General features: G+C 36.6%; 1 long non-coding RNA gene across 1 annotated transcript; it reads left to right on the top strand.

Annotated features, from left to right (window-relative positions):
* The first annotated feature begins 62,458 nt into the window (after window positions 1-62,458).
* LOC132211497 (uncharacterized) lies at window positions 62,459-279,462 on the top strand. The gene is made up of 2 exons (XR_009447460.1): window positions 62,459-62,657; window positions 279,256-279,462. It is a non-coding gene; the product is annotated as an uncharacterized LOC132211497 (long non-coding RNA).
* The last annotated feature ends 8,896 nt before the right edge of the window (window positions 279,463-288,358 follow it).

Below are 288,358 nucleotides of genomic sequence, written 5' to 3'. Positions count from 1 at the left end.
CTCCTTTTTGGTCTGCATAAAGAACGACCATATACAAATTTTACATATTGCTTCACTTAGTTTTCTCTCAAATTCTAAGTTTACAGGGTAGGGGCACTGCTGTCCCCAAGGAACATTTAAGTGATTAAAATGCAGCTCAAAGTATACTATTTGTGATACCTAATTAGCTAATTATTGTAATTATTATAATACCTAATAGTTGTAATTAGCTAATTCAGGGGTCCTCAAACTTTTTAAACAGGGGGCCAGTTCACTGTCCCTCAGACTGTTGGAGGGCTGGACTATAGTTTTAAAAAAAAACTATGAACAAATTCCTATGCACACTGCACATATCTTATTTTGAAGTAAAAAAACAAAACGGGAACAAATACAATATTTGTATTTGCATGTGGCCCATGGGCCGTAGTTTGAGGACCCCTGATAATTATTAATAATGGGAAAGAAGCAAAGGAAGAAATCAGCTATTACAGGCATGCCATTTGGACAGCTTCACCAGCAGGCTAAAACTTTACCCTCCCCAGGAATCCAACAAAGGAGAGCAAGATGCATGCCCAGTAAAGTCGGGAGACAGAGGGAAGGGACTTGCTGTCAGTCACACCTAAGAACAAAGGTCATTGGCCAGAACAGAAGTGGCCACTGAAGGGCAAGGAAATTTGGGATATTTAATCCCCTGAACAATGGAACTCACTCTTTTGTGCTCTTGGGCTCTTGTACTTTCTGGACTCTTGAGACTCTTGTTGCTTGGGCCAAGCTCTCTCTCCTGCACTCGCCCACACGGCCCACAGCCATATGGATCCCAGACACAATGGAGTATAATGGATTGCAACTAGTCTGATGCTGTCTGTACTGGACCTGGCTCCAACAGGGAATGGAAACTCTGGACACTGGCTCTGATTTTAGCTTTGCCAAAGGGATGTCATTCCATGGAAATAAAGCTTTCTACCATATCTCATCCATTTTGGGCCTCCCAAAATGCTTATTTTCCAAGAACCCCACTTCCACCAATAACACTAGTAAGATGTAGAATTCACACACGCATCCTGCACTCTGAGTTTTATATCAGAGTCCCTTCGAATATGCTATTCAGAAGCATAGCTATGTAGGAATACTGTCAAATAGGTGTTTATTTTTTAGAATGAAGAGCAACTCATTGACTCACTTTTAGGTGTTTCTGATAAGAACATTCAAACAGTGAAACCAATACCTTTAAAGTACAAATAATTGAAAAAATATTTGCATTGATTTACCTGTGTTATATGCCTCTTCCTGTTTTAATATCATACTTTAGGGAAAGAACCTTAGCTAAGAAATGGCAAGAACATGCAAAATGCTTATACAGTAAACAAAATATTTTCCCATAAATATTTTTACTTTTAAAAATACTCGAATAAATAGTGCTAAGACAAATGCCTATAAAATGTGCTTTCAGAGTAGACTATAGATGTTATGAGGCCTCAAGTTTGCAAGATAATACTTTTATTGGTGATTATATTTTGAAAGCACATACTAGCTTCTCCGGTTCACTCTACTTAATATGTATACAAGTTAAAATCTATGCTTTAAGCAATAAAATGTCAATCCAAAAGAGAGAAATAAAGAGTGGTTATGAGTGTCTACAGATAAGAGAAGTCACATGAAAACTCTCCCAATCTTAAATAAGGAATTCTGAGTCTGCTGCTGGCCTAACAGAGGGCGATATAATGACATCTTCAGGTTCATCTGTCCACTGAAACACTGTTGTAGTCCAGAGTTACAGTTTTTGCTATTTGACTTCAAATAACAGCTTTGGAATATGTCTTAAAAATTAAATTGTTAAGCATTTTGAGTATCCCTGTGTGTTCTGACATAAATAATGAATATGCTCGACAATGACTGTATTTTTTTAATAAGAGGAATAATATTTAGAGGATAGCTTAGTTTCATCAGGTCAGATTTTATAAAAACTGAAAATTGTGTAAGATTATATCTTCTCTCTTTATCAGGCAATCCTTATTGTAGATATTTAAAATGTAATTACACTATCTTACATAGTAGGCTAGAAATTACACTAGATATTTCCTGAGTTTGAACATCATCTCTGAATCATCTCAAAATCACCTGTGTCCAGTAGTCACTCATACAGAGAGAAACTAAAAATAATGACGTTTATATGCTCAATTATATCCTTCAAGATTTCACGGTACTAACTAATTTTTATAAACCCATGTTTGTGAAGCCTATATTGCAGTTTCTCCAATGGAGAGTTTTAGTTGGGATCACCAATTGAAGATATCAGTATTATGAAGCCAGGCTCCCCCTCTCCCCGCTGAAAATAATTCTATTAAAATTTAGACATGGTGCCATCATTTAGGTTTTAATTTAGGAAGACCTTCATCATAGTGGAACTAATTAGTTCTGACTCTTGGAGGTAAATTAACTCTTCTAAAACTTTCCCCCCTTCCCATATGAAAACCATGCTCTCATAAGATTTGCAGTTGCTTTATGGCCACCCTGTAGTTTTTGCGTCCTCTCCTTTTTACATCCTATTGCCTATCACAGACACAGCATGCAGTCAGACACAAAATCAGCAGCTGGCTCTCTGAAATTTACTGTTCCCAGAGAACTCAGTAATGTGTACATATATTTGAGCCCTGCCCCCAATTTTACCAACTTCGATACTCCTGAGTATCCCATATTGCTAAAAGTGCCTTGGGGGGAAGTTATAATGACTATAAGTACATATATTTTTCATAAATAACCCAAGGAATTTCATTTACTGGTGTAATGCACACTCTCATTCCTAAAAATGAAAATTCCCACTGCACCTTTACTCTCCCAACCTTATGAGCACATCTACATTTGTGATGACAAATGCTATATCAATCATGGGATTTGCACTCAGTTTGTGTCACAAGTGAGTCAGTGTCAGTGTTGCCTGATTATTTCCCTTCACATTGTGACCATATATAGAGATCTCACTACTAAATATCAAAACATAGCATGATTCTTGGCACAATCAATAAAAATATGATGACTGAATAAATTAAAATGAAAATATTAAGTCTAATTTCGTTATATTGAAAAAGACAAGTCACTCATATACAAGAATTATCAAAACAACGTAATCCTCCCAGATATACTACTTATGAACTCCTGATCCTAATCAATAACTTGACATACTCACACAGTACCTCACACAATGTTGATGTGAGAATTAAGTAATGATGCACCCAATTCACCTAGTTTCTACCTGATATATTGGAAGAACTCAATAGACATTTGAAACAAACAATAGCATCAACAACAAAAAGAATACAGCACAAATTTTAGAAATTGCATTGAAAAAGAAGGTAAGAAATGATTTTTCCAAACTATTAATTCCAATACCTTTAAAATATAATATTTGTAAGAAAGTCCCTCCCTAAATCTTTGCAAGAAATATTACTCCTACTTTGATATCTACATCAAACTTTGCTAGGCTATCTCTTCTAGATTCCATCAGTAAACAATAAACAAAAGAAAGAAAAACAATGTAATTAATGTACTTGAGCTGAATAGCAAGTTTAAAATATGCCCTATTAGACCCTGGTGCGTCATCTCAGTCTGCCAGGGTTGTGGGTTTAATCTCTGGGCAGGGCACATAGAAGAAGCAACCTATGAATGAATAAATAAGTGGAATAAAAAAATCAATGTTTCTCTCTCTCTCTCTCTCTCTCTCTCTCTCTCTCTCTCTCTCTCTCTCTTAAAAACAATCAGTAAATAAATGATGTCCTATTAATTTTATAAAATCTACAAACAAATATGTGGCATGCATGCTATTAATTTCTCTGGCATGCTAGTTGTATGCTAGTGATTATAGAATGTTTTTCACAAACATCGAGCACTGAAATAAATCATCCTCTTTTAATAAACACCGATTATAGGCTCTTTTTTCATTCCTCACAAAGAGCTAGACACATACCTATTATTCCAGGGCTCTGGGCAGTGTTCAGCGGAGTCCTAGGCTCCTTCCCACATTCTCAGTTTAACGCATACCAATCTCCTGGATCTGAAAAAAAATGACTGATTTAATTCAAGTCATCATGAAAGAGAGACTATAACTTTTTAAATCTGATCATTTAAAAATACATTTTAACCTTTTTGTGTGATTTCTATCCTCATTCCCTAGTTTACTCGAGGTACTTTTCTTCTCTCTCCTCTTTTATCTTTGTGAGTTCTCAGAATATGAAAGGGACTATCCTCTCTTCCAACCTTCATAAACTCTCCCTGAAACTTTCTCCTTTATTCAAGGCTCTTGAAAATAGCTTTACTTGCTAGCTTCTTTTATTCATCTCCCAATTCTTCTTCATCGACCAGTGCCTTAAAAGACCTCTAGGTGTCCAGCCGATATTGCTCAGTGGTTTAACTTCAACACATGCACCAAGAGGTCACAGGTTTGATTCCCAGTCAGGGCACATGCCTGGGTTGCAGGCTGGTTCCCCAGTACAGGGCATGCAGGAGGCAGCTGATTAATGTTTCTCTCTCATCAATGTTTCTCTCTATCTCCCCCTCTCCCTTCATCTCTCTCTCTAAAATAAATCAAAACATTTTGAGCCAAACCAGTGAGGGACAAACCAGCTAGGTAAGATCATGGGAACAGAAAGGAGGAGAGCTTTTCTTGAGCATAAAGGTTGCTAAATACCATTGGGAGGACAGCAAATGAATAAAATTGCTACATAAAGAAAATCAGAAATGACTTGACCTTTTATAGTTTCTCCAATGATCTTACTGCCATTAGCGGCATCTCTTCCCTTCATCTATATCAGTGCTAGAATTGGATTTCTGAAATGAAAATCTTTACGTATCAGGACAATGCTGACATTTTTCAATAGTTCTAACCTGCAGATTGAAGTTCAATCCCCTTAACACTGTGCATAAGCCCATTACCAGGACCCTGCTTGCCATTTCAGCAAACTACCTGCCCACATGCCCCCATCAATCAACTGGAATCAAATTCCTAGTTGTTCTCTGCCTGCAACAGGTGATTTCATGCACTGTGCTTTGGCTTATTGGTATCTGGACAACCCTGCAGTCCTTCTTCTAGTTGGCAGATTCTTTTCCATCATAAACAATTTTACTTAGAGATCACTGCCTCTGCGTAATTTCCTGACTCTTCTGACAAATTTATTTACACCCTTTTCTTTCTAGTCTTTCAACGTACTTCTACTATGGCAGGAGTCATTATACTTATTTGTTTGCTTGGGTTTCACTGTTCTGCAACATAAGCCAGCTCTAGGCAAGGGGTGTACATTTCTTCTTGTGTACCTGGGACACAAAATACTGACAAAAATAGTGTTCAAAAAATGCTACAGTATTGTTCTATTGATAACTTTCCTAAACAATGCATCACATTGCATATACAGTAGGTGCTTAATAGGTGCCAGCTTTTTCTACCCTTCCTTGTGCTGTGTTTCTGTAGTCAACCACTAGTGTTTCTTTGTAATGCTAAAACTCCCTTAACACAAAAGGAATTGCAAAATGCAGAATAGAAAACCAACTGATAATTTTTTAAAACTTAAACCCCACAAAATCTTCTAGATATGTTTTGTTGTTATTAATCCTCACCCAAGGATATTTTTCTGTTGATTTCCAGAGAGAGTGGAAAGGAGAGGAAGAGACAGAGATAGAGAAACATTGATTGGTTGCCTCCTGCACATATCCCGGCCAGGGTTAGGGATCGAGCCCGCAACTGAGATACATGCCCTTTACCAGGAATTGAACCTGCAGCCTTCGGTCTGCAGGCCAGTGCTCTATCCACTGAGCCAAACCAGCTGGGGCCAAAATCCTTCTATATTGAGCAAAGAATCAGAGAACCCAGCATTTCTAAGATCTCTGAAAACCAGAATATCAGCCTTGTGGGCCAATCAGCCTATTCTGTGTGTGCAGGCATTTGTTTTGGGAAGACTCAAAATAGGATAATTACTTATACACTTTAACAGTCTTGGCTGTAGCTACCACTGAATCAATGTAAGTTAATGTAGCAGATCCAATTTTTTTCTTTTAGTTAGTTTTCTTCGAAAACAGTGAAAGATAATGAGTAATGGAAAATGAAAGCACAAATGTACACACACACACATCTAAAGGAAAATACTTTATCTTCTCACACTAAATATGCAGTAAATGATGCAAAACACCAAATACATTTTGCACAGTATTTCTCCCAGACACCAAATTTAGAAATAAATCCAGGCTATAGCAAAGACTATGAATTTAGCTAAGTTTAAAAACTAAGAATAAGAAACTTACAGTCTTGGAAAATTTCCAGTCTTAGCAAACAACTGTGAGTAGCTTTATTTTCTGGATTTTTATTTCAAACTACCTCAGAAACAGGCTACCATCTTCATTCACCCAGAGTCAGAGTATCAAACAAACTCCTTCACTTAAAGACATTAGAGACTCTTGCGAAGTCACAGACAATGGGTCTCCAGAGATCAAGCAAAGAAGATCTTTTCCATCGGAATCTAACCCAACAGCAATATTAAAGCACATAATCATCCTCTTAATATTTAACATAAAATAAAGTGGGATGTTACCTTGTAAAATTCATTTGGCATAATAATATCATAGATTAAGGTTTTTATCTGTGAGTTTTGATGATAATAAATTAAAAGGATAACTAAAAACTTAAAGCAATTTGCAATTCGGTTAACATTCACATTTATCTGCACCAATACAAGATTTATTGATTTTTATCAATACATTATTCAAATCACTCATTGGTGATAGAATTGCCCTGTCACAAAGCTATGGAAACAAATAAGAAGCAGTGGAAACAACAGAAAAAGTGTCAATTTTCATAAGTCTAGTTGCTTTGTGAAATATCAAGCATACAGGCATGTTATAAAAGTGAGTAGAATCATAAGTAACATATTATCAATAGCTTTGAGACTTTTTTAGGCATGAGACTTTTTTCATTATAGACAGTGTATATGAATTATAACTAATAATGACATTTAACATCAAAATCACCTTAGATTTGCACATTCAAAATATAAATAATGAAATATTGAAAATAGTCTTAGCTTGTACATCTTGCCACACAAAATAATCTAGAAGCATTAAAGAACATAGAAATTTATAATTTACTAGATTATGTATATATGATAATGAATTGGGAAATTTGTTGAAATATCTGGGAAACACATCCTTCATAAATATTAGAATATCCCTTATGAATATAGGAAAATCATGTACATCCATGTGGTCATTACCTCAATAGCATAATTGTTCACATTTTTTCATATTTGTATATTCAATATAAATGTTTAAATTATTGACATTATGAATATTCACTATGAAATATTTTATTGTGTTTGTGTGTGCATGCACACTTGTGTGTGTGATGTGTGGTATTCTTTTTTTGCCCTATTTTTAGGTTTTTATGTATTTCTTATTAATTACTAGAGACCCAGTGCACGGATTTGTGCACCAGTGGGGCACCTCGGCCTGGCCTGCGCCCTTTCGCAATCTGGGACCACTCAGGGGATGTCAAACTGCTGGTTTTAGCCCAATCCCCACAGGCCAGACTGAGGGATCCCTCTGGTGCAAGAATCTGTGCACCGGGTCTCTGGTATGCATATAAGACTTTTGGTCAATCTCTTCCCGCCCTCCCCCCTCTGAGATTCATCAGTCTGTTCCATGTTTTCATGCATGTGCATTGAGTGTGTGCCCCCTGGTGGTCAGTGAGCATCATAGCTACCAGTTGAGCGGTTGAACAAACAGTTGCTTAGGCTTTTATATATATAGACTAGGGGCCCCGTGCACGAAATTCGTGCACTGGGTGTGTGTGTGGGGGGGAGTGTCCCTCAGCCCAGCCTGCCCCCTCTCACATACTGGGAGCCCTCAGGCGTTCACCCCCATCACCCTCCAATCGCAGGATCGGCCCCTTGCCCAGGCCTGACGCCTCCGCCAGAGGTGTCAGGCTTGGACAGGGGACCCCCATCTCCCCCCGATCACTGGCTCTGGCCCCCGCCCAGGCCTGAGGCCTCTGGCCCAGGAATCATGCCTGGGCAGGGGACCCCCATCTCCCTCTGATCGCTTGCTCCACCCCCTGCCCAAGCCTGACGCCTCTGACCCAGGCTTCAGGCCTGGGCAAGGGGACCATCATATCCCCCCAATCCCCGGCTCCGCCCCCCACCCAGGCCTGATGCCTAGGCGTCCGGCCCGGGCAGCGGGGACCCGCAGTGGCAGCGGCCCCGTGATCGTGGGCTTCGCTTTAGGCCCAGGCAAGGGACCCCTAGCTCCTGGGACTGCCAGCTTCGACCATGCCCAGCTCCCATCGCTGGCTCCACCCCTACTTCCTGCTATCACTGGCCAGGGCAGAAAAGGCGCCTGATTCTCTGATCATGGCTGGGGGGCAGGGCAAAGGCGGCCCCAGGGCTGCCTTTGCCCTGCCCCCCAGCTCTTAGCTCCCCCCTGGGTTTCCGATCACTGTCAGTGGCAGGGGGCTTCTTCCTGCTTTCCCTTTCGCCTCCCTGCATTGTGCCTACATATGCAAATTAACCGCCATCTTGTTGGCAGTTAACTGCCAATCTTAGTTGGCAGTTAATTTGCATATAGCCCTGATTAGCCAATGAAAAGGGTAGCTTGTACGCCAATTACCATTTTTCTCTTTTATTAGTGTAGATAAGATATTTGTAGAAGTTGTTTTGAATAAGAGTCATTGGTAATCCTATATAATAAAAGCCTAATATGCAAATAGACTGAACTGCTAAACAACCAGTTGCTATGACATGCACTGAAAACCGGGGGCAGATGCTCAAAGCAGGAACTGCCCCCTGGTGGTCAGTGCTCCAAAAGTCGGGATCACGGCCGGCGAGTACAGTGGTGGTGGTGGGAGCCTCTCCTGCCTGCACGTCAGTGCTAAGGATGTCTGACTGCCAGCTTAGGCCTAAGCCATCAGTCAGACATCTCCCAAGGGCTTGTGGATTGTGAGAGGATGCAAGCCAGGCTGAGGGGTCCTGAGTGCATGAATTTCGTGCACCAAGCCTCTAGTATATACATGTTAGCAATATCACCGCCACACACAAACATACAGTGTTTCCTTTTAATTATGAATGACGTCATAACCTTCTACTACCCAATTTTTTAAAATTTCCCTTATAGTTAGTCCTTTTTGTATAGTCTGTGTTGTGACCTTGAGTATGGAACTCAGCCTGGCAGAGATAGAGTTAAACCTCTTCATGAAATTTTCATATTATCCCAGGACTACTTATTGTTGTTGTTGCTGTTCTTTTCTTCTGGGCCTGTCTCCCTGTCTTCCTCCTTTGTCTTCACACAGTTTTCCTTTTCCCTTTGTGTGTGTCTGTGTCTTAATAGCCTTGTCTTATAGGGACATCAATTATTTTGGATTAGGGTCCACCCCAGTGACCTTATTTTAACTTAATTACCTCTTTAATGGCCCTATCTCCAAATACAGTCACATTCTGAGGTACTAGGAATAGGACTTAAGCACATGAGTTTGGGACATACACAATCTAGAGAGTGGAATTTTCTCTTCTGATAGTGATCCATGTTTCTCATCCCTAGACCTCCAGTCTATGTCCCCTTTTCCTTAACGATGCCTCGACTCTGCTCTAATGTGGGTTCCAGAGTTGACTTTGCTGAATCTTGGTATTTGTTTGTTTACATTTAATGTGAAGTTATAGTATTATCTATCTCCTACTTACACATACATATAGGCATGGGTTATACATGGTTATACCCTCCTTATTAATAACATTTTAAGGGTGGGTGGCCCAATTCTATAATGTGCTATAAAGGTGCTTCCTGGCTGTTCAAATAATAGTCTGTTCTTCAGTTCATCCAAATATTCTCTAAGTCATCAGATACCTTATAATGAATCACTTTCTATTTCAATTAGCGTAAGTGGATTTTGTACTCTATAACTGAACATTAATTGAACAATAGAGAGTACTGTCATTATGGTTCACATCAAATTAAAAGTTTCTACTTCAGAGATATTTGGCCTCAGAAAATTTAATTTACGTAGACATTATTTTGTGTTATGTGTCTTTTAGTGGGAGAGATTGCTGGTTTCTATATAGCAAGAAAGAAAAATTTCCTTTTTTTTATTAGCAACATTATTTTATCTAATAATTGAAAAGCCAGATCTAACTTTAAAAATATTAAATAATATTGAGTTAAGAATTTCTAGTTGGCTAAAGACATATCTGCAATGTCTCTCTTCCATTGTTACTCTTATGTCAGCCAATTTGTGCAAATTGATCTACATTGATCACAAAATATACACATAGTTATTTTTCTATGCATGTCTTTTTACCTTGATTCTGAATTATGTTAGGCCTAACCCCTGACCCAGTACTATAAGTGTCTAATATATGCTATGGGTAATGAGATTTATTTCTTCAGATCTTAACACCTGAAATTAAATCAATCTTTTTTTAAAAAAAATGGGATGAAATGAAACTTCTGATTACTTATTTTGGAAGCAAGTAATGTTTCTAGTAAGTTATCATGAGTTTGGTGTTATACAAAAATGCATGAAAGTAATGATGTGCATGGGTTACTTTTTGGTTGCTATGGAACGGTAAAGATTGTCTTTTCTTTTTGAAGGAAAAAACCCACAGCTCATTAGGGGTTTGGGGACATCCATTAGCCTCTATCTGCTGGTTAATTACTCTTCACATCAAACTGCTGCTCTTTCTGGGACGCTTAATCAAACAACTGAATCTTGTGGGTTTCACTCATTTATAATCATGAGATAACTAACACAAGTTGAATGACTGGTGCAAGGTAATTTTCAAGTATATTTGAAAATTGTCGTAAGTGGCTTCCTGGGAAGCTTGTCAACAGCCTATGCCTTCTGTGTACACAAAGTTCAGTTAAAATTTACAGTATAGGAAACACAGTCAGTCCTCTGTATCTGCAGGTTCCACATCTGTGGATTTAACCAACCTCAGGTCAGAAATATTCTAAAAGAATGTTATATTGCTACTGACATATGCTGTATTATGTAGTTTGGCCTGCCATGGTTGAGTCTGTACTACACATGTACAGACTTTTTTCTTGTTGTTATTCTCAATATAGTACAGTGAAACAACTGTTTACATTGCATTGACATTGATAGGTATTGTAAGTAATCCAGAGATGATTTAAAGTATCTGAGAGAATGTGCATAGTTTACATGCAACTACTATGCCATCTACACTAATAAAAGACAAACATACAAATTTACCGTACTTTTGCTATGCCTTAAGCCATGCCAACTAGCCAATCATAGCGGCTATATGCAAATTAACCCAACCAAGATGGAGGTTAATTTGCATATACTGGCTGGGAGCAAAGACTGAAGACAACGTGGAAGCGAAGCCCTACAGAAGGGAGCAAAGTAGAGGTGGTGGAGACAGGAACGGAGCCAAGGCTGTGGAGGCAAGAGGCGGAAGGGAAACCCAGCCGCGGCAGCTGGGAGCGGGAGCGAAGCCCTCCTCAGCGGGTTTCTCTCCCTTCTCTGCTTTGCTCCAGTCACAGGAAGCCTTATTCTTGCTGGAATCTTCCTTCAACGGGCCTCTAGTTTTATATAAAAGAGTTGAGCATTTTCAGGATTGAGGTATCTGTGGGGAGTCCTGGAACCAATTCCTCCCCATATGGGGGGAGGACTATATACAGATTCTCTCTTTATGTTTCCTGTATTTCTAAGGGATTTATAAAAGGAGGAAGTGGTCTTTGGTTCTAACATGCTAGAAGAAACAAACAAAAACATCATACATATACACAGACAAAAAAAACCAAAAAACCCACAAAATAAAACAAAGAATAAATAAAGCCAGATGAAAAATGATACTCAATAAATTTATACCAACAAATTAGTTATAATGCCTTTCTTCTCTTTATCTGTGTTATGTAAATATCTTCTGATTACCAGGCCTGATGGTTAATAGATTAGGATTAAAACATTGAATTTAAATCAGTTATATAAAAGTACTTGACTTGCAGCTTATATAATTTCTTAACTTAAACTATATTAAATGTATGTTTCACCATCAATCTACTTTTCAATGCTAAGAAAAATTTAATGTGCCTAATTATATTGATATTAGAGGCTCGGTGTACAAAAATCCGTGCACTTTCGGGGGTGTCCCTCAGCCCGGCCTGTACCCTCTCGCAGCCTGGGACCCCTCAGGGGATGTCCACCTGCCAGCTTAGGCCTGATCGCTGGTTGTCAGGCTATCCCTCTGGCAGCCTGGGAGCCCTCAAGGGATGTCCAACTGACAACTTAGGCCTGTTCCCTGTGGGAAGCAGGCCTAAGCCACAGTCAGACATCCTTAGCTCTGCAGGGGAGGTGGGAGAGGCTTCTGCCAATACCCAGCTTGTGGCTGAATGGAGCTCCCCTGTGGAAGTGCATTGACCACCAGGGAGCAGCTTCTTTGTTGAGCATCTGACTCTGGTGATCAGTGTGCATCATAGTGACCAGTTGTTCCTGGTAGTACTGCTGTTATGGTCAATTTGCATATTACCCTTTTATTATATAGGATTATTTTAAAAACTATTGAAATGAAGGCAATACTTTAATAATGTGTGACATGCTTTTGATCTATAATTTTAAAAAATAAAAATAACTTAGTTTAAATGTCTTGGGATATCACTTAAAATAGTATAAAAATCTTTTAGAAATTAAATTTTAAAAGAAAAGTATATGTTTTCAGTTACATCTAACTAACGGCATGGACTATTTTTTAGACCTTCTACAATTTACTATTAGGCTTTTTCATAGTATTTGGTAATCTGATATAACTGTAGTTTTTTGTTGTCATTTGAGCAAAGCAATGTCTTTCTAGCATCGGTTTCATTTTCTTTATATTCAATAGGATATTTAGCCTCTCTGTGTTGTCATTTCTCTTTATTTATACATAGAAGTGTTTTTACTGTACAATGTTTCAAGCATAGCAAAAAGTCAGGACATGAGGGCATAATATCAGCAATGTGATCAACTAGAAGAAGCACTGCTACTCATACATACACACACATTCCTGGCTGCTCTCCACTACCCCTCAACAGTTGTGATACTTTCAAAATCAGATTTTGAGGCAAATATCATTCTGTGTATGTATGTGCATGTGTGAGTGTGTGTGTGTGTGTGTGTGTGTGTGTGTGTGTGTCTGATGACAGGAAACCATTTTAAGATAGTAGACTAGTCAACAGTGTGATTGATCTTTAAACTCTCTTGTTGATCTTCAGTATCTTCCAGGTAAGCTAGCCATAGACCTTAAAAATATTTAAAATTCTGTTAGACTTATTAGATAAAATAAAACAAATAAATTTAAAAATGAAATATTTTAAATAAAACCAAATAAATAGACACTGAAGAAGGCAATAGTAAAAAAAAATGATGATAATTTATAACAATTTACCATGCTTGTGGCCAACATTAAAATTTTGGAGAAATTTGATATTATTTTTGAAAGAAAAAAAATATATATAATATTGATACACTTATTGGCTCTTTCATTCATTCATCATTTAATAAAAATTTATTTGGAAAATATGAATGCTGTGTTATGAATTAGAGAATCTTTGGGATCTTATAAGAGCTCTATTATGTTCAATGGTACCTATGCTATATCTAGTTAGGAGACGGGATAAAATATATCTATACATATCTATATATCTACACATATATATGTGTGTTTGTGTTTATATATTATAGATATGTGTGTATCCACACACTTACACACACACATACTTAACAAAAATAATAACCTGAAAAATAATGCCTTCTTATTAGTGGTGTAAAGGGAGAAAAATTAGTCATGTGATAGAGAATAATAAATTGCTTGTTAAAGATATCTACATTTAGCCAAAATGGCTGGCCTTTGGTACTCTTGCCACCCACAGTCATTGTCTGAGGGCTGCCTGGGAAAACATCTAAGCCTGAAACTGCAGCATTTTTTTTAAAATATATTTTTTTTATTGATTTTTTACAGAGAGGAAGGGAGAGAGATAGAGAGCTAGAAACATCGATGAGAGAGAAACATCAATCAGCTGCCTCCTGCACATCTCCTACTGGGGATGTGCCCGCAACCCAGGTACATGCCCTTGACCAGAATCGAACCTGGGACCTCTCAGTCCGCAGGCCGACGCTCTATCCACTAAGCCAAACCGGTTTCAGCTGCAGCAGATTTTGAAGGCACCAAAGCTAACACTGTCAGCTAATTTCATTTCTTGTAGCCAAACGGCAATTTCTTTCTTGAAAGGAGATCTGAGTGGCATGGTCCCATGACTGCTACAAATTAGAAGTTGGGTATGAAAACTTAGAGCGACTTAGATGCTGAGTAGATGAAAACAGAAAAGTGTCATTTGGATTTGGCAAAATAGAGTTATTTGATTATTTAAGAGTTATTTAAAAAGAGTGGTGTATAAGAAATTTTTAAAAAGACAGACTAGAATGAATTGAAGAATCTAGGAGACTTGAGAAATAAAATGGTATGACAGGGAGCAAAGAAATGTTATAGGAGTTAAACTGGTTTGTTTGTTGAAGAAAAGGCATTTGAGATTTTTAACTTTTTGTTTAATTTTATAAGACATAATAAAATATTTATGGTTATGAATTGGCTAACTCAGTAGTGAAAAAAAAATGAATGAAGATGCAGAAAATAAGAAAAATCACCAAAAAGTATAAGATCCTTTTAGAAGAGAGAGAGAGAACTAGGACCAGGAATGAAATTAAGATAACAGAATTTGAATAGTACTATGTATTTTATTATAATGGGAAGAAAGATAAGTTGGATACTTTTGTGAGTAAAAAATAGATTTGCTGGTGGAAAGATAAAGGAGTTTCCGATTCTGGCTTATATTCTCTGGATCATGAGGGAGAAGCACCATCACAGAAACTGGGAAAACAAGCATCAGAGTAGAGAATAATTTTGTTCAGGCAGTGTTAAGTGAACCACATAAAAACTCTGAACATAAGAAACATACATGGTTGAGGTTTTGCACAGAGGTATAAATGGAAGGTAAGAGAAATAAGATAATTTCAAAATTGTGACTAAAATGATGAACAGTATAATTAAAAACAATATATTTTTTATTTTTTAAATATATTTTACTGAGTTTTTAGAGAAAGAGGAAGGAAAAGGGATAGAGAGATAGAAACATCAATGAGAGAAGTCATTGATTGGCTACCACCTGCATGACCCCCACTGGGGATCGAGCACACAACCTGGGCATGTGCTCTGACCAGGAATCAAACCTGAGACCTCTTAGTTCCTGGGTGGACGCTCAACTGCTGAGCCACACCAGTCAGGCACAATCAATATTATTGTAAAGCCAAAGAATTTTAGTTGTATATGCTCTGGAACAAATTATATGGAAGTATAGGAGATAGTTGGTGTAAAGGCAAAATACTGGAAACAGAAATTTCAAAAGTAATTTAATGTTTTGATGTAAAATTAAAAATGGTTGACTAAGGTTGTGTTGATGATAATATCATTAGAAATTACACAAAGGAGTGAAGAAGTCAGGGAAATGATGATAAGAGCAGGCATTAAAATAAGATAGTTATACAGGAGCTAAAAATCTTTAAGAAATGAAGTAGAATGGCTAGAAGGTTAACATGGTAAAGGTCACGGACTGTCAGGATGAATAGATGGCTCCCGTATACTTTGAACAACAGGATGATTCCTTTTATTTCCTTCCCTACTTACTCCCCAAGAGGAAAGTGATGAAATTGAATGTAAAGTCTAATGGAGAACCAAAGGTCATGGACCTCATCTTACATTTGCTTACTGCTGAGTGTCAAGTTCATGAGGTGACTGATATTTGGGCAAACTTCAAAAGTTACAGTAAAATCAGAGAGGAAAATTGTCTAGATCTAGTCTTTATAAGAAAAAATACACTAGTGTGTTTTGCTGAGCCATTGAAATTTAGAGGTTATTCAGTACACCCTTAATTTCACACGAGAGAAAACCAAACCTTGTACAAATTAAGTGGCTTTCTCTAGATCACACAATTTGTTACTGAAAAAATCTGTACTAACCCTATGTTTCTGACTCCCATTCCATATTCTTTCCCCTGTTGGGTTTATTCTCCTATCGGAAGGACTGTCAGGAGACAGCACATGTCCTAAATTAATTTTACAACATACTGTAAAGTGTATTCTTTCATAAATATCTAAAAAGCAGGAAGTATTTCTCCTTGTATATATATAAAGAGAATTTAGGTTTCTAGTCCAGAAGGATTCTTGACAATGAGCAGGCATTCTTTCATTTGAACAAAAGCAGTTTCTTAAATTCTAAAATGTTTTTGCATTTATCCAATTCGAAACGAGTAAAGCAAAATAATAACCTCAAGGAGGGAATCCTTGCCACTGGTTGTTCTAACAGTTTTATTTCCGCTTGAAAAGGTTCTTTTGTCTTAATGAAAGTCACTGGGAAGAAAACACAATGTGCTTCTTATTTGTGTTTTAGGGACTGATCACAGCGTTGCCACATCTACAAATAAGCTCCTATGAGAGTCCCAGAAGTCCAGCTACCGGCCCACTGTCACAGTTTATTGGCTAATCAGAAAAGAATTGAAATCTTGATTGGCTTATTTGTTGGCTGATTGAAACACTGAGATAGGAAGTTGTGGACAGATTAATTAATTTGTGCTGGGGATTCCAAAGTTAATCTAAAGAGCACTGTCACTTTGATTGATAGCTGCGTGAGAGAAGAAGTCTTTAAAAACCACCATGAATCGTCACTCTGTAGGCACATAAATACAAGCTTTTGTCTATTCAATTGATTGAATTCTTCTGAACAGTACTGAATACTAATGTTTCTGTGTGCATAACAATTACCACATGTTTTAAAAGCGGCTTGCACAGAACAGAGAAGAATGGACAAAGGATATTAATAAAAACAATTGAATCTCAGAAGACTATCATGTTCAAGAAATATGAATTTCCACAGTACTATATTATTGATACATTTTTGTGAGATGTTTTAACCTGATTCAAGGTAATTTATTTTATAAGTTTGTGATATATTCTAATTATTAACCTATTATTATAGGACAGTAATTTTTTTAAATAACCAGAATAAGGTTTTCATGCTTTACACAATCTTTAAGAAAAGCAAGGGAATATGAGCACCTACTATTAACATTTAAAAATCTTTATGAAGTGTACTTGACATACAATAAATTATACATTTTAAAAATATACAACTAAGTTTTAGCATGTGTATACACCTGAGGAATGATCATAACCATCAAGACAAACAACACATTTATCACCTTTAAAAGTTTCCTCATATTCCATTTAATCCCTTCCTTTCTCCTCTCACTTGTCCCACTCAGTCCCAGGAAAACACTCATGTGATTTACTTTGCTGATAATTCTGACATATATATTAGTTCTAAGTGGGTTTCAGTTAATTGCTTCTTCTCCTTATGCTATATTTTCCTATTTATTTGGATTCAACTCTTCCATGGATACCAGGCATTTCAAATTAGCACATAAAGTGTCAAGCCTGTTTTGCCTTCCTTTCTGTTTCAGTCACCAGTGACTAACATGGCACTTAACGTGTTAAACTTTTTCGTGAGCTAGGTATTTGTATATTCCTATAATAAAATCCTATATAATAAAAGGCTAATATGCAAATTGTCCCCACAGGTGGGAGTTCGACCAACTGGGAGTTAAACATGCGCTGACCACCAGGGGGTGGCATGGAACATGGCAGGTGTCCACGACTCAGTGCTGGCAGTGGGCAGCAGTGGAGGCGCTGCCCAGCCCTGATGGACCCTGACAAGAGCGGGACCATGGTGGGACAGTGGAGCAGGTAAGCAGGTGGCGCTAGGCCAAGGCAGGTGCGAAGGGAGGCCCCGGCTGGTGGTGGCAGCAGGCGGCTGTTAGGGACCTTACCCATACACGAATTTCATGCACTGGGCCTCTAGTAGAATATTATATCCCTATTATATCCCCATAATATATATATTACATATATATATGTACATATACATATGTACATATATATATATTATAAGTATAATGTAATATATATATATCATACAATATATGTGGAATATATATGAGTTAATATATAAGATATATTAGAATAAAATTATATTCAAATACATTATAATATAAGTAAAATATATTTTTTATATATCCCATATGTTACACCACATATATTCCACATATATAATATGTGACACATGTATATTACATTATACTTTTATTGGCTATATTCATATTGCCTTTGTTTCAGGCTGCACTAAATTTACTTGTTTAAAAAAGTAAGTTGATTTGTTAAATAAGACCAGACCATTTAATCTAGTTCTAATTACTGCTTACCACTGAAGCAAGATCCTTCTTAGCACACTAGCCAATCATCTGTGAATTCTGACATGTTCTAGTCTGGCTGGTCAAAGCAGGTATTATTCCAGTTGCTACATGAGCGCTGGGAGCTCTGTCTTATTATCCTTTCAGATGATTCTTTCTGAAGCTTCTGGCAGTTTCCTTGCACGCATGCACGCTTTGATCATTACTCGGATGAATGTTACATTTGGACTCTGCACATCTCTGGGATTCTCTCTCTGTGTAGCTCTCTTCTTATAGCTACTTTGTCTTAGACATTTTAGCCACCTTTTCCTTCAATTTCTGTCTCTCGCTGATTCCTTTCCTTTGTTGTCTATATCTAGTGCTTTGACTAGGATCATTGGTGTTTCATTGGTTTATTTTAGTGTGCTTGACTCAGATGAGAAGGCCAATCCAGTCTCCTTTATTTCATTCTGACTAAAAGCTGAAGTTTCTTCTCTTATATTTTAATGTATCTAAAAGTTCGGTTTTTATATATCTTCCAACTGATCAGCAAATAATCTTGTAACAAAAGCTCTGAGCCTTTAAAGAAAGTTGGAGACAAATTAGGAAACTTAAGTAAGTAAAATATTAAGCAAAAACGCTCTATTTATTAAAAGGCAAATTGTTACAAAATGCCATGCACAAGGAAAAGGAACAGAAATCCCCATAAAAACATAATTAAAAGAAAACGGAGATTTAATCTTTTTATTTAAACCAACTGATTACACCTAGTATGGCAAGTGACAAATATTAGTGATATGTTTTTGTTTTGTTTTTGTTCTTCTTTTCTTCACTGCATTGTGTTAACAGGAGTCAAGAGAACGCATTGAAAAGGGAGTTATACCCCTCCCTTACCACTCCCTGCGAAGAGAATCAGTGGCAAGCCCACAGGTAGAGAAACAGCGAGTTGTATTAGGAACTGCAAATAGCTCTGTATTGCGGAATAGACAAGGTGTGAAGTGAGGAATTGTGGAAATTCTAGACTGATGTTATTTGTAATCTGAATCTGGTCGGAACCAAAGACTTACTTTCTGTGCCATGAGCAAGAGTTTAAGATTTAGCCCCTATACACGAGGAGAATCCAATAAAGTTTTCCCTTTGGTTTGTTTAAGTTTTGACATTTCATTGAAATATAATACACATACAATACAGTATACATCTCAATGCATCCTCACAAAGTATACTTGAATATGTAACTGTTATACTGACCAAGAAATCAGAGCAGTGTCAGTACCCGGAGGCACCCCTTAGGTCATTTCCAGTCATTAGTAGAGCAGCCAATTCACAAAGTTACCTAATAAACTCCTCAGGGGAAATATGTCTACTTAGTGGCCTGGAATATTAAAGCAAGTAGTTATGTTTTCCCCATTTTTTAGCAAAAAGGGAAAAGAGAAACACGACTGAAGTAGAAGCACATTCCTATGACAGAGCAAGTGAGTAGAAACTCTGAGGCAACTAAAATTTATACCTTTGTACCTCTCTAAATTACTAGTATTTCACGCAAAAGGTTTCACTCTAGTGCTCAGAGACATTTAAAAAACAAACAAACAAACAAACAAAAAACCCCAGCAAAACAAGGTGGGTGATAAAGACTTCTTACATTCCTACGCTATAAATCCTGAAAAGATGTTTCCAAATGTGACAAGAAATATTATGAGTGATTGCAGATGCATACATGGAGCAAGTGTAATACTCTTTCCTCTCAGACACCACTAAAAAAAAAGAATAGTATAAAGCACTACAAAATAACTCTTTTATCCGAAAGCTCTGAAGCAGTTATTAAACCAGCTGTTTTCAAAAGTACACAAATATGCTAAGTTGCAGTTGGGTAACTGTTAAATGTTAAAGCAGTGAGTGATCAGCGTGGAGCAGATGGTGTGGGAATGGGTGAGAAAATGGCAATGTTAATACCATCAGGCTGAGATGTTCATTTGTGCTGTGGTATGCGCAGACTGGGTGAATAATGAAGGTTCTGTAATAATTGTGTAAATCCCAACATTATTAAATCGATTCAGCTGGGGTTTCTTAATATATGTGAAGCACTTGATGTGCTTGGAGAAATACCTCCTCTTTGGCTAAAGCTGTTCTCATTAACTCATACCTCTTTATTTGCGGTGACCTCGGTGTTCCTGTTAAGTAATGAGTGGAATAAGAATTAGAAATCCTCTTTCAATCTAAGTATTAGAAAGGAGGGGAAATGCTAAGAAAAGTGTCAAAGCACGAATATTGTGTGAGATTCCCCCCACGGCCATAATTTACCTATCGAGAGCCGTTAGTGTTTGTTTTAGGCTATTTAAGTGCTTATAATTAGGCTTGGACTTCAGGGGTTTGAGAAAGTTGTCTTTTTCTAGTCAATGTTTATTTTACCTGAAAGGGAAGAAATCCATATTAGCATATCTTCTAGTTTTAGTTTGAGCTGGGTATTTTCAGATTTTTACCATAATATCCTATCAGAGGTTTGTGGAAAGCACAGTGAGCTATAGTATTTTTTTTCAACCTGAGCTCTACTGACAATAGTTTCGGTGCTGTCCTGTGCAGCCTCCCCAGCCCCTGCCTGCCCCCCCAAATTGAGACAGCCAAAAATGATGTTACTAAATGTCCCTCGGTGGCAAAGTTGCCTCCATCCCCCATTCCTCATTCAGAACCACTGGTCTATAGGAAAGCAAAAAAAGAATATGGCTCATTACCCCTGGTGGTGGGGGGAAAAAAAAAAAGGAAAGAAAATGAAAATACCATGGAAGTGTCAACAAAGAGACAAAAATTTTCATTGAACTTGGCTTTAAGTAAAACACCAGTACAAAGAGTCCCATGATAAGACAAACACATATAACACTGCAATTCTTTGAGTTTAAGCTATGTGGTATTTCCAATTGTTGGGGATGAAATTAGATTAAAAAATAAGTGAGAGAAAAAGAACATGCTGTCTAGGTTTTCCAAAATATTCTCTGATAGTAGACCATCAAGCTTTATTATTCACAAATAAATCTGAATTTGAGCTATGCTATATAGCATATCTTCACAGTGAAGAGTTATTTCTGCCCAACAACCTATTAAAATCTCTGAAGTGTCTTGAGGTTTAAAAAAATCCTCCATTATTTCCCTTGCACCATATGTGTGTGTATAAGTGTGTAACATGTAACTTCTCACAGAAGTAGTGTTCTCCAGACTCATTTTAAGCAGTCACAGGGAAGTCACAGTGTATAGGACCTGCATCCTAAAACTCATGCACCTTACAAGACAGTCCATTCTATCATTGTCTAGAGCTTAGCTTCTGCCATTTATGAGGTCACTGCACAAGCTGGAAAGTGGAGAGCATGCCTTTGCAGTGGCAGATGGGATGTCAGCGCTAGGGCAGGCAGGGAGAAGTGGCTGAAGATTGCCTCTTCTCAGATTCATTGAAACCAGCAAGAACTGACATTCCATGGAGAGCTTAACTTGGGAAATCAAAGAACCACTGAGACATTAAACAAAAATAATATTGTGAATACATATGAATAAATGTACATATAAGAAGGCCATTTATTCCAATGTCAGTAGTCAATAGGGCAGCTACTGTGACCTTAACATGAACATATTCACTAATTAAAGTACTATGCTTTACCTCTGTCACATCATACCTTTTCTGACTTTCAGATATTAGAAAGATCTATTCATACAAATACTGAGCAAAAAAAAAAAGTAATCTTGCAAAGATTGCCTGATTTCATGAAATCTAGTAGTGATTTTGGAGAATGAATACAACCACATGCAAAGCCATAAAAAAATGAAGATGATAAGAGAGTTAGCGTAATCACTGAGAAATGTAAAAGATGAGAACAGCTATCTGTCAAGGGAAACATATTTGAATATTGGAAGATGAAACACTTTTTGTAATTTTGATGAAGAAAGTCTTGAAAATTCTCGCAGAAACGATCATCTTCATCTTCGGACTGTTAATTCTTTTATATATATATATATATATATATATATATATATATATATATATATATATATATATAATTGATTTTTTACAGAGAGGAAGGGAGAGAGATAGAAACATCAATGAGAGAGAAACATCGATCAGCTGCCTCCTGCACATCTCCCATGGAAGATGTGCCCGCAACCCAGGTACATGCCCTTGACCGGAATCGAATCTGGGACCTTTCAGTCCGCAGGCCGACTCTCTATCCACTGAGCCAAACCGGTTTTGGCAGGGGACTGTTAATTCTAATCATAGTGCTATTATTTAATTTTTGTCAGAAATATCTCTTCCAATTAATACCATTAGTTCATTAAACATTTAGTTTATATTTCTAATTATAACCAAATGTGACATAAGCCAAATAAACAATTTTTTATGATTTTTAGTTTTATATTACAAGCCGACCATTTGGAACAATTCTCAATATTTATAACGACGTTTTGATCCCACTTTTGGAAACCTTTCTGAAGGTGGCATTTTCTGTACCGTGTCCTTCCTGAGCCTCAGGAGCTTGAGGAACTCTTTACCTTCCCAAGGCCACATAACTGTGCTGAGCAGTCAAAGGGAAATCACAAAATCTATAGGACATGCAACTTACCATGTTCTGTTTAATTACACTTATAAAGAACTAAATTTTCTATGTGTTATTGCACACTGCAATTTTTATAATGAACATATTAGATCACTTTCAGAAAATAAGAAAAGGATTATTTTGGAAACTTTTCCTTTGTTAGTATAGTATTTCGTAATGCTTTAAACCTTAAAATTAGCCATCTGAAAACACATTGTCTCATTTTCTCGCTAAGTCACATACATAGCATAAATATTTTTTTCTGATTAAAAAATCCCAAAACATTCTTTTCACATTGTCGAAAATGGCTTATAGCTAAAATGACGAAAACAACCACTATTTTTAATACCCAAAGATAAAGACGTTTAAGATTTTATGACTGTTTCTCTAATCGTCCATGTGTTTTTATCAATGTAGATTACAGTAAAGCCATGTTCCCAAGACATTGAAAGCCTTTTACAGTCATTTTAACATTACTGACGCATGTAACATACTTTACTAAATATTCCCCTTGGATATTTAAGTTGTACAAGGAGACTATTATAAAACAGCATTGTGTTGTTGTTGTTGTTTGCATAATTCTGAGTGTGAATTTTAGATTATCCTCTAAGGATAGATTTCTTGGAAACGAAACTGTCAGATGAAAGACTATAAACATTTAAAAAATTTGTATATGAACTGTCAAAATATAAAAAAAAGCCTAGGAAAATATTAACACAAATGTGTAGGACTAATATAAAGAAAAATTTAAAACACTTTTTAGGGACAACAGTGATCCCCAATAAAGAGAAACATGTAACTTGTTCTTGAATTAAAAAAAAAATAAAACTTGTATGCTTAATTTTAATCATTGAAGATCAAACACATGTATTTATCTATAAACCCTCCCAAAACTCTACGAAAATGATAGCAATGGACTAAAGCATATAGGAATCCTCATAGCTTCCTATCACATATAAAGAAACAGAAAGAGTTGTCAAATGTAATTTTGTGGAATACAGAGAGTGAAAGTCAAAGTTTTGCTGCTCCAGAGTATGTGTGGGTGTGAGAGGAAGCTGGGCCGGGGGGCCTGAGGGGATAATTAAATAACATGCTGGCTTCTGCAATGAAGGCTCAGAAATTCAAGGCATCAGGTGCATTTGAAGGCAAAGGTCTGAAGTAAGGCTAAAACTGAGGGAATGTTTGAATTTATACAGAACACTTAGACCATGAAATCTCTTTCATCTGCTCAAGTAGCCAGGTCTCTGCTTCTCCCAAGATTTTTAGAGGGCAAACTTCACTCTGAAGTTCGTCCTGAAGTCTTTGTCCTCAACATAATCAGGAACTGGTTAGGGAATATTCTCGAGTCCATTCATGGTGATAGCTAAACCTACACCCAGGAGGAAGAAGAATGTGGACTGACCATGTGGGAAACAGACTAAAAGAAGAGGCAACAAAAATACCAGTCAACAAGACCTTTATACTCCAGCCTATTAAATGCATTGCTATTAAATATGAATAGGCAGCCAAGGACCATCCAATATCTGATAAAATCCTCTTACATGAAAGATAAAAATAAAAGTATCAAGTAGAATGAAGGAAATCAGAGGAAAGAGAAAACTCAATGAAGAGAAGAAACTTGATGGGAAAGTCCAACAATATCATATAGGAGAAAAGATATTGCATTATGGAACAAAACAAAATACTATTGAGGAAAAAAAAGAATATTCAAACAATGCGGTAAACGAAATGTTCCTAGAAATCAAGGATATGAAATTCTAACTTAAAAAAATGTCACTGATTTTTTCAGAATAGTATGAGTTTGTAGAATCATGAAGTCTCTAGGACAATGCATGAAGAAAGACCCACACAAGGTACATTGTCATGAAATTAAAATATTGCAAGAAAGAGACAATCTTAAAAGTTTATATAAAGGAAAGAATTAGACCCCTGCAAAAGTTTGGAATTCAGTGTAGACCCCATAACATGTGAAACAGTATTTATCCAGAAAACAAATCTGAATCTAGAATTTTAAACCCAATCAAATAATGAATCCCCAATGTGAGATTAGAATAAAGATATTTCAGGTATGCAAATTAAAACAACTAATTTCTCATAAACTTTTTCTCAGCAATCCATGGTAAGTTACTGGCTCCTAAAAATCAGATAGTAATCCTCAAAGAAGACATTAGAGCCCAGAAAGAAGAGCTCAAACATCAGAAAGAGGTGAAGGAAAAACTGAAGCAAAGTCCCAGAATGGCAGCCACACCTGAAGTTTCTAAAGGGGCCACAGAATCGGGGATCCTAACGGACGGTGACAATAGAAAACAAAAAAAGCAATCAAAGGAACTGGTAGACTACTTGATTTGTTTGGACATATAGGAAGTTTTATATTTGGGATTATATAAAAAATCTGGTCCTAGAATAGAAAAAAGTACAAACAAAACAAAACAACAGAAAACATCACAAATAAATGCTAATTAAAGAAACAATTAGTAACTCTAGATAAAACAAACATCTTGATAAGAAAAGCAATGTAATCTTTAATATATTGGCACTTTTGTGGAGAAAGGATGTTGCCAAATATTTTTGAAAGAAAAATAAATTAGTATAGCATTTTTTTGTAAACAATTTATTCAGCAATTATCAAAATATATATTGTGAATAGCCTTTGTCCCAGTAATTCCTCCTTAGGAAATATAACACAGAAATATGCCCCCAGGGATTTCTTGAGTATATTCACGAAGATTTTTTAATGGTAACTAGTAGAGAGTGATAGAGAAAGAGAGATGATTTATATATTACTAGTAGTATGGAACACTATATACCTATCAGAAAGAGAAAGAGTTATATGTATTAATGTTTAATTATGTCCATAATATATTGAAAGTAGAAAATTGTAGACAATTTTGTCTTACTTTAGCTTTATAAAATAAATATATATGCACATGTATTAGTGTGTATATGTGTGTACAAGTGAGCATGTGTGTGTATGAATGTGTGATCTAGAAGTATACAAAACAAATTATTTTCAGTGATTATTTCTGGGGAATAATCTTAGAAATGGGGAATTAGCCTGGCTGGCGTGGCTCAGCGGTTGAGTCACAGTTTGATTCCTAGTCAGGGAACATGCAGGCTCGACCCCCAGTGTGGGGCATGCTGGAGCCAGCCGATCAATGATTCTCATCATTGATGTTTCTATCTCTCTGTCCCTCTCACTTCCTCTCCAAAAACAATAATAATAAAAAAAGAAATGGGGAATGGAGCAAATCTGTACTACTCTATATAGGTAGGTGCTACTTTGTAATAAAAGTTAAAATTTAAAATATAGAAAATAAAACAAGAAGGGATCATACCACAAGGCATCTTTGCTTCTGTCAATCTACTGTTTTCCTTGTATAAGTCTATTCCACAAAGTGTAGGAGTGTGTTAATGAAATATTTATGTCTAAGATCCATTCAATCTGTTATTTAAAAACTACAGATTTCTGGGTATATACAAAAGTGTCCTTAGTATATAAAAAAAGATATACAATTAAGGTCCCTGGTATTTCCATATGTTAAAAAGCCAAATTCAGACATTTAAAATAGCATGATTGGCTATTTAGAGTTTAGATGATTATATGTTGGAAAACATGTGCACGTTCCACTTCCTAACTAATGGACATTACCATCCAGATGGACCTGGCTATAGATAGAAATGTTCTCCCAAGTGGTAATCAGTGCCTTTTTAGATAAAACATAAAATTACTCCTTGGTTACCTCAATTTGAGGCTGCTTTAGTGTCTTTCCAAAAAAAAAATCTTTGGCAAAAGATCAGACTAAGAAGTGTTCAAGAAAATTACATATATATATATATATATATATATATATATATATATATATATATGAAGATTCTTTGGAAAGTAGAATCTAGTGGCAATGGAAAGATGCTTCCTATGATTCTAGAATTTTGTTTACCATACATATTTTTAACATATATATTTAAAATATTTTAAACATATTAAAAGATTTAAATATTTTAATTTATCTTTATTGTTGAAAGTATTAAAGATGTTCCCTTTATTTTTCCCATTGACCTCTTCCAAGCCGCATTCATCCTCCCAGGTCTTTACCACACTATTGTCTATGTCTTGTATGTGACTGGCTACTTCTGATCATTCAGATCGCAAAGCATGAGCAGCTCTCCAGAGAGCACTTTCCTGACCATGCAATCTCATACCTGCCTCAGCCCACCACTGCCAGGCGTTATTCTATTGTCACCTTTTAATTTATTCATAGCATGTATCAAATCATTTTTATGTATCTATTTCCCTGTATACTTATCTTTCTAGTTTTCATACCTGTCAGTTAGTAGTCATGGTAAATAGTTAACATGAGTGGCTTTAGTCACTGGGATTATAAACTAAACTAAATGCTGTCTTCACAAGTTTATAGTATAATTACAGACTCATATACATAAGCAAAGCAAATCTATACAATTGATTACATTTTTTTACAGAAATTATTTTAAAAGTTACAGGAATTCTATAACAGTTTAGAGAGAATAAAATTTTGCTGTTGAATTTAGAATGTTAGTATAAGTGTGTCAGGTAAAGACTGAAGAAAAAATTCTTAAGAGAAAGATGGAATAATGTAGTATTCATATTACTACTACATATATATATATACATATATGTACACACAAAAACATGTGAGTATATATATTACATTATATATTAATTTCTACTTCACTACATATTAAGTGGTAGTAAGTACTATGAAGTGAGATAAAATGGTAAAAAAGAGTAAAACAGATGATTCATTAGATAAACCTCTAGGCATTTGCACTCCCCCACCTCCAGGTCTCATGTAGAATGATTGCCATCTACCTTCCCTTACTTATTACTCTCCACAGTCTCACTGAAGTATCCAGTAGGTATTTTCTGCTCATACATTAGTTCCATCTTTATAGTATCATCCTGGCCTAATAATTCTGTTCATATTCAATAAGCCACCGTAGAGTGAAAGAAAGTATCAATACCCTAATATCTCTTGACAGTCATATATACTCTCTCTGAGCTTCATCTCTGAACATTAGAAATAAGTCTCATATTCCCTTTCCTGTCATTATCTTTTGGCGAAATACTTAAATGATAATGGGGGAATAGCCTTAATGAAGAGAATGATTAAGCTGTTGGGGTAGATTAATCAGAAAGTGCCCGCATATAATAAATCAATGTTTAACTACAAAGGTTTCCAATTGTTGAAAAAATATCCAGGGATTCCTCTAAAACATAAAATGCCTTACACATTTGAGTGGCCCCAAATTGGTATGTCCTGAAAATTCTAACCAGGAGCAATACTTAATATATTAATTATACATATTTTTTCCAAATTGCATTAAAATAAATCAATATTCTCTTTAATTTTTCACTGTTTCCTTCTAAAACGTGGGTCCAGATTACTCGGAAAGATTGTAGATTTTAGGAATTTAAGTAACAAATTCTTACTGCATGACAGAATGTAATGAGATAGAATCTCTACCTTAAAAAAGTGGTGAGAATATTTTCCAGATTATAATCTAAACGAGAGTTATTTTATTTTTTAAATAAGTTTTTATTGATTTAAGATAGAGGAATGGAGAGGGACAGAGAGAGAAACATCAATGAGAGAGAAACATCGATCTGTTGCTTCCTGCAAGACCCCTGGCATGTACCCTTACCAGGAATCATGACTTCCTGGTTCTTGGGTCAATGCACAACCACTAAGCAACACTAGCCAGGCAAATGGGAGTATTTTAAACCTTATTGAAAATCAATAGTTAAGAATAATATGATACTGAGTCATAAAGTTTTGTTTTAATTTTAAAATATGCTGGACTCTGTAGTAAAAAATAAAATTAAAACCAAAATGAGATTTTTTCTCATTATAAAAGTGGTTGCTATGATTGCCAAGGGTGGGGGAAAAAAAGGACACATATGTAATACCCTTTGTAATACTTTAAGCAATAAAACAATAAAACAAAAAAATAATAAAATAAAATAAAATAGCCCATACAAAAAAATCGAATATTTGCTCCTAGAGCAATGGAAACTAAAGAGAAAATAAACAAATGGGACTACATCAAAATAAAAAGCTTCTGCACAGCAAAAGAAACCATCAACAAAACAAGAAAGCCCACTGCATGGGAGAACATATTTGCCAATGTTATCTCTTATAAGGGTTTAATCTCCAACATTTACAGGGAACTCATACAACTTAACAAAAGGAAGATAAGCCAATCAAAAAATAGGCAATGGACCTAAACAGATACTTTTTTGAAAAAAGACACAAGGAAGGCCAAGAGACACATGAAAACATGCTCAAAGTCACTAATCATCTGAGAGATGCAAATCAAAACAACAATGAGGAATCATCTCACACCTGTCAGAATGGCTATCATCAACAATTCAACAAATGACAAGTGCTGGTGAGGATGTGGAGAAAAAGGAACCCTCATGCACTGCTGGTGGGAATGCAGATTGGTGCAGCCACTGTGGAGAACAGTATGGAGTTTCCTCAAAAAATTAAAAATGGAACTCCCATTTGACCCAGTAATTCCACTTCTAGGAATATATCCCAAGAAACTAGAAACACCAATCAGAAAGGATGTATGCACCCCTATATTCATAGCAGCACAATTCACAATTGAAAACAGATCCAGAGACAGAGAATCATCGATCAGACCGTCAACCCTCAGAGGGAAGGTAGGGGAGGGTGGGGGTAAGGGGTGAGATCAACCAAAGGACTTGTATGCATGCATATAAGCCTAACCCATGGACACAGACACCGGGGGTGAGGGCATGAGTGGGGGGGTGTGCGAGGGCAATGAGGGGATAAGGACACATATGTAATACCTTAATCAATAAAGAAAAAAATCAAACTCAAATATTTATCCTTCAGCCTGCCATTTGCTCTTCATGCCTCCTGCCTTGCCTTAGGGAAAGCCCACTGTGCCACTTGCATTGTCTTTGATTTGGACTAAGCCACTTTGCTTGCTTGATACCAGCTAATCCTTCAAATTAGTGACCAAATTCCTTTCCTGAGAATCAAATTTGAGATGTTACTCCCTGCAAAAACAAAAACAAACAAAACACAGCTACCCAACACTTCTTCCTACACAACACTCTCAAGTTCAGTCACACTGTAATTCCAGTTCCCAAGTCCTCTGTTTTCCACAGGCTGTTCTCCCTTCCCAGAGCTTCCATTGTCTCTCCGGAACTCACAGTGCCTGCTTTCCCTCTAATACCAACTTCAAGGGCAAACTTGTCCCAGCTTCACTTCATGTTCTGTGCTCTATGGTGCTTACTCCATTGTGATACAATTATCTGTTTAATTTGTCCATTACTATTGCTATTTTTTTTTTTTTACTTAACTGTTGAGGTGTAGCCTCTGGCACAGAGTACAGGCTCAGTAAATGATTGCTGAGTGAAGAAAAAAAAAAGAAGAAATAACAACTAACAGTTGTAAGGGAGCTCATTAAAAGCCAAGTGCTACTTTAGGTTCTTTATATCAAGCTCATTAAAATTTCACCACAGCACTATCAAGGAGCTAAAATTATTATTTTCATATTATAGATAAGGACATTGAAATACAGAGAGGTTAAATAACTTGCTGAAGGTGCACAGCTAGTGTCAGAGCACAGAATTTGAACCCAGGTTTTAGGCATGAGGTTCTCAAGAACTATGCCTTACCACCTTTCAGTGTACCTCAAAACCAGAACCCCAAACAAATTAGTTTTTGTGAAATCCTTGCTTTTGGGGAAAAAGTTCGATTACAAGGAAATTAAATAGAAATGTACATCACAAAAGGCAGTTTCTAGCATGTATCTGATAGTAGGAAACAAAAAATTATTTCTCTACTATGTCCATAACATGTCATAGTATTAAATGCAGTGTACACTAAACAAAATTACAGAAATGACACTATCATTTCTCTGAGGATGGAGACACTTCAGTTGCCCACTGTGGTAGATGTCTTCATGAAGGCTTTATTTTCTGGCTCCCCTTCCACTGTCATCTGTTCCCTTTATTCTTTACATACTTCCAGTATGTCACAACAAACTATTTTCCTTGGAATACTGTTCTCAGAGCCAGCTTCTAGAGGAACTCAGCTAAGACAATAATGTTTATGATTTTACCTTGGTTTCTCAATGTTGAATGAAAAGAGCTCCAACTTTGTTAATATACTAACAAGAAAAAGTTAAAGCACATAGGGGACCTTTTTTTTTACAGTCGTTGATCATAAACTCGCCTCAGAGCCCTGCTCTGGGCCTCTAGCACCCTGCCCACTTTACTGTTTCTATTATATATAAACCAGGAAAACAAAACAACCTCAACACAAATACAGGCTCCACCCAACCCTACTCTTCCTGTGATAGATTCTTTCCAGTATAAAGGAAAATAACATCTTCTCAGACACCAAATGCAGGGCTTAACAATGAAAGAATTTCCCTTTATTTGCCAAGGAACAAAGTGACTACAATTAGAAAACAATTTATTTGGGACTTTCAAACTCTTCTTTGAGTGAATTGTGCGGTCTTGAGTGAGATTTGTCTTTGGGCAAAATTTTTCCAATTTGGGATCCTGAGGCATCCAGGTACAAGGAAATAGAACTACAGTCATTATTTCTTTGATTTCAGAGAGGCAGGGAGAGGGATAGAGAGATAGAAACATCAATGATGAGAGAGAATCATTGATTGGCTGGCTCCTGCATGCCCCGCACTGGGTATTGAGCCCAAAACCCATGTATGTGCCCACACCAAGAATCGAACCATGATCTCCTGATTCATAGATTAATGTGCAACCACTGAGCTATGGCAGTCAGGCCAGTCTTTATTTTTAATACTGTAATAACCCTAATGGAAATCATAACATTTACCCACAGAAGTCATTGTCCAGGATAACCAAAGGGCCAACTATACTTGCTTTCAGTTAGAATTTTGCTCTCTCATATTTGTCTAAAGCGCTGATTGGAAGTTAGTTTTTAACTTCAATAAAAATGGAAATTCACTTTTTCTTTCATAAAGGTAATCTTGTAAATAAATAGCTTAGCAACTTAGAGTTAGAGCTGGCAGAAGAATGGGAGTAGCAGGGTCCTGGCTGGTCAAAGAGATGGGAGTGCCTCACCAAGCTCACAGCACAGGGCCTGATAGTATGAATGAAACCCAAAATATATATCTCAGAAACATAATTCTAGTTATTGTGGGATATACTCAAAATGCCAGTTACAAGTAGTAAAAGGGCATATTGGAGTCATTGTTAGAGCATTTCAGTTCAATCCTACAGATATAAGCTGAGTGCCTGTTAATTAAATGCTGCTCCAGTTAGAAATACCAGCAAAATACTGGGCTTCACAGGAGGGAAAGGAGGAAGGCGTGAAGGCGTGTTGGATCCAAGCCCAGTGCATCTGGTCCTGGAAGAGATTCATTTGAACTGCATGCTGCAAGGAAGACCTCACAGACCTAGAGAAAGCCAGATGTACCTGACATTTGCAGATAGACTATCAGGCATTGTCACAGGCAGTATGTAACTGATTTAAATATATATAGTTTTCTTTTTTCTGATTCCTCTATGGAAAACTAAAAACAAACAAATAAACAAAAGCCAAACTCAGATAAAGAAGAAATTAATGCTTTCATCTAGTGAGTTAAAAAATAAAAAAAAAAATCACTCAATATTATCTTAACCAATATTTAATTTTGGTCGGTTTGGTCTATTCTCTATATTTCTCTATATTTCTCTATATTTCTATTTTTATGTATTTGTTATCATGGTATCCATGCTATTTTTGTACCCTAATTTTTATTTCACATTAAAAGCATTTTTTCCAGATTAAAAAATAGAATATTTAAATGGCAAATGAGAAAATGTACCTGATATTATATCTAACAGATTATAGACAGTAAAATACTTCTAAAGTAATAAATTCGGCTATATATATTAACATCATAAATAATTCTAATTCCAGAAATTCATTCTAATAAATTAATACAATATTTTCAATAAAATTTGCTATAAAATATTATTGAAAAATGTGGAATAACTTAAATGCTCACCATTAGAGGCTATTAAATTAGGTGCATTCATTGATGGCATTCTATGAAGCTGTTTTGAAAGGATATTTATATTTTATTTACAATGCACAGTCTTCATAAAAAATCATTACTTTATGTGTATTACATATATAATGGTTACACATTTATAACTTTAAAAAGTCAGTTTCTTACTTAAAGATAGTCATATTTTTAAATATGTGAAACCATGTGAGCTCTAAATTCTCATTTTAATGTATAATGAAAACCAATTTTCAAATAAATATTAACATATAAAAACACCAGATTTTGCTTGTTTTGTTTCTCCAATATGCCAATCTGAATTTTTGTCTAATCAAGGGACTTCTTTTTAGAGAAAACATTAAACATTTTCCCCAATAATCCCTCTGTGTCTGTGCCTTATTTACTCTTTTGTTTCACTGTTTGGCTCATACTCTCTCTTCACATTTGGTTGACTAGAATTCTGTTTTGTTTTTAAAACTGAGAAGTGATAAGGCCTTTTGCAAATGTTATGGCAACCCACAGCAAACAGCAACATGGGGAAGAAAAGAATAGAGCACCATTTGGTATTGCAATGATTATCATAAATGGGCATGTCCAACACAGCACACTCCAAATCTAATTATTAAAATGAGTAAAAGGATAAAATTCTATGGTGCACTGGTTCAAAGTTGAAAGAATAAGTGTTGCCAGCTGAAGGATCATTTTGTCTTAGTTACCCTCAGAATACTGGTGAATGATACATAAAATGAAAACTGAGTTATCACTTTTCTTTAGCTCTTCCTCTTTCATCCCAAACTGTAAATTCAAGCTGATTATATATAGCCTTGTAGTGATCCACTACTTAAAGTCTTGCTAAGAAGATATGTAACATTGATACCAAAGAACACATAAGGAAAAGACAAATACAATTCTGAATATCAATGAAAAAGTTCAAATTAATTACATAACAGCAGAGTAATTATTTTCATTAAAAGAATCATGCCTTGTGAATAAATAAAAACTCCCAAAATGGTTCAATATTAAGAAAAAATTGCCCTAACTGGTTTGACTCAGTGCGTGGAGCGTTGGTCTACAGACTGAAGGGGTCTGGGTTCGATTCTGGTCAAGGGCATATACCTCGGTTGCAGGCTCCTCTCCAAACTGAGCCCTGGTCAGGGCCTGTGCAGGAGGCAACCAATTGCTGTGTTTCTCTCACATCGATGTTTCTCTCGGTCTTTCCCTCTCTTTTTCTCTCTCTCTAAAATCAATGGAAAAATATCCTTAAGATTAAAAAAATTTATAGTTATTCATATATGTTTCTGAGAATAATAATAATGTGATAATCTACACAAAGATAATTAAAAAATTCAATTTTTAGTTAAAAAAAGGAAGCAACTAAAATAAAATGAAACTTTAAAAACTGAACTAGATGGATAATTTCTTTGAAGTATTATTTAAGATAGGAAAGAACAAATAAATATGATAGGACATAATACTATATAAAAATCACATATTTTAAATTAATATTTTGAAAAAGATTAACAACGTGGATATTATCAAAGAAAAGCTGGTATTCATTATTTATATCAGGCAAAATAAATGCTTTATGACTAAAGAATTATTAGCATAAAGGAGAACCAGCCCTGGCCAGATGGTGCAGTTGGTTAGAACATGGTCACCTACACCAGAAAAAAGGAGAACCAAAAAATTAATGATTGTTGACATTTTAGCAATGTGTTGACAAAGAAGTCACTGTCAAATTTTGTAGTAAGTAATCATTCATTTCCTATAAGGCAGATACTAACTTGAATAACTGTGTACAAAGAGTACTTAAAAGTATATATTAAAATAGAAATAAATGTATAAGTGTATATATGTATTCAACAAAATAGATTAGAAAAAAAAATAAACATTAATTTCTAAAAACAAAATTTAGAGAAATATAAAAGAAAAATACAATTAACATAACAAAAGTTACTTTAAAAAACAGTGATAAAATAGACAAATCTCTGGATAGCTGACCAATAAGAACTAAAAAGAGAAGTAACTAATGAAGATTAGTAAGAATAAATATTATATAATTAGAAAACTTGAGATATTAAATATTTATATAGTTATGTTAAACTTTTAATTTTCTGACAAGTTTTGAAATTTAAATAAAACTAATGATTGAGAACATAATTGTAAATATTTACTAAAATGGAAAAACAATTAAAGAAATTTGATCAGCACTCAAAAATTTCCTAACTGTAGGTTTACAAACAAATTTAATTAAAAATTCAAGTAATATCATATTCTATATTAAAATATCACTATAAAGCAATAGATTAAAGGGGAAATTTTCATAGCTATATTTCAACATAATTTTAAAAGAATCAGGCATACATTTTTTAAAAACCATAGAACAATTGTTATTAACAGAACTGTATAAATCCTGGTGTAAACAAACTCACATCAACTTTTAATACCATATAAACAAATATTTTTCTAAATGATATATTCATCATCATTCACCTGGTGATCTGTTACACATTTCCTCACTCAGATTCACTTCTCTGGAGCAGCTACCATCTCAAACTTCGCCAATGACCATGGCAGAGAACAACAGGTAGTTCTAAAGAGTCTTACATCATGAATTGTAGTACCCATCTCAATATCACTCCTACTTAAAACTGAATTTCCAGAGGAAGCCATATGACTCTATCCCAATAAAGGTGTGTTCAGAAATGCAATCATAGTCAGAAAACACACACACACACACACACACACACAGAGTAAAGAACCCTCAATAAAATAAAAATGAAATTTCTTCTTTGATGAGATCCATCAGATCACTTGCAGATGATACTGAGGATGATTTAAAATAAAAAGATTCAAAATGGCGAACTACTCTTACTAGTTATTTGAATATATCATTTTTAATAAATAATGTAGCATGATGTAAATTCAGATAAGCAGAAAAAGTAATGGACCAAATAAAAAGTCCACAATAAGATGTAAACAAGCTAAAGGAAATATGTGAGAAAATAAGGCTGACCTTTCAAAACAGTGGGAAAAAAATAAGGCTTTTCAATAGTGATGAGATGATTAACTGGCAATTTGAAAACAAAAGTTAATCCCTATTGCTCCTGAAAAATGTGAATTTTAGAGAATCAGATGTATATATTTAATTAAATGAAACCACAAAAGTCATAAATAGTAGAAAAACTTTTTAATAAAATGTATTAAGTGAGACATAGTGACTCAAATTCTATATAGCCAACTATTAGCCAAGTGATATTATGTTACTGAGTCTCTCTCTAGACCTAGTCCTTGTATCTGGAACATAAACATATAAAAAATAAGTAATTCATTGAATTTTTGTGAGCATTTAGAAAAATCAAGGTGCCCTTTATTAAAATATAAAAATCAAGGTACTATACTATCTACCACAAAACACCCAATTAATGATGCTAATTATTATTATTAATATTATAATAAGTATTATATTATTTAAAGGCATTTATCACATGTGGCCTAGACTCAAATTATGGAATTGAATTAGGCACAAGTTCCATGACACTTTTCTTGTTGAGTGAAAGATAATTGAATGGAATAACTAGAAGTTTCTTAAAATGTAAGGAGCTTCATTTTCTCAGTTAGGTCAATATTCTAAATTAGGCAGTTACACATCACTAAATTAGTATTTATGAGATCAAATTAATAATTCATCCCCAACACATTCACTTAAATTTCTTTGGAATCACTGTATTTATTCAGTGAGGAGTAAAATAATTTAATTTGCTAAGCTTTGCCAATAAGGGTAATGTCACTCTCTTCATTAAAAAGAAGCATTTCATGCAAGCAAATTGAGGTCACTCTGGAGGAAGGAAACACTTCTCTATGCAAATTGTGAGATTTGGGGCTTATTTTTCCAGTTCCTCAACCATCTATTATTCATCTAAGAAAGAGGGCATCTACCTGCCTGTTTTCCTAGAGAAAACTAAAGAATGATGCCTGGAAAGGACTAGTAACTCCAGTAACACTTTGAACAGCTTACCCTAATAAATGCCTTTTTTTTGTAATAAACTATGAAAAGAAATCAAAAATTTAATTTTTAAATAATTTTTTAAATTTATTTCAGAGAATACAGGAGAAGGAGAGAGAGAGTTAAACATCAATGATGAGAATCACCAATTGGCAGCCTCCTGCATGCCCCACACTGGGGATCAAGCCTGCAACCTGGGCATTTGCCCTGACCGGGAATTGAACCATGACCTCCTGGTTCAACGGTTAATGCTCAATCACTGAGTCACACCAGCCAGGCAAAAGTTTGTTTTATTGCAATCTTTTCCCATGAAATTCTAAATGTCAGATGTCTTTATACTAAAATAAATACCTGTTTGCTCATACATTCCATTTTGCAGATTTAGGGACAGAGAATTACCAAATTGGTCCATTGGATGAAGTTAAGTTGATTTTTACTCTATCATGTGAGAGAAATCTCAAAAAACTGAAGACAGATATTTGAAGACATGCCCTAAATCAGTGAGTGATAGTAATCTCTTCATATTCAATGCAGTTTTATTAAATATGTAAGGTATATATGCTATGCAAAGAACTAGGGAACTAAACCTTTGACGAAAAGAGAAGGAAAACATGGCGACTGCCCTCAATTTGCCCAAGGTCCGAGGCAGAAGGTCAGCACAAAATAGCGCTATAAACTTACAGCAAATGGGACAAAAAATAAATTATTGCTAAAGAGGATCAAGAAAAGTTACCAGAGGTGTCTGCTTTTGAGTTAGACCCTAAAAGATGAATAAACTTTCCTTGGTTGTGATGAGGAAATTTGAGGCTAAAAAACATAATAAGCAAGTTGATGATTTTTTTTAAAAGGTAGGACATGGAAGGGGGTGGGATAAGGAGAATGTATGGTTCACAGAAAACGTGATGGGAAAATGATAGGTAGAAGTCAGATCTCCGAGGACTTCAGTATGATGGAATTTTGGGCTTTACTAGGTAGAAAATGTACAGCCATTAAAAATTTTTACACAAAGGAAAAATAAAAGATTGCTCTTTATTAACTAGGCAGAATAAAGTCATGCTTTAATATTTCATTCACATCATTTTCAGAAAACACAGTAATTGAAGATACGTGTTCAAGGGAACTAATGGCAGTTACATTTTGAGGGAGACAGAATTCAAGATTGGGTGGTGCCGGGGTCCAGCCCCAGCGGGTCCAGGGGTCCCCAAAGGTGTGGACGGAGTCGGCGAAGAAGGAAGGGCACGGAGACAGCGTTCAGTTGATCAGCAACCTAGCCAGGATCTCTAGCCCGGATCTCCAGCGAGGTTCTGTAGCCATGTTCCCTCGCTAGGTTCTCCAGCCAGGTTCTGTCCAGGCTCTCCAGTCAGGTTCAGTGTCCAGGTTCCAGTCAGGTTCTCCTGCCAATCTCTGTAGTCAGGTTCAGTCCAGGATCCCTTGCCATGTTCTCCCGCTAGGCTCTGTCTCTAGGCTCCGAGTAGATTCTGTCTTCTTGATTCTGTTCTAAGTTCTGTGTCTTTCTGTCTTATGAATTCTGTGTTCTGAGTTCTGAGTGTTTCTGTCTTGTTACAACTGTATTTATACCAGTTGATTCAATCCTATCAATCTCTATTACAAAGGTTAGGGCGTTTCTTATCTCCATTCCAGGGAGAAAAGATTATGTAGTTTAAGCATGACTGTTCGTAGTTAAAGGGATTAATTACCCGCCTGGCACTTAGTTGAGGGGTTTTATTCCCTCCCTAACTTCAGGGGAAAATCCCTACCTGGGGAAACCACCTTTCTCAGAGACCTTGGTTAAAACACATAGTGCCAAGAACAGTATGCCATATATGCCAGGTCCCTTGAAACAGCAAGCATGGACCGGCTCCCGGCAGGGTGGCAAGGATCTGCTAGAACCTAGAGCCAGCTCTAAGAAAATAATTCAGGAGGCCCTTAGAGAAAAATGTGAAGTTCATCAGGCAAATCGTTTTTTGTTTGTTTGTTTGTTTGTTTTTTAATTTTTTTAAAATATATTTTATTGAGTTTTTACAGAGAGGAAAGGAGAGAGATAGAGAGTTAGAAACATCGATGAGAGAGAAACATCGACCAGCTGCCTCCTGCACACCCCCCACTGGGGATGTGCCTGCAACCAAGGTACATGCCCTTGACCGGAATCGAACCTGGGACCTTTCAGTCCGCAGGCCGACGCTCTATCCACTGAGCCAAACCGGTTTCGGCGGTTTTTTTAAAGAGTATAAAGCAATGATGAAGAAGTGATAGTTAGAGGTAAGAGCATAGGGACTCATGAGGTAGACAGGAACATGGACCTCAGTTCTCAAGGAAAGCCCACCAGGTGCAAGTTAGGGACCCAGTCATAAAGGTCTTAGCTTAAGAAGGTTTCCAAAGTTAGGATTTGGACACACGGGCGGGGGGTGGAGGGGTATGTGTGAGGTCCCAATTATTAGAACCGGATTCATCATAGTTAGGTGAGAAGCCAGAGAGATAGAACAGATACCTTGAAATTACTCAGGCCTCAATTTTTTTTAACTAGCTGTGTTTTTATGCATACCTAATACTTGGAATTTTTAGAAACATTGGGAACTTTATTGAGGCAGGATTACTAAATTATACTCTTAGCACTACGGCTTCTATTATAGTTGCATTGCTTTCTGATTCAAATTAGGGCAGAGAAGTGTAAGAAAAAGTGGCTTCAATGGAAAGGAAAGCAGAGTTGGGAAGGGGAACTAGGCAAGACTGACAATGACCAAAGAAGAAAAGCTAATTTCAAAATAGAGACTCATCTCAGTTATGTACCCCACTTAATGCAATTATTAATGGTAAGGTAGTTCACTTGCCTTGCAGGCAGCTTGGACTGCATTTGTGAGAGTAAGGAAAGAACTCTTCTCTTTTTAGTATGTATCTAATGTTCCATCACAGAATGTACACATATATTCAAGGAGAGAACATTAGCTTTAGGACGTGTGTCTTTGATTTTCTTTCAAGTCCACTCAGGGTTCTTTTATCTGAGAAGCAATTTGCCTGAAGAATCTGAATTCCTCATATTCTCATTTTGGATTTTCTATTTTCAGATCAAAGAGGCAATCTCTAGTTTCGTGAAGGTTTCTTGGTTTATCACCTTGATAGAAGTTCCATTTATGAAACGCTAAGCCTCACAAGCTTATAAATGGCTGAACATATAATTACCACCATTATACTTCATTCGGAAGCCTGCGTAGTTGGTGTTTGAAGTAGCCAAAGCTGCTCCCTATAGAGTGGTCAGCTGCTTTTCAAGGAGACTCTCAATTCTCCTGATTGAAGTCTGAATAAGAGAGACTCCGGACTCCGTTTCAAAACCCTGCCCAAATCACAGGATCCTGTACTAAGCAAGTGATGTCACCCTTGATTCAACTTTTAGAAAGTCTATCCTGATAAACATCACCAGCCTCTAGGTGCACATAGAATCCAAGCAAGAAAGGGGGGGGGGGGGGGCAAGTAACTTTGGTTGATATCTTAAATTAAATTAGTGGTTAAATAAGTAAAAAATATATGGGGATCTGAAGATGCTCCTTTTCTGGCATACCAGAGCAATCTCTTTATTATCTGGGTTGTGTTTTCTATACACAATCTATTTCTTTCCAATGAGATGGTACTTTCCAAATGACTCTTATAGCACTAGGGTTTTTTTCCCCTGATAGTTTCATGCCTTTCTGACTTAAAATTCTTTAAAAGGCAATACACTTAGTTATAGTATTGAAGCTCTGCACTTATATAATAAATTACTGTTTTTCTTTTTTAAAAAAGAAAACACCTTCTATATATTGGTAGCCACTAGGTGTGTAGTGGATATGACCAGTGATACAGTATCAGTCAGGAGTTTTATGTACCCTGGTAAAGACTTTAGAAAGTCTTTATCTATGGTACCTCATCTGTGGTAAATTCTTTTGTGTCAGCTGACTGGGTAGTGGTATAAAGAATAAGAGAATGAAGACCAGGCAGTCTCTAGAAGGATAAGTGGACATGGGTCTGGGAGTAAGGAAAGGGAGATAGAAAATAATAGAGTATTGTAATCAGTGAAAGAATGAAGGGAAATGGGGAAATTGTACATGAACGATATTAGACATTTGACTCTCTTCAATCTTGAATTATACTTGCCATATTGTAGCATTTTTCCAGACTATGTAAATTACCTGATTCTTTGACACCAGTTCTGTCTCTTTCTGAGATGCTTGACCTCCTACCTAGCATTTGTTATTGTCCCATCTGCCACACTGGTGTGATGCACTGCTATCTTAGTGCCATTGGAATGTGCTTTTCCTTGATTATGCATAATGCTGAGCACTCTTTCATATATTCAGTAACCATTTGGACATCTTTTTGAACTTCCTAGGAAAGCCTTTCACCTACCTTTAAAAGGTAAATGAATATTGATATATCACAGAAGTGTACACTTGACACCTATAATTTTATTAGCCAATGTCAACCCAATAAATTTAATAAAAATATACAATAAAAATAAAAAAGAAACAAAAATGTATATGTTTTTATATTCTTTGTTATTCTTTATTTTTACTCATTACGGAAAATGAGATATTGTGAACTATAGGTCTTGCAAATACCTTCTCCCAATCTGTGGCTTGCATTTGTTGAGAAGCTCCTGGTTCCTTATCTTCTGAGCCCTAAAGACTGAGAGATTCAGTCTGCTATTGGAGTTTTCAGTTTTGCCTTGTGGCCAGGGACCCTATGCCATTTTCTAATTTGATAAATGCCTTTGACAGAAGACCAGACCTTGTTCAGGTGAGATTTCCCCAAAATCTACGATACTGTGATATTTTGTCCTACCATGTGTATTCTCATTTTCTTAAATTTATTTTGTTATTCAAACAATTTTTCAATAATTTGGCCAATTCTATTAGCCACATAATTATAGTTTGTAATGTCAGGCCCACAGCAGGCTGCCCCAAGATACCCCCATTAGCATATTAAACATTTTGAATTAGACTTACGAAACTGCTGATGCAAGAGGAAAAGCAGACCTCTCTGTACCCCTAAAAGCAGAAGATCACTCTCTTACGTAATAGATGCCTTCCTTGCTCTTAAAGGCTGAGAGACAACCATATTACGAGAGTTAAAAGAACCCAGAGGCGAAAGCTTGTATAAACAAGCCTTGTGCTGCCTTTACTAATTTACTGCTGAAGCCCAAAATTTGTTTCGTTTCCTTGCTAAAACTTAACCTGACCTTGCTTAGATTCCTTTCTAGTGAGCGCTAACTTTTTGTGGTTTGGCAATTTCTCACAAATTTATTATTCCTTGGTCTAAAAAGAATAAGAAGGTAGCAGATTCAATCATTTCTTTGAGTTTCTTTTTATGAACTGAGCACCATATTCTGATTCTCTTGTGCACACAGAGTAAATTGGTTTTCTCCTGTTAATCTAGTCTTGTGTCAATTTCATTATTTTATTATTAGTCCAGTAGTAAGAACTAAAGAAGGGGGTAATTATCCTCCTCCCCAACAGTAAGCAAATCAATTCTTCCCTGTTTCTAAAAAACAATAACTGTTATTTCTTGTATATGTATTATTAAATTTACTAGAATTTCCACATCAATGTTAAATAATGGCCAATAGAAATTCTAGTTTTCAATTTAAGGTACATAATTCTATAGTGTTTTTTAAAAGGATGTATTGGCCAATAGTATATCATACTTTATTATATCAAATAAAATATCTTTCAGCAACTTTGATAGAGATTTGTAAGATAATGCTTTTACAATATTTTTTACAATTTTTTTTAAAAAATGTGTGCTCCATATAGAATGATTCTTATATTATAAAACATGAAAATGAAAGAAACAAAATTGCTCAATATCATGTTAGGAAATAAGCAGCTTTCACAATTGGTAGGTATAATTCCAGATATCTCTATACAAATGCATAAAAATTGAAAGTTAAATAAATATAGAGTAAATGAATTTTAGAAATATGGGTTCTTAATCTTTCTCTTTTAAATAAATTTAATTTCAATTATAATTAAATTTCATCAAATAAAGGTGAGAGAATGTTAAAAAATTGCTGAAAGTCAACTATTTTTAGCATCAATAGTGAATCCTAAAACATCCCTATAAAATTGAGTGTTGATTTAAAAACTATGTTTCAAATGCTAACAACCTATTGTCATCTCAATATAAAAACGGAAATTAATGCATTAACTCCTCAGTATGAGGTAGGTTGTGTCTTTCATTCAGTGTGAATGTGCTCTTACAGAAAGAGATAATATGGACACGGACACAGACACACACACACACACACACACACACACACACACACACACGGACAATGCTATGAGGAGATGAAGGCAGATATCAAAGTGGTACTCCACCAAGCCAAAAAAATTCCAAAATTGCCAACCATATATATATGAAAGCTTCAGAAACATTGTAGTTTATATGGAAGTTTAATTTGATGTAGTCCCACTTATACGGTCATTCCTGACACATAGGCTCAGCTACATGCACTGATTTTGAGAAAAGCTCATAACATTTTGAAATTACTCAAGCTCACTTTGGGTCCAGTTTATGTCTGCTACAGAATTTAAACAGAAGGTTAAAAATTAAAATGATACTGCCATGATTGCAAACATGAATGTTCACAATTTTGGTATACTGTACTTTGACTTGAAATTTTTATTTTTATCACCTTTTATCTGCAGAGGCATTTGAAAGCTGTTAGGAATAAACAATATTGTAATTTCTGTGTTTGTTGTTGTTGTTGCTAAATTTGATTTTCTGGATCTGTCAAACTCATTCTTATCTTTTGACTTTTCCTCACTATTTGCATTTCTGTTTCCTCATGTAAAAGACAATATTTGAGAATAAAGTTAATAAAGACTGTCTTGGATTAACTATGAAGATAAATTGACATATCTGGTAATATATATTCTATTTAACATGCTAAGAATATACAATCTTCATTAAATCATTGACAAATTTGTAGATTAAAGCTCAAAAACTACAATAGTCTTATGTATTATTGTGATAAGTAGATCTTTTAAAACATTAACTGAAATGTAGTAATCCACTACATTTTCCATTTCCATGGTGTAATACTTATTTTGTATTATGTCTTAGAGTCTTTACAGGGATATACATACACAATTTGATAAAAATATTTTCAATGGCTACATTTCTTTCCTGGCCATTTTTATAATTAGAATAATTTTGTGATTTTTATTGAAAATACATTTTTAAAAAATATTTTATTGATTTTATACAGAGAGGAAGGGAGAAAGAGAGTTATTAACATCAATGAGAGAGAAACATTGATCAGCTGCCTCCTGAACACTCCCCACTGGGGATGTGCCCACAACCAAGGTACGTGCCCTTGACTGGAATCGAACCTGGGACCCTTGAGTCCGCAGGCTGATGCTCCATCCACTGAGCCAAACCGGTCAGGGCATGAAAATACATTTTATATAAAGATTTTGGTTTTAAAATATAATCCACTCCAAGTATCTAATATATTAGGCACATCACTGAAGCAGGCAATACATCTCTTTATGACTTCATCAGCTTCTAGATCCCTGGGGCTTACAGTTTTTGGTTTCTTTGTTTGTTTTTTGTTTTGTTTTACTAGAGCAACATTGTTCCACTAGGTGGCCTTGTTTGACAAGATCTACAATAAAACATAAGAATTTAATCTCTGTGTATCAGTGTATGAGTGTGTGTGTGTGTGTGTGTGTGTGTGTGTGTGTGTTGTGATGATTACATTGTATCTACAGAAACATTCATGCTTCTTCTTTTATTTTATTTTTATAAAGCAGGTCATTATATTTAGGTGAAAATGTGCAGAATCCCATGTAAACTTATATATAGGATATATATAAATTGCATTAAATATCAAATGTTGACTCCTTCAATATGGGAATGACTCTACATCACTCATTATCCTATAGCAGAGTTTCATTTTAAAAAACTAGTATATTGAGATCTAAATGTTTTTCTTTATTATAGGTAGATCAGTGGTGATAATGGCTGGATCCAACTCAGTGTTGAGCTGTAGGCCTCATGAATAAACTCCATCCCTGCCCCCATGCCTATTCCATTCATGGACTCAGTGGAGAAGCACTGGGTGGCCAAGGAGATAAATTATCTCACAACAACTGGATGAAAACTCAAATGTAAATGCCTCAGCTGATGAACTCTGGTGAAGCTTGATCTGAGATTCTTACTTTTTGTTTTCACTCCCTCCCATTTACATGCCTTTTCCTCAAAACTCCTTATATTTTATCTTGTATCCTGTTCATTCTAAGTCCCTCATAAAAACAACCAGGCCACATGCTTCTTCCCAGAACTCAATGTATATCATTACCTCAATCCATAACTCCCTCCAAGTAAAGTTAATGACCAGATTACTGCTTAAAGTTTTGCCCACTGAAAGAATTTGCCTCATCATTGTCACCCCTGAGTCACATCTGCAAACTATTTTTGGTTCACACCAACAGATAGAGTTTCCCATCTATGAACCAGGTCCAGCATGGTTCCTTTTTCATCAGCTGACCATGAAGTTTACTCCATCATGTAATAGGCACGAGCTGAATGAGAGGCAATAGTGCGTTAGAGGTAAGAAACATGAGGATCTGGACCACCTGTGTAAATTAATTGTAACCTTTGGGTTTGCTCAGACTTAGTCTAATAAGTGTCATTCCATTATGCACTGATTGCTGCAATTAACTGGTCTTATGACCTGATAGATCTGACAATAACCACCTATTTGATAAACATCTCCAGTCTCATAATCACTTACTACTATATGGTCAGTCTCTTGGTCCCTACTTGTACCCAGTAGAACACTGGCAGCTTTGCTATGCACAGTAAATAATTTTCTTTAACAGATAGCATAGTCATGCTCCAGAATCCCTGCTGGAAGCCAATTCCAGCATGTCAGCAGGGCTGAATCATCTGGAGATGGCTGAGGGCATTTCCCCAAACCTGAAAAGGATGCGTATATTGATTGCTTGCTGCCAGACAGCTAAGGGCATTTCAATCTACATACTATTGCCTCCTGTTGGCCAAACACCTGAACAGCCGTAGGCATTTCCCCAATCTGAGGGTGGATTCTGTATACCAAATCTTGCCCTTTGATGTGTATATCTACCTTGCCTTAGGACAATTCGTGTTAATAAAAAGCAAGGGGTCCTGAGACAAGGAGAACTTAGTTCTTTTAGCTAAGTCTCCTCTGACTCCCCAAAATGCCTTTCAAAATTATGTTTCATCTCTGGACTCTTTAATAATTTACACACAGCTCCTTCTCCAGATTCCTGAACCCTTCTAGATGCTGGATTAAGACTGCTGGCAAAGCCCAAAGATTTGCAATATGATTCTGGTAATATGAATGCCAGAGCATCTACATTTTATAACAATGGATACCTTTAGCACATAAGATGTGCCATTACATATCTCCCTTGCATTGGGACCCACTCAAAACTGGATAACTTCTGGGTCACTTTAAAAATTAATTGGAATAATATTTCTAGTTACAGTTTTATCTACAATCCAAGAAACCTGCCAACTGTTGTGCCTCCTCCTTAGAAGCAAGAGGTACAAGGTGCACTTGACTTGCTATATTCCCAGGAGGATTTTTTTCCGGAATACTCTAGATCACTGGACCTCTGAAACTTTCCCATTATGGAAAAGTTTAGTGGTGTTGATCTTCCACTATATGACATCACATTCATTTGAACAATCAGAAAAAGTGGACTTCCCTCTTACCAGGGCACAAGTAATATGATGACATTAATTTAGTATGCCCATGCGGTGTCCTTGAGAATGTCCAATCAAGCTCCCTGTGACTGTATTATGAGAGAGACTAACTTAAGAAAATTAACTTAGCCCTGGGGTAAGATTATTAATGTTTAATGCTGATTGCATTAAGTAAATGAGAATTGCTTCTGATTTGAGTTCCTGATAGGAATGGAAAAGAGAACATTTACCAAATCAATAATCACATACCAGAGTAAAAGCTGTATTGGATTTGCTTAAGTGAAGAGAAAATTTGGCACAGCAGCTCTGATTGGGACTATAACATTGTTAACTTTATAAAAATCCACTTTTTTCTGCTATAATCTATCTGATTCTGTAGAGACTGGACTGGTGACTTAAAGGTGGATATGCTAGGGACCACTACTCCTGCATCTTCTAAGTCTTTGAAGGTAGCAGAACTGTGCTGCCATTTCACTCATTGCTAAGTATCTTGGTCAGGGTGTTATGGAGCGTTTCAGTACTATCGCTTGGCCATTTCTTCCATTATGGCTTTGACTTTCTAGGTCAGAAGACAAGGTAAATGAACATGTGGCCACATGGACCCACAGGGAAACAGACTTGGACACCCCAATGCTCTATCACCAACCACTATATGTCCGATTTCTAACAGGGACATAAAGATCCGTAAAATCCTCTGGTTATCAGTGTCTTCTCAGACTTTCTGTCCAAAAGCCCTCCACAGATCTGAACATTTGTCTTCCTTCCTATGCAGTCAATTTGCTAAATAATCACACATCTTTTGGGGGATAGATTGGGGAATTTCTACTATATATAGGTGCTTTGACATAGTGAAATCAAGAGTTCAAGGGAACCCAGTTTCCCCTTCAATGGGTGGGGTCTGAGACTAAGAAATGACTCAAACTCAGTTCTGGAAACTGAGTAAAGGATTAAGTTTTCCCTTTTAAATTGCTGACATTAACCTTTAGCTAATCTGGTTCTGATATCATTTTGATTATTAAACTCAAGCAATACCTACCCTGCACTGCCCATTTTTCTTGCCTCTTGGTATACCATGTATCCTAGTCATCCTCAGAGATACTTGCATCATAGAAGCTTATCATTAACTATAACTGCAGTTAATATTAACACCGGAGATTCTCCATGACACTGGCAGTACCTTCACTAATGCATTTCTGTATGTTGAAGGGAGCATCCTCTGGGTCCTCCCTTAGTACATTATTAGTAAGTAGGTTCTTTGGTCTTAAGTAATAATCTACTGTAACACAACCACATTTCTAAGCCTTTTGATAGCAAGAACATCATCCCATTTATTATCAGCTTCAATAAGATACCTGAGAATCATATTAGAAATGATTATAGGTATTCCAGCAGGTTATTAAACCCCAAGAAACCAGAGTGTTCTTATATCAATAAATTCTCATCACAATTTATATTTTGCAATACCTCCCTCCCATCTACCAGCCTCAAGACCTATTCCTAAGTATGTTCACTCGTGTGGTGATACATAACAAGCAGATTCAACAGGTTTTTTACTGGGGTCCAGCCCCAGCAGGTCCAGGGGTTCCCCAAGGTGTGGATGGAGTCTGCAAGGAAGGAAAGACACAGAGGCAGCATTCAGGTGATAATCATAGCCAGGTTCCTCACTTTATTGTCATCTAACATCTGTATTTATACTATTTGGTCCCAATCCTATCCATTCTATACAAAAGGCCAGGGGGCTTCCCATCTCCATTCAAAGGTTACTCTATTGTTCCACTAAGCTACAAGGAAGTAACTGAAGGAGGTTATTCTAAGTAAAGATTATGTAGTTTAAGAGTGATTGCTCACAGTCAAAGTGATCAACCACCCCTCCAGCACTTAGTTAAAGGGTTCACTGATAAAAATCCTCACCTGGGGAAACAACCCTTCCTGGAGAGGCGACCTTGGTTAAAACACACAGCGCTTAAGAAGGAGAGCAAACATACCAAGAACAGCATGCTATATACGCCAGGTCCCTTGAAACATCCCTGCAGGGACTGCCTCAAGCAGCCAGGGTGGATCAGCTTTCAGCAGTTTTTTGTTTTGTTTTGTTTTTTTTTTTTTTTGGGGGGGGGGGGTAATCAATTCCTTTCTCTCTAAAATAAGTATAGCACTTGTCCAGTTTAGTCAAGTTGAAACTTATTGGTTTAAAAGCTAAAAGGAGAATGAGAAGCAGAGCTTGAGTCTTGTCCTTAGTTAGACCACTTGGCCATCTATTATGTTGAGTGAAACAAGTCAGACAGAGAAAGCCAAATACTACATGATTTCATTTATATGTGGAATCTAAAAAAGAAACAAACAAACAAAGCAGAAGCAAACTCATAGAGATAACAAATTGATGATTGCCAGGTGGATGAGGTATTGGGGGACAGGTGAAACAGGTAAAGGGATTAATAAGTACAAATTGATAGTTACAGAATAGTCACTGGGATATAAAATACAGCATAAAGAATATAGCCAATAATATTGTAATAGCTGTGTATGGTGCCAGATGGGTACTATAGTTATCAGGGTAATCACTTCATAAGCTGTGTAAATATCTAATCACTATGTTCTACACCTGAAACTAACATATTATTGTATGTCAACTATAATTAAAGATAAAAGCATTTATAAATAAGACAAAAAATAAAAGCCAGAAAAGGGAATAAGTGGAAGCAAAACTTAAGAAGTGTAAGTAAAGTTTTTTTCAGGCAAGGGAGACTATTACCTTCTGACATGGAAATACAAAGTCAAATATGAGCATCCAAAGGATCCAGGAAACCCTGGATGTTCAAAATACTCTATCATATCCACTCAGGGGTCATATCCAGGTGCCAATATCTCTCCCTGCCAGGGCCCGGATTCTGACACAGTGAAATAAACCCTTTCTGCAATTTGGTTACTCTCATAATCAGGTCTTGACCTCCAATTGCAGAAGATCAGGGTCCCTTTAAACACAGTTATAGAGGAATACTGGTTTTCCCAGCATGCTTTGAGTTGATGGTCAGCTGATTTCAGTATGCCATTTTCTTTCTTTAACACAATGAGGGCACTTTATACTAACTGTCCAACTTCATAGATCTTGTAAGAATCATTGCTAAAATGCTTCAGTTCTTGCTCTTCTACCAGTATTCCTTTCAATTTACCATATATGGTCAAGTCTTAGTCATCATGATGCTTAAGCATCCTGGGAGTTACCCACCACCCACTTATCTCAAGCAATCAGATCTTGGTGGCCACCTGCTGGGGAATTATCTAACTCCAGAATCTCATCCTTAGTCCACTTCTTAGGAACTCTTCTGGAATCAACTTTCTCAGTTTATGTTCCCACAGAGGAAGATCATGAGGCGAGCAGTTTATTTGGGAGATGCAGGGTTCCTTGGTAGGAGAGTAGAGAAATGATACAGAAAAGAGGAAGCAGCTAATGATATGCACGCTATTAAGCCAGTTTCTGTGCTGGGAGAGTCTGACAGGATAAGGTGCAAAACACACAATCCTGAATCATTCTACCCAGGAGGAGAGGAAGCCTTGGTATTTAAGTCCCAGATCCTAAGTATCATTGGATGCAGGCTGATCCTGGGGGGTAACTTTCCAGCACTTACTGCCAGTCACAAGTGCACAAGTGGTGCTGACTTGCACAGTTTTGGAAAAAGCCCTTTTAACCAGCAATTAGAAGTTGGCAAAAAAAACACCAACATGATAAGGTCTGAAGAAAATGTTTTTTGTAGAAGACAAAAGCTTTAAAATTTGCCTGTCACAATTTGATTTTTAATCCACTTGGGATTGATTTGGGTTTTTGTGTGGTACTTGGAACCAATGATATTGAGAGTTTTTGTTTTCCTTCCTTCCTTCCTTCCTTTCATTTTCTAACCATTTGTTGCAGGTTAACAAAATATCAACTGATACTGTGAAATATTAATGTACTATCTGACAGATAAATTCAACTAAATGTTTTATATATTCTCTTGATTTTTATGTACATAGTGATGTTCTCGTTAAACAATAAGATTTTTTTAAAATATATTTTTATTTATTTGAGAGAGGAAGGGAGAGGAAGAGAGAGATAGAAACATCCATGATGAGAGAGAATCATTGATTGGCCAATAAGATTTTTATTTCCTCCTTTCTGATCCTTATTCTTAGACGTTTTTCTTGGCTTACTGTGCTGGCTAGAACAGTTAGTTCTAATGTTGAATGAAAATGGTGATAGTATTCACAATTTCCTTACTTGTGCTCTCAAAGAGAAAGCTCTCTGTGATCCCCATTACCTATATTTGCTATCTATATTTCTCCCTTTTTATCTGTTTTTAATAAATATCTTCTTACTATGTTTCTAAGTTTGTATTTGTTTAAATCATCAATACATGTTGCATATTATCAAGGATGTTTTCTGCATCAATTAAGATGCAGAAATACTCGTGTATTTTTTGTCTTTTATTTTGTGATTTGATAAGAAATGGACTTTTTGATGTTCATTAACTATTACTGATAATGATCCATTATCTTTTTTATATTTTGATATGTTATTCATTTTGCCTTATTTATGGTGGAAAAAAGCGTGTTGCTCTCTATGTTCCGAGTGATAAACAATACAAATTCATTGAAGTCATGTTGATTTGAATATGAAAATAATATTTTTTACTATTGATTGAATTCATTTGAAGTTTATAAGACTATGGAAGGTTATACTAATTTTTGAGTAGGTAAATTAAATTTTCTAGGAATTTTTTCATATCACATAAATTTTTAATTTGTGGCAGTACTGTTCATAAGAGTCTTGTAGTCTCTATTAAAATTTTTATATCTCTTTATTTTACAAATTTATTTTTGGTTTATAGTAACTAAAGTGTAAAGATGACTTGAAATGATCAATTAGGGAATTAATTTGATTAAAATGGCATTGCGATCCATAAATCCTGCACTCTGTACTGACTACATAGGAGATGGGAAAACAGAGGGCTTTAAATAAGCAGAAAATAATTTCATTATGTCAAAAAGGCCCAGGTTAGTCTGAATATTTTAGAACTTTAAAAGAATGTTTAAATTTAAGAGAGTATTGGGACTTTAAAATGCCTGGGAATAAACATTGAAGAATAGCTAAGATATAGAAAAGATCATTCCTAATAAAGGATGCACTTATATGAAACATGCATAAACATTAGGGATGATTGTGAAGTTACACTTTGAAAAATAATTTGAAGAGTATTCTATAGGGAATTTGGTGCCAAGATGGGTAGTGTTTTGATTTAAGAAACCATTTCTGGCCGAATTGTGGAGGATGAATTGCCTTATTTTACAGGCTTAATAATCTTGATTACAGATACTTTCTAATTTTAACAACCTGATATCTGATGCTCTATTTAGTAAACCTAGAAAATAATGAACAATTTACTTGAGTATTTTACACCTAATTTCAAATTCATGCAACTTATTACCACCTATAAAATTATTTTTGCTCTTGAAAATCACCAGCTCTATATTTATGATGATCACTGTATTCTAAAATAGATTGTACAGAATATTACTTTGGTATTTTTACCTGGTATAAGAATTTTAGATTGTTGGGATTATACTGGTGATTGTTTTTTATTTTCTAGAATCCAAATTATACCTACACTTTTTTGGAGACTTTAAAATTAAAGCATTTACTAAACTTAGGTACATTTTAAACTATTTATAGATCATTTATCATTTGGAATTTTGGGAGGAATATTCCATATGACTGGACCTATTGCCTTATATCAGAGTTAATATTCCACCCACCATTACAATTTAGTCTATGGTTATTTTATATTACAGTTTCTAGCCTCATCTCTTGTGTTTTTCATAAACTTTTATTTATGAAAATACCAAACAATTCACCCAGATTATTAAATATATTAGATTGTAGCAATTTCCTCTGTACTTGAAAATATATCAACTTTACTTTCTATAATTTTGATACTTGGAAAAGTGAATCCTTTGAACTTATTAGTTACAAAGTCTTCTCTCTCTCATATATAGAAACACAAAGCTTTCTCTCTCTCTCTCTCTCTCTCTCTCTCTCTCACACACACACACACACACACACACACACATATATATCTACACAATACACACATGTTTAATGTGAAATTCCACAGCAATAAAAGAAAACTAAATGAATTTTAATAGTGACAAAACCCCTGCAGAGAGATAAGGCAATTTGGAGCTACTTTATGGGAGGGCAGATGGCTGCCCTTGCAAAGGAGAGTGAGAGTCATGGGTTAAGTTTGGGAAAAACCTTGAGAAAGCTCTGAGAGATGGGTCTCACTCCCCTAAAAAGGTCATTGCAGAACACCTTGGAATTATAAGGTGGAAACACAGAAGGACCAATCTCACTGAAGGGACCAGTGGGATAGCCTGAACAGTCTTGGAGACCAGTCCATGTCACTAAATTAGTCTTTTTAAGGTACTATTTTACACTTAATATCTCAATTATGTCTCTATTACATGCCACATTATACACTAAGTGAGATTTATTTAAGTTTATTAAAAATAGTTTATATTTGATCAGTTCAGCTGTGCATAACAGAGTAGATTTGATCAGACAAGTCAGGATTGCAGGCTATTAAATCTTTATTAAAATAATACAATGTCGTCTTCGATCAGTCTTTTGTGTTAGCTAGCAAACTTGAGACCTTCCAAATGAGTAATTTTTTTCATTAGTAATGATCCTTTCTAATTATTTTTTGTTTAGTTAGTATATATCACTTTCTGCTACTAACAACCAATCTTAATTATAGATTTCTATTAATTATAGGCAAAGAAGTGTAATGATCATGTTAAGAAGACTTAATGACAATATCATGGTTGAGTCTATGATGAAAATGATGTAAAGCATTTTTCATGAGTGGTCACAATCATTCCTTCATCTATATAGTTAGTTTGGGGAGTGGAAGGTCTATTATGTTATTCTAATACACGAAATAACCAAGGAGAAATCTGAAGGCATACCACTAAACTGGCTCTTATAGGAGTGGCACTAAAATTCAGTTGAGCAGCAATCTCTTATGTGTGGCATGATTTGAACTAGGCACTGAGTACAAAGCAAACTGCACAAAGTCACTGCCTTTGTCCTGTTACATGAGTGATTAGATTTCTATTTCCTGTAGCCTGGAAGGAGAAATGGAAGAAATCAAATAAACATTGGATGTAAAGAGGGGAGGAGAAAAATATGTGTAATTATGTTTACCAGACTATATGAAGTCATTGCATAATTTGCCCTACTCTCAATGTGCTTTTAAAATAAGTCTAGAATGGGGAAATGAGAAGTTTTAAAAATGGCTAAGTTATTGTAATAAACAAGTATAACTGTCCTTATTCATTTCTTACTGTATGGCTATGCATGCTTTTAAATCTTGCTATTCTTCAAATATATGTGCACATTTTCTTCTCTTTATATTTGGATGTTTTTTATTGTCTCTTATATGATATTGTATCTCTCTTTGCATGTTAAAACTTCATAACTAAAAACAAACTATATATATATGTTTCTGCATGCTTATGATTCCAGTCACCATAAATTTGATATTTATGGAAAATAAAGATTAAACTAGATCTTACTCTTAAGATGATTGTATTGAAATAATTATGCATTAAAAAACCAATTAAAATAAATGTCACAAAAATCTATTTTAGACAAAATAATCTGATACTGCAAAATTTTGGCTTGTAGGTTAACATTTTGTGAAACCACACTATAAGTCAGTACCAATAAACTCAGCTTTGAAACAAAGAGAAATTTTAAATTCAATTAATTTTCGCAGCTCAAATATAGATCTTTGGGAGCAGACTGCAGCAGTTTTCTTGGGTCAAAGAAATTAGATAAATATTGCCCACTCCTAACAGAAAGACAAAAAAAGCAGCCAGCATTTTGAATTCCATATACAATGGCTTTTATCCAAATATTCAAATAAGCAGTATCGTCTTCCTATGAAGAATGAGTCTGCCCTTTAATTAGAGTATAAAAAATGTGATGGATATAATATAAAATGTGACCATCTGCATCTCTCAGTCTTGTCTTTTCCAGTTAGAACTCGCAGGTGTCTCTTAAACAATGACAAATTAGAAGGAAGGCTCTTTTTTCATTCATTTGTCTGTTAACTACCTTTATGATAATAATACATTTGCATTTTTAATTTTCAGTTGTAAATGAGCACCTCTGAACCACTTCCTAATTATTTTACAATTTTCTTGTATTGTTCATTATTCATGATCTCTATTTACTAAATAAAAATGACTTTTCCTTTGAAGGACATTAGCAATTCTTATTATGCCAGGCACAGATCATTTGGCTTCTTAGAAGACATAAAAAGTAAAAGAAAACATAGGGACATAGTATTCAACCAGTAACAATTAAATGTGCCCATCTTATAAGACAGAGTGTAGGGAAGGGTATACAATGTGGTGTAATAGAAACCATGCTTATTACTTTAAAATTGATGTCATGAAGCTTTCTTCTCAACTTGGTTACATTATCTTTTTTTTAAATATATTACAACTTTAAAATAGCTTTTTATAAAGAAAAAATAAATTTAGTCTTTTTCCAGGTTGATCAAAATGTCATTATTACTGATATTTTGATGGGTTTTGATGATAATCAAAGACTCATTTACAGATTTATACATTGAATGATTGGAATAATTTTCTAGACTATCTTTTGGCTATCTATATATTCCAAACTGCAATTCTCTTTTTGTCACTCTCATACTTATGCTGCCAGGCTACATGGAACATGTTCATTCTCATCCCAGTGTGTGGATTTGTGCAGCGGTAGGGTCTCTCAGCCTGGACTGTGCCCTCTCGCAATCCGGAACCTCTTGGGGGATGTCGGACTGCCGGTTTTGGTTCAACCCCGCCTGGCCGAGGGACCCCACCGCTGCATGAATCCGAGCACCAGGCCTCTAGTATGTATATAAGATCTTTGTTTAATCTCTTCCTGCCCTCCCTCCTCACCCTTCCCTCTGAGATTCATCAGTCTGTTCCATGCCTGTGTATTGAGCATCTGCCCCCTGGTGGTCAGTGTGCATCATAGCTACCGGTCCAGTGGTCAAAAGATCAAATGGTGAAATGGTCACTTAGGCTTATATATATATAGATAACTCTCTGTGAGTGATAGGATCTGAAACAAGCTTCACCCTAATGACAAATTTAATTCTAGATATTAAGTAAGTTATTATTTAAATAAAAAAAAAAACATCCTCAATAGCAAATATACTAATACTAGAGGCACAGTGCACAAAATTCAGCACTGGGGAAGGGGGTCCCTCAGCCTGGCCTGCGCCCTCTAGCAGTATGGGCCCCCTCGGGGGATGTCTGCCTGCCGGCTTAGGCCCATGCCCCTCAGGAATCGGGCCCAAGTCGGCAGTCAGATAGCCCTCTCGCAGTCCGGAACCCTTTACTCCTTACCGCTCACCTGCTTGCTGCTCCTTACTGCTCGGCTCGCTGCACCTTAGTGCTGCTGCAGAGGCAGGAAAGGCTCCCACCACACCGGCTGTGCTCGCCAGCCATGAGCCCAGCTTCTGGCTGAACAGTGCTCCCGTGGGAACACACTGACCACCAGGGGACAGCTCCTTCATTGAGCACTGGCCCCCTGGTGGTCAGTGAGCATCATAGTGACCAGTCATTCCACTGTTCTCTCAATTTGCATATTAGTCTTTAATTATATAGGATGCTTTTAGCAATAAACAACTACACAAGTCTTATATTAAGCTTCTCAACTATCTAGGAAAGAATCAAATGTTTTGTACATGGCCTAGGAACTCTCTCTCTTTTTCTCTCTCTCTGTCAACATTAGGCCATTAGTGGTAGGCAGAAATTAGAAAACATTTGAGACTATGGGCACTCATTGTGGGAACATGTTTAGTAATTTGTGAACATACTTAAAATGTATCTGTATCTAATAAAATTTTAAAGTTATTATTTTATACGCTGTGTCTATAGATTTATTTGATTAAGATTCATCATCATTCAAATTTTCTGAGTAAATTTTCAGAGGTGCTTATATTATTGCAAAGGATTATCAATATTTTTATTATTTAATTTTTTGGGTTTGTACAAGACCAGTGATGGTGAACCTTTTGAGCTCAGCGTGTCAGCATTTTGAAAAACCCTAACTTAACCCTGGTGTGGTGTTACATATAGAAATTTTTTGATATTTGCAACCATAGTAAAACAAAGATTCATGTTTTTGATATTTATTTTATATATTTAAATGCCATTTAACAAAGAAAAATCAACCAAAAAAATGAGTTCACGTGTCACCTCTGACACGCGTGTCATAGGTTTGCCATCACTGTACTAGACCTTCATTTTACTACTATTACTAAACTGCCATGACTCTCTAAATAGTTTATTTATGCAGCATCCTATATAATAAAGAGGTAATATGCAAATTGACCATCATTCCAACACACAAGATGGCCGCCCCATGAGGTCAAAGATGGCCACCTCCATGTGGACACAAGATGGCTGCTACAAGATGGCCAGCAGGGGAGGGCAGTTGGGAGGAACTAGGCCTTCACTGGAGGGCAGTTTGGGGTGACCAGGCCTGCAGGGGAGGGCAGTTAGGGGCAATCAGGCTGGCAGGGGAGCAGTTAGGTGTCGATCAAACTGGCAGGGGAGTATTTAGGGGGTGATCAGGCTGGCATGCAGAAGTGTTAGGGGCAATCAGGCAGACAAGCAGGTGAGTGGTTAGGAGCCAGCAGTCCTAGATTGTGAGAGGGATGTCTGACTGACCATTTAAGCCTGATTCCACTGGGATTGGGCCTAAACAGGCAGTAGTACATCCCTTGAGGAGTCCCAGATTAGAGAGGGTGCAGGCTGGGCTGAGGAACACCCCCCCCCCCCGCACATTTTTTTGTGTGCACCAGGCCTCTAGTATAATTATAAAGCCTTCACTACAAACTATGTATTCTTCTAGATCTGAAAAATGCAATGATAAAAATAAATAACTTGTGTTTTTGATGTAATTATATTAATATCATACTTATATTAAAGCAATTCATCTTTGAACTTTTCTTTTATATGATTCCTTATACATAGTCCTTTTTCTTACTCAGCAGTATCCACAGAAATTGGGGAATTAAAATTGTTTTAATGGAACTATAAAATTTAAAAAGTAAATATTTAGTTGAGTTGCATGATGTTCAATTTAATGCCAAAATAGATTCTTGGAGTGTAGTCAGAAATTATAGTTTGGATAGCAATGGCCTTTAATGTGTTTGGCTAGAAAAGAAACAAACAAAAGTCAAGTGAATTAAACAGGGGGAAATCGGGCCATGAGAATAGGGTCTGTTGGTTTTTGTTTATTTATTTTTTTAACCAGATGGGATTTTAAAAAAATGGGTAAATATTTAACCATAAAGGAAGTTTAAAGGCCTTGGAAGAGAGGCAAGGAAAGGCAGTGGAATGGTATCATCGGTTACATGGTAATTTCTATCACCTGAACCATTTACCCCCAGTAGTCCCATTCTAAGAGAGCTACACAGGTTAGCTGTGATTAAGAACAATATTAACTTTTCTTCTGTGGTAAAACTTTGGTAAAAGCCTTAAGTTGAGAACAGCATCATGTCAACAGTGATCACAGCAGAAATATGACACCCATCCACATATACAGACTTTGCTGAACACTGTGAAAAATGTTCATTTTGGATAGTATTCTTTACAATGGCTCAGGATACTTTAAAGCTCTTACAGAGATTGAAATCCTTGAAACTAGAAGAGAAGTAAGAAGTGAAAGATAGATTTTAGTATATCTCCGGATGGTATTTAAAGCTTCCATTTAGAGAAACCAAGATGGCGGCATAGGTAAACACCGGAAATTGCTGCCTCGCACAACCACTTCAAAAATACAACTAAAAGACAAAACGGACATCATCCAGAACTACACGAAGACTGGCTGAGTGGAAATTCTACAACTAGAAGGAAAGAGAAAAGCACACTGAGACTCAGAGGTGCCAAAGTGCAGAGGTATGGAGGTGCATGAGGCAAGGGCTGGCAACTGAGGACACGGTTGTCTTTTTCAATCGGGAGGAAGTTTCAAGCTTCCAACTGCTCTGAACTCCAGTTCCAGGTGTGTCTCTGGGGACCCAGACTCACATGGGGAGAAACTGGACTGTCTGGCATCAGTCGGAACATGAGGGTGGCTTTCTCTCAGAGGTGCTTGCAGCGATTACTGGGACACTGAGACTTGGGGCCTCTTAGGGCAGGACTGAGGAGCAGCCATAGCTGCTTGCTCCACCCTATTGACCACCTGAGACCCTGCCCCACCGAAGCTGTGCGCAGAGGCTTTTGCATATGAAAGGCCTGGCCCTTTGCAATCTGAAAATTACCTAACAAATTGCAGCTGGGTCAGAGAGACCCAGAACTTCCAAAAGAAGGCCCAAGGCCCCACAGCAGCTTGCATTGCTTCATGGCTGGGCCTCATCTGGGCACCTCCAAACCACAAACAAAGAAGAGGAATTTGCAGATCTCTCCATAGCACCTGCCGGTAGCCTCAGGCAGAGGCTAAATTAGCACCTCCTTAGAGATCCAAGAGCCAGTGTACCCAGTGGTCAGAGTGGGACCATCCAGATTACAACTCCTCAGATCCATAAGGTACACACTCAGGGGGCAGACTCAGTGAGCACCAAAGCCCCACTGAAGCAAGTCATGCCCCAGAAGGGTGTCTCCAGCACAGAAGTTCTCCCACTGCAGACACAGCCGATTCTCACTGCCAATTGGCCTGGAGGTCAATTCCTGCCAGTGATACCTACAAGAATCAAGGCTTCACTACAACATGACTGTGCACAAAGCCCACAACGGGGTGCACCAAGAGTGTCCACCTCAGGTAATTGGGGAGGCTGAGCCACTGGGCCCTATCGGACACCTAGCACAGAAAGCCACTCTATCAACACAGGGAAGCATAAAAAATGCGGAGACAAAGAAATAGGTCACAAAAGACAGAAATGGAGGAAAGAAAATTATTGGATATAGAGTTCTAAACCACGGTTATAAGGTTTTTTGAGAATTTTCTAGAAACTGCCAATAAATTTTGTGAGACCTTCAAGAAATCTAGTGAGACCCTCGAGGTTATGAAAAAGGACCAACTAGAAATTAAGCATACACTGACTGAAATAAAGAATATTATACAGAGTACCAACAGCAGACTAGAGGATCACAAGAATCAAGTCAAAGATTTGAAATACAAAAAAGCAAAAAACACCCAACTGGGAAAACAAAAAGAAAAAGAATCCAAAAATATGAAGATAGTGTAAGGAGCCCTTGGAACAACTTCAAGCGCACCAACATCCAAATTATGGGGGTGCCAGAAGAAGAGAGAGAGCAAGATATTGAAAACCTATTTGAAGAAATAATGACAGAAAACTTCCCCTACCTGGTGAAAGAAATAGACTTACAAGTCCAGGATGCACAGAGAACCCCAAACAAGAGGAATCTAAAGAGGACCACACCAAGACACATCATAATTAAAATGCCAAGAGCAAAAGACAAAGAGAGAATCTTAAAAGGAGCAAGAGAAAAACAGTCAGTTACCTATAAGGGAGGACCCATACGACTGTCAGCTTATTTCTCAACAGAAACTATGCAGGCCAGAAGGGAGTGGCAAGAAATATTCAAAGTGATGAATAGCAAAAACCTACAACCAAGATTACTTTACCCAGCAAAGCTATCATTCAGAATTGAAGGCCAGATAAAGAGCTTCAAAGATAAGAAAAAGCTAAAGGAGTTCATCACCACCAAACCAGTATTATATGAAATGCTGAAAGGTATTCTTTAAGAAGAGGAAGAAGAAGACTGACTATTCTTGGGGAGGAAAGGGGTGTAGGGGGTGCAGGGAGAGACTGGACAAAAATCATACATCTATGGATGAGTACAGTGGGGGGTTTGTAAGGGCAGATGGTGGGTTGGGAACCGGGTGGAGGGGAGCTATGGGGGGAAAAAAGAGGAACAACTGTAATGATCTGAACAATAAAGATTTAATTTTAAAAAAATAAAGCTTCCATTTAAAACTAAAATAATAATAATAATAATAATAATAATAATAATAATAAAGTAAAAAAGAAGTGAAAGATAAAATACCCCAGTTGCTTATGCTTGAAAGGGACTTGCAAATGGTGAAACGCACACTGGCACATGATCTATTGTGGAAATGTACACATGGTTCTAATTAAATAAGGTCATTCAGTTATATTTGAGGTCTAGACCAGAAGCACATTAAATTACTTTCTTTATTGGGCCATCATATTATTACTATATGATTATAATTATTCAATCAATAAAAGTTATTAAACACCTTTGGGTAAAGGTAGAAATATGAAACATATGCAAGTACAATTACAATCTCACTAGATCCAACGGCCATGATTTGATAATCTTCATTATAAAAATTTCACTAGGAGGAACAAAAATAAACAACATTTATCTGAGCTGCCACTTAAATGGAAGCATAGATACATATATTCTCAAATTTAAAAAGGTCTTAGATGCCATGGTGAAAAATATATATGCAAATTTCTTAAATCAACCCATACAATTAGTTTCCTATGTCTTAGAAAAGCTCATTAAATTACTGATGAGCTATAATTATTAAATATTTTCTTTTTAATTAATAAAATATGCCTATTTATAACTTTAATATACTGATACATATTCTGTTTTTTAAAACTGAACATCATGATTAGCATTTCTCTTCTAGATCTGTGGTTCTTTGTTTTTGCTGGAGCATTCTGGACAGATGACATACATATGTAAGATACTTCTGTAGGCATAACTAGACTTCTGAATGTGCTGTGTCATAAATAATAGAGGCCAAAACGTTCTTAGTATTATATAAAAATAAATTCTTTTCTTTTTCTTTCAAATTGGGAAAATGGATTTTATGCTGCTGGTCATAAAACTTCCTACCATCCAATTATTCTCTTTTCCAGGTTGTAGACTCAGATTCCTTCATCATTATCGCGTTACCCAAGGTTCTGACTCTTATCATCATAGTGATTATTCTTTTCATTATGGCAAGAAATAATGACTGAGATCCACTCTCTGGAAAGCACTAGTAAACATTTAAAAAAATGAGTAAGTTTCACTTCTTGGTCTCTACTAACTTAGGTAGTAAGTCATACTTTAGAAGGAAACAGATGGAAATGAGGGAGCTTGCTATGTGCACATGTAGAGGGAAACACATCCAGGCAGAGGAACAACAGGTGCAGAGTCTCTAGAGCAGAAACACTAAAGCAAGGAGCATAGTGGGTCTGGAATACAGTGAGCAGGGTTGGCTGGAGATGGAAGGAGATAAAAGTGTAGACTTGTTAGAATTAAAGTGATGTACCAAAGTCTTACTACTATGTCTTTTAGCTAAAATGTTCTCTACCAGGAATTCTCACTGTGAGAACCTGGGATGCTGGCATCGGGATTGAAAAATCACAGGCTAAAGGATGGTGTATCTTGTCAGAGTGTCATTTGATTGGAAGTTTAGTAATTAGAATATTGCATTTACTTTAACAGCAAATATAATTACAGTGTTTATCAGTACTTTCCAAATTTGATGTTCATACAAATCAACTGAACACTTATTAAAATTCAGATTAGGATTCAATAATCTTAAAATGTGTATTTCTAAAAAGCTCCCAGCTGATGCTGCAGTTCCAAAATGATACATGGAGTAGCAAGCATTTATAATACAATATTTATATTAATTTTAGGATACAATTAAAATACTTCTGGTGGAATACTTAAAATAATCTCACAAGACAGAGAATCTTAAAAGCAGCAAGAGAAAAACAGTCAGTTACCTACAAGGGAGTACCCATAAGATTGTCAGCTGATTTCTCAACAGAAACTATGCAGGCCAGAAGGGAGTGGCAAGAAATATTCAAAGTGATGAATAGCAAAAACCTACAACCAAGATTACTTTACCCAGCAAAGCTATCATTCAGAATTGAAGGTCAGATAAAGAGCTTCACAGATAAGAAAAAGCTAAAGGAGTTCATCACCACAAAACCAGTATTATATGAAATGCTGAAAGGTATTCTTTAAGAAGAGGAAGAAGAAGAAAAAGGTAAATATAAAAATTATGAACAACAAGTACATATCTATCAACAAGTGAATCTAAAAATCAAGTGGATAAAAGATCTGATGAACAGAATAAATTGGTGAATATAATAGAATCGGGGTCATAGAAAGGGAATGGACTAACAATTCTCAGGGGGAAAGGGGTGTGGGGGTGCAGGAAGAGACTGGACAAAAATCGTACACCTATGGATGAGGACAGTGGTGGGGGTAAGAGTAGAGGGTGGGGTGGGAACCGGGTAGAGGGGAACTATGGGGGAAAAAAAGAGGAACAACTGTAATAATCTGAAGAATAAAGATTTAATTAAAAAAAATCTCACAAACACCAAAGTTGTGCATATCTTTATATTTTTATAGCCTTAAAGAATATATAAAGTTGGAAAAAATCAAAAAGCCTTTTTGTTCCCTCTAGAGATTTTACACCTGTGATTTGGGCTGCACCCACCAGATGGTAATAGTGCATTCAGTTACAGCACATGACAACTAATTCAACTATAGAATGCATGGCTATAGGAGAAACATTAGCAAGTTAATTTACTGTCTTTTATGAGCTATTTTTAATAAACAAAAAGTGCAATCTTACGTTAAAAATAATGAATTGTAAAGCCAGTTCTTCACAAGATACATTTCAAAAAATATATAAATATCTGTAATCCAAATAAAAAAACAAACAAAGTTCCTATTGATCAGTCTTCTGTAGAAACAGTCATTTTTCACTCTGTGTAAAAAAATCTTAAGTTGGTAGAGGGACTTTCACTATTGCCAAGGTGTGAAACTGGCTCTATATCTTCTGGCATGAGGCTCAGTTTAAAACAGCTCATATATCCCATCTACCTAAAATAGGGTCAATCATCCTTAATTAATTTATATGCTTCATCAGTGAGAAGCATCCATTTGATTTATTAATAGATGTCTAGAGAGCAAATTAGCTTCCTTGGCAGTTCCTGACGTGCTTTGAATCACAGCACTAACAGAAATTTCTCTGGCTAGCTCTCTATCTGGCTTTGATGAACAAAATCCTTTATAGCCAAGAAAAGATTTATACAACAGCATGAGTATGGTGACAACTGCAGAACTGTAGAGATTTTAGTTATAATCTAACCCAACACTAGCACCTGTTTTTATCAGAAAAATATCAGCACAGAGCATTTAAGTGTCCTATACAAATTCCCACTGCTGTCTGATGGTGAAAGATGGGATTTCTGGACTTACTGTTCTCACACCCAACACTCTCACCGCTATTCTAATCCAGGTTCTCTTAAAAAAGTTGTTTTGTGACATATTCCCTAATATATAATAACTCTAAGTGTTTAAAAGCATAAATATATATACAGGTTGTCCACCCAAAATGTATACACACTTTATCAGCTGATAGCTCAACTGATATTTCTTTCTTTTCAGATTTAACCCATTGGATTTAATAATTGTGTATTCAAAGCGTGTATACATTTTGGGGAACACCCTGTATATGAATATGTATATTCAATAAAGTATATCATAGACTATAGATACTTAATACTATTATTATGATACAATAATGACATCTTTTCACATAACATGTTCTCATTCTTCTAAAAATAGAGTGGTTGCCATAGCTAAGTCAGTATATTTCACTAACTGCGAATACCATATACATTGACAACTTCCCCCTCTTCACATTACGAATTTAAGAGACCTGATAATCCTTTAGTAGTAATATTTTTCTGGCTACATGAGATCTATATGAAGTTCTGTATCAGGGGTATGGCTCCATCATGACTTCTGAGCCTAAATGACTAAAATAATCAGGAGTTGATGGCAAAGGACCAGACAAGGTCAGATACTCAAAGTTACTCATTGTCTAATGTGAAGCGAATGAGGAAACTGTAATTGTGGCAGAAAGGCAGGGGTGTGGGGGAGGCTACCAAGGTAAATCCAACCTTTGGAAGAAAAATGAATGCACATCAGCCAGCATAAGATACGGCTGGAGTCCCAGGCAGCTCTCCATTGCACGGATATCCAACTATACCTGACAGTGTCATCCCCTGCACCCTAGGCAAACTCACCGGTTACTGTCTTCATGCACAGTTTATTCACTTCCCACTGGATTCAACCACACAGCAATGGAGCTTAATTTTCTTCCAGCAAGTTACACGGTTATTTTCAGGAATTTTAAAGTTCCTTTTCACAATAATGAAAGAGAAGCACATAGACAACAGGTTTCTTGCTAAAGGCCATGCAATGAATTAGTGGTGATATTAGACTCGCATCTCAGTATATACAGGTAATGGAAACTGAAATATACTTGAAAGTCCACAAGTGGGTTTTGGAGTTTTCTAACTTTAATTTACTAGATCAGTGCTCCAACCAGCACACATTGGATTTTAACATTTATTAAAAATCCTCACCCAAAGATATGTCTTTATGTTTTAATTTATTGATTTTAGAGAAAGGAAGGGGTCAGAGAGAAACACTGATGTGACCAACATTGATTGGCTACCTCCTCTACTCACTGACCAGGGGTTGAACCTGGAATCTATGTATGTGCCCTGACCAGGAATCAAACCCACAACATTGTGCTGGACACTAGGATGCTCCAACCACCTGAGCCATCTGACTAGGGCTCAATTTTTTTTAAAAAGAAAAAAAATAATCCCATTTATGTAGCCCATTGTGGTTGTGTCTAGAATAAAACAGGCCCTCTACTGTCCAGCACTTAATATTTAAGTACTTATTCTTTCAATATCCTCAGACTATATGATGAGGAAACATGCCTGTTTTACTTAATAACTGGCATCTAGCCTTAATATTAGTTGGCACATATCCAAACTCTATAAATATTTAATAAATTACAAATAATATCACCTCATACTCATTAGAAATGTTATAAAAAAGACAGAAGTGTTGACAAGAATATGGAAGGAAGGAAATACCAGGTATGTAAATTGGTACAGCCATTGAGAAACATTAAAGAGCTTCCTTTAATAATGAAAAATAGAACTACCATATGATCCAGCAACCCTACTTCTGGGTGTATATCCAAAGGAAATGAAATCCATATGTCAGATATATCTGGACTCCCATGTTCATTCACAATAGACAAGATACTGAAACAACCTAAGTGCCTGTCAGTGGAGGCCTGGATAAAGATGTCATATATATATATACTAGTACAATAGTATATTATTCAGCCATGGAAAGAAGGGAGACCTGCCATTTGCAACAACACGAATGGACCAGAGGGCATTATGCTAAATGAAATAAGTCGGACAAGAAAAACAGTGTATGATAGCACTTACATGTGAAATGTAAAAAAGCCTAACTTATAAAAACAGACAGCAAATGTGGTCAACCAGGAGATAAGGATTGGGGGGATAGGATAGATGTTGTGATGCTGTTTAAGGGCAGAAACTTGCAACTAGTAGTATATAAATCCTAGTTACAGTATAGGTACAGTATAGTGAATAGAATCAATATTGTACTATAATCATCAAGGTACAGTATAGTGAATAGAATCAATATTGTACTATAATCATCAAGGTACAGTATAGTGAATAGGAACAATATTGTACCGTAATCATCAAACTTACTAAGAGATTAGATCTTAGTTATTCCAGTCACTAAATAGAAATGAAAATTATGTGACACACGGGAGGTGCTAATTATAGCTACAATGGCAATCATATTACAATATATCACTGTATCAAGCAACTTGTAAATTTTAAATTTAACATTTTAAATTTATAAAATGTTACATGTCAAATATATTTAAATAAGATAACATAAAATAAAATGCCCATCACCTAGATGGTATTGGGGAATTTTTAGTGAGGCTTCTAATCTTTATCCCAGGGAACTGAAGAGTCCAAATGCTGATGACATAGATAACACAATTCAGTTTACTTAATTAATAATTGGTTCATAATCCAGATGACTCTTTCAGCAAAGCTTTATTTTAGTTCTACATAGAATGCTTCATTTATAATTCCTTGAGATCATATTTCACTGATTAGCACTTGACTGAAATCTCCTCTTGCTCCTTCACTAGTGTTGGTGAAAATACTGGACATAAAATCAATTGCCTTTGCACTTAAAATTTCTTTAAGAGGCTTGATTTAAAAATACGTCCATATTAATTATCCTGTGAAGATTTAGTCGGAACATTAAGAATTTATGAGTTATCTTATTCTGTAAACCCATCACCTTGCCCGTAAGTGTAAGACATTTTCTATCACACAGGTTGCACCTGAGCCTTGTAAGGACCATGGTCTCTCTTGTCTCCTGAGCCTCTAAGCTTTCCTGAGATTCTAGTGTCTGTGCTGACTTCATTGTCCTTCACTAAATAATAAATACTTCCCACCTGGTGCTGACCCTCACAGGTAGCCTGCACAGTCTTCAATTTAGCAGGAGTGCCCACAGGGGTCAGTGCAGCTGAACTGCCATTCCAACCTGTTTTATACTCTCAACATTGTGTAGTCTATATTGTGTCTCCCCAAAATATATACAGATATGCAGACACTTTGAATAATTATAAAGGAAGCATTTATTAAAATACATTTCATTTTTAAAAATGAGCTATGAGCTGTTACAGTGTGTATACATTTTTGGAGGGGACACCCTGTATATTCTATTTTGTTTCTTGTCTTCTGAGAACAGAGAGGCCAAAATGTGTTTATTGCTAGCTCATCCTAAATGACGTAAAGAACTCACCATTTTTTTTTTTTTTTGTGGCGGGGGGAGGGAGCAATCAGAAGTGGCACTTGATTCTCTGATTTTAGAGGGGTCTTTTGTTTTTCTCTTTGTAATTTTCCTTTTTATTACCAAAGACTTACTGGAAGGAAGTTTCTCATTTTTTTCCTTTCTCTCTAATTGGTTTTTCACCCCCCTCTCCATTCTGTTCATTCTCTTCCCTCACAGAGGGCTCTAAACTTTTTCCTGTTAATTATTATCCTGTTTTAATCTTTATTAGAAGTGCTATTTTAAGATATTAAAGAAGTTACACCTTCACAAAATGTGAACTCATGCTCATATTTTAAAAGCTAGAGAGTTAAAGTAAGGCAGAGAACATTTGCAAGAAAAAAATAGTTCTATATTTCTGAAATAATTTCTGTCAGAACATAGGCATAGTGGGTGCTGTAAACACTTTCCTATAGTACAATGTGCACCAAATTGCCACTTTTATTGTTCGCAAATGGAAGATAGAAATAATAGTGAGAGAATGAAAATTACTGGCCGATTGTGTTGATTACATACATTTGCTATAGGATATTCTACATAGTGCCTGATGTGGAATCCACCCAACCATTTCATTCTATTAAAAAAAAAGAAATTATAAAGTCACCACTTCCAGGATCCTCTAAACTTTTAAAAGAGAAAGAAATAGATTTTATAAATGTTTTTCTTAACCCTGATAAAATAAAATGGTCATAGCAGGGTGTCTGATAACAAACTGTCTTCTGAAATTGCGACAGGACATTCTACATACCTACTGGCCATTTAATTTAATGGGATTTTTATTAGTGTACACACATTGGTTGTTTAAACCACAGGGGTCTTTGCAGGTATAGACATGAACAGAAAAGAAAGGAAAAACCAAAGCTGCAATTTCGTTTTGTTTTTAAATTAAATACTTACATTTTGTATTCATTTATTTAAATTGCATTCCTACTAACTTATTTTTCCAACGCATTAGGTGGACTATCACTTTTAAATAGGTGCAAATCAATATACAACACAAAGGACTTCATTTTCTTTTTAAAAATAGATTTTTATTGATTTCAGAGAGGGAGAAGGAGGGAGAGAGAGATAGAAACATCAATGATGAGAATCATTGATTGACTACCTCTTGATGCACCCCCTCCTAGGTACATCCCTAGGTTGCATGTTTATCCTCAGTTGGGGCACCCACAGGAGGCAACCAATCTCAATCTCTCTCTCTCTCTCTCTCTCTCCCCCTCCTGTCTCCTAAAAAAAACAAACAAACAAACAACAACAACAAAACAGAAAGAAACATATTTGTGCGTGAGGATTAAAAAACAGTTTACATAGTTTACATGCATTGGTCAGACCTGTGGGTATGGGAGAGAAAGGGGAATTTACTATGACACCATAGTAAATTTATATGGGTGACTGGATATACACAAAAGGGAGGAGAAAGCTAGGGATGAGAAAAGATAATTTCAGTTTAGACATGCGGAGTTTGTTGAGCTTAAAAAATGTGGCATTTTTAAGGCAATGGCAAGACATGGGAATAAATGTCAAAACCTTAGAAAAATTGCAAAAGACAGGGACAAATAATTGGGATTTATTAGAGTACAGATATTAAGCCAGATAAAGGAAGTGAGCCACTGAGCCAGTATTTTCAGTCTGAAAAAGACAACTGAGAATAGGCTCTGGTGTGGAGAACCAGAAGATGGGAAAAGGGTGGTTAGTGTGCTAGGTTAAAACCAGGTGCATCAGAGATAATCAGTGCCCTCCAAACATGTCACCACATACTTTCTGCAGCTGGATTAGGGCCATATGAATGATTCTGGCCAACAGACTCTGACTAACAGTGACATGAGGAAATCAAGAGCCAATATGTGCCTTTCTTTGCCCTCTTCTGTTATCACCACAGTCTGGGAGACCAAATGCTCCAAGTGGTGCAGAGACAAGAGGGAGAAATTCCGCAAACAACACATTTTGAAATTGCATAAGCAAAAATAAGTTTGATTATGTCAATCTACTGAGATTTCAGGATGTATTTCTTACTGAACAGGGCCTATTCCAACCTGTCTAAAGCGACAGGAACTAGTAATGTCATGCAACCAGGGAAAAAGTGGATTTCAGAAAAGGAAATTATCATATGCCTATAAACTAACCAAAGTAAAATCCACTATGAAGCTACTGTAGTTAGCAATCATGTAGGAACTGGTGAGGTTAGTGTCAACGTTTCCTGTGACTAGCAGAGGCTAAAATCTGATTGTTGTTTATTGTGGAATAAAAGGAGAGCAATGAGTAATCATAAATTGTTCTTTAAAATGCTTGATGATAAACTGAAGAAAAAGCAATGATTGCCCTAACTGGTTTGGCTCAGTGGTTAGAGTGTCGGCCTGCAGACTGAAAGGTCCCAGGTTCGGTTCTGGTCAAGGGCATGTACCTTGGTTGCGGCCACATCCTCAGTAGTGGGTATGCAGAAGGCAGCTGATAGATGTTTTGCTCTCATCAATGTTTCTAACTCTCTATCCTTCTCCTTAAGTTAGATTCAAATTTTTGTTTAATTAAAATAAGGTTGGAGAGGGGATTTTATAAATACTCTGAGATAGTGAAGGTATTTAAAAATGTCATCATTTTAATCACTATGTTACTCAAAACTATTAATATTCTGTGATGACAGGTTGAAAAGTGTACTCCTAAATTTTCATGTGGAAAAGTAACAGGCATTTCACTAAGAAAAGAAAAGTAATACATTATTTTGATACAGATTTGGAAAGTCTGGCATTTGGAGGTTATTACTGCTGATTTAATTTTAGTTCAAAATCTTATGACTCACTATTTAATAAAAACAAGTTTTTCTAAAGCACCTCACTTTTAACAACCACAAGAATCTAGGAAGGCAGAATGTAATTAACTAAGTTGGCATTTCTCCAAAACACTGTACTTAACACTTTTATTTGTATGAAAACAGCCCTGGAAATTTTAATTTACCAGGAAGTCTAAGTTCTCAGTTTTATGTTTTGTTTTGATCAAGAAATATGTGGGCACTAAATTTTGCATTATATCCATTAGGCTAAAGTTCCATAAAAGTCTTCCAAGTAAATAATTTTCTCTTTAGCAATCTTACATTAGTGTCTATTGAGTACTTATTGCTTTTATTAAAAACTACCTCTAAGTTTACTGTGTAAACTACCATGTAGTTATTTTCACCTTGTTAGAACAACCTACCAGAAATTAATTTGGTGGGAAGAAAACTCTTTAATACTGAGAATTTCACACAGGGGTTCTAATTGAATGTAGCTGGAGCAAGACTAATGCACTCTTTTAGCAGATCCAAGTCAGTTTCTTGACTCTAAGGAACATTCCTTTACTATTCTGCTCTTGCCCAGGATTGTTAGAGAATGAGAATGGGTATGGATTACAAAACCAGCTTCTGTGTTTCTCCTGGTAGTGACGGTTTCTAGTAGAGAGGAAGGTTGATTACTGAAACAGTGATAGGAATGACTGTCCATGTTCTCTGAACCCTTGTGACTACAAGCAGGTAACAACTATTATCTCAACAGCTATTCTCCGTGCTAAAAGAACCTTTCTAACAAAAAGGGGCTGTAGAACTGCTTGGGCTCTGCTAGCATAAATAATGTCACTGAGGTCAACCATTTTCAAACAAGCTAGGGCAGGAAGCATCAATAATCCATGTTTTGTATTGCACACTGGGGCATCCTATTATGCCCCCTTGACAGTGTCCCAGAACTATGCATCAGACATATATTCATTCACTTGTTCAGACATTAGCCTAGAATCTATTGCCTACCAATTTGTGTTAGGAACTGTACTAGAAATACAAAATGAAGTAAGACAGAGTTCCAGCCCTCATTTAAGTTGATAGAGACAAATGCAGGAAAAAAGGACAAGTGCAATAAAATGTAATAGGTAGTACGATAATATTCTATACATGGGGCAGAAAAGAGAAAGGCATCAACTCAATCTTGAAGGTCAGTAAGTGCTTTATAGAAGTGTTTATGAATAAATTGTAAAAATACATGCTTTCCAGGCACGCCATAGCAGAGGCTGAAGGTAAGTGTAAGAATAACAAGCCATTTTAGGTATGACTAATGCAAAGGTGTAAATGGAGGCAAGCTGAGATGTGAAGATGGAGAGAGAGAGAAGAACCAGGCTGGGAGCCTGCAATAGAAATGGGCATTAATTTATAGTCATTTGCGTGTCAACAACTATACACAAATGCATTGAATACAAGCTCCAACTAATATAATATATTATATGTTATTTTATTTAAATTTCTTTTGGTTCAAAGACCTAAATTGTTGAGAGGGCCTGACATGTTCAAGGGACTGAAGTAAGCAAAACCTGAGACTGGAGTGTAAGGGTAGATAAATAGATGCAGGTATGAAAAACTTGGTAAGCCCTACTTCTGATTTGAATCTTATCCCCAAAACAGTTAGGGAGATCTGAATTCAAATGTTTACTCCACTCTTTTCCAAAACCCCATTGAAATCAGTAAAGAAAGTTGCAAATAAGAACCAAAAGAAATGTGTAGTCCTGAAAAATAGGAAATGATCAAGTCTAAGTGCCTGTCTGTTTAAGGACCTTCTGCATATGGAGTAGAATGGATTGTTTTGCAAGAGAGAGCCAGACTGACTAGCCTAGGTTTCAATTCAAAGCTAGATGGATGATAGAACCTCATGAGAAATAAGTACAGGAATTTTCCAATGTAAATCCAGGCTCAAAGAAGGAGGTACAACATGAGCAGGTCATGAGCCATTTGATGATATGTGGCTCGGGGCAAACGAACACCTCTAGCACTGAACCAGTGTGCTATATACAAAGAAGGGGTCTTCTCCATACACCATACCTTCCTGAATCAACCTGTATCAATGCGGAGACCAAGGAATGAGTAAAATGAAGGAGGATGGAGGGAGAAGGGGGAAGGGGAGGAACCAAATAAAGAATGCATTGTCATAACAGATTCCCAATGACCAGTATTGCCAGGTAGAAAAGCTGTGCAGTGTGCGATCCAACTTTGTGTCATTTGCTATGACAATCGCCAACAGAGAAAGAAGGACAGGGGAGGGAGGAATCCTATTCAGCATAGGAATCAATTCCAATTATTTTCTTGTTGTTCTTTTTGGTTACAAATATGTCCTCTTGAAACTGCATCTCCAAACTGATATTCATAAAATTCCCAGGAATTTCCAAAGCACTTGCCCCACAAATGAAAAAAAAAAAGTCTGCCCTAACTGGTTTGGCTCCGTGGATAGAGCATCGGCTTGCGGACTGAAAGGTCCCAGGTTCGATTCTGGTCAAGGGCATGTACCTTGGTTGCGGGCACATCCCCAGTAGGAGGTGTGTAGGAGGCAGCTGATCGATGTTTCTCTCTCATCGATGTTTCTAACTCTCTATCCTTCTCCCTTCCTCTCTATAAAAAGTCAATAAAATATATTTTTTTAAAAATTCTGTCAACCAGCCCCTACCTCCACTTAAATCCCTCAACTACTTGTTTCACTCTAGTGATGATTTGCCTGGCTACTATCCCACAACACTTTAACCAATTAGTAGTCTTCTGACTTTGAGAATCCTTCATGTCACCTTCCAGATTAAAGATTAAAGAGTCAGATTAAAGAAATCACAACCCACTTCTGACACAGCATGAAGAATATCTTTTCTCTAAGAAACCTAAAAGCCCTATGCATCCTACTTTATCAATTTCTTAATGAATGAGATATTGACAGAATGTGTTACCATTTCAGTAATTATGATTTCTTTTCCTAGAGGACATGGGAGCACAGAAGTAAAGTCAGGAAAGCCTGAAACTTCAAACAATTACCCCCTAGGTATTCCTGTTTTCCCCAGCATGGAAATCATTTTATACTTAATGAATGATTAATAGAAACACAGATGTATTCTGCTTTGAGATACTCAGAGTATATAAAATTCAAATGTTCAGAATAGATGGTCAGTTTTCATTATATTTACGGTATGCTTCCTTTTGCGAACACCTTTAATACATTTAAGTTATAATCCAAGTTATCAGTAAAACGATTTCTTTTTTGTAAATTTGAGACTACTTCTAGTGTGAAAAGAAAGGTGAAGGATATATAATTTTCTTTCTCTTCCACATGGAATATGCTAGGAATAAAACGAAAAACACATGACACACAACTCTGTTTTTTGTGTTGTTGTTTTTCTAACTTTTCCCTAGCTTTATTAAGATATAATTGACATATAGCATAATGTAAGTTTAAGGTGCACAATATGTTCATTTGATACACTTATACGTATATTGTAATATGATTACTACCATGGCATTAGCTAACATCATCATTAAGTCACATCTTTTCATTTCCTATTTGTGGTGAGAACATTTGAAATGTACTCTCAGCAGCTTTCAAGTATATAATATAGTGTTGTTAACGATATTCACAATGCTGTGTATTAGATCCCTAGAACGTGTTCATTTTCTACCTGGAAAATTCTACCCATTTGCCCCACCTCCACCCCTTCTAGCCCCTGGTTACCACCATTCTATTATCATTTTCTACAAGTTTGGCTTTTTTAGGTTCCACATAAAAATGATTACAATACAGAATTTGTCTTTCTCTGTCTGTCTTATTGCCCTCAAGCATGCCAACCATGTTGTCACAAATGGCAGAACTTCCTTCTTTCTCATGATTAAATAATATTCATATCTATAACATCTTTATTCATTTCTTTGTTGATGAACACTTAGGTTGTTTGCATATTTGAGTTCTTGGGAAAAGATGGTAGTAGAGATATGACTCTGAGATATTTTCATTTCCTTTGTATAAATACCCAGAAGATGGATTGTGGGGTCTATTTTTAATTTTTTTAGTAACCTCCACACTGTTTTCCACAGTGGCTATACCAATGTAAATTCCCACAAGCAGTGCACAGGGTTCCCTTTTTTCCACGTCCTTACAATTGTCATTGCTTGTCTTTTTGTTGATAGCCATTGTAATAGGTATCAGCTGATATCTCATTGTGCTTTTAATTTGCATTTTCATGAATAGTGATGTTGAACATCTTTTCATATATAAGTTGAGCATTTGTGTGTTTTCTTTGGGAAAATGTCTACCTGTATGAATTCATTCTATATTTTGGATATGTAACCTTTTAGCAGATCTGTGGTTTGTAAAAATTTCATTTCATTTTACAGGTTGCCTTTTATTTTGTTGATTGTTTTTTCTGATGTGCAGAAGCTGTTTAGTTTGATTTAATCTCACTTAGCCTTGCTTTTGTTACTTGTACATTTGGTGTCATAATCAAAACTCATTGCCAAGATTAATGTCAAGGAGCTTTTCCTTTATTGGTTCTTCTAGGAATTTCAGGTCATTTTGAGCTAATTTTTGTGAGTGGTATAAGATAGGGGATAGGTTTCATCTCTTTAATGTATCATTGAATTTAATTTGTTAATACTTTGTTGAGAATTTTTGCATATATATTCATCAGGAACATTGAGCTATTTTTTTTCTTAATTTCATACCATTGTCATTGGAAAATATACTTAATATAATTTCAATCTTCTTAAATTTACTGAGAATTGTTTTGTGGTCTATTATATGATCTCTCCTGGAGAATGTTCCATGCATGCTTTGGAAAATGTGTATTCTGCTATTAGATGGAATGTTCATATATCTATTAGGTCCATTTTCTGTATACTATGTTACAAGTTCAATGATTTTCTGTTGATTCTGTTTGTATAATCTGTCCATTGTTGAAAACGAAGTATTAAAGTCCTCTATTATTATTGTTATGGTCTATTTCTTCTATAAGATCGCTTAATTTTTGCTTAATAATGTGGGGCAAAAGTAGCTTTACAGTTGTGAGTAGGTGAAACAGAGTTCATTCTTACATTATTTATTAATTATTATATTATTTTCCACATGAAAAACTATAAACCTACTTTTGCTCTACTCTGTATTTAGGTACTCTGATATTAGGTGTATATATAATTATAATTATTATATCTTCTTGATGAATTGTTCCCTTTATCATTATATAATGACCTTCTTTGTCTCTTCTACCATTTTGAGCATAAAGGCTGTTTCCTCTGATATGGATATACCTTTGCTCTCTTTTGGTTTCCACTTGTGGGGAACATCTTTTCCATCCCTTCACTTTGAGCCATGTGTGTACCTGAAGCTGAGACAGAATTATCCTTAATCTAGAAATTTATCAAAGTTTGAATCCCAACCAATAAATATTATTGATCACAGAATACTTATTTCATTAACATGATTCACCCTTATTCCTAAACTACAAATATGCTTGTTTGGCAGTGAAAAGTACAGAACAAGAATGATAGCTCTGTTTTACAGCAATTAGATTCATTATAAAATGTAATCATTATAAAAAACAAGACAATGGTGGAAAGTTCAGTAGAATGTGAATATGAATCCAGTGCTATTCACAGCCAGATCTGAGGTAGTTCAGCTTGATTAATAAGCACCAACATCACTGCCCGCCAGGACTCTGCTTATGAAAACATGCTCCAAGTGTCATCATTTTAACTGTATTATTTGCCTCAAAGCCTATGCATTGTTATTTTGTTTGTGAAGCCCTAGTACTATCATTTGAGTCTAAATCAAAGGTAGGTTTTAGGACTTTGGAAGATAACTCACAAAAAAGGGCAAGTAATAGCTGAGCCAATGAGTTTTAACAATCTGGCTTTCCATGTATGATTCTCTCTTACCTAGTTCATGAAAATGCAACTAGTTCTGATTAAATGTTTTACTTTTATTAAATGCTCTAAAACATAAGAGATTTACTTGGAAATTTTTAGTCTTTAGACAGATGGGTAAGAGTTCCTGAGCTTCTAAGAGGAAGACATAAGAGTAATGAATTATTGCATCATTACCTGCATAATGCCTGGTGATCTTTTCAGAAAATGTGTCCAAAGACCTCAAGGCTGCATCTGTGAACCAGAACATATTACAACTGATTTATAGGTGTGTAATGTTCAATAGGCCCAGCACAGACCAGTGGGTGAGGTTTATCAAGAAGAGTGAAGGCAGCCTTTCAAATTAATAGAGTAGAGGGTCAAAGGGATTATGAGGCATAATTGCTTGGGATACTTTTTACCTGGGTCTATTCTCTAAAGATTTAAAAAGTCACATTAGAAAAGAAAAAAAGAGATTTATAAAATCACTTTTTTGTAATCACTACAAAAATTATGTACATTTTATATTCTTTTTTGCCAAGAAGACTTTTGAAATCTGGTGTGTATTTTAAAGTTACAGCACATTCCAATTTGGATGCTAAATTTTTAATTATTAAAGTAAAATGCAGTCCTATCTATCCTATATAAAAAACCCAATGATCAAATGGCGGAATGACCAGAATGACTGCTCAGCCAGTCACTATGACATGCACAGACCACAAGGGGGCAGATGCTCAATGGAGGAGCTGCCCCCTTGTGGTTAGTGTGCTTCCACAGTGGAGCAGCTGCTCAGAGGGCAGGTCCACAGCTGCTCCCACAAGGGGACGATTCCCCACAGGTCACACCCCCAGGCCTCTAGTCTACACTAATAAAAGAGAAACATGGTAATTGGCGTAAGACCGCTACCCTTTTCATTGGCTAATCAGTGAGATATGCAAATTAACTGTCAGCCAAGATGGCAGCCGGCAGCCAGGCAGCTTGAAACTAACATGAGGCTTGGTTGCCTCAGTGACGGAGGACTCCAACGTTCCCCGCCTGCGGCTGCAGGCCTCTGAGTGGGCAGTTTAAGAAACATTGTAACAAATACCGCTGGACTTCAGCCAGCAGATTCGCAACATTGTAAGCAAAGGCCAGAAACCTACTTTCAGCCGCGGGAGGCCTAAGAGCTGGAGCCAAGCCTCAAGCTAAAGCTGGCTCAGAATAAAAAAGAAAAAAAGGAGTGGTTGGGAACTTCAGTCACTCCCAGCCTGAAAACAGCCCTCAGCCCCTCACCCAGACTGGCCAGGCACCCCAGTGGGGACCCCCACCCTGATCCAGGACACCCTTCAGGGCAAACCAGCTGGCCTCACCCATGCACCAGGCCTCTACCCTATATAGTAAAAGGGTAATATGCCTCCCGGCACCGGGATCAGCGTGACAGGGGGCAGCGCCCAAACCCCCTGATCGCCCTGCAGCTCTGTGTATGACAGGGGGCAGGGCCCCAACACCCTGAGCAGCCCTGCTCTGTGCCTGATAGGGGGGAGCTCCCCAACCCCGCCCCCCATGGGCCCTGCTCTGTGTGTGATGGGGTAGAGCCATAACCTCCCCATCGGCCCTGTCCTGAGTGTGAGAGTGGCGGAGCCCCAACCCCCTGATGGGCCCTGCTCTGTGGGTGATAGAGGGCAATGCCCCAACCCCCTGATGGGCCCTGCTCTGTGCGTGACAGGGGGTGGTGCCGCAACCTCCCCATCGACCCTGCCTTGAGTGTGACAGGGGACAGTGCCCCAACCCCTCAATTGGCCCTCCCTGAGTGTGACTGAGGGTGGCATCACAACTTCCCAATCTGCCCTACTCTGTGCATGATGGGGCGGCGCCCCAACTCCCCAATTGGCCCTGCTCTGAGCCTGACCAGGGGCTGCACCTAGGGATTGGGCCTGCCCTCTGCCACCCGGGAGCAGGCCTAAGCCAGCAGGTCGTTATCTCCCGAGGGGTCCCAGACTGTGAGAGGGCACAGGCCAGGCTGAGGGACCCCTCTCTCCCCCCCCCCCCGAGTGCACAAATTTTTGTGCACTGGGCCTCTAGTGTATATATAAAAGCCCAATAGAATGAACGACCAAACGACTGGTTGATTAGTCGCTATGATGCACACTGACCCCCTGGTGGTCACTGTACTCCCACAGTGGTAGCACCACTCAGCTAACCAATAGGCGCCAGATGCCAGGCTCACAGCTGGCAAGTGCAGCTGCAGCAGCGTGATCCTCTCCCACCTCCGTGGCAGTACTACCAAGACGTGGAGGCAGGTGCAGCGGGCTGGGATGAGCGAGAGCAGCGTGGCACCTGGCCGGGGCTCAGGCTCCTCCCTGGTCGCCTGCCACTTTGCACACTACTATATCCCTCGGGGGATGTCAGACTGCTGGGTTCAGCATGATCCCCACTGGCCCCGCAGCCCTGAACCCAACAACCTGACATCCCTCTAGGGATCCCGGATTGCGAGAGGGCACAGGCCAGGCTGAGGACCCTACCAGTGCATGAATCTGTGCACCGGACCTCTAGTAAAGTGATAAAGTTGCACTTAAGAGAAATTCATTTTATACTCTGTATTAGTTTACTAGGGCTTCCATTATAAAGACTGTGTGGCCTATACAACACAGAAATGTGTTTCCTCACAGGTCAGGATGCTAGGCATCCAACATCAAGATGTCAGCAGGGCTGTCTTCTCCCTGTGTCTTCATATGGCCCTCCCTCTGTGTGTGCCTGTGTTCTAATCTCCTCTTCTTTTTATTTTTTTAAAATGTATTTTTATTGATTTCAGAGAATAAGGGAGAGGGATAGAAAGACAGAAACATCAATGATGAGAGAGAATCATTGATAGGCTGCCTCCTGCACGCCCCCTACTAGGGATCAAGCCTGCAACCCAGACAAGTGTCCTTGGCCAGAATCAAACCTGGGACCCTTCAGTCCACAGGCTGACACTCTATCCATTGAGCCAAACCGGCTAGGGCTCTAGGCTCCTCTTCTTATAAGGACAGCAGCCACACTGAATTAGGGTCTACCACTATGATATCATTCTAACTTGATTGCCTCCTTAAAAATCTTATCTCTAAATACAGTCACTCTAATATACTGGGGAAAAAATTCAATATATAAATTTGAGGGGAATGCATTTCAGCCCATAACATACTGCTTCAGCTTTTATATTATAATGCAAATTAATTAAAATTAAATAAAGATTTAAATTTAGTTCATTATATTAGAAATTTCAAGTTAATATTTTCTTTGCTGAAAAAGCATTCTACATAGAAATATAATTTTAAATCATTGCCAAATTCTGAACACAAAAACACAAACTTATATATATATTTTGTCAACAGAAGATATTTATTGTACATATTATTTCTTTATAAAATTCTCATGCTAGCTCAAAATGGTATTCTTGTAAGTCATTACTTTTGAAGAGCCAATGACCACTTTCGTGAGTTGAATATTTGCTTTTATAAATTTGTTATTAGGAAACATTTATTATATCCATTTTCAATGTTTTGTGTGACTGTTTTCCAATATTATTTCACTATACAAATTAAAATAAAAAATCATATTTTCTTTTCATGTTGTATTTATACTTGATGGCAGCTATAAAATATTTTTATTAACTTTTATGTATTTTGTTATAGATTCTCTATGTATTTCTATTAAATATTAAAAAGATACCTTGAAATTTAACAATCACAGTACAATTGGAGTTATATTGAAAACACTTTGTCCCTTCATGTATAGGAAGCAATAGTATGAAATACTGAAGGGTAGTGGAATATGCCACCCCAAAATATGACTGTAGGAGTTTAGTATATGCCACTCTCAAATATGCTACTGTGCTGCATTGATTATTTTGAGCTGTAGGTACTTGTAAAACAGCAAATACTGGCAAAAGCTTTCTCTGAACTCCCCTTATCTACCTAAGACAGGCCCTCCATAAGGAACCCAGTTGTCCAAAATCTCCCTCCTTCCCCTCCAGGGAGTTTCACCAGCTAGGGAAGATTGACTTTCATCTCTGAAAAGAGGACTGGAGGTTGACAACACACTCAAACTTTGTCAAAACTATTATTACCCCCCATTTATTTTTCTAACTAAAGGCCCATTCATTTTTCCTACAAATCATTTACTCTCCCCTAAAAGGCCTACATCCCTCCCCCCTTCCTTTTCCCGATTAAAATGGTATTGAATTTGGAACTCTTACCCACCTCAGGGAGTTAGTCAATTTTCTATATAAAAGATGAGGGATACATGTTAATAAACTTCTGTTTTATCAGCCAAGAATTCAGGAAAGAAAACCATCTTTCCTCCTCTCTGCCACCTTATTTAAAGAGTCACTTCCCTCCTTTAAATGATGTGTACCTAATAATCAGCAGAAGCTGCATTATTCCCTTGTGCTCCAAGTCAGATATCTTTCCCATGCAATGAACACAAAAGCAAAGCATTTTCAACTCAATTACTTCCACTTTTCATCTTTCCTGTTCCTTTTCATTTGGCTACATGGTAATCAAAATACTGAATGGGTCTTAATGTTTAAGATCCAATAATATGAGTTGATTTTAGGAGTATATCCAACACCACCCCTAAAACTTTCGTGGAAATGTAAAAGTAGGGCTGGCCACAGAGGTGAACAAAATAGGTGACCTACTTCACCTTTCATTGAGCTAGTTTGTGCAGAAGTTATCCAGCTGCTCCAGAAACATCTGAATATTTATTAGAAATACTTATGCCATTAGAAAATCAGCCTTATCAACTTTAAAGCACTTCAAAAAACACATATTGTAAGTGATAAAGGAACACATTATTACCTGGTAACAACTAGATCTGAGAGCAAGTGAGAACAATAGAAATTATATACAGAAGAAACTGGAAATGCCTGAATGTTTGTTATCCTCCTGCATATAAGCTCATCAATTGTTCCTGCATAATTTTTGGAATAAAAATTCAGACCCCATTTAAATAATGATAGTATATTTTACAAGTCAAAAAATATTTGTTTTCAGAAGTTGAAATGGATAGATAGCCAAAAGTAGCAACACAGTATTCCATATTCAACATAAAAATCAGGAGACAATTGCTTTGCCAAACCCATGCTTATTTAACTTATAGAATATACAGAATGTTTAATTTCGGTAATAATTAGGAAACAGCTATTACTACCTTCAACATTAATCAGCCATAATATTTTGAATGTAAACTCAAACAATGCTTATTTGTTTGTTTTTCTGAGGGAATTCATGTCATGAAGCTCAAATGACTTTCTCCTGAATCATTTGAAAATTCCAACATCTTCAATTTAACAACCTTGATATCACACCACACTGCAGTCTCACTTTAGACGGGGAAAAATACAACTTCAGAGTAATTAATGTCATGGTTGAAAATAAATCTCTAATAGTGAACATTGATGGTTTCATAGAATCAATTTGAATATTTAGATTAAATTTGAATGTATAATTGTTTAAGTTCATAAGTCTTACGTACAAATTTTATGACTATCTAGCATAAAACCCTGACAGAACTATTATTCTTTGATTAAGAATGAGAAGACAGAGAAATAAGCCAGTCAGAGAAAGATAAGTATCACATGATCTTACTCATATGTGGAATCTAATGAGTAAAATAAACTGATAAAAAAAATAGATCCAGGAACATAGAAGCATGAAACATACTGTTGAAACTCTGAGGGAAGGAAGGTAAGGGTGGATGGGTCGGAAGAGATCAACTAAAGAACTTGTATACATATATGCATAACCCATGGTCACTGCCAATAGGGTGATGAAGACCTGGAGCGGGGGTTGGGGTGTGCTAGAAGAGATCACCGGGGGTGGGGGAGGGGGGAGGGAAGGGGACATATGTAATATTTTCAACAATAAAGATTTTAAAAAATAAAAAAATAATTAATTTTTAAAAAGAACGAGAAGACAGTAAATCTTGCTCTAATAGTCAATGTCAATTACTAGAGATTGTATGGCAATCAATAATAAGTGCATACAATTGTTGAGAAAACATGTTATCTCTGGCCGGTTTGGCTCCATGGATAGAGCGTTGGCCTGCAGACCTAAAAGTCCCGGGTTTGATTCAGGTCAAGGACGTGTACCTTGGTTGCAGGTTCCTCCTCTGCCCTGGCCAGGGCACAAGCAGGAGGCAACCAATTGGTGTGCTTCTCTCACATCAATATTTCTCTCTGTTTTTCCACTCTCTCTAAAAATCAATGGAAAATATCCTCGGATGAGGATTTAAAAAAATGTTAAAGTACAACTTTAAATAACTTATCTTGTGAACACCAAACCATTCACATCAAAATTAGTATACTAAATTGATAATCCAATTTGGAGAAAATTATGAGAAAGCTCAAATTTAATGCAAGGCTAATTAACCACCAGAATATAGACATTAGGGCAGGAAAAATTATTTAGAGTGCATGTTTGATCACTAATAACTCGTTATTATTAAACATGAGGAGATATTTATATTAAGGTCCAATGTTTCAAATAGAGCCTGATAATCTTACTGTAACTATGAATTGATGGAGAAATGCACATTTCCTCCAAAGGTGCAAGTTAGGACCAAGTATATCTTTAAAACACTCATATACTCATCCCAATCCCAGTATGAGTAATAAGTTGATTATGTTATAAAGAAAGCAGCATTGAATATAAATATAGATTGCTTAGGTTATGAACAAAGAGCATGAGCAATAATGGCATTGAAACAGAAGAAAAATATCTAAGCCAATACAAATTGATTGTGCAGTTAAGCACAACAAAACATAGCCTCTCTTTTACATGAAAGTCAATATACTCAGTTTCTATTAATTTGTCATAATTTTAAAATAGAAATAACTGTGTCTAATAGAGATAAAGAAATCTACATAGATAAAAATAAAACTGTTCCCTTACAATATATTATAGGTTGAGGGGGAGAAATGGCATAGAAAAAGCATAACAAAACTTCTGTATAAATGTGAAAACACCTTAAACATTAATGGATAAATTCTAAGCACTTAGAATTAAGATTGATGATATTATTGTTAATGTTAGGCATCTAAACTTTCTATAAGTAAGTCAAACTTAGATACCAAAATATAAAGAATGGTTTAATAAAATTATTGTTGTCATATAAATTTGTTTTAAAATATTAATATATAAAAAGAAAATTCAGCCACAATAGTAAAAGATAAGGGATAAGTAATGCATTTCATATTTGCATAAAATAATAAAAATTATCTTTAAGAAATAAAATATTAACTTTATATGTTTGAAAATTTTATATAAAAAATAACAATATACTATCTAAAGTTTTTCTCTTTAGAAAATTTCCTTTAATATCATTTTAACTAGGCCACTTTAAATATATTTTATTTAGTGTTTACACTAAACAGTTATCAATCAAAATTAATAAAATCCAGATTTGCATATTCATAAATATTAGGGATTATGCTGCAAAAATATTCTGAATTTCTTCTCCTTCTAGTTTTAGCATTCGCTCTTCATTGATTTGCCCTCTTGTCCTAGAGAACCAATTCTAACATATCTACTCTTTTTTTAACAGTATAATGTAAGCATCATAAACAAACAAAATCTCCTTATAACACTTTTAAAGTACTTCACCAAATGCAACTGCAGTGAAGACAATAACTACATTATTTATGAAGATGATTGTGATGATAATTATGAAAGTTTAAAGTTATGGAGTGCTGATTATGTTCCAAGCACCATGCTAAATGATTATCACTCATTATCCATTATCCACAATAGACCTATAAAATTACCAGAGTTTGAACATGTTAAGTAACTTGCTAAACTGATGACTTTCAAGAAGTTGAGGCTTCATGAAGCCTTGTTAGAACCTAGTAATGCCATCTGACAATATTTTACACTAATATATACATAAATTTAATTCTCCACCAGGGAACCTTAAAAAAATAGGCCCAGGGATATTTTGAATGGAAGTCCTGTTTGGTTTTCTGATAACCTAAGAGAACAAAGTAAAATACATTTCTAAATATGTCATGTTACCAAATGTGTTATGTTAAATATATTAGAGGAGAAAATACTAACTATATAAATTCAAAGCATGTTACCTAAAAATAGTCATAAGCTGATTTTATTTTCCTAATATTTTCTTCATTGGGTCAATTTAGGCCTACCTAATAATCAATTTTCAATAAATTTATTAGTCTAGGAATGTGCAGACTATTTTAACTAACCTCATGAGTTTCAATGAATATTTAAATGTCTAGCTTCATTATATTTGAATTAGTAACATCACCCATATACTTTATTGGGCCATAAACGGTATGACTGAAATTGTTTCTGACTAGTGCTAGCTTCACAAGTACTTAATTGACTTTCTTTGAGCTTCCAAATATGGCATCTCAATATGAAATCTATAGCAAAAACTGATTCCCTGACAGTTGTCCTTAACTTTCTATATAACTTCTTCACCTTCACACATTAAACAAATTAGAATCAATATACGTATGTTTTTTATTATTATCATTGACCGAAGATTATTAAGCCATATAAAGCTTGTAATTTCATTCCTTGATGAAAGGACTTACTTTCATAGGTTTTCAACCTTACCCAACTGAAGATGTACACAAAATTTTACAACTGTATGCGAGATTTTGATGTAAAGTTTCAGTATTTTAAAGAATATCCAATAACAAAAGTGATGGGGGAAGATATATTGTCCAACAAAATGTAAATCAGTGTTTGCAAAATAAATAAATATTAAAAGATAATAAGATTTAATATTATTTTCTTATAGAAACAAAATAAAAAGCCATTATATTAATTTAAATTCCTTAAAACATTGACCCTCCATTGCAGTTAATTTCCCAAAAACTCCAAACACAAATTAAATTTTCTCTTTGATAAAACTGTCAAAATATTAAAGATTATAGTGTCTTCTACCTACAGATGATATTTTTCTATGTAATACTAGTGAAGATTTTATTTTTTTAGAAAAGTTTCAAGTTCATAACCTTCTGTTGGTAACCACTTTCTTCCACTCATTTCTCATTCTAGTACTGCTGCTTTTCTTTTATGCATGTATAATTAAATGTGAATTTATTTTTAATTGAAAATTATTTAAAATGTGCCTTTATGAATTTTAATATTAGACTAATAGAATGGGGAAAGTTATCAGATTGATTTCGGTCAAATTTTGGGAATCAGAGTGGCAAATCTTTGGCTAACCCTGACATTTCTAGGATTGCTGTATATCTCCAATCACTTATCCAACTGTCATCTGCTCTTAGAAATGGTCACAGAGCCAATTTATCTGGAAGACTTTACTTTCAAATTATGGGGAAAAATATTCCTCAACTTAAATATATAAAAGAGATGTTTCTGAGTTATAAAAAAGTAAATCCTCTACTGACATGTTAATGGCTTTTTTAAAAAATGTCAATTATACCCAGAAGCAAATTATTATACATGGGACAGAATCAGTGTTTAAAGGAAGATACTTAGATTTTATGTCAAAGATCATGAACTACAACAAAACATAAATAAAAAGGAAAGTTATGATAAAACCATTGTAGCATTACAGTGATTTTTAAGAACAAAATGAGTTTTTCAAAAAGGCATTTAATTTTATGAACAACAGTCATATTAACCTTTACTTCTTTTATACTGAGAACTTTAATTCTGGGTCAGATATATTATTTTTCATCCTCAAAATGATTCTATCCCAGCTGAGTGTATATTTAAAAATTGAATATATATATATATCAGCCTGTTATCACTGTTATCTTTTGAGAATAGAGGTTGGTTTTTATAGAAATAAAGTAATGTAAAACATCATTTTAAAGTCTTACAATATTTATATTAACTTTATAGATGCTATCATCTAATTTTTTCTACAAATAAACAAAGAAATAGATCTAATAGGATAACTGTTAATAAGCAATTGACTAGAAGAAATTTCAGAAGAGCTACAAATTTCAGATATGACTGAAATTGATCCACTTTGGTCAAAGCTTCTCAGGATGAAGGCTGTTTCTAACCCATTATAGTGAACTATTACACGTAAAATTAGATACCACAGATTATTTTAGTTTCTAAGTTTCTTAAATTTTATATATGAATAGTTACTAAAATGTAAAATCACTCATGCAATTATGTTATATAATCATGTTATTATGCAATTATGTTTTATAACTATAACTATTATGACAAAACAAATTTTTAAGGATTTGAAATAGTGAATAGTAACATGGTAAAATCCCAGGAGACAAGGTCTTTGTGAACATCTACATTTCCTGTGAGTAAAGCAACCATGTACCTTATGTATACGATTTAAATCCTCAGACCTTGAGAGGCCTACAAAAGAAGTCTATTTTCACTAATTCTAGCTCTCCATAAATCTAGACAGATTGGTGGCCTCTTCTCAAAGTTACAAGACCAGTTCATGAATTTGTTACACTAAACGAATAACAACACAGAAGAATCACAGAATCTCAGTGCTAACAGGAACCTTACAGACCTCCAAATTCCAGACCTTTGTAGGAGGAGGAAGTGAATCCCGATCTCACTATAAACAGGATTTGGCACTTACCCAAGTTCCAAGTTTTCTAATTCAATATTGTGTAGTATTATTGATTTTAAACATGTTAACTAATAATTTCATACATAGACTCTTCCTCATTTCTACATAAGGTATACTAACTTCATTCTTCTTTATTTTACAACTAGAGACCCGGTGCATGGATTTGTGTACTGGTAGGGTCCCTCGGCCTGGCCTGAATGGATTAGGCCAAAACTGGCTCTCCAAGATCCCCGTACGGGTCCTGAATTGCAAGAGGGTGGTTCTCGGGTGACGCACCTCAGAATTGGGCTCCCTCCTCTTTGGTTCCGGTTGCATCACCCTAGAACCGCAGCTGCCAAGTCCCCGCAGCCTGGTAGCTCCTGCATTGAGAGTCTTCCCCCTGGTGGTCAGTGCATGTCATAGATACTGGTAGGAGTATCTGCCCCCTGGTGGTCATTGCACATCATAGCTACCGGTCAGATGGTCAAATGGTTGGATGGTTGCTTAAGCTTTTATATATGTATATAGATTGTACTACTTTATTTCTTGTCCAACCCCCAACCAGAAGAATAAACTTTCGTAGAAAATTGATAACCCAAGTTTTGAACAATGCTAATTATGGAATCAGTGAGCAGTAAAGCAAGGTAAGGAAGAAGAATACAAAAATAGTAAAGAATACAATAATTTTATATTAGAACCAATGTAATCTCTCTCCTTACTTTCTAAACTTGTGTTAACTTTTTCTTACTTGTTTAAAGATGATACTTTAGATTTTATTTCTCAGAGATTGGCATTTTCTTGTATTTTAAAAATATTTCAATGTTATAATAATGTAAGTCAAGTAGTTGGTTCCCAGAATTAATAAATAGCCATTTTACTTACAGTTTGATCTCTTTAATATTTATATTTCTAGCATTTATGTAATTCAAGTATATAAAAGTATTGCTTAGCAGTCATTTATATTTGATTGAAATGTGAAATATGCAGATTGGAAAAAGGTTGAATTAGGACATACATTTATCACATTTTTACTTCAGCATGACAATAAATCTCTGCATTAGGTGAAACCAGCCATGTAACTATCTGCTTCTTTTAAGTGGGAAGATATCATAAAATCTAATTTATTTTGTGAAAAGTCTTATATGAGATGAAAACAAGCAACAACCAAAATGACAAAATGTCTAAACATCACCCATTCAAGGTCAACTACAAAGAAAACATTGAAGTCTAATAACATTTCCACATAAATGGTACATTTCCACAGCAAATCTTTATATTTTAGGATTCTAATTTTTCCATTTCTCTTCACAATGGCCATGCACGACTGGTAGTCATATATTTTTAGCCACTTACTCTGACAAGGGAGAAGCTAATGGATACAGAGGTTGAGTTGCTTACTGAAGGTCACTTTAGCAGCAGTTCAGTTCGGGAGAGACCTGGAATCTCTCCCCAACCTTAGGTGATTGCTTGAGATTCAATTTGTGTCACATATTCCCCTTAGGAAGACTCGGATCAGGATCACACTTCAGGTTAAAACACTACAAGTTATGCTTTAAGTTGAGTAGTTCCTCATCCAGAGAAATCAGACAGAGAAAAGGAAGAACAATCTCAGGGGCCAGACCAAAGACTCAAACCAGTTGATATATTGGCCACATCACAAATCACATATCATAAATCAAGGTTTACTCTTCTATTTCATTTCAACATTCCTGTAATAGGATAAATATTTCTAGTAATACAAGTGGCAATCAAAACGTAACTCACAAGTATTAGAATCAAAATGGAAACTCTGGTTCATTTCATTTCAAAAGCCATTTTTGATCAATTTTACTATTCCCCCTGGGGACTTTGGGAGACTGCATAAAACGTGCCTCAGAGGGGAGGGGCTGATGTGAGGAGCCACCTCGTGTCAAGTTTGCATACCTCATGTCAAGGCTGCACAGCATCCTATCGCTAGCACCTGCAATTCTTTGCGGAGAGCTTTGTCTTACTAGAGGAGCATGCTCAGACCAAAGAAAGTAGGAAGTGCCAGAGATGTTAAGGTAGCCGGGCTCAGTCGAACAGTAGCTGATGTATAAACACCACAGCTTTCTTCCTGATGTAGAGGGGATGGGCAATCCGTTGTAGTGATAGGAACCTGAATACTTCGGGTCTAATGCAGCTGCTACTGCAGTCAGCGTGAAGAAGTCACAATACCTGGCCAGAAGTCAGAGGTAAGTGAGTATTTCGATAGCAGGCATTTCGTGACACATTGCTATAGGAAACTTCATAGAAAGGGTGATTCTGTATGGAAGGTTTACTAGTGAAATTTGCAACACTGGAGTTGAAATTGCAAGCCATTTTAGGTAAGAGAAAAGAATAAGGAAAAATTCATTGAGACCAGAATTGCCCCGATTAAAGAAAATAAGCTTCTTGGGAAGTATTCAGAGATAAGGTTGAATAGATAATAAGGAATCTGGGAATAAATAGTAAGTTGAAGATTTTGGATTTAATAATAAACCTTATATAATGGATTTAGATTCTAGATTCAGGAAGCTCTACCCAAAAGTGTATGCTTCAAGATCAATCTAACACCCATTTAGGCAGAAAGGGATCCATAATGAAATCACATCTAAAATATATTTTCATTTGCTGTGCTATTTTTTAATAAATAGAAAGTAAATACCATAAGTATGGAAAATAAAATCTGCCTACACAGTGACTTATTCTTGGTAAGTAATAGCACTTTAAGAAATGAGAGCATTTATCTCAGTATTACATAATGAAGACATAAGGTAGCCAGGAAGATTACACTAAATCATAAACAACAATGTCCACCATTTCAATGGACAGATACTTCCTGTTGAATAAATGGAGACTGTCAGGAAAGGTCTTGGTGTATAAGAAGATGATCCTAAACAGAACCAAAGAGTAAGGTAGTTGCTTTTCTATAGATAGTGCCAGTAGTGACCTGATTTCTCTATCAGATTCTAGAAAACAGTAGAAATGAAGATCATTTTTTAAAAGGGGCAAAACCAAGGAGTTCTGCAGATTTATCATTTAAAACAAATGCAATTGATATATGTTTACAGAAGGGTTTTAAAAAATTGACTGACAGAAAATTTTCAGTCATTCTATAACTTGTTACTATAATTTTATTTTCTCAGCATTTCCTCCCATTCATTGACTGATTCACAAACAGTTCATTTAGAAACTCAGCATTTAATGTGAGATGTTAAAATGATATACTGAACAATGCTTCTATTAAAACTAAAATGCATCTGGCTTTGATTGCTATATGACATCTAATAATTTTCATTTCAAGTCAAATTTTCAAATATAAGAAAAATAATTACAATGGGATTATAAAATGTGTTTTAATGAACAAATGAGTGCGGTCCCAGATATAATTCAGAATACACAATCTACCTCATGTTGTTGTTTTTATTTGGGGCACAAATCCTTTGCACAAGGCCAATTCCAGCAGAGCAATGATAATCATTAATCTGACACTATAGTTTTATTTCCTGTTTTTGATGAAGCTCACTACATGAATGAGTGTATAACTGCCATAAAAATATAATGAGTTATATATACCCAGCTGAAATAATGGGTTAGATATTGAAAACATCACAGGCAAAACATTACACTTAACAGTGTCTCAAACAGACAACTGCATGAAACAAAACAATTGTTATGACTTTAAAGGTGTCAGAACACAAAAAATAAAGAAAACTTAAAAAGAAATTTAATTACAATTGAGTGAATTATTACACATAAAATTAGATACCATAGATTTTTTTAGTTTCTACGTTTCTTAAATTTTATATATGAATAGTTATTAAAATGTAAAATCACTCATGCAATTATGATATATAATCATGTTATTATGCAATTATGTTTTATAACTATAACTATTATGACAAAACAAGTTGATAGACCAGTGACAGTGATAAGACATGACTAATTATGGTTTATGTCACTATTTTCAAAGTAAAGGCCAAATTGGTTCCTCCTTTTGAAAGCACGAGCATATTCTTTACCAGCATAGCTATTAGAATATTTCCTAAAATATTCCATCATATAACATCTATAATCTTTATTGTGCACTATTATAAAAGGAAGTACTATTACTTTGCCTTGAAATGATCATAATTAAACATACATACATGCTATCTCTTTGAGTCCCCAAAATATAGTTGTAGAATAGGTAATAATTCAGAGATACCTATCTGGCCTTATTGGTGTTCTCCCCATCACTTTCTGATGCATTCTCAATTTAGATCCAATATATCTCTACTGTATCATTATCATATATAAAAGATAACACTGCATACATTTTCCACTTACTTATGAATCTCATGTATATAGCAATTGCTTTTAATACAATTAATCAATGTAACAGAGTGAATGAACTATTAGGTGTGCCAAATAATATCAATGCTTTTTCAGGGAATGGTACAGAATAATTGACAAAAGACCTAGATGTTAGCCTTGGTTCTAAACATACTAGGAGTATTAAATTGGACAATTCAATTTAAGTTTTAACCTGTAAAATTACCTTGAAAATATATATGTATATATTCTTCACATACTGAAATACATAGTTAAATTAATAGAAGATATTTAAAATATCATTCCATCTCATAGCTCAATAATTCAGGATTTTACTTGGGCCATCAGCAGCAGAAGTCACATAGGGATTTGTGATTGCCTATGTACCAATTATCTGGTTTTTCCTTATGGCCAGAGGAATACTCCTATGAGGAAGTTTAATAGTCTCTTACAGCATATCCCCCTATGCATGCTCCCAATCTTTATAGCCAAATGAAGTATAAAATATCCTAATAAAGTCATTCATTCATTTATTTATTCACTCTTTCAACCTTAATACTAATTTTTGTAATAGGTCAGGCATTGTGCTAAGCTCAATGAAAACTAAAAGAAAATAGTTATGGATTCTTGTGTAAAATAAATTGAGAATTCATTTGGATCAGTGTCAGTGAAGGTAGAAAACAGAATTCACTCCAAATAGTTAAGATGCAGAAAGTTTTTAAAGGAGCTATTTATAAAGTTGTGACCAAGGTCAAACAAATAAATGAGGGATGGTGAAAAGCTCTTGTCACCCACAAGTATAAAAGAACAAGGTCGGGGGTTGGGCATGGGCACGGTGAAGAGAAGTATCATAACTCAGTGAGAATTGGAACCATCTCGAGGAGGAATCACATAGCATGAGTTAGCAGTGGGAAGACTTACTAGTAACTCACGTAGCTAGGAGTTGAGGGGGAAGTCAGGAGCAGAAAACAAATAACTCAACATTCTTTTATCTCTTAACTTTCACTCTCCCATTAGCCAAGTCCAACCACCAGCCATCAGGAGAACCTAGGTAATGCAACCAAGATCAGCCTCTGTGGATTTGGGGGCAAAACAGGAAAGGGTGGGGAGATGATGTGGTGAGCTGTAGAATAAGAATATTGAGCAGAGCCCAAGTTGGTTTCGCTCAGTGGATAGAGCATTGACCTGAGGACAAAAGGGACCCAGGTTTGATTCCGGTCAAGGGAACATGCCAGGGTTACATGCTCGATCCCCAGTAGGGAGCTTGCAAGAGGCAGCCAATCAAGGATTCTCTCTCATCATTGATGTTCTCTCTCTCTCTCTCTCTCTCTCTCTCTCTCTCTCTCTCTCTCTCTCTCTCTCCCTCTCCCCCTTCCTTTCTCTGAAATCAATAAAAACATTTTAAAAAAAGAACCCAACCTCCAAATGAAAAGATAACCCACTGTATGGGAGAATATATTTGCTAATGACACATCTGATAAGGGGTTAATTTCCAAAATACATAAAGTATTCATAAAACTCAACAAAAATAAGACAAGAAACCCAACTAAAAAATGGGCAGAGGACCTAAATAGACACTTCTCCAAACAGGACATACAAGATGGCAAGAGACATGAAAATGTTATCTTTCAACTGAGTAGAAGTACAGTTTTGTTCCTTGAAGGAAGGCTTTCCCCTTGGGAACTAGGATCAATGGCAGGAATGGGAAGAAAACAATTACTAAGTGAACTATTATAGGCAGAAAGAACATGTGCCATTTCTATCTCTTTGGTTCTTAGATATAAATTCTGGCTCTTGGTCCCTAGTTGACAGTGTATATTATCTCTTGTAGAACAGTACCCAGCTTCCCAAGGTACACGCATAAACCAGCTGCACTCATAATCCTCCCAGAGTCACTGTAAATCAGCCTTCAGCACATGATTCTTTGTCATATGACTGACCAGCAGGTTTGCTTATACCACCCTATGAGTCTTCAGGAGAGCCCTTTCTTCCTCTGAGCCTCTCTCAATAAACTAATCTGAGGCTCACAATCAAATGTGACAAATGTGGCCTCCAAAATCCAAAGATATCCACCAGGCATCGTGCATCATTTTATATGAGAAAAATGGAGGTGGAGAAATTTGTATTTCATTTCAGAGGGAATACTGCAACATGGCCCAAACTATTGTACTCCAAGAAATGTCACCCATGTGGAAGGCCTTTGTGGGGTTGCGGATATCTCACTGCGTGGTATGTATGCTTTTTATAAAAATATCTAGGAACATGTAACTGCTATCTCATGGGGCATAATTAGCATTATTTCATCCATACCTCCTATAAAAAAGGACAATAACAATGTTCTGGTAATATTAAAACATTTGTGTTTGCTCTAAGTTATGAAAGAAAGGAGGAGACATACTCTTGAATTAAGACAATGAAGACTTGTTGCTCTGAAGGCCAGTTGAAAGAGCATTTTTCTGGATTATCTGTATTTAAAATTGAGGGGTTAAATTCCCATCTAATTTATTATAAACTAAATAAGAACACTTAGAAAGTAAAAGGGAGTACTTTTAGTAATATTGGCAGAACCAGTCATAAAATAGAACTGTCTGAGGCAAACTGGATTACATGGTCGTGACTTACAAGATTTTATATAAAATTTCTCTTCAGTTCTGATCCTTCTCTAGCAATTAGAATAATTGCGTTAAAATATTGTGTTTCACATCATTAGAATATATTTTGATATTGGAAGGTGTTTTTTTAATTTTTAAGTTATTTCATATCATAAATAATAGTTGAAAATCATTTTATAAAATATTTGTTTTTGATCAATAAATGACCAACCCACTATTTTCTTGATTTTGTGTTTATATCAGAAATGTGATAAATATATAACTGTAGTAAAGTTAAGCATTAATCCATCTTTGCATATTAATTCTCATGTTAGTGATGTGCAGATGTTTTCACAGGCAGAATAGTTCTGGTTTCTTTTGATAACCCCCCACTTTTACAATTCATCATTCTTTCAGCTCTCCTGCTACATAAATGTACTATAGAACTTTGGTGGTATTACAATTGACTTCCACATACTTCCCATGTATATTAGGAACTGTTTCATTGAAATTCAGACCAAAACAGAATGCAATCTACTTCTGTTTAATAATAAGGGATCATCTGGCTTTAGCTTGGTTCCTGTGACAGAGCTTAATAAAACATTTGATGAAATCTTGATTAGGCCACACAAAGCATGATATTTGAGAAACATCAAGTGTGATTTGAGTTTTTATATAACTCTAACCCTAAGGTCCCTTGTGCTGAATGCAATAATCAGTTTAAAAGTATGTACACTAATGATGTGCTTGTCATGAAAACAGAGCATACAATTCCTTCATCAGTGTGACAGGGAAGTATGATTGATTTAATTCAATGCTGATTTCTAAATATTTTTGTGATGAAATGTGTTTGAAAGCTCTGATATATTTGAAATGATTTTTTGTGTCCAATTTGTATAGTCCATGGATGATAAGCAAGGTTTTACCCTCAATGGCTTTGTTTTTCTTTATTTTCAGTTTGAGAAGTTTTAAAGACAAATGGATAATTGGATGCACAGAGATGAAGCCAGTCTGTTTTGCAAAAAGTAGTAAACTCAATGCTATGTGCACCCTAAAAAACTTGATTTCTTCTTCTACTAGTAACAGAGTCACTTACAGCTGAGATTTTAGTTACAAAGAATAACCTTGCCTCAAGGGATTTGTATATCTTTGTTTCCTTTCAATTATATTTTTAAAAAATGACAGTCTTTGAGTATGTGTGAGCATGCTTGTAGGTGTGTGGGTGATTGTGTTTGTAGTGAAGGGATATGTAAGAGAGTGAGTGGGAGTGAATGTGTATTTGTTGGGAGAGGAGTGTGTGTTCATGTTAGATTGACTGGGGTACAGTGATCAGTGGGACTAATCAGTACTTAATGAACTCACAAAACTAATGAGAAATTTTTATTTATAGAATATCTTTTTTAAAATATGCTCCATGAGATTTTTGTAATATTATATAGGAAGTATTTTCCACTGAATAATAAAGTCAGTCATGTTCAGGGAAAGAACAGCTATTCTACCAGGCTTTATATTTTGACAAGTTATAGTTTTAATTATCTATATATATATAAAAGCCTAATATGCAAAGTGTCCCCTTGGGAGTTAAACCAGGAGACTGGGAGTTCAATCACTCAGTATGATGTGTGCTGACCATCAGGGGGTGGCACAGAACAAATGAAGGCCTCTGCTGGCAGCTGGCAACTGGGGAAGGGAGGCCCTGGCTGGCAGCCAACAGCCGCTAGGGACCCTACCTGTGCACGAGTTTCGTGCACTGGGCCTCTAGTCCTATTAATAAAAGCCTATGTGGTCGCCATGCCCTCATGCCATGATGCCCTCATGCCGCAACAAGTTATCACCAGGAGGCTGTGTGTGCGGTGGGCGTGCATGGGTGAGCGGGGCTACATGCGCATAGGGTGGGCAGGGGCTTGATGCTGTGTGTGGGGCATGGAGGTGGGTCCCGCGGCTCCATGCGGCAAGGATTAGGGGTTCCACGTCTCCGCGCAGTGCAGAGGTGGGACCCCTGGCTCCAGCCTACCTCTTTGGGGCAATCCATCGAGGAGCCCCGGATGGGTGGGCAGTGCCTACCTCTTTGGGCCGATCGATCGCGGGGCTCCCGCACTGTGAGAGGACACAGGCCAGGCTGGAGGACCCTCCCCTCCCCAAGTGCACGAATTTTGTGCACTGGGCCTCTAGTAGCTTAATAATTATTTGAGAATAAATTGCACTCATAAAGAATCAATGTTAAGAGCAGAATATAAAAGGGTCATGAGATTATCAATCAATTAGCTAATTCTTTCAAAGTCTACCTACAATGTAACAAAAATATCTCATGAAAGATCTGGGATTTCTTTCTAGTGCTTTGTACTCAAACAGCTCTTAAACATTTAAAACATTATAGAAAAATATCATTAATTTAGTGTCATAAAATAGGAAAGAAGTAACTAGTTTTAGGTCAGATATGGTATAAGAAGGATAAAAATAAAGTGGTCCACAAGTAAATGCCTAGCTTAACAAGTTCTTTATCAAGTAATAAAATAAAATAAAGTAAAATAAAATACTGTACATAGTGGGTAAAACCCTTTGATGGGAGTAGACGTGGACCCTCAAAATGAAAAATCAAGAGGGAAAGTCAGTCATAGGCCCACATGGAAATACACGTACTACTGATGGCAGATCATGTTAAGCTGGCACTCAATATTTGTCCACAAAAGTTTATATTCAAATTGATAACTTTTAATTTTAATTAGCATTATTCATTTATCATAAATAGTAAAATATATATTTTTTTTACTTGAAGGATGAGTTTTAACTTACTGTTTTCCCCAATGCAATATCCAGGTTGAAAAATTACAATTTTCTCTCCTGATATTATACATATTTGAAAGCACTGTACATTTTCCCTATCTATTTTGTCAAAACACACAAATGGCATTTCTCATTCAATTTGCTTTAGAAAAGTACCTTTCACTTCTGTTTCAGATGCCTCTTTGGAATAACTAGAATCGTCCCTCCCTTCATGCACACATGCACATAGGCCTATTTTTTTTTTTTCAAGAAAGCAATCCCAGATTTAATTCCCATATTTGATTAAAATCTCATTGGATATTTTCTAGAGTTGCCATAAATGAAAGAGAAAGAAACTTCAGTTTATTTATATAGTTTTATAAATGACTGGCATCTTTACAACATACTATGTGCAGGAGCACTAGATACCTCTCCATTTATTCAGATTTTTGTTTATGTTTTTCAGCAAGGTTTTATAGTTATCCTCATTTAGGTCCTGCACATTTATTGTTAGCTTTCCTTATATTTTATATGAGTTTTGCTGCTATTGTGAATAGAAAACTTCCATTCATTCATTTTTAGTGTTGATTATTTTTATTGTGTTGTAGAACTCTTACATTTGTGTTTCATTTGTTTGTTTAGTTGATTAGTTGACTTTATGTACACCTTACATTGTTATTTTATTTTATTAGAACTGGATTTTTAAAATTTTATTTCTTGCCATTGCCAGTGTTGCTTGGTGGTTAGGGCATCCATCCTCACACTGAAGGGTCGTGGGTTTGATTCCTAGTCAGAGCACATACTTGGGTCACCTGTTCAACCTTCAGCTTGGTTGGGGCACCTACGGGAGGCAACTAATCAATGTGTCTCCCTCACATGGATGTATCTCTCTCTCTCTCTCCCTCTCTCCCTCCCTTCCAACATCCCTCCCAATCTCTCTAAAAGTCAATGGAAAAAAATATCCTTGGGTTAGGATTAATCAAAATAAATTATTTCCTTACACTTCAATAATTTTAGTAAATAATTATCATTACATATACAGATGAACACCTTTTTAAAAAAGTGATAGATAGAACTTAGACTAGTTTTCTGGTTCCAAATACAGATATTTACATAATAAAATTCTGTCTCTTAGGAAGACAAGATAGTATAGAATAATTTCCTTTTATTAAAACAGTTTCCAATCCAAGAAAAGCTAGTTTCTGTCCAAGGAAAAGCTGGTTTTGCCAGAGCTATGAAAATTGGGTTTAAGCATCACTAGAGAACTTAGCTGGTACTCAAAGGGAATCTATAGTGGATGGTGTGTTTCAACAGTGTGTCCCCCCATCAAGCATAGCACTCATTTTCCCATCTACTTCTGTGTTAGTTGCTCAAAACTCACAGCTGAATCACTCTCCAGGAGCTGGCCTCACTAAAGGAAATGATTTTCTTAGTTATGTTCCCAACCTAAAGGAAACCAGCATTCCATAGCTGGTCACTGTAGGAACCCCGTAGTCCCATAGGCTGGGATTCCTTACCTAATTTAGGAAAATGCTAGAAGAGCATTCCAGATCCAAAGCTCCTTAAAGAATTGGCTGAAGTCTCTGTTGTATCTGCCATGTAGTTCAACTTCTTCCTCTGCTCCATGTAAAATACTTTACTTTCTGAATATGTATCTGAGAAGCTCAAGATAACTGCTAACTTACTGTAATGAAATATGCTGGCATGAAAACCTTAATGTAGATATTTCTGAAATACTAGACAGTAAGAATCAGTAATTTTGTGACTTCCATGAAGAATCCATTTAGAGATGGTGTATACCCTTGTATATACCCACTAATGCAGAGATGAAATACCCACTAGTATATTAAAATATTCATTTGAGTTTTGCCAAAACTGAAAGAGGTCATTGTTATTATTGGCTATGCAGACATGCTTCTAGGTAATTTCAGGAAATCTAAAAATTTCAATATATACTACTGATTATTGAGATTCAAAATAAATAACGTGCTTACAATATGGATGGAATTGTGTCCTTCAAATTTTGTAAGTTGAAAGCCAAAATCACAATGTGATGATAATATTTGTAGATGGGGCCTTGAGGGAATAATTAGATTTAGATGAGGTCATGATGAGATTGTACCCTTATAAGAAGAAACATGGGGGGCAGGGAGAGATCAACCAAAGGACTTGTATGCATGCATATAAGCCTAACCAATGGACACAGACACCAGGGTGGTAAGGGCATGAGTGGGGGGATGGAGGGGCAACGGAGGATAAGGACACATATGTAATACCTTAGTCAAGAAAGAAAAATAAATAATAAAATAAAGCTTGATGTCTCTATTTTTCTTTATAGAAGGGAAGGCCATGTACTTCTGGATATGGAGATTGTTGTGAGCTCAAGGAAAAATCAGTCAGATAATGTACATCTTTCCTTATCTAAGGTTTGTCTTGTTGCACAGGAATCAGATTATGAAAGTCACCAAAGCCCTTAAAGAGTATCTTACCCATAGAGCAACAAGACAACATTAAATACATTGTCACTATAAAATTTTCAATAAGGCCCTAGCTGGTTTGGCTCAATGGATAGAGCGTCGGCCTGCAGGCTCAAGGGTCCCAGGTTCGATTCCGGTCAAGGGCATGTACCTTGGTTGCGGGAACATACCCAGTAGGGAGTGTGCAGGAGGCAGCTGATCGATGTTTCTCTCTCATCGATGTTTCTAACTCTCTATCCCTCTCCCTTCCTCTCTGTAAGAAATCAATAATATATATATATAAAAAAATTTTCAATAAGAATAATCCACTATATATTTCATGATTAATTTAAATAAAATATCTCATTATTACTCAAAAAGTATAATTTGAAATGGGAATTTTTTTCTTTCTAATATTCTTACTTCCACCATATCTTACCTCTTAAATCTGCTTCAAGCAGCATGCTTTTATCGAGAGTCTAAATATTATATCACATTGATAGATATTATATGAATACTAGTGGCCTGGTGCACAAAATTCATGCACAGAGGAGGTGTTCCCTCAACCCAGTCTGCACCCTCTCCAATCAGGGATCCCTCTGGGGATTTCCGACTGCCTCTCACAATCTGGGACTGCTGGCTCCTAACCACTCACCTGCCTGCCTCCCTGATTGCCCCTAACCCCTCTGCCTGCCTGCCTGGTCACCACTAACTGCCTCTGCCTGCCTGATCTCCCCTAACTGCCCTCCCCTGATGCCTGATTTTGCCCCCAACCACCCTCCCCTGTTGGCCTGATCTCGCCCACAACTGCCCTCCCCTACTGGCCTGATCTCACCCAAAATGGCCCTCCCCTGCATGCCTGATCTCACCCCCAATGGCCCTCCCCTGCCTGCCTGATCTCACCCCCAACTGCCCTCCCCTGCAGGCCTGATCTGGTCCCCAACTGCTCTCCTCTGCTGGCCAATTTGGTTCTGATTGGTCGGCTTCTATGCCAGTCAATGTCAAAAACTCTGCCTCCAAGGCAGCCATTGGCTCCTCACAGTTGACCCAAATTTGGTTCTGATAAGTCAGTTTCTATGCTAGTCAGCATCTCTGGGCCTATCAACAGGGTCTGATCAGAAAGGCGGACCTGATCAGCAGCTCTGGTGGAGGCCTGGACAGAAATGGAGGCGTGGCTGCTGGCCAGACTGGGAGAGAAAGAGAGAGGCAAGTGCTGATCTGAAGCTGCCACAGAGGCAATGGACCAGTCCCTACTTCTCTCTTCAGGCCTCTCTCTGGCCCTGATCGCAGCCCCCTCAGCAGTCAGTGCTAGAGCACCACTCCTGCAGCGGAAGCAGTCCACACTGGATTGCCACAGCAACCCAGCGCTGACTGCAGGACTGAATTCCAGTTAGTGGAGCCTCCAAGGTTACTAGTCGTTACCACCCAGGGATTTTATATATTAGGATACATTGAATTTATAAGGGATAGAAAGAGAGACTATATCCTAAATAGTTTTTTGAAATCTCTTAGAATCACTATGGATTCCCTACTGTGCTAATTATACTTTCTCCAATGAGAGGGTTTGGTTTTCTTTGGCAGGACTTATTAGAAGCAGAATATTTCCACAACCTAGTCAAAATCATTTTACCTAATTTTTCTTTACTTCCTCTTCTTCCATTTGGGCCCAGATTCCCTGGCTTTTTTTGCCTGGCAGCAAAAACCAATATAGAAATACTTTTTCCTCATTCTGTCAATCAGTTTCCGGTAATTAATTAAGTTGTAAAATTTTGCTATAATTATCAGTGCCATTGTCTTCAGAATTATTAAAGCAGGCAGCAGCAATCAACTAATTATTAAAGCTTCATAAATTATGAAGGTGATGATCCCAGTTGCTTGTTTTGATTTCATTTATTTAAAGAACTCTTCCAATGCCTATATTTAGGCTAAAATTTAATTATTCCCATCTGATAGAGGAAAGTGGAATAAACAGTCTGTCTATCATTCACTATCACTTAGTTTGAAAGCCTTTAATTGTTTTTGAATTACTATTTTACATTGATATGAGTTACTATTTTATATTTTTAATCAAAAATAGGTTACAAGACTGAATTAAGCAGAATTTCATCCTTTTTTTTTTTTTTTAAATGTGAGCAAAATGCTACAACCAATGGGTGGATCTAGAGGGTATTATGCTAAGTGAAACAAGTCAGGCAGAGAGACAAATACTGCATGGTTTTACTTATATGTAGAATCTAAACAAACAAGCAAACAAAACAAAACAAAGACAAGCTCATAGAAACAGAGACTCAGGGATGGTTACCAGAAGGGAGGGGGGGAGGGGAATGGCTAAAAAGGGGAAGGAGAATAGTGGCAATAATATTCTGATAAATTTACGTGGTGACAGAGGATTACTAGAATCAGTGAGGTAATCACACTATAAGGTATAAAACTGTTGAATCACTATATTGTACACCTGGAACTAATATAAACAATATAAGATTGTATACAACCTATACTTAAAAAGAAAGTAGATAGAGAGCAGGCAGCCAGCTCTGGTGGTGGTTGTGTGTTGAGGGGCACTGAGCAAACAAGGGGAAAAAAAAGAGAGAAGTCATGGACATGGACAACAATGTCGTGATGGCAGGGGTGGTGAAGGGACATGGAGGTGGAAGAGGGCATAGAGCGGATAATGGTGTTAGAAAAGACATAAGAAAATAATAATAATTAATAATAAATAAAAAACAATAAAACTGCCCTAACCGGTTTGGCTCAATGGATAGAGCGTTGGCCTGCGGACTGAAAGGTCCCAGGTTCGATTCCAGTCAAGGGCATGTACCTTGGTTGCGGGCACATCCCCAGTAGGGGGTGTGCAGGAGGCAGCTGGTCGATGTTTCTCTCTCATCTATGTTTCTAACTCTCTATCCCTCTCCCTTCCTCTCTGTAAAAAATCAATAAAATATATTTTTAAAAAAACAATAAAACTAATGTGCATGATCCACACATGCAAAGGCCACACCAAGGAGTTTTCTAGTGTAGAAATGGTGTATGTCTTGTTTTGGATGGCAGTTAGTCAGATGTGTAAAAGGTCATAGTTTATCAAATAGAACTTAGATGTGTGCTTACTATATATAAATTGTACTTCAATGTGTAAATGTGTACAAAACCATTGACAAAGTTAACTTGCAAGGAGCCAATGTGATGAAATGTAAGAAGGAGACACCCTATATTTGGTTTTGACTCCAACTTGTTGGGCCAAGTTGCAATTATCTTTCTGGATCTCAGTATTCTTAACATAATATGGAAATCATAATGTTAAAATTGCTGTATATATATAAAATCACTGAGTATAAAGTACATCCTAGAAGAACACAACTTTTTATTCATAATAGTTTATACCATACTTTATGAAAACAATAATTCTCTCCTCTGTAGTTCACTTGGGATTGCTGAGATATATTGAGATTTCTTATTAAGTTGGTACCACTGAGTCCAGGTGTTCCCTTCCTCAAAGCTCCTCTCCTCTATTGTATGACTCTGTTCATCTTGCTATTTCTCCTCCTCCAGTTCTTTCTTTTCTCTGTTGCTCCACCAATAGTCATTTAATATTTTGGACTGACACCTATGTAAATAAGTGCACTGGCATATCTTGAAGACATTGAGGGTTTGGTTCCAGACCACCACAATAAAGTGACTATCACAATAAAGTAAATTGTAATATATTTGTTGTTAGAGGATCTTGCCTTCAATTTATAAAAACCACATCTGTGAAACATAATAAAGTGCAATAAAACAAAAGATGCTTGTTTATATAAATAAATTCAATTGTGATTATGTGTCCAGAGAGAATGCTGCCAATGATAGGAGAGAAACAATCCAAACTAAGAAGAGGAAGAAATTCTTTTTTTAATATACTTTTTATTGATTTCAGAGAGGAAGGGAGAGAGAGAGAGAGAGATAGAAACATCAATGATGAGAGAGAATCATTGATCGGCCACCTCTTGCACGCCCCCCCACTGGGGATCGAGCCCGCAACCTGAGCATATGCCCTGACTGGGAATCGAACCGGTGACCTCTTGGTTCCTAGGTCGAAGCTCTCCCGCTGAGCTACACCCAGCTGGGAGGGAGAAATAAATTCTTGCCAAAATAATAGTAATAATAAGGTTCATTTAAATCAGATAAGCAAACAGCATTTATTCTAAGCCATTTGCTAGAAGACTTTATTGAAATATCAGCTCTATTTCAAACAGAATATGCGGGCGGGGGGGCGGTATTTGAAAAGCAGAGAAAGACATCATTCATGCTCATATTTTTAAAGAGGAGAAAAAGTTGACTTCGCTAATGTTAAAAGGTAAACTAAAATATATTAACATAACATTTTTGGAAATGTATTTGAGCAAAAAGTGATTCAAATTGGGTAGCATCCTATCTAGCAAACAGAAAAAAGCTCCAGGGAACTGTAAAAAACTGAAAGACTTTTATAGACAGAAGGGAGTAGAAACAAAGCAGTTATACTAGGCACAAAGCAAGTTGGTTAGTACAATTCCTTGAAGTGATGGCAGGCAGATTACCTAACTAGTCATGATCAGGCAAGTCTATTGACTGGTTTAAGATTCCATTTTTGGAAGAGCAAATACTTGTAAGTATGTTAACTTTCAGTTTGGTTACATGGGACTTAGTATAAGTGGCATAATTTGGACCCTGTGGGTCTTGGTTTTTAACAGTAATTAAAGATCAGTTATCTTTAATTTTGATAACCTAAGTGATTAGAGCATATCTTGAAACAATCAATTTGTAATAGTGTAGATCAGCAACTTTCAACCAGTGTGTCATGGGACACTAGTGTACCACAAGGATTTTTAAAACATGGGATACCTGATATTTACTCACAGGTGCTAATGTCCTTTCCCTTAGATTGTCAAATAAAAAAAAAATGACAGTGGCCAACATAACAATAGCCATCTGGTGTGAATGCCCAATCTTGAACTATAAACATATAGGTCATATAATAGACTGACATCTTATTGGCCATGTCACAGAATAAGGCTGCATCTGATGGGTTAATTCTTGTTTCAAGAAATCCTTATATACAAGTATAGGAACATGATTTTTTGAAAATCACTTTGGAAAAAAAAAAGGGTAGGTAATCACTATTATTATTTTTTGTTAATCAATTATAATTATACCTATTTGTTGTCAGATCAGAAAAAACTATATTCTTTGGTGTGCCACAGAATTTTAGTAATTAGTTTATGTGTGCCATGAGATGAAAAGAGTTAAAAATTTCTGGTCTAGATGAATACAAGGTATTGGGCAGAAAACCCACTTGACTTTGTGAAAAATAAATCATGCCATTCTGTCTTTCTGTAATTAACTTGCCACAGTGATAAGTAACTGGCCATAGAACTTAACATGTTTGTGTGTGTATCTAGTTAAATTACACTTAAAGAATTGTTATTAGAAAATTGGTGGAAGGTGCGTACTAATGGTGATGAACATATTAACTGATGTCTCAACATGTTTGATTTTCAGCCTATTATTAGTACCAATTAATGACATACAGAAAGTTTTCAAAAACATTTTTCAAATATTAGGGATTGTGAATGATAGTGGATTAACAATGGCCTGAGATTGACCGTGAAAACAGACAAAAATGCTGACCCCTTTATGATCTTTCAGACTCATGAATCAGAGAAAGTGGTTGAAAAATAGTCTTTACTGAAGATTTGACATAATGGTCTTGGAGAGAGGTAGGTTTCTGTCAGAGAGGCAGAACTCCAATATCCAAATGACCTCATGTGCTTCAGAAAAGAGATCTGTTCCAGAGACTATTGAATAGTGTTGAGAGGAGGGGCGATGGGATGATATTGCTCTAAAATAGGACAAAGCTATTAGACTTAGATAGAAATAAAAGTACAAACGTAACCTATTGCTTTGAGAATCAGTTGCTTCCCTGATTAATATTTAACCACTACAAGAATTTATAAGTTAAGAGTTTCTATTACAGTTGCCTCCCAAATTTTAATATCTATAAATGTCACAATAACCTTCGTATTTATAAAACTGACAGGTTTCTTGGTCCTACCTGAATTTTACTGCTTCAAAACATCTGAGAATATAATGTTCAAGGCCATATTCCATAGTCAATTCCTTAAAACACAATCCAGAGGCAGACTAGAATTAGGCCGGGAAGGGGTGGGAGGTGGGTGACAGGTTTCTTATAATAAAGAGATAGGGCAGCTGAGCATGCTAGATATAGCTTAGAGAAGTGACATTACTTTGAATGTCATACTGTTAGCTTTCTAGCCAACATTCAAACACAGTAAATTGTGTCTTCAAGAACAGTAGAGAAGAGGAGAATGGATAGCTAAATCGTGATTTATCCAGCTAATAGTACACCAAAGATAGACAAAAACAAAGGAAATGCATCTACCTACAGCATGATCTTACAACCACAATGATGAGTGAATTAAAGATACATTAAATAGCACATGATGTATCATTTTGTTACATAATTAAAAAAACACAGACTTGATTTGTAGTAATTAGAGATTCATGTTTATATGGTAACTCTAATAATGGAAAGCAAGAAAGTGATTATAACAGTCAAGATCATGACTACATTTTGGGGAGGTGGGATTATAGTGATTAGGATGTTACATGAAGGACCTTTTAGTTCCATCAATGTTTCATTTTTTTACTTATTTGGTGATATATTGGTAGTCACTGTGTGATAAAAAATATTAAGCATGTGGGAAAAAAGAATAGTGGAGAGATTTCCATAAATCAATCACACTAGTGAGAATGTTAGACATACTTTTAGGTTCTATTGAATCTGTCAAAGTCAGCCTGAAATCAACCTACCTTATGATAACTAAAGCCTATTGGATAAAAAGGAAATGACTACATGTATTTGAAGCACCCCCCCTTTACATATAGTGGCTTATTAATGCTTATACTTAAGATGTAGTATGGAAAAGAGTATTAGTGGTTGTCATATGCCTATTTCAATTACATATGTTTATCCATATGATGAATATAATAAAATTATGACAAAACAAACAACAACAAAAAGAACACTTCCCATATTAACCATCCATTAGGGAATATCTCATATTGACATCTGTTTACACATGCCATAATTCATCATATAGATTTATAGGATCTTAGATGCTTATGAAATTATGCACCAAATTACAGGTGAAGGAACAGCTGCCACTAAAGGGTGGGGGGAAGACTTGTACATTTATAGAACAGAAGCTGACAGAACCTTTTAGAAGGTTTGAAAGTGTCCAGCAGACTTTTTAATTAAAAAAATTGTGCTTGCCTTTGCACTTCTATGTTCCAAAAAGAACTAATACAGTTAAGAACTGAAATAGTGTAATCCACTCTTGGCAAGATTTACAACCATTTTTGAGGAGAACTTAGAGGCTCAAATGTTTTAGTGAAGCAGCATACTAAAACTCTGAACACTGATCTCAGCTTTTTTCTTGTTTCCCTTTGGTTGGATGCAGTGAACTGTACTGATGGTGCATGACAGGTTGGGCTTCATAAGTCCCTCTCCTTCTTCAGGGGGCCTGGCATAGAAACTGTGGAGGCCTGGCATAGAAACAAGAGTGTTGGGGGCTCAGTTTGGTGCAAGGACTTCTGAGCAGCTGAGGGCCTCTCTTCCTCTCTTTGGAGCTGGTGGTCCAGGGGGCTGTTATACCTTGGAAGTCATGTAGACCATGAGGTCCACCACCCTATTGCTGTAGCCAAATTTACTGTCATATCAGGAAGTGAGTTTGACAAAGTAATCATTGAGGGCAATGCAAGCCCCAGCATCAAAGGTGGAGAAATTGGTGTCACTGTTAAAGTTGTAGGGGACAACATGGTCCTCAATATAGCCCAGGATGCCCCTGAGAGAGCACACTGATGCCTGCTTTGCTACCTTCTTGATGTCATCTTATTTGGCAGCTTTCTCCAGGCAGCAGGTCAGATCCGCAACTGGCACAGTGGGGTTGGGGATATGGAAGGCCATGTCAGTGAGAGTCTCATTCAGCTCAGCATTACCTTGTCCAGAGCCACAGCAGTGACAGTCAAGGCAGGGATGATGTTCTGGACAGTCTCTCGGCCATCATACCACAGCTTCCCAGAGGGGCCACCCATAGTCTTCTGGTTTACAGTGATGGCATGGAATGTGGTCATGAGTCTCTCCCTGATGCCAAAGTTGTCATGGATGACATTGCCCAGGAGAGGCCAAGCTGACAATCTTGAGGGAGTTGTCATACTTCTCATGGTTCACACCCACCACAAACATGATGGCATCTGCAGAAGGTGCAGAGATGATGACCCTCCTGGCTCCATTCTTCAAGTGAGTCCCAGCCTTCTCCAAGATAGTAAAGACACAGTGGACTCCACAACATATTCAGTTCAGCATCACCCCATTTGATGTTGGAGGGACTCACTCCTAGAAGATGGAGATGAACTTTCCATTCATGAGAAGCTTTTCTTTCTCAGTCTTAACTGTGCCTTTGGAACATGTAGATCATGTAGTTGAGGTCAATAAAGGGGTCATTGATGGTGACAATATCTACTTTGCTAGAGTTAAAAGCAGCCCTGATGACCAAGAACCCAATGAGGCCAAATTCGTTCACTCAGACCTTCACCATTGTGTCTCAAGGTTGAGACTGGCACTGAACAGGAAGACACATCTGTCTGTCTATCAGCAGTAGCAGAGAGCCTGATCTCAGCTTTCAGATTTAGTTATGGGTAACTGAAGCACTTCCAGATCTAAGTACTTATCACACATGGATGTCATTTATATGGTATAACCTAAGCGTAAGGAAACTATCAATAAGCAGAAAGAATAAAAATAATTTTGTGCTTTCATCAGACACAGACATCTATTCCACATAGACATTAACACAAATACAGACATCAAGTGCAGGTCCTGTTATTCAAGAATCACAGCTTGGGATTTCTCTAGGGAACCAAGAGAAAACAAGGCCATGAGGTTATAACAAGAAACACATGCTATAGCATAGGGAATGTAATTAATAATATTGTTATAACCATATATCATGTCAGATGGGTACTAAACTTATTGGGATCACTTAGTAAGGTATATAAATATCTAATCACTATGTTACACACCTGAAACTGATATAATATTGTATGTAAACTGCAATAAGAAAATAAATTAATTCTAAAAAGAAACACTTGCTATGAAGATTGTGTTCTAGAGTACCATTTGTACCTTTATTAGATTATCTAAAACAACTCTGAGCTATTCAAAATTGCAACCCAGCAGCTCAGAAGAAGAGAACATTGGAAATAGCATCTGTCCTCTATCATTAAAATGATTCATTATAATGTTGCCCTTTTTTTGGTAGAAACCAAAACCATTTCAGTTTGTTCTATTAATCAGTTTCCACACTGCCTCTGAAGTAGACATTGATGTTTATTATTTTAAACAATTTAAAGAATAAGTAATCTATATCTATACATATAAAAGCCTCAGCAACTGGCCCATTGGCCAGTAGCTATGACGCACACTGACCACCAGGGGGCAGATGCCCAATGCAGGAACTGCCAAGGTGTGGTGACTTGGCAGCTGCGGTTCTCTGGTGACGCACCTGGAACTAGAGAAGAGGGAGCCTGATTCCAGGGTGTGTCACCCAAGAACCACCCTCTAGCAATCCAGGATGCCCCAAGGGATGTTGGAGAGGCATTTTTGGCCCCATATCTGCAGGTCAGGCCAAGGGACCCCACCGGTGCACGAATCCATGCACCAGGCCTCTAGTATATATATAAAACCCTAATATGCAATGAACGGCGGTACACCTGAACAACTGAACAACTGATCACTATGACATGTGCTGACCACCAGGGGGTGGGTGGGGAACATGGCAGTCATTGGCAGCAGGCAGCAGAGAGTGGAACATGGTGGGTATCGGCCACAGCAGGATGGTGGAGCAGGTGAGCGGGGGTGCCAGACCAAGGTGGGGCATCGATCAGTGTCATCAGGGCAAGCCCCTGGTGGTAACTGAAAATTCTTTGCTCCTGCACACCATGGTCCCAATGCTTACACCTGCTGCCAACAACAGCCCCGCTTGCCCCCCAGGGCTTCTCCACCTCCCCCTGCTCCTGAGGGGCAATTGGGGCTGGCAGTTGCCCCTCACACCCGCTGCCAGCCCTGGCACTGCTGCTTTCACCCACTGCTGGCACCGAACCCACTCACACCCACAGCTGGGGTCGCCTCTTGCACCCACTGCTGATGCCTGGTGGTAGTCTCGATAGCTCAGCGCCGTCAACGGGTGCAAGCAGTGGCTTCCTGCCCCAATTACCCCTGAAGGCTTCTCTACCTCTCCCTGCTCCTGAGGGGTGATTGGGGCAGCAGCCATCACTCACACCCACTGATGGCACCAGCCCGCTCGCACCCACGGCTGGCACCGGCCCCCATCACTCTGCACCATCAGCAGGTGAAAGCAGGGCCGGCGCTGTCAGAGCTTGGGAGTGGCAGTGGGAGCAGGGCTGCAGGCAGACAGAGGAACAGGACCACGGTGGGAGGGGTCAGGCAGGGGCATGGAGGATGGGCCGAGACCCGCCCTTGTGCCCACCGCAGCCTCGAGGCCCACAGTTCCTTTCAAGCACTGAGCCCCTAGTATACACATAAATGCATTATTTATATAGAAGCTCAAAATATTTGTTTTGGTAAATGTTAATGAAATGGACACTTACTCTTTCTCCAATTACTCCAGTTTCTTTCTTTCTTTTCAAAATTTTAATTGCTACATGAAATATTTAAAATATTTTCCAGGTATAATGATAGGAACTCTCACTTTATAAAGCTACACTTAAAATAAAAATTTATATTGTATTATTTTAATAGAGTTTTCTAATGGATAGATATTTGATTTTAGCTGTTTCTGTTTTCTGAGATCTTCCTACTAAAAATATGCTCGATATGTCATTCCCAAGGTAATTTTATTTCGGTCTTTTGTATTATGTAGATTTCTAATACTAGACTATAACTGTGTTTTTGTGCTATAAAACTCTAGTAATTTTGTATTATGTGTATCCTGGGTTTAACATATTTAACTATAACTTAAGGGCAAAATTATGTATTATGATGTTCTTCAGGAATATAAAAATGATCAGAGTATTCAGCCATATTAACAAGGCATTATTGCAGTGACAGCATAAGATTTTAAAAGAATGCAAACTGCATCCTTGTATATGAATAAAATTTAATCTCGTATATTGTAAGAGTAAGCTCTCCATATATTTACTTTTAAGAGTAAAGTTTTGCTATGAGGGTCATGGACCTTTATCCTTTTTTCTTGGTACTGATCATTGAACTGATAATGGATGTTTATGTGCTGTTATCTATTTATAAAACTGTTGCCTTTCTTAATGGCCAACTTTAACAATTTTTCTTTACTGGTATTCCTCTGATTTTCCCCTTTACTTAATCTTTAATTCATTCAATCAATTCATTTATTGAGAATCTAATCCCAACCACTGTAATTAATACCAGAAATTAAACAAAGTGGATATACATCTTTGCCCTCACGAAGGTTATAGTTAATGATGAAAGTAGTAGTTTTTTGAAGTTGGGTGACATTAATAAGCAGTCAAACATTAAGATTAAAATTAAGATTATAAATTTTATGACAAATGTATATTTTATTAGCTATAAAAGCTCATAACCTGATCTAGTCTTGAATGTAAGAAAAAATTCTTTAAGAAAATTGCATTATTCATACTTAACACTAAAATAACTTCCAAATAGTAAATTTATTGTCACCCAGCCACTGTGGCTCAGTGATTGAGCATCAACCTATGAACCAGGAGGTTATGGTTCAATTCCTGGTGGGGCTCATTCCCCAGTAGAGGGTGTGCAGGAGGCAGCTGATCAAATATTCTCAACATTGATGTTTCTATCTCTCTCTCCCTCTCCTTTTCTCTCTGAAATCAATAAAAATATATTAGAAAAAGAAATTTATTGTCTTCTCAATATTTCATGATAAGAGAGAATCCCCCCTATTTTATTATATTTAAATCTCACATCCTATGTTTTATTGTTTCATTGAATAATTGTGTATCTGATCACAAACTATCAATTTCCTAAGATGTATATCTAATATTTAAGTCTTCCCAAATGCTTTAATATGTTTATTCTGCCTAAATTGCTTTCTTGTTTACAAGTAGAGGGTCAAAAATCATCAAGGGCTTTTGAGAAAACCTGATATTGAATCTCTATAATGCCACTTTTTAGGCATAGCTCACTGATATTTGCATGTATTGAGGGTAAAGTGAGTCTAAAGAGATTATTAAAAGAGGAACATTAAGAGAGTTCTCCCACAACACAGTTTGCCAACAATATTACTCTCTAGTGATGATATAGTAACATAAAAACTAATAAAAAAATGACAATTGACAGGTTAGTTTCTCTGACTTGAATGTGGGAATAAATTTACCTAGTTTGCAGAGTGATTGTGAAGATTAAATTGTTTAGTGGATATAACATTATGATTATGATACCTATTACATTATAGTTTGAACATTTGATTTCTATTTTCATACTCTCCCAAACCCATTTTCTTTAAATCACACTTTATCTTTTTTTTTATATTGATAACCTGACCATGGTTTCTATATATATGTTTTTGAGTCTTTTGTTCCCAGCTATAATCATTTTGATGTTAATATACTTGCAGCTAACCTGAAAATGCTTGGCTTTGAATAGTTATCTGTGTGAGTTGTCAGCTCATGTGTGTCTTGGGCTTAGAATCATTCATGAAGTAACTAAGTATTTAATGCAGTGATCATAAGGAATGTAGAAAGTCCTTCTTATGCTTTTATTTGAGCAACACCATCAGAAAAATAAGCACATTTTTATTACATAGCTAAAGTTAAAGAAAGAGAAGCAAATATTTGACAATTGACCTTCAACAGAAATAACTCTTCAGTAAATCACAGAGCAGGTGATTCATTAATCTCCAATACAATGAAGCTATATAAGTTCTACAGAAGCAAATATGCAGCTGGCAGGTCAGTGGTATAAAAGAAACACAAGAAAAGGAGAGAAATAAAAAGGTAAATACAAAGATAATAGGAAATGACAAAATACAAGAGACCGTAGCAATTGAATTTTTTTTTTCCAGGCTATCATGTGATGCTTTATGTTATAACAGCTGAAAACTACATCTTCCTATCTGCCTGTCTGTGTACCAAACTATATACATAAATACCACAGATAATATGAGCAAAAAAAATTGTTGATTTCAAGCACATGGAAAGTGTTGTATTTTCTAATAAAAATAAAATTAGAAAAGAATGTAGCAGGCTTGAAAGCATTTTTGAATATATTATTTGCCATTTAGCATACCCTTGTGTTCAAATTGTTAATAAAGCTCATAATGCAGTTTCTTAATGCAGAGTCTTATTAGAGAAGGGTAGGAAATGAAAACAAGAAGTCATTTATATAAAGCACTTTCTTGAAAGAGTTGTTCTTTTGCAATTTCATAGCTATAGTGGTAGAAATAGGACTCATCTCTGATAAAAGAGCATCTTTGGGTTTGTTATATATCTATAGTCTTTCTTTCCCTTTCGAGCCCTGTCTGGTTTTGACCTTAGTCTGAGAGAGCAATTTGGATCAGCTCCATTTAAAATGGGATCTGTTTACACTTCCTTGTTTTAATCAGCCTTAGAGTAGAATTAGAATGGAATGCATAAGCGTTTGATGGTACCAGTGTTTGCCAGTCTGTCTCACCAGCTTGAGTCCATCTAAGAGATGATTTTGAAGTAAAAAGGTTACTCTTGTTTATTAAGCATCAGAGAGAGGTAAGTAGTTTCTTTCCAGAAAATGTAGAAGTAGTTTCTTCATAAGAGCTCACATATTGGAAAGAATCACTGACTGAACTCTTCACAGCAATGTTCCTGGATCATTTTTAATAAAATTGTTTATTTCAGAGTATAAGCTCCACATTTGTGCAGAATGCAGAAAACAGCACAGGAGGTTAAAAAAGCTGTTCTGCTGTAATAGTGTAATTTGTTCCTTGGCCATTAAATGAGAATGCTGGGATTTTAATTCCACTATTTGGTTTCCAGCATCTACTATAATTAATTTTCTCTGATTTTGTCACTATAGAATCAAATGGAAACTAATGATGTGGAACCCAACGTTGTCAAGGCAGTGATGAGCTTCATCTACGAGGTGGGGAAGCTCCTGCGCCTGACAAGATGGCAGATGACTTGAGTGCTTTCTAACAATGCCGGGGTCCTGTGCCTTGTGGCAATGTTCTGCTCGAATTAGACCACCCAGGGACTGCCGTTCCACACTAAAGCTGTTTTAAATCTCTCGCTTGCTACTGTAATCCTTTGTCAGCTTCATAACACATGAACCTATTCTATATGCTCTTTCTTTATCATCTGACTTTTTAAGAACTAGAAAGTACAGGGTATCCTAATAAATGTTTTAATGTTTCCTAGTGCCATCACATTGACATATAACAAAGTGCTTTGAAAATCAACATAAAATGGATTTTATAGATGCTATATTCAAATTGAGGAAAAAATTAGAAATTTTTAAAAAATAAATCTAAGGCAGTTAACAATAGTTTCCTGCATTTCTAAGCAGACAGAGAAGACATTAAACCAAGTACTTCTGTTGACTCATTATTAATAGCAAAGAAGAATTTCCTGATTTAGTAAAAGTGAGAACAATTCAGAACGTGACTATGTCATCTTACAGCTTGTGGAAATACAAGAAAAAAAAACACTTGGCATTGATGAATTCTAATACTTTTCCAAAGCTACCTATATTATTTAGTCATAACAATATGAAATTCTAACTTATAAAGACAAAATAGTCAAATGATAAGAGGGATGTTGATATAGATACTCAGGAAACTCTCCTGTGAGCTTGGACAATCTTGAGGTTTGGGAATCTTTTTAGAAGAACACCATCAGGAATTATAATGGGATATTAGAGAAGGCAACCTTGTAGAAGTTATAGCTGAATTACGCTATGAAGAATGAATAAGAGTTAGGTGTGTTATGATGAGGGAGAAGAGTGGAGAGAGGTGTTCCAGGGAGAAAGTCTCAAAATAGAAAAGAGCACAAGAACATACTGTTTTGGAAAAAACTACAGAAGAAGGACCAGTATGGCAGGAATGTAGTTGAAAAAAGAAAAATGATACAAAAGGCAGGAAGTAAGGCTAGCACAGACAACATTTAGCAAAGCCTTGGTATAGGCAGTTCTAAAAATGTTTAGACTTTCAATTCTAAGCACAATGGGAAGCCTTTGACAAATTTCAGATGAAGGGCTAGCAAGATTAAATCCAAAGTTAACTAAGATTATTCGAACTGGATTCTGGGGAAAAATTGAAAGAAAAGAATGCTGAAAGGAGAACAGTTAGAAAGCCATTGTAAGCAAAGGTCATGGTTTTGACTGGAGGAACATTAGTGGGATGACAGAGAAGAGAATAGAAGCAGTCATTTAGGAGGCCAAAGAATAAAATTTGATAATGAATGATAGGAAGTTGTGTTATCCCAGGTTCTTTAGAAAACAGGGTCTGAGGATTAAAGTGCTTGTGTTTTACTTTTTTGGAAGTACAACTGCAGGACAATGAAGACAATAAAAAAGGAACAAGGTGAGGAAAGATGTGGTCCACTCTAAAGTTCAAGTCCCATCTCTGAAGAGACTCAGGGATTTGTTCTAGATGTGCCCACTTGCTTGCCTAGTAAAACATCCCTACCTACGTTGCAAAGAGAATCTACCTAAAAGTATTTCATGAGTAAGGAAGAAGGGGAATTTATCTGCCTAATTTTATACCACTTGTTTGTTTTACAAAAGTCAAAATCCACTCCACATGGAATTAAATGCCCCTGTGATACCAAGAAAAATATGACGAGATGCAAAATAGTTATGATAAATACAACCTTAATCAATAAATTATATTTAATCACTGGGGTAAATGATCTACCATTTACTGTGATAAGGAATAGGGGTAAAGCTTCATATTTTGAGAAGTAGCTTAAGTTCTATACATATAGAGTTTCACATGCCTATGGAGTTGGTAGATAGTACCAAGAGAGGGCACTAGGAAGCTTCAAAGTTCAGGACTGGGTTGGCAGAGTGTTGGTAATGAAAGCCATGGAGTGACCAGGATGCACCACCCACTCCACCCTCAATAAGACGGTCTAAAGTAAGAAGACAAAACACCCAGAAAGATACACTGAAAAAACAAACAAATGATATTTATGGTTAGTTAAAAAAAAGAATTTGAAAATAGAAATGAAAGTTAGAAGGAAATAATAGCTGTGTCTAATCAGAGAAGAAAGGTAAGCGTGTTATAATGATGAAGTAATGAACTATGTCAAACACTATTTAAACATTAAGTAAATTAAGAGCAAGTTTTTAGAAACACAGAAGTCACTGAAAATTGTAGGGAGTTTAAGGAGTGGTGAATATATAATCCAGATTGGAATTGTCTGGGTAACATATGAAAGATAATGAAATTTAACATATGACCAAAGAAAACTCATTGACTAAGAGAGTTTGTTTTATTAAGAGGGAAACCAGAGTGAGGCTGGTGTGGCCCAGTAGTTGAGTATAAACCCATGAACGGGGAGATCATGGTTCCATTCCGGTATGGGTACTTTGCGAGCTCAATCCTCAATGTAGGGTGTGCAGGAGGCAGCCAATTAATGGTTCTCTCTCATCTCTCTCTCCTTCCTCTCTGAAAATCAAATATATATATATATATATATATATATATCTCCCCAGAGCATGTTTACATGCTAATAGGTAAAGGCCAGTAGAAAAAAGGTGAGAATAAAAAGAGAGTAGGCAATAGCACTGAGTTCTTGAAAAGTGGAAAGAAATATCATTTAGGGCTTAAGAAAACAGGTTATTTATAGAGAAAAGAGGAAACATTCTTTATTTTAATATAATAATATAAGAGAAGAGATTAGTGATAGTTATAGATAAATGTGCCTGTTTGGTCCTTTTTTCTGATATTATTATTTTGTTTGTTTGTTTTTATTAACCCTCACCCAAGGATATTTTGCATTGATTTTTTAAAAAAAATCTTTATTGCTGAAAGTATTACATATGTCCCCCTCCCCCCTGAACTGCATTGATTTTTAGAGAGAGTGGAAGAGACAGAGAGAGAGAAACATCAATGCGAGAGAGACACATCAATTGGTTGCCACCCTCACCCGCCGACTGGGACCAGGGATGGAGCCTGCAACTGAGTTACACGTCCTTGAAAGGAATTGAACCCAAGACCCTTCAGTCTGTTTGCCAGCACTCTATCCATTGAGCCAAACTGGCTACAGCTATTATTATTATTTGAAAGCATGAATTAGGAGAATCTGCTAAAATGATGTAGTGATTCAAACACTTGACTTTAGAGAAGAGTAGAAATATTTAAAATAGTTTTGATAGAGAGAAGGGGGAAAAATCTGAATACAGATAAACATAGCTAACTGGAAAATATTAAATTTAATGTTTAGATTGAATTATATCTTTCCCAAAAAGATATTATTTAGTCCTTCTCCTCAGTACCTCAGAATGGGACCTTACTTGGGTATAGGGTCTTTACAGAGGTCATCACATTAAAATGAGGTCATTAGGGTGGGCTCTCACCTAACACATTTGGTGTCCTTATAAAAAGGGAAAACTGGGACACAGAGACAGACACATGTAGAGGGAAGATGATGTGAAGAGTCTCCAGGAGAAGATGGCCATTTACAAAGCAAGTAGCGGGGGCTGGAACTGGTCCATACTTCACAGTCCCCAGAAGGAACCAATCCTGCCAACACCTTGATTTGGAGTTTCTAGACTCCAGAACTGTGAGACAATAACTGTCTGTTGTTTAAGCCACCCAGTCTGTGGCACATTGTTAAGGCAGCCCTAGCAAACTGATACAGTTGGTGCACATGGCTTTATTGTCACCAACCTGCCCAATGGTAGGAATTTTTTCACCCTGCACTGGGAGGTGCACACTTTGCATTCCTCCACAGTGTGGGTCTTGCTAATACATTGCAGCAAATTGACAGAAGGACAAGAACATTGAGAGTATTGTTAGCAGTGAATCACCAACATTGTGAGTCATGCATCTCAACTGAAAAAGAAGAAAATAAAGTCAAGAGTCCTTGAAATATATGGATACATGCAGGCCTAATGAGGTCAAAAGAACCATTGTTCAATGAGAGATGATGATTACAAGGCATAACCAAGTGCAAATATAAAAGCTGCAGCAAAGAAAGAAAATAGAATAATGTCTGAAAGGTCAAAGCATATAAAGAAAGGAAAATACGGAAAAACTCTTCAAATTCAATTCAAAAGCCAGCTACTCTTTCAAGCCATCCTGATTCTCTGAGTGGAATTATCATTCCTTCCTATATATGTTCTCAAATTTCACTCATGCCTTAATTGAGCTTTTCAACTCGCATTATGTTACTCCAGATATGGTCTGTGATGTCAGTCAGGCATGAAGATTTTCTGCCCTATAACATCCAGTGCCTAGTACTTACTATACATTATTGAATGAATTATAACTTTTAAAGTGGTATTAGGAGCACACAAACAAAGAAAGGAAAAGAGAGTGAAAAGATCAAGCCTGCTCTTCAGAGCTCATGCTGTAAGGTTAGCAGCTAATAGAAAGTAGAATCGCTGAACTTCTATTTTGCCTCTGTCTTTTCTGTCAAGGAGAATGAGCATCAGGCTGAAAGCATAGATCTAACTTTCGAAAAAGGGAATTGAAGCCAGAGATAAGTGAGGAGATAGTAAGAGGCCAGGTAACTGCTCTAAATGAGTTTGTCTTCTGGCCCAAATGAGTTATTTCCCCCAGTTCTGAAAAAACTCAAGATTATTACACTGTTCATGATATTTGAAGAGTTATAGAGAATGGGAGAGCTAGAAACTAAAGATAGATAAATACTTCGGTTTAAAGAAAAAGATCAAGGGAACTACAGATTTATGTCATAGACATCAATATCAGTGAGTATTCATGGCCAGGATAATAAAAGTATGGTTTAAGAATAGGAAAAGAGGAAAAGGATCCATCATAAGTCCCTGAAAAATAAAACATGTCAGATTAACTTCCAAACAAAGTCATCTGACTTCAGTCATGCATTGAACCACCAGGCTTTGGATTCAATGATTCATCTATTCATTCATGCACTATCTTTTCCAAAAGTGATTATTGAGCACATTTTAAATTTACACCATATGCAAGTTAACAGCTAAAAGACATACTTGGCCATGTATATCTTTTTTCTACACTTCAACACATGATCTGACAAATTTTTCATAATATTCTTTCAGATAAGAAGTAGAAATGTGCTATAAATGATGGTGTAATTCAGAGTATTATTGATGGTCATGTCAATGTAGAATAAAATTAAGAGTATCCAGTTGAATCTTCACTCTGCCACAACTTACATAGGTGGTCTCAGACAAAGTACCTCACCTTTCTATGTCTAAGTTTCCCATTTTAAAAAAAAAGGAATTCTAATAATATTGAACAGAGAATATGTGAACACATCTAGAGGACTTAGGATGGGATTTGGCACATAGTAACCACTCAAAATACTATTAGTTATGTTATTATTTTATTTATCATTTATTATTTTTATTACAAAACAAGATAAAATATTAGAATTCCAATACTATTAATTATGTTATTATTTTATTTATCATTTTCATTTTAAAGTGACCGTATCCCTGGTTTCTTCCTAATACATATTTTTGTCAATGATTAGGCAGAACATGTTAATGAATTATTGACTAAATTTACGAACAGCATGAAACTATTCCTAAATGTTGAGTGATGTAAGTGGACTAAATTGTTTTCATAACTAGAAACGATAAAAGGGATAATAATATATAGATATAGAGGAAAATTATTGTTTTAAGGCCACAAACTATCAAATTCTCATGTGGAAAGGATGTTGGCATTTTAGTGGAACAGCCTGCCTTCCTGAGATTTACGAGATCCAGCTTTTCATTAGGTTAGTCATTGAAGTACACCTTGAATTTATTAATATAAAACACTACTGCCGAAACCGGTTTGGCTCAGTGGATAGAGCGTCGGCCTGCAGACTGAGGGGTCCCAGGTTCGATTCCGGTCAAGGGCATGTGCCTGGGTTGCGGGCACATCCCCGGTGGGGGATGTGCAGGAGGCAGCTGATCGATGTTTCTCTCTCATTGATGTTTCTAACTCTCTATCTCTCTCCCTTCCTCTCTGTAAAAAATCAATAAAATATTTAAAAAAAATAAGCAAAAAAACAAAAAAAAACACTACTAATATAAAGCACTTTCCCAGGACTCCTATGGTTCCCATAAAGATTTGTGAAATTAGCCCTGGCTGGTTTGCCTCAGTGGATAAAGCGTTAGCCTGTGGACTGAAGGGTCCCAGGTTCGATTCTGGTCAAGGGCATGTACCTTGGTTGCAGGCACATCCCCATTTGGGGGTGTACAGGAGGCAGCTAATCAATGATTCTCTCTCATTGATGTTTCTAACTCTCTATCCCTCTCCCTTCCTCTCTGTCAAAAAATCAATAAAATATATTCAAAAATATTTGTGGAATTAGAAATTTCTCTTTTACAGACAGTCAAGTTTAGTATAGCAGACTTTAGAATTCGAGGTATTCTTATATCCTTCTTTGAATGTGTTACTTTTGAGAAAAGAAAAAGTAACTTTTCACCAAAAATTTCCTTCTGAGCTTAATGGATTAATGTTTTAGAATAAACAAAACTATTGTTGCTTAACACAGCAATAAATTCAGAGTTTTATAGTCCTTCTCTCTGGAGACTACTTCATAACCACATAAGCCATAAAACAAATATTTCTAAATAGTGAAAATTGCTTAGAAACATTAATGTCTAAGTGTATTTAAGTTAAATAGAAATAAATTCAAGAATATAGTATTTATTATCCCATAGTATTTATTCACATAACAGTGAAAAGCTAATCATTGTAGAATTTTGACTGTCAACAGGATTAATGGTATTACCTAATTATGTGACTGAAAGTACTTTGAATTCACTATTCAATTTGAAATTAAAGATAAAGAGTATTGGGAATATTTTTATTACAAAACAAGATAAAATATTAGAATTCCAAACTCCCATCTATGGCTGCTGACTGGGCTCATTGACAGGTTTTGTAAATAGGTAATCAGTCTTCTGATTTAAACTCTACACGCCATAGACTACAGATCTTGTATTTCCCTTTTCCTTAGAGGTGTTGCTCTAACTTGAAGGATATTTTGCATATTGCAATTCAGAAATTCTTTATGACTTCATCTTGGAGTTTTTGCTATAATGTTGCACTGTATACAGTAATCAAAATGTTTGCATACTTTGGATATGAACTAATCAAAATATCCATTAAGCATGCTAACAAGCACACCTGTTATGATTAACGGATTTATTCTCTAATTTTATATGATTAGCACAATCAAATTAAAAGGTGAAAACAAATGATGATAGCTCCCTCTTTAAAAAGTCTGAGTAATTATTAGTGTAAGTAGTATCTATCTTTAGCAGTTATAAAAATAAAATTACTAGGAGTTACATGCTTATATGAAAAAGTACCTTCATTCATAAGCAGGATTTTTATGAGGTGGTAGTGAGGACTTTATAAGCATTTTTATTTATTTTAACTCAATTTCACAAATAGATAGTTAAAATATTATTATCCAGTCAATGTTATATTTCCTGCATTTTAGATTTAAAGCTATACATCATGGACTATTCTTTGATTCCCCTTTTCCTACTGTGCTCAAGTATCTGCTGTTACTCTTAACTATTTCTCCATTTATATTTCTTCAGTTATTCCAGGAAATAATTTATATTTCTTCAATTATTCCAGGAAATAATTTCTTATTATTGTGTTACAAATACACATTAAAGCAATTTTCAACTATTAGCATATAGGACAGGTCTGTAATGTTGCTATATGGCTTATTTGCTTGTTTGCTTGCTCTTACCCCAGATCTTGATAAGTAAAACTAAAAATGATTTCACATATATCTGTCATAAATAAATTTCTTTGCTTTGGGGCTTCTGGGAGATAAAATGGGGGTATATTTTAATCTATTAATAATATGCAGCTATACGCGAAGTGTATATGTGATAAATATTGGTATTAGCTGTAGTACCCATCTTGTGATTTTAACAGAATGAAATGCTATGTTGGTTTTGTCCTAATCACAAAAATGTAGACATGTTAATTGCCAACGCATTACATCACAGTATAATTCTAATGCTTATGTACAGTAATTAAAATAGAAGAACAGAAGGTTCTCTCAAATTTCAAATTAAAGACAAATGTTAACCAACCAGGATAATGGTAAGGCTCAAGAATGAATTTAGAGCTAAAGCTGGGAGAAAATATAAAATACAAGAAACAGAATCAGAACTCAGAGCCAGAAATAAGAGATTAAAGCAGGGGTGGGCAAACTTTTTGACTCGAGGGCCACAATGGGTTCTTAAACTGGACTGGAGGGCCGGAACAAAAGCATGGATGGAGTGTTTGTGTGAACTAATATAAATTCAAAGTAAACATCATTACATAAAAGGGTACGGTCTTTTTTTTAGTTTTCTTCATTTCAAACGGGCCGGATCCGGCCCGCGGGCCGTAGTTTGCCCACGGCTGGGTTAAAGTGTCAACCAAGAGGGGGTTGGAGAAGAAACACTATTTGGCATCACAGTGTGGGGTATAGTCAAGATGGAAAAGACCATAAAGACAGGACAAATTTCCTGAAACATGGATGATGCTTCTTCCACTCAGGATATATCATGACCGGGCCTCTTAATAATCCACAACTTTCCCAGAATGAATAATTAATAACAGTAATTATCTTAAGGTTTCCTCAGTTTTATTGTTGGACTATTGAAAACTTTTTAAATATGCCTGAATTATTTTTTTTACCAGGAAATTAAGCAATAGTTAAGGTATTTATGTCTTAGTCGTTTGATACAGATTGTGAGTTGTTAGAAATAAGGATCAATCATCTTTGATTATAGTAATACTAGAGGTCCACTGTACAAAATTCATGCATGGGAGGGGGGCCGACCCCGTCTTGATGCCACCCTCCGGGCTGGGCAGCGCGGCGGGCCTGCCTACCCCTCTGCCATGGGGCTGCCCTTGCTGCAGCCACATGTCCTGGTGGCGCAAGCCCCCACCTCCGTCCCTGTCCTCCAGCTCCTGTGCACACGCAGCCCGTTGAACAGTCATGACTGGGACACTGTTAGGACCAATTAGTATAGTACCTCTTTATATATATAGACTAGGGGCCCAGTGCACGAAGATTCGTGCACTGGGGGTGGGTCCCTCAGCCAGACCTTCACCCTCTCCTTCTGGGAGCCCTCAGGGGAGCCCTCTCCAATCTGGGAGTTTCTGTCTGTCTTTGGAATCATATGAGCAAATTGTGTGAGACCCCCAACCCAGTTTGGTTTGTTGCTCACAGAATAGTAGAGGCATTTTTTTTTTCTTTGCTTCATTGATGATTTCCTGGAAGTTTTAGGATATCTTCCCTTTAATTTTTCCTAGACACTGTGATTTTACTTGTCTTTCACCTTTGCTTTCCTTCCATCACCCACCACAACAGTAACTTGTTACAGGCTCACTTTGCTCTAGTGTCTAGGACAGCCGTGGGCAAACTACGGCCCGTGGGCCAGATCCGGCCCATTTGAAATGAATAAAACTATTGAAACTATTTATGTAATGATGTTTACTTTGAATTTATATTAGTTCACACAAACACACCATCCATGCTTTTGTTCCGGCCCTCCGGTCCAGTTTAAAAACCCATTGTGGCCCTCAAGTCAAAAAGTTTGCCCACCCCTGGGCTAGGAGATACGTCTGCCACCAGAACTATGATTCCCAGCATTCCTGGTGCTCCCCACACTCTGGGCTTCCGCTTCTGGTCCTGGGGCTGCTACCAGAACTACTATTCCCAGAATTCCTGGTGCTTCCCGTGATCTAGGTTTTCCCTTCCTGCTCTGTCTCTGTCCCCCTAAGCCTCCGGCTCTCCTGCTATGCTCTCTGCCCAGTGGCTTGGGGGAGTGACCGGGGGAGCCATGTCCCCCCAAGCTGCCGGCTTTCCCACTACTGCTCTCCGCCCGTCACCTGTGTATGCAAATTAACCTACCATCTTTGTTGGGTTAATTTGCATATCCATTCCTGATTGGCTGGTGAGCGTAGTGAAGGGATGGTCAATTTACATCTTTCTCTTTTATTATATAGCATGACTTAGGTTCTAAAAAACAGGATACATTTTAACAGTGTGAGAAAGCCAAATGAAATAGATCAATTTAAAACTTCCATTTCCAACAGCACAACCTTTTAATCTTCATGAACATGACAAAAAAACTTTATTCATATCAAAATTAAAGGTCAGTGCAGCACTTTATGACTATAGACTGACAACTTCCATCAAAACTAATATTTCTAATCCTTATGTGTTCTTAAAGGCTGGAAATTTTGAGTTTTACACTCACATTTTAACTATAAAATACAAAACAAAGGAGAAAGGAAATATTTTGACCCTCATAATGAATTTAACTTATTCTAATATATGTGATTTTAGCTTTAAAATGGGATTGATGACTAGCAATTCTTTCCATGTGAATTTTAAAAGATACACTGAAAGTTACAAACTTCTTTGGATGAAAAATAATAACATGACTAATTAAAGATTTGGAAAGAGGGTTGGGAAATACAGGTTTTTAAAATTAGGAGAGTTTCTTTGCTATTCTCTTATTTAGCTTAAGTTTATATATTTTTTATTTACTTTATTTTATTTATTGCCTATGTTTCAATCTAGATAAAATGTGTTTTTATTTTGTTAGATCTCTATATTGCTATTTGCTCAAATTATTGCTAATGTGGACAACCAGGAGTTGGTTACCTGCTTTCAGTACCCATTTGTAACCTCTGAATTGCAAGAATTCAATGGTAATGTACAGGGATATTTGGTTATGATGTAGGCAAATATTTCATAATTCCATTCCTTATGTGAGTAAATCAATATGCAGTTTCTCAATGAACATTTTGTAAGCTAAATTGTTGAGAGCTCATAAGCTCAAAGTTTGCCCAGGGAAAGTTGACTCAGATATGGATTTAATTGCTCAAGTACACAGACCAGGCATTAATATCTTATTTAATTAATATTTTATTTTATTCTGATGAGTTGTCAATGCTGAAAACTGGATAAATATTTTTATAAAGTTTTATTTTATTTCTCTTGCTGCCACACTTGGAACTTTTCTTTCATCATAAAAATTTCCAGAGTATTGTTAAAAAAAACCAGAAGTATTAACATAATTCTTAAGACATTTTCAGTGAGAGTGTTGCTGATGTGTTTAATGAGATTCCAAATTTGAAACAGATAATGAGATGCTATTGTTCATCATCATGGGGTAAAAATAAGATACTAAACCAACTGTTTTTTAACAGGTTGTGTTACCAGAGGAAGTGATTTTGGCCCATCGTATCTCACATAATTAGATTTTGAAAGCATTGAGAGGATCCCTTTGGAAGGCTGCAGATTGTAATACCCTAGGAATCTGTTTCCATAACACCCAACAAAGGACAAAAAAAGAAGGGAAAATAAGAACTTAACCATATGTGCATTTTCAGAAACTTACTGGATGCTAGTTCCCCACGTGCAAAGTTGTCATCATTGGTAACAGAAAGTACATATGCATATAAAATTTGAAGAGGATGTATCAAAGTGCCTTGAATATTATGTAACATATAATTTTTTAAAATAGCTTTAGTTAGAAAAAGTGAGATTCAAATAGAATTGCCAGTTGTAAACATAATTCATTCATATCATTAATTATAGAGAAAACAGGAAGAAATGGAAAGATAAATTAGGAAAATAGTCATAGGTAATCTGAAGCCATCTACTGAAGTTTAAAATAAATGTGGCACTTTATGTTTAGAATTCACTGTAATAGGTAATTTATTTATTTTTTTATTCAGACTTACTCAGGGAAACATACAATTTATAAATTTTCCTGAAATAAATTCACATTCAGAATGCAATGTCCTACTACTCACCCAAACATAATGATGCATTCTGGATTTATAATTTTTTAATAAATGAAGAGAGAAATGAACAAAAAGGGCAGCCAGTGGAGAGAAGTAGAAGGCACATCTATTGATTTGCACAGTCTGTTGATTTCTGTTATCTTTTTCCTTTCCATCAATACTAATGCATTTCAGTTGTATTTCTTAGCTGGTACCTCTACTTTATATGACAGTTATATTTAATTAGCCCTTTTATTTACAATCTGAAGCACCAAAATAGGCATGGTTGATAATTTGAGTATAAGAGTTTCTTCTCATTAAAATTTTCTAATTCTCCAGGGATTATTAAACATATTCCATATATTAAGTAGCTGTCATTTGTCCCTCCAGATCCACTCTCCACCCTTGGAATGCACCAGTGGGCTGCCTTGTTCTCCAGCTTGGCAAATATGAGGCAGCAGAAGGAGGTGAGGTGGTGAGGGCAATAGAAGAGGGAATTCAGGGTATTTATTTTCTAGCTGCCCCCCAGGTAACTATGGGTTTACAACAAACCTATTTTAAGGGGCTATAGCTCCTGTCTGATGGCTCTCACCATACAGCTCTCTTGTGTTATGAACCTGAGATTATTACTCTATTCCTTGTAATTTTCTTAAACTCATCCAGATATTTGTAAATAATCCCTTTATTAAACTGTCCTCAAATTATCTAATTCGAATGTGTCATAAGTTTTTTGCCATGACCTCAACAGATGCACCTTCTAAAAGACAAAATATGCTACTTAGAAATAGTCATTATAAACTCTGTAATCTGGTCAAATTACTTAATATCATTTAGCTTGTTTCTTTGTCTATAACTATGTCTAATAATATCTACCTATGAAGATTTTAAAGCACTTGGGAAATGGTAGGCATCAAATAAATAATCTAAGGAATTATTTTTTTATCTTTTTTTATTTTTTTATTGGCCAAATAATCCAGGTAACAAAGAATAAAAAATAAATATATGCTTATATAGGTAAGGGAAAATAATACCATCTTTTGCTGGCTCTATAGAATTTTACTAACTTTTAATCCTTCTCAAAAAACAAGCATATGAAATTTTCAAACCATTTAATGGCAGGAATAAACAAGTTTAATCCACAATGTAAATTTTAATATTTAATGTAACCTTAAAATAAAGAATAAAACTCAAAACTGCTGTGAAAAATATACCTAGAAAAATAATAACTGCGAAAAAATATATGGTGTTAAAATTAATAAAATATTTTCTAATTGATGCATCTCACTTTATGTGGCAAATTATCAAATCGTTGTTTTCCATATTTCCATGTATAATAATTCCAAATAATGGGTCAAAGTAGTATATTTTAGCTAAGATTTCACAATGAAGTTTAGATTTTTACCTTCATACAATATTATCTTCTAATCATTTCCACGCATGGACTAATTCTAAAGCATTTACTATGTACTCAAAATAACAACACTATGATATTGGCATTAGGTTTAGTCGATAAATGTAATGTAAACTTAAATATTAGTATTGACATGGGTTCTATTAATATTTGTTACAATTCCATGGGATGCATGAATAGATCTTTGATTTTTCCACTTCTAAATTTCAATATTGCTGTAGGTGTTGGAGATTTCTTTTAACTTCATAACTAATTTGGCTCCCAACATCCTTTCATTATTACAAATTTAAATAACATACACATAACCACATTAACATAAACACAATTTATATTTGGGAACTTTTAAATAGTAAAATGCATCCTTGTAAAATGTATAAATCTTGAAAAATTTAATTAAAACATTATCATTTATGTTATGCCATGATAAATATTTAAGAAAGAACTATTTCTGGAAGTTTTTATTGTTATACTTTCTTCATTTTAGGTAAGACAATTAAGGGAAGGCTAAGTAGATTAAGGGGAGACCCAGAAATAAGACATACTTCACTCATGTTCAACAAAAATTAATTTTCATTTTGTGCCATGAAATGTGCTAAACACATATCTTGGACTAATTAATGTTTTACAAATAAAAATATTTAGGAGGTGCATCCAGTATTTTTGCAATAAAGCTGGTGAACAAAGTACCTGGAATTGAATGGCAGACTATAACTCCAAAAACTACCACCTCAACCACTACATAAAGTTTTTCCCCAAAATCAGTGCTACAATTTACTTTTTATAGGATTCCAAAAATTATGATAGAAATATATGCTATAAATCACAAAATATGTGAATCTACAATATATGTTATTCTATAAAAATATTCTTAACTTAGCATTTTTTCAATTAAAATTATTTTGATAATCCCAATATTTTGGAGTACCCCTCTAAGTAGGCAAATAATTATAATATAGTCATTGTAGCTATGGGGATTAATCTGATAAAGCATATTTTTAAAAACTTCATATTTAAAGGTTAAACGTAAAGATTAAAAATGAAAAAGAATGTCTTCTATCATCTTTTATATTTATACTAGAGGCCCGGTGCACAAAAATTTGTGCACTTGGGGTGGGGGGTCCCTCAGCCAGGCCTGTGCCCTCTTGCAGTCTGGGACCCCTCGGGGGATGAACACCTGCTGGCTTAGGCCTGCTCCCTGGGGGATTGGGCCTAAGCTGGCAGTCAGACATCCCTCTGGCAGCCTGGGAGCCTTCAGGGGATGTCCACTTGCCAGCAGGGAGCAAACCCAAGCTGCAGTCGGACATGCTTAGCGTTGCTGTGGAGGCGGGAGAGGCTCCCACCAGCACCGCTGTACTGGCAGCCATCACCCTGGCTTGTGGCTGAACAGAGCTCCCCCTGTTGGAGCGCACTGACCACCAGGGGGCAGCTCCTGCATTGAGCGTCTGGCCCCTGGTAGTTATTGTGTGTCATAGTGACCAGTCATTCCCAGTCATTCTGCTGTTAGGGTCAATTTGCACATTACCCTTTTATTATATAGGATTTTACTAAAGATTATATATAGTGTAATTAGGTAATCAAATATAAATAAACTTTAAACAGACAGTAAATAAACAGATTTAACTGTCATAATATACAGAAAATTTGAGAGTGTATGTAGAAAATTTAAATAAATCTATGGCCAAACTATTAGAATTAATAATTGACTGTAACAACCTTACTAGATATAAGATCGATATATAAAATTTATAATAGGCACAAATCATTGGTCAATGTGTTTTTTAAATAGGCACAATAGAATAAAAACAATTATAATGATAGGAATAAATCTAATGAAGAGTGTAAGACCTTTACACAAGATTGTTGTAAGAAATTCCTTTAAAAAATATTAAGGAAGACCTTAATAAAGAAAGACATGATATAGCATGTCAATATTTTGGAAGACTCAATATTATTAAGCTATCAAATTTTTCTAAATTGATTTACAGATCCAATTACATGCCAGCAGCTTTTATCATGAATATTTTTTAAAACCTCATTTTAAAATTTACATGTAAAAATAAAGCCACACAATCTTGAAGAGTGTAAGTAATATAAAATCTTATATCAGCATAAAGAAAATGAGTTAATCAACAATAACTATGGATAGTATTGCACAAGTACAAGTAGTGTAGGAAATAAAAAGACAAGTGGAGTGAAGAAGAGGGTCCAAAAATGGATGCATGGATGATGGGTGAATAGATGGATGGATGGATGGATGGATGGATGGATGGATGGATGGATAAATGGATAGATGAACAGACAGAGAGATAGATGATATTTTGAGAAATTATGAAAGGGCAGTGTTTTATGTGAATGGTGTTGGGTCAAATTGATCAGATACATGAAGAAGAAATGAAACTTGACCTCTTCTTTATACAATTTTGAATATCATTACAAGGGAGCTGTTGATCAAATAGTGAAAATTTGAATAATCAAGGTACTAAAATTAGAAATTTCTCCTTGACTATAGAAGAAATATCTTTAACTATGAGATTAAACTCAAAAAGCACTAACCATAAGAACAGTGAAAGATAAATTAGAGCACATTAAGTATATGAAATTAGGAAATGAGTGAGAAAAGAGTTATAATATATATAAAATAATATAAAACCAAAGGCATATATTAATAACCTATAAAGAAATAACCAATAAAAAATGGGCAAGGGACTTAAATAGGCATTCAAAAATTAATTGAACAATTGGTCAATAAGAATGTAAATAGATGCTTATTATCATTGATCACTAGATAAATGTTAATAAAAAAATCAAATAAGTATTTCTTGAGCAGAATGTCCAAAATAAAGAAGATTGACAGAGATTTGGATTGCTAGAATTTTCATATGCTGTAGTTGGTGGAAATATAAGTTAATTCAGACACCTTGAAAATTGCCACTTATCTACTATAATGAATTAATGTATTCCCTATGACCCAACAATCCTCTCTAGGTCTATAATTACAGAAATACGCATGTAGCTCAAAAGACATTGAAAAATGTTCATTTGGTGTAGTTGATAACAGTGAAAAGTTGGGGGGGGGGGAACTAACTGTCCATCAAAACTAGAATGTATTAATAGATTGAGGTATGTTCTTATAATGAAAGAGTTCAATGAAAATTAGTGAACTGTTAATTATAACAAATTGGATGAACTAATGTATGGTGTCAGAAGTCAGCATAGTGATTAACTTTATGGAGAAGCAGAGACTAGTGATGAGATGAAGAACTGAGAGTAATTTCTGGTGCTATAGATACTCTTTTTCTTGAAGTAGGGGATGCCAGCATGGATGAGCTCATTTGTAACAGTAAAATGTGTTACATTTGTATGAATGATATGGGGTAGGTCCCCAAAAATGTTTTTTAAAATGTATTTTGTTTTCAAAATTGAGCTAACAGCAGTTAAAGTGTGTATACAGTTTTTGGGACACCCTGAATAATAAAACAAAAGTTTATTTTAAAATATGAATTCACTATACAATATTAACTATTTAAAAATTAATTGGAAAAGCATTTAGAAAGAAATACACCAAATATATTTTTGTCTCCTTGTAGCAAAATTAAGAATGCTTTTTATTTTTCTTTTACTTTTTGTTTGTTTGTTTGTTGGTTGGTTGGTTATAGACGGTTGGGGTGCTGTTTCAAAGCAAAGAGTGGACTCATCTGGTTCGGTAGGCTGAGCTTCTGTCCTGTTTAGAATGCTTACATCTTTTCACTCTTTGCTAGCCATTCTGTGTGTGCAAAATGTTTTTACGGGGTTGGGATGGGAAAGCCTAAAGGAATAAAGGGAATTCTCTGAATCCTTATTTAGATGAGGTTATTTTTTATTCAATTTCTAGTAAATTCCATATTCTCTTAAATTAAAAAATTATCAATTAATTGTTGGAAGTTAAACTTATGTAGCAATCAACCATTTTGAGAGTAATACAGATAAATACAAGTTATGAATGATTCTATATAACCTAAATACATTGAGTGAATTTTAGAATTCCAAAAATTATATTAGTTTCTGGCTTCAACTTTTGATTTTTATAATCTGGATCTGCTACCAACCCAGACAATTATACAAAAGAACATTATTTGATTGCTCTCTTAAACTATATTATTCTGAAATTAAATAGTTTATGGTTTTCTGAAGAAATATAGATTCCAATGATGAAACCTGTATTGTTATATTTTAATTTGCCAAAATTTCATCTCAGGAATGGTGTTTTATTTTTTAAGTTCCATCAACAAAAATTCTATGTAAATACAAATATACAGAATATGATCTAAGGATTGTTTTTCTCTTCTCAGACATATTTTATTTTCTATGTAAAATGTAAAAATGTTCCACACAAATGTTCAGATAGTATTGACACAAATATAATTAGCATAATATTCAAGCAACAAAAGTAATACATTTTTATGAGTGAACCAAGATTAAACTTTGTATTTACCCAATGCCTCACATATTCATATAATGACCAAATTTCCTCTGTTGAACTACAATATTAAAAAGAACAAGCAAAAAAAAAAGAAAGAGAATAACAAGTTGTAATGATCCTTAGTAATTCAGAAATTTACACTGGAGACCTATTGCAAAAGAATATAGATTAGAAGCTTTTGCAGGATAGGCACATAGATTTGATCTTTTGGAAAAGTCTATGGTAAAAGTTAGTTTCATATGTGCAGCAACTAGTAGATGTGAAACACTGTGATACGTTGTTGTTTGTTCTCCCACTCATCAAAGAAATACTTGAGGGAGGTAATGCTACCTGTACTTCAAGAAGAGGCATCTTGAACTTATTTGGAATTTTCCCCAGGATCATAAAACTAGTCAATGAGGAAGTTGTTCTACTATGGGGTCTGTTGTGATTACAATCTGTGTAGTAATTTGAAATTTTATATGTGTAGGTATTTGTGGAATTTTGCCTTTCCAGCTATTTGTATTACTTAAATTTGTATTAATTAAAGCAATTAATATAAATTTCACACATATTGGATTCTTTTGATGGTTCTTTGCATTGATCAAATTAACCAGACAATTGGTAAATATTGGATGTCATGTATATCCATTTATATCAAAAAGGTACTTTTTCTATTAGTTGCAAAATGAGCATATTCAGTAATGGTATAATTTTAAAGAGTCAAGTACATTGGGAAAGCCTAAGGTGATGTGCTAAAGCTATACATTTTTTTTCTCTAAAATAAGAGATATTTTCCTTGACTCAACTTTTACAAAGAATAATTCAATAATATGGCCAGTGCTTTTAGTTTATGGCACTTTTTAAACATGCATTTATTCATAAAATCACAAAGTTTATGTAAGGAAAGAGGAGGGTATTCATCTCACCTTTTCACAGTTAAGCAAGAGGAAGCTCAAAGAAAGGCACCAAAACCAAAATTGACATACTTGTATTCCAAGTTTTTGCTCTTTCTCCAATCACACCACGGACCCTATACCAAGGCCTAATCTTTCAAAGTTTGCATTATCATTGTTTTAAATTATTTTACATTTCAGCCAACTAGAGGAGTAAGATTTATATTATTAGGTATAGAAAAAAACCTAGCATGCACATAGTGCTGAAGTATTCTTTTTAAGTAAATCATTGTAAATATTGGTATGTGATGCCATGTCAAATACTGGAAATCCATGAGTCCATACTGTGGCTCTCATATTAGTCTAAAACTTTCTTCCCATTTTCCCCATGTACTTATAACAACGTAACAAGGCAGTTAGCTGCCTGAAATGGAGTTAGACTCTCCTATTACATCAGCTGTGTTCGTAAATATGCTTGGATCCTTTTCTGTGATACGCTTTCTTGTTGCTTCTGGGGAAGTTGGTAGTGGTGGTCAGTGGTCAAGTGTGCATGTTGGGGCAGAGAGTCTGAGGAAGGAGGACCATAGGGTCTTGAATGGGCCACTAGGATAGTGTGTAAATCTTTATAGTTTGAGGAATAAAGACTCATGAAATTCTTAATAGGAGATATTTTAGAAGATCCGAACAAGCAGAACTTGGGAATGTGAGGTGCAGTACAGAATCAAGGAAAGATGTATCTTCTTGACCCCGATTCCAGCACAACACTAAGGTTGGCAGTTTTGGAACATGAAGAATAGCACCTTCAGATGCATGTTTACTGATACTATATAACCTGTAAAAATTGCTGAAAAAAGACAGGAGGGGCAGGAGAAGGAAAGCACTGAATAATCCATGTCATCAATGGTGTGCTGATTAATGTTTAACAACTGACATTCAGGGGCAAACAAAAATCTGGTTTGTGGCATTTGCCAATTCCTCTGGTGACAATATTCTCACCATGGGCAATTTCCAATTTCCTATATGAAATAGTTTCATAACAAGTTTGGGAGAGATGCCCACAGAGTACAAGCTGGCTCAAGCACAGAGGTGCATGTAGTAATTCCAAGTGAAGCAATGGTAAAGAGAGCTTTAAAGTAAACTTGTTGGTTAATCTCAGACGTACACTGTAAATAATAGTATAAAATAAACCAGTTTGAGCAGTTTGGGTCTTCAGGCCATTGCAATTTGACCAAACACATTGTAGCTGGACTCTGGGCAACATCTCAGTTACACTTAATATTGCTTCGTATACAATGTAGTTTGAGATGTTCTGATGTTATCCTTTGGAGCTTCAAGTCCTATTCTCTCTATTTTCTAAATACATTTTGGATCCCTCCTCCTGTCTGCTCATTAGTTCAACTTTATGTCTCAAGTACTATCCTAGTCCCTGGGAATATAAAGATGAAAAAGACAGACAAGTGTCCTGCCCTTATCATTTCTAGCTTCAACTATGACAAACCTTCTGATTTGTCTCACTGTGTCTAGTGTCTTCATTCCATTTTAACCTGACCGGACTGATTTTTGTCCAACTACAAAAATGATAGCCTCATTCTCCCAAATGTATTCCACAAAAGCTCCTCAAAATCAACCCCTGCTAGAGTCTTGCCTAATACCTTCTCATTTTTTTAATGATGATAAATCCATCTCCCTTGCCTTTGCACAGAATGTTCTTTCTGCTTAAAATGTCTGCCCCCTGTGACCCTGAAAAAAATCACCCCTTATAGTTTAAAAACCAGCAAAAAGATAAACTCCTGTGCAAAGCTTTCTCTAAATTTTCCCAGAAAAATTAAGGTCCTTCATTTCCTACCCCTGAATTCTCAGAGTGCCCTCTCTAAGCAGTTGTTCGTGTTGTAAAATTCTGCTACATATGGCTACACAAAGTGTATATGTCCCAGCCTCTTCTTAACATAAGAGTCTATGCTATGATGAAAGAAGTGATCATTATAACCTATATAAATAGTGAATGTTTGCACCATGGCAACCTTGATACTGTATTTCCTCACAAAATGTAAAACGGGCATGCAAAGATATTGTCTTGTCCATCTGTCAATTCTGCCTAAATTAAATTACCTGGAACCAATTTTTGCTGAAATAACATACTGAGTACAAGGAAGTGTGTTGACCAGCCACTCAGATGACCTGTATACTTCTAACAATGTCACCACTCAAGGCTGCAAGGATTGATGTGTAACTAATCTATAATCCACCCTGATACAAGCTCTTAATTTGAAGTACTGTCACTTGTTGAAAATTACGACTTTTTAAGTTGGTTGTAGTTTACTGGTGCTTTATGAACTCTCTGGTACTGCCACATTCATATAATTGGCATGTTGTTAAACTGTTCCTTGTACCTAGAAGATTTTCATACAGCAACAGACAATAGTCTCTGATGAAGCTTTGATTCACAATTAATTAGTACAGCAAAAGGCTCTGCTTTTGGCTCTGTCCCTTCAGTAAATTGTCATATGACACACATTTGCATTTACTCAGTGCAGCTGGCTTTCATGAAAAGAGCATTTGCCCTCAAAATAATGTAAAGCAAATGCAGAATGTTTCCATTCCTAAAAGAACACCACGGCACAAAGCAGGTGGCTTAAATGAATCATGAACAAATAATATTTTCCATGCATGTTATCAGAGGAAAAATTTTAAGAAACTTTCCCTTGTTCACCTGTTAAAAAACCCATAATAAAAGAAAAATAATATGCAAAATTCAGTAATACTATATTATATTGTTCTTTGAGATGAACATTTTTATACAGTACATTAAGACTATTCTTTACTGCTTTATCAGTAAATTATTTTCTAATCAATGTTATCAATTTGTTCTGTTGGAGAAAAATATGTTATAGTAGTTTAGTGAATATTAATTTTCAAGTGAATTTAAATCTTATTTGAATACATCTACAACATATACATAATTTTTAAATCAATATACTTTCTTGAGCACTGAGTCATAATTTTCAGCACTTTTTTAATAATATAGTTTTATTAATTTCAGAGAGGAAGGAAGGAAGGAGATAGATAGAAATCAATGATGAGAGAGAATCATTAATCTGCTACCTCCAACATGCTCCACAATGGGGAGTGAGCCCGAAATCCAGGCATGTGCATTGACCGGGAATTGTACTGTGACCTCCTGGTTCATGGGTTGGTGCTCATTGAGCCTTACTGGCCAGGCATAATTTTCAGCACTTTAAATAAAATTAACTTTTTTTCTCAAATATGGTTTACATTATAGTTTTATTTCCATTAGAACATGAACCTGAGATTTTTACCACTATAATTTCACTGTACCATATAATTTCAAGAAACATTTAGATACAAGAAAAATGATGTGTGGGTGTGAAGATATATTTCTACTGAAAATGAACTAAAAATACCATTGGAAATCTATAATTTTCCAAAGGCTTTGAATAGTAATCACAGAAAGATTTGACATTTCATTCTAATAATATGCATCACCATTATACTAAGCTAGGTCCCCCCCCCCATTTATGTTAACATTATGTTTCAATGGACATTCTTAATATTTGTATTAACTAGATTTCAATTAACCTGGATAGGTTTAATATTTAGAGTATAACTAACTATTCCATACACCCTATACACATTTGTTAATGCAGATGATCCAAGAAAAATCCACTTTAATGTAATGCAATGTTTGATAATTTCCAATATTCATACTGCAATAAATGAAAAAGAATAAACATGGTATTAAAACTACACGGAATGTAATTTAACCATACTTAGAGGATTAATAAAAATTCCATTGTTTTTAATTGATTCATGGTTTTTAATATTGTGTTTTAATTATTTATAACACACCCTAACCTGTTTGGCTCGGTAGATAGAGCGTTGGCCTGCAGACTGAAAGGTCCCAAGTTCGATTCCGGTCAAGGACATGTACCTTGGTTGCGGGCACATCCCCAGTAGGAGGTGTGCAGGAGGCAGCTGATCAATATTTCTTTCTCATTGATGTTTCTGTTTCTCTATCTCTCTCCCTTCTTCTCTGTAAAAAAAAATTCATAAAATATATATTTTTAATTATTTTTAACACAATATAAAAATATTGTTATGTGGAATATAGCTTGATTGGACCCTCAGCTAGTATTAGGATATTACTTGGGATTGCTTGTCTTGCCAAATATGAATGGATTCATTCAAAGCTTTCATGACAGTTCTGCATTTGTAGTCATTCAGCGATGTTAGGTTACACTGCTGAGAACACATGAAAACATGCTAAGGTAGCTGCTGAGATCTGAATGCCTAAGGGCAAAGGTCTTCCACTGCTGTATCACCAATGGAAGTTTGGAAAAGAGGTTAAGAGTGTCAGGGTGCATGACTTATAGCCCATGATTTTAGAAAGAGGGAGAGGGAAAGAGCAACAGAAACATCGATGAGAGAGAATCATTGATCGACTGCCTCCTGCATGCCCCCTACTGAGGATCAAGCCCACAACCTGTGCATGTGCCCTAACCAGGAATCAAACCATGACCTCTTGGTTCATGGGTCAATGCTCAACTACTGAGCCACACTGGCTGGGTAACATCTATCTGCTTCTTGTCATAGGATACTTGCTTTACTTATCTAGAGTCTATCCAAGATTGCCAGGGCCAATTCCTTTGTCATTCTTCTCAACTACTTGATTTTAAAACTCCAGCGTTATTTCATTATGTTAATAGCAAAACACCAATTACACTTCTATATATCTATAAAATGCTAGTATCATTGTGTCTGTCTTTATCATTCTTGCCCTCCACCACAAGGACTTATTTCCCTGTCTTATGAAAAAGAAGTGACTCCATTTTCAACTTTCTTTCCAGGTCAGCAGTAGTTATGTTCCAGGTCACAGGAGAGCCAGCAAATAACTCCTTGTTATCAGCTCCTGCAGTGACATGGTGGCAACTCCTTGAGAAAATAACTTCTGTACCAATCAACCCAGTTAAAGTAATATTCCTTTGATTTCTGATGAGTTTTATCTTGCTTTTAGAAGAACCCAGCCATGAGCTCCATTTGAGCAGAGGAGGTAGCAGATTAATGATTCTCTCTCATCTTACATTCAGGCCGGCCACTTGCCCCATGTCGGAGGCTCAGGCTGGTGGTTGGCCTAACCGCTGCTCATCGCATGGCCAGACTTGCCATGAGCTGAATGATGACAGCTGTGTTCTCTTGCAGTTTTGCAGGCCAGGCCTAATTTTAAATTAGCAGCCTGATGTGTTTTGAAAATATTGACATGACACAGTATTTTAAAATGTTCCCACAATATGTTGAGATTTTCTTTTAGCCTAAATAGGGTTTCCTGCTAAAAGAAATATTTTAGATGAAAAATACATTCAATCTGTTAAAAATTACATATTTATGCTTGGCCTATAAATGTAAAACCGTGTGTGGAAAACAAGCATTATTCAAGGTGAGCCAGGCTTTTAGGCAGAATGAGTGAGCTGCTTTAAAATCATTTGTCGCTGTATGTATAGAGAGAAATATCCACCTCATAGAATATCTGTTTTCACCAATGTATATTATTTGTATATTATACATATAATTGTACATGTAATGTGTATATTTTATTACTTATAATATCATTATTATATATTATTTGCTATGATGCTCAAGAAATAACATGATAAAACACTAGTAAACCTGAAGTTCTAAGGACAGGGAAACCCAAACGACTTAAAAGTCTTATGTTCTGTATTACAGGTGTTATTTTTCTATATTACACAACCATTTATGCTGAAATGATGACATAAAGAAGAAATTGTTAGGGCAACCCATACTTCTTTCTTTCCATTCTTCAGTCTGGAGCGAGACCGTGGAAGAAAGAATAAAGCTTTATATTTTAGTAATATTAACAGCACTTTTTCTTGTTATTTATTTTTTTTTGTATAAGGGGCCATGCATTTTCATATTTTAACTGGGTTCCCACAAATTATATAGCTGGCCCTGTAGGCAGTCATCTGTTTTGAAGAGGGGAAGCAAAGGCCAAGATATGGCACTAGGAAAGGGATCTACATAACTAAAGCATAGACTGTGCAGGTACATGGGCTAAAAATAAGACTTATGTTCAGGCCAGCCACCTCCTAGAGTGCCTTTCATATAACTCAGAACAAGTGATTTCTGCCTGATTCCATAGGAAATGTGAAATTTTTAAAAGAGTTAAGTGGAAGAACATATAAAGAAAAGCAGAGTAGTATATGGACTATTTTCTAAGTTAGATGGAGCTGGATTCAAATCCCAGCTCTACAATCCAGCTTCTCTGTCACTCTGGTCACATGATGGAACAGTTGTGTCAGGTCAGTTTTCTTATGTTATATGTAGATATTTGTAGTACCCACTTCATGTGGATAGTAAGAGGTTTGCATTAGGTAAAGTATTTAAAAATGCTTTAACAAGGACAAGCAATTAATAAATAATAGTCTATTATTTATTACGATAATTTATTATCTATTATAATCATTTTGATCAGGTTTATTAGAATATAATTTTTTACATTAAGCCACAGTTTCTGAGGAAATAATCTAAATATAAAATATGGACTGTTGCCAGAAAGTGAGAATTACCTAGGACAGTGGTCGGCAAACTGCAGCTCACAAGCCACATGCGGCTCTTTGGCCCCTTGAGTGTGGCTCTTCCTAAGCCTTAGGAGTACCATAATTAAGTTAATAACAATGTACCTACTTATATAGTTTAAGTTTAAAAAATTTGGCTCTCAAAAGAAATTTCAATCATTGTACTGTTGATATTTGGCTCTGTTAACTAAGAGTTTCCCGACCACTGAGGAGAATTCCAGATTTCTGACTTGGATGATAAGGCAGAAATATAGATTTAGAGAGAATGGCCAAGGGATAAAGACAATATATTCAGTTTAAGACCTATTCAGATTGAAGCCTTTGAGGCAGACAGAATATGGAGGTGAGGTTTCCAATATATATATATGTATGTATTTTGCAGAGAGATCTAAGATGTTAAGTTTAGTTTTAGTTTTCTTGTGTTAAACCCATAAAAGGAGTGAGGTAGCCCAGGTATCTTACATTCACAGACATATGGTATATTTTTACTCCGAGGAGAGTAGTGAGTTTGAGAGTAGCGAGTTTGAGACTGATAGTGGTTAATGGAAGCTTGTGTTCACATAGTGAAAATAGAAAAGACTAGAATTCAGTACATTTGCTTTTCAGCCTAATTCTGCCACTATACTCCTCGGGCAAGTAAGGAAAGAATACCATTTACTGAACACCTTCTAGGATTCAGGCATTCTTCCAAGCAAACTACAAGTATTAACTCCTTACAATTTACAAAATTCTAAGAGATATATACTTATAAGAGTTATACAGATGAGGATCCTGAGATTCAAATGTATGATGTAGTTTCCCCAAGGACTAACTTCTAGCAGATGGAACAGCAGAGAATGGAAATGAGGAAGTGTGAGCCAGCATCTGCGCATTCCTAACTTCTATGTGCTCCTCTTTAATTTAAAGCAAACTCAGCAACAAGGCTGACTCCATTTTTGATGTTTGACTCCTGGGACAGCTTTTAAGCCCCACTCGTCCCTCCTCTTCACTTCCTGCTCTACATCTGGACAAACTGATAGGAAAGCCTGGACATTTTCTCCATGGGTGGCAGCAGGAGACTGTAAACACTCCAGTTCTTGCCCCTGCATGGAAACTCACAGCACAACTCCATTGGCATCCACAGTAAAACCCCCAAGCAAGTTTCATTTCCCGACTCTCTCAGCCATTTTGGATCTAATTGGCAGACCTTCCCTGATCTCCCTATAGATCTCAATTATATAAACAAGAACTATTTTCATTTCCATTTGGTGTGTAGGTGACATCAGCCATCTTTATATCACAACCAAATTTGATCTGGGGGGTCTATGTTTTAACTTCATTGTTGTCCAACACAGCATCATTCTAGAATTTTAAATGTGTTGTGGAAATTGTGCAAACATTAAACAACTTTTCACAGTGTGTTGATGATTTAATGGTCTTTGATTTATATTAATTGAAAAAGATATATGCACCCCTATGTTCATTGCAGCATTATTTATGGTGGCCAAGAGTTGGAAACAGCCTAAGAGCCCTCCGATTGAGGATCGGATAAAGAAGATGTGGTATATATATACACAATGGAGTACTACACGGCCATAAGAAACGATAAAATAGTGTTATTTACAACATGGAAGGACCTTGAGAACATTATGCGAAATGAAATAAGTCAAACAGAGAAAGCTAAGAACTATATGATTTAACTCATATGTGGAATACAAAACTGAAACTTATGTACACAAACAGCAGTGTGGTGGTTGCCAGAGGAGGGGGGTGCGGGGAGAAAGGGGTCCTAATATGAGGTGACAGGAAAAGATTTTACTTTGGGTGGTGGGCACATGGTCCTATATATAGATTTTGTAAATTAGTAATCCATACGTGTAACCTATATGTTCATGTAGACTAATGTCACTCCAATAAAATACTATATAATAAAAGGCAAAAAAAAGAAAGAAGATCCAAAAGGTAAAATTTCCCATGCCAAAGAAAATGAAGAAACATTCACAGTTTTAAATTATTATCCTTGCTTGCATTAAAGCTTATCTCAATCTACTACCTCGTTTCTGCAGCCATTGGCCCACAATAGGGATGAATTGTATATTTAGTCAGTCAGGTTGTCACTTTCATCTGTCTAGATCCACAGGAATCAACCACAGAACAATTTTGAAAAATTATTCTTAGACAAATATTTCTTAAGGCCCTACTATGTACAAAGTACTATGATCTGTTTCTCAGTGATTGCATTCAATTATTTAACCCAGGCAAACCATAATTACATTCAATTCTCAATTCAGATAAAGGAAAAACTCAATTTTAACATTACAATATTTTCTTGCTTGGATTTCTTCTTGTTTCCTATTACTTTTCTCATAGGGAAATTTAAATATATAAGTTATATAAGTAGGAGTGACAGGGTGAACAGGTTGTGAATTAACATTTCATACTTATTTAATTGTCTTAAACTAGGTGTGGCATCTGTCTCTGTAATATTTGCAGATTGATATTTAATCAGCCCCTAATATGTCTTTTGCCTGTAATATCCTCTATTGGGATACTTACATCTGCTTAACTTACTTTTAAATGTTTGGTAGGATAAGCTCACTGACACAGTTGTGAAGTAATGTTTACACCCAGATGCAGAAGTTCATTCCTTCAAAAATGTTTATTCCTATTATATACACTAAGTTCAATAATGAACTGTTGGCTATAGTTCAATAAAAACATAATATACATGGATATAGAATTTATTTTTATAAGATACAAAAATAAAAGACATCTAAGGGCTTCTGAAAAAAAGAAAAATGTATAATTTGGGCTTCATCAAAATTAAAATAATTTGTGCTTTAAAATAGACCCTCAAAATGTAAGAAGATGATCTACAGAATGTAGGAAAATATTATAAATTATATATATATGATTAGGGACTTGGACTTGTATCTGGACTATCTGAAGACTTATCACAGCTCAACACTAAAAGGACAAATTATTCAATTATAAAATGCAAGAGTCAGATAATAACAAGCGTTGATGAGGATGTAGAGAATTCTAAACTCTCACATACATTGCAAGTGTGAATGAAAAATGGTTCAACCAACTTTGAAAAACAGTTGGCCAATTACTCAAATGATTAAACATAGAGGTACTGGATTATCCAGCAACTATATTCCTAGATATATAACTAGGAGTATTGAAAATAGTCAACTGTAATGAAATTTGTGCGTGGATATTTATAGGAACACTATTCACAATTACCAAAAGGTGCAAACAACTCAAATGTCCATCAAAGAACAAATGAAAAACAAAATGAGGTATACTCATTCAATGAAATGTTATTATGTCATAAAAATACATTTAAATGAACCTTGAAAGTATACTAAGTAAAAGAAGTAAATCACAATAGACCACATATTATATGATCCTCTTCATGAAATGTCAAGAATTAGGAACTCAATAGAGATCAAGTAAATGAGTGATTTCTTAAGGCTTAAAGGAAGGGGTAAAGGCAGAAGGGATAGCTAAGCATAGAGGGTTTTCTTTTTAGTTGACTTATTAGTAAAAAGAAAATGAGGTTAATAAATTCCTGATATTTGTAATAAATGAGTATATATATAAACTAGTCACTGGTAGTTATATATCATATATTTAATTAGACTACAGGTTTGTTTAAAATTCAACAGACCAAAAAAAAAATATTAAAAAAAAAAAATTCAACAGACCATAAAACCACAAGTTGTATGTCAAAAAAGAGATTGAGAACCTTCATGACAAATGAATTCATGCTGGTTTAGTGTGTGTTTAATTAGTTACATTATAAAGAATGAATTGAAACTCTATCTAAAATAAATCTATTGTGAAATATAAAAGCTTAAAATATGCAATACTTGAGGACAGTGACTACTTCTTTTGTTTTATCTTAGATACTCAATATGTATGGTACTTAATGTATGGTAAAAATGTAATCAGCATTTTCACCAAAGAAAATCTAAACCAGCAATTCTGGTTAATTATGGAATAATACTATGTCATATTGATATCTAAATATGAGAGAGAATAGAAAAAAATTGAAGGGGTTTGAATTTTTCACTCATTTGTAACAAGAACTTGAGATATATAAGTTTATAAATGTGTACAAATACCTCATAGGTTTTTCTTTAGCTGGTGTTGGTAAACTGCAGCCTGCTAGCCAAATCTGGACTGCTACCTGTTTTTGTATAGTCACAACTAATGAATTTTAGTCTCAGGTGATTGAAAAAATAAAGTACAAATAATAATTTGTCATACATGAAATTTAAATTTTTGTTAGGACACAGGCATACTCATTCTTTTACATATTGTCTGTGCCTAGCTCCATAATTCTATGGCAAAATCGAGTCATTTGTCAGGCCATATAGACTGAAATATTCACCATCCCTTTACTGAAAAAGGTTTCTGAGCACTACTATAGAGAACTTTAAAGTACAAGCCACCATTTTCAAAGAACTTCAATAAAGAGATACATTATCTTGAGGTCTACTGTATTTTGACCCTAATGTTATTCAAGACTGCACATGAGGGCAATTTAACATCTCATCGGAATGTACTTTTGGAAAGAAGTATAGCTCTCATGGTATACAGATGACAGAGTTTAGTATTAGGAATTTGGGGACTGTGTTGTTTGACTTTATGGGAGAAGGTTAAGTGAGTTGTACGGGAGTTGCTGACAGATCCCACTGTGAAGCTGAGTACTAGACACAGAGCCTCTGGTCTACCTTTCTTCACAAGCCTTCTTCAAGGGTCAAGATTAAACGGCAGGACTATAATTGAACGAGACAAAGTTGTTTTGTTTGGGGACAAAGATAGAATACCAGAACAATAATTCACAGACTTGTCATCTAACAAATCTACGTTGAGCTACCTTGCAAAAATACATTTTGCTGTATTTTCCCAGAGCTAAATTAGAGGGTGGAAGTGATTGGGCAGATGAAATGATAAGGAAACTATTTACTTAAGGACTCTTTAATGACGTGCCTATTTAGGCGATATCAACCTCCAGAGATGATAGGTAGTTCTCTTATTCCTTGTACTTGAAATTTCTGGCTTTAGCTAAGTTTTAAAGTAAGAAATTTCAGATCCTATAACATGGGATTATTGTTAAATTCTAGGGGATTATAAGGAACTAGAAAGAGGCAGGGATCTGTTATGATTGAAACACATTTCTGTTATTTAAGGCAGGCTCCAAATCTGAAAAAAGTCAAGTTCAAGGAAGTCCATTTTCACCATCATTGATTTTCACTGAAGGCAGACTGTTTTCACCTCATTGATTTTGATGTTGATTGAGTCATGTTCATCCAGTTGGTCAGTATTCAGGAGCTGGTTCATTTCTGATGGGTTAATTTGTCTAGGATCACTGACCAGTTACCTTTTATAGTGCAACTGTTATTCAACATTTTCTCAGGCTATATATTAAGAAGCTTAAAGAGCTAATTAATTGAATGAAATTTTGTTTCCTAAAGAGTTTGCATAATTCCAAATAATTAATAGCTTATTTACTTTAATCATAGAATTTGAATTGTTATCCTTTCACCAGATGACATAAGGTCATATAAAATATGCACATCTGATTTTCATATTATAATTCATTTTTTAAAAGGAACTTAATAGGGACAATGACTTCTATAGAACTATAAGTTACAAAATTCACAAAACTGCAATTAACTATTAATGCTTGAAAATGAAAAGCAAGTTCTGCACCCAGATAGGAATAACAATATCTAAGTCAATGTCCAAATCTGAAACTCCTGATTCAGTTATCATCCAATTATCATCATTCATAAACCAGCTTCTCTACCTACTCTATATATAACCCATCAAATAGAACCTTTCTGTCTAAACAAAATCCTCTATCTGTGAACACTAATAATTCACAGGAGAGCATCAAGCTTATATCTGAGATAATAATTATCTTCTTGTGACACATTTATGAGTTTTCCTTTCATTAATTTTTATCATGGAATTTTTCATTGTTCTGGTAGTCTTGGAACAAACACTGCTTTTAACAACTCTTAGTTGAATTGCTCAAGATGTTATGCTTAAAACATCTGATAATTCTATATATAAGATTTTTGAGCCTTTATCATAAACTGTCCCATCTATCTTTCCTTTGTTTCCAATTCTTTTTAAAAAACTCTTTTGTAATTCTGAAAATGATTTGGAATGAATGGTAAATCAAGAATTTGCTTTTGTCTATATCAACATTTTCCATCAATTGGATTTTGTCCCATAAAATACAAATGATTTAGATTCCTTACAGAAATATTTTGGAACTATCTTTCAGTTCATTTCATTTTGTACTGAAAATTTCTATAGGGCTGCTGTAAACCTTCTATAGGACTACTGCTGTTTATGCTATAAATAGGTGCCTTAAACACAGGAAACACATTATTATTATTATCATTATTATCATTAATTATTTTAGTTTACCCTAGGCTTTATACATGAAGGTAAAATCTACAATATGCAACTAATTTTGAAGGCAAAACAATAATAAATAATGAGAACCTAAATAGTCTCTTAGTTGTCAGCTTTCAAAGTTTATACTCATGATTTTAGAGAAGCAATGCTTGATGTTAAGTGGTTTTATAAACATATATGTGTATGTATACAAATATACACATACATACATACATATATATGCAAACATTTACAAAATATATATAAAATTCCTCTATGACAGTTGGAAACATGAGTGTGAAAATTCTCTCACTGAAAATATTAGACATATCTATAATAATAAAAGCGTAATATGCTAATTAGACCGGACAGCTAAACCATCTTCCAGATGTCCTTCCAGATTACCTTCCAGACAAAGCCAGGGCTGTGAAGGCCGAGGCATGCCTCCGCAGCTGCGAGGGACAAGGCCCTTGCATGGATTTCATGCATCGGGCCTCAAGAGTTTTAATAAATATTATACTAAAGTTAATATGAATTTTTATCTATTCACATTATCCCTAAAGTAGAGAGAACATTCAAATCAATTAAATAACTATTAACTATCTGATGGTTTAAGTATCATTATTTTGAATTGGAAAAATCTAAGTCTCTATCTGTTTATCGTACAGATTATATATTTAATTAGTTGAGGACCTTAAGAATGTCTGACTAAACCCAACTGGTACTCTAAACTTGGGTTAAAAATATTTTGCATATATTCCTGTCTCACTGGGCAAGGAAGCAGTACTCAAATATAGTATTGACTTAAATATTTGTTCATAAGTGTATAATTTCCCGTTTTAAATGTGGGATAGCATGGGAATTAATTTATTGAAAACTATGGTTTCTTAAGCAATTTGCATAAAATGTGAACAGATTCCAGAGAAACCTTATAAGGCAGTTGAGTATTACTGTCTGGTTTAAGATCTGAAGACACAGAACTTAAGTAGTAATGTCCAAGACTAAAGAGTTTGTAAATGTGGAGCAGGGATTTGAAAAAAATAATCTGTCTCAAAGTGCATGGGATCCTTTGTTTTAAAATTGAAAATTATTACAGCAGATCAGTCTGAAGTTTGCATAGAGTCAGGTGGTAGAGGGAAAAACTACAGGAAGGGTGATGCATATCAAATACTATAATCATTACAGCAGAAAAAGAAGCAGCGTTTAGTTCATACCATCCATTGGTTATCTCATCCAGTGCTGCAGGTATGCAGGTATTTTTATTTACTAAAAAATCCAGATGGATGCTGCATATACAAGTGCACACTTTGCATACCATGCATAGGAATCCTAACAAATCCTCGATGAATTATTCTTATTCAGATTTCTTTATATTCAGCATTTTTCAGTACCTTTCTTTCAGCAGTTGGAGTATTTCCGTGGTCAAAATGCATACACACACAATGCCTTAGGATGACATTGAAATGTTTTCCCAGCAGTTTGGGGAAGGTGATGCATCATTGCTATGGACCTTCAGCCTCACTTTTAATTAGTCACCGGCTCACTTGTGACTATTTTACAATATCTGGCTTAACTGAAAAAATGTTGAATTGATGTATCAATGGGTGGGGAAGGATCTGCCATCAGTAAGTTTTATTTATATCTGAAAAGTGGATTTTCTTTTTTCCAGAGGTTTTTACAAAAGTTCTAATAAATAATAATTCTATTTAATGTGACATAAATTACTGTATTTTCATGTGCACTTTGTGAATATGAATAAAGAAACCTTATTTAAAATGGCATCAGGAAGTCATGAATGGGGACCTCCACCCACTAGTCACAATTTGCATAACCAGCAGGAAGAAGGAAGCTACCTTCCCTGCTTACCTCAGCAACAGCCACTGCCCCCTGCTTGCCACCAATAAGAAACTGCCACAATCTGGAACTCTTGTTCGCCACTAATGGACTCTTGTTCAGAACAACTCTCTCCAATTTCCTCCTGGAAGCTATTAAAAGTTGACCTCCGTTTTGTCTCTTCGGACTTGTCTGTGGTTCACCATAGTGTGCATGTCTTGCATTGCAATTCCTTCTCTGCTATTCCCAAATAAACTCATCTGCTGCTGGCTAACCTTTGTTGTTTAATTTTAATGTCGACAGTGTCTAATTATTCTCAAAATCATCATGCATATGGTGCCTAATCCCACTTTATTAAAGAGATACACTTCCTACTCCAGAAGCCAGGAGGGAAGACTTACGCTGGCTCTTTCTCTTCTCTCTTTTCCCACTGGGAACTATCCCATCAATAACAGAAACATGAGAAAGGCCATTTTGACAGAGCTGCTAAGTCTACCTTTATAGTTCACATCCATACCTTTTTTTTGTCCTTGTCACTAATCCAATCTGGATGACTTGGCTGCTTTTGAAAGGAAACCATCTTCAATCTCTGGAAGAAATAAAAGTATAAATGTCATGTACTCCTCTGGCGGACCTTTATTTTTCCACTTGCAGCTACCTCCTGAATATCTCTTTCTTTTAAAAACAATTTAATTTAGAAGTCTCATAGAGATTCTATGTCCTCCATCACAAACTCTGAGACACAGAAATGATTGTGGAGGAGCACGTGAATCCTCTTATATGTCATTTCATACAAGAAAGTGGGGGATTTTTTCCCTACACCTTAGCCTTGTGCAACAATTGTGTGGTTGCTTTATCCTGAGTGCAATCAGATGCTATACTCTAATGATACACACCTGCATTTATTAAACATGAAAACTGTGCTATACAAAGTGATTTCCAATTCTGCACAAGTAAGCAAGAATTGTAATAAAAAGAAATTGAATGTACTGAAAGAAGAAAAATGGTCAGGATGTTCAGATGAGCCTGAACATACAATATTTGATATGAATGTCTGTTTCTTTGTATTATTTCTAGCAATTTTTTTCCACAAGTCACCAAAAAGTGGCTAACAACACAAATTTACTTGTGTTCTTTATCAAAAATAATGACACACACTTAGTGAGGTATCAGTTCTATTATCATATGTACAGATATTTGCTGCTCAGTAGTTTTAGTTCAACAATTCTAGTCCTCTTTTGGTAATGCAAAAATTGTTTGATCAATACTAGATTAGAATATGATTTCACTTGGGGAAATAAGTAGACTATACATTCCTGAAAAGCAATAACTAAATTATCAGAAACAAGTCTATCTGACCACTAGTAGACACTGTGTTTCGTTTAATATCAGAGGTAAATCCTAATTTATTTTCCTTGTATCTCCAAATTACTACTTATGTAATCATTGTCATTGATATGGTTGTATTCATCTTCAGAGTTCAAGGGCTGCTACTGGGTCTGCCTTGTAAACTCTAAGCAAGGTAATAAACTCTAGCAATTAGTTGGTTGTGTATGTGTGTCTGCATATGTGTGTGCATGTGTGTATATGTCTCTGTGTGTCTGAGAAAAAAGAAAGGAGAGAGTGTGTGCAAAATTAGTGTTGCTTATTTATATAAAATTTTAAAGATGTTGAGATCAATCTAAAAGAATTCAGAAACATTAATATTAGAAAATTAATTTGATTTATTACTGATAATATTTCCACTGGGTTGTTTTATTTTGTTTACTATTATGGATTTTTTTAAAGTTTTTATATTTCTAGTAATGCTTTCTGCAAGACTAATATTATTGCTACTTTGCAAAAAGACCCAGGCCTGCTGTGTTACAATAGCACCACAGGGTGACCAAGTCCTTCTCAAGAACAACCCCAGGCTTTGCAGCCTTTGAAATAGGAGCCAAGTTCTAGGCCAATGATCTCCTGTTGCTTTATTCTGATCTTGCTGGTACTGATTTCTTTTCTGACTGGGCAAGTGTCATTCTAAACAACAAAGTCCTTGCCTAGAGGACTTAACACAGATGAACCTAGTTGTACGTATCTTTTTAAAAGAGCAATCAGACCCCTTGCCATTTTGTTCCTTAGAGTTTGATTTTCACATCAGTTAGAGTGATTTATGTTATACTAGAGGCCCGGTGGACAAAATTCATACACTGGGGGTGGGGGTCCCTCAGCCCGGCCTGCACCCTCTCGCAGTCTGGGAGCCCTTGGGGGATGTACAAGACCCCTTGTTCTTACCTCCCACCTGCTCACTGCACCTTGCTTGGCTGCCTGCTCCTTAGCATTGCCATGGAGGCAGGAGAGGCTCCCGTCACCACCTCTGTGCTCCCCAGCTGTGAGCCCCCCATGGAAGTGCACTGACCACTAGGGGACAGCTCCTATGTTGAGCTTCTGCCCCCTGGTGGTCAGTGCGCATCATAACAACCGGTCATTCTGCCATAAAGGTCGCTTAGGCTTTTATTATATATACTAGAGGCCCGGTGCACAAAAATTTGTGCACTCACGGGGGGGGGGGGTCCCCTCAGCCTGGCCTGTGCCCTCTCTCAGTCTGGGACCCCTCGGGAGATAACGACCTGCTGGCTTAGGCCTGCTCCCGGGTGGCAGAGGGCAGGCCCAATCCCTAGGTGCAGCCCCTGGTCGGGCTCAGAGCAGAGCCGATGGGGGAGTTGGAGCGCCGCCCCCTGTCATGCACAGAGCAGGGCAGATCGGGAGGTTGCAATGCCACCCTCAGTCATGCTCAGGGTAGGGCCGATTGGGGGGTTGGGGCACCGCCCCTTGTCACACTCAAGGCAGGGTCAATGGGGAGGTTGCAGCGCCACCCCCTGTCACGAACAGAGCAGGGCCAATCAGGGGGGTGGGGCTCCATACCCTGTCGCACACAGAGCAGGGTCGATCAGGGGGGTTGGGGCCCTGCCCCCTGTCACTCACAGAGCAGGGTCGATCAGGGGGTTGAGGAGATCCTACCTGTCACTCACAGAGTAGGGCCGATAGGGGAGTTGGGGCATCGCACCCTGTCATACTCTGGGCAGGGCCGATGGGGAGGTAATGGCTCTACCACATCACACACAAAGCAGGGCCCGTGGGGGGCGGTTGGGCACCGTCCTCTATCACCCACAGAGCAGGGCCGATCAGGGGGTTGGGGCGCCGCACTCTGTCACAAACAGAGCCGCAGAGCGATCAGGGGTTTGGGGAGCTCCCCCCTATCAGGCACAGAGCAGGGCTGATCAGGGTATTGGGGTGCCTTCCCCTGTCATGAACAGAGCAGGGCGAATAGGGAGGTTGTGGCCCCGCCCCCTGTCACACACAGAGCCGCAGGGCGATCAGGGGGTTTGGGCGCTGCCCCCTGTCACGCTGATTCTGGTGCCGGGAGGCCTCGTGGCTCCACTGATCCCGGTGCTGGGAGGCATATTACCCTTTTACTATACAGGATAGAGGCCTAGTGCACGGGTGGGGGCCGGCTAGTTTGCCCTGAAGGGTGGGGGTCCCCACTGGGGTGCCTGGCCAGCCTGGGTGAGGGTCTGAGGGCTGTTTTCAGGCTGGCGGGTGACTGAAGCTCCCAACCACTCCTTTTTTTCTTTTTTTCTTTTTAAATTCTGGGCCAGCTTTAGCTCTGGCTCCAGCTCTGAGGCCTCTGCTGCTGAAAGCAGGTATCTGGTTTGTTTGGGTTCTATAATCGAAACACTGTTTTAACTCCACCTCTGAGATCCCGGCTGGCTGAAAGCAGGTTTCTGGGGTTTTGTTTAGCTTCTATATTTGTAACAATGTTTCAAACAGCAAGCTCAGAGGCCGGCAGCAGCAGGAGGGGAACGTTGGAGTCCTCCGTCACTGAAGCAAGCAAGCCTCATGTTCGCTTCAAGCTGCCTGGCTGCCAGCCGCCATCTTGGCTGGCAGTTAATTTGCATATCGCCCTGATTAGCCAATTGGAAGGGTAGCGGAGGTACGGCTAATTACCATGTTTCTCTTTTATTAGCTAGGGCTAGGGGCCTGTTGCATGAAAAGATTCATGCAATAGGCCTTTCCTTCCCCTGGCTGCCAGGACCAGTTTTCCTCTGGCACCCGGGGCCCAGGCCTTCGCTCTGGCCAGAGCCGCCTTCAGTCTTCACTCCATTGCTTCACACCTATGTATGCAAATTAACCGCCATCTTGGTTGGCGATTAATTTGCATATCTCACTGATTAGCCAATGGGAGGCATAGCAAAGGTACAGTTAATTACCATGTTGGTCTATTATTAGATAGGATATGCATGAGTAGATTCTAATGTATATTGTGAATACATAATTTAAAATCTTGATGATATAAATGCACTTTAGATAGATAAAATGCTCTAAGTTTTTAATACACCTCTCACATAGGGTAGAAACGTGGAAATGGAAAAGTCCACTAGATACAGTATCAGAAATGAAGCATTGACCAGACTTGGAATAACATATGCACCACAGAATAGTAGACATGCTAAAAAAAATTACAAATCATGCCTCCTGGTCATTGTGCCAACCTGATTATAAAATTTGTGAATATTATTTCAACTGGGTCTGTATAGTTGAATATTTTTTAAAGTTTCTCCTATATAATATTTTTCTTTTCCATTTGGAAACTGAGAAAATGACAAGTACCTGTTAAATCTAGATTAGTAACATTTTCTTTTTGTCTCTATATGAGAAAGTAAATTTGAGGAGTGGGGAAACCTTGGGTGATGAAGTTAACTTATTTGTGCACGGAGTTTTCAAAATTATTTCCTATCAAGATATTATGTGCTTCCTTTAGTGATGTTTTATATATAAAATTAAATAAGCACCATTAACTCAACCAACAAACAAATGCTAAAAAGTTTCATATAAGCTGCTTGTTTTCATAAATTGCAAAGAGTATAGATATGAAAATGGAAATATATTTTATATAAAAGGACATAATGATCATATTAATCAAAATTATTCACTGTAGAAACCATTTGCTGCTGTTATCATTTCAAAAGCATCTATATAATTAGAAATAACTACAAATTTACCCATTTGCTATAAGGTGCAGATACAGGAGTCCTTTAGCAACGAAGTTCAAAATTGGGGGATGCACGGGTCTTTGAGGATAGTAATTATGGTGACAGGCCATTATGAAGACCGAGGACATTTCTGTTTTCTGCTTTATTTTTCTTGCAACAATATAAATAGTAATAGCAATCGGAAGTTACAGAGTGCTTTATTGTTTACTGAGTGCATCACATTTTATATGACATCTGACTATGCCAACTATTTTCACATGTATTTTCTAATCTATCCTGTTTTAAAAAGGAAAAAACTAAGGCCCACATGGCCAGTAGGTTGTGGACAGTAAGGTGCTCTAATGCCATGCCCCATGATCCTTGTAGATACTCCTTTATATCTTGCATTATCTTCCCTTTATACTGATAGACAATATGTGGTTTGAGTTAAACATTATCATAATTATTAATCTTTTCTCTCCTCCTTCCTCCTTCCCTCCTCCTTCTCTCTTTTATGACCTTTTAATTATTTTTTCTTTTCTTCAGAATTCATGTGATAACATGCATGAAACTATTTAGTATAATGAATGTAAATAATGGGTTCATGAAATTGCAGTCAAATCTGTATCTGATTGGAAATGAATGATTTTTAGAACATTTCATTTGGTTACTGTATTATTGTTAATGAGTTCTGAGTATGTTGTAAATAAAGGTTTTGATGAGACATATTTCGCAAGTATTTTCTCCCAGTCTAGAGTCTGCCTTTTCATTTTCTTAATTCTGTCTTTAGAAATCAAAATCAGTGTTGTACAAGTAAATGGTTCACTACCAGCTCCCTAGGCAAGACTTACTTTATTTGTAGCCAATGTTGGTTTTCCTGGAATAAATACTGCCACCATGGCCAACTACAAGCTCCTGTGGTAATAACAATTGGCTCACACTGAAAAATGTGATAGTTCTTGCAGGCCTATGTGAGCTGGCTCCAGCACACCAAAGCCTAAGATCTACTATTTAGTAATTTATACTGAGTCCAGCAAAATTTTAACACTAGAATGTAATATTATTTATTTTGATTCATATTTTAAATCCATGGTACCTATATAATCAAGACTGAAATAACTGTTTTGCAGCGTATTTTGCAAATGAAAGTAGGTATATCTATTTGGAATGTTCTGCCTTTAAATAATTATATAATCAGAAGTGTTTCAGCCTTTGATTTTCACCGAAGTTTCAGAAACTGTGATCCAGTTCGAAGAATAATAAACGAGAGCACACAAGTCAATCGTTTTCAGCACATTCACAGAGTTGTGAAACCATCACAACCAATTTTATCTAGACGAAATCACCATCCAAAAAGAAATCCCAAATTCATTATCAGTCATTGTTTATTCTATATCCTTTAAGCCCTGGCAACTACTAATCTACTTTGTCTCTGAAATTGTCTATTCTACGCATTTCACATAATTGGAATCATACAGTATGTGACTTCTTTCTTTCACTTAGCATTATGTTTTCAATGTTCATACATGTTGTGTCTATTAATATTTTATACCTTTTTATTGCTCAAAATATTCCTCTGTACGGATATAGACATTTTGTTTATCCATTCATTAGTTAATGGACATATGTTCTGCTTCCAGCTCTTTGGCAATCGTGAACAGTGCATGTATCAAAATACATGTACAAATTTTGTTCAAATACTTGGTTTCAATTCTTTTGGGTACATACCTAAGAGCAGATTTGCTAAGTTACACAGCAGCTCTCTGCTTAACTTACTGAAAACTTGCAAACGGTCTGTACTATTAAACAATCCCACTACCCATGTATGAGGGTTCAAACTACTCTACATTCTTGACAATACTTGCTATTATTGTCATTTTTATGTTAACTATTATAGGACCCACAAGCAAAATCATTTTTAATTTGCATTTTTTAAAAATAATGAAACCAAGCATAGTTTTAAATGTGCTTATTGGTCATTTACTACCATGTTTAGAAAAAATTTATTTAAATACTTTGCCCATGTTATAATTGAGTTATCTGACTTTTAAAAAATTATAAGTGCTATTTATATACTCTAAATGCCAATTTCTTATCATATATATGAAGTGCAAATATTTTCCCCCATTTTGTGGGTTGACTTTTCATTTTCTTAAAGGAGTTCTTTGAAGTATTCTTTAAAATTTCAAATTTTAATAAAATTCAACTTACTTATATTTTTCTTATTTTCTTATACAGTTAGATATGTGCCATTTCTAAAAAAACCATTGCTAAACTGAAGGCAACAAATATTTATTCTTATGTTTTCTTTCAGAGTTTTATAGTTGTAACTTATATTTACATCTATAATGCATTTTAATCAATGTTTCTAAGGGCTGTGAAATATAGGCCCAACTTTATTCTTTCTCATATGTATGTCCAGTTTTGCTACACCATTTGTTAAAAAATACTATCCTTTTCCCATTGAAGTGTCTTGGCATCTTTGATGAAAATCAGTTGATCATACATTTAAGGGTTAATTTATGGATTCAATTCTATTCCATTGATCTAAATAGTTATCTTTATTTCAGTGCCACATTGTCTAGATTACTATGGCTTTTTGTAAGTTTTGAAGTTAAGATGTGTGAGTACTCCAAGTTTGTCATCTCTCAGTATTATTTTGACTAATTTGGTCTCCTGGCATTTCCATATAAATTTAAGATCAGCTTATTAACTTTGGGGGGGGGGAGGCAACTGGCATTTTGATTTTGATAACTACTAGATCAAATTAGTATATTAATTCAGCGACTAGTATGAATGAGATGTCTTTTCATTTATTTACATTTTCTTTAATTCCATTCAACCATATTTTGCAGTTTTCAGTGTATAAATTTTATAAATACATACATGACCAAGGTAAATTGGAATACAATAAATAATATTTTTAAAAGGAATAAAAGTATCCTGAGATAGTGAGTGGTAGAACAGATACTAGTTTAGACTGTGTCGTCAGAGAAGATCTCTTTGAATGAATATCATTTGAAGTGAGACGTGAAGGACAAGTTCGAGACAAACATGCATTTATCAGAGACAGAACATTTCACACCAAAGTAGCAAATAAAAATGCCGTAAGCTAAAAACAAGTTAGCTATCTTCACAATATAGAAATATGGCCTTTGTGGCTGGTGCGTGGTAAAAGAAAATTAGAATAGAAATTAATGAGGGCAGAAAGTCAGGCAATGACAAATCATGCAGGGTAATAAAATGTAATTTTATTTTAATTTTAAATACAGTGGGGAGCCAGGAGAATTCTAATTAGGAAAGTGATACTGTATTGTCTGATTTACATTTTGTATGGGTGTTTCTGGCTGTTTTGTGGTGAACAGATACAGAATTAAAATGTAGAAAAGGGAATCAAGTTACAAGGCTATTGCAATATCTAATACAACCAATTTCTCTCTATTGATTGTAGTAACAGAGAGATTGGGTGTATTGCACAGAACAATAGGATAAAATGTGGATGCAGAATATATATAGAACTTTTAACATATTGAATGGTGAGAAGAGAAAAGTATCCAATGTGATTTCTAGATTTTCACCTGAGCACCTAAATTGATATTGTTGGCAGTCATAGAAATAGGATAAATAGGAGAATAATTGATTTGGCAGGTGAAAATCAAATCTTCTGTTTTGGTTACATTAAAACATAGTACCTAGTAGTAGGACTAGTTTCATATCTTGTGGGGGCCAAGTGTAAAATAAAAATGTAAGACCCTGGTTCATAAATTATTAAGAATTTCAAAATGGTAACAGCCAAGTATTAAAGCAAGTATGAGACCTTTATTTAAGCACAAGGCTCTGTAAGACTGCATACCCAGAATGAGGCCACTTCGGCTGTGAGATGGCATAGACGAGACTTCCATCAGGCAGTTGTATGTATAAGCATTAGGCTATGAAAGAACGTAACAAGAGTCAAAGCCATCCAACTCAAGGTGAGATATTCACACAGCATTGACCAGGTCTGGAGATAAAATTGAGGTTATCAACCTGTTGAAGTTTAAGTGTAAGAATGAAAGAAGACCTTGAAAAGGTGAGATGTATTTGTAGGAGTAAGAACATTCTATCCCACATAATTGGAGGGAAGGAAAAGAAAGTAAATAAGGATATTGGGAGATTGATCGATTTCAAATGGAAAGGCAAGGGAATTTATATCGTAATACCTCTCTTTCCTGAAGAAAAATGAAAACCAATTCATTGGCTCAAAGTGTGTGTGAGCTCAAGTGTATTGGTATATGTGAGTGATGTGAATGTGAGTGAGGTGGATAGAGATTTAATGAGCTAGAAGGTCTGAAATGATCATTTTGGGGGGTAAAAGGACAAAATAGAGAACTTTAATGGGCATATAGGACAATGTTGGATGCCTACTTGAGATTTACGACAATTATTTTAAAATGAGACATGACAACACAACTTTTTTTAAAAAAAAAAAAACTGGATCTCTGCAGCTGCACAGGTGTATACATCAAGTAGATGAATCTGAGGAGTATAAGACAGGGAGAGAAGGGCAAGAGGATGGATGTAAGAAAGTGTTCATTATGACAGATCACAGAAATATAGCTGGATATGGATAGATATGCAGAGAAAGTAGGGGTAATGATTCATGAAAGTGTAATCAATGTGGAGATTATAATAAGGATAAAAAATTTTGAGAGTAGAGGTTTACAAAGGAGGAGGAAGAACAGATTTGGAAATGCCATTGTAAAAAAGGACCACCATCACCACATTTCAGCCTAATGATAGTGCATTTGAGAAGGCACATTGGAAAGGTTTGCAAGGGCATGGAGGGCCTAAAGATTGAATCTAATTAGTGGGTGTTCAGAGACCAAGGGTCTCAGAGATGGTGATGATAACAAAGAAAATGACGATGATGATGATGATGATGATGATGATGATGATGATGATGATATAAATCTAGCAGGCAAGAAATTCTGTCCGTCTCTCTCATAAACAGATATGACACAGGAACTAACTCTTTGGATCTCTATAGGGATATTGGGGATGGCTCAAGCCAAAAGGCTTGGGATGCCTGGTGACAGACATCTTGAAGTATCAAGTGAAAGCTAAGGCAGTGATCATATCACAACCTTCCTTTACTGCATTGATCTGCAATCCTTAATCAGGTGAGAGAGGCCTTGGGCACAGGAGTCTCTGCAGGTCTGTATCTTTTCATCTTTGCCATCACTTAAATATTCATACAGATCTACCAAGTAAATGTTTAATTACTTGTTTTTATAGAAAAAGAAATTATGGCTTAAGAGAAATGAAAAAAATATATATTGCCCCCAAATACTCAACAATTGGTGGCAAATTCAGAATTCAAACTCATGATCATATATACATTGTTTCTCTTCTGACCTCACCTTTGACCTGCAGTACTATACTGGTAAGTCAAGTATATTCGACAGTTATGTTCCATGTTCCAGACATAGAAACTGAGTTAGTTTCAGAAACGTGAATTTCCTAGTCACACAGCTAGTAAGTGGCCCTGCCAGGACTTGAACACATGGCCTAAAATCTGTAGAGTGAACTGGGGCTTTTAAGATTCTAAGTAAACAATATCTCATAAGAAGACCTCGTGTTAAAATGCGCTTGTTAAACCCATAATGTGAAAACACTATATGGGCGTAAACTTCTAATGCAAAGGGGGAAAAAATAGGAAAACTGTCCACTGGTGAATACTTTCATCTTACAATGGAATAAGGATAAAGGGATTACATGAAAAGCTCCCATGGATTTGAGAGGGTTCAACTGAGTGTAAAAGTGCTGCGGTGACTGAACATGTTTTATATATGGTAGCATTTTAAGATCTTGGGAGTATTACAAGTAAATGATTTAACTACTTTCAGCTGTCCTGTAAGTTGTTCATAATCACTGATTTTGCTTTTCAGATGAGCATAATAAAGTTCTCAATATAGCTCTTTCAGTGGCAACAGCAGTGCTGACTCTTCAGTATGAGATGGCTCAGCCACACAGGATATCTTCACATCCAAGCGAAGCAAAAATTAAAAAAGGAATGGAGTCCATGCAGCGGCAGCCGGGCTTGTCTTTGGTTTCATTTTTGTTAGACAAAGGCACTGAGTCTTTGAAAAGTTAGATACTTTCAATCAAATTGTTATGACATCCAGGGCTTCTGACCTCAGTAATTCTGGTAAAAAGGCTGTTTCTCAATTTGGCAATTTATTGTTATAGGTCTGATTTATAAACCAATTGTGATATCATCAGATTGCAATGTTGTGAGCCAAACTGAAAGGAAAAATCAACACTATCAATAGATCTTCCCCAGTGAACTAAGATACCCTTGTTTGTAAGGACATCTGTGTCCTTGTCTCATTTTGATCACTTTCTTCTCTTAGGAAACTAGACAAGATAACCAGGAAATGTGTAGTAACGGAAGGATTTTGGCCAAGACTTAGATCTTCTGACATGGTCAGTGAATGTCCATTTGACCTTAGGGAAGTTGCCTCACCTTTTTGTAGTTAGTTTTCAGTAGGTGTCAAATAACTCCATAGCTAGAAGTGTGTTAAAGATAGATATCATACGATTTTTGAAAAGAAAGTTGTATGTGAAAAATAGTTTGATTAAGGCTTTTAGATAACTGAAGTTTTTAAAAATATCCTGCACTATTTTTTTTGTATATTGCCTTTTCATTTTATTAATGGTTTCCTTTGCTGTAAAGAAGGCTTTTAGTTTGATGTTCTCACATCAATGTTTCTCTCTCTCCCTTGTCTCTCTCTCTCTCTCCCTCCCTCCCTTCCTCCTGCTCCCTCCCTTTCGCTCTCTGCAAAAATCAATGGAAAAAAATATCCTCTGGTGAGGATTAACAAAAAAATAAATAAATAAAATATTTGCTTTATAGTTTATTTTGTTCACAAATTTAATACATAGTGGTTGACACAAGAGAAAATATGATATTGTCATAATGTTGTCAAACTTGAAAAAAAATAATTCATTGGCACAAAGATTGAGAGAATATCATTTAAACACCAAATTTCATAAAATTTTCCTTGCAGTACATTTTTTAAACTAGCAATAAAGATTCACGGAAATGTTAGCATATAATAAAAAATGGTTTTTAACATATCATATGAGTTTTCTATGTTTGTTCCCATTCTTCTCTTTCTCTCTTTTTCTTAAGGTAGAGATCCCACTAAAACAAAATCTAATGGATTATACACATCTTTCCTTTGTCAGCAGTATCTATTTGGTAAACCATCTCATTTGACATCTTTAGTAAATGTGTCTATGACTGTGTGGTTGTGTTTTCTCTATAGCTATCTATTCCCTTCCCCTACTTGACTTCCTCCTTCTCTTCTTTCTTTCTTTAATTTTAGATGTTTATAACTACCGAAAACTTCTCAATTTTATCTTCTTTAGGTTTCAGTCTTATTGAGGCTGGTGGTTAATCTAACAGAAGCACCGCTTTACACTCACTTCTACTGACACCAATGCGGACATGTGGCAGTTCTCATTTAGTTAACTGATAATAACTATCATGGTGATGCACCAATAGCAACAATTACAAATAACAGAATTACAAGCCTGCATTCAAGGTATTTTTCTAAGTTGATATTCTAAAACTAGATCCATAGATTTTTATCTGAAATGCCAGAAATGTGGGTACACCATCTATCAAATGGAAAAAGTAAGGGAGTCTTGGTTCTCCTTTTATATTTATTCCATTGACTCATCTGTGACCTTCAACAAATGGAGCTCAGTTGAGCTGACGGTAAAACAAGGACAGCCACACTGACCTGTCTTCCCGTGATGTTATAAGACTCAATAAATCAGAGCCTACAAAGTTCCTTAAAGTTCTCAGATGAATCGTGCTACATCAGGGTGAAATGTCAGAGTAGAAAAACTACTTGTGCCTTTCATACATCCGCCATTACCAAATGGTCACTGCAAAACAGTATCATGTAACACCTTCATAAAAGTATCCTCAATTTCTGAAAAAATACTTATCTCAGCCACCTTAAAATAGAATGTTTAATAAATTGTTTTAACCCAGAAAACTATTTCTTATTGCAAGCATTCAACAAAACTATTTTTGTCCTGTTAGCTCTGATAACTAACAGGACCTATAAATAGGTCCTTTTAAAGTGAATTATGGATTAATAAATGCATTTTCTACATGTGCAAGTTGTATTGTCTTTGCTTGCTTTTCAGATATGCTATTTGGAGTTGATTAACAACTAGGGAGTCATTGCCAATCCAATATATAAGAAGTTGTGGTATATTTTTAATCATCTATATTCAGAGTTGAAAATTAATTTTACTTTGATTTAAAAAAAAACATCCACTGATTAAACTTAAGCAGCTAAACATCTTGGGCATTTACTTCAATGCTGTGTCCTCCCCTATCAGAGAAAAATTGGGCATTTTTCTGTACACAATAGAGGGAAAAAAAGCAATTACTATCAATCAGTGACTAAGCAACAGATTGGAGTATTTAGAAAGACTCATTCATACACAGATTTGCAGCAGTGTTCAGCTTCTCTGATTAGATTCCATAGATTTTAAATTGTAGCTAATTAGGCTGTCATAGGTTCATTAATGGCTCTACTGATTCAGCACTCCCTCACCTGCATGCATATTAAAGCTCATTAGCTCCCTTGTCTAAAATACCACCTGCATTAATTGCTGCCGGTGCACCAGGACTCTTCAGAAGGCTCTTCTGACAATGATTCTACCTGCTTGTAGTGTCTCGTGCCCCTGAAAGCTCTTCAGGAGAGCTCACACAGAGTTCAGGGTGCCGCACGCGTGGTGAGATTGCAGCTGTTGTAAGGGCAGTCAAGCCTGTTTTACGCTTAACAGCAGGATATAAATAATTAGTGATGCCTCTGCTATAGGGCTTAACACAAGGCCACTGTGCTCCAGTCTAAGCTTCTGCGAACCCGCCCCGCTCTACAAAATAAGCTCCCAATTCGTTTTTTTCTGTTGATTCTTGATTCTTTAAGCAGCTTCCACAAAATGCTAAGATTAAGCCAGAGGAGAAAGAACACTGTAGCTTTCTTTTAGCTCATGGCCACTGTCCCATGTGTATGCGAGAGGAGTCCCTGAGTAGGACCTTCAAAACACTCTCAGTTCATAGCTGCCTGAATAAAGTTTCCAGCATCAATAAGCCAATTATGACCTCACGAGTTTTAAAATGGCTTTCATCTCTAAAGTCAAAATAGCCTTTCATTTATTTATTATTTTTTATCTCTCATTCCCTCAGAGTAGCATCTTTGTGGCAAAATGATGTTGAATTCCGTTCCCAACAGAAACTCTTGAGAAATCCAATCATTCATGTTAAGAAAGGAGTCCTACTGAGCATGCTTTGCAAAAACGATGATGGTTTTGAAGTTGGCTGATTAAACTAATTCTTATTTTTCAACTCTTTCGTATTCTTTAACTTTCTTCCCAGTGCTGAATCTTTTATTAGTAGGCTGCTATGAACTTCTAGTTATGGTTCAGAAAGTATTTCTGAGTCATCCAAATTTATTATTGTGATGTTCTTTTTGATTTGGGAGTTTCAACTGGGAACTGCAAGTGTCAAATTAGAAGAAATGCATGATGTCAAATGTATTGAAAATAAATTTTTTAATATATTGTTTACAGTTCCTGTTACTTTCAAGTGGGAGTATATCTGGTCTCTGTTATTCATCAGAGGTGGGAAAAACACACAGCAATTTTTGATATTTGGAAAAAATGAATAAATGAAAAATTAAATACCTAGTAATTTGAGATTTTTTTGTTTTGTTTTTGAAATGACAGTTCATGTTAATTGAAAAGCATCTGGTTATTTTTTGGTAGCTTCTATATCAACCACACTGATCCTCCTTGTAGTAAAAGCAGCTGGTGGGTGCAAAAACATATAATTTTTCTTATTTTGTTTTTCTTCTCTCATATTCTCTACTGCTTTTAAGGCCAGGTTTGTCGGTGACCACTGAAGGCACAGACTGTGGGATATTTACTACCTTCTTGTGTCAAAAGATAAGAATAAGACATTTTGAGGAAGTACCAACCCTTGTTCTTCAAATGCCCATGCATACTCAATTTTTTTAAAAATATATTTTATTGATTTTTTTACAGAGAGGAAGGGAGAAAGATAGAGAGTTAGAAACATCGATGAAAGATAAACATCAATCAGCTGCCTCCTGCACACCCCCTACTGGGGATGTGCCTGCAACCAAGGTACATGCCCTTGACCAGAATCGAACCTGGGACCCTTGAGACTGTAGGCCGACACTCTATCCACTGAGCCAAACCTGTTAGGGCTCAAACAATTTTTGATATGTTTGTAGGTTAAAATTTATCTTAAGATTTTTAGGATTTTGTAGATTTTTTTTTCAATTGTTTTTATTTTAACCTGTCATAAAGGTTATTTTCCATAGGGCATATATGATGTCAAATATTTATTATGAAAAACAAAACTGTACTTGTTATGACCTGTCTAGTGTAAGGTAGATGGTGAGGGGAAAGGTCACTAGAGAATATTTTTGTTTAACCTGTTATTAAATAACCTTCCTGTGTGTTTTCTATTCTTTTCTCTCAATCAGCATGTACCACAATAAATAAACATCACTTGTGCTGCTCAGGAAATCTGCAGACTGTAAAACTTCAGCAAGTCAAGATACAAATTAATATAGTGAATTCAAGATATAGTTGAACAACTTTTGAGAACGAAATTCTAGACTAGCATTTTGGATGAGAATTATCACTGCTCATAACAATCCTTCAACAGGCAACAAATTACAATACTCATAGATCTAGGAAAGCAATTCCTGGCACTTCATTTCATGCTCTGCTGTCCTACCTAGAATAATACAAGGAGATGTACTAGTATAATCACCAAGATCTATTCCAGAGCTAGAGTTCAAAACTTCTTTTAGTTTACAAATTCAGGATACAGTCATAAGAGCGTCAGCATTTGAGACTAATCTTCCTAACTTTGATTCAATTAGGAACATTTAATGAGCAGTTACTATGTGCCGGAGTCTACATTAGGCTGATGATGGTAGCAGTAATCTTGCATGCTAGTGGCCTGGTGCATGGATTCATGCACATTGAAAGGAAATCAGGAGCCCACGCCCGCATGCCCGGAGAGTTTCCAAGTCCCCGTGAGCCCCCAGGAAGTCACATGGGGAGTCTGCCCTCCTCCCTGCAGCTTCCTGAAAAAATATTTCCAAATGTCCTTTCTGCGCCAGGGTCACACCTTGCTGGCCAGGAGGTCCCCAGTGGACACCTTGGGGCATGCTAGATGCTTTCCACCACTCAGAGCTGGATAAGAGCTGGTCCAAGGTGAACAACACAAAGTTGGGGATCTTGTGGGGCAGGGTGCTCTGTTGCTCATGCCCCACCCTTCAGATCCATTTCTCTTTGACTTTTACTCCAATTGTCAGCACCACCTTGTGGCCACTGTTATATTGCTGCCTTCCTCTGTAGGCCTGGGGCAATTGGTAAGGGATGAGATTTTATCTCAAAGCCCAAGGCTTTGTTCCAGGAGCCCAGTGGAGTTATCAGGCTCATCTTGGTTACTCCAAGTGTCTGTGCTTCAACCGATCTTCGATCTTCGGAGATTGTAACTGCAGGCTTATGGGGTACGAGGGATGTAGCAGTTTGCTAAGTGGCAGGTGGCCAGGAGGAGCCTGAGCCAGACTGGGAGCAGTGCTGCTCCCACTCATCCCGGCCCCGCTGCGCCTGCCACCACCACTCAATAGCTGTGTTCGCCAACTGTGAGCCCAGCTTCTGGCTGAGTGGTGCTCCCACTATAGGATCACACAGATCACCAGGGGGCAGCTCCTTCATCAATCATCTGCCCCTGGTAGTCAGTGCACATCATAGCAACTGGTTGACCAGTCATTCCAGTCATTCTGGTCATTTGGTTGTAACTGTCACTTAGGCATATATATATATATATATATATATATATATATATATATATATATATATATATATATATTTAGGCATATATTTATATATTTATATATATATATATGATATGTAATATATGTATAATGCATGTTATATGTTATATATACATACATCTATTATATAAAATATTATGTATGTATTATGTTATAATTATGTTACTTAATATGTTGATTTTATATTAACCATATAAATTGATGTAGAAAAAAAATGGCAGTTATATATACTTCTATTAAAGGGCCAATAAGCACATGGCCTGAGGAAAAAAATAATGTCTGACTGTGCTTAGTTTAATGAGTAGAATAAGAAATTATATTAAATATATAAGTGCCACAAAGATAACAAAATGGTTAACTTTTTTGAGATTAGGATCAAGAAAGGATTTCTAGAAGAAGTACATCACAGGCAATAACATTATATATTCAAGACAGAAAAAAAATCATGGTGAGTTCAAGCTGTTAACACTGGCTTCATTATCCCACCCACTTATTCTACTTTGTTTTTCTTCATAGCATTTGCCATCGTTTGATGTTAAGTATTTTTCATCTGCATATTTTCTGTTTCAACCTAGTTTAGTAAATATTCTATGAAAACAGACTTCACCACCTATAAAATGAGCAGCCAGATAGTATCTGATATTGAATAGCCATTAATTTGAAGAAATAAATATATGAATGAGTTTTAAACTCACAAATGACAGTCTACACAATGAAATCAATGACAAATCATAAAACAATGACTCAGTCATGACAACAAAATTTTTGAATAACAAAAATCATATCAAATATGTTCAATTTCCACTCTTTATTGTATTTTAAACTGTTGTTTCATAGGGATTGGATCAAGGATCTAATAACTACCTTAAAACCAGGAACCAACAAAATAACACCCAAAGCATGGAGGCATGAGATAGACTGACATAGCTCGATGTGGAGTAGGGTGGATGAGAAGAGATAAACCAAAGAACTGATATACCTATATGCATAGCCCATGGACACAGGCAACTCTGTCTTCCATTTATTAACTAGATTGCCATTTATTTTCCTCTTATTTAGCTATAGTGATTTTATAATATTTAGGTTATAATTTTTGCAAAGAAAAATATTTTAATTTACACTTTTTGCAGGTATACCCTTCTAAAGAATTACTTCTTCTCCCTGTCTTTTACCGAAAAAGGAGAACTAAGTTCTTTAAAACCTTTGAGAAATCAGACCTGAAGGACAAGTCTCTGTATTCTACAAAAATGTATTCTATAATTATTTAATCTGACAAGAGAACTATACTTACCACATTCACACAATTATAGAGTTTTTATTTTGTTCTCAGTATAAGCTGTATAATAATACACAGATACTAATTTTGAATGTATTTATGAAAAAAAGGCAATGGCCTTTAAAATTTTAAACTTCATTCACGTAAGAACTAAAAATGATAAGGGTGGCTGACAATCAAATTTTCATTTGATATTTAAACCATAAAACAAACAAACAAAGAAAAACTACATAACCATTAACACAAAAATATTCCCCAACTATTCCAAATTTGGGGAAAATCAACTCATGTCAGTCAGACAAGTTGTTCCTAGGAAGCAGCGTGATGGCAACTGCTATCATGGTTCCATAGATTCAGCTGGCAAAGAGACAATGAGTTCAAATGGGTTGAGACAGCTTTACTACATACTTAGAGTAATAGTAACCATTAGGGTCATTTCCCTGATCCCTAATTAACAAAGAATGATGTGATAAGGCTTAGGTATTGCCTTTATAAACTGTGGGTATGCATTAAAAAGAAGAACCCTGAGATTGGGGAACTCTGATATCATATAGAAGATGCTGGCAAACCTGTATTACCCTCTGTGGAGAAAGACATTATCTTCATTATCCTGGAATGCCCTCAAATCTCTCTGGAAAGGACAGGGAGGCATCTTCATCTTTATTATCCTGAATGTCCTCAGGAAATGGTAAGTCTCCTGTTTGTTATCATGAAATGTAAAAAATATGATCCAGAGGGTGTCCTTATCTCTGCCTTTCCAAAGATGTCTCATTAAACAATTTTTAAAAAGATAATTTTAGAACATATGTGTTGGTAAAGCCAAGATATACACAAAGGAGAGCAATTCATGAAGAATTCTCTCCCAATACATAACAAGGTATTAGAAATATTTTTTTCTATATGGCTGTAACTGTACATTATCCAAGAGAAGAGGAAAGGATAGAAGGACAAAGGAAGAATACTTCCGAATGCAGAATTCGGTCACATAAGCTGGGCCCCCAATAGATCATAATATTAATCCATAAATATAATTCCGTTTTAAGCCACCCTAATTATTAACATAGCAAAGTTTCTCTGTACTCCTCTTGAATTTTAGAGAATAAACCAGTTTCAATATTTCTTTTAAACTTCAGAACAAAGGTACATTTTGCTTCGACCCTGTTATACATCCTTCGAAGCTTCCGAAAAGAGATATCTCTTTGGCATTCTCCAAGAAAGATGCCATGGTGTCTATGGCAAGAGGAGAGAAAAAGTTATCACTTTGAAATATGCCCAGAGCATTCTCCATTGAAGACGGAGACATCTCTCCATTGAAAAACCTTTCAGAGCATTGTCTCCTAAGTGTGGATAAGGGCATTGCTCTCACTCCAGCCTTCTATCGACCTGTTTCACCTAAGGATGGGGACAACTATATGAGAAGAAAACACTGTGAAGGCCATGTGCCAGACACATGGCCCACTAAAACATGACATTTAATTGAAGATTATAGAATGCCCCCCCCCCATTCATATACACGTTATCACCGCAGAGTCAGAGGCCCAGTATAATAACAGTGAAATATAGCTTAAAGGGTGGCAAAATATATACTCCTTCTGATAGCAATATTTAAGTAAGGCCAAAGTAAATAAGGAGACAAAACAAAGGATACTAGAGGAATATGAACCCTCTGATACCTATAGCAACAGCAAGCATTTTTTAAAGCACAACTACTAGCCAGATTAACAGGAATTCTCATAATAGAGGCCTATGAACCTCAGTTTCTACTGTGCAATACAAAAAATCTGGCTTTGAACAAAAAAATTACAATGATTAAAGAGATACAATTTTGGCCATCTTTTTGATCACTAATTTTATAAACATATTCCATTGAAGCATCCCATTATGCAGGGTAAGTAGAGACTTATCAGCCAAAGAATGACATCATTTTGGCTCCAGCCAAATGAAAAAGGAAAAAACTAAAGAGAGGATTATTGCAACATGAAAGACTTCAGCAAATATAAACTGAATACATAATTAGAAATAGTCAGCAGAGAATATTAGCATTTTTGAATACTTATGCAACTTATTCTCACAAAAATTGTCTGAAACTCAGTTGTACAGTGACATTGACAGAATGAATGAGGATGATTCAGGAGCCTGTTAAGAGAAAGATTAATAGCTTCTGTTCTCAAACAAGTTAATCTCTCTGTAAAAATATAGTGCCTTTGGGTTACCTTATAACAAAAGAATTACTTACAAGATGTGTGTGTGTGTGTGTGTGTGTGTGTTTTTCACCAGCTGCCCAAATTCCCTATTAATGTTCTCTTTCAGGGAGTAAAGATCTTTGTTCATAGCATAAACTTTGTAGTCAACTATATAAATTATGTTTAGGTAATAAATTAGTTAACATGGGAATTAGAAAGAAAATTATTGTATCCTGAGATACTCACCTAGCCAACCACCAAGCATACAGAAGGTACCCAATACATTCTTGTTTAATTTTCATTAATAAGCATGCAATAATAAAGTTTTCAGAACAAAATTTTCCATTAAGACATGTATATAGAAGAACATGTCAGACAACAAATTTTAAACGCTTTTTTTTGTTATGTTTTGTTTTTGCTTCCCCTGTATAGAACTGGACAGAAATAAAAGACAAATTCTCTGCCATTATATCTGAATGGATCATAATGTCCTTCTAATGAAAAATATTTAATGAGTTTTAGCCTAGTCATTCAACCATGATACAGCAATAAGCAATGATAACATATCTATTCTGAGGGTGTCCAATATAATAACCAAACTGAGATAGGTCAGAAGTCAATAGGATGGCTCCTAATGGGAGCAACCTTTCACATAACGGTTAAAAGGCTTATGAAACATTCACTGAGACACTTTCATTGATGCTCTACATACATTTGCTTAAGGATCCCATTCTGATCTCTCAGGCTCTAAATTTTTCTCTGAGAAAAATGGAGCAAGTTGAATCATTGAATCATCCACTTTCATGAAGTAAGATTATATACTTCTATACATATATTTTGAGCCCTAGCTGGTTTGGCTCAGTGGATGGAGCATCGGACTGTGGACTGAAGAGTCCCAGGTTCGATTATGGTCAAGGGCATGTCCCTTGGTTGCGGGCACATCCCCAGTGGGGAGTGTGCTGGAGGCAGCTGAATCGATGTTTCTAACTCTCTATCCCTCTCTGTAAAAATCAATAAAATATTTTTTAAATATATATATTTGAATCCTATAAGGAATACACACACAGCACATTATATATATATATTTTTCGATACATATATGTGTATATGTGAGTGTACATATATGAATGCACATACATATAAGATTATCTTTTACTTTGTATCATGTAGGCCTTTCTTTTGTTAACTGTTATTAGAGAAGAGTTCTAGCATGGATTTGACAGACACCTACAGGAACATGAAAGTCCATCGCATGGTAGTCATCAGCCTCAAATAATTTTTCTTTTGTCTTTATCACATTCTTAAAATGGAAAGTTGGAAAAGAGAAAGTTGCCCTAGCTTGTTTGGATCAGTGCATAGAGTATAGGCCTGCTGACTGAAGGGTACCAGGTTTGATTCCAGTCATGGGGAACATGTCTGGATTGAAGGTTGGATCCCCAGTAGGAGGCATGCAGGAGGCAGCCAATCAATGATTCTCTCATCATTGATGTTCCTATCATGCTCTCCCTCTCCCTTCCTCTCTGAAATAAATAGAAATATATATTTTTTAAAAGAAAAAGAAAAGCCCTAACCAGTTTGGCTCAGTGGATAGAGTGTCGAACTGCGGACTGAAGGGTCCCAGGTTCAATTCTGGTCAAGGGCATGTACCTTGAATGCAGGCACATCCCCAGTAGGGGGTGTGCAGGAGGCAGCTGATCAATGTTTCTCTCTCATCTATGTTTCTAACTCTCTATCCCTCCCCCTTCCTCTCTGTAAAAAATCAATAAAATATATTTTTTTAAGAAAAAAAGAAATAAAAAGAAAAGATAGAGTAATTTTAATTTATTAATGACATACCTTTTAGCTGAAGTGCTAGTGGGCAGATAAATAAAAGATTGGAAAACACTATTCAAGTAATGTATTCCCAAATACAGTTATTTTATTCTTCAAGTAGAAGTCATTTCTAGACATAATGTTAGCACTATTTTAGGATTTATATTAGGAATTTGATTTCAACTTAACAAGCATTCCTGAATCCTGGCTTTTTTAGTGGAAAACACCAGGGAATAACAACAACACCAGGGAATAACATTTGAATGTGAATCACAACTAATTACAAATGATTGCAACGATGTGGACAAAGGAAAGATAAGGCCTTGCAGCCCTGATCCACTGTACATAAAGATAAAGAATATACTAAGGGCGAGGGCTACATCCACAGGCCACTGATCCACTGTACATAAAGATAAAGAATATAATAAGGGCAAGGGCTACATCCACAGGCCACTGATTTTAGTACCACTAACTCACTCTGTTTGTCAATAATTACCAGAGAATTGGTGCTGACTCAGAAGTAAATCGCATTGAGAGATGTGATGTTTCTCTATGCAGAGGGAGAAGAAGCTGGGTGCTAGTTCACATCTGCCTTCACCAAACATCTGCATTTTATAATCCTATTTCTCTTTCAGTAAGAGCAAATAAACACTGAAGGGAAAAGGACTGAATATGTAGCAAAGCCCAAGTAATTAAAAATGGTGCTTTAAGTCTTCATATATATTATTTTAATAAAATGTTTCTGTTGTTATTACAATGTTAACTTTTTTCAAAATTGCAGGGATGCATTGCTTTCATAATAATCAGAGAGGTTTACAGTGGTTAAACATTATATTTTGGCAAATTTAAAAACTGATGAACCATGTCTTCAATAAAAACAGATTTTCTTTTGAAATCTCTTGGGTTTACCATAAACCAACAAATTAAGTAACCAAATCTTTTAATCCAGGACTAAATTGAGTGACACATCATAGGCGTGGCATATACCTTAGATTGGATAGATGACCCATTTTCTCCTATCACTTCCATTTCTTCATTAAAATTATTGGAAAATAAATAGGTCTTTGTCTTCCTTCCTTTAATAAATCAAGTTCATTATATTGTACCCCATCCCACCCTCTCCTCTCTTCCTCAGTTCCTGTCCAGGTTAGTCCTCTAATCTATTGATCTCATTTGCTACCTTTTTCAGTCTTTAATCTCAATACACCTCAGATTCTTAGACGCTACTGTCTAAGTCCTCTATGCCAGTAATTTCAACCTTTTTCATCTCATTGCTCACATAAACTAGTTAATAAATTCTGTGGCACACCAAAAAATACATTTTTGCTGATCTAACAAAAAAAAGGGGGGGAGGGTATATTTTTTATTCATTCACACCAGATGGCTATTGTTATATTGGCTGTTGTCATTTTTTTTTTATTTGACAATTTAAAGGAAAATAGGTCAGTGACCCTAACTACTTAGTCAGATATTGCATGTTTTAAAATTTTTCTGGAAATTGCTGCTGTATGAATAAATGCAGAGATTTTCTTCTCTGATTTGAATGTTATAATGGACTTATCAATGCTACTTTCTATTTACTTCCAAAGTCCAAGGAGATCAGTTATTTCTCCTTTTCATGACTCCAATCTTTAGTCACCCTCTCCACCAAAGCACACACGGGCACAGGCACACACACACAATTATTTTCCTCTTTATTAATCTAATTCTCTAGATTTCAAATTTGTTCCTTACTTCCCTATGTTTTGTAGGTCCTTTTTCTGAATGATTTAAACTATTCTAAAAGTTTCCACATGTATGCTAATGCCCTACAATTTCATTCACAAATGTTTAATAACTTTATCTAAATGTCCTATATTTTACATAATTAAATCTGGACTCCTCTGGCTATACCCCTCCAAATCGTTTTGTGTTTGTTGTGGGTATTTTTTTGTGGCATTTTATCTAAGTTAATGTTGACCCATTCATCTGGTTTCTTAAGGAGGAAGAGCCTCTCCCAAGTTGCATAATAACAAAGTTCCCTGAGGCTATTTATTTTTTTTGGAACATGGGTGTGTAGAGTGGGGAAATGAATAATCGATAATGGAGGGAGGGAAGGGACAGAGAAATTCAGAAGCTTTCCCTACTTGGTAACTTTAACTTTGTCTTGCCTTTGTATTTAAAGGTAAAACAAAAGGAATCCAAAGAGGACCACACCAAGACACATCATAATTAAAATGCCAAGAGCAAAAGACAAAGAGAGAATCTTAAAAGCAGCAAGAGAAAGAAAGTAAGTTACCTACAAGGGAGTACCCTTAGGACTGTCAGCTGATTTCTCAACAGAAACTTTGCAGGCCAGAAGGGAGTGGCAAGAAATATTCAAAGAGATGAATGCCAAGAACCTACAACCAAGATTACTTTATCCAGCAAAGCTATCATTCAGAATTGAAGGTCAGATAAAGAGCTTCACAGATAAGGAAAAGCTAAAGGAGTCCATCACCACCAAACCAGTATTATATGAAATGCTGAAAGGTATCCTTTAAGAAGAGGAAGAAGAAGAAAAAGGTAAAGATACAAATTATGAACAACAAATACATATCTATCAACAAGTGAATCTGAAAATCAAGTGAATAATCTGATGAACAGAATGAACTGGTGATTATAATAGAATCAGGGGCATAGAAAGGGAGTGGACTGGCTATTCTTAGGGGGAAAAGGGGAGAGGTGGATGCGGGAAGAGACTGGACAAAAACCGTGCACCTATGGATGAGGACAGTGGATGGGGAGTGAGGGAGGAGGGTGGGTTGGGAACTGGGTGGAGGGGAGTTATGGGGGGAAAAAAGAGGAACAAATGTAATAATCTGAACAATAAAGATTTAATTAATAAAAAAAAATAAATAAAGGTAATAGTAAAAAAAAAAAAAGAAAAAGAAATCATTAAGCCTCTATTACATATCAGGCTCCTACTGACTGTGTTACATTGATATATTGCTATTTAATCTTGACAGTGAATTTGTAAGTTGGATAGGCTCATTTCCTGGCTGAGTAAACTGAGCCAAGTATAGCTAAATATCTTGCCAATAGTCATACAGGTAGTTTTCAAATTCAAGTGTATTTGCCCCTAAAGGCTGTCTTCTTACCACTATATTATCTATGTTACCTGTAGCCTCCAAAATAAAAAATGGGGGGTACCTGAAGACTTCAAGTGGCTAAAACTGGGTCTATGTTTTTACTTAATTTGGGGAATTGGAACTGTAGGAGGCACCAGTTTAAGAATAGTCTTTTTTCATACCTTGACTTGAAGTTCAAGACTTTACCTGCTGAATCGTGAATTCTATCCTATAGAAAATCATATTATAATGAGATCCCATTCATCACCCTTATGGTTAAGCACCATGTTAATGGCTGGTATTCATGATGAAAGATTGTGTCTGCGTGACTGGAATCTGAAATCCAACCATTGGTCCTTGAAATGGTGCTGTGATTGGTTAGCAATCACTTCCAAGAAGATTTGGTTTGGTTTTGTATGAGAGGAAATGTGTTCTGTTCAGTGGGTGGGAGCATCTTTTAAGAAGCCTGCAGATTTGGTCACCAGGAAGAACATCTTTGAACAAAGAAATTCTTATCTTTTCCTTAAACTAATAAAACGAATATGAAATGTCAACTGTAATTGAAAAATAAAATTTTTAAAAAGAAATTCTTGTCTTATAAATATGTGAGTATATTTTTCAATGACAAAACTATTTCATAAATGCATTGGGCCAGTCCATGTGCATTGATCAGTCCAAAATATCTGTGAGACTGCCCTGTCATAAATAGCTAAATATTAAATATGAAAATATGTTTTCTTTCTCATGTTTGAGCATCTAAACAATTCAAGGTTATTCTCTCTATTTTAGAGATAAGAAAACTCAAGTGTAGATATTTAAAATAATATTCACAAGATAAAAAATAGAAAAAATCTTATACAGAAAAGTCAGGATGTGAATATGATTAAAATATACATTATAATATTGGTAACTCAGTAATGTCTGCTTTGTATGTGAAGAACAGTATAATATTGCTGTCACTCTATAGTGTCATGTCACAATTTATAGCAATAAAATTAGTTTATAGCAATATTTGATTACTGCTCATATGTCAGAGTATAGAGCTTAAACTATATGGACATACAAGAGGATAATACAAATAAAGACATTCTGAATATAATGCAAAATGTCTCTAGGTAGGCAACACCTAAAATTGGTCTTTGAATTGTGCCTACTCAATGACCATTCAAAATGAACTCATAATATCTCAGACAGCTGTTGAAAACAAAAAGTTCATAATAATATTCTAAATATAACACAAGCTCATTATTTTGGTCAAGATAGAGAGGCCACAGCAGGCTAACCTTATGGTTAACACAGTACTCATTCAATGGAATTGAATTAAATATTACAGTTCTTTTCCTTTCATATTTAATTGTTTATATTTTCAGTTCAAAATACATACAAGTTTGATTATAATAATTATGTTATTCAATGTATGTGGGCATTTTGAATTTTGAGAATTTAGGGAGAGAGACAGAGTGTCCTTGCATACTGAGTTGTTTTTATATTTTTCTGCCCTTCAGACATGTTTTCCATTTTAATACTTAAATGTGACCAGCAGTTCGTCCACAATTTACTCTAATCATGGATGATCAAGATAATGAAGTTGGGAAATCAGATACCGTGCGTGTGGTAGCTTCTTCAAGCAGCAGCTTGCTATGCTTCTACAATAAACACACAATACTTGGAGGTGACTGTTGCAGGCCTCCAACGAAGAGGTACTAACTTAACAAGAAGCCAGCAGATTCTTTAAAAAAGAAGGATAGGTGTTTGGATATCTCCCACTGTGGTAAAAATTTAACTGAAGTAATTAGCAGCAGGTTTTCCATCTTTATGAGAGGTAGGAGAAAAGAGCCTGTGGAAAGGACAGGGGGCAGAAAGCAAAAACTAGAGAAGTCTCACAGTTGAGCAGATGACATGCTGCTTGATCAATGGCCACAACTGTCACAAATAGGTTTTACAGGAAGAGATCAGAACTTTGTGCCATGCAACACTAGAAAGTAAATTTGTAGGTATTTGTGAATTAGAAAAGGACATCCTGGTTCTGGATATTTTAGGTTTGTAAAAAGGTAACTACAATTATGTACACATTGATTTAATGCTGAACATTAGAGAGAATGTATTGATTTATTTGATTATTTTAAATACAGTTTGTGTCTTTTGTTCAAACCATGGGTTTGATTTATTGGCAATTTTAAAATATAACATCTAGATTTTTAAAAATTATACATCACAAATTTAAGATCATTAAAAAAAACAACCATTTTAAGAGGTAACTTTTTCCTCTTATATTTTAAGTATATGTATCTTAAATGTAAATTATTGTAAATAAGCAATAGAGTTAATGCTAACTTATTAGTATATCCTTTGAAATATACCTTAAATAGACTTAAATGAATGAGATATTTAATAAATTCTTCCAAATTGTTAAGAATATGCACCTTGTTTTTTTTTTTTTTTTTTGCAAGAATAACTGTCGGGGTCCAGCCCCAGCAGGTCCAGGGGTTCCCAAAGGTGTGGATGGAGTCGGCGAAGAATGAAGGATATGGAGGCAGCAGCATTATAAGTTTTAAACCTAAATTACCTCTGGTCTGACAGGAAATTGAAATCAGGAAGAAAACATTGTCTATCATCTATGTATTATCTATCTATTGATTCATCCACTTATCTCCATAAAATATATTTAAAATGAGAATTTAATCAGTGAATTATTATCGGTGTAACCATTAGCCCTCTGTTACACCTGGAGCAAACATACATGATAAAGGATGAGAGATCTTTTATAATTTAAAAAAGTATTTACATAGAGCAGGTTGAGCTTCATTTCTTAGCAGCATTGATTTTTAGTACAGAAATAAAGGAATAAGCAGCATCCATTTTTTGCCCCAAATGGCGAGTTTGTTTCTCAACAAAAGGGACAATTTTTATACATTTTTTTAAGAAGTGAAATAACTTGTAAAACCTTCTTGTCAGCACTAAAAACTGTTAATGCATAAATCCTTTTCAAGTTTTGAGCAGGAGGTTTTATTCTTCTCTAATTCCGCTTAGGATCCACTTTAGTAATACTTTCTGCTTTAGATTAATTACCCTGATCTAATTCATTTAGTGGAGGACAGCTGTGGTACGTGGGTTGCCCACTGATGTATTGTGTTAAATGACGCCCATCTGTCACTGCAGCATATCAGCGTGGATTCAGTGTCATCCACTTCATTGGTTCTGCTGAGATGTGAAGTACAGCTACAATGTTTACTACTGTTGTTAATTTAATATCTACACCTTTAATAACCTGAGTGCTGTCACTCGCTGAACAATGATTCATGATGGCCAGTGAAGAAGCAGATAGAAAGCATTAACTAGACAGCACAGCAGACCCTCTGGTACAGCTAATTAGAACACTTCAGGGCCACGTTGCTATTGGGCACTTTGTAGCACATTCCCTGGGGAAATTCTTTATTGAGAAATAAAGTTAAAAAATACTATGTTAATAGCAATTTTGAAAAATTTAATCACTATTCTGTTCTCTTAAAATAGAATTATTTTTTTAATAGTCATTTTATCTTTTAAGGTATCATCATAGACCCTCTTCATTTCTACCTATTGTTTTGTTATTAATTTACCTCTACTTCCTAAATTTGCAATATATGTGATTTCCTGGGTTTGGCTGATGAATGTGATATACCAAATCTAGAAAGGAAGAACCAAAAATTCTAAAGTGTACATGCTATCTATAATCTGCAATTATATTTTAAAAAAGAATTAAATATTAATATACTCGTAAGACATGTATACGATTACTTATAAAACATAAGGTAAACTAAAAATTAAAAATATGTAACATGAATGCTTAAGTCCTAAATATAAACAAAGATGACCCTCTAAATAATATATATATAATTATAATAATCTAGAGGCCCAGTGCATGACATTTGTGCAATGGAGGGGGGGTGTCACCTCAGCCAGGCCTGCACCCTCTCTCACTCTGGGACCCTCGGCGGATATCTGACATCTCTCTCATAGTCCAGGGTTCTCTCAGTCTGGGACCCCTTGCTCCTTACTGCCAGCCTGCAGCGGAAGCGGGAGAGGCTCCCTCCACTGCCACTGCACTTGCTAGCTGGGAGCCCAGCGTCTGGCTAAGCAGCACTCCTGCATTGAGCATCTGCCTCCTGGTGGTCAGTGTGTGTCATAGCTACTGGTCATTCCGCTGTTCAGTCGATTTGCATATTAGCCTTTTATTATATAGGATTATTGATAGAATAAAAATGTAAACATAGACAACCAAAGTGTTCTTCGATAGGGTATTGAATAAAGATGTCAAACATATATACAATGTAATACTATTCAGCCATAAAAAAGATGAAATATTATTATTTGCAACTACATGGATGGACCTTAAGGATATTACACTAAGCAAAATAAGTCAATCAGAAAAAGCTAAGAATCATATGATTTCACTCATGTGTGGAATATAAAACTGAAACTCATAGACACAGACAACAGTGTGGTGGTTGCCAGAGGGAAGGGGGTGGGGAAATGATGGGAGGTAAAAGAGGCCAGATATATGGTGACAAAAGATGGTTTGACTTTAGGTGGTAGACACAAAATGCCATATACAGGTCATATATCATAGAAATGCATACTTGAAACCTATATGATCCTGTTAACCAATGTCACCCCAATAAACTTAATTTTAAAAAGTTCAGATCATTTCATGGAATATTTCCCATTACTTAAGAAACTCATACATTTTAGGTAAACAACTTAAAACAAGAACCATTTGAACCACATCTTCTTAAGAGCATGTTGACACCACCTGGTTAAAAGTGCACACACACACTAAGGCAGTCAGAAAAGTGCCTGTATGAATTAGATGATACACAAATCCACAGAAGTGGCCTTTTCAAAAGGTACTGATCACACTTAGAATAATTCTTTCTTGGAGTATTAGAGTATTCACTAGGTAATTCTATCATATTCCATTTCTCAACTGTCTGCTTTCTAGACACCTGAGTCAAATCAAATTTCTGTTTGGTTAACTCTCCAGAAAACCAAAAATATTGACAAGCAGCCAATGAACCCATACTCAGCTCTCACCTTATAATGAACACTGAGCAAAAGTAAAGGCACTCTTTTTTCCAGATCAAAAAGGATTTCAGAAAACCTAGAAAGTTACTGTTAAAACATGACTTACCTCAATTCATCATTCATTATCCATTATTATAAAACTAGTAGCCCTGCGCACGAATCCATGTGGACATAGCTCGCTGCCACTTGCCTCAGCTGGCCACCCTGCCCACTGTCACTGGTAGCTCTATGCTGCTCATAGCTTGCTGCCCCACCTTCCTGTAGCTCTCCGCTGCTTATAGATCAGTTGTGATGTTATGGTGTCCTGGCTAATTTGCATATTCCTCTATTATTATATTAGATGACTACAAACATACCATCTTTGAAAATATATTTTTCTTTTACAAATTTTATAAAAATATTAATATACACAAAAGTAGAAAAAATAGTTCAATAAATCCTTATATATCCACATATACCCCTGCCCAATTTCAACAATTATTAAGATGTAGCCATAAAGAACATATATGCCTTTGACTCACACATTTTGTTTCCTCACAAACTGACTGGACCAAGTATAGTTTCTAACCAAAATCTCTGCATTGTATAATCCAGAGCAGTGCTGGGGTCCAGCCCCAGCAGGTCCAGGGGTCCCCAAAGGTGTGGACGGAGTCGGCGAAGAAGGAATGACATGGAGACAGCGTTCAGTTGATCAGCAGCCTTGCCAGGATCTCTAGCCACAATCTCCAGCCAGATTCTGTGTCCATGTTCTCTTGCTAGGTTCTCCAGCCAGGTTCTCCAGGTTCTCCAGCCAGGTTCGGTCGCCATGTTCTAGTCAGGTTCTCTTGCCATGTTCTATCCAGGTTCTGTAGCCAGGTTCTGTGGCCAGGTTCTGTCTAGTTTCTCCAGCCAAGTTCTGTAGCCAGGTTCTGTCCAGGATCTTTTGCCATGTTCTCTCTAGGTTCTGTCTCTAGGTTCTGTTGCCAGTTTCTGCCCAGGATCTTTTGCCATGTTCTGTGTCTAGGTTCTGTGTCTAGGTTCTGTGTGGGTTCTGTGTCTAGGTTCTGTGTAGGTTCTGTCTTCTAAGTTCTGTCGCTTGTTGTCTTGTTACATCTGTATTTATACCAGTTGATTCAATCCTATCAATCTCTATTCCAAAGGTTAGGGCGTTTCTTATCTCCATTCCAGGGAGTAAAGATTATGTAGCTTAAGCATGATTGTTCATAGTTAAAGTGATTAACTACCCTCCTGGCACTTAGTTAAGGGGTTTTATTCCCTCCCTAACTTCAGGGGAAAATCCCTACCTGGGGAAACAACCTTTCTCATAGAGGTGTCCTTGGTTAAAACACATAGTGCCAAGAAGGTGAGCAAACATATTAAGAACAGTATACCATATATGCCAGTTCCCTTGAAACAGCAAGGATGGACCGGCTCCCAGCAGAGCAGTTCCTACCATAAAACATCATTTTACAATTTCTTATGTAAATAATATTTTCTTAAACTTGATATGTTTTAGAAGTTCAATTGTGTAATGTATAATTTAAAAACTCGTTGGCAGTAAATTGTGTTCTGTTTCTAGTACCTTTGATTTCTTAGAAGTAAATATATTAAAATAAAATTATTAAAGATTAAAGACTATATTTTTCATTATAAATTTTTATGGTGCTGTAATGAAAATTTTAAAAAGATTAAAAACTGATTTAAAAACTAATCCTTAATCTCTCCAAGTGATTTCAGTTTCCAATTAATAAAATTTTAAGATTTCATATTACATACATGAGATTTTGTTACTGTCCTGGTTGTTGTTGCAAATAACCTGGATTTAGTTTACTTTTAAAAAACTAAAAATAATCCTGAGTCAAATTTTAGTTAGAGATTTATCAGTAGGAGGAAAGTTATTAATGTGCATAATAATTGCATGTAGTCACACTGTCTTGCCCTTGGAAACAATATTATTTATGTTTAAGCTAGAGAAAAATTAAATAGTCAAAAGTAAAAGAATCTTTGCAAAATCAAGACTGAAGTTCTATGGAACACTGATATGTTGGCAAAATGATTACCCTATATGCACAGTTCACAACCTCACATAATTACCTCCAAAATAATCTGTACTGGATGCTAAATTTAGCCTTTTTAAAAACCATCTAAGGAAATTTTGAGTTGCAAGGTCAAAATATGTAGCAAATAAAAAAGTCTGCATAGCCAAGTCTTTTCAAAGATACTTTAAGGATCTTCTGTTTTGGGGGGAATAAGAAAACAGTAATATTTATAATAAATAATAGTCATAAATAATAATTTGTAACTTTAGGCAAGAAATATTTTATTGGAGATGAATTTGTGAAATAACTTCAGTGAGTTTACAATGTGTTTATACAGATATGATCTAAGCCTTAAGAGATCTACTAGTTACCAAGACTCTTCTGAATAAATATAAAGGTGAAAGTAAGCAAAGATAAAAACTTTGGTGCTAGGTAGATCTGGGTCATAATATTGAGTTATTTTGTTATTAGTTATATAATTCTCTATGACTAACTTGATATTTTAATTTTTATTTATAAATTGGGGATAATAATACCTACCTTTCATTATTATTGTAAAAGTAAACATAATATGTTTAGTATGTGTTGGTGATTGGACAATTAACATAAGAATATAAGGTATTCACATAAATGATATATGAAAAAGATAAATTTTTGAGAAAGTCATCTTGTGCCATAATGCTGTTATATCCACATGTAAAATCCAGCTGTAGAGTTTGGGGTTTATCTTACCATTTCAATTTGAATCATTGCCTTCAAGTTTGAACCATGGCTTGCTTTTATGGAACAGAAAGGGTGGGTGGAGGGAAGGAGTGATTATAGCAATTTCTAATAGCCTTAATTTTCTTGCTTGATATCTGTGCCTTATTGTATTCTAAAGTGTTTCCTAACCCTCAGTGATATGAAATAAAATATATTGAATTGTTGTCTTAGAAAACTTCATCTTAGAAACTGTTTTTCTCTGTCTCTGTCTCAATTGCTTGCCACCTAATGGGACTGCTTGGCTGTTATCCTAGGATTTCTTTACAGCGATTTTCTGGATCAGGCCCATTATTAGCCAGGGTGTTACATTCTTCCTTGTTGCTCACTGTTATTGCTCAAATACATTACATATTTTAGTATTACACATGCTGTTTATATGCTATATATCTAGTGTGACACACATTAACAGATATAACTATACACTTTCACATCTATACCTTTATGTATATTAATATTACCAGTTTATGTTGGCTGACTTCTTTGGGCCAGAGTTATTATTCCTAATTCTACTTGAGCATATTTCCAATTTTAAAGTTTAATTTTTGGAAGTTTATTTTAAGCACAATAATTATATTGAATATGTTATTATTTAAGTAAGTCACCCAAACATTTGGGCATCCGCTCCTCCCATTGTCTCAAAGATAGGTAAGCCCAGAATGCCTAGATAAGAATCAGTATTACAGAAAATATAAATACACAATCCCTACAGTTCATTTCACTTAAAAAATGAAAGGATGAGTAAGGATAGTTTCACCTTGAGAGTAAATAACAAGAGTGAAAACATAGAATAAAAGAATCATATTCTTATAGCAAGTATTGTTGAGCTAATGAAGATACATACTCATTGCTACTCTATCCCTTTTCCTTAAAGCTTTTCGTATGTGTCAGGGGATAGTAAACAAGCTATTAATTTTATCAAAATATTCAAACTCTATAACAAATGACTTAGTCTTTTCCCCCCACTATTTATTTTAACTGCAGGTGATATATTACTTTGTTGTTCTAGAAATACCAAAGATAAATTTGAGAATATTCAAAGAAGTTGTATTCTGAATAAAGAAACAACTTATGACTATTTGTAGTAGAATAAGGAAGATGTATTTCATTTTCTATTTATAGTTAATTAGTAGAAAGTATTTAGAATACTTTCTTGGAGTTCAGGTTTTAGGTGAAATGATTTTTTTTTTCCTATGGAATAGTAAAATCTGTTTATCAAACTAGTATTTTTGGGGTATTTTAACAATTTTTATATGTGTGGGATACAAGGAACTTAATCAGATGAGAAGAGGAACTGGTTCCTCTGTGACATCAGGGTACTTAATTGCAAATACAGACAAGGGAAAGGAGAGGCATGAAGGTCTGGCCCCTTCATCTCCCTGCTACTCCCTATTGCTACAAGGCAGCTTGACCTGTTTCTAAGTCCAAAGTCTATTTTAAGGCCAAATACTAAACTTATTTTGTATTTATATCATTCCATTCTTCTTGTTTAGCAAAATCTTAAAACAATATATACTAAATAATACAGAACATATATACTGCATTCTGATTTTCAACACATGATCATACTGGAATAGGGATGTAGGTAATCAGAAATAGAATGGGTTGTATAGGTCAAATAAAGGAATAAGAAATGACTGTGGTTGAAAAACTAGTTTTGCCAACTTTCTGTGTTCTCTTAGAAAAACTATTATTATTTGTTAACTTTGACTAAAGAAAGAGATACGGAGAAATGAGATTTCTAAATTTGAGGATGAGGACAAAGTATAGATATGAATTTGACTGTGTGTATATGTTGATGTCTGTCAAAAATAGTCATGTATGTTATATTGATCATGATTTCAAATTTATAATGAATCAATATACCATTTCTCTAAGCTCCTGATTCTACTTAAACCAATTAGTTCTTTTCCCAACAATTAGCAAATGTTAGCTTGAAACACAGAATCCAAATTTTAATTAGCACATCTAGGAATGATTTCATGTAATTCCAAATCTTCTTTATAAGGCAAAAACCAGAAAGGAAATGTGTGCTCACACCTAATAATAAATACAGGAGCAGAATTCAGGGAGTAAAGTAACTTACCCCCTAAATAATGGGTTCTCCTCCCAGAGAAGACAAATAGAGAATGGAATGTAATTTCTAAAATGGATCCCTTACACAGTCACATTGTGTTGCTTAATGACACGTAGTTCCTGATGAGCATTCCAAATTACAAGGTAGTTGTTCAAATAGAATTTAAACCAAAGGCTTCATTGATATGCTCACTAAAACAAGGGGCTCTTTTAATTAAGGAAATCTATGCAGCTTTCTTTCCTGACTGCATTTGTGGGGGCTCCCAGTAGAGAGTCAGCCAAGAGCAGGAAACACACAGGGATTCTTGGTTTTGCATAGTTGCCTCACCACCCCCCGCCCACCCCCCCACCCCCCGACACACACACACACACACACACACACACACACACACACACACACACACACACACACACTACATAACCACAAACCTTCCAGAGGCCAGAGATCAATGAATGTTTTCCCATCAGATTTTAATAGTCAAGTCAATGTCTTCCTGCTACTTAAAGTATAGAAAATACAATACACATTACTTTGTTTTCCTTTTTTATTAGCCTATAGATATATGACACCAGATATTGGCTCACTTGGTTTTTGTTGGTTGTATTTGAGGGAGAGAAAAGATAATTAGCAACTGTACTGTTCAATATCAATTAGTCCTTCCACCCTTAATCAGATTTGATCATATTTCTCTGCTCACCACAAAAATACTGGTGAGCTGCAAGCATATATATGCATGTGTTAGATTCATCTACATAATCTGCTTTTGTCTATCCATTGATCTTCCCTCATTTGAGCTTTTTCAATATCTATAGATTGATAGCTCAATCATTATCTGACCCATGCATTTTGATGTAATATTGGTGTTATTGACATATGTGAGGGAGGAACAAACATTACCCTCCAAGTTCTTTTGGCTGGTCTAATAATCAAATAGACATAAGGCAGATTAGCAAGAGAAAAAAAACAAATTTAATACATACATATGCATGGGAATCCCACATACATGAGAGAATCAGAGACCCCACATGCAGGACAGGCTCAAAGACATAAACAAGGATTGAGGCACATAAGACGTCCTGAGCTAAGGATGAGGAAATGCACCTTCCGGGCTTCAGCGGATCATTGCAGGATGATAAGGACAGACAAACCTGCCCTGCCGGAGAGTTAGGTCAAAAGACTTTATCTCTGATAATCTCTATCAGCAAGGACCCTAGCTCAAATTCTAGGTAGTTAAGGGAGGGGCAGAAGTTTCTCTTGAGCCTGTGGCTAAAATTGCCTTTCACTCAAAGTAATCTGCATATTAGTGAGGTACATCTTGGAGCAGCTCATTCTGAACCCTCACACATACAGGTATTGTTTCTGAAATATCCTGTTATTTTAATCTCAATACAGAAATCCTGTGCATCCTTTACTCAATTTTCCCCATTAGTAACATTTTACAAAATTATAATACAATTTCATGTCTGGGACTGACATGCCTCATGATCAGGATATTAACATTGATGCACTCACCTATCTTTCTGAGTTTCCCCCTCCAGTTTTTCTTATACTCGTATGTCTACATGCGCATTTAGTTCTATGCAATGTTACCATGTGTAGATCTGTGTCTCTAGCACTACAGTCAAGGTACAGAATAATTCTTTCAAAACAAGAGTTCTTCCTTTTGCCTTTGATAACTATACCCACCTCCCTTCCTCAGCCCTAGCCCACATTCATAAACCCAGGCTACTATATTTATTTTCATAATCAACTTTATTTATGATCAGAATTCCTGATTTTAATACTATTACTGATGTAGTTCCATTTTAAATAAATTTAATATAAATTTGCATAAAATAGACACAGATATAAAAACATACTTAATAATAAAGCAAGTGTTATAGGGATATGGAAAATATATGAAAAACCAATGAAGCTTAGAAAATACTGGAAATTGGTGATAATGTGAAGATAAAGGGTGAGCTAGGATGAGAAAATGACTATAGTCAGAGCACATGATATGCACTCAGGAGTTAGATCAAGCTTTGTTGTGCATACGCACATATCAGAATCACCTAAAAAGACTTGTTAAACACTGATTATTAAGCCCCATCCCCAGGGTTACTAAATCAGTGGGTCTGGAGTTGGGACTCAGAATTTCCCTTCCTAAAATGTTCTCAGGGGATGCTAAGCTGCTGGTCCAGCTGTGAGGACCACTGGATAGAGAGCAGTTGAAGACTAGGCCTGTAAAACAGGGGTTCAAATGAGGGAGGATGCCTGGACGAGGAGTCTTGATCTTATAGGCTATGTGAAGCCATTGTAGCCATCACAGCAGAAGACCACATGACTAAAGCAGACCTCAGGGAGACTAATGTAGTGGTAATTGAGCTAAATCACTTAAGAGAAAAAAAAAGTATAGAAATAATGTAGGACGAGTTAGGAAATTAAATATGGTGCCAAAGAAAGTACTCAGATGAGAACAGACAGAACCCTAGAATCCTAACTAAAGAGGAGATGCGCCAGCACCTAATTCAATGATATTATGTAGAATACAGATTGATACTGACCAAATCCTGTGGTTTGAATTATAAAGATGATCTGGCTTAATTGGTTCTTGGTAGTCATGTGCTAAGGCTGCAACACCTGCATTCTGCAGTGGTCACTTTGTTTTTCTTGCTTCTCTCTCTTTGTCATCCTTATCTCTGTTTTCTATTTTCTTTTTTTCTACCAAGGTTGTCAAGTAGACAGGTTCTTTCACCAAAAACAATTGCAATTTTAAGGGCAAACTAAACTGCAAAGAACACAAGTTAGAGATGACACTGCTTTAGATTACAGTGAGAAACGACTTTCAAAGAATTCTAAAACACTGTGCTTTAAAGAAGCGACAAGCCACTTCGCTTTCCTTTGTAAATTCACGTACAACGCAAGCATTTGATCCTCTTCTGACCAAGCACTTATACCGCTCACCATGTGGAGGCTTTCTGAGGGTTCTGGAACACTGCTTGGGATCCTTGGTTGTGTATGTAAATCAGTTACTGGGTTTACATCCTGACGGAGAAGACCCTTAATGTCCCCTTGTGATAGTTTTCTGAGCAAAGTGATCAAAGAAATTAAGATTTATAAAAGCGACTGTGTCAGAGACAGTAGAAAATGAATATAAATTAGACATCACTCAGCAAGAGCTACACCACAAGCACAGAAAACACAGGGCACCTCATTACAGAAATAAACTGTACTGTCTGCCTAAGGTGGCGGCGCTTTTTTTTCTATGCTTTCTATAGAATTCACACACAAATATCAAGCTGGAATGTCTTTCAGAAAAGCAGTGTGTTATTAGGAATTTGTTTATTTAAATTTGAGAAGCATCCCTGGGGGGAAGAAAGACTCAATTTTTCACTGCCGCATGGATAAAATAAAAGGCTATCTGAAAGGCTAGGACTACTGGGCATAGAAAAACTAATGCAAACTCACAGAAAAGTATTGGATTTGAAGGTAGACAAATCTCACAAGGTTCATGGTGAGTGTGGATTTTCTTAATATAATCATCTCAAATTTGATGTTAGGCTTGCAATAAATGTGGTCTTTAAAATAATTTTAAGTTTTTCTTTAGATATCTTTGGTTGAGCCATGGGAAGAAAGGGCAATTTCAGAAGACAGAGGAAATAGCAGGATAGTATTAACTTTGATTCTGTTCAAATGCTACTAGGTTCAGATACATATATATTGGTTCACACGTTATGATCAAAAGCTAGTTTTCATGCTTTCTTCATGTACCAACTACAATTTTTCAAAGAGGACAGAAACAAAAATATTTGTTTCCCTTTTTCTCTTTTTGGTAAACTAAAACAATTTTATTTAGGTTGTTAATTCCTGGGGAGTTTAGTAAATTACAAAAACAGAGCACAAAATCTAGGAATATAAACAGGGTGTAAAGATCACAGTGTAAATGTAGGGAGGGGCCAGTTCCACATTCCCCTTAGTTCTCACCTTTATCAAAGAAATGCCTGTCACACTTGTCAAAACTTATAATCGGTGTATACTACATGTAAAACATAATCAGTGATCAGCTCCCTTCATGCTAATTCCTTCATTTTCAGCGATTTATTTTGCTTGTCTTTAACCCTAACTTGTGAATAACTAACTCCACTTGACTGGTATTCCTTTACCAATTTGGTGCAGGTAAACTCTAAAATGCTCTACTATGTGCTGGTTTCTGACTCTAGGGTTTGCTACTATAATGCTGAAAGAAATTTTCTTTCCTAATTGTGGTCTTCATTTCAATAATAATTATCATAAAAACAGCATCTTGCTTTTTATATTTTTCCCCAATCAAGCATTAGCATTTGAAACAGCTGGAGTTGACCATATAGAGAGGCCTGATTTTTCAATGCAGGTTATTTTTTAAATATTCTTATTTAAATTGATGCATAGAGCCATAATTTCAACATTTTCATCTCCAGTGAGAAATACAATAGCTACAAGTTCAGCTATTTGGAACCATTTTTAAAAATATTTTTTATTGATTTCAGAGAGGAAGGGAGAGGGAGAGAGAGAAACATCAATGATGAGAGAGAATCATTCATCTTCTGCCTCCTGCACGCCCCCCCACTGGGGACTGAGCCCGCAACCCAGGCATGTGCTCTTGACCGGAATCAAACCTGGAACCCTTTAGTCTACAGGCCAACGTTCTGTCCACTGATCCAAACTCACTAGGGCTATTTGGAACCATTTGCTAAGTGACCTTGATAAGCTTGGAATTCAAACAAGAGAGTTAGTTATTTTATTTGAATTTTTAAGTAAGCGGCCATCCATAAAACAAGTGGATGATACAGGTTGACTCAAAGACTAGGAATATTTGTCTTTAGTGACACTGAACAAAGTTGGGGGTCCTTTTCCCCACTGGGTGCCACTGGGGTTGAGATTCTTATGATATCCCAAGGAAAGGAATTCTCTGAGACTCCCACAGGAGAATGAGACTTTTATTTGCATGGAATTAAATCCCTGGATTTCAAAGTCCCATTTCCCTTGGCCCAGTCATAAAGGAAGTAGAGCTGGGGTTTCAGCAGAGCTAAAATCTGAGCCAGCATTCAGAGTTTCCTTTCCATGTTGGAGCCAGGTCCAGTCCAGCATTATGCTAGGTGCAGTCCATTAATCCACTGCGCGTGGGGTCCACATAGCCACTGCCATGTAGGCAAATGCAAGGAAGCCAAGTGTGAACTAAGAGCCAAGTGTGCCAAGAGGAACCAAGAGCATAAGAGAGCAAGCTTCTTTGTTTAGGGGATTACATATCCCACGTTTCCAGGTGCGTGCAGTGGCCACGCCCATTCTGGCCAATCATCTCAACAGTACCTTCCTTATGTCATCCCAACTTACCGGGCAGGGTCTAACTTCCCTTTGTTTAGTCCCCTTCACCCAATGGTTTGTAGGGAACATTCCTATAATATCTGGCCTTCCCTTTGCTCCTTTCCTATTTTTAGTAACTGTCATTAGGACTGTACATGGGTAAGGCTTCCTCGCTAATTTGAATGTGCCTATTTGGGTTCGTCCCAAGAGCCATTACCTTAGTTTAGACATCATTAGCTTTTATTTGGCTTATAGTTCTGTTCATATTGCTATATACCAAACCACCCCACAATAGTGGCTTAAAACAGAAACATCTATTTCACTCATAAACCTGAGGCAATGGGGCTTGGCTAGGCAATCATCTCTTGGTATCACACTGATATAATCAGATGGATTCTGGGTAGGGGTTTCTTTGAAGGGCTTCTTCACCAGCACTTCTGGGGTTTGGGCTAAGGTTTGAATAGTTGTGGCTCCTTGGCCAACAGCTCTCTCTTTCTCTATGGCTTTCATCATGGCTCGCTTTATTATATGATGGCATCAGGCTTGCCAGACATCTTCCATGTATACTATTTTATAGAGAATGGTATACACATGAGACAACAGCTCTGCACCCTCATGCAGTGGAGGGGATAGCTTTTTTCCTGGAGGGCAGTGACTTTTTTCAGTTGCTGCATTTCCTGTCCCTGGAATGACCAGCCTGGAGGAAGGGCTAGCATGCGTAAGACTGGAATGTTTGTCATCACAAGCATTCCCTTGTGCAGTCCCAGGGGACAAAATTAAAGTTTCCTAAAGTACAAAAAAAAAAAAAAAAAAAAACCAGCTCAGGCATTTACACTGATTTTACAGCTCTTTAAGTTGTTTTACCCCTAGGTCTTCTTTCAATTCATAGTTCAAGTGGAATTACAAGACATGAGTACAAACAGAGCAAGGAAAACAGCCAGCCCACCAGCATCAAAGTCATACACATTTGTGAATGCGTTTTTTCTGGCAAGCATTCGAGCTTGGGTTACAATGCTAATAAAAGTAACAACAACAAAAACAAACAAAAACCAGGCCAAGTGTAGCCTCCTGCAAGACTTTCCAGGAGATATTGTCTCTGTACTTACCAGCAACTCACTGTGTCAAGTAGAGGTCAGCCTTGTTTATTGTCAAGCCACCTTAAACAAGACAGCTTTTAACACACAATTATAAATATTTTGTTATAACATCCCCAAAAAAGGGCAATTTTTTGGTTTTGTTTTGTGTGGGGGTTTTTTTGTTGTTATTTTTTGTTGTTGTTCTGGTTGTTAATCCTCACCAGATGATATTTTTCCATTTATCTTTAGAGAGCGTGGAAGGGAGAGGGAGAGAGAGAAACATCGATGTGAGAGAGACACATATCAATTGGTTGCCTCCAGTACACACCCCGACGAGGGCCAGGGAACTTGCAACCAAGGTAGGGTGTCCTTGACTAGAATCGAACCGTGGACCCTTCAGTCCGAGGGCTGATGCTCTTTCCACTGAACCAAGCCACTAGGGCTTTCACATACAATTACAAGTGTTTGCCCAAGGGATGTGTGAGTTACCTACCCTAAAAGACGTCGTTTTCCCAAAGAAAATAGAAATAGATGACACAAAGGGCCAAGATTTCCCTCTTTGTTAGCCGACTTTAATGTCTGTACCATTATTCTGAACCATTAGCAGTATATAGATATATATATATATAGATCTTTTTTGCTCCATGGTTACATTCATATATTTTTATGTGTTCCTTTCTCTTTGGTGCTATAGTAAAACGGATTATTTTTCTTAACTTCAATTTCTGGTAGTTTGCTGTTAGTATCTAGAAACAAATTTTCATAAACCAGATTGTAATGGTTAGTTTTATGTCAACTTGGTTAGGCTATTGTACCCAGCTATTCAAACTCTGTTATAGGTGTTGCTGTGAAGGGTGAGTAGATGGCATAAATATCAACACTTGGTTGACTTCAGATAAAGAGGATTGTCCTTGATAATGTTAGTGGGCCTCATCCAATCAATTGAAGAGCCTTAAGAGGAAAGCAGGTTTTCCTGAGAAAGAATTTTTTTTTTTCCTTTCTGGATGCAGCATCAGCTCCTGCCCCAGAGTTTCCAGACTATCTACAGATTTCAAACTTGCGAGTGTCCACAGTAGCTTAAACCATTTCTTTGAAATAAGTATCTATCTCTATCTATCTATATATCTTCCTGGTTCTGTTTCTCTGGAGAACCTTGACGGATAGAATTGATAACAGAGTGATCATATAATTTATCATCCACACTGGAACACTTTTGAGTGTGAAAGGGGCACTATTAATAAGTATGCCTGGAAACTGGCATAAAGCAGAGCTTTCCCATGATAAAGGGCTCCCCTAGGTAAAATAAATCTTATCCACTCAGAGGTATCAAGATAATCCAATTGAGAAAAGAGGTGTTTCTGTTTCTGTTTTATTCTTAAGGGAACCTAATTAGTTAACCAAAAATATTCTGAGCTAAGGTAAAGAAACAAATCACTCCATAATTTGGAGAGAACCATCTATTGGCATTATAGAAAGCATTTTCCCCTCTTTTGACATTTTGTAAAGGTCAAAAGTTTGGACTCCTACAGTTATTTTGCATTTGAAAAGTAATAAATCAAAGGGTAAATCAGAATCCTCCTAAATAATGGCAGGCATTTAGATATGATGGATGTTCTTAATGTACTTGTGCAATTACCCAAGTTTAACCCTCCTCATTGTAGCCCTATTCAAATCTGTTATCTTTGACAAAGATGGTTTTTACATGACTACTAACTAGCTGAGAAGAAAGAAAAAATAATTTTGTGAAACTGAATGCTATTAAAGGTTCTATTCAATCTGTATTTCTGTCAGACTGTGCATGGTAAATAACTATGGCAATTGAGAAATTTAGTCAATGTATATCTAGCCCTGGTCAGTGTTGCTTGCTCAGTGGTTAGAGTATTGGCTTGCTCACCAAAGGATTTGGCGGGGGGGGGGGGGGGGGTCAATATCCAGTCAACAGTTTGTGCAGGTTCAATCCTGTCCCCAGTTGGGGCACATGTAGGAGGCAATCAATCGATATCTAGCTCTCTCTCTTTCTCTGTCCTCCTCCCCACACATCCCTCCCCATCCCTCTCTTCCACGTTCCCCAAAAGTCAATGGAAAAAATATCCTCAGGTAAGGATTAATTTTTAAAAACTTATATCTATACACATTTTTAAAAAAAGAAAGAAAGAAAGACTTCCCAGCCGGCGTGGTTCAGTGGGTGGGCATCAACCTATGAACCAGGAGGTTGAGGTTTGATACCTAGTCAGGACACATGCCTGGGTTGCAGGCTTGATCTCCAGTGTTGGACAGGCAGGGGACAGCCAGTCAAAGATTCTCTCTCATCACTGATGTTTCTGTTTCTCTCTACCTCTCCCTTACTCTCTGAAATCAATAAAAAAATTTATAGATTTTTAAAAAGACTAGCAAATGGGACTCTGGAATCCTATTTTGCTCTCAGATTAATTTCACTAGGAATGAGTCACATTCATGGCTTGAACCTCTCAATATCTAACTACCTTTGCTATACTGATGAAAGCTGTAGCTTGGTATATTATTTCTAAAATCTCTGATAGTAAGACTGGAAATTACATGATAACTAGAAAATTTTAACTTCATGTACAGCTTAAAGTGAACCGAATCTAGCACTCTGGAAAATGCTGATTAATACAGTTGACCTTTATATGAAGTCAAAAGTGATATTGTGGACCCTGACTTCACACTTGCTCTTCCTCTCATACATTCTGTACTATGAAGCCTCAATGATTTATTGGAAAAGAATCTCCTCTCCTTCTCATGGGAAGGAATTTATGGAAGGAAGGTTTGACACCAAAATGTCAGAGAGAGAGAGAGAGTTATTCAGGAAATTAAGATTGTATTTTGTAAGTAAATTTCAATTCAAAAGACTTTAATTAAACACCAAGTAACAGAAAATGCTATCCAATATACATCTTCTGGATAAAGAAATGGTGGCATATTAACTTACTGATTAGCCAAACTTAAAAAGATGCAGACACAGCTGGTGCCATTTTAAAATTCTCTTATCTATCTATAATAATAAAAGCATAATATGTTAATTAGACCAGACATCCTTCTGGAACTCCTTCCAGATGACCTTCCAGCTGAAGCCTGGGCTGCAGCCAGGAGATCCAGGCAGCCACCATGTCTGCAAGGGATCGAGGCAGCTGCCTCGGCTGTGAGGGAGGGATCCAGGCAGCCGCCACAGCTGCAAAGGCCTACTCTTGCAGAATTTCATGCATCGGTGGGGTCCATCAGCCTGACCTGCGCCCTCTCACAATCCAGGTCCCCTCGGGAGATGTCAGACTGCCTGTTTCGGCCTGGTCTGCAGGGATCAGGCCGAAAATGGCAGTCCAACAACCCCCTGAGGTATATAGTAGTGTGCGAAGTGGCAGGCAGCCAGGGAGGAGCCCGAGCCCAGGCCAGGTGCCGTTGCTCATCCTGGCCCCACTGTGGAGGTGTGAGAGGCCTGCACTGAATCTCACCAGCCATGAGCCCTGAATCTGGCACCCAGTCAGCTGAGCGGTGCTCCCGCTGTGGGAGCGCACTGACCACCAGGGGACAGCTCCTGCATTGAGCGTCTGCCCCCTGGTGGTCAGTGCGCATATAGCTACCAGTTGACCGGTCCTTCGGTCACTTAGGCTTCTATATATTTAGATACATTCTAACATACTCTCGTATAGGGAGTAACTTGGAATTCTGTACCTAGGGAAACCAAGTTCACATGTATTAATTGCGTCTAAATAACACTGTCAGAAGCTGAAGACAATAGAGTTGTGATATTTTCAGATTATTGATGAAAAAATATAATTTTAAGAGAGGGCCCTAGTTGATCAATAAAATTATCAACTGAATAAAAATTGAATCTCAAGGGACCAAACAGAAAACAAAAGCAATGAAATTATAACACAGCAGCAGACAAAAGAGAATCTGTGGATGATTTTATTGAAATCAAATTTGATTAGAACTATAATATTTATATCATTGTTTTACTTGAGGTTGCATTTCTAATACGGTGTTATCTCTAATACAATGTCTCTAGGAACTTTGGGGAATCTCTTCTTTTTAAATGTTTCCAACTATATACATGTACAATTTATTCATACAGGACTCTGCATAGCAAGTTATACAGCTGGAAACTAGAGACAGTGCGTTTTTGTACTATGACCATCCAGCTGTGTGATATTTGGTAAGGAAACAAAAATCTCTGAGGCTCAGCATTCTCAACTCTAAAACAAATATTTAACTATATATTTTGTATGTTCCCAATCTTAAGAACTATACCCAGAGAGCACCTACCTGATTTTAACTGTGCACCTTTGTGTGCATATATGAATGCACATGCGTTTTCTGTAACAAGGTACTTATGAGTGCTGAGCTGTGATCTGGAATGAGTGGTATGTAATTAAATAAGTAATGGTGGCCCTGGCTGGGTAGTTCAGTTGGTTAGAGCCTCATTTCCACATGCTAGATAAGGTTTGGGGTTTGATCTCCAGACAGGGCACATACAAGAAGCAGCCAATGAATGCATAAATAAGCGGAGCAACAAATTGATGGTTCTCTCTCTCAAAATCAATAGATAAAAATTTTAAAAGGTAATGGTAAATCACAGTTTGATGAAAGGAAAAAAACATGATGGTAATAAGAATAACAAATTTATAAGTACAAACAAGGAAAGTATTAAATGGGGCCATTATTAAGTATACCCAAGACACATGGATATAAAGGGGAATAATTAATTACTGGACTTTTTAATTTTGTGGTTTTTATTGTTTGGAGTTACACTATATAATTGTAATTTCATAATAAGATTGGTTAAGTTATTAAAGAAGTACTGTCTGAATGTATCTACATGAAAATTAATACATTTTATATGCATATTCATACAAATATGCACAAAGAAGAATATTTTTAAAAATTTAAAAACAACTCAACAAAAGGAAGACAAATAATCCAATTAAAAATGGGCAAAGGACCTAAATAGACACTTCTCCACAGTGGACATACAGAAAGTCAAGAGACATATGAAAAAGTGCTCAGCGTCACTAATCATCTGAGAGATGCAAATCAAAACGACAATGAGGTATCACTTCAAACCTGTCAGAATGGCTATCCTCAACAAATCAACAAATGACAAGTGCTAGCAAGGATGTAGAGAAAAGGGCACTGTTGTTGGGAATGCAAACTGGTGCGACCACTGTGGAGAGCAGTATGGTGTTTTCTCAAAAACTTAAATATGGAATTCCCATTTGACCCAGTGATCCTACTTCTAAGAACATGTCCTTAAAAACCCAAAACATCAATCAGAAAGAATATATGCACCCCTATGTTCATAGCAGCACAATTTACAATAGCTAAGATCTGGATGCAGCCCAAGTGCCCATCAGTAGATAAGGGGATAAAAAAGATGTGTTACATTTACACCATGGGATACTATGCAACAGTAAAAAAGAAGGATCTCTTACCCTTTGAGACAGCATGGAGGGACCTGGAGAGTATTATTATGTTAAGTGAAATAAACCAGTTAGAGAAAGACAAATATCACATGATCTCACTCGCATGTGGAATCTAATGAACAAAATAAACTGAACAAAATAGATCCAGAGACATAGAAACATGGAACAGACTGTCAAATCTCAGAGGGAAGGTGGGATGGAGGAGTGGGGAGATGGGAAGAGACCACCAAATAACTTATATGCATATATGCATAACCCATGGACACAGACAACAGTGTGATGAAGGCTTAGGGCAGTGCGGTGGGGGAGGGCAGTGCACTGTTCGGGTATGAGATAGAACAGATCTATGGGGGGGGTATATCTGTATTACTTTCAACAATAAAGATAAATTAAAATAATAATAATATAAAAATCACTTAAGCAATTTTTTAAAACAGCTGCTTGGGCCACACACAGACTTTTACATTGGAAACTCTGGAGGTAAGTCCTACGTATCATTCATATTTGTTTAAAATATAGCATTGTATAACTGTTGGATGAATTTTTCTTTAACATTTTTAGAGAAGTAAAAATGTCATTGCTTGATTATTAAATAGTCACAGAAGCTGTAGACACTTGCTGAATATATGTGAGTAAAATGGTTTTCCATTTTTTGGCATCCAAATAACCTTAGTACTTTGTTGTTCTTCTACCTTGTAATTGATTGTGCTAATTTTCATCTGCAATGTGTTTAAATGACTTAAATATGTGTTTGTTTATTGATGTCTTTCAAAAGAAGTGTTGAAGTGAAGGTGGAAGACAGAAGGAGCAGGGTTAATAAATTGCCTGCATTCTAAATATATCGTAAAACTCGTCTCTACTCATATAGCTCCTCAAAGTCTGTTTAGCAGCTAATTTCAACTACCTTCTTTCTCTGTTTATAATATTCATTTGCTCAGTTCTTAAAATTTCACCAGCCCAAACATTTGCCCTGCCTGATTTTTACTGGTTCAGTTCTTTGTTACATGGATCACTGTCAGAGGTTCTTTCAGATCCCCTAATTACCTCAAGTATCAGAGAACAGGAAACCTCAAAACCCCCATTTGAGTCTGATAGTAGGGGGAATAAAAAAAAACACAAGAAACTTGTAATGATTTTATTTCCATCACTATTATAAATGCCATGCTTAGTAAAAATGGACGATACTTTCCAAAAGAGGATAAAAAATGTACTGCAATGCAATACTGTATTTTAATGGATTAATGGTAAAGATATTGATGTGGTAAAAAGATCACATTATCATAAAGACTGTTAATTGAATATTAGTGTTATATTTTATGTTTTAAATATATTTTTATTGATTTCAGAGTGGAAGGGAAAGGGAGAGTTAGAAACATCAATGATGAGAGAGAATCATTGATCTGCTGCCTCCTGCACGCCCCCTACTGGGGACCCAGCCCACAACAAGGGAAGTACCCTTGACTGGAATTGAACCTGGGCCCCTACAGCCTGCATGCTGATGCTCTATCCACTGAGCCAAACCAGCCAGGGCTAGTGTTATATTTTAAAGAAATCAGAAACAATTTGCCAAAAAGTAGGGAAAGCGTGGAAGATAAGTTTATAGTACACTCTTAAATAGAGATTTTATATGTATTCTATTTAGATGGCAATAGATATATTAATTTCATTCCTCATAAACACGTTAAAGTGCTATCCACCATCATGTTATTCATTATAGAAAGATGAATATCTTTTTTGAGACGGAAACTATGTTTTCTTCTTCCTCTGCACTGATATTTACTCCCCATAACACCTTGTGCAGTATGGACCACAAGGTAAGCGCTCAATAAACATTTGAGTGAATGAATAGCACTAATACAGCATATACTGAGAAATGAGATAAAAGAGTATCAAACAATGACAGCAAAGACTGTCGGGAGGAAGATAGAAATTGATTAGTAGTTGCCAGAAACAATTCAATATTGTTCCCGCATCAACAAAAGAGGACAACCACAGACAAAGATCAATTTTCCTTTTTACCATGTATTTCTAAAGCAAACGCCACATCACTTTCCCCCTCTAACATGGTAAATGCTGGAGGGCACTTTTGCACTGTTCCTGCAGCGAAGCAAATTAGCATCATTACCTATACAAGTCCCCTCTCTGCCTTCACCACCTGAGTGGCATTATCATACACAAAAGGAATGTGTGGAAAGACACATCAGGTGATACAATTGACTTCAATCTGCATTAAAACACATTGTACCATTTGGTCCCCATCTAAGCAATATATTGAATCTCCTCTTCCAATTTTCCCTTATTTATAAAGTGCTATTGCTATTACTACTTAAAAAAAATAAAGGTTATATAATAAAGAAGCTTGCTGATTTTATAAACATTACCTGGCATGAGAAATAACATTTGAACAATGCATGAGTTGCAGGAAGCAGGGATATGATATTGGGAAGCTCGCCTATGCTGAAAAGTATACTAGTACATATATATGCATTTGTGTGTGTGTGTGTGTGTGTGTATAATTTTTAGATCTAAACAATCTACACTAATAAAAGACAAACATGCAAATTGACTGTACCTTTGCCATGCCTTAAGCCACGCCCACCAGCCAATCAGAGCGACTGTATGCAAATTAACCCAACCAAGATGGTGGCCGGCAGCCAGAGAGCTGGAGCAAGCAGGAGGTTTGCTTGCCCCAATGAGGAAGCCAACATCCCGCCTGCTGGGGCCCCGGCTCTGAGCTCCACTCAAAGCAACAAAGTTTCAATTATAGAAGATAAATAAACCCCAGGTACCTGCTTTCAGCCGGCCGTGGCCACGGAGCTGGAGCAAGCAGGAGGCTTAGGTTGCCCCAGGCGATGGAGGAAGCCAAGCTTCCCTCCTGCCACCCTAGCCAGCTCTGAGCTCCTCTCAAGGCTACAAAGTTTCAATTATAGAAGGTAAATAAATCTCAGAATAAAAAAAAAAAAAAGAAAAAAAGGAGAGGCTGGGAGCTTTCATTGCCTGGGGGGCAGACTTGGACAGCCTGAAAACAGCCCTCAACCCCTCAACCAGACTGGCCAGGCACCCCAGTGGGGACCCCCACCCTAAAGGGGGTGTGGCCAGCCTGAAAACAGCCATCAGCCCCTCACCCAGGCTGGCCAGGCACCCCAGTGGGGACCCCCAACTGAAGGGGGTGTGACCAGCCTGCAAACACCCATCAGCCCCTCACCCAGGCTGGCCAGGCACCCAAGTGGGACCCCCACCCTAATCTAGGACACCCTTCAGGGCAAACCAGCTGGCCCCCTCCCATGCACCAGGCCTCTATCCTATATAATAAAAGGGTAATATGCAAACTGACTCTAACAGCAGAATGACTGGGAATGACTGGTCACTATGACACACACTGACCACCCGGGGGCAGACGCTCAATGCAGGAGCTGCCCTCTGGTGGTCAGTGCGCTCCCACAGAGAGAGCTCTGCTCAGCCACAAGCCAGGCTGACGGCTGCCAGTACAGCGGTAGTGGTGGAAGCCTCTCCCATCTCCTCAGCAGCGCTAAGGATGTCCGACTGAAGCTTAAGCCTGCTCCCCGCTGGCAAGTAGACATCCCCCGAGGGCTCCCGGGCTGCCAAAGGGATGTCTGATTGCCAGTTTAGGCCCAATTCCCCGGGGAGCGGGCCTAAGCCAGCTGGTGGTCATCCCCCAAGGGGTCCCAGACTGTGAGAGGGTACAGGCCTGGCTGAGGGACCCCCCCCCCCCCCGAGTGCACAAATTTTTGTGCACCAGGCCTCTAGTACATTTATAAACATCTACTTCAGTTCCAGATGCCACCACACACACACACCAAAGGGGCTTAAATTCATTTACAAGCATTTAATCAAACTGTCCGCTTGAGTCCATAGGGCATGACTCATTAGTCCACAGGATGGAGATAAATATAACAAAGAAGCAGTGGATAACACAAGCCTTCCAAAACATTAGATTTGATTGGTTTTGAGAGAAGAGTAGATTATAGCATTAGCAGTGTGACTATGTTGTCAGACAAGCTCTCATAATTTTACTGAAGTTAGACCACAAAGAGCTGCCCTATTAACAACTTAAAACAATTATTTATCCACACACTAAGTGAAAAAGTTGAGTTTTACATGGTGAAAGAGATATTAAAAAATATGTTGATGTACTTTACAATCTCTGCTTATGAGTGAGCAATAGAACCTTCATTCACTTATTCAAGAAACATTTTAACTCCCATGTGCAAATTCATGCATAGCAAAAGGCTAAACAAATCCTATGTGAAATATCAAAGCAAGAGCCTCCTAACAGAAAAGGAAGGAGTAAAACTACAGAAATCAGTGGAGGCTACGAGAAAGAGAGCATGCCTGTACTGGCCTTCCAGGAAGAAGAGGGACCCGAAGATGCTCAATTAGACAGGTGTAACTGAAAATACCCGAAGTAAGCGATCTAGGCAATAGTGTAAATCTATAGGGGATGGATTTTATTAATTCATCCAAAACACATTTATTAAATGACTGCCATGTGCCAGGACTGTGCTTATTTAAATCACAGTATACAGAGGTGCAACAAACCTGCCAGTGCAGTGGTGAAGACAGGGAAGCACTGAGTGAATACAGTTAAAGAAAGAGCTCATGGTTCTCAAAAGGGGTTGATTGCCTACAGAAAACACAGCCTAACAGCACACGCCCCAAGAGCCTAGTGACTATGATACCAGCTCTTTGGGGGGTAGGGGAAGGCAGGGAAGGGAAGGAAGGGAAGAGTTGATAACATATAACTTCTTTTTTCTACATATATTTTATTGATCTTTTTACAGAGAGGAAAGGAGAGAGATAGTTAGAAACATCAATGAGAGAGAAACATCAATCAGCTGGCTCCCGCACACCCCCTACTGGGGATGTGCCTGCAACCAAGGTACATGCCCTTGACGGGAATCGAACCTGGGACCTCTCGGGCCGCAGGCCGACACTCTATCCACTGAGCCAAACTGGTTAGGGCCATATAACTTCTTTTTGTCATTTTCTAGTCTAATTTCAGAGAAGCATTCAAATAAAGGCTCTAGGGTGTGTTTACCAGTTAGTTAACATATACTTTCATATTTTTTGGCATTATGTATCTTCTTTTTATTTTCTGACATTCCTTTATAAATCCAAATTAGCACTTTGTCATTACAGGAGTTCGGCGGTACACAGGCAACTCAAAAACTTTGCCTTTTTTCCCAGTCCATGCAGGAACCCAACCTGACATGCTTGAAGTAACATACAGCTCCAAAAGAGGGGGGTGTTTCAAAGAAATAAGTCCTTGGTGCAAACTCTTTGTGTTTAAATTTAACAGTGTTCTTGATACAGAACTATCTTAAAATAAACCTAGCTTTATGCCTAGCCAGCAGTGTGGCACAGTGGTTGAGTATCAACCCATGAACCAAGGTCACAGTTCGATTCCCGGTCAGGGCACATCTCTAGATTGTGGACTTGATCCCCAGTAGGAGGAGTGCGGGAGGCATCGATAGATGATTCTCTCTCATTATTGGTGTTTCTATCTTTCTCTTCCTCTCCCTTCCTTTCTCTGAAATTGATTAAAAACATATTAATAAATAAAAACAGATAAACCTAGATTTAGAGTCTTAAAAATGTAACTTTTAAAGAATTTTACTATTGCAAGTAAAGAGCAATAGTAATACATTCAAGAAGTTATAAGATGACAGGAACTGCAGTCCTTTCTCTATCCTTCCATTTTTTTTTTTTTACCACGATCTACCTTTTCCCCTAGAACATTGAGTCTTGTATCTTCTTCTAATTCTCCTTTACAACTGGACATAACCCTAGCTGAACCTGTGATTATGAATGTGTGTATTTTCATTTACACACATACACACATACACACACACACACACACACACACACACACGAACACCTGGGTTCCACTCCTCCATATTGCTAGGATTTTGCAACTGCTTTTCTCATTCAGTCCTATAAGATATATATTTATGCCAGGCGTCCTTTGCTTTCTCATTGTAACACTTCTTGATCTACCCACTTGTATGACACTAGGACCCTCCACCAATTCTATTCCTCATGATGGTGGCAAGTCCCTGTTAAGCAGATCTCACAGACTGAATTCAAGCAAACCATCTTCCCTATCCAACTGTGCCACTTACCTTCAGGGGGAAGTAGCTAGAGCTCGAAGCTTCTACTTTCCATACCTAGAAATTAAGGTAGTAGTACCTAACTTCTTAGATTTGTTACTGAAAATTAATTGGGAGGATGTAGAAAATGTAATGATTAATATATAGATTCTATTAAATGTCAGTTATTTTTATCATCACCATGATCATGATCATGATCATCATCATCATCATTAGCTGCATCATCATCATTGAAAAGGTGAGAAAATCAAAATGTAATGAACAATCCTTTCTCCCATTGGGGTCTTTGTGCCCCTTATCATTGCTTTGGACATTCACATAAAATGTGTTCTGTAAGTCTGGTTCCCAAATCCTGTGCCAAGGTGCCCCAGAGAGCTGCAGAGAGCTTACAAGGACATACTGAGATATTTGTTTTCAAGAGAAACAGAAAGTATCAGCTCATGATCGTATTATATTTCTTTCAATGGCATCATCTCTTTTCAAAGGTCCGATTTTACCGGTTGCTCTCTGGAAGGCAAGAACAGTGAGGAAGTCATTGTGCAACAGGAAATAAGCATGGAGCTCTCCAACCAGAATCCAAATTCTGAGGAACTATGCACTCCTCAGCATCCCCTATTTGATAATTCTGGTTATTTTTAAAAAAGTAATAGAAATATCTTTTTATTTTATTTATGTACATTAACTTTTCAAGCCATAGCTAAGTTACTATGTAAATATGTATTAAAATGCTTGCAACTAATGCCCAAACAGAACATTTACATGTTTTGTTTTGTTTTGTTTATTGACCTAGGGGGTTTGGGAAATAAATGACTGTGGGTGTCATGAACCAAGGAAATCTGGGATCCCTGCTGGAAGTGGTTCTCAATTCTGGCTGTTTATTAGCACCATGTGGAGTAGTTACATAAAACTTAACCTCACCAGGGGATTCTCCTATACCTGATGATAGAGAACTAGCCCAATAAATAATCTGTTTACTAAGTGATAAAACCAGGGAAAAGAAAACCTTCTTCAAGAAATAGTCCATATTCCAAAGTCAAATCCATCAAGATTACATTTCTGTGAGCTCTTAAAACTAACTCTCTTCATTGCTTACTCCCCAATTCTCCACTTCTATTTTGACTGCATTTGTTCTCTATTGAAGCTCATTTTTATGTTCAAATAGACTTTTATCATTCAGGAAAAGGCAGGTCCTTTAGAACAAAAATTCTCTACAGTTAACAATCTTTCTCCAGAAGAATGTGTTAAGATGCTGATTCCAATTCCCCTTTTCTCAGACATTCTCATGAAGATGGCCATAGGAAAACACATTAGAAAGTATGGAGAAGAAACTACAGAAGCAATGACCATGAGCTTCCCAAGAACTTGAAAATAAGTACTTCTGAAAATTAAACCATAAAATCAGGCATAATAGGTCAGAAAAAAATATACAACTGTCATTTATGGGTTCAAAAGACTGAGATATGCTTATAATGTGATAACTTAATATACTTAAAAATATTCCTCAAAAACATTAACTTTTCCATAGCAGAGGCTTTGAAAGTAGTTCTGGAAGGCAGGCATTGCAGTGGCGTGACAGGGCCAGCTGGTGCTGGCTTGTGAAAGCTGGGCTGGGTAGTGTGCATTTCTTCCCAGATGAACATTTAATAATATTGGTAGATTGACCTTGGCCAAGGTGAAAAAATATATATCACAGAAATTGGTAAACATTACAAATTTGGATTTTTTTTCCCTGAAGAGCCATTTGTTAAACATTTATTAGCAGAACATTGGATATTGGGAAAACCTATCAAAACATGATGGAGAAAAGAAATTTCCCAAAAGGCAGAATAAATATATATACAGTGGGGCCTTGACTTACGAGTTTAATTCATTCCGTGATGGAGCTCGTAACTCAAATTACTCGTATGTCAAATCAAAAAGTGAACGAGAGTGAGACACGTGATGCTGGGCTGATATTGTGGTGTTCACTGTGACGTTCACTGCGCCAACTAGCGGTGGGGTATCTGAAGCTGGCTCGTAACCCGAATTTTAGCTTGCAACTCAAAGCAAAAAATCGGCCAAGAGACAGCTCGTATCTTGAAAAACTCGTTAGTTGGGACACTCGTAAGTCAAGGCCCCACTGTATATCGACCTAAAAAATAAAACTTCTATCCTCATTGTGAGGACAAATGTAAATCTATACATAAAATTATGAAGATCTTCAATATTCAGATCCTATAAAGAATTTGTTTCTTGCTCTGTTTTCAAGTTCTGATTATCCAGCTTCACATGCAGATTTCTCTTTAGAAGAAAGTAACACTGGACCACCTGATATTTGTTCTACATGATGGCAATATTTCTTAGTGCAAATGAGTAAGTTGGTGTTTTAATTGATAATACAGAGGGAATTTAGTGACCATGATCATCAATTTAGTCCAAGAAGGCCTGGGTACTGGCAATATTAAGCTTCTACAGAGTGGCTCAGAGGTCAAGCTGGCATATAGTGGTACTTCCTAACCAGCCAGTGGGCCTTCTCTGAAGACACATGACCCTAATACATAACTTCTTTCAGAAGTAATCCATCTAGGATATTTAGAGAGCAGTACTTTCTCAGGCCAAATGTACTAGACCTACTTTATGAAAAGTTGTTGCTACAAATGTTCCTTTTACTATCTAATATCCATCTCAGGTAAATTCATATTTTAAAAATCATCTCTTCTTTTTATGGCCATTCTTGAGGCACTCAGGGGCAAAGGCAACACAGATATACAATTTCAACTGTTCTCTATCCAGGCAGTAATAACATAGCAGAAATAAAAATTCATATGAGCCCGTATCTTCATAATGCTAGGACCTTACTGATTATTTATAAATTTATATACTTGAGTTTGTAAGATCATCACTAGAAATATCTTAGGTACAAAATACATACCCTAAAGGAAGCAAACAACACCATTTGTATACTTATTATTTCATCCTAAGCTTTCTACTGATTTGGTAAAGAACTTTGAAGCTGAAACTCCCTTGATCATTTTCAAATTTATCATGTTCATTAGAAGAGATTACTACTAAAGATTTTCTTAGAAGCAAACCCATTATAAATTGGGGCTTCATAATAATGTATGATTATGTTTCCAAAGATGACCTCTGGCGTGTAGCTATAGATTCATTTGGATGGTTTCTCGGGCCTAATGATTTACTGTCATTGAGACAAATGAAAAAATAATCCTGTAAAATTATAATTAGTTACTACTTCTTAATCTAGATAGTTTTTTAATGATAATGCTTTAGGAAGCTATATTCTTTGGATTCTAATGCACTATCTCAAGACAACCTACTTCAATAGCAAATGAACAAAAATGATTACTGAGAATCGGAAAGATACATAAAGCGTCTAAATAAATGGAGCATTTTCATGAAAACTATTAAACTGATGAATTAGATTAAAATGTCATACCATTAAACTCTCTTTAATAAATGTCAAATAAATACTTCAGCAGTGCTCTACAGTCTTCATAACTGTTACTGTATCTGTCAGGGAAGACATTGTTTTTGCATTTTATGTGTTCTAACTAATAAAAAGATTTACTTTCCCTGCCTGATTGTAATTGTCATCCCTGCTGATGAAATTGAATTCTAAACACTACTGGGCTAGAGCAGGAAAACTTAGAGACCAGGTTACAATACACTCTGTATATTATTATCTTTCTATAGACCCCTCCAAGACATACATATACACAAGCACATTCTTAGGGTATTTTTTTCAGTACTCTAGAAAGAGGATATGAGTGATCAATACCCCAACTCCCCTGGATATTCAATCTATGTAGTAATGTTTGATTCTTAGCCCTTTAAGCTACAGAGATGATTTTGCTCACTGGTCCAGAGCTAAAACCTCAGCTAGGCTTTAATAGTAATCAAACAGATGTAGGTAAAGGGCAATCTGTTTCAAAGGTTAGAGAATGTCTGTTTCAGTAGGAGTAGCTGATAGGTTGTTGTGTGGGAGGAAGAAGCAACTTTCCTCTACCCTTAAGGTTCACTCAGCTGGTCTATTAATCAAATAGACATGAGATAGATTAGCAAGGGAAAATGACCAAATGTAACACATACCTATGTACAGGAACCTGTATACATGAGAGAGTCAGAGAGCCCACATGCATAAGAGGCTAACACAGAAAGGGAAAATGGGGATATAAGACATTCTGAGCTAGAGATGAGATAATGCACGTTAGGATTTCAGAAGATAACTGCAGGGACAGCACATTTTCAGGAATTGTTAGTTTTCCCTATCACATAGACAGGTAAAAAGTCATTTCTTGTCTTAAAGTTTATCATGGGCTAGGCTCCTAACGTAAATTCTCCTGAATAATTAAGGAGGTGAGCAGAAGTTTCTCTTGAGCTCACAAGGTCCTGGTTGCCTTTAGCTCAAAATAATCCGAATACCACTGAGACTTGTTCTGAGCCCCTACAGTTGTTTGAACTGAAGAATGTAAAGATGAAGTAGATCTGTGTTACTCAGAGGATAGGGTACCAACCTGTTTGTGTATATGTGTGTTTTGGAGGGGTCTATAGAAGGGTTACACCTGAGAGATGGGTGTTAAAATCTCCCACTATAATTGTGAGTTTTGTCTGAGCACTCCTTAGTTCTTTCAGTTTTCCTTCACATAATTTAAAGCTCTACAATGAGTTGTCTACACATGATTAAAGACATATAAAAAATCAAAACATAAGAAAAAAATACAATTCAAAAACTCCTGGCACACCTTGGCCAATGTGGTTAAGTAGTTAGAGCGTCAGTCTGCCCACTGAAAAGTCACAGGTTCTATTCCTGGTCAAGGGTACATCAATCTCTGGCCCTGGTTGGAGCATGTGTGGGAGGCAACCAATTGATGTGTCTCTCTCATATCAATGTTTCTCTCTCTTCTCCTCCCTCCCTTCCTTCCATTTTTCTAAAAAGTCAATGGGGAAAAAAGAAATTTCCTCAGGTGAGGATTAACAACAACAACAAAAAGTCTTAATATAGTTGAAAGAGATCCAATGGACATTGAGTAATGAAAAGTTTGGTCACTGTAGAGAAATCACTGTGTGGATGTAGATACATATGTAAATATATGTGTTTATATTACAGTCATATAGATACTTATATAGTTAATTAGAATATATTGCATTACCATATGCCAGTATTTTACAATAACATTAGACACTAAAAACCACTAAAATTAGCTAGGAATAAATAATCTATAACAGTATTCATTCTTACTAACTTATTTTTAAATTCAATAAAATTTTCTCCTAGATTTAAATATAAAAGATGTACTTCAAACAACTTGATAAGCTTGTTAAATTTAAATGAAAAAGTGAAGAATAGCCAAAATAATTTTGAGGGAGGGGGAGTCAGTTTGATGATTATATTTTATCATATCACAAAATTTATTTTGAAACAAATATTTGATAGCCAAACACTGAGGGTATTTTTCTCCCACAGACCTCCACTACAAGCTATAGTAAAAGAAGCTGAGGCTGAAGTGAAAGGGCATCAGGTGAAAGCCTATGCAGGGAGAAATAGAACTAGAAAGGAAAAATTACTACTGAATGCATGCAAACTTGCCACAAACTGATCTATAATTTAATAATATCACATTAAAATTTAACTTGACATAGGGATTTTAAGATTTATACCTAAATGTGCAAGCCAAGAACAGACTAGCAATGCTGCACTGTATATGTGAGAGTTGTTAAGAGAGTAAATCTTAAAGGTTCTCATCAGGAGAAAAAAATATAACCATATATGATGTTTAATATTAACCAGACTTATTGTGGTTTTTATTTCACAATACAGTATACAATTATTAACTTTATGGTGTACTAGAGGCCATGGGGTCCCTTGGCTTGGCCTGCGGGATCCGGCCAAAACCGGCTCTCTGACATCCTCCAAGGTGTCCCAGATTGCAAGAGGGAGTAGACCAGGCCAAGGGACCCTTGCCATACATGATCAGGGCCAGGGAGGGACGCGGGAGGTTGGCCAGCCAGGGATGGACCGCGTGAGGGCTCCAGGGCATGTCTGGCCCATCTCGCTCAGTCCTGATCAGCTGGACACTAGCAGCAAACTAACCTACCTGTTGGAGCATCTTCCCCCTGGTGGTCAGTGCACATCAGAGCAACTGGCTGACTGGTCAACTGTCTGCCCCCTAGTGATCAGTTCTTGTCATAGTGAGTGGTTGAGCAGCCTTAGAATATCATTAGCATATTATGCTTTGAATGGTTGAATGGATGACCAAACAACTGAACACTTAGCATATTAGGCTTTTATTATATAGGATACCTGAAAGTAACAGAACGTAATGTGCCAATTATATCTTTAAAAAAAATAGATTAAAACTCTTGGAGAAGAAAAAAAAATAGTAGAAGGACTTCTTTTATCAGATAACAAGATTTGGAGTCAATAATTAGGACAGTGTGTTACTGGCACAGGATACAGAAATGTACCAATGGAATAAAATGGAGTGCCCAAACACAGACACATGCACACATGATTTATGATAACAGTGATGCTGTATAGGAGAGGTAAAAGTGAGATGTTTTGCTAAATGGCACCAGCTCAATTGATCTCCATATGAAAACAATATAGAATTTGACTCTTAAAAACAACCAGACACAATCATTTCTAGGTGGATTACAGATCTTAATGGAAAAGCAAAGTAATACAACTTTTTAAAAAAATGACCAAAGATAATATTTTTATTAATATCATGTTAAGGAGAGATGCTTTCAACAGGACACAGGGAGGAATAACTATAAAGACAAAAAGTTGAAAAAACTAGTTTGCAGATACTTCCTAGCAAAGAACAGTTTTCAAAACATACAGACACATGGCAGATCACCCTCTTTTTCTTCCTTTCCCAATCCAGACAGGCTAATGAGGTTCTGCTGCTTGTGAGCTTTGTAATTTGAGGCAATTTTAACTAAGCCTTTCTGAAAACCCAGTTTCTTCTGAAAAATAGAAATAATTACATTTAACCTGCAGAAAAGTTGTGCATTTTGAATACAACAATCTATATCTATATAATTAAAGCTTAAGCGACCGTTACGGCAGAACGACTGGAACGACTGGTCGCTATGAGGTGCACTGACCACCAGGGGAAGATGCTCAATGCAGGAGCTGCCCCCTAGTGGTCAGTGCGCTCCCACAGGGGGAGTGACCGCTCAGCCAGAAGTTGGGTTCACAGCTGGTGAGTGCAGTGGTGGTGGTGGGAGCCTCTCCTGCCTCCACAGTAGTGCTAAGGAGCAGCGAGCCGAGTGGTAAGATGTGAGGTGGTGGGCAGTAAGGAGTGAGGGATCACGGATTGCAAGAGGGATGTATGACTGCCAGCTAAGGCCCAATCCCCACCGGGGCCTAAGCTGGCAGTCAGACATCCCCTGAGGGGTCCTGGACTGCAAGAGAGCACAGGCCAGGCTGAGGGATCACCCCCCTCCCCAGTGCACAAATTTCGTGCACTGGACCTCTAGTACATATATATAAAAGGCTAATATGCTAAGTGTCTGACCATTCGAACAGTAGCTATGATATACACTGACCACCAGGGGGCAGATGCTCAATGCACAGGCATGGAAACATGGAACAGACTGATGAATCTCAGAGTGAAGATGGGAGGCAGGAGGGCAAGAAGAGATTAACCAAAGATCTTATATGCATACTAGAGGCCTGGTACATGGATTCGTGCATCAGTAGGGTCCCTTGGCCTGGCCTGTGCCCTCTTGCAATCCAGGATCCCTTGGGGGATGTCAGACTTCTGGTTTCAGTCCGATCCCCACAGGCCAGGCCAAGGGACCTCACCAGTGCAAAAGTGGCTCTCTGACATCCCCTGAGGGGTCCCAGAATGCAAGAGGGCACAGGCCAGGCCAAGGGACCCCACTGGTGCACAAATCTTGCACGGGGCCTCTAGTGTAGTATATAAAATGCCTGGAATGTTATGGGCATATATAGTTGTTAATGATTTTACCCTGTTGAACTATTAGTAACACCCATGTATACTTTTCATGATATTTGGATTCTCATTGGAAACCAATTGTCTTATTGTTCTGAGATATTTGCAATGTTAGTTACCCTAGAAATAGTCATTATTGTCATAGATGACTTCATATCAAACTATGCCCTTAGGCACCTGATGCTCTCTCTCACCATCAGATACTGGAGAACACCTTTCATACAGGGAGAAAGCATCACATGGCATGAGATACACAAATGTTCACTATTGGTATGGTGGATGCTACTTGATTTTAAGTGAATGCATTACAATGATTTCAGGAATTTTTAATTGAGTTTTTCATGTACATATTCAAAGGGAGAAAGAAAATCAAGCTAGCTCAGTTTTTAATCTATTTCACAATGTGACAGAGTTTGACCTCTTGCCCTGCCATAGTGGAAACCAACTAAACCATAAATTGATTAGAGTATGCCACCTATGCCATGAAATCTCTCATTAATGCTAAAAGGAAAAAAAAATAGATAAGTGTTTGGGACTCAAAATAGAAAGTGAGGGCTTGATGGAGAAATCAAAATTTATTTATAAAGAAAGAATCTATGACTACTGGAAGTAATTTTCTTTTTGGAGGTTGATGGCTCAATTCAACCTAATTTGTGAGGTATTGTGAAAGATATTCTTTAATGGGACACAGTCACTGCTGAAAGAGTGATGTTTACTCCTCATGACATATCAAGAATTGTTTCACAATGCGTTTAGTGAATATGCCTCATTGTAGTTCACATGTAATGATATGTTTGTTGCCATCCTGCCGTGATGATTAGATTTTAAAAATGTGTTTAAGTGAAAGGCTAACTAACTAGAAGTCTGGCTCATAGCTCTGTTATTGAGGAAGGAATGACTTTGCCATGCTGTTGCTTTCAGTACAAACTATTTTTTAAATTCCAAGGTAACTTTAGTTAAAACCTAAGTATTCTCATCTTCATTCAAAAAAAAAAAAGCTGGTACTGATCTTTGCATTTATGTATAAAATTAAGCTTGTGGGGTAATGTATATAGTGTAGTGCTTGGCATCTGGCCTCAGTAGGTAGAGGACATGGGTTCCAAGCCTGATTCTGCCACTATATGGCTGTAAGTCCTTGTGGAAGGTGCTTAACCACTCTCTGCCTCAAGGTCATTATCAATAACATGGGGGGGAATAATTGTGCTGATTTCAAAGAGTTCTTATGTATATTAAGTCATGTGATTCATAAAACACAGAGACTAGTTCTTAGCTTCTAATAAGCTTTAATAAGTTCTTTTTTCTATTATAAAGATTGATCAATATAGGCATCTTTCTAAATAATTCAAAGTATGTTTTAGTAATAAAAATATATTTTACTTTTTTAAAATACAAACTATTTTAAATGCTTTTCACAGTATTTGCATTAACATTCTCTTTTCATAGTTTTTGCCTTGTTTGTTATTTTATCCTCCACTAGAGCTATGAGGTGGAATTTGCCAAAGGAAGACCATCTGCAACTGGGTATGAAATGACTAACCAAAAGACAATCCCCCTCTTAGTCTTAGGTAAATTAGTTATTGCTGTCACTTAAGAAAACCGAAAGATTGCTACCCTGATAGTAAAAGACTTAGGCCCCTGAGCCTGGTCTACCATTAAGTGATTGCAACAGTTGACAAGTTCTACCATGTTTATGTTCTCAGCCTCCTCAAACTGCAAATGTTGGATTAAATCATTTCTACAACCCTTTCTAATGTGAACATGTATTCACAAAAACATTTATTTCTCTGGTGGATGCTCCTCAGTCCACTGACAGTGTCTCAATTCTTTGTTCCTCAAGTATTTGGAAATTGAAAAAATGTATGCAGAATGCAAATTCCTGACATTTAAGTTATTCTTTAAGGTTTACAATACCGATGCACTAAATACATAACGTTAAAATTTTCATATTCTCTAATGAGCTGAATTTGAAATGACGAGCTGATCACAGCTGTTTTATTATGCTTTCAGCAGCTCGGCTCCTTGCTCAAACGCTGTTGTGGATGAAGCAAAGGTTTGGCGTGTCTAAAGCTTAGAGTTTCTTCATATTTTCGCCCCAGCTCTGGATCAGAAGGAGCCACACGGGTCTGTATTCAGGAAGCTAATAAGTACAGCAGTGAGTCTTATGATAACAACAAAAGACCCTCGCGATCACGCTTAGAGTAAGAGGCCAGAGTAGGACAGGCACCCTATGACCATTTGAAACAGGTACATTGATAAAATTTTTAAAAACATAGAAAACTGAAAATTACGTGGCTATGATTTTGTTTTCATGTTTTCTACAAAGAAGAATGATATTTCAGCTAAAAATAGAATGCTGATATGAAAGATGCCCCACAATAATTGGGACATCAGAAAGAAAGAACCCAGCATTGTCACTGAACACACGTCTCCAGTCACTGACATTTCCAAGATTCACAGAAACGCTCTTGGTGATGGTGATTCCTCACATACCGTGGAAAACAGAAAGGTGACAGAAGTTGTGAGAATTTTCAAGTTTAAATGTTTTGGTATGCAAAGGAGAAAATAAGAAAATTCTGGAAATCAAAGATAACAGAACTAGTTGCTTCTGCCTGACAAGAAAAATGTTAAATAACTAAATAAAGAAACACAACCTTCTGTATTTGTATTCTGTATTCCTGTATGCACTTAAGAAAAAATGAAGGAAAACATAATCTCTGTCAAGAATTTGTCATGGCCAACCCTCCCACCCCCCTCATATTCTACTTCAGTGGAGTTATCAGAACAGGAGAGCAAATGACATTATGTTGCTTATATTCGGGATATGGAGAAATATATTAGAAGTGATAGAATGCTTAATAAAGAAGCTTATATAACACATAAACATCTCCAATACCCACAGCTGCAGTCTACATATCCAACAAAAATATGAAAACAAGAAATACTGTAAAGGTTTTGAATAGCTGAGTAGCCTGCTGTTAACTAGAAATTTTTCTAAACACTACCCTTCAGCTATATTAGTGAATACATTTGCATTTCTTTGAGTATTGAGTAACACAAAAAATAATATGCTATTGGTAACATTTTGTGTTGTCTTTAAAATTAAACTGCTATTGACATACATTGATTCTACTCACTTGATACATAACAAACATGACTTTTGAAAGTATGAAAAGATTTATAAAACATTTACTGAAACCATATTATTTTACCAATAAAGAAATTAAAGCTTTATAGGGTAACAAAATTCTCCAAATGTCCATGGAAAATGAGGCCAATTGGAACCCTATTTCTTTGTTTAATTCCATTTAATCCTTTATGTTGAAGTTGCTAGTTGGTTGTCGAGTCTAAGCTACAGAATATGTTTAGGTAAAATAATTGTTAGGACTTAAAAGGCAATATAATTTTTTAAGGCCATTTTGTAAGCTTCCCCACCAGAGGAGAACAAAGACCAGGAAGACTTGGACAGGAAATGCCAGACACCAGGAATCAAATCATATAAGGAACTAAAACTGCCAAGAAGCCAAGAAGCATCAGATCCCATATCCACATTCCTGTTGACTCAACCCCACTGCCCAAGCCCACCAATCCACTGATGACAAAAGCTTCTCACTAGTGGCTGTTTATAAGGACTCCATGAGATAAAAATGCAGTGGTCAGATGTTTGAATCCGACTTCCCTGTCTCCAGAAATTGAAGAATGAAATCACGGACAAAAATGATTAGTGGAACCGAAGTTTATTGAGAGAAGCCAGTCCTGGAAAAGGTACAGCTGGAGTCCCAGGAGCATGCCAGTGTCCAGAACTTCCTTTCCATATTACAGTCCAGAGTAGTTCAGCTTCTAAGCTAACTAAAGTCTAATAGTCCATGTGTGGAGACCCACATGGCCATAAGCCACATGGGCGCAGGGATGTACTTCCCCACCACTGGAATGTCAGGAACCCATTGAGGGCTGGAGAGAAGAGAGCTAGAGGAAGTGTAGGCCTTTTAATTTAGGGAATGGAGACAGCCTTGCTAGCTCCTGATTGGTCTTTTCAAAGAATCCTGTCTTAATAACATTCTTAGGGTTGGTTATACGCCTGTTTTGTGATTGTTTATTTGCAAGTTGTCTGTCTTAGCAACATTCATACATTTTAAAGCTCATGTCTCCCATGTGTGCCCTTCCTCCCTGCACAGTTGGGTGGTCCTACTAACTCCACCCAGCTGGGTTTTGGGGTTTTATTTCCTCCCTCGCCCTCCCCTCCCCCCCCCCCCCCCCCCCGCTTATGGTCCCAATTCCTGACTACCTACCTTCTCTCTGTCTCCTCACTAGGGGCTTCCATCATTGACCCAATCTTCTTTGGCTTGGTGCTGTGTAGCCCTTCACTTTAAATATCTGCGTTCCCCACTCCCATTTCTTTATATAAATTCAATTTTTCTTTATTCACCATCTGAGATTGCTATGTAGCCTGCCCACATATCACCAACTTTAACCTTTCAATAATCTAAATTACAGATTCATTCACTATCTTTTCCATACCTTTACACATTGAAGAGATAACATCATACAAACAAAAACTACTTTTTTCTACTTTATTCACCATATAATCTGTGAGGGAGGAAGGGGCAAAATGTTCTAATTAGTCATCAGATCTAAGTTTCACCATTAATGATAACTAAAGCTGTGTATATAAATAAGTAGAAAAAAATGCCTAGAAAATAATGGCAAAGAGACATGATAGAAAATGATGTATTTTTATATTTAAACTGTGATCAATCACTACACAGAAGTTTGTTCACTGCTGGAACCTAAAACTAAGCATAAAAGTCTTTGAGGTTTTTAAGATTACTAAACACTGGAGTAAAATTAACGAAACTAAAGTTAGAAAGTAATTAACACTGTGTTTTCTCTTTTAATTTAAAAAGAAAATGAAGTTCTGGTTCAGCAACTGTAGCTGAGAATTTCTTTTAATTCCTCTCCTTACCCCTTTCTCTTCGACAAGCTTCTTCCTTTAGCTGGTGGAGACAGCTAGTAAGGCAAGCTTGAGTTAACAAACAAAAAGGGTATTAATAAAAATCATTGCATCCTTATTTCTGATGTCATAATTATATTTTTTTCTTTATTCAAAATCAGAACAAAGGTGTTTACGTTTTCCAGAAATAGTCATAATAAATTGTCTCTGCATATATTTTTTAGGATTACCTAGGTATTTTCTTCCAAGTTCATTAGCTTCATAGTAAGTTTTCCTTTTCTTTTATGACTATTCATTTCACCACACACAAAAAAAATGTTTTATCTTGATAGCTTCAAAAAAAGTAGGCATTTTAAAAATCTTTTAATTTTTCATAGTGTTCTTAAGAGATAGATTTTCTTTCTATCAATCACATTCCTCTCCTTCTTTCTCCACCAAAAGGGGAAAAAAATCTGGAGAAGAGATGCATGAAGGTCATCACTGAAAAGTCATAAACCATTGTGAATAATGTCAGGACTGTAATTTAATTAGTGCCCCATCTGTCACTTTCTGTTTGACGAGTACTAAATGTCCAATTATCATTTAATATCTGCTCTAATCAGTTCTGGCAAATTTTTCAGGCACACAAGAGATGACATTAATAGATGAAAGTGAGGCCACTCTTGCCACATTATCAGAAAGAAATCTTGAACAGCATTGACTTAAAATTGGGAAGGTAAGAATTTATTCCAATTAGTAGTAAGACATTTTATATAAGTGTTGTGGGGTGTTTAAAAAATTATTTGTTCTCACAAGAGCTTAATGAAGTAGCCATACCTATGATTATTCAGAAATTATCTTATGGATTCTAAAATAAAAATTTGAAAATGTATCTATGTACTCAACAATCCTTCATGCAATACCTTGGAAATCCATCTACTTCTGGGTTAGTGATCTGCCTTTTATAAACTAGTTTTTCCACAAACCAGTGCATCCTTAGGGTGCATTGAATCTGCAGGGAGTTTTGCAAAGCAAAGCATGTGCTGAGTCCATTTGGGACAGGGTCTTTTGTAAAACAGGAACATAATTTATTAAGGTAATCTTCATTTAAAAATAATAATACTGCAATTGTGAGCTCATTTTTATGACAGTAAAATGATAGAAATATTACAAATTTATTTCCTATTGATAAATATCACATTGGCATTCCATTTGTGGCTACTCCTGATCATTTTGGTTTAATTTTAAAAATTTGGAATTATAACCCAAAAGCTTTTTTAACTGTTGTCAAAATATTTAAGGCATGTAATAATCCATGCATCATTCTTCTATCATCATTATTAATATTTTTAATCATTCTTCCTATTTTTTATTTTTAATATATGAAAATAAAAAAGTTTTAATTATTGGCTGAAAAAGTTAAAACCATAAAAAAGTTTCACATTTTCCAGAGAATAATTGCAGCAGAAGAGGTTATTTAAAAAAAAAAAAAAAAAAAAAAGGTGATGGTGGGGGAGACCAAGAGTATACTTAACTTGCTCAACACTGGAACAAAGATATTTTAATTAATTCTTCCTACAACATTTAATATTAACTACAAATATCTCTTTAATCTGAATTTAGTATGAGGCACCTATCCCCAAGATAAATAAAACTATACCCTATTCATTCATTAGCAAGAAAAAGTGTTAAACATTTAGTTTGTGTCTGATTTGCTACAGGTAACCAGAGAAGAATTGGGTTAATTTCATTTGGAGTCAATATCATAAATTTTTGCATTTCAATTATTGGGATTAAGGTCTAGTTGAGCGGCTTCTGTTAAACAAAAACAAACAAACAGACTTTTGGATTATACAGGTAATCTGTATATGCTTATGAATTAAATATCTGATAAACATTTGACACATTCTAATATATGGCATATTTATTCACTGCAGTATTTTGAGCCTAAACTTCCTTCAGCTGTGCCTTTCTTTTTTCTTTTACTTATTTTTCTCTCTTCTTTGTTATGTGTCCTCAATGTAAATGTTTATAATCAGTTACATGGGAGATTAAAGCTCCTTCCTAATGATTCAAAACTGAATTATTAAATTTTCCTAGTACAAGTTTTCATTAGCAATCAGTAAAGTTTTTTCTTGATTGGCTTTTTCCTTTAAGGAGACAGTACATTTCATAGAAAATTTTGGCCCTAATTCAAATTTTCTTCGTAAATGAAGTGACTTGTATCTCCACAAGCTACCCTTCCCAGGAAAATGCTCTCTTGAAACTGAACTCTAGATGCCCTTCCGTAGTTGCTAATTTTAGAGAGGACAAAGGCCTCAGGGTCTGAGCCATTCCTACTAAATGCCTTTCTTGGTAAGTGTTAAAACGTAACAGTATTTTGCAGATGGAGGGGTAAACAAGGTGAGCTTGGCAGGAACTCAACCGGATAAGTATAGTCAGCTATAAGAAGAAAACCTGTAATGGACCCAGTGGTGTATATGAGCAATGGTTAAGCCTCCCTTCAGGATACAGAGCTTTGGATAAAATCCCCGGTCTCTTCCTTGTACAACCACATCTTGTTCTTGAATAAAGCATTATGCTAAGTGAAATAAGCCAGTCAATAAAGGAAAAATACCACATGATCTCACTCATTCATGGACAATAGAGACCATTCTAAACTTTTGAACAATAATAGATACAGAGGCAGAGCTGCCTCAAACAGATTGTCAAGCTGCAGCGGGAAGGCCGGGGAGGGTTGGGGGGCGGGAGGTAGGGGGGTAAGAGATCAACTAGAGGACTTGTGTGCATGCATATAGGCATAGCCAATGGACATGGGACGCTGGGTGATGGGGGAGGCTGGGGGACTGTCTGGGGCGGGGGGATAGAATGGATACATGTGTGGTACCCTTTGTAATACTTTGAGCAATGGGAAAAAAAAAGAAAGTAAAAAAAAAAAAAAAAAAAAAAGACCCCAAGCGGCTAATCCCTTGAGTTTGGTAACAATAACAAGACAAAGAAAAGTGTTTGATAGGTCCTCTCCGGTGATTATAGCTAGAGATTTAAAATGAAGCTCCTTGCCTTACACTATATTCAAACTACATTTATAGCAGAACAAATGCCATTACTAAAAATTTACATTCCTATGTCATTGAAACTGAGATTGGACTGACTGTGGCTTGATTTCAGCGAAAATTTGTCAGGCTGTTGTGCTTCTGTTTGACTCAGTTATTCTGCCCACCAAAAATACAATTTCCCTCCAAGTATTTATAGAATGGCCTTGCCTTGTGGGAATAGGCAGAAGGAGAAAGGAGCTGTACTACTACTGCACATAAGGGTAAGTTCTCATTATGAATAGCTCTGTGGGTATTCGTTGCCCTATAACTTGTAAAATCCTAGTGAGCTCATGAGCCAGAATGTTAATGGTCAGATTTTAAAAGCACTGGCCGGGACATCCTGAGTCACAACTAAAGGAAGTTCTGTGGGGAACGAAAAGTAAAACCAAGCAGCAAATTGAAACCCCAAAGTATTCTTTCCCCATAGGAACGGATCAACATACGAGCCCTTTTCTATGAGATGGAACATTATTGATCCAAAATGCCACCTTTACAGTGCATGCTTCAAAGAACAGCCTCAATTTCAAAGAATAGTGCAAGACTATAAAAAATGTTTCTAGACTCTACACCTTGTATGAATGATATGTGTTTTAGTGTAAGTGTTTGGAGCCAAGGGGCTCATTAAGCTAACTCATCAGTGTTTGTTTGTATCTCTTAACTAAGTAGTTATCCTATCTAATAAAGACAGAATATGCAAATTGACCATCACTTTGCAACAAAGATGGTGGCGCCCACAGCCAATAAGGAGGGGATATGCAAATTAACACAACAAAGATGGTGACTCCTGGCCCCAGAGCGAAGAAGGTGGGACGCAGTTGCCAGAGCGAAGGCCCAGGTCCTGGGTGCTGGAGGGAAACCGGTGCTGGCAGCCAATGGAAAGAAGGCCTATTCTTGCATGAATCTTCGTGCATCGGGCATCTAGTACTAAATATTTATCCTAAATACCTTGGGGAACTAGTAGAGGGCACTTTCTTAAATAGAACAGGAAGACCTGGGTTTCATCTGGTTTGGAAGGCAATCTGGACATCTCTGGTGTGATACCACAAAGCACATCATCTTGATAGGCAAAGGAGCAGCTGCCAGAAACCTAATGACCTACAGATAGAAAGCTCCGATTCCTCCACTAATTTACTCACTAGATTTTACACTCATTTCCTAGTGCTCATTTTCTGTCCACCCTTAATTTAGTAAATTCACTCAGGACTAGATGTATTATTTACAGGAAACTAGAGGGGAAAAAAATCTATGGCATATTGAAGAGCTGTAACTCCTAGGAAGGTAACAAGGGATTCCTGCTGTCTTTGATTTGGGTGATTCCAGAGAATAGTGGCATCCTGGAGGGTTCCATGGGGAACGAGGTTCTTTAGAAAAGGCCAGAACTCTTTGGTCAGTAACCTCTCATTTGCCCCACTCCGAAAAGTGCCAAATCACCTCACAGCCAGAGGGCACTTACTCCATTTCTCTGTAGGCCATTGCATACTAATACTAACCCATTAAATTTATATTTAAATCAGACAGTAGATTTAATTAAATATATATTTAAATTACTCAGTAGATCAAGTGTCAAAAGAAGGTATGTCTCAATTTTCTAAAGTTCTGCAAATTTTAATTAAGACCTCTGAAAAGCTATTTCATTCCAGAAATTTACTTCTTTTACTTGAGGATTTATAGGGACAATAGAGAAGGGGTGACCACCCATGGGAAATATGCATCTTTTGATAAACTCTAGTCAAGTGCTAACCTTTCTGCCTCTCAAATAAAACAAATATTTAAATGAATGGAAACAATCTCATGAACTTTATGGGCTAAAAAATATTCTCTCAGCTCCTACATTTCAGGGTAAATGTTAATTTTAAATACCCAGATTATGATTTTTCTCCTAATATGACCCAATATAACAAAAACAGAAAAAATCATCAGGACGGATCTGAAGGAGGTTCAGGTAATGTTTACCAAGTGAACTTATTTCACAGTAACACTGTTGTCTTTGAATATAATTGTTATTCTCTCACTGTGAGTTGGATTAATTTTTAAAGCCCACAGGTATGCTGTTTAATATATTGCTGCTTCTTTAAATGTCGTCTCAGGAGCCTGAAAGAGGTAATAGAACTCCAGACAGAAGCTCATTTTACTGTCTTCAACAGGCATCCTGGAGGACTAAATAATTGGGCCCCTTGTTTAAAATCTAGAGCCAACACTTTGGATTTGTAAATATTAAATTCCACAATCCTGAGTCTCACTGAGTGCCAACACTTATTTCCAAGTTCTTCAGAGAAGCAACGGTAATTTGACCATTTACAGACCAAGACAGGACACACATTGGGAAATGTGCAGGAACAAGTATAGTAAACAATGTTGCCTCATTAAAATTCAAGCTGTAACTTCTAAACCAGATGGGTTAGCAGAAATTTCTGCATGGCTCATGAAAGAAAATAGCATATTTTCATTAAGGGGAAAAAAAAACAACAACGAAGTTTATTGGTAGACCACATTCTGCAAAGCAAAAATACGGATGATAATTATGAAAATTTACCTTAAAGAAACCCATACCCCATTTCTTTTCATATACATTTAGATTTGAACTTATATACTTTTATGAGGCTGGAAAAAAATAGGACACAATTAAAAATGCAAAAGGCTTTTTCAATATTAATTTCAATTGTTAAATTAACTAACTAAAAAGTTCATCGTCTAAAGCTTTTATAACAGCTATTGAGTCAGAAAAGGAGCAGGTCTGGGGCACGCAGTCTGAGCCAGCAGCAGCAGCACTAGGAAGGGAAGATGGCACATCTGACATCCTGCAGATAACGGGCTACAGTGAGTACGCCAGAGTTTATTCTCCTGTTATAATGTATTGATTATTGTATTATTTTCCACACGAACAACTGCAGACCTACTTTTACCCCACCCTGTACATTATGTTTTAGGGAAGAAAGATGTTAAGTTATTTTGAAAGAATTTGCATTGGCTATAGTTATGGAGTTGTGGGAAATATAAAGCAGGGGCAGTTTTAGTGTAGTTGTACTGTTCCAAAGAAGGATACATTTACTACTCGTGATTGGTCTGGGGCAATAGTCCTGAAAAGTTTATGCGTAAGCAGGATGCAGTGGCATCTGGTGGTTGGCTGCTTCTTTTTACAGAGCCACCTGGAGATTGGTTCACAGATCCAAATCACACTCAGGAAGGGGAGCAGTCTTTTGTTGGTCCACAGCTATCTGCTGGTGAATTACCCCTGCCTCTCTTCTCACTCTCTGGACAGCTGTAATTTGATTTTGGACCTCTCAGCATTTTTCTATCACAATCATTAATATATGTCAATATTAAATAAATTTAACATTTGAGATTAAAAATAAACCAAATGGGTAATGGCTAGTGTGCTTTATTAAAGTGCATAAATCTTAATGTAACTAAAGAAGCATAAGAGAGATTTTTTATTCAGTATGCTCATCAACAATTACCATATACTATATAACCACCTAAACATTTTTATAGAAAAATTTAGAAAATAAATTGACAATTTTTGGAAACAAAGATAAAAATAACTAAAAACAGGATTTCCCCTGTCATATTTTAAGTAAGAAAACTATATTCGTTACTTTTATATTATTAATATGAAAAAAAGTAGTTTGGGAATTGTAGCAAGCTCCTACTCTTATAAAAAAAAGATTTAGAAATAAGATCTACTCACGCTAAGCCTCTTTTCCTAAGATGATTTTAAATGTATAATGTATAAACATAATTTTAAAATATATTTTCATAAAGTGATTTTAAACATATCACTTCAATGAAAGAGGAGAACAGATAAAAACCTAAAATACTCCTAAATAATTTATTTGGGTATTAAATCACAATTGAATCTATAGTATGATAGATAATGTGGATAAGATTTTAAGAGCTAAATTGAATGACTAATTTTTGTCTCTTCAAATATGTATGTATATATATGGGAATATTTCTTATTCTCTTTCCAGAAAATAATCATAATATAATACAGAATACAAAATAATTTTAAAAGATAACAACTTTTACTTTATTGATAACTAGAGGCCCGGTGCACAGATTCATGCACTGGTGGGGTCCCTCGGCCTGGCCTGAGGGGATCGGGCCAAAACTGGTTCTACAACATCCCCCGAGAGGTCGCAGATTGTGAGAGGGCACAGGCCAACCCAAGGGACCCTACTGGTGCATGATCAGGGCCAGTGAGGGACCGTAGGAGGGCTCCAGGGCATATCAGCCTGTCCCACCCAGTCCTGATCGATCGGCTGGACCCCAGCAGCAAGCTAACCTACTGGTCGGGGCCTCTGCCCTCTGGTGGTCAGTGCACGTCATAGCAACTGGTCAAACAGTCAAACGGTCGGACACTTAGCATATTAGCTTTTATTATATAGGACTGTCTGCTACTCCAAGCCAGATACTACTCTGGGTACTGGGAATTCAACAGCAAGTGAAAACAAGTTCCCTCCTTCATGAAGCTTATAGTCAAGTCCCCACCATTAACTGCTACTGCCTTTATAGTAAGGAAGCATTTTTTAAATCATTTGTATTTTTAAACTCAGCCCACCAGATAAAAATGTATGACATAGGCAGAAATATTTACTTTAAGGCTAACATCATTGCTGTTTGAAAACTGATTTACTCTATGTAAATTAATATTGTAGTTTCTCAACTTCACAACTGAAATAATGCTTTATTTGAGGGAAGAGACTAACCAATTAGAATTACTTGCATAAAATTCTTTGTTTCTTCATTTCATTTTACTGTAGGGAAAATGATTTTACATTCAAGACTCAGGAGCCACACAGACAACTCAAACATAACATAAAGAGGTAAAAGAAAATGTGCCCAAGCTCTGGATGAATTATAAAGAATAATGTAAATTTGATGTTTTGGGTTCCCAATATGGAAGAGTTTCTCACTCTTTCAAAAGCAGCAGGAGGTCTTGCAGTTGAATGAAGAAGACAAACACAATCATCCTACCTATTAATAACAGCTGTCAGTCTCAACATTTTAGGGAAAAATTGAAATAAAGATATAATACATACATATTAAGGGAATTATTTTTAGTTTGGGGACCTGCAATTTTTGTGTAAAGTTAAAATGCTCATTTGCTCTTTTATTTCCAATGAGGGAAAATCATGATTACAATCTGAAACCATTTTAGTGTATTTTTTAGCAAATATGCTTTTTACCCAACAATAATTCACTAAAATAGGCATAAAATAAAAATTAAAATAGATACACGGGAATTTATAAATTAAACAATATGGCAAGTTTTCCACTTTCCTATATTAACAAATTAATTGCAAATTTGTGTGAATCTATTGGTCTGTGCACTCATTATCACATTCAGGAATGAGTGCTACTGTTAAGAAAAAAGTTCATAAAGCTAGCCTCTTGCAAAAAAAAATTATATATATATATATATATATATATATATATATATATATATATATATATAATTTTTTAAATTCTTATCTCCATTTTTATCCTTTCCAGTTTTGTTTCCCCTTCATTTTATACTGCTGTGGAATATCCAAGTAATGCTCATGCTGGTGGCACAGGTAGCTAGATATTAAGGAAGAAAGCAAAGGGAGTGGGACATTAAGAAGCCTAATTAACTGGGAAGCAGAATCCAATATTGATCCTACTTTACGAGGCAGCTACAGCTTCACACACACCTCAGGGAACCAACCACCCACCCATTCCTGGCAGATTACTGTGGGGAGGGATAGAAACATACAGGGAAAAGTCCTCTGTCTGGCACATGCGCAGCAGAAACCAAGATGGCAGCCATAAAGGCCAGTCTTTCTAGCCTGGGAAAATGATCAGTTTGGGTAAAGGGACACCAAACCCCAGAAGATCTAGGCAATGGGTTGGTTAGGGGGAGGATCAGTGCCAGGCCACAGAAGTTGATTGGTTAGTTTGAAAGGGTGCCTGTTTTTCCCCCAAGTCTCTCTCTTTCTCAGTAACATGTGCTTCCTCCCCTTCCACCCCCCTCTTCCGCTCACTGGGTTTCTCTTCATAGCGGCCATGTGGCCCTAGCAGCTGCCTGGGGCCCACGGCAGATCATGAAGGTCTGTGCACAGCACCAGCTGGAGTGTATCCGGAAACGGACTAAACTTGCCAGATGAGAACAGAGACGTCAACGGAACCAATGGCCCAGATGTCTGGACAGTGGCCCTATTTCTGGCCCCGATGAAGACCAGGCTGGATTTTTCCACAGCAGGACGGACAAAGATGAGACCCTGGGAACCCAGGGCAGTCTCTGAATTTTCTTCTACAATGAATCTTACCTCTAAATCTCATCCTCCCACTTGTGAGCTTCCTAAATGCTGTTCGCCTGACTCCATAAAAGGACACCATTTCTACCCACAATATTTCCACGAGCAACAATGCCTCCATTCCCTTCTGTACATCCCTACTTCCCAACGCTTCTAATTTCACACATCAAATAATACTGCACAGTCTTTCATTCTCTCTGATCCTTTAACGTGTCTGATATGCTACTGTCATATACATTTCGGAGGGAGTGTCCTACAAAGCTTTAGAACAGGCTATGAATTTAGGTTCACAGGAATCTGTACAGCATCTCATCTTCTCTCAAATGATTGCATCATTTATAGAGGTGTAAGTAATGTTTTAATTTTTAAATGGTCTGCAAAGCCTTAGAAATGAAATTGAACTATCTGAGGCCAACTTGTAAATTCATATAAATATTTATCCTGCATTCTTGGTTATGGATTGGCAGAAACTAACAAAGAGGGGAAAATTGAAAGAAAAAAATAGAATGGATTCTATTTTGTGCCTTGAATAGTTGCAATAAGAAGTTTTAGCTTCCCAGTTTCCAGTTTATCTTGAGTTTTGTTTTTATATTTTACTAATATAATAACAGTATTTTTGTTCCTGTGGAAGGCCTTGTGTGTTGAAAATAATTTCAGAAAAAGATAGTATAATTGCCCTCAAGTCCCTTCCTTCTTCCACCCACACCTTTTAATTAAACATATATATTCAGGTATGTGACATTTTAAAAGTATGAAATTTGCATTTCAATAAAATATCTTAAATTGTTTCTACTAAAGAGGCAATAAAAAATTTAAATCATTCAATATATTGTAATAGGAAGCTTCCCATGGGAGGAGGTAATAATAAGACAAAAACAATTAGAATTAATTGAATTATTGAGCAATGAAAGCAGATACAGGACTAGCGAACAAAATGTAAAAAAGTGGCAATATCAGCGTGCCCTCCAAGGAGGAGACTTTGCGATTCAGACACTCAAGACATATCCAAAAGCATGCAAACTTATCATTTTTTAAGAGGGAAAGGAGACATTGTTTTGATAAGCTCAGATGAGTTGTGAAGATCATCAAGATCATCTAAATATCTTTGAATGTTACCTTAACCTCAATAATAAGATGGCTCAGAGCCAGTATACAACACTGCGTGATAATGTCCAGAAAACCCATCAATTGTATTTGCTTAGGTTATTGATACTCACTGCATCCATGTCATATTACTACATATGCTTCCATGCAACAAAATTTTTCTGTGGGCTGAAAATTTTGAAATTTTTTTTAATATAATTAAATTGTAGAACTAAGATATACACTTATATGTAAATAACTAAGTAGTTCCATCACTTTTCATGTAAACACTCTGCTAAAAAAGATGAGGACCAATATCCAAGTGCCAAGAAATGTGAAAACTAGGACTACCATGAGCACAGGTTTTCAATGGTTTTCTAGACAAGCTCTTGTATAACTTGTTGTATATTGTAACCCAATCAGAACTAGTACTGAAGAAAATTTGATTTATAAAGATCTCATGATAAAATAAAAAAAATTTTGATACAAAAATCAAGAAAATTATAACTGTGAAACCATTTATAGTCACAGAAATGTGCATTATTTGATTATCTCGTAGGTGTGATATGTTGATTATCTATCCTATGTAATAAAAAGTTAATATGCAAATAGATTGAATGGCGGAACAACTGGAACTGAACAACTGATTGCTATGACATGCACTAACCATGAGGGGGCATGCGCGGAACATGGCAGGCACTGGCCGCAGCGGGGTGGTGGAGCAGGTGAGTGGGGGCGCCAGACCAAGGTGGGGCACTGGTCGCTGTCATGGGGGAAAATTCTTTGCTCCCATGTGCTGTGGTCCTGCTGGGCTCTCGCACCTGCTGCCAGCACTGGCCCTGCCCTGCTAGCCACCTTGTAATTAATACTTTTAATGTGCATGAATTCATGCACCGGGCCTCTAGAATAGAATAAAGACAAATAAATTTAGTAGCCCAAGTAAATGATAGCTAACAATATTCATCATTTGCTATTTTAGAATGTTAGGTTTCATTAGAATGTTCTTATATTTTAGTCTGAAGGGGGAAATTTACATTTTAGGAAATAAAAATTCATAACTAGGTTGAATTAAAACTAATAGAAATCTGGATAAAATATGGAGTCAAACATCTGTGAGTAAAACTACAGAAGAGAAGGTTATGTAAATTAGCAAGAAGGCAGACTCAAAAGAAAAAGATGAGTGAGTAATAAAATAAGGAAGAATTATTAATAGCAAATACCTATGTACTGCTCACTATGTTAGGCAGTGTTTTAGCCGTGTGTGTGTGTGTGTGTGTGTGTGTGTGTGTGTTCCTTATAGCAAACCTATTATACCCAGTTTGCCATAAGAAAACTGAAGTGTGGAGAATTTAACTAACTACTCATCCTTGGTGCAAAGCTGGGTTCAAACCCAGGAAGGTGGTTCCTATGTATGTGATCTTACGTGCTGTAATACACCACCCATGCAGTAACGGTATTAAAGAGGTTGTCTTCCAGAAAATTTAGCAAACTAAGGAAAAAGAAAAATTTAAAATAATTAAACATGACTTTGGGATTAGTTATTGAGACAAGAAAAATAGTTAATATCTCTCCCCTTAAAGCAATTCTAAAGTTACATTGGTGTCAAAGAAAGGACAGGCAATTTGTCCTTTTCTTTTGAAATCCAGTTTATGATGTCCAATGTTGTAAATATGCAACAATAGCTGTGATCTATAAATATTTAATAAAAATTAAGTCATGACCTCAGACTAAATTCTAATTAAAAATATAAAGAATATTGGTAGTTACTTTCCCCCAAAACTTCCAGATGGTGCTTAACCAGTATATGTGACTATGTTTAAGAATAGCATAATTTAAATAAAAATTCACAAGCAATTTGTCATTTATAGCAAGCAGCATCAATAAAGATTCAATCACTTTATCACAGTCCTTTTACTAGATAGTATTTCTAAAATTGTCCACTTTACTATAAACTTTCTTGCCCCTGGTTTAATAGTTCTAAAGTATTTTGTCTTTAAGGCTTTGAGAAAACTTAAGTAATATAGAAAGCATTCAGAGCATGAAAGAAGTTAGACTTAACTACAAGCAATGTAAGAGGGCTCTAGTCATCTTGTTAATATTCTACTCATGTGAAATAATAATCCAAAGGCAGGGTATAAAGAAGTTAGGGGAAAATCCCAACAAGTCAAGTGAGGAAGTAGGAACTGACATCCTCTCACAGAGCCCCCACCTCATACATGATCAAAGGAAAGAGTTTATGGCAAAAAAAAAATAAAAAAAAAAATCCCTAAGGTGGTCTTGGAAGTCACAACAAAAGGCCCCCTATCAACAGAAGCTGGAGCCAGAAATTGGCATCACAAAGCTTGGAAACAAATAAAATTCCAAGAACTAACTGACCACATCACTCAGCAACTCACATGCTATTTGGCCTGTGTGCACTTGGACACGTGCTCTTTGCTTCTTTCACAGCAGAGCCCATGCCCTGGCCTCTTTCTGTTTCTCCACCTGAATAAAACATGCTTTGTTCTCACTGCGACCTGCTCTTGAAATCTTTCCGGGTCAAGTGAAGAACCTGGAGGTTGCCTGACACTTGAAAGATCCTGGATACCAAAAGCAGATAAAAGAGTTACAAGATGCCAAAACCGGTTTGGCTCAGTGGATAGAGCATCAGCCTGCGGACTGAAAGGTCCCAGGTTCAATTCCGGTCAAGGGCATGTACTTGGGTTGTGGGCACATCCCCGGTAGGGGATGTGCAGGAGGCAGCTGATCCATGTTTCTAACTCTCTATTTCTCTCCCTTCCTCTCTGTAAAAAATCAATAAAATACATTTAAAAAAAAGTTACAAGATAATGAATCATACCAAGTGATATTCTTTATTAATACAGATGCCAAAACTCTAAAATTAATTAGTAAATTGAATTCAGCAATAGATTAAAAGGATAATACATTTCAAGGGGAGTTTACCACAGGAATGCAAATTTAGGATAAAAATCAATGTCATTAACCATGTTAAAAACAACCAAAAATATGACCAGCTCTATATACTGAGGAAAAATATGTTATGAAATCCAACATCCATCCCTGATAAAGGGCATCTTAGAAATCCTACAACTAACATCATATCTAACAGTGAGAAAATACATGTTTTATCCCTAAAATTAGAACAAGGTAACAATATCTGCTCTTACCACATCTATTTAAAATTGTACCAGAAGTTCTATCCCAATGCAAGTAAGCAAGAAAAAAAATGCATTCAGATGTAAAGAAACAAATAAAACTGTCTTTGTTTGCAAATTATGCTATTATCTATGTAGTAAAAGCTCCCAGAAGTACTATATAAGTTTAGTAATATTACAACATTCATGATTAATATAGTAAAATAAACTGTATTTCTATACATCACTAATGAATAATGTATAAGCTATGAAAGGGAAACTTTATCTAAAAAACTGAACAAGTATTATGGAACTAAAAATTATGACATATGAATTCAAAAATTTATTAGATATGCTTAACAGATGATTGGATACGGAATAAAAAAGTATAAACAATTCCTCCTTGGTGCTGCCTATGGAGGTGGCAGCCATCTTCTACTCGGCAAACTTTGGTAACATACCATTACGTTGGACAGTAGGAAGCAGATTTGGTGACTGAATTAGGTTATCAATGAATTATATAGCCACCCAGATGCTTTGTTGCCAAAAATTTATGTGAGGGGCTGCGTTATTCAAGTCTGTCCCAGTTTAGCCATCAACACTGATCAAATTAATTGGGTAATTGCTAAATCACAACATTGTTTTGAGCTACAAAAAAACCCATAGTTAGAGTCCCTCTGCTGCCTATTTTATTCTATTTTATTTTATTTTTAACATATTTTATTGATTTCTTACAGAGAGGAAGGGAGAGGGATAGAGAGTTAGGAACATCGATCAGCTGCTTCCTGCACACTCCCTACTGGGTATGTGCCTGCAACCAAGGTACGTGCCCTTGACCGGAATCGAACCTGGGACCCTTGAGTCCGCAGGCCGACGCTCTATCTATTGAGCCAAACCAGTTAGGGCTCTGCTTCCTATTTGAAAGCACTGAGCGCATTTCTAATCTAAGTAGTATTCTGGAGCCAAAAAGACTTAACTGGTATCTGAGAGGGCTACCTACATGCTGAGAATAATGAAACTAATAAAAAAAATCCTTTGGAGTTGAGTTCAAAATGTAAAATATTTTTCTATTTCTCTAGAATCCTCAAGGTGTCTTTTTTTTTCATCTGAAATTGTATCTATATAAAATATTCAGAGCCAAACAAATACACTGTTTAGAAAGCAAAGAAATTCATTTTAATTAAAACAAGTGTATGACTTTTGCTTGTTTTTTCCTTTTGGAAAATTCCAATACTGACAATAAACCTTAAAATTCAGACTGTCTTATTTGTGACATTTGCTTTCATAAATCATGCACTTAACAAGAGCTAATCCTATAGAGAAACTAATCAATGAAAGTGTTACACAAATGGAAAACATATGATTAAAGAGGGGGAAGGCAAATCTCACTCAAAGAACTGAATATTATAATGAAATTGCCACTGAATGGAGATGTGAAGACTTCAAGCTCTGTTTAATTATGCCGCTGAGTGGAATCCCCTAAGACCAACAAGAACTGAACAGCTAATAATCAGTTTGTTCTTTGCTGACTACCAGTTAATCATGCCCCAAACACAACCCTGGTCCCCTCTCTAATTATGAATACATTTTCAGGCCTCCCCTTTAATCTCCACACTTTTTATGGGTGCACAAATATCAATCAGCAACCCGTAAGCGTGCCTATAACCGCTAGTGAGTGCCTTGAATGGCCTTCCTACTGTTTAGGAAGTAAATATTTACATCCTTTTGTGCCACAGTGGCTGATCTTATGAGGGGGAATGGGAGCATAGGATGTCAACGTAGGGCAGATGCTTTCTAAATAAAGATTATTTTTCATTACGAAGTACTTACCTTCTTAGAGAAATCTAGAACATCATGTACATACTACACATACAAACACACTCCAACATAAGCAGAAAGAAAATATTGCTCTCATTTCTATCATAAAAAGAGAATCACTGGTAAGATTTTCATTTACTTTCTTCTGTATATTTGGGGAAAAATATATGTGTCTCATGTATGTGCTTACAGATTTGTAAATAATATTACATTCTAGTGTTACAATTTAACCATATACACCATCTCTAGATATACTCCCTAAATATTTAACACTTAACACTTTATGAAGTATATCTAGAAGAAATAGAATTTCCTTTAAAGTAGTCTAACAATTTATTTTAATAGCTGGTAGCAATCATTTCTTTTTTGACATTATAAATAACTGTTTGGTACCAGAGAATTTAAAAATCATTTTATATTTATTATTATTTCCTTCAGATATAGTCAAAATAAATAAACTTAACAGTTGTTTAAATTTGCTCCCAAACACAAAAGTAAAAAAGCACTTTAGCTTTCTGAACTCACATTATTTATTTGATTATAATAATTTCCTCCTATAGAATTCTATATTTTTTCTCCATCTAAAAAATGTTTATTCCTCCGGATTTGTTAATAGCTCAGCTATATGGATTCTGAATTCCATAGCTGCTACCACTTTTTAATATTTTAACCCCAATATTCCACTTCATTCTGGAAACCATTTCCATGTAATACAATTCTTCATTAGTTCAGAATATCATCTACTTAATATTTGCAAAATAATTGTCAATATCCTCACAGATACCAACAGCGATCATTTATTTATTGAATGTCCATTACATACCAAAAAGTTTACAGCTACTTCCTATGATGCAGGTTTTATTATCATCTTTTTTTTTTTTCAGATGAGGTAACCGGAGTTCAGAGAAGGTGAAGAACTTGCCCACTTACACCAGATACCAAACAGCAGAGTTTTTCCAACATAGATTTGTGACTCTAACCTTATGCTAACTTCACTGCATGACATATCCTCTTAGCCTGATAATTAACAATATAGTGGTTCAAGGCATGGGGAAATAAAGGTGGGGGTTGGGGGTGTTAGGAGGTAACACACAAATTGAGACAGCAGACTGCAGATTCAAGTCAACCTACCTTTATTCAAATTCTGCTATTTAGCAACTGCATAAAATTAACTTATATATCCTTCTTGGGTTTCAGTTTCTTTATCTATTAAATGGGGATTATGAGAAGTACCTTATAGGATTGCTATGAGATAATGGGTATATACTATTTTGTCTAATAACACATAGTAAAACCTGCATTATCTATCTATCTATCATCATCATCATTAACGTTATCATTTTCTAGCCTTTACTGTGTTATTGATTAAAATGTTTCACAATGCAAATTAGCCTGCATAAGAAAGCAAACAGGAATGGGCAGAGTTTGTTAGAAAAATAAATCCAAATTATGCCAACAATGCTAAATGCCAGAGAACACAAACCCAGAATGGGATGGACTAGGGAGAACATGCAGTCCAAAATCCTGAACTAACATTTGATGATGGAGTTAAAGAAAGGTGTGAATTATTTTTTAATTTTCTAACTTCTTGACCAATGAAATTTGAATAATTAAGTTGTATGCTTTTTTTTATTTCCTACATTTAGAAAATCATTTTTTTAACCTCTTAGAATTATTTTTTCTACTGATTCTTACAAAAGGGCATTTCTGGTGCTTATTGGATAGCTGAATAAGCATTTACACTGCCATTGTAGTTAAAAGATGTATAAGGCGATTGAGTGGACACTGTGGTGTATCACCCAGCTCCCCACTTAGGATTCAAAGACACTCATTCCCTCTGCTTCCCAAAGTGTTGGAGTTCCAGAACTCATACCTGAAATTACCCTCAGCCAAAGGAAGCTGCCTTGCCCAGTGTTGTGTCCTCTTCCTGGGCACAGTCAGCATCAGATGATTGGCTCACTGGGATAGAAGAGAGTTACATGCAAAAGCCCAGCCTCTTTGCCTCATCTGAGACAACTCTGAAGGCCCAGCCCCAGAGCTCCCTATGGAATTGGAAAGTTGGCGCTTGTGCTGCAACTGTGTAGCTGTTTGCTTCTTCCCTCTGTTCACCTCTGCTTCCCTCACTTCTCACAGATGCTATTCCTGTCGGGGAGGGAAATCATTTTACTCTACTCTTCTAGGTTCTTGTGGCTGGTCTAAGAATTAGATTGTCATGACATAGATTAAGGAGAAAATAAAATTCATGACACACATATGGGGCTCCGTTAATATGGGTTCCCTCAAGCAGTCAGGTCATTGGGATTAACATGCCATTATGGACATGTAGGAGAAGGGGTAGGAGCTGGAACGTCAAAGGGGAGAAAGGCAGTTTACGTGGAGATGAACAAACAAATGTTTAGTAAACAAATGTGAGCCAGGCATCGCAGAGACAAAGGGACACAGAAGAAGGACTTGGGTCCCCAAGCCCTGCCGTGTTTCCCCAGCACACCTAGCCCATATTCTTTGTAGATTCTCTGGTCATAATGTTCTTCCTGGACCAGGCCCTTTATTTAAATTATTTTAGGCAGTTTGGGGAAGGTAAAACACCCTTCCTGAGTCTTTTATGTCTCAGGCATAATCAGCCTAGAATAATCCCCATGCAAATAGACATACTGTAGGATAGCTAAGTCTTGCTCCCCTACATTCCCAAGATTATTTTCCAATAAAATTCTTGCATATGAATCTCAGAGCCTGTTACCTGAAAATCAAACCTATGGCAGGCAGAATAAAGTATTTCCATGACCTCACACTTTTACTTAAGATAAAATTACTTGTGTACTTAAGAATATTTAAGTTGCATTATCTCTGTAAGCTTGTGAAGGCAAAACAAATTAAAAAATACTGGAGGCTTAATTCTCACTGTTCAAAAAGAAGGAAGACTTTATCTCTTTTCTTATAGTACTTGCTTTATAAAATGTGCAATTGTAAGTCTTCTTTCTTTCTCTGCAATGTATGTAAACTTTTTAATTAGCCTCCTGCCTGATTGAAGACCCAGAAATGTCTTTCACAAAGACCAGGGAGTCATGTCTATGAACTGTAATCATCAAGGAAGACAGCACTCCTTTTTCCCAGTTTCTGTGGGCAGGTAGGCTAACTCTAGTGGGCTCCCTGTCCCAAGATGCAAAACTACCTTCAGTCCTAAAGACTTAAAAAGTTTATTTTTCCTTTGGATAAAGCCAGTTTTCTAACTCTGATGCTAACCCTATCATCAGGTGAACTTAGGTTGAACTTTGTGCTATGAAGTCTTCCTCCTCGAGGACCAGTTATTGTTATTCTTGAGAACATGAGCTGTATTGGCTTGGCTATGCAAAGCGGTGAGGTTCTTTCTGTCTCAGCAGTGTCTTTAACTGATTGCTTGTGATGTGTATCACATCTGGTTTAATGGTTACTCGATAACAAAATTGTTTTCTTTCTCTTCTACCTTGATGGAGAAGAGAAAGAAAGCAATTATAGGTTGAGGAAGCTTTGTTTTTAATTATTTCTCCCCAGTAATATTCCATGATCTTTAATGGATAAGGCAGCCTAATAGAGTTGGCTGCAAAGAGAACTGGCTACCTGAAGTCCTTTAGATATTATAGACACAAACTAGCCTGAGGCTGCTGGCCTATCTACCATGGTGCTATTTCCCTTCCTATCCAGCATAAAATTTCCAAAATTGGTCAATGTTCAATTCAGTCCTAGCCTGACTCACACACCAGAAAGTGCCCTCAGCTTAAGGAAGCTGCCTTGCCCAAGGTAGAGTCTTCCCCTTAGCACAACTGGCATCAAATGATTGTCACTGGGTGTGGGAGGGGTTATATGCAAGGAGTATTGCCTCCACCAGTTGAAATGTTTATAAAATCTGAGGAAGGTGCAAAGGCCTTTAAGTCCTCTCATGATGACAGCTTTGTTTAGGCAAAGCTTCAAATACTGATGAAGAGGCTGTCCTCTCATTGTCGTGGCAAACAGCACTAAGTAATTACAGTTCTCTCTCTTCCTGAGCGGCGATGTGGCCTCAGAAACATTCTTTATACCGGATCACAGGTGCCCACTCCCAATAAATCAGCATTGGCTCATGAGATGATTGATGGGCTTTGTCAGCTGGCACCAGAGAAAGTGTATAAAGTCTACAGTTTTCTGCTAATTCATGGCAGCAGCAGAAATGAAAGTACAGATAGACTGCCTGAATGAATCACAGAATGCCAGAGCTGAAAGCCAGCTGCTGGAGACTCTATAAAATGAAATCTGTGGGTATCTCTTTCTAACTTCACATTCAATGACATCAACCATTGGCACCATGGGACTAGACACACATTAGCAATCAAAAGGTTGTTTTATTTTACTGTTCTTGTTTTCTTGCTTGTTTTTTTTTTTTCAATAATCCATCTTCAAACATTTACCAGCACATCAGCGACTGAAAGCTACTTGAGAGTGAGGAACTCTGAACAAGTGAGTGCTAAGACAAGGAAGACAGTTTCAGGTGACTAGATATCATGAATTTAGTAGAATACAGTCAGGATAAAAGCAGGTTTTGTTTTTGCCCTATATCATTTTCCATATTGGTCTTCTTCAAGTGTATATAAGAGCCCCCTAATAATGCTATTTTAATCATTAATAATCAAAATTTGAAAAGTTGTTGAAGATATAATAGTTATAATTATTTAGATTTTAATAAGAAATTATAACAAGCATTGGTTTGGTTTGGTTCAGTGAACTGGGCACTTTCACAAGAATCATCTCTTGAATCCTTCCATAGAGGGTTCTTAAAAAGGTCTTTGACCCCAATTAAAAATGGAGAAAAAGACAAACTCCTCAGGTAATGGAAAGGACCTATCTCAAGTCACATGGCTAGGTAAGCTGGTAGAGGCTGTGGTTCTAACCCACTGTAGATTACTTGTAAATGATGCTTTTTCCACATTAGCATCTTATGATCTCTCTTTCTATTTCCTTAAGTTAAAAAATCATAAAAGAGCATGATATTACCAGAGGAATCTCTTGAGTGGATAAAAGTACATGAAAAACGGAAAGGCAAAGAGCAAAACCTATACAAAGAATACATCTAGCCACGTTGTGTCGGTGTCTTTGATCTTAGTGTTGTATCTTTGAATGAACCTTTTCATATATTTAACAAAACAAGATATTGTATCTAAAGAAAAAAAGGAATATATAGGAAATAATAAGTAAAGTAAAAATCAATATCTAATAATATTACACACTTATTACGTGCTTGGATACTGTGGTAAGTTTTTAACATACGTTCAAAACTCAACCTTCAACCCATGTTTATTGAGCTCCCATTTTGAGTCATCCATTGTTCTAGGTCCTTGGTTGGCAAACTGCGGCTCGCGAGCCACATGCGGCTCTTTGGCCCCTTGAGTGTGGCTCTTCCTAAGCCTTAGGAGTACACTAATTAAGTTAATAACAATGTACCTACCTATATAGTTTTAAGTTTAAAAAATTTGGCTCTCAAAAGAAATTTCAATCGTTGTACTGTTGATATTTGGGTCTGTTGACTAATGAGTTTGCCGACCACTGTTCTAGGTAATTGACTAAAGAGTGATAAAAAAAAAATTAAAGCCCCTGTTCTAACTGTGTGTTTACATACATACATAGTTACAATAACAGAAACACTAAGCAGGTGTGATCCAGAGTTGACAGCAATGTTTCTCCACTGATTACCTGCACTGCTCTTGACAGGAGGAAAGGAAGAGGAGCTAACCAACATTGTTACACTATATACAGTGTGAAACTACACAGCTCAATGAAGGGCATGTACCTGGGTTGTGCAGGACGCAACCAATCAATGTTCCTCTCTCAGATCAATGTTTCTCTCTGTCTCTCCTTCTCCCTCCCACTCTCTCTAAAAATCAATGGAAAAACATCCTCAGGTGAGGATTAACAAAAAACAAACAAAAAAGCAAAAAGAAAATGCACAGCAGTTAAGGCCACATATAAGAAAATACTGATAAATGTGTATTTGTTTAAGTAGGAGGAGACAGAGCGAGAATATTCTCAAGAAAGTATGAAAAAGCAGTTACAATTACCAAAATGTTTAAAGACATTTCTTTTAGATTATTTTAATGGTCACTGCAAAATGGAGAGGAAGGTAAGAGATTCGCCACTACCCCCTGCCTCTACACTTGCATAGCCTCCCCACTATCAACATCCCTACCAGGGTGGTACATTTATTATAATTAGTGAGTTCACACTGACACATAGTTTACCTTAGGGTTCACTTTTGGTGGTTCATTTGAATTTTAGACAAGTGTGTAATGAAATGTTTATAGTATCATACAGAGTCGTTTTACGACCCTACAATCATCTGTCCTTTGCCTATTCATTCTTCCTTCCCCCCAAACCCTGGCAGTCACTTGATCTTTTCTTCTTGTTAATCCTCACTGAAAGATACTTTTACATTGATTTTTAGAGAGCTTGGAAGAGTGGCAGGAGAGAGGGGAGAGGAGAGGAGAGGAGAGGAGAGGAGAGGAGAGGAGAGGAGAGGAGAGGAGAGGAGAGGAGAGGAGAGGAGAGGAGAGGAGAGGAGAGGAGAGGAGAGGAGAGGAGAGGAGAGGAGAGGAGAGGGAAATCTGTTACCTCTCACATGCACCCTGCCTAGGCCTGTGAATGAACCTGCACAATCCAAGTATGTGCCCTTGACCAGGAATGGAACCTGTGATCCTGTAGTGCACAGACCAAAACTCTAACCACTGATCCCATTTTTTAAAATCAGGTGTGGCTGTGTCCCAAAAAACTTTATTTATGAAACAAGTGGTACACCATATTTGCCTAGAGATTACAGTTTTTACCCCTGCCCCAGAGGGTACATGATATAAATTTGTGAATAATATGATCCCATGAGAAACTTTAGTTAATCCAATAGAAAATCTTAATAGACAATGAAAGTATCTAAGGAATTAAAACTGCTCCCTCCATAGACCTTGAATGAAGGAATTGGTTTAATGTACATTCATCTTTTCTTTTTTAAGAAAATGCCTTTGTCGAACATGCCATTTGTTAAAATAATAAATACATGAAAGTGGCAATGCAAGCTTTTCCAGAGATTGTATCTCCTAAGCTGTGAGCTTTTAGGCATTTACTGAAAGCACGTAATTGCCCCCTGTGTGTCTCTATCATTTGTAGTGCTCCTTTCACTTTAAAGGCTACCTAACCATTGGGTTAATGATAGAGGAAACACTAGTAAAGTCCCACTTGTGACTTTTACCCTGTCTTGTTCATTCTACTAACAGCAGTGGGCACAACACAGAATAACTTCCCCCATTCACCTTTCTCTGAACAGAGCAGAGTGGCCAGTCAAAGCTTTATCAATAGGACCAACCAGATTGCAAACAGACTGCTTTTATTTTTTAAAATATATATTTATTGATTTCAGAGAGGAAGGGAGAGGAGAGAGAGAGAGAGAGAGAGAGAAAGAGAGAGAGAGAGAGAGAAAGAGAGAGAGAGAGAGAGAGAGAGAGAGAGAGAGAGAGAGAGAGAGAGAAACATCAATGATGAGAGAGAATCATTGATCAGCTGCCTCCTGCATGCCCCACACTGGGGATCAAGCCCACAACCCGGTCATGTGCCCCTGACCGGAATCGAACCCTGGACCCTTCAGTCCACAGTGCGACGCTCTATCCATGGAGCCAAACTGGCTAAGGCCAGACTGTTTTTAAACTTTATAAAAATAATGTTCAAGTTACATTTTATCCTAATTTTTATTTTATTATTTTACTATAATAGAAAAGACTAATAAAACCTTCTCTTTTCCCCTCCCTTTCCTTCTTCATGCTTCAATAGCTTCACAGTTTACTTATGGTGAAAAGGAGGGGGGGGAAACTACCCACTCCTTGCATGGAGGTTTGTGTCTGAATGGCAATATAACCTCTTCTAGGGAACATGTTGAGTTTGTAAAAAGTCCTGTAAATGAGTTCAAGGTGATAGAAAACAGTCCACAGCTGACGAATTGAAGGAGATGCCGTCTGGTGCCCGTTCCTCCCCATATGGTCCTGGGAGTCAGGAGTGGTCTGAGACAACGTGTGTGATAAATAAAGGTGAGAAACTCAATACTTCATTACCTGCTTGCTCACTATTTAAACTCATTCATAGGGAGAATGATTTGGAAAGATTCTTCTTTTGCTTCTAAAGGTTCTTTTATTCTGTAACCGCATGACCTTGGACAGGCTATTTATACTCGGAGCTGTAGAATCCTCACCTAGAAAATACAGCGACTACTGCCTTCTGTGTAGTTCCTTTAGCTATTTTCTCTGGGACACCCTCAGTCTGAAATGTCCTCTGTTCTTTGTTGCTGGAGCTGGGAGTGCGCACACAATCCTATAAAGCCTGTAGCCGCCCCCCCCCCACCCCCCGCAGGCTCCCCTTCCAGGCAGACAACCAGGTTCCACTGAGTTTTACCAATATTGACAAAGCAAGTAGGAGAAAAACTTCCTGCTTCCGAATTGAATGCTGCTTTTACTATGATGGCGGCCAGGTTGGGGTGACTCCAGAACCTAGCTACCCAGACAAAGACAGTAGCTTTACCAAGAGCCCAGCCATTTTCAAAAAAGCATATATCTTAGAGAACCCAGTGGCAATTTCACCAGCGGCTCCAAGTGCAAATTAACAGAAGGCGCTTGTGGAGTTCTTTGTATTCGTTACCTGTTGCTGCGTAACAAAGTCCCCAGAACGCTTTTTAGCAGCTTAGCTGCTTACAGTTGTGTTCCAGCGTCTCTCATGGGACTCTACTCAATCTGATGACCAGGCTCATCATCTGGAGGCTTCACTTAGGTTCCACTGGGGAATCCAGTCCCATGATGACTCCCCCCTCACATCGGCACTGACCACGGGTCTCCGTTTCTTTCTGGCTGTTGACAGGATGCCTCGGTTCCTCAGTGAATGGACCCTCCCACAGGCTGCCTGAATGTCCTCACAATGCGGCAGCTGCCTTTCCCCCAGAGACTGATAGGAGAGAAAGAGAGGGAGATGGAGAGGGAGAGCAACAGAGAGAGGAGAGAGGAGGCAGAAGCCATAATGCCTTCTATACTCCAGCCCAGGAAGTGACATATCATCGTGACCTATCATCACCGCTGCAATAATTTTTGCTCACACAGACCAGTCATGGTGACACAATGTGAGAAACGACCACTCCAAGGCACAAACACGAAAGACCAATTAGAAGCTTGTTATCAATCTTCTCCCTCCTGTTCCTAAAGCCCTTCTAACATTTTAAAAATAACTCTCGCCCCACCCTCCATTCCTCCTCTCTCTCCCCCTGCCCTCCCCTTTATCTCTTTCTCTGTCACTGCCTCATACCTAGAGTGGTTTCTGTTTACCTAACTTGATCTTAATACTCCCCTCTAGCATTTAATGAGAAAGTATAATGTGAAAATGGGCAGAAATAAGAGCAAAAACTTGGGCTACTGGATAATATTTAGTAGACACTATTACTCCTATTTTAATAAAGTGAAAAGGGTGCATATCAATTCCCCTGTGAGAGTTGGACCCTTTGTCCTTTATGGCATTCAAATGATTTAGTAGTAGCTCCATTAGAACTTTAAGGGCTATTGTTAAAATGAATCCATATACACATCTACAAAGCTACTAAAATCTGAGCTCCCTCAAGGCAGGAAGCTTATTTTATGTTTCTTTAAGTCCACAGCCCCTAGCACAGTGTATGACTTATAAAATGTGCTCAGCAAATGAGGAGGTGAGGAATGTGTGGGCTGAGGGTGGGGAGGGAAGAGAAGTGGTGTTTCTAATCCTCTCCTAAAAGAAAAAGAAGTAGGTAAATTGAACTGAAAATGTGGAGATCACTTAATGAACCATTTCTGAGAGAGCAACATTTAGATACAGTTTAATCTTTGTACCAAAAATGAAGGTGGATATATGTGGGGTTGTTTTTTTTTTTCCTGTTTTCTATTCTAAACCTAAAATGTGCCTTTTAAAAATTACTTTGGTATGCAATTATGCTTATGGGAAGATAATTTTTATTTCAGATAGTCAAATAATAAAATGTCAGAGTGGGAGGAAGGTAACAACAGGACTTAATGTTTTAAATCCTTCTCATAAAGCAACCTAGAGATTGGCACTCCCTTTAACACCATTCATCAGTTCATATGTGAAGCACGATGGTGAATAACAACTGAGTGATTAAGGGCTGTCTGGATATTTTGTTTGCTTAAATGCCCTTTTTCATAGACAACTCAACTAATTCTTTTGTCAAGGAGTGTGCAAGGGAGTATCAAGAGCCTACTAAGATATGAGTGTGTGTGTGTGTGTGTGTGTGTGTGTGTGCGCACGCGCGCATGCCCATGCACTCTGGAGGTAGTGTATAGGGAGGGAGAGAAGGTTGATGAACATTGTGGAAGCAGTAAAGGAGAGATATTCACTATGTTACAAAATTCAAGGTGTATCTTCCTCACTTCTACCCTCCAACCTGTATTGTCACCACATCCAACTTTGAAGACTCAAACTTGTGCCCAGACTTTTCCTATCAGGCAATTTGCTAAGTCTAGTTCTATTTTTAAAGCATTCACCCTCTTCAGCATAGGAAGGTCCAGAGAAGACAGTCGGATTTAGATTTCATGTGCCCAGAGATCATATCGAGGGTACTTTAAAAATTAAACTTTATAACTGTGAAATACTAATATTTTACATAGCAAATTCTGATGTTTTCTTTTTATCTGGTTACACAATTATAAATACTAAGAAACTAAATTCGCATCTTGACATAGCATTGTGTCTTTTCTATAGGTAAATTAATTATTCAGAAAAATATTTATTTCTACGGGCAAACTTTTTAAATATAACTAGAAGGTTAAATTGTCCATATTTGAATAAGAATTACAGCAGAGAATACTCTCTCCAATTTTTTATTCAATCCATTTGTAACAGAACCTTAGCTTAACACATTGCTGCCCACTCACAGATCATAATATCCAGTCTCTCTTGCAGGTAGATATGGTCACATCTGCCTAGGAATGTGGAAGAGGAAATGTTGTATGATTCTTACAAGGTATGTCCTTAGAAAGGGGGGAGTGTGCTCATCTAAGCCCTTTCTCTCTCTAGCTACCTGGAACTTGAAAGTGACAACCAGGGCTGCCTTTAGAAACCATTCTGAATTGTGAACATCGAGATCATCCAGTGAAGAATGGTGCACAATGAGCTGGAGAGGTTTCGAGTCCCTGATAATGGGAGAAGGGGCGGCTATCTGTTTTTCATGCTGATATTGTCAAAGAAAGAGGTTTGTGATCTTTGAAATGTTTGTGAGCTTTTGTTCTCACTCTTGGGCCCAATGTAAAATTTCCCATATCAAGTAATTTACAAAAATTAGCCCAAATTGAAACACAATGATTGTCGCAGGCTAACCTGCTAAACATACGACACTATCTTAAGATCTACAAGAACTGAACACAAGTGGACACATTATTATTAGCTATTCATTCCTTCACTTGTTTTAGTCAGCAGCTATTTGTCCCGTGCATCAATACAGTATGTCAGGCATTGCACGGGCTTGTATCATCCATCTATATTTCAAGCATTCACATGGAAATCTTTGAACAAGATTACAACACTTTTCTGAGCAATCCAATCAAACACCCAAACCAAGACGGCCATACTTTTAAGATTCATAGGCAGCCACTTCTGCATTATAATATGATGGTCATCAAAGGGCTTATGATTTTAAATCTTGAAATAGGGATAAGGGGAATGGCAATGAGAAAAGATGATTCTGAAGTTTTCTTTTGAAATTAGCTAGTCGGTATTCTGTTGTTATTCTATTGATACCCATTACTAATAAATACTAGTATTTCTTAATTAGTATTCTAACTGAAGATTCAAAGTAATGTCAGAGATATCCTTCCCACTTGATTGCCAGAGCCCCTCTTTACACAGATATTTTGTGTACCCGTAGTCAAAATGACACAGCTTTCTCTCTTTTATCTGCAGCATCCTTGTGTCCAGCTCTTCAGAACTGCACTTAAATTATCTTATCGATAAGTAATGTTAAAATCTTAGGAAGAATCTAGAAGATAAATTATCCTCAAGGAGAGTTACAGGAGGCATTACTCTATTGTAGACAGAGCTGACGGGATGCCTCTGTCACCTGGAGATGAAGTACAGAAGGAGAGGTTTGCAACACACATGAGCCACAGCCTCTGAGGTCATTGATGCAGGGACAACCGAAGCGTGATGAGACAGACCCTTTATGGAAGTTCAAAGCTCCATCCTCCCAGGATTGCTTTTCATAGTGACTGACACCTGAAGCATGGGGATCAACACTGGAACTTTGCAGAGATGAGAAAGAATGTCAGAGGGGAAGCAAAAATGACAAACTGAATTAGTGGGCTGTACCCTTACTCAGCTTCTTAGAGACACAATATTCTTATTATACAGGATTATAAATCTTCAGCTCTGAAGAGAGGATATTTATACAATCGTTATGGGGAAATAAATGATTCGATGCAAATAAACATCAGAACACTTACTGCACAAGTAGTTTCATCAGCATTTTAAGAGTAATCTTGCACTAAATATTGGGAGCCTTGACAAACAAATACATTATATTGTGTTTATTTTGCCTATTATTTCTGCAGCTTATATAACAATTTGTGTTCTTAACACATATTCCACTTAACACTTAGTGTACCAAACAAGTCAGAGAGTCATTTCTGAATTCAACAGAGAAGTGAATGACAACCTTATCCATCCCTGGAAGGAGTCACAGGTCAAGATATTTGTGAATAGAGAGACATAATCGCTACTGAAAATTGTATCAAAATTTCAATTTGGAATGAAAAGCTGGCAACAAAAATAAAAACAACACAAACAAACATGAATTATTCATTTTTAAAATTATTTTTCCAATTTATAATTTTTAAAAAGAAAATTGTATAAACTATACATGGTCATGCAATCAGCATGAAAGTGCCAATTTCATGACATTTACTCCACTAATAGGGATTATATTTAAGATATTTCCAAAATATTTTCACAGTTATATAATTTAAAGTGTTGTTATAAATTTTTTAGAAACCAACCGAAATTAAACATTATTTCACATTTGTTAGTTTGTATTTTTCTGAGTACAAATGTTTGCTTGCTGATGGTCAATATTTGCTTTATACTATTTAGTCTAATTTTTTTGTATCTTCTAAAACTAAGAAGAGAAAGAAAATCATTGCATAGTTCTTAAACAGTTCCATATGCGCATGTTATCCTTTTATTACAATTTTTACGTTGTGTGGGCTTTAAAATGTCCCTTAATTACACACTGAAGTAAAAAGCAAATAGATCTTTGTATAAAAAAAATACATTTTCAAATGTATTTCACTTTCTTCTCTACATCTATACTAATAAAAGAGAAACATGGTAATTAGTGTCACTCTGCTACCCTTCCCATTGGCTAATCAGGGCGATATGCAAATTAACTGCCAGCCAAGATGGCGGTTAACCACCAACAAAGATGACGGCTAATTTGCATACTGCAGGCAGGATGGGACAGCGCCATTCTGGCCATCCCGCCTGCCCCGCCGCCATCTGGGCCTGCTATCTGTGACCTGGATGGCGGGCGATCCCTGTGCGACCCAACCCAGGGCTGGTGGGCGAGACCCTGGTGGTCCGCCAGCTGTCACGCCCCCAACCGGCCCTCCCACCGGGAGATCCGGGCGGGCGGGGTGACTGCTGCCCGTCAGCCATCAGTCACGCCTCCCGACAGGGGATCCGGACTGGTGGGGCGACTGCTGGCAACCACCAGCAGTTGCCCCGCCAGTCCGGATCTCCCGCAGCAGTCGCCCCTCCAGCCCGGATCTCACATGGGAGATCCGGCACTGGTGGAGCAACTGCTGCCCGTCAGTCACCAATCACGCCCCCAACCAGCCCTTAATGTGGTATACAGGGAGATATTAGAATAAGTTTAATCACTTTATCAGTCATTATTTGCATCAGTGTTGTTTTTACAACATGAGTTTTTTGTTATATCATTTCATTATTGTTTATTTATTAATAAAATTGTGTATTATTTTCATATACATTGTACTCATTTCCTTTTATCTCTCACACTTTTATTATAGAGAATGGGCAAATAGCAACATTAAAATATTTCCTCTAATTAATTCCCTTTCAATGTGCACGAATTTCGTGCACCGGGCCACTAGTTTTAATATAATTGACTAAAATAATGTCAGTAGTGGGCCTTAAATAAAATTTCAGGAAAATATTACAATCAGAGAATGCATATTAAATACTCTATTCTCAGGATATCAGCCTAATTTTCAGTAATTTTTTCAGTAGAATTTTGTCTACAACCATAATTCTTTTTATATGTTAATGTTATTCATTTAAAAATACACAATCTCTGTTATTGTCGTGGGAATATAAATTAATGAAAGAATATCAATTCATTAACTTGAAATGAGTGACAAGTTCTATTATCTAAAAAATCCAACTTCTAATCATTTTAGAAGTTAAAAAATTCTGAACATATTTTAAAGAAAACTTTGAACACTGACTGAAACATGATTTAGCTACAGCTCAGTTGTTTCTCTCCTCTATTTTATTTACCTCAATTATGTCACTTGTATTGAGGTAAAAAGTGTAATATATTAAAAATGTCAAACTTCACATTTCACTTCCTTGATTGATTTCAGCTATTTAGGAATTATGGCATTGTGCTCTTGCCACATTTTAGCAAACACCATAGCTTGCAGAACTTCCACTCTTTTGGTTCTTTATTGTATTTTTTTTAACTGAAGCAAGGATATGTTACTTTCATATAAATATTTATAATTTCTAAAAGGCCAACAAATTGACTGAGTTGCCTTTAATGATATTTGTTTCCTCTATCTCTGCTCACTGACCAGAATTCCTTTATTATTTAGGGAAATTTCAGGTTAGTCAGAGTAAGCTTTTTTCTCTTACTCAGAATTTGGGGGATTGACTAGTATAAGATGCCAGGAGAAAAAAAACACCGGAGTCTATGCTCAAATACTTTATGAGTGCCAGACACAGAAATTATCCTTTCATTACACAGAATCCCTAACTGCATACATGTACATAGATGCAACTAGATATATGTGAAGACAGATGAGAGAGACAGAAGACCAACAGACAATTTCCTATTATATTTAAAAGCTCAGGCTATTAAAAAGCTCTCTCTCTCTCTCTCTCTCTCTCTCTCTCTCTCTCTCTCTCCCTCCCTCTCTCTCTCCTTTGTTTATAGTTTATTGCCTAGGATCCTAAAAAGGGTAAAACTTCTTGAGTGAGCATATGACAAGCAGGACACTAACTTCTGGGCTTGGGATCAATGTTATAGTTCCTGAGAAATCAGAGAGACCTCACAAAATCTAGCTACAGTCTTGAAGGGACTGGAACACTTGGAAGATCATTTATGGCATCATGTAGACATAGGAAGATGAGATAGGGATCCCAAACTAGAATGGCACTATTTTGTTCTCATAATCAATGATCTACTAGAAGCTGGTATAAGACTGGTGTAAAACTCAACTGATTGTGCTGCAAAATGTTGTATGTGTTTGCTGGTCTTTTTGTTTGTTACTGTTGTTTTGTGTGTGTTTTTGGATAGTCTAGTGTTTTCTTTTTTTGTTTGTTTTTGAACAACTAGCAAATAATTTCATTGAAGTACTAGAGGCCTGGTGCACAAAATTTGTGCATTCAGGGTTGGGGGATGTACCTCAGCCTGGCCTGCGCTCTCTTGCAGTCCGGGAGCCCTCAGGGGATGTCTGACTGCCGGCTTAGGCCCGCTTCTCGTGGCAGTCGGACATCCTTAGCACTGTCACCGAGGCAGGAGAGGCTCCCACCACCTCTACTGCGCTCCTCAGCCTGTGAGTCCGGCTTCTGGCTGAGCAGTGCTCCCCCTGTGGGAGTGCACTGACCACCAGGGGACAGCTCCTGCATTGAGCATCTGCCCCCTGGTGGTCAGTGCTCATCATAGTGATTGGTCATTCTGCCGTTCGGTTGATTTGCATATTAGCCTTTTATTATATAGGATTATATGCTATAGCCTATGGCGTGGTGCCCAACCTGCACCTTATCCACCACCTGGAAGTACCTGAGGCTGTGGTGAGAAGGGCTGTGCAAGTTGATGGCTTCCTGCTTCAAACACCTATGTTTTTCTTCTTGGAGGCCTTCTCTTGTCACAGGATAGATAGACAACACCTTCTAGATGGGGACCAAATTCTTTCAGTTGTAATAATGGGTTTCTGGATACAGTGATTCAAGCAGGATGCAGGTGAAATGAAATAGCTTACAACGTAGTCCTTCCTTTTGCTGCTAAGGGATGAAGTGAGAGAGTGGGGAACAGATGCACTTTTCTCTTTTATTGTCTGAGTTCAGACAGTCAGGTTAATTAACCCAAAGTGTCCATTGGCTGAAGCAGAGCAAGGCTGGGGTGAGGAGAGGTGTGGGAGGGGATTAAGATTTCTTACAAAGAGCAAAAAGCAATTAATAATTAGCCTCTGACCCTCAAAGTAGAACTAAGCTCTGGACAAAAGAGCCTTGCAAACCAGGCTATTAACTAGAGTTAGAGGTGTCCAAATACATTTTTCTCCCTTTGAATAAATAAAAAATTAGGCCTGGAGAACCCACACTGTAACTTTCTATGTGGAAGAAAAAAACAAACCTTTGTATACCATGCAAACCCTGCTATTAGCCTCAAACAGGAAGACTGGGTAGTGAATAGATGGAAATACAAAAAATAAAAAAAAAATCCTGGTTTAGTAGTTTGTTGAGAGGAGAAAAAAGAATAAAGTAGAGAATACAGAAGGAAAATGTTGCTGTTCCAGTCTCAACATTTAAACCCCCAAAATGGGAGATGAATTTAAAGGTGTTACACGAAAGCTGACGTTGTGGGCTGGATTCCCAATAGAGGGGGTGTGGGAGGCAGGCAATCTATGTCTCCCTGTCATCGATGTTTCTATCTCTCTATCCTTCTTCCTTCCTCTCTCTGTAAAATTATTATTTAAAAAATAAAATAAAAAAGAAAAGATGCTCAACATCACTATTCACCAAGGAAATGTACTAGTAAGTGAAAAGCACATGAGATATGTCATTACACTTATTAGAATGGCTATTATCAGAAAACAAAAGATGAGTTTTGGTGAGGATGTAGAGAAATTGAATGCTTGTACCCCATTGGTAGAGATGTGGGCTGCATGGAAAACAGCATGGGGACCGCTTCTGACTTGCCTGGTACATCAGAGTGCAGCTGACTACCATGGCCACCAGTGCAGGCATCTGCCAGCTTTTTCTGTAAAGGCCCAATACTAATAATATTCAGGCTCTGTGGACCATAAGGTCTCTGCTGCTACTCCTCAACTCTGTCCTTGAAGCAGTAAAGCCTTGTAGCAGACTGCAAAAGAAAGCAGGCAATATTCTGCCTGTTGCAATAGATAATACAAAGAGTGGGGCTGTGTCCCAATAAAACTTTATTTACACAAATAGCTTGCCACATGTGGCCTGTGGGACATAGTTTTCTATCCTGGTCTGAAGTGTCCCGCTTCTGGAGGTGCCACCTGCCTTTGAGCAATGCTTGTTTTCTTCCAACACTTTCTGAAGTGTTACAACCTGAGGACATTGGCGCCCTTATCCTGGACCGCTGTATCTGAAGCAGGTGGCCCTTGCCTGAGCTACCGGGAATTCATCATGTAAGTTGTATCCCTTCTTCATCTCATTTCCAGTTAGCCTTTCCCATTCTTCTCTGATCACCTCTGGATTGGAATCCCACTCAAACGTTTCCACTCCTCTATAATTAGGTTCCAGGAAAGACCACTTCTTTGATTTTGCTTTTGTACTCACTATCTCTTTATTTTAAGAATTAAAGAATAAAGCTTTCCTACTTCTTCGCTTTTCCCTATCAGTAATAGGACAGAGCCCAACAATCCAACAATCTTTTCCATCAATTTCCCTCTTGCTTTTGCTTCTCACTCGGCATCTCCCCCAGAGTTTATTTGGCAAATTTCATGGCAAAGCTTTAGCTGGATAGTATTATTATTATTATTATTATTATTTAGTTTTGTTTGAGTTGTGCAAGGATCTACGTTAGTGGAATCTAGCCTAAGAGATCTAGCTTGAAATTCCTGCCCCAACCACACAGAAGCTAGAGAAGACTGTCAAGGGCCCTAATGAATAGAAAAGAATTTCCAAGGACATTAGTTCTGTTTCTTTTCATTGAACCACAAGGCGAAGTCATTTTCAGTGGCTTTCCTTGAGAGGAGCTGTTGACTGGCTCATTTAATCTGCTTAAGAGGAAGACTATGAGGGCCACATCGGCTGCTAGAGAATGAAGGCTCACACCTTCTTACAAAGATGTCTGAAAAAAGTTAGATGCTTCTCGGTTTCAATATTACCTTGGGTCTCTAATTTAAGCATTCGAACTAACACCAGGGTACCTCGACATCTAGAGAGAGCAAGATAAAATTATCAGCAACACGTGCTAACATGTGATGCCTTCTCACATGCATCCCCGAAAACTCATTAAATATCCTCCAGTCTTCTCTAATTATCCCAGTGGCCTACCGGGAGTTTCCTGCAACATCATAATAAAAAAGATATTTTTAACTGGCAAATGTTCAAGCTTTCATCAAATTATGTGGGGAAAAGAATTCCATTTCTTGCCGAATAAAAATATTTCATGTACAGGAGATTCAACATAAGGTAGCAAAGAGCTTTGATTATTATATTTCAGAGCCTGGGAGTCAAATGTAAAAGCTAAAAGAAAATTCTGTTTCTCTGTGGGAGAACACTCCACAGAACAAAGACCTTTTACTACCCAGGACTTTTCTGAGTTTTAGATGTTGATTTTCCTCACTTTTCTTTTCAAGAGCAGAATGTCTCTATTAGTACCTTTTAGACAGAAATATCATGCAGAGAATTGAAAGGGCACCACAGACTGGAAAACATGACTTATTGTATAGATTACATGCATTGCAATTTTATTTGATTATGAAGTTATTCCAATTCATGGATATTGTGCATTGCCTAACAGTATCTGGTAAAAGCCCCAAAGGTGAATAACAAAAGTGAAAACGGAGTTGATCATTTGCTTAAAGACCCTGCATTATTGAGCTTTCATTTCTAAATGAGAAAACAGAAAAAGACAAAGAGGAGGAACATTTAATTCTATATGATGCCAAATGTATGTACTAGTAATATGTGTTCACATATCTGTGCACATACATAAAAGACATATATCTATGGTTCAGTGTTTATATGTGTATGTGTATGTAGAAAGACATATAGATAAAACCTTTTCCAGATTTTGTAAAGTTTATGGTTTAAGCATTTAAAATTGTCTGGTTTAATTAAAACTGAGGTGTCAGAAGCTTAAAATTCTGAATATAAGTGACAATTTTAGTTAGGAGCGCAGATATATTTTATTCCATATGATTGACTTACTGTCTTTAAATTTAAATAGAGTATGATAAAATGCTAAATTCACTCTTTTCCCTAGGTAGCAGGAACTCTTACTAAGCCTCTGAATTAGATTGAGTTGTGAGGGTCAATAAAAAGGATGGTGGCAACATGATCCAGAGAAGTGTTAGCAGATTTCTTGTGCCAGACTTCTCTCTCAAAAGGAACAGCAAATGTTTCTGTAAATCATGAACCCCTGGATGCCTCCACTGTTCAAATCAGTCTCCCTAGGAGTTTTGTCCTAAATGAAAGTATGACAGAGAATCCCTAATGATCACTGACTAAATTTAAGAAACTGACACAATGTCAGCAAATGTGAGATGGGTATTGCTGTGGCTGCCAAGAGCAATGTAGTCATGGAAAGAATGACTGTTTGTGGTAATGCTTAGTGTGCCATCGCTGGGGAAGAGGCACAGTGCAAGGACACCCCAAAATGTTCCAGAACATTTGCTCCCAGGCAAAAGCAACAGTGGGAGTGACTGTACCCACACACCTGTAATGCCTCTGGGAGCCCTTGAAAGAGTCTAGACATAAAGCCGAGGAAACATAGTAGACTAATGCCCTAGCCCAGTGGTCAGCAAACTGCGGCTCGTGAGCCACATGCGGCTCTTTGGCCCCTTGAGTGTGGCTCTTCCACAAAATACCACGTGCAGGCACGCATGTACAGTGCAATTGAAACTTCGTGGCCCATGCACAGAAGTCGGTATTTTGTGGAAGAGCCACACTCAAGGGGCCAAAGAGCCGCATGTGGCTCACGAGCTGCAGTTTGCCGGCCACTGCGAGCCAGTTTGGCCCAGTGGACAGAGTATCGGCCTGTGGACCAAAGGTCCTGGGTTTCATTATGGTCAAGGTCACGTACCTTGGTTGCAAACTCCTCCCCTGCCCGGGCCCTGGTTGGGGCTCCTGCAGGAGGCACCCAATTGATGTGTTTCTATCACATGAATGTCTCTCTTCCCTCTCTCTTCCACTCTCCCTAAAAATCAATGGAAAAATATCCTTGGGGGAGAATTACCAACAACAACAAAAATAGTAGACTAATTAGTTCTCTGAGGGAACCCTTACCATGCTTCACAGAGAAGAAAAAGTATGCCTTCCATGTGCAGTGCTTGGTGACCATGAGAGGAGACAGCCCCCTGTTTCCTTCTGTTGACTGTAAAAGAACAGAAGCCTCTTGGAGGAGACTGTCTACTGCAGCCTCAATTGCTGCTGCTGGAAATGCAAGAGTAAACTGCCAGCTCCTATGGGAACCTGTCCCATGGAATCAAGAGGTATCCTCGTCTCCTGACCCTGATCCAACTGTAGTGAAGGGAAAGTTCTGCTTAATACAAGGAAACAAGTAAAGACCTTTTACTATCCATTATGGTCAGGAGAAAAAAATTTATGGGGATTAAAAACATATGCTCTAGAATCATATACCTGAGTTTCTATGAAGCCTCAGATAAATATTTCAGTATTTCTAAGTCTCACAGTCCATCCACATCTGTAAAATAGACATAACCATAGTGTCTAAATCAGGGGTGGGCAAACTTTTTGACTCGAGGGCCACAATGGGTTCTTAAACTGGACCGAAGGGCCAGAACAAAAGCATGGATGGAGTGTTTGTGTGAACTAATATAAATTCAAAGTAAACATCATTACATAAAAGGGTATGATCTTTTTTTTCAATAGTTTTATTCATTTCAAACGGGCCGGATTCGGCCCGCGGGCCGTAGTTTGCCCACGGCTGGTCTAAATCATGGGGAGGTTGAGAGAATAAAATAAGTAAATGCATGTAAAGTTTTTTAAAACGTGTTTGGCAATAAAGCAAGAATTTTTGAAAGTTAACAATTGTTATGACTAGGGCCTTTTGCAGAAAATAGTAAATGAGGAGGCATTTAAAATCACCAGTCCTTCAATGAAATGAGGAATTCAGGTAACCATGAAGAAGGGCTCTGTGTTTGATATCTTAATCTATAACTCAAATTCATTATTTAAAATGCATTCTCACCTTAAATGATTTCCTTATTTATAATAGACAAGGTCCAGTACAGTGCAGTATCAGCTTTTATAAAAGGGCAGTGACAGGGAAACAATGCAAACAAATAATGCAGTTCCCGTTTTGATCACTGCATCACCTCATGTATTGATGTTGACTGTAACCTCTCTCCCTCTCTCACTCACACACACAACCCACCTCCCCTTTCTGCCTCTTTTTTTTTTAATTTAATTTCCTCTACCTAAAATTGAAATTTTGGATTCCATTCATTGAACGTCCTATTGTTAAGATTTATGTTCATTTTTAAGATACCTTCAAACATCTCCAAATCAATCTTTCTCAGTAATAATGATTTGGTGTCTTCCTGAGCACTCTCAATTACTTCATAGCAAACTGTGATAGTTTATATTTCTTCCATAACCAATTCATAAATTCTGTCACCTTCCTTCATGGTAACTTCTGATTTTTTTTAATAAGAGACTCCACTTATGAGGTCACTTGGAATAAATGTGTCATTAAAAGTATCAGTATGTTGAAGTAAGTCTTGTAATAAAGGCAAAGCCGGTGTGGCTCTGTTAAGAGACATTTTTGTTTATCTGTCTGCTTTGTTATTCTTTACCCTGCTGTCTGACTCCTTCACACATATGACCTATCTGTGGCTTCCAAACACATGATCACAAATAATGTGTAAAAGAGAGGTTCATTTTTTCTACAAAGGGGTAAAATGTGTTCTCTGTTCTCACACTTAAAGTCATTTTCATGTATATCTTTCATCACATCATCTAGGGAATGGTGCCTCATGTGGCAGCACATGCCATAGTTTCTAGTGTAAAATCTTTGAAAATAAGGTGATCAAAAAATCATCTTCACAAAGGTGCTCTTTAGTCACTTTCAAAGCCCCTCACCCCCGAAAAAATAACATAAGAGGAAAGGAAATATAAAATATAAATTTCATTGTTCTCATACCTTAGATATTTGTATGTAGGAAGAACAAAACGACTGCTATTCCCCAGGGCAGTTCTAATTTCTAATATTCTCACCCATTTCCCATAAGTACACAGTTGTCATGCTCTGTACCCTAAGGTTTGGTCTACACATTGTTTCAATTACTATAATTGTGGCTGAGGCCACATGGTGTTCTCTTTGTCATCACCTTGGTATGTGTCGGTATGTGTCTAGGCCAGTACAGGAGTGTATAACGAAACTTGGTCAGATACTCTCCGCAAGTAGGATTTCTTACCGTGCTTGCCTCTCTCTTTAAGGTTTCTTCTATCATAGAAGAAAAAGGAGACAGCTTTTTCTCATTTTCATTTTCCCAAAACCTAACAGGAAAAAATAAAAAGACAGCAAAAGAACAGGAGTAGGGGGGGGGGAGACAATGGGGGAATAAGGACACATATGTAATACCTTAATCAATAAAGAAAAAAAATATTTAGCAAATGCAGAAAAAAAAAGAAAAGGTAGCTGAAACTACCTCATGGTAGAAAAAAAAAAAGAACTCAAGGGATGGGCATTTTTCTCTTTTATTATGAAACAGGGAAGTGTTAGAAAGTTGAAAAGCATATTCAGAGGAGGCATGGAGCGTGTTGCCTTGGATTACTTCGGTGCCTCAGCACGTAAGAAGGTCCCATGGGGCAGCCACGGCCAGCTCTGCGTTTGCACAATGCCCTACCCTCCATCTCTTCTGTCGGTGAGCACAAGGGAATGTGGAGATGGGAGAAGAGGTTGCTCCACTTTCGGGTACTACCCTCCCCATTCAGGTTCCAATTCTCAGCCATGGAGTGAGTTTCTGACACTTATCTGGGGACGGCAGGAATTTTATTATACTTTTCCATTTCCCAGAACACTGAGAGCTCTGACTTTATGACATCCAGCCTGTCGAGTAGTATAACAGGTGTGACATATTTGACATGTGAAGGAAAAGCTTCTGTGTTGCAGGCCTCCAACAAAGTGGATGAAACAGCAATACAATAACAAGTGTCATACAAGATTAAACGGGACATACACACCTCTCCTAACATGACCTCAGCTCATTGCTACCCATGGGCTCATAAAAGCTGCACTGAAAACATGGAGAAAGACTCAAAAGCCATGGTATTACCTCCAAAAAGAACCTAATTAAATGTCAATCAATGGGGTTCATATTAACAGAAAAATAGTTGCTCCATCCGTAATTATTTACTTTTATCAAGTGACACCTGGTCACTGTGTCCTCCTTTGCCAGCCATACTAATCATTTATTTGGCAGTGACTTTCATAGAGTCCTGTGAAGTGTGTTCCCTTTCTTCTCAAAGGCATTCAGCTCCCATCCATGTGTGCGTTGCCTTCATCAGTAATATGAAAGTCCATTCAGGCATAGCGATTCACTGTGGCCATGCTCCATCATGCTCCCTTATGCCAGAATTCCCCTTAATCACTGTCAGTCAGGTCCACCCACTTTTGCTCTTGTCCTAACACCTTCACACTCACAAATATAGCAGATGCAAGGGTGCCAGTAATGATGGCCAATTTTTTTCTTAGGTGGCACAGATGTTTGCATTATTTTTATTCACGAGGAAGCCTCAAATTTCAGATGTCTTTAATGGGGCAAGAATCTTCCATCATAAAAGTATCATCAAATTACTTATCATTTAGTCATTGATTTAATATGTGGTTCTTTCCAATAAATTTTTAAATAAATTTGTGTAGAAAGAGTTATGTTCCCTTGATCTTGACTTAGCTATGGCTTTAAGACCATCTTCCTAGTTATCAGAAAAAAAGGAATCTCAAGTATGCAACATAGTATGTTTATATTCCTTCTGCGGTAATTAGATCTCCAGAACTCATCCTGTATGACTGGAACTTTGTACCCTTTGACCAACATCTCCCATCCCTTCTACCTCCCAGCCACCTGGCAATCACCATTCAACTCTGTACTTTTATGAGTTCCACTTATTTAGATCCCACGTATAAGTGAGATCATGAAGCACTTATATTCCTATGACAGGTTTCTTTCAATTTGCATAATGTCATCCAGGTTCACCCGTGTTGTTGCAAATAACAGAGGGTAGATCTTAAATGTTCTTAACACACACACACACAAGATAACTGTGAGGTGATGGATATGTTAACTAGCTTGGTTTTATTAATCATTTAACCATATATATGTATATCAAAACATCATGTTATACGCCTTACATAGATACAATTTTTATTTAAAAGAAGAATCTGAAGGGTACGCTCTATTTTATATTTCTGAAGTGAGATTTTTTAGCCTGTGTCTACACAACCAAGTACAAATAAAACAACGCATAGAAGCAGTTATTATTTGTGCTAACATGTATTCACCATTTAATGTGCACATATTAGAGATCTAAATAATTTATATATTTAGCTCACATTCCGAGGTGTGAATATTGTCACAATATTACAGGTGAGAAAACTGAGGCTCAGTATAGATAAGTTGACTTGAGATTGAATTCTATTGAATCCAACTAAGTTTGAACCCCAAACGTGACATTTACTTGCTGGGTGACTTCGGGAAACTACCTAAACCCTCTGAGCTTTAGCTTCCTTCTCTGTAAATGTGAAATACAAATAAACATCTGCAAATGCTGCTGAGAAAATAAAATGATATAATCCCTGACACACATCTGCCTCACAATAATCAAGTATCTACCTTAATATCTTCCTTACCATCCTTTTCCATTATCCTAGGTCAGTGGTTGGCAAACTGCGGCTCTCGAGCCACATGTGGCTCTTTAGCCCCTTGAGTGTGGCTCTTCCACAAAATACCACGTGCGGGCGCGCATGTACAGTGCGACTGAGACTTTGTGGCCCATGCTCAGAAATCGATATTTTGTGGAAGAGCCACACTCATGGGGCCAAAGAGCCGCATGTGGCTCGCGAGCCGCGGTTTGCCGGCTACTGTCCTAGGGTACTTGGATATTCTGAAGCCTTTACTGTCAACAATTCTGCATATTTACATTTAGTGACATTCTTAACCACTCTATTTCATTCAAAAGTTGTCACATCCTGACCCCACTCCTGAAATCAACAACTCTCCCATCTCCCTCATGGAAGTAGCTTTCAATCCTTTACGTAAAAAATTATTGAAACTCATTAATGTCTTGATTTTATTTTAGCTACCCCTTATACTGAACCATGTAGCCTGTTCCTGGCTTTATTTTCTTCCTTATTCTCCTACATTCCATGGTCCATCACCACAGTCACTTTCCTGTAAACACTCATAACTCTCTGATGTCTATGTCCTGCCCCCGCAGCCTTATCTCACAATCCCAGATTGAGAGTTGGAGGAGAAATTACAATGGCACAGATTGCTATCACTATAAATTTATGATCACCAACCACAAGTGAATCCTTAAGCTGCTGGCCACCTTGCTGGATTTTTCCAGACATAAGGAATTTTATAGCACTTACCACCCTCTAACATCTTTGCTGCTCTCTTCAAAACTTCACACTTTCCCCTTCCCTCCTCTGCTTCAAATTCCCCTTCCCCGCTTCAAATTCAATACATTGTCCCTGCTTCTTAACTCAGAGGAATCCAAGCCTTCAAATTGGCCTCCCCCTCAATTCCCTACCACCCATCTCCAAGACTGCCTGCATCTGCACCAACTCCTCCTCCTGTCTTTTAAAAAGAGAAAAGCCCCACCCCCCCCCTTTCAAAAACCCTATCTTTAGAGTATAAACAGTATTTCTTCACTTGCCACCTTCTTAGGAATCCTGCTTCACTGATTATAAACTTCCTTTGTTCAATCTTTTCATCTTATCCATCATCATTTCTAAAGCAAAACAAAACACAAACCCTGTATCTTCTTCCCAATTTTATTTCTACTGTATTTTCTAGCCAAAATACTTGGAATAATTATTTCCTTAACAGAATCGCCTTACCTCCTGAACTATCTTTCAGGCTTCACTCCTAATTCCAAATCCTGAACACCACAAAAATATACTCTGCATCCCCTGCATTTCAAAATTACATAAAAAGCTATATTTCAATCCTGGTCTAATATGACTTTTCATAAGCATTTGACAAACCTGCTCACCTGTTCACTTTCTATGAATTAAAAATATCTTCTTGTTGCCTTTGCCCTCTTTGGCCATTTCATTTCTATCTCCCCCTTTACTAAATATCTGAATGTTGGTGATTTATGGTCCGAGCCCTCTTCATTTCTCATTCTATATTATTTTCTTACTAGAGGCCCAATGCACAAAATTCCTGCAAGTGGCTCGGCCCTTGCAGTCCTGGCTTTGTCCGGAAGGTTGTCCGGAAGGATGTCCAGAAGGTTGTTCAGCTGTCCGGTCTAATTAGTATTTTACACTTTTATTAATAATGATGTAATCACATCCATCCCTAACAAGCACCTGGAAAGTAGATGCCGCAAATAGCTAATGGTTGTGGGCTGTAGGCTCCATGGTGGAAGGGCAAGAATCAAAGCCCCAAAACTGAAAGCTGCCCCTGCAGAGGGATTGAAGCCCACTGAACAGGGTGTTTTTAGAATCGTTCTCTATGGTGAGCTATTTGCATTTATTAAATCTTTCCCTGAACATTAAATGTGATTTCATATTTGAGTTTACTAGGTGAAAGCTCTAAATCTACTTTTCAGATAAGATTCAGAAAATCCCAAAACAGTTGATAATGCTTCAAAGCCATTTAACATGATGCCTCATCCTGGGGATAAAGATATCTTATTACACTCAGTAACAAAAGGACCTACAGATTGTCAGATACCTAAGGATTATCATCACCATCCAGCTTTCTGACTGTCAACATTTAGAAAATGCATAAAACTGTAAAAATAAATTTAACACTAAAGTGTGGATACAAAACAGGCCCTTAGAATCTTGTTTCTTTAAAAAACATTTTTCTGTCCCAAATTTGTATTCATTTGTTTTCAAACCAGTTAATGGCTCAGATAAATAGATAAATCAATAAGCTTTGGGAATAATTATATAACATTCAATGATTCCAATAAAGGAAATATGCATTTAAAAATAGTATTGTTGGTGGTGTCTTACCATGTTGAATTACAGAAAACTGAAAAAACTGCTTTCTAGTAAGTTGACTTTACTTTTGCTAGTAATTAAGCTACTATGATAGTTTTGTTGAATGAATCCGCATCTACTGTGAAAGATATCTATTTGAACAGCCTAGATATCACTTAAAAATATCACTATTTCTCAGTTCTAATCTCACTATCTTTTGCCAGTGTGAGAACATTAGGGATTGTAGGCACTTCTTCAAAGGGTCCTAAAAATATTCAAGTTTGAAGCACACATTTAAAACAACCCCCTTAACCACTCCTCCAATATCCATTGCAACTTATCTCAACTTGGTCTCTTTCACTGAAGATCCCTTTACTTTGCAAGAGGCAAAGTATCAGCTGCCTATATTTATCAATTGCCCACTACATGCCAGTAAGTTTGCTAAGAGACTTTACATTATTATAACTGATCTTATAAACAATCTTTTTAAAAATATATATATTTTATTGATTTTTTACAGAGAGGAAGGGAGAGGGATAGAGAGTTAGAAACATCGATGAGAAACATTGATCAGCTGCCTTCTGCACACCCACTACTGAGAATGTGCCCGCAACCAAGGTACATGCCCTTGACCGGAATCGAACCTGGGACCCTTCAGTCCGCAGGCCAATGCTCTATCCACTGAGCCAAACCGGTTAGGCCTAGGGCCTTATAAACAATCTTAAATTCACAGTGATAAATCTGAGGTTCAAAATGGTTGCATTACTTACCAAAGTTATAGTGCAGTTTGTAAAATATTGTGTTCTCCTAATCTGCTCCTGGGCCCATCACATCCCCTTGTAAAGCCAACATGCCTTTCACAATGCCACATTTGTTTGGAAGAGTTTGAATGGTTCAAGTTCATATTAGAATACATTCAAATATGCTTTTAATGAGCACCAATCTAGTGACCTAGTTCTCCACCATGAAGCAACCTAAAATATTTCGTGCTTTTGAACTCATACTAGCCAAGAGTAACAAACATATCAACAATTTCTCAAAGACGTATCTTATGTGTGGCACATTGCTATCTTCTTTACGGTTTGAACTTACTGGGTTGTCTTTCATTGACTCCTTATCAAAGTTGTCATATTATTTTTCTTCCCATTTAGTCAAAATTTCCAAAAGAATCATGTTTATATACTTTCTATACTGTCTTGAAAATTCACATTCTTCTTAAATAATTCCAATCTACTTGTACAATTTCATTGAAATTACTTCATCAAATTTATTACTGATGTTCTAATCAATAAATTTCTAAGTTGTTTTTATTATACACTTTCTGATGTTTAAAGTACTTGGTACTCGGGATGAAATGAAAGAAAGTTCTCAGATTCTCAAAATTCTACAGGGAGGAAACAGACATGTACAATTACTCATCTGCAAACACATATTATCCTTCCTGAGGAAGAAAGGATGACTTCAAAGGCAGAGCCTTGAGCCCAGAGTGGAGCTGCAAACCACAGAGGATTGTTCCCAGGCTTGGGAACCCAACATTTGCCCTGCTGGATTTTGAAGTTGCTTGGGACTGGTGACTCCTTTATTATTTCCATTTTCTCCCCTTTTAAATTGGCATACCTACATCGGTTATCCTATGTTTATCCCTTCATTTGGGGAGCAGGTAAATCATTTCTTGAGTTTCACAGGTTCACAGATAAAGACTAATTGTGCCTAAGGATTAGCCAGAGACTGAGCAATACCTGATGAGATTTGGGACTTTTGAGCCGATGAGCTTTTAGACTGAGTTAATGCTATAATGGATTGACATCTTTGGAAATGTTGGGATGGGGGAGAATGTATTTTACATGTGGGAGAGAAGTAGATCTTTGGGAGACAAAAAGCAGACTGCAATAGGTAGAATAATAGCCCCAATGATGTCCATATCCTAGTCCCCAAAACTTCTGAATATGTTATTTTATATAGCAAAAGTGACTTTGCAGATATGACTATATTAAGGATCTCAATGTGTAGGGATTAACTTGATGGGTCTATTATAAGGGTTAAGCAGCAATAAAAACTAATACAAGTGACCACCAAAGACACTTTTTTTTAACATACCCTGGATCCATAGGAGCTATGCATATATATAATATATATGATAGATATAATGTATACCATACATACATATGCATATATATCATGTATACTAATCCATGATAATTTGTATGTTTGAAAATATTTTTCCATCTGTGATCTGTCTTGTCATTTCATGTTGTTTATTATTAAACAAAGCCTTAAAATTTAAAAAAATAAAGTATAGCTATAGCCCTAAAAAAATAAAAAATAAAATTCCAACAAAAAAAAAATAAAGTACTTGGTACTCGTAGTTATTTGTTTTTTTTTAAAGTAATTTATGATTATTTCTAGACAATGCACAAATGGATATGTAGCAAATGTCAGTTGGTACATTCAGATGGGAAGGGAGAACATAATGACCAATGGGTTGTGCATATGACCATTATGTTAATGAAGTATTCTTATTCAAGAACTGCCTTGGAGTGGCAATGATTCATGTGTTTATTGCTCTCTAAATTCTCCACAGATAGGAATCATGCCACATTCTTCATCTTGTAAAAGCTAGGCACCTGCTAAATATTTGTTGGACAATCTTTATTTTTTTCTTGCCTTTTTAGCATCATTTGTTCCATTTTTTTAGTGCATTAAAGTCAGTTGCATTAAATTAAAATATGCTCTACACTCAAACTGCTCTTATTTTTATAGGCATCATCATAAGATAAAAGATAATGCTGATTTACCAATGGCCATAGAGAAAAGTTCCCTTTTTAGGCTCTCTCTCCATTTTCTGCTTTAACCATTATATTATACTTATTCAAAAGCAACTACATTTTTAATAAGAGAGTCATTGCTTCAGTTTCTTCATTTCTAGAAGTCTCTTGAAGTTCATGAGAATATTTGATAATTATGCAGATATACCTGGACATAAAGCCCTGCAATTTGTGTCCTAATCTGTTTCTAATTGTTTAATGCAGTCACTGGCCAGTACCTTAGATTATAAAGAAGTACTACAGCATCTAGTGCTTACAGAATCAAAGCCTTATGGCATGTTCTGTACCATTAATTAAGGTGAAAGTAATTAGGATACAGAATTGATAAAACGGATATTGTCTCTGTTTAAATATTAAGAGTTTTTCTAAGATAACTGCAAAACAACCCAGTTTGAAACAATCCAGGTATATGTGTGCTACAGAGCTGCCACAAATGATGAAATTGGCTTTTCTGGCTCAAAGCCTGAATCTTGAGAGGATACAGGCTAACTCTCACCATGTGCCCTTCTGACAAACACATACATGCATTTTCCTTCGATGCTATTAACTTTGGCATAGAAATATGGTTCTCATTTCATTTTCACAATGCCATCTTTAAGAGGCAATGCTTCCCACTTTGGGGCACTTTAAGAAATAATTTTTCATTCTAAGAGAAGGTATAGACAATTGGTTAGCATTAGCAACCTTCTTTTTTTTGTGAGATAAGTAAAATATTCCAACCAATGAAGCATTGTTGTTATCTCTGAGTTTCAGTGTGGAATCCAGGAAATATCAATGATTTATGTCTTGTCCTGTCTGACTTTACTGCAGATTTCATTATGGCATATAATGGCATAAAACAAATTGCCTTAAAAGTGATGCAACATCTATTTCAGCAATCATACAGAAAATATAGCACTCGTATTTACAACTGAGCTGAAGGGATGTATGCCATGGAGAATTTAATAGAAATAACATTCCATTCCTGGGATAAATCCCCACCTGGTCATGGTGTGAAATCCCACCTGGTCATGGTATTTTTATATGTTGCTGAATTCAATTTCTTAGTGTTTTATTGAATATCATTGTATCTATGTTGGTAACGGGCATTGGTTTGTAGTTGCCTAGTGATGGTTTTAATATTGATCTTGGGTTAATACTGACCTCATTGAATGAGTAGGGAACTGTTTCTTTCTCTGTAGTTTTTATTTAATTTTTTTATTTTTTATTGATTTTTTACAGAGAGGAAGAGAGAGGGATAGAGAGTTAGAAACATCGATGAGAGAGAAACATCGATCAACTGCCTCTTGCACATCCCCCACTGGGGATGTGCCAGCAACGAAGGTACATGCCCTTGACTGGAATAGAACCTGGGACCCTTCAGTCCGTAGGCTGATGCTCTAGCCACTGAGCCAAACCAATTAGGGCTTTAAAAAAAAAAAAAAGTTAGTGAAGGATTGGTGTTCATTCTTCCGTAAACATTTGGTGAACTTCACTAATAAAGCAAAGTCGCCCTGAGCTTATTTTTATGGCAAAATATCTTATTACTTTTTCAATCCCTTTGTTATATGTTTGTCTATTCTATTTTTTATTTATTTTTTTTTAGTGTGAGTTAGTTTTGGTAAATTGTGTTTTCCTGGGTATTTCTCCATTTCATCAAAGTTGTGCAATTTGTTGGCATCCAATTGCTCTCTATCCTATTCCAGCCTTCAAAATGTCTTCAAGGACAGAATTAATGTTCTCTTTTATTCCTGATTTTAGTTTTAGTGTTCTCTCTTTATTTTGGGTAGTCGAGCTAAAGGTTGTAAACTTTTTGGTCTTTTCAAAGAACCAACTTTTAGTTTTGCTCAATTTTAATATTTTTCTTCTATGTGGTATTTATATTTGCTTTAAGTATTATTATTTCCTTACTTCTCACCCTGGGCCAATTTGCATTTTTTGTCTGGTTTGTTAAGGTGAAAAGTTTGGTATTGATTTGAGATCAATCATCTTTAATAGGCTTTTACAGCTATAGTGTTCCCCCTTCTTTATTTGTGTTTTAAGAATACACTTTCTTGTGAATTCTATCATTTTAAGTGTTTTGAGAGTTTATATGTTTTATTCTCAAAAGAATGGGAACTTGAAAAGAATGTGTATTCTGCAGTTATCGGGTGTATTACTCTATAAATGCCCATTAGGTCTAGTTAATTTATAGTGTTGTTCAAATGTTACATTTCCTTGTCATTCTGTTAGCTTTTCTGTCCATTACTAAAAGTGAGGCGTTGTAGTCTCCAACTATTACTGTGGAATTGTGTTTATTTTTCTTCAATTCGGAATTTTACCTCACATATTTTGAGGCTCTACTGTAAGTTTCAGATATATTTACAGTTATGTAGGAGAACATATGACTTAAAAACAACATACATTTATGAAATGTGGCACACTTAAATTTGAAATTGTCCTTACTAGGGTTCTTGACATTATTATGTGTATAGCTGAGTTACTGATTAGTGTCCTTTCACTTTTACCTGAAGGACTCCTTGAGGGTTTCTTATAGGGTAGGTCTGCAAGCAAGGAATTATCTAAGTTTTATCTGAATGTCTTCATTTCTCTTTTATTTATTTATTTTTATTTTTTTTATCCTCACCAAGGATTTTATTTTTTTGAGAGAGAGAGAGAGAGAGAGAGAGAGAGAGAGAGAGAGAGAGAGAGAGACATCAGTGTGTGCCATCAATGTGTGCCTCTCATACAGACCTGGATGATGCTCCAAATGGTTAGCCAAGTTGTCAATGCAAAAAAAAAAAAAAAAATTCTTGAAATTAAAAGTGCTGCTCCAGTGAGCACATGACTGATAAGAAAAAAAGACAGTAGAATTGCTGATATGGAAAAAGGTTTTAGAAGTCTGGATAGAAGATCAAAACAGCGACAAAATTCCCTTCAGCCAAAGCCTAATCCAGAACAAAGCCCTCATTCTCTTCAATTCTGTGAAGGCTGAGAGAGGTGAAGAAACTGCAGAAGAATTTGAAGCTAAAATAAATAAATAAAGCTAGTAGAGGTTGGTTCATGAGGTTTGAAGAAAGAAGCTGCCTCCATACCGTAAAAGTGCAAGTTGAAGCTGCCAGTGCTGATGTAAAAGCTGCAACAAATTATTAAAAAAAAATCTAGCTAAGATAACTAATGAAGGTGGCTCCACTAAACAAGAGATTTTCAGTACAGTATAGACAAAGCAGCCTTTATTGGAAGAAGATGCCATGTAGGACTTTCATACCTAGAGAAAAGTTGATGCCTGGCTTCAAAGCTTTAAAGGACAGGCTGACTCTCTTGTTAGGGGCTAATGTAGCTGCTGACTTTAAGTTGAAGCCGATGCTCATTTACCATTCTGAATTCTAGGGCAGATTTAGGCTAAATCTGTTCTGCCTATAGATAAAACAACAAAGTCTGGATGATAGCACATCTGTGTATAGCATGGTTTACTGAGTATTTTAAGCCCACTATTAAGACTTACAGCTCAGAAAAATACTTCTCTCAAAGTGGTACTGCTCATTGACAATGTACCTGGTCACCCAAGGGCTCTGGTGGAGATATACAATAAGATTAATGTTGTTTTCATGTGTGTTAACACAACATCCATTCTGCAGCCCATGGATCAAGGAATAATTTTAGTTTTCAAGTCTTATTACTTTAGAAGTACATTTAGTAAGACTATAGCTACCATAGATATTGATTTCTGTGATGGATCTAGGTGAAGTAATTTAAAAACCTCATATAAAAGATTTGCAGTTCTAGATACTATTAAGAACATTCATTAGACAGTCTGTTCCATGCTTCTGTTGAATCTCAAAGGGAAGGTAGGGGGTGGGGGTAGGTGGGTGGGAAGAGATTAACCAAATAACCTATATGCATATATGTGTAACCCATGGACACAGACAATAGTGTGGTGAAGGCCTGGGGTAGGAGGTGGGTGCGGGCTAAAAGAGTTCAATGGTGGTGGGGGGAAGGGGACATCTGAAATACTTTCAACAATAAAGATAAATTTTAAAAAAGAACATTTGTGATTCATAGCAAGAGGTCAAACATCACCATTAACAGAAGTTTGAAAGAAGTCAATTCCAGCCCACATAGATGATTCGAGGAATTCAAGATTTTAGTGGAGGAAGTAATTGCAGATGTGGTAGAAATAGCAAGAGAACTAAAATTTTAAGTGGACCATGAAGATGTAACTGAATTGCTACAATTTTATGATAAAACTTTAATGGATGAGTTGTTTCTTAAGGATGAGCAAAGAAAGTGGTTTCTTGAGAAGATGTTATAAAGATTGTTGAAATGACAACAAAAGATTTAGAATCTTAAACTTAGCTGATAAAAGCAGAGTTTGAGAGGATTGATTCCAATTGTGAAAGAAGTTCTACTGTGGATAAAATGCTATAAAACAGCATCACATGCTACAGAATAATGTTTTGTGAAAGAGTCAACCCAGAAAGCAAACTTCATTGCTGTCTTATTTTAAGAAATTGCCACAGCCACCCTGTTGCTCAGCAATGACCACCCTGACCAATAGCAGTGATCAGGATGGAGGTAGGGCCCTCCACCAGCATAAAGGTCACAACGTGCTGAAGGTTCAAATGATGGTTAGCATTTTTAAAAAATATATATTTTTATTGATTTCAGAGAGGAAGGAGAGGGAGAGAGAGAGATAGAAACATAAATGGTGAGAGAGGATCATTGATCAGCTGCCTCATGCACACCCCACACTGGGGATCGAGCCCACAACCCAGGCATGTACCCTTGACCGGAATTGAACTTCATAAAGTTTTCTGTCAGACTATCAGTGTACATGTATACATTCAAAAATAAATGTATTTTTCATCATCATATACTGTGTTTTTGTCACTTGAATGAATTTCATTATTTCTTCAAGGTTCTTCACATACGTACACCTTAAGAGATATCAACTAGGTGCAACATGTTCTCAAAAAATTAGGGTTGGCACGCAGAAGAATTTTGAATCAGAGATTTTTCTGGTTTTGGCACGCACTCACAAAAAGGTTGCCTACCCCTGAGCTAGGGCAACATTTTTTAAAATATATTTTTTATTGATTTCAGAGAGGAAGAGAAAGGAAGATAGACATAGAAACATCAATGATGAGAGAGGATCATTGATCAGCTACCTCCTGCACACCCCCTAATGGGGATTGAACCTGCAACCCAGGCATGTGCCCTTGACCAGAATCGAACCCGGGACCCTTCAGTCCACAGGCCAATGCTCTATCCACTCAGCCAAACAATCTAGGGCAATGGTTGGCATTTTTTTAATAATAAAGCATTTTTTAATTAAGGTATATACACTTTTTTAAACATAATGCTATTTATTACACACTAGATAGACTCCAGTATAGTGTAAACATGACATTTGTGTGCCCTGGGAAACCAAAAACTTTATGTGACTGGCTTTAATGTGAATTTGCTTTATTGTGGTGATCTGGAACTGAACCTGCAACACACCCAAGGTATGCCTATAATAAAAAGGAGCCAGTCACAAAAACTCACATATTGTATTTCACATGTCTGTTTAAATAAAATGTTCTTTATAGGGAAACCTATAGGGACAGAAATTACATGAGCAGCTGCCAGGACCTGAGGGAGGGAGGGGAGAGTTGAAAGTGATGCTAAGGAGCATGGGGGGTAATATTCATGTTCTAAAATTAGACAGTGTTCATGTTTGCACATAAAAATAAGCTGAAGTACTAAACAGTGATAAGTTAATGCTGGTTAGAAATAGATCTTTGTATTTGAACACTTAAAATCCATATAATACAAACAGAAGTGACCATTATGGCAGAACGACCAGAACGACTGCTCACTATGATGCAGGAGCTGCCCCTGGTGGTCAGTGCGCTTCCACAGAAGCTGGGCTCATGGCTGGCAAGCACAGCGGCAGTAGCGGGAGCCTCTCCTACCTCTGTGGCAGAGCTAAGGAGCATCAAGTAGAGTGGTAAGGAGCAGCGAGCAGGCAGGTAGTAAGGAGCAAGGGGTCCCGGACTGCGAGGGGGCACAGGCCAGGCTGAGAGATGCCCCCACCCCCGCAATGCATGAAATTTCATGCACCGGTCCTCTAATGAATCATAAGAATATGTAAATATTTTAAAAATGTTTTATATCAGCCCTGACTAGTTTGGCTCAGTGGATAGAGTGTCGGCCTGCGGACTGAAGGGTCCCAGGTTCAATTCTGGTCAAGGGCATGTACCATGGTTGCGGGCACATTCTCAGTAAGAGGTGTGCAGGAGGCAGCTGATCGATGTTTCTCTCTCATCGATGTTTCTGACTCTCTATCCCTCTCCCTTTCCTTCTGTAAAAACTCAATAAAATATATTTAAAAAAATGTTTTATATCAAAGCATTTGGTGAAGCTGGCCTCCTTTTGGGGGTGAGTCAGAAACTTTTATCAATTTCATAATCATCAAAATCACTAGGAGAACAAATATTTCAAGGACTTACATAAAAAGTTCCTGAACAATACAGCATTATTTTCAAAGCCCTAGAGTCTTAAAAGGAGGAGCAGGATCAAGCACAGAATATTCTTCTACTTATCTAATATTAAATCAATTCTTCCTGCAACTAAAATAGATTTAAGAGCCCTTCTGGTGTGATGCAGTGGTTTAGCATTAACCCATGAACCAAGAGGTCCCTGGTTTAATTCCCAATCAGGGTGCATGCCCAGGTTGAGGGTGTGATCCCCACTAGGGGGCTAGCAGGAATTAGCTAATCAATGTTACTCATTGATATTCCCCCGTTCCCTCTCTCTTCCTCTTTCTCTAAAATCAATAAAAAATATATTAAAAAGATAGATTTAAGAAATAAATATGTTTAAAGATAAAATAAATGAATGTTATAAAATAACATCTATACACATTTTTTTCTTATAAATGTACTAAAGGCCCAGTGCACAAATTTGTGCACATTAAAAGCCAACTAATTAGAATAAATATATTAGAGGCTGGGAAGGGACCACAGGAGGGCTTCAGGGCGTGTCCAGCTCATCTTGCCCAGTCCTGATTGGCCGGACCCCAGCAGCAAGCTAATCTACCTGTCAGAGCTGAGCGTTTGCTCCCTGATGGTCAGTGTGTGTGTCATAACAACTGTTTGAATGTTCAAATGGTCACACACTTAGCCTATTAGGCTTTTATAGATAGACTAGAGGCCCGGTGCACAAAATTTTGTGCACTCGGGGGTCCCTCAGCCCGGCCTCTGCCCTCTCGTAGTCTGGGACCCCTCGGGGGATGTCCACCTGCTGGCTTAGGCCCACTCCCTGGGGAACTGGGCCTAAGCTGACAGTCAAACATCACTCTGGCAGCCCGGGAGCCCTCAGGGGATGTCCACTTGCCAGCAGGGAGCAGGCCTAAGCTGCAGTTGGACATCCTTAGCACTGCTGAGGAGGTGGGAGAAGCTCCTGCCACCACCGCTGTACTAGCAGCTGTCAGCCTGGCTTGTGGCTGAGCAGAGCTCCCCCTGTGGGAGTGCACTGACCACCAGGGGGCAGCTCCTGCATTGAGCATCTGCCCCCTGGTGGTTAGTGTGTGTCATAGTGACCAGTCATTCCCAGTCGGTCTGCTTTTAGGGTCAATTTGCATATTATACCTTTATTATATAGGATAGAGGCCTGGTGCACAGGTGGGGGCCAGCTGGCTTGCCCTGAAGGGTGTCCTGGATAAGGGTGGGGGTCCCACTGGGGTGCCTTGCCAGCCTGGGTGAGGGGCTGAGGACCGTTTTCAGGCTGGCCACACCCCCTGGCGACCCAAGCTCCCAGCCTCTCCTTTTTTTTCTTTTTGTTTTTTTTTCTGGGATTTATTTATCTTCTATAATTGAAACTTTGTAGCCTTGAGCGGAGCCCAGGGCCAGCCAGGGCTGGCGGGAAGCTTGGCTTCCTCCATCGCTGGGGGCAACCCAAGCCTCCTGCTCGCTCCAAGTCCATGGCCACCGCCATCTTAGTCGGGTTAATTTGCATATTGGCTCTTGATTGGCTGGTGGGTGTGGCTTGTGAGCATGGCTTGAGCGTAGTGGAGGGATGGTTAATTTGTATGTTTCTCTTGTATTATATAGGATAGAATGTTAAAAATTTTTAAATAATAACTAAAACACCTAATCCACCAGGCAAATGGAACACAATTACTAGAAAGATTGCTTTGTCTCACCTATTTTCCATTAGTACATATTGTAAACAAAATAATCCTAGATGATGTAATTTAAACTTCCTTGTACTGCTCACTATTGAACTTCTCATTTATTTCTCAGCTATATTTCATAATATATCAGAATATATGTAGTCATTGTCCTTGCATCTAATATTGTTTGCTCCAAAAATAGTAGAAATATGCTGAATAATTTTTGCTTATCTTTAGAAACTGATCATCTCTCTTTATTCTGTTTCCTACATAGTAATAAAACTGTATCATTAACCAAATAAGGTGCCTACACATGGCAATTTTGTCTCTATCCCAAAGTGTGTCTCAAAGTGAAAAGATTAATAATTCTTATAATTTAATTTGCTTACAGGCACTTGGAATTTAAATGCATTGTAAGAACCTTCTTTTTTTTTCTTCCATGAAAACTAACTGCAATAAGTCATAGGAGAAACTACTACCCACTTGAGTTTGAGTTTTCAGTTAAAACACTTTCCAAAGGTTTCTCAAGAAAATGCCATTTTAATGAATCAAGTTCAACTCAAACTTACACACCAAGACACACAAAATCAGAAGGCTCAATTTTTAATTAAGTGGGTTCAGAATCTCTATACCTTTATTCACACTGCCATATATTGTGGTCTCTTACATAATATGTGGGCCAGAAAATATGACAATGGAAAATCTTAAAAGCCAGAAGCAATGTTTCTGCAATTAGAAATACCATTTAATTTTCTATTTAAAGGAACAGAGAGATGTTTATAAGCATAAAAGTATATGATGTAGATAGGATAGAATTCTCTTTTGGTGAGGCATCATTTAGTGTACATGTAAAAACTCCTACTATTTTCCAGGCATTAGAGATAGAATAGTAAACATTTCAAGAAAGGAATCTATGTCATCCTAGAACTTGTATTCTAGATAGAAAAGACAAACAATAAGTAAATTTGATGTATTTGCACGGGTAATGATTTTATGGGGAAAATAAATGCGGGACAGGGATAGTAAATGTTGGGGAGAATAGATAAACTCTTAGAGAGGAGTCATGGGAGGCTGCATGAGAAGATAATATCTGAGTGTCAGCATGTGTTGAAGAAGAGAGTAGAGATGGTGGAAGAAGAGACCAAGACAATGCACACAGCATAAAACGGTGTTCTAAAGCAGTGCTGGCAGTAAGGGCTTCAGTTTAGAGCAAGGAAAGACTTAAGGTCAAGTGTACCCTAATGATTCTTCATGGAAAAGATAATATTTTGTCTTGAGGAATGGTGGACCTGGGATAAGTACAAAACTGTGGGAGAATAGCTTGAGGCAGCGGGAAATGCATGAGCAAGGCCATGATAGGAGAGGAGCATCCCAGAGCTGGTGAAGAGGCCTGAGGCTGTAATGAGGATGGAGCAGGTATTCAGTATACAGAGGGACTAGAACATATGAACAAATAATTTGGTCGCAGAGTCCAATTATAAGCTAATGATATTTTTTAATATGAAAATACAATTTGAAAAGAAAAAACTTTGAAGTCAAGGGCTGAAAACAACAAGACATCACAACAAAGCATGAGATCCAAAGGTCATAAGTTTTAGATGCAAGACACATTCTAGAACCAGAATCAAAAAGTATTTCCCCTGAATGAGGAAGGGGAAGTGACTCTGGAAGTCACTAACTTTTTTAGTCTAATGACAAAAGAGTAAGGAGATCAAGAATGCTTAGAATATCCCTGGCTGGTGTGGCTCAGTTGGTTGGGCATCCTGTGCACTGAAAGGTTGCCAGTTCAATTCCTGGTCAGGGCCCATGGCTGGAATGCAGGCACGGCCTGGGGAGGGGATGAGTAGGAGGCAGCCATTGGATGTTTCTCTCTCATAGTGATGTTTCTTTCTCTCTCTCCCTCTTCTTTTCTCTCTCTAAGAAAAATCAACAAACTATTTTTTTTAAGAGAATGCTTGGAATAAAATTTAGTTTGGTTTTAAACAAACAACTGGTAGTAACATCTAGCAGGTATTTGGGAATTAGGCTGGCCTTAAACAAAAATCATAATACACTCTTAAAATAACAGATTTTCTATATTGACGATCTACTATCTTATATAGCTATGCAACACACTTACCTATTCCTATACCAACTCTTATTAACATTTTTTAAATGGCATTGCAGTTTGAATAATCATGCACTCTACCTATGGTTAGTCTTCAGATAAGGAGTGAAACTAGGATTCGGTCTGACTTCAAGGTCAGTCTCTTCAATGAGGCTAAGACTGATAAATATAAAACCCAGATAAATATGTGTCCAGAAACGCAACAGTGTGCTGAATGTGATGATTCAAGAATTAAATGGTAGGTTTAGAAAATTAGTGGTATAAAATCAAGGAAGTAGGCTTGATCTACAATTTAAAAGGAAAGAATACTGGGCAACAATTAAGGAGAAGGAAGTTGTTTGGTACATTTAGGATCAGCTGGATGAAAGCTAGCAGATGGTGAAAAGAGTATTGATTGCGAACAGAAGAGATTTCAGAGCCAAACTTAGCTAAAACAATAAAGCTATCTGGTCAAAAACTGGGAAAACCCTGCTCAGACCTTGATATGTTCTGAAAGGTGATAAGTTTCATTGGCTTAGAGACTGCAAGACTTGGGTGATGATCATAAGGACATAAGCAAGATTTTAATAACTGATTTTATATTTTTTTCAAGCTTAATTTTGATAATTCACCTTTTAAATAATATTTTTTTAGAAATATTGGAATTTCCTTCTGTCTGACAAGGAAGCCCATACTTTTTTTTCTTAAAAGTTTTCTTCCCAGTTTAAAAAACAAAAACAAACAAACAGACTGTTGAACCTCAGAGGGAAGGTAAGGGAGGGTGGGTGGGAAGAGATCAACCAATGAACTTTATATATATATGCATAACCTATGGACACAGACAGTGGGGTGAGGAGGGTCCGGTTTGGGGGGTGGAGGCTGGATGGAAGAGGTTAATGGAGGAAAAAGGGGAACTTAGGTAATGCTTTCAACAATAAAGCTTTAAGTTTATTTTTTTAAAAGTGCCTTTTCATAGAGAGATGCAGCAAATAAAGAAAAAAACTCCTGCAGGTGCAAAAAGCTAGTTTTATTAAAATTAATTTTATTGTTGACACTATTACCGGTGGCCCCACCCCCTCCCTTTGCCTACCTCCACTCAGCCCCTGCCGCCCCTTCCTTCTGGCCATCAATCACCTCACTGTTGTCTGTGTCCATGGGCTATGCATGTATGTTCTTTGGCTAATCTCTTCACTTTCTTCCACCCAGTCTCCTCCAACCCCCTCCTCCCTGACAGCTGTCAGTCTGTTCCATGTATCCATGCCTCTTGTTCACAGCCTGGATGAACCTGGAGAGCATTATGCTAAGTGAAATAAGCCAGTTAGAGAAAGACAATTACCAAATGATCTCACTTATATGTGGAATCTAATGAACAATAAAAGCTAGCTTTTGATATTGACAGGCCCACTTCTGGCAGGAAAGGTTTTGAAATCACATGTCCCCAGAAGCTTCCCAACTGCAGCACCCTGTTTAACTGGGGCTCCCTCTGAGGAGGGCCTTTCTGCACGGGTAACTTAGGGAAGGCTATGCACAACCCTAAGATGTGGCCAGCAACACCTGTTGGGTTTATATATAGGTGAGGTAAAGAGGAAATGAACAAGACTGGAGGGCGATGGAACTGCTGTGATTTAACAATTTTGCTTTTCATTTGACAGGAAAAACAAACACAAGAAGATATTTTTCCCTAAATCGGGATTTGTTAAATAATAGGACAGGTGGCCCAAGACGCAGGCAACAGCGTGCCCATATCAACACTGTGTTGATAAACCAGAGGCTGCTGTCCATTGGTCAGAGGCACTTCAGAAAAAAGTATTGAACTGGCTAGACTTCTGGGTCCTTTCATCTCTGAGATTCAGTAACTGAAATTTAAACATTATATATTTTTAATTTTTTATTGTTGACAGTATTGTAGATGTCCCCCATCCCCCTATATCTTCATGAACTTTTTTAGGGCAAGGAGGTGATGTGGGTAAGAAAAACAATATTTGAATGTAAATATATTCCAACACATGATACCCATCAATGCAATGCCAAAATGTTCATTATATATAGTTAGCATTCTTGTTGTCTAAAATAGTCGGTTTGAATTCGGGGGAAATAGCATACTTTATTTTTAACATGGAACTTAAATGTTAAATTTCCTGGGGTTGATATGAAATACTTCTCATTGCAATAAGATGACACTGGAAGTTCAATCTAAAAATAAAGTGAGTATAAAATGCATTCATCAGTTATTTTTTCCCTCTTTCATCTTTTAATTGCCTGCTTTTCCATAAGTATGCTAAAAAGGAACAGAATGGTTAGTTGAGCTCAATTTATTTCTCTGGACAAGATCTGAGCAATTAAAGAAATCAATCCTATTTATAGCATTTTCTGATTCCAACATTTCCCAGGTTCGAATGTCTTTCTGTTTTTATTCATAATATAAAAGTCCCACATATCACTTTACTAATTAAAAAAAGCTCTTAAAATTTCATAGAAAAAGAGATAAGACTTGTGGTACCAGAGATGGAGAAAGGGGGGGGGGGCGGTGGTCAAAAGGTACAAACTTCCAGCTGTAAGATAAATAAGTACTCGGGATATAATGTCTAATGTACGACATGATGATTATAGCTCACCCTGCTGTATGACATATAGGAAAGTAAGAGAGTAAATACTAAGAATTCTCCTCAAAAGGAGAACAATTTTTTCCTTCTTTCTTATTATCTATATGAGAAGATGGATGTTAGCTGAAGCTATTGTGGTAAATCATTTCACAATATATGTAATTCAAACATTTATGGTGTACGCCTTAAACTATGTAAATTATTTCTCATTAAAACTAGAAAAAAGAGAAAACATTTAAAAAATTCATTATCTGTGACTATATCTCTCATTGTCACAACACTGAACAAAGAAGGGCACTTAAGAGGCAGCTTTAAAGTTGAAGAAATTAACAATATGTCCCCTTATTAACTGTAATCTGCTGAAACATGTTGGTTGGCATTGTGCTATGACAAAGATAAACTAAATCAAAACATATTGGTTCTGAACTAATTTCAGCGTCAGCACATCAAGTAAAATGGTGACTTGTTCCATATGTTGTTTGTTCTGAAATGTGAAGGATATTTTATATTAAACATCTGCCTGCATATTGCTTTCATAACCACATTCATCTGAGAAAAAAATCACAAACTTCATTGACAGCATTTTATGACCTTTAACTATACAATATAATAACATTGCCTTTAGATTGACAATAAACCAGGCGCTCAGGTTTGATATAGTTTTCAAAGGGCGTATGTTGCCAGGATCCATGATATTGTTCATATCAGTACAAAGAAGTGGGTGACTGCAACCAGTGGGATCAATAAGAGGCTTGAGAATTTTTTAAATATAATTACATTGTTAAAAACTATTCAAATTACCTCTTTAGACATCATTTTCAACCTTTTTTATGTCTAAAATATTCTATAAACTGGCTACAGTATATGCTTTTAACAACTCCCAAATAACATTTTAAAATCCTTCTCTTATTGAAAACGAACTGCTTATGTTTCCTTGAGTGCACCTGGCACTGTCTAATTTTTGCTTTTGTTTATCACACTGCTTCTCTTTTCGCTGTTATGCCTTGTCCTATGTCTTCTCTATAAAAGGAGGACATTCCAAGCCTGGACATGAGTCATAGCCTTCATTGTTTATAAATTCTCACCATTAAATACTCACAGACTATCATAATCTACAATGATAATTCTGTGCTGTGCTCGTACAACTTGTCTCATGTCTTCACTTCCTTTGAAAGCTAATACTATGGACTTCTTAAACTAATTTATGATAGGCTATATTATTATATTATATTATAATATATATATATATCTTATATAATAGTAAATGGTATTTACTGCTATACTATCATATACCTATACATGTTATCCTTAAATAGATTGGTACTCTTTCAAAACTAGAACTATCTAGTATTTTTTATATATTTCTTATAGTTTCTAGTTTTTAAGATTGGTGTACTTAACATCATTATCTTAGAATGCATTTTTTTCATATTTGGAAAATCAAATTTTTAACCCTAAAAAAATGTATCATGATCCTCAAACCAGATTTCACTTATATCTAACATGTTACCAAAAAAAAAAAAATTAAAAAAGAATAACAAGTTAGGGGAAGAGCTGTAGCTGTAACAATTGGTTCTAAAAAAAGTAGAATGTTTGTCATCCATAAAAGTATGTACATTTGGATAAATTTAGCAGAACAGTTGAAAATAAGATATGTCCATTAATTCTTTTGTTGCAAAACAAAGAATTTCCCCAACAATACAAGAGCTCTTTATTCAATGGTTCTCAATATTGGCTGCATGTGAAAATCACCTACAGAACTTTTTAAAACACAGAGATGCTCAGGCCTCTACTAGAACAATTAAATTATAATCTGCAGAGAGGGATCTAAACATCTACATTTTCCTTTCTTCCTTCCTCCCTCCCTCCCTCCCTTCTTTCTTTCCCTCCATCCTTTCTTCCTTCCTTTATTTCCTTTCCTCACCCAAGGATATTTTTCCCATTGATTTTTAGAGATAGTGGAAGGGAGAGAAAGAAAGACAGAAAGGAGAGAGAGGTAAGAAAGATGAAAGACACATTGATAGATTGGTTGCCTTCCATACATGCCCTGACCACTGACTGGGACTGAAGATCATACCTATAACCCAGGTACATGCCCTTAACCAGGAATCAAAACCATGACCCTTCAGTCCTCTGAGTGATGCTCTAACCACCTCACAATATACCAGTCAGGACTACACTTTCTTTTTAAATTTCTGTAAGTGATTTTAATATGTTATAAGGGTTAAATGCTATTAATTTAAAGGGAGGTGTGGTAAAGAAAAGTTGCTGGGCCGGGCTGGTGTTGCTCAGTGGTTAAGCATACACCCATGAACCAGGAGGTCATGATTTGATACCCAGTCAGGGCACCTGTCCGGTTGTGGGCTCAGTTCCAGTGTGTGTGTGTGTTGTGAGGGGGGGAGGGGGGAGTGGAGAATACAGGAGGCAGCTGATCCATCAATGATTCTTTCTCATAATTGATGTTCTGTCTCTTCTCCCTCTCCCTTCCTCTCTGAAATCAACAAAAAAAATTTAAAAAAAAGAAAAGTAGCCCTGGCCGGTTTGGCTCAGTGGATAGAGCATCGGCCTGCGGACTCAAGGGTCCCAGGCTCGATTCCGGTCAAGGGCATGTACCTTGGTTGCGGGCACATCCCCAGTGGGGAGTGTGCAGGAGGCACCTGATCGATGTTTCTCTCTCATCGATGTTTCTAACTCTCTATCCCTCTCCCTTTCTCTCTGTAAAAAATCAATAAAATATATTTTTTTAAAAAAAGAAAGAAAAGTAGCTGGGAGGGGGGCAGAGAATAATTAACCTGTTCCCTAAAGATGGTCCAGAGAATATGATACCCCTTCTACTCCCATTCTAGAACACAGACTAGACTTTGCCTGTCTCTGATGTACATGCAACTATCTATTGGCCCAACCCCATGCAGCATGTAAATCCAGTTGCTCCTTCAGTCCAGTGATACAACTCAAAAATATGAATTATTTCTAGGCTATGAGGTAAATAATGGCCACCCAAATAAACTCAGTTCACTAAATTAAAATGAATGCTACAGTCTGCTGCTACTGCCTCTGTACTTTGATTATTGTTTTCTTGGGTTTGCCTTATGCTTAAACTCTGTTTTGCTATCAGAAAATGCCCGTGGTTTCTGACCCCAATGGTTTCCAATGATATAGCATACACTGAAAGAAGTGGATACTGTTTGGGCTGATCTCTGTAGATATAGATATATAATGTGAGGGGAGATGTTATCTGAAATTATGTTGGGGGACTACTCTCTGCTTAAGAAAGCAGAGAATGTAAATGTGGCAAAAAAATCAACAAAAAACAAAAACAAAAACAAAACAAAACAAACAAACAAACAAAAGAAACCAGTAGAATGTTTTTGTCTGATATAACTTTTTAAATTAAGAATGAGGAAAAATAAATTACCTGACAGTGTGGTAGGAGGAAAGAGGAGTGTGGGAAGAGGAGGTAGGAAAGAGTCATATTAAAATGGGGAAGGAAACTCACTAGAAAAATTTGACTGAAGTATTTAACCATCAGCTGAGAGAAGGATAATAAAGAAAAACAAAGTTAGATGTTACAATAGCATAAAGATGGTTAGAAATAGTCCCTAATGAGGATGGAAAATAAGACCCCTAGAATATAAAATAAGACCCACTGACAATTCATAGACCAGTAATCTACACCTGTAGTTTTCAGCTGGGTTGATTTCCCCCTCCTCCTACATTTGGAAATGTCTGGAGACATTTTTGTTGTCACTTCAGAGAATCCTAATGGCATCTATAGGATAAAGACCAGCGTTGGTGCTAAACATCCTACAATGAACACAATGTCCTCTGATCCCAAACAAAAATTTGAAGAACCCTGTCAACAGTGTCAAATTGAGAAACACCTGTCTAAAGGAAGATGACTTTAAAATTTGGCATTTTCTGATTTTATTTAAAGAAATTTACCATCTTTAGTATAGATTTTGGTGTCTTTGCAAATCCTTAAGTCAAGAAGGTTTCTTCATTCCTAGCTAAACATATATATATATATATATATATATATATATATATATATATATATATATATATATATGATTTTTGAGAGAGAGATAGGGGAAGGGATAGAGAAATAGAAATGTCAATGACAGGGAAACATTGAGCAGCTGCCACCTGCATGCCCCTACTGGGGATTGAGCTCACAACCCAGGCATATGCCCTGACCCGGAATTGAGCCAAGGACCTCTTGGCTCATGAGTCAACACTCAACCACTGAGACACACTGGCTGGGCCCTCGCTAAAATTTTTCTATAGAAATTTAGGTTCAGTTTGTTTTTTCTCTCCTCAGGGAATTTGGAACAAAAATATTCCCTAACATTTTTTGAAACAATGTCAATGAGTATAACTTGCTTAATCACCCTTCCCTTTCTTATTCATACATTTTCTAAAGCATAGTTTACTTTTTGATAAAAGAGGTTGTGTTAGGGACACAAAAGCTTTCCCATAACAATGACTATTATGGTAGTTTGGCAGTGTTTCAAAGGCATCCAGGAGGACTGGATAGGTCTGTAGAGAAGGAGGTAGTTTTATAAAGCCAGGGGCAAGAAAAAGGATGTTGTAAATAATGTTACAAATGCTTTTCTTAGAAGTCTAAATGCAATTCCTATAATATAATGTTAGTATCATGGCAAACATTTCTTAAAGCAAGTGCATTTTCTATTGTAGTTGCCAAAGGACCTATAATTCGTGTTGGTTTTGAATAAGAGGCTATGGCTATGAATCAACCAAGAGCTAAACACAAAAGGAATGAAATCACACAGCCCTCCTTTGCTGAGAGAATAGTAAAGGAACATTTTCTAGGAAAAACATATAATATTCTAAGTCTGAGCTTTCTGTATAGGTAGGTCAAACTAATCAACATAGAACAAGCATTTAAATGGGACAACTGTTCCATAAATAAGTTTGAGGTTTAAAAAAAAAATAAAAATGCATACACATTTGAATCAAATAATTATATCCTAAAGCTATCTTATTAATCATAGTCAAATTCTAGTCCATGAATTATTGGTTTAAAAGAATTTAAAATCATAATAGGAATAGATTAGGCTTCTGGTCAAGATGGTAGAGTAGGAAAGCACTGTATGCACCAACTCCCATGAACACTTCGAAATTATAACTACAATACAGACCAATCAACTGGAAAAACCACCTGGAAACTGAATAATATATATATATATATGCCTAATATGCAAAGTGTCCCCTCAGGAGTTCGACTGACTGGGAGTTCAATTGCTCACTATGACATGCGCTGACCACCAGGGGGTGGCACGAAACAAAGGAAGGCAGTGACCAGAAACCAGCAACCAGGGAAGGGAGGCCCCGGCTAGCAGCCAGAAGTCACTAGGGACTCTACCCATGCATGAATTTCATGCACTGGGCCTCTAGTACTCCAATAACTAAGGATATAAAGAAGCCACCTCAGACTGATAGGAGGGGCAGAGACATGAAACCGTCTAGCCCAGTACCCATGTGTGGTGGTTAAGAATTGAAAGGGATATCTCAATTCAAGAAGTCCCTCCAGAGGAGGCCGCAGGTCAGAGCCCCTCCCAAGAGGCCTCTGAACGAACATATCCAGTGGTTCTTCTCAGACAACAACAGAAAACCACTCTGTTTGCTTCATAAATAGCACACCTAAGGGGTGGTCTCAGCAGGCCCCACTGTGGTTGTAGCAAGTCCTCACAGCAATTCAACCTGACAGGCAACCCTACCAAACTGACAAAGAAACAGTAATCAAGGCTCCACTACAACAGGAGGGCACACACAATTCATGCAGGGACACTCCTAGAGCACCCCACTCAGGTAACCAGGGAGACAGAGCCACTGGACCCCACAGGACACCTACTATATATGGCCACCTTGCCAATACTGGAAGATATAGAAGATCTACCTAATTCATAGAATTAAACTACAGAGAGGCAGCCAAAATGAGGAGACAAAGAAACATATCTCAAATAAAAGAATAGGAAAAAAGTCCAGAAAAAGAAATAGACACAAAAGAGGCAAGCCATCTATCAAATACAGTTCAAAACACTGGTGATCAGGATCCCCAATGGACTTAGGGGAAGAATAGAGCAGCTAAATGAGAACTTCAACAAAGAGACAGTAAACATAAAAAGTACATAACAACCATTAAAAAAACAACAGTAAGTAATGAAGAATAATAATTGAAATAAATAATACACTATAAGAAATTAATAGCAGATTACTTGAAGCAGATAATCAAATTAAAAAAATGGAAGACAAGGTAGCAGAAAACACCCATCAGAACAGAAAAATGAAAAAAATAAAAAGTATTCAAGAAATAGTTAGTTCAATGGAACTCTGGGACAACTGCAAGCAGACCAACATTTTCATCATAGGCATACCAGAAGGAGAAGAGAGCAAGCAATGGATTAAAAAACTGTTTGATAAAAATAGTGACTGAAAACTTCCCTAACCTGATGAAGGAAACAGACACACAAGTCCAGGAAGCACATAGAGCCCCAAACCAGATAAACTCAACAAAGCCCACACCAAGACACATCACAATTAAAATGCCAAAGGTTAAAAACAAAGAGATAATCTTAAAAGCAGCAAGAGAAAAGCAGCTAGTTATCTACAAGATAGCTTTCATAAGACTATCAGCTCATTTGTAAACAAAAACTTTTCAGGCCATACGGATTGGCACAAAATATTCAAAGTGATAAAAAGTAAGAACCTACAACCAAGATTATTCTACCCAACAAGGCTATTATCAAAGGAAAGATAAAGAGCTGCTCAGAAAAGAAAAAATGAAAGGAACTCATCACCATCCTGACTTGTGTGGCTCAGTTGGTTGACTGTCATCCATGGTTTGATTCATCATCAGGGCACATACCCAGGTTGTGGGTTCAATCCCTGGTTGGGGTACATATAGGAGGAAACCTATTGATGTTTCTCTCTCTTTCAATACTTCTCTAAAATCAATAAAAACATATTTAAAAAAGAGGAATCCATCATCACTAACAGGATTTAAAAGCAATGTTAAAAAGGCTTTTTTTAAAAAAATGAAATAAAATAACCATAAGCATGAATAATAAAACAACAACTAAAGCTATCAATAATCACTTTAAATATCAATGAATTAAATGCTCCAATCAAGAGACATTCTGTGGCTGAATGAGTAAGAAAACAAGATCCATACATATACTGTCTACAAGAGAACTACTTCAGATTGAAAAACACCAAAACTGAAATTAACAGGATGAAAAAAGTTATTTCATGCAAATGAAGACATAAAAAAGCAAGGTTAGCAATACTAGAAAAATAGACTTTACAATAAGAGCTATAACAATAGACAAAGAAGGACACTACCTAATTATAAAGGGATCAATCCAACAGGAAGATATAGCTCTTCATTTATCACTACTTGGTTCATTTTGATTTCTGAGTAGTATTCCATGGTAAGAACATAGCAGTTCATTTAATCATATCCCTGTTGAAGGAAATATGGTTGTTGGTAGTTTGGGCTATAATAGATAAAACGGCTATTCCATTCAAGTACAGGTTTTTGTGTGCACATAAGTTTTCATTGCTGAGCCATATCACTGTTGCATGTGTATTTTTAAAAGAAACTGCCAAACTGTTTTCCAGCGTGACGGTATCATTTGAAACTCCCACAATATAATGAGCAATGTATGCATGATCTGGTTTCTCTGATCCTGGCCAGCATTCAGTGTCATCACTATTTTTTATTTTAGTTATTCTTACAGGTGTGTAGTGATATCTTATCATGGTTCTAATCTTCATTTGCCTGATGGCTAATGATGTCGAACATGTTTTCCCATGGTTATTTGCCACCTGTATCTTCAGTGAAATGGCTTCCCACCTTCCGCCCGCCCCCACCCCGCCATTTTCTAACTAATTTTTTTTAGCTATTGAGTTTTTTTTAGATTTTTTATTAAAGTTTACTCTCAATATTATTTCATATTAGCAGAGTGAGTAGACAGTCATGTACTTTATAAAGTGATCCACTCGATATTATAAGTATCCTCCTGGCACTATATAGTTATGACAATATTATTGACTATACTCCATGTGTTTTATTTTACATCCCCATGATTATTTTGTGACTACCAATTTGTATTTCTTAATTCCTCCAACTTTTTCACCTTTCCCAACTCCCAGCACCCTCCCTTCTGGCAACCATCAGTCTAGATCCCAAAGAACTCTTCTATGTTTCTATTTTTTTTACCTAGGAGTTTTATAGTCTTATATTTTATAATTAAGTCCATGATTAATTTTGTGTTAATAATTGTGTAAGGCCGGAACCGGTTTGGCTCAGTGGATAGAGTGTCGGCCTGTGGACTGAGGGGTCCCAGGTTCGATTCCGGTCAAGGGCATGTACCTGGGTTGTGGGCACATCCCCAGTAGGAGGTGTGCAGGAGGCAGCTGATCGATGTTTCTAACTCTCTATCTCTCTCCCTTCCTCTCTGTAAAAAATCAATAAAATATATTTAAAAAAAAATAATTGTGTAAGATGTTAGGTTTTGGATGAGGGTGTTTTAATACATTTTTATACATTGCTGAATTCTATTTGATAATCTTTTTTTAAGTATGTTTATACTTATGTTCATGAGAAATATCTGTTTGTGGTCTATAGCATAAATTTTGAGATCTTTTGCTATATTTCTACAGGGCCCTGAGATGCTATCGTTTTTTTTTCTCCCAGTTTATTTTCTCTTTTTTACAATGAATAATTTCTCTTGTTCTATCTTTAAGATTTCTCTCCTCTATTCTATCCTCTATTCCCTCCATTCTGCTCTTAAGACCATCATTGGGTTTTCTAAATTTTTGTTACTGTATCTTTCACTTCTAAATTTTTCCATTTGGCTCTTCTTCATATCTTGTTTCTTTACTAAGAATTTATATTTATTTCCCAAGAGTTTTTTTTTTTTCATGTGTTTAAACATGCTTGTAATTGTTGAAGCATGTTTATTATGGCTGCTTTAAAGTCTTTGTCAGACAATACTAACATTTCTGTCATCTTATTGTTGGTATTAATTGATTGTCCTTTACCAATCACACGGTATCTTCATTCTATGTATGATGAATAAGTAGCTAGTGGCAATTGTTACTATATTTACTACTTATAAATATAGCAATAGAGATGGCTCTTAAAAATATATTGCTAACTGGTAGGAAGTAAATCCAGATAGTGTGCTAATACTATTTGCATGAACTAAGAACATATGGAGACTAAAATACTCATGCTGTAAGAACTTATACAAATAAAAAGATAAACATTAAACCCTTTAGAATAGATGTGTGGTAAGGGTGGACAATGAGAATTTAAAGAATTTGATATATGAAAATGAAAACAAATATTAAAAATTGAAATATAACTTGGAAGAATGGTTAGGAGGGGCAGTACAAGAATCTAAAATATTCTCATGCATTGCAATTAGATTTATCTATTTATATGATAGGTCAATCAAGCCTGATATAAATATAATAAATATAATAAATATAATAAATATAATATATATGTATATACTAAAACAAGAACAAGTATTTAAAAAGTAAAATGAGGTAAGTGCTGGAGAAGCCCAAAATTCATCACTGTTGTGTTTTATTACATGCATTACATGGCTTTTGCTTTTTTTTTTAAGTATTTGAATCTTTTAATTTTTAGATTTTATTTCAGAAAATTTGATTTAATTTAGTAAATTAAATAGTCCTTTTATAACCATATAATTATTATCTGGAGAGTGTTCCAGGACTAGTAAAGGGCAGGACATTACTGAAAACAAACACAGATTATTAATTTTGTAGGAGGAATTAATTAACTTAGCAGCTTCAAGGTGCTTTGTTGAATTTTACTAAATCATTTAATCAAGATTTATTAGGGACCTACTATGTGCCATGCCCATTTTAGGTGCTGGGGGTCACAGCAATGTATAAAAGGGAGGTGATTCTTGCCCTTCTATCAAAACAATAGCCACGGCTTGATGTGCAGATTATCAAAATAATTCATTTTATTTTCCTAGTGTTGACCTTCTTTCTGTGTTCTACGAAAGATAACATATCTTACTTAAAAATCCCTATTTATTTTGAATGGCTTCAATGAATTATCCAGTAGAAACTAGTCATTTGGAACATTTCATTCGGAAAAAAAACTGTCAGTTCTTACACACTAAATGACATTTCATGTTTCACAATCAGTCCAATGATTCTCTGTTTTTCTTCGGTGTTTTATTAGCCAGATGTCATCTCTTAAAGTGTCAGCAAAAACAAAACATAAGGACATAATAAAATATACTGCAGACTTTTAAAACAAGTGCATGCCATTGAGTATGTTAACATTAGGAATTGATTTCAGCTCCCAGATGTTTTTGTGAATGTTTATCTTAAACAATATTTCCTCTTTCATATATATTATCCCCACTGATGTTTTAATAAGGTAAATTTACTAAAGATAAGTCCTCTTGTGTAAAACCTACAATTAGGCCTACTGGCATGGCTCAGTGGTTGACCTATGAACCAGGAGGTCACAGTTTTATTCCCCGTCAAGCCATATGCCCTGGTTGTGGGCTCGATCCCCAGTGTGGGGCATCCAGGATGCAGCTGATCAAGGATTCTCTCTCATCATTGGTGTTTCTATCTCTCTCTCCCTCTCTGAAATCAATAATAATATATTTTTTAAAAAACCTATAATTAATTTTTCTTTAAGACTTGTTTTCCATGGTGCTATACAATGACTAATCAAAGGGTAGATAATGTAAACTTGAAATAATCCAGTCACAGAAAGACAAGTATAACATAATCTCACTTATATGTGGAATCTAATAGATCTGGGAAACAAAAGAGATCCAGAGACATGGAAGCATGGAACTGACTGACAAATCACAGAGGGGGAGAGTGGGTGGGAAAAGATTAACCAAAGAATTTATATGGATATATGTATAACCCATGGACGCAGACAGCAATTCGGTGAAGGCCTTGGGGGGTGGGAGGGCGGGGAGAAGGGAGCAGGGGCGGAATCAATGGGGAGAAAAAGGTGGCTATCTATAATACTTTCTACAATAAAGATCATTTTAAAAAAAAAAAAAAAAGAAAAGAAAACCTCTTCCTTCAGACAATGCTTAAAATGCCCCCCAATTTTCCCTGTGTTATTCCTATTAGGATATTTAAACAACTAGATATTATGTAATATATGTAACATTTATTTCAGCAATATGCACGTTATTCTATGGGAATATCAACTTAATCCTGTACTAGTTCCCACCCACAAATCTAGGGAAATATTCCCAAAGGCACTGGAAGCAACCAATCTGATGAAAACTTTTTAGAATTAGTGAAAAAAGTTTAAAAATAATTTTTGTTTTTATAAACAAAGCATGTTTGGTGAACTGGTTACTATACTTATATTATTGCTTGAAACAAAAATAATGAGTAAAGTATGTCTTAAGCTCTTAATTATATATCAGCTAGCAAGAATCACGGGGAAACAGTACTAGTAAGAGAGGCCCTCAGAGGAATGCTTAGCTGAGCACTGAAGCTGAGATATTGCTGAAACAAAGAATAATTTTTCCTTTCCAGTGTCTCTTGCAGTAAGGAGGGCTGGAGGCGTGGCCTAAAGTTCTCCCTTGGTAGGAAGTCTAACAAATTAATTGGAGCCCCACCTGGATCCTAAACCAGGGGCCCAAGAGAGCTAACACATTAATGTAATGACCAACTAGTAATAGAATAGGAAATAACTTCCTTATCATGAAAAGGAATATCTATAAGCAAATAGTAGACCTAATGATAAAACATTAGAAAAATCTCATGTAAACTGAAAAGAAAAAACAACAACAACAACAACCCATAAAACAAAAACAAAAACAACCATAAGAATAATAACATCGCCCAGCCTGTGTGGCTTTGTGGGTTAGATCCCCAGCCTGGGGGGAGGGGGTGTTTCCAAGAGGTAGCCAGTCAATGATTCTTATCATTGATGTTTCTTTCTCTCCTTTCCTCTCTGAAAGCAATAAAAATATATTTAAAAAAAGAATAACTAACATCAAAAATATCTTAGAGGTCCTAACCAGTGTAACTATGTACATAAAAGAAATAAGATAAATAAACATTGGAAAAAATTGTGTAAAAACTGCCAGTATTTGAACATTTTACCTCATAAAACATTCAGGATCATACATAGAAAACATTTTAGAAATAATAAGAGTTTAGCAAAATTTGGTATAATAGATTCACATGCAAAAACTTCTACACTCCAGCAACAACTAATTAGAAAATTAGTTGCAACCATTCACACCAGCAACAAAAATGATAAAAGCTCTAGAAATAAGTCTAATACAATATATATGAAATGTATAGAGAAAATTATGAAGCATTATTAAAACACAAAAGAAAATAAAACCTGAAAAATGAGAATTTAGCATGTTTTTGGATTGGAAGATTCTGTATTACAATAGATATTGGTTTTCTTTGAATTAATATGTAATTCAATTTATTCAAATTACCAACAGCATTTTTTAAATAAATGCAACAAACCAACCCTAAAAATGCATGATATAATTAAGATTCAATAACAGTGAAGAAAATTATGAAAAAAAGAGAAATAAAAAGAAAAAATTTTCTTACTAAAAGTTAAATTATAGTAATTGAAGATTCCATTGTATTGTTAGACAGAGAGAAAGAGAGTGAGGGAGGGAGAGAGAGGGAGAAAGAGAGAGAGAAAGACCAAAGGAATAAAATAGCCAAAAAACAGTTAAAGTATATATGAGACTTTTGATATCTGATTGGTAAACCTTAAAATTAGAGGACATAGGACACTCTATTTGATAAATGATGTTGTAAAACTTCCTTTTAATAAGAAAATAAAGTAAAATAATATCTTTATCTCTCTCCTTTTCTCCTCTTCTCTCTCTTTCCATTCTTAATTGTAGAAACCAAACCTTATATAGCATTAAAATATTTAGAGTCAAATATAGCAAACTCTCTTTCTTCAGGGTTGAGAGGGATTTCTAAAACATATATAAATGGGAAAATGATGAGAGGCAAACATATTAGTATTCAAGTTCATTTATTATTTTAGTAAAAAGAAGGCTTAATATTCCATTCTTACAGAGCACGGCTGCCATGAATATATATCTCAAATTTCAAATGGCAGAAAGTGTAAATGACCAACAACCACAGATGTTGTACTCTGAAATTCATCACCCAACTCATGACACGGCTGCACTTTTCACTGGCTTCTCCTGCCAAAGACTGAGTGTGGCCAATACATTCTTAGAGACAGTGAGTGCATTCTTTAAGATAGTGGACTTCAATGTGAACTCCTTTGGCTAGAGGGCTCTCCACCATTTTTGCCAAAGTTGCTTCACTGTCTAATCCTTTTCCTATTTGACCTTACTTATTTCCCTTTTACCTCCTCTGGGCTAGACTTGGATCCTGGTTTGACAGGTCTTTACTGGCTCTGCCCAGTTTTTTCTCACACTTCTCCTCCTGCACAGCTAATCTCCCCGTTAGGCCGTATTCTCAAAGAACATGAATTAACACACAGTGGTAACTAAAGTATATATGAGACTTTTGATATCTGATTGGTAAACCTTAAAATTAGAGGACATAGGACACTCTATTTGATAAATGATGTTGGAAAACTTCCTTTTAATAAGAAAATAAAGTAAAATAATATCTTTATTTCTCTCCTTTTCTCCTCGTCTCTCTCTTTCTATTCTTAATTGTAGAAACCAAACCTTATATAGCATTAAAATATTTAGAGTCAAATATAGCAAACTCTCTTTCTTCAAGGTTGAGAGGGATTTCTAAAACATATATAAATGGTAAAATGATGAGAGAAAATAAAATCAGAAGTACAGAGAATGAAAATGATAATAATTTAACATCAGCATTTGTCTATAAGAATAGGAAATAAATATCTACAAATGGATCATAAAAGCATAAGATGACTTAAATATTTGTGGGTGAAAACCAACTATCACAGATATCATCACATGCATCAATGGTTGGCTAACGTTTTTTAAAAAGGACTAGACAGCAACAGGCAGTGATGCCCAGAATCCCATATAAACCTGGGTGAGCCTCAGGCTATCAATGTTCTAATTTATTACTTTTGAAAATAAATTGACTTGTTGGAACACTCACATACACACATGTATAATCCATCTCTTCTATACAAATAATCTAATCTCTAGTACTTACTAAGCATTATAAATATGCCATATTATATTTGAGTACCCATTGTGGAAGTACATTTTTTATGCACTCTTAGAAAACATGCTTTTGCTGTTTTACTTAAGTGAATTCAAGTTATCTAATAAAAGGGCAACTTATAAACACATTCCTAGCAGAAAACAGCTATTTTTGCCTTTGTGTGTTTTAAAAGGCATGCCTGAACGGTTCACTGAGATATAAAAGTACATAAAAGCTTTATTAGTGTTTTCTTAAGGGACTATATGCATAAAAAATAAGTGACTTCCCTGGTGCTACTCTATAAATAAAAGTGATCTCCCTGGTAATAAACCATCTCTCCACTTCTTTTGTGGTCTCGCTTCCCGGCCTTTGATTACAACAGAATACATGGCATAGCTTTACAATCAGCACAACACAGTTGTGGGTCCAGGGTCCAATATCTGTTTCCAAAAGACCTTGCCTGTTTAATGGAGAACTTGCATAGGAGACTTTGTAGTTGTTTTGTTCCCTTTAAATTTCAGTCCTGGCCCTGGTTGAACCTGTGCCTCTGGAAATTGTGTATTTTGGAATGCTTCCTTGGAGCAGGCAGTGCCTGGGCAAAGGTTATTTGGAATGGGACTTCTACTCCAGAGACCTGATACATCAATCTGCATGTGACACATTAAGTAATGCTGTTCAGAATGTACACACACACGCACAGTCAACTAGAAATTAATGAATGAAAAAGAGAAAATAGGTTCGATAGAAACAGTCCATTATCTAACAAATGATGTACATTCAAAGCACATTAAGACCCTACATCTCTTAGCAGCACTACTTTATTAGAGAACAGTTGCTCTGCTTCTAGAATCACTGTTTCAGAGGCAAAGGGTGTCTCATTTCACTTGCGATTTGATAATGAGATTCAAACCAACATTAAAGAGTGGCATATTTGTGTACTGAAGGATATTCCCCAGGCATGCCCAAAGCCAGGCTGGCTTCCTGTCGGTGCCATTGTTTGTACATTTTGTAAATATCACTTGAGTTTTTTCTGTATCCTCTCATAAACTCCCGAATTCCAAATGACCTCCCAAATCTACCACACGGTTCATGCTGCTTTAATATCTACAAAGGCACAATTTTTAGTTTTTTTAAAAAATCCTCTTCAACAAAGAACACCTAAACACCATCGTCACAAAGAGGCGACACCGCTGTCTGTTCTCTCCATTTTGATGTGGGCTGCCTGCTGCCTACTCTGCATTCTGTCCCCTAAAAGGCTCATTAATGGGGTCTAGAGGGAGGCTGTCAGAAATGGCAGACTGAATCCAGGGATTCTCCTTCAACATGCAAATGACACCGCAGCTAAAGAACTAAACAGATGACTAACCAGGGCCCTTTTGTCTGAAGATGAAGGTGGGATTGCCAACTAGCGCACCAATGACTGGCATTCGGGTGGGTGAAACCATCTTGCTATTGTGCTGCTAGTTTATGATCACGACAGCCTTCTTGATCTCAAGTGCCTCAGCAAAAGCCTTCTCAGTTCTTGGAGTCATGTTTGTAGAAACCCTCAGCTGAGCTTTTGCTGTAAACATTTATCCACTGAGAAGCAGCGTTCTGACACTAACTGGGAGGAAGCGTTGGCTTCTAGGTATTTAATTAAAACATTAAGGGGAAAAGCTTTTGTGTCAACATTCACAAGCACTTTCCTAGAGCTGAGGGCTGCTGTAATTGAGTTTCCCTGCAAATGTGTGCCCCCTCCCCTCCCCAGCCTTCTCTGAGAGCAGCAATAGCTTGAGGTTCACTTTGCTTCATGCTGTTAGTTGTGGCTTTGAGACTTTGCCCCATGCTGTCACTTTCCTGATTCTCTCAATCTGGTTGTTAGCTTTAATTTCTAAAATCAAGATTGGATGGCAACAAGGGGCTTTAATGAAGAGTGAAAAAGTCATTTGTTAAACAGCATTAAGAATTCTTATTTGCACTGCTGTATAATGTGGTCAAGCCGAATGCTTTCTGCTTTTATGAATCATCCAATTTTCCTTGGCACCTAATTAGTGTTAATAGGGAGAAGGCATTGTATGGGAACTAAATTCATCATAATAGATGCTGGCTCTAGGTGTAGGTTCCTGGGGTGCCACCGGTTTCATTTTGAGGTACTGTGGGGACCATGTATTATAAGGAAGGACATGGAGAACAAATCACATATGGTCATTTAATTGCCAACAACGTTCATATAATAGAAGTACTTACTTTTTCTGAAAAGTTGTTTTTTTCAGTGAAAGATAATAAAAAGATATCTAGCCATGCCATATTAGTGCACCTTTCTGAAGAGCATAAAAAGAACGTTTTTAAGCTACTCTGTGCCTTGGACCGTCGTTGAATGTAATAAAGGGAGATTGCCCAGGCAATTCTCTTCAATGCATCAAGTCAATTGAGAGGAGATTTGTTCTCCTTTCAAAAACTGTAAAGGTATAGATTTCACAAAACATCTTGAACCAATCAAGATGGTAGCAGTCAAGTATGGCAGGAAAGATGAAAAGGTAGTTATAGCATCTCTTTTAAACTCATGTTCTATATTCAAAATTAAAAACATTTTGGGGGTTTGACATATTTTAATGAGTTAATTTCCTTTAAAGTTAACATGACTACATCTTTATTTCAACCTTGTAATTTAGACTAATTAAATGTACCTACTTGATATGAATAAGTTAACATATTAATTCAATAAGTGCTTATTATATTGTTATATTGGTCACAATGTACTAGGAAGAAATACATAGAAATAGAAATATACACAAAAATAACATGTAATGCCCAATTTGTGGAAATTATTTTTTCATGGAGATGAAAAAACGTTTTTGAAAACAAATTAAAATGCAGGCTATATGAATGAGCTAAATTAAGCAATGCAGTCAATAGAGTGACATAGCATCATAGTCAGGGACATGCAGATACAATGGCATGAAAGTCTCTGCTTCTTTTAGCTTCTGCAATCCTAGCTCATGCAATAACAGGAATCTCAGGACAGTTCAAAGTTTAAACAATTAAGAATCAAGTCCACCTTGACTATAGTCACACTCTGACTGGTTCCATGGTGTTTCCTGTGGTATTTTAGCCATATCTTGATGGACTCCTATTTCGTTAAGTTCTGATATTGCTTTCCTACCACACTGTCATTGGTCGTGCCCTTAATGCTGTTCTTAAGGCGGTCACCTTTCTCTCTCATGTACAAC

The sequence above is a fragment of the Myotis daubentonii genome, chromosome 10 (assembly GCF_963259705.1).
Source record: "Myotis daubentonii chromosome 10, mMyoDau2.1, whole genome shotgun sequence".
NCBI classification, from domain to species: Eukaryota; Metazoa; Chordata; class Mammalia; order Chiroptera; family Vespertilionidae; genus Myotis; species Myotis daubentonii.
The sequence above is the reverse complement of the archived record's forward strand: the minus strand, read 5'-3'. Positions and strand labels throughout refer to the sequence as shown.